Here is a 259,016-nt window from a genome sequence, read left to right as displayed (position 1 = left end):
AAGCCTGGGGGTCCTTTACGTGTCCTGGGACATAAGCGGTAGCACTGCTTTATGTATTTGTTAGTTGATTTTTTTTTTTACTTAAAAATGTTCACTGAGTTACAACATACACAGTGTGTGAGTATTAAGTATACCGTTTCATGAGTTTCACTGCCGCCCCGATCAAGATCTAGAATATTCCAACACCCCACCACCCGTGCCCTATTGAATCAAAACCCTCCCCCCAGGTAAGGACTCTGCTGACCTCCACCACCACGGACGCAAATAGGTTCCCTGTGGGTGGTTTTGTGTCCGGCTGTTTTCATTCGTCACTATGTCCCTGAGATTACGCACACATGTAGCTGTGGGTAGCCGTAGATCATCCTTCTAGTGCTGCATACTATTCCCTTGTATGGATCGACCTCAAATTACTGAATCCATCCTATTTGACGGGAATGTGAGTTGTTTCCAGTTTTTCACTGTTGTGAGCAAACCGTCAATGAACATGCTCATAAATGTCATCTTCTGGGCATGTGCACACACACTTACCTTGGGTATAAACCCAGGAGTGGAATTGCTGGGTCATGGGAATATTATGACCCTCTCTTTAGCTTTAGCAGGTAACTGGCAAAGCCACTTACAAGGCAGTACCCACTCTTCCTCCCACCAGCAACATACAAAAGTTCCAGGTGATTCCCATCCACAGTGACGCAACTGCCACCAGTTTTGCCATCCTGCTATCACCCTGCTTGGGAAGCCCCCCTAGGAATGGTGCTGTATGCTTCTGCGGAATTGGCCCCTCATCTGGCTCACGCAGCATCTTCTCCCTTTGTTGCAACTCCTACCACTTCTGTGGGACCATTTGTTTCCTGGGTGTCACCCGACATTGGAATCGAGATCCCTCAAGTGCAGGGCAGTGTCATATTCTTCTTGGTATCCCAAGAAGATGTCTGCCTGGCGCATAGTCAGTGCTCAATGTTTGATTCAATGAGTGAATGAATGAATGAACGAACCAATCAATATTCTTAAAAGCCTAAAACCTACTTACCTGGCAGGACTCGATACACAGTTTATATAAACAACTAAACTTTTTGGACCACGTGAACCTATTTAAATAGCTGTAACACACAGAGAAAATTTGTTTGGCTTAAAATTCAGAGAAGTCTCGAGGATTAGAAAATGTTTTCCGTCTCCAAGGGCTCATGTGCAGCGGGACTGGAGGCACAAAGAAGCAGGACTCAGCTGCCAGAGAGGAGCTGCCTTGTTTGGCACCAAGCTTAGATAGTGTGGATCTGTTTTTGAAAAGTCCGTCTCTTCCCCACTGGCCACCATATTGCCATAAGCACAGAAAACAGCATTTCCATGCTCACGCTTTCAATCCTTGCCAAGACCAGCAGTCTTCTGTTTGTGGAGGTTTCATGAGATGCAAACGCTTGCCCTGCCCTGACCCCGTCTCTGAGTTGAGGAATTCTCCGAAGTGACCTCATGGTCCGGATGCACACGCCAAGAGGAGAGTGATCACAGAGATGCTATTTGGGTCAGCTTGGACAGACGTGTCTACGTAAAGGTTGCCATTAAGGTGGTTGGGGGATTGAGAATCCACTGCTGGGTGAATACCCTGCATAGATAATTGTAACCACCAGCAATTAAAGGAAACAAGTCCATCTTTTAGGCAAATAGTTGGCTTTCGTTGAACTTCGGCAAAATGATTACATCAGTGGACTGATATCTGCAACTTCAGCTGTGAGCATTTCGTGAGCCTTTCTCTATGTCGAGGGCGCTGCCGAATGAAAACAGAAATCACAGAGGCTGAGTGGTGACAGAAGCAGAGTTAAGAGGAAGATTGAGGAGATTGGAACGAATGTGCGTCTCATGTCACCAGTATTCATTCCTTCAAGTTACACCAGCCTGGAGGTGAGGATTAGGCTGCATTTTATTACATTTATCTGGGTCTCCACTGCATTTTCAACACTGGCTCTGGTGCCCACAAAGGCAGAAGACTCAGCCCTTTACTTCCAGGTGGCCCGTAGGACTGTCACATCTGTGATATGTGCAAACGCCCTTGGCCTCCACTGTCCCCCTCTCCCCATCCAGGCACAGCACTCAGCCCCATCTTCCCGAAGCTGCACACAAGGGAACACAACAAGGACCAGATGACCTGTGCTGGGCTCCCACAGCACAGTGACATGTGACCCAGTCGGGCCACCTTGTTTGCAAATGTCCCCTGGGAATTTTAGCGAAGACAGCACTTGTCAATTCAGGCTGAAAAAAGATATTGTCATGGGAGTATTCTCACACCTCCCCTGTTTGCCCAAGGAAAGAAAGCCCTGTATGGACGGCCCTCGTTTCTCCAGCCTCCTGGGGATAGTTTACTTCTGCTGGGCCGACTCCTGGGCTTTGTGATCCAGGAGGAGAGGATGGGCAGCAGAGAAGCCGGCAAAGGCCAGCAAGAGGTGAGGACTTCACCTGACGCCCAAGATGGTGACATTAGGGAGGACTTATGTAAGAAAGGTGAGGAGTCAGGTGGAGCTAAGGGGTTGGGAAGGGTGGAGTAACAGGTCCCTGATCTGGGGGCAGAGGACAGCTGAAGCTGGGAGAATCGAAAATGGGGACTCCAAATAATGGGGTATAAGTTCCTAAGTGTTTTGATTTGGAGCCCCCCAAAGGACTGGACTCTCTACAAATTTGTGTGTGGCTTTTGAACCATGCTCCTTGAGAGTAAGCCCAGCTGTGGCCTGAGTAGGGTCACATTCATAAGACCCCTCTCTTCCTAGGACTCAGATGTGAACAAACCTAAAAATGGGGCGGTCTGCATGCTCAGAATGGCCCATCCTCTTCGATATAAGCCAGGCCCTCCTAGCGGACCTGCGGCCAGGAGGGTTATCTCTTCCCCCAGGACGAGTTCTGTGCAGGAGGCTGCCCGTCCGGGTCAGTGTCCCCTCAGTAAGTACGGCTGGGGGTGAAGCTGGAACACAAATAAACATCAACTGGCAGTTCTACCTGTCTACCCAGGCCAGGCTCCACAGCGCTGGAAAGAGTACATTTCACAAGAACTGCACCCTGTCCCCAGTGCCAATCGAAACGCAAGCCTAGTCAATCATTCAGATAAAGCTGAGCAATAGCTGATGGGCAGCTGAGCTCATTTCATTTTAACCCAACTACGCTGAATATTTATGCCGCTTGGACTCATAGGTACACAGGTTGATGAAGGAACCTATATACTTGACGGGCTATGAGTGAGACTGTGGTGTTCGAAAGACGTTTCCAAGTCAACAAACATCCTATTTTCCAGAAAGAGCCAATGATGCAAAATCATGCTGGTTAGTTGTGACGGGCGGAGAAAGCAAGATTTAAGTTCCATATCATGTAAATTCTGTGTGTTTCTTTCTCTTTTTAAAAAAATTTTTTTTGGTGTTATTCTTTATTTATTTTTTTTATTTATTTAAATTCAATTCTGTGTGTTTCTCTCATCATTCTATTTCCCTCTCTTTCTTTCTCTATAGCCATGTAACTAAATATAAAAACTGATAGAAAATACACCAAAATATTCATACTGGCTACTTCTGGTTGATGGAATTGTGGGTAACTTTTGTTGCCCTTATTAAAATGTTTTGCAATTTCAAATTTTTCTTAAATTATATTCAATTAGCCTTTGCTGGGTAACAAACTACTCCAAAACATAGTTGTTTCAAACAAGAGACAAGAAATGCTATTCCTCACAATTCTGTGGGTCAGTGGGCTATTCACTGGGTCCAGGCTGGCTTGATGGGTCTCTGCAGTCAGCTGACAGCAAAGCTGGGTCAGGATGGCCTCATGTGACCAAATTCGAATTTCTGGTGATTGGCGGGTTGGTTGGTTTCAGGGCTAGGCATCTCTACATGGAGCTGTCTCTCATTTTCTGTGGGCCAGCGGAGGCTCATCATGTGGTGGTCTCAGGGGTCCAAAGAGCATGAGGAAAGGTCAAGTCCTACTGCTAATGATCTTTCCAACCTTCTGGCTGGGTCACACTTGCTCCTGTCCATTGCCCAAAGTAAGTGACATGCCAACCCAGGATGGCAGGGTAGAAGAGACTCTGCCCCATGTGGCAAAGGCCAGGCACCTAGGGAGGGGAACGGTGGCCATGTGGGAGGACACACATAACATGTGAAATCAGGAAGAAAGAAGCTCCTTCTTAAACAAAGAAGAAAAATTTGTCAAGAGATCAGGAATTTTGGTTGAGAGTTCAAGAAGCCAGAGGTTTCTAAGAAAATGAGATGCTCACAGAACTAGTGAGTCATTTATGGCCAAGATCAATGATTATGTATTTTAAAAAAGAGATGGTGGACATTCCTTCACATCATTTCAAATGGTTCCTTTTTCAAGGGCTTTTTCTTCATCAGTTAAAATAAATGTTTGTGGGAAGCAGGATTTTGGTCCCCCAGCATTTATGCCTGTGACTGTGTTAAGTCACAAGGCAGAAGAGAAGTGAGCTTGCAGAGGAATTAAGGTTGCTAATCAGCTGACCTTTAAATAGGGAGACCTGGATTTTCGGGGTGGGCAGGAGAGTCAGAGATGCACGGGGTGAAGAGGCAGGAGAGATTAGAGGTTTCGTGGAGATCTGACTCACTGTTGCTGGTTCTGAAGTTGGAGAAGTGGCTATGGGCCAATGAGTGTGAGTATGCTCTAGAAGTTGAGGATGGCCCTCAGCCGACAGCCAGCAAGGTTCCCAAGGGAACCCATGCATAAGGAACTGACTTCTGCCAACAGCCTGGATGAGCTTGGAAGTGGATTCATCCCTAGAGCCCCCAGAAAGGAACCCAACCTTACAAACACCTTGATTTTCTCCTAGTGAGACCCCTACCAGACTTCTGACCTGTATAACTATAAAATAATAAATTTGTGTTGCTTTAAGTTTGTGGTAATTTGTCATAACAGCAATAGAAAACCAGTGCAAGGTTCATGATAAAAATTTTAGAAACTATATAAAAGCACAAAGGAAAAAAAAAGCAAAAACCATCTATACTATTGTTATCTCTGGTTAATCACATTTTACTTGAGATATATTTTTATCTATTTGGCTATCTTAACCCAATTTGAGAGCATAGTGGACATACATTTTATAATTCATTTTTTTGGTTTTTATTTAACAGATATTGATAGTATCCTATGTCAATGAATTGTTTTCTCCATCCCTGAAAATAGAATTGTTTAAAAGATTCATTTATTTATTTTAGAGGGAGGAGAGAGAGCGCAAATGGAGGGGCAGAGATAGAGAGAGACAAGAAGACTACGTGCTGGGGCGCCTGGGTGGCTCAGATGGTTAAACGTCTGCCTTCGGCTCAGGTCATGATCCCAGGGTCCTGGGATCGAGCCCCGCGTCGGGCTCCTGGCTCGGTGGGGAGCCTGCTTCTCCCTCTCCCACTGCCTTTCCCCCTGCTCGTGCTCGCTCTCTCTCTCTCTCTCTCTGTATCTCTGTGTCTCAAATGAATAAATTAAAAAAAAAAAAAAAAGACTACCTGCTGATCGAGGAGCCCAACACGGGGTGGGAACTTAGTAGTGGCCAGGAGCCACTTCCTGGAAGAGACGGGGTCTTGAAGAGTGAGTAGGAGTTTGGTAGGTGAAGACATTTAGGGTGACCTTCCCAGCAGGAGGAACAGTGTGGACAGATATGCGGAGGCGTGAGCCCGGAGCATGCTGCCTGCAGCTGCATCTTGCCTTTCCAGTCTAGACGGTAGACAGGGGCTGGGAGGGGCAGGAGGAAGGCTGGGCGGACCCCTGAGGACCCTCAACACTGCTGCGCTCAAGCTCTGGGAAAGCACCCTCTGAAAGACCATCCTCTGGATCTGTGTCCTGTCGCTACTTCTTTCAGGAGATGCCTTGTGGACAATTGACTTGGGACGTCCCTCTGAAAAAGAGCTGCAGTTGTTACTCCAGGTGAGATCTGCACAAACCAGATTTTCCTAGAACAAAGCTCTAACGCCAGAAAACTGCATTCAGTGACAGTGGCTTCAACACAATCATTACCTTGAAGCCTTTATGGGAAATGGAGATCGTTCTAATCTCTTGACAACAACCCACTGCAGAACTGAAATGGTTGACGCAGAAATAAACACATTTAATTACTACCCATGTAGAAGCGAGTCCTGGCAGAAAGACAGACCTCATCAGGTACAAGGTGCCCACCTCACATGTTTTGGAACTATGTTTTCTGGTCTGGGTTTTCTTGTAAAAACTCTTGATTTCCAAGCAGCTGCTTAAATGGGCAGCAGACAGTTGCATGGGGAGTCTGTTCTCCTCCTCGGGGACACAGGTAGGGCAGTCAGGGACCCTCAGCAAACACTCCCTCCATCCCCAGCCAGATTGGCCCGTCTTCGGCAAGAGCTTCAGCACTGGGGTTCACTTTGTCTTGCTTGTTCCCAGGCAGAAGATGGGAACAGCAGGGTCTGTTCACAAAAGTTCCAAGTCTTTCTATCCTGGAATAATGAAGTAATTCCCACTCTTGTCTCCAGACTGGAGGGGATGAGTCATGCGGAAAAACACCCTCCTATTTTTCCCCAGCAATGCATCTTCCCAAGCAGGGGAGATAGACGAGAGCTGCCATGGCCCTGGCTTTCTCTGGGGCCCGAGAGTGTTTTCTTCATCCACGTGTCACACTGTCTGCAGACCAAAGCCTGAAACTGTAGAACGCGTTCTCCCAGCCTCTTCCCTCAACTCGCCTGCCTCCTAATCCAGCCCTAATTCCACCTGGGCACTCTGTCTGCTGCCCTTGAAAACATCAAAGAACAGCTGCTCGCTCGGACAGAATGTTGTCTTTGTTACCCCTGAAGGGCTGGAACCTTTAAAATGTCACTTCCTTACAGATTTCCCTTGCTATAAATGAAACTGATTTTAAAGTTAAAATTTGCACTTGGAGGTTTAATTCCTGGGGATTGTGTCTCTTTCTGCCTTTCAGCTGGCTCACCCCTTGGGTCTGACATCCTGACATAGATGTATAGGGCTCTCCTGCAAATCCTGTAACTCTTGCAGTTTCTAAATCTTTCCTATCTGAACTTAAAGAGGCATCCCCGAGGATGTACCACTGCTGTGACCATGCATTTTGGCATTGAGAAGATTGCTATTTTTTTAATGATTTGCTTGTCTCTTCAAGCAGCAGTTATGGTTGTGTTCATCTTAGAAATGATTGTTTTTGTAAGATTGGACGGATCATAATAGAGAATGACCAATTCCTTCTAGTCCTGGACTGGCGTCTACTAGACTTATGGCAGCAAGTCTTCCTGCTCCTTGGGGAAATCAGTTCAGTCTGTCCTCTGCTCAGAAGGTAGAGCCTGCATTTATCCTGGACTCTGGCAAGAAGGCCGGCAAAGAATGGCATCCTGCTTTTCAAAGTCACTGCTAGGTCCCCCCATGTTCACACAGCATGAAACTTCCACCAAGCAAACCAGAGGCCGATGCTCAAGATGTTGGAAGACAGTCATCCTTGGCCCAAAGGCACTAGGGTGTGGGGCTACAGGGCCTCGAGAGATATGAAAATGAAAATGACCAGTCACCCAATATTAACATGAACACTTTTCCCAGGTCAGGGACCATTGCTTCGGAAAGTTGACCTTTCTGGAGGTAAGTCTTCATTATCAGGTGCTGGTTGTTCTGGTTGTGGCCAACTCACTCCCTCCTCTGTCCCCTAACCTGCCCCACCCCAAGCTTAATGGCCCATGCATCTCCATTTGCATTTTTTTAATCCCCAAGGCTTGGCTCAGGGGGGCAGAAAGGTTTATTCACTTCCAGGTGGTGCAGTAGCTTCCAGAATGATTCCTAGGCTGCATGTGGGCTTAGGAGGAGAGAAGGCAGCCATTGGTTATGGAATGGCCTTGAGCATGGAATGGGGAGAAAGTTAAGTCCTCTTTGCAGTACTCCTAGGGAGTCTGTCTGTTTTCACTGTCCCTGTTAGTGGGGTCCTCTGGCAAGAGGTGTTTGAGACTCCAGGCTCTGTCTTCCCAGCAGGAGAGGTCAGGCTGGTCCGCAGACCAGATGGCTTCCCCATTTAGTGGGGCTTCATTAGAGATTTTCAGGATGACCCCCTCAGACATACATCCCACCCACCCAAACCTTCAGTCCGTAACATTGCTATCTATTTCCCAGTGGTAATAATAAGCACTTCATACATGACCTTTTAATGGGCATGTAAGATTTCTTCCGATGTATATACGAGTTTTTGTAACCATTTCTCTATTGTTGGACGTTTGGCTTATTCACATTTTTCTCTAAAGATTTTATTTATTTATTTATTTATTTATTTGAGAGGGAGAAAGAAAGAGAGCAAGCACAGAGACCAACGTGGGGCTCAATCTCACAACCCTGAGGTCATGACCTGAGCTGAGACCGAGTTGGATGCTTAACCAACTGAGCCACCCAGGCACCCCTCACACTTTTTTCCTCTTAAAAAGAATACTATAATTTAATTTCTTACATAATGTGCTTTCAAAACTTTAGAAGTTTCTAGAATGCCAGCAGTAGGATTGTTGGTTCAAAAGAAATGTATATTTTACAGCTTAGCTATGTATTTCTAAGTTGATTTCAAGAGTTCTATGAACTTATTGTCCAGACAGTAATTTTTAAAATTACTTCAAAATTTTGAGAGGTAAACAGTTGTGATTTATGTCTTAAGAAAACATAAATTATTTTTATCTAATTACAAAGGTAGAAAATTTGGAAAATATAAAAGGAAGAAAATAAAAATAAAGTGTGAAGATCAATATTTCCAGGGAGAAGGAGATGATTTCTGCAGCTTAATATCAAATAGTTCAGAAAAATAATATATAGAGTTTTACATAACATGTGTAGCATTACATATATAATATATACACATATATACGTGTGTATGTGTGTATATAACATATATGTGTCCTGCCGTACATGTTATGTCATACATATTACATGCATTATATATACCCACCTATACACTCATAGAGATTATATAATGTGCTTACATGTACATACATATTACATATAATCTATATTATTTTGTAGTCACATGTAGTGTATATGCACGTGCGCGCGTGCGCGCATGTGTGTGTGTGTGTGTGTGTGTGTGTGTGGAGACAGACAGAGGGAGAGAACAGTAAAGCAAACGTGGTAAACTGTTAACACAGTTGGTGAGCCTGGGTGAAGGTCTGTGAAGGTATGTGAGTATTCCTTGTACTACTCTTGGCACTTACCTACAAATATGATGCTATTTTAAAATAAAACATTAGGGGCATCTGGGTGGCTCAGTCGTTAAGCGTCTGCCTTTGGCTCAGGTCGTGATCCCAGGGTCCTGGGATCGAGCCCTGCATCGGGCTCCCTGCTCCGCGGGGAGTCTGCTTCTCCCTCTCCCACTCCCCCTGCTGGTGTTCCCTCTCTCGCTGTGTCTCTCTCTGTCAAATAAATAATCTTTAAAACAAACAAATAAATAAAATAAAACATTAATTGATTTTGGATAATATACTTTCAGGGTTTTTTTTTTCCTATGCATAAAAACATTGTTTTCTGCCAATGTAAGGGTTCATACTATTTTGCTTTTTTAGCAGCAGCTTCATAACATCACACTCTACCATAAATACGTTGCCCGATCTTGGTACCTCCTCTTATGGATGTAAGCAGCTGCCTTCCTGTGGAACTTTTAAGTTGTTTTCAATTTGTCACTATTAAAAATACTATTTCAATAAACGTCCCTGGGCACAAATCTCTCATCGTGTCTTCGGTAAATTTCTTCGCTGGGAAGGGCTGCTAACAGAAATTGCCAAATGCCGCGGGACAGGTTCCTCTAATTCGCTCAGCCACTCACCATGCAGGACAACTGCTCTGTCAGGTGCCAGGAACAGAACTGTGCTCAAAGCCGCTCCGGGGGAGGGCAGGCTCTACAGCAGGCTTGTGGCGGGTTTCAGGGGCTCCAGCTGCAGGAAGCACAGCCCGGCATTTTGGACCTGGGGTGTCTCCTTGGGGCAGCGTTTCTCCCGCCCTGCCCACCTCTTGGTGGATGCTTCTTTGCAAAGCTGTGTTCTCACCCCTCCTTCACTCCCACTCAAGGGAGCCTCTGATTCCCTGTGCTGTTCCTCTCTGGCTCCCACCGCAGGACCGTGCAGTTGAGCAGCTCTCCACGGTTTGTGCAGGTGGGAGAGCCCGTGTGTTGGCCGTGGGTTGGACAGAGCACAGATGTCTTATCATGGAGCAGGACCAGAGAGGCAATGGCCCACGCCTTGAACTCACATGGTTCCCTGTGCATTTTACTACAGTTTTCTTTCACTCTTAAAAAAAAAAAAAAAAAAGAAAAAAAAAGAAACAAACACAAAAAACCCCACAAAATTTCATAGTTTGAAACATTTCATTATTTTAGTTGCATTTCTTTGGATCCTAGTGCTGTTTAGCATTTGTGCATGTTTGTTGACCATTTATCTTTCTTCTGTGAAAGGCTTGTGCATGGCGTTCCACCATATTTGTACCGAGTGTTGTTTTTCCTTCACTGATCTGTATGAAGCCTTTATAAAGGGCATCACCCTTTGTCATATAGTTCAAATATCTGTCCCACTTTGCTAGTGCGACTTCCTACAGTGTTTCCAGTGCCTTTTGACATTCGGCAATTTCTCAACTTTGTATAACCAAATCTAAGTGGGTTTGTTTTGTTTTTTACTACAGCTCAACATTTATAGAAATGCTTCTTCCTTTGCTTTCGCTCGAAAGCATTCCTCCACATGCCCAGGCACTGGTGTGCTGCACCGCATCCCCTCTTGATCCACCCATGTGGTACCTACCACAGCACCCCAAGTAGGTGTCCAATCAATACGTAGTCGCTGTTGACGTAAATGAAGGGTAACGAAAACTCTTTATGGTCGAATGATTTTGAATATTATTTGCAAGGCTGCAAATGAGAATTCAAGAAGCAATGTCCTAAATGGCACCCCAGTGCCTCTCAGAGGACCTGGCTAATTGAATTCAAACCATATGTGGGGTTGTCTTTCCCAGGACAATATGCTCAGAAGGCAGCGGAGATGAGCTGCCTTTCCAGAGCCTGGGAGTCCCATAACAGGACCAAATGAAGTTTGAAGTCAACATCTTCCTTCTCTCCCTTCTGAGATTTGGATTATGATGTGTACCTTCTAGCGGTAATGATTTCTGAAAATTCATAGAGCTGGTACTACGGGGCTCATCTGCAAAGAGCAACACAAGTGTTTTAAAGCGGAAACTGATGTCCATAAGCCCAAGGCAATGAGTTGACGGTCACCACAAATCTTTCCACGATGTCTTTAAGCACATACCATGGCGACAACAACAAAGTCATTGTGCCAGGCTCCCTTATGGCTCCAGGACCTTGAACCTCATTTTGGAAAGTGCCCACAGAAAACAAAACCAAAACCAAAACCATGTGGTACATTTCTAAAGACAAACTGCTCCCATAGTGCCCCGTGCCTTTTCAACGTTGGGGGGCGGGTGGGCAATCTCTTGTTTGAAATCTTGAGTCTTTTTGACAGAATTATTGATTCTATGTTGACTCCCTGACTACAAGATCATGAACGCTCTTGGTCATTACAATCAGCATCTGTAGAATGGTCTCTTTCACCAACATCAAGATAAAGGGAATTTAGGTTTTCAAAATAAAGTGTCTGGAGAAAACCAATGTGTGTACTGCACAGATTATGCCCTTAAAAATGCATTTTTAGATGAAGTAAATATTTTATGGGCACTAAAACATATGTGTTTGGGGAAATGCATATATTCTATAGAAGGAAGAGAAAGTTACAAACCTTGAATCTCACATCTTTGTATCACAGTGCAGTCGTGACCTACATTTGATGAAAACTTGCCATTATGTAGTATGGAGAATAAAGTTTCTTCATTGATGTGACCCAGAAGGTTCAGAATTCAGAAGCTCGTTTCCGCTTCTGGCTGAGATTGCTGCAGACAACACCCCCCACCGCCCCGCCTTACCCATCATGCACTTCGGCCACGGCTCTGAGCACCGCCAGTGCCAAAATGCGGGCTTTGAAGCATCGAGCTGGGCATGTGAATGGCACTCACTGTGTGTATACATAAGAAGTCATCTCACCTCAGAATGTGATTTCAACTTAGCATTGATTTTTGTTCAGAATCGGAAAGAGTCTGTCTCTCCCATTGCCTTTGAGTTTGAAGAGACGAGTTATGCAACGTTCACTTTCCCAGATGGAGCGAGACACGGAAGGAAGACAAGCGAGGGGCAGCTGGTGAGGCCCAGATGTAACGAAAAACTGGCTGATGACATTGAAATGAGAACATCCTGACACCCACGGGTGCCAGGCTCCCTGCCAGTGGCTGAGGAGGCATAACCCCTGCCGCCGGGGGGCTCTCAGTATAGCTGAGTTATCACAGGACTCCATTATTCTCATGTCATGATGAACCTACTTAATTCCTCCTTATTCTGCAGGCCTGACACCTTGCTGCTAAGGACGCAAGTATCCAAGGCAAATATTTTCTAATTTTATTTCCCTGAAGCTTTGAGGTATCCTAGGCCATATGTTAAGTCTAATGGAGTTCAGAACACGCAGTCCCAAAATACAGCATCTAACCATGTTTTAAGCATATGTGAAACAGAAGGAATTTAAGAAATGCAGGTGCAGGGAAGACTCCCTGCACCCTCCCTTCTCCCTGAAGCAGTTGAAAGACCTCATGTGAGAGGCGCTTCCCTGTGCCCAGAGGAAAGGAGCATCCTTATCTCAGGAGATGAGGGACACCAAGAGGACCCTGGGTGAGCAGGCCTTACTAAGTTTCCTGCCCTTTCGCTCACACCGTTGGTCCTACCAAGTTTTCCCATGACTGTCCACTCTTCATCAGAGCTAGTATAAAAATACATTAACCATTTCTTCAAGTGTTCATTTCTCTCTTTTTTAAAAAAGATTTTATTTATTTGTCAGAGAGGGAGAACACCACAAGCAGGGGGAATAGCAGGCAGAGGGAGAAGCAGGCTCCCAAGGGGCAGGGAGCCCGATGTGGGACTCGATCCCAGGACCCTGGGATCATGACCTGAGCCGAAGGCAGACGCTTAACCGACTGAGCCACCCAGGCGTCCCTTCAAGTGTTCATTTCTTGATGGTGGCTCCTGTGTCACAGAAAATTTATATTCAACAAGTGAGCCTGCTTGTCTCCTGAGAATCTGTTTTTGTTGATTATCAGACCCAGCCAGGGACCCTAAGAGGGTTGAGGACAAGTTTTTCCCCCAGAGGGCACAAGTCTCTCTGCATCAGTAAAATTACCTAAAATGTTAGTGAAATCCAAACACATGTCTTCATTCTTCAGCACACTCACACATGTGCGGCATAGAAGCTTGGGTTCTGGAGGGTGACGGACACCACAGTCCCAAACCCCTAATATAGAATAGCCTGGGCAGGTAACACCCCTCCTCGCTGGGACTGCACTCCCTCATGCCCAACGGATCTTATTCCGAGGGTCCTGGCACACTTCTCTTAATTCAGAGACCAGCTCTGGGGGTAGGGGGGCAGCAATTTTTTTTTTAAAGATTTTATTTATTTGAGAGAGAGAGAGAGAGAGAGTAAGCAAGCAGAGCAGGGGGAGGGAGGGCAGAGGGAGAAGCAGACTCTCCACTGAGCAGGGAGCCCGATGCAGGGCTCGATCCCAGGACCCTGAGATCATGACCTGAGGCTGAAGGCAGACACTTAACCGACTGAGCCACCCAGGCGCCCTGGGGCAGCGGGGCAGGGGGCAACAATTTAACCACCATTCGGGGATGCTCATCTTTCTACTCTGAGCCCCTGCCCTGCAGGAGGACCAGATAGGCGATAGGACCTATGGTCCTTTGCTTCTCAAAGTACAACCTTCTCACTGTCCTGAGTGGGATTCTAGTACTTTAAAAGAAGCTTTTTCTTGTGCACAGCAAGTCCCCTAAACACGTCAATTTCTTCATCTGATACTGAGCAGATCTGTTTCAAAGCTGGAAGAAACATTGACAAGTTGCAGACCTTTACTGAGACATGTTAGTCTGTCTCAAGATGGCATTCAATAGTGATTCTGAAAGGACACTATTCGATTCTTATCTTAGAAGTTCTAGCCACCGGGCCCCCCCCACCCCCGCACCCCCCACCCCCCACCCCCCACCCACCCCCCACCCCGTATGCTGACACACTGCAGCTCCAGCTCCTATTAAAAGGAAGCCAGTGCAGAGCCTACCTACCTTCTACCTGCTGGGGCTATTCTGTGGGTAATGAATGTGAAGTGGGCATGACTTGTAAACATGTAGACTTTTTGACTCAGAAACAAACAAAAAAAGGGAATATCTCAGAAAATGAAAGAGGCCACTGAACAGCTTTGAGCCCTAGAGCTCACTCTCTTGACATCTCTCATGAGACAATGGTCTTCAAGCCAGGCTTTGTGGGGGAGGAGGAAGTAACTTTCTAAATTCCTTTAGTTTCATGAGCATATCAAGCACTCTGCCTAAGGGACTAGATCCCGGGGATTATATGCCAGGGACAGAGAGAATCCAGAATATGACCCAGAGGAGAAATCCACTTCCTCTAGGTGGGACAAAGGAAGGGCTTTAATTTGCTTCCCCAGCATGTTTCTAGGCCTTTCCATGAGGCATGCAGGAAGGCAGCAGGAAGTTCCTGATACACCGTGCCTGAGAATGCAAAAGTGGAGCCCAGTCAGCACAGAGAACCGGCAGGCTCAAGCTCAGAGAGCGCACGGGCTGTAGACTGGGGTAGCAGGTGCAGTCGAGTTGGCGAGGAATGGTGTGGGGCTGCCAGGATGGCAAGGGTCCTGTCTTGGACTACTCGGGCTGCCACAAATACCACAGACTGGGAGACTTACACAACAGAAAGGTCTCATGGTCCAGAGACTTGAAAGTCCAAGACCGAGGTGCCAGCCATCTACGTTTCATTCTGAGATCTCTGCTCATGGCTTGTAGACAGCCACCCCCTTTGCTGTGTGCTCATGTGACCTCTTTATGTATTTTAAGGAGACTCAGACTCAGGTCATGATCTCAGAGCCACAACCTCATGACCTCGCTTAACCTTAGTTACATCCTTAGACGCTCCACCTCCAAACACAGCCATTCAGGGGGTTAGGGCTTCAACACGTGACTCTGGGGTTAACACAAGCATCTAGTCTGTAACAGGACCTTTGCTCTCCGAGGACCCCGGAAGCAGGTGTGAGGCTGTATCTTACCCTTCCCTGACCTTGTCTCATGTCTACAGATGAGATATGAGATGCACATATCAATAAGCTTCTGTTTGTCTCTTATTAATTTGTCCTTTGTTAAAAGCCTTAGCTGAGAGCCTAGGACAGAGAGAGGAAAAGTTCCTCCGCCCCTACAATATATAGCACATGGCAAGCGTGTGGCATGTGGTTAGCACTCAAGAGGAAAACAACATCCTAAGCCATTACTTTCAGAGACATTCGAACTGGGTCCCAGGCTCAGCAGGTTTCTGTCCAGGTCTCTCTTCTGTTCTGTTCCTGACCCATCAATGAGAAACTACTTCATGCATCGGGGGCTGGGTAGTGGGGGAGTCTCACTCAATCGCCAACTGAGAATTCAGGTCGAAACACCCTAATCTGAAAAAAAGGCTTCATCGTATTTCCCTAATCTGAGCCAATTTCACGTCTAGAAATAACCGATGTCCGTACATCCCAGTATTCACTCATGCAAAAGTATTCACTATGCTAACAAAACATCACAGGCTACCAAAGTCCCAGAAAACTATCCTGAATCATTTTGTCATTTTTGGTTTAACAAATGTTTCAGACCAACGAGCAAGAATTGGAATAATTACGTCAGCATATAATAATTAAATCCGTCCAACCATCCTTCACTGTATACTTTTCAACAAAAACAAGCACAAAAAATTCTGTACATGCACTCAATAGATTTCAATGTTAAGGACATAATTGGCAACACATAGCCATTAAGTGGATCGTCATCACAAATTCCTCTGGTATCCGTGTCATAACATCAGTCACAAGGAACCACAGTGGATACAACAAACACCGTGGGTTCACTTCCTTACAAATCGGCAGCAGCAAAAAGATATAATTTCCCTCTCCCTGACATCAGTGGGCAAGTAAGCAGGCAGCCTCGTTGGCTTTGATGAGAGGATATTACACATCGTATGTACTCAACACGGGTGACGGTTGTAATATCTTTTCCCGAATGTCAGTTCCAGCAGTTCAGGCAGGTCAGCAAAGTAAAGACACTGAACAAAGGAAGCATGCTCTGCACGTCATCAACAGGACGCTTTTCCTATGTTTCTCCTAGTGCTGCTTCATAAAAAAGATGGAAAGACATTCATAATCGTTTTTCTCAGCTGCAGTTTAGACCATAAACTGCGTTCTCTTCCTCTGTAGGCTTGGATAAGAATAAGCGAACATTTTTGAAGATCCTAGAGGCAAGTAAATGCTCTCTCCTCCCTCTCTGGCTTCAAGTTGCGGTTTGGCTGCCGCCTGGCAGGGACCAGCCTGGCAGGGACCAGCAGCGTCCAGCATGTGGACGTGAGAAGCTTCCTAGAGACGCGAGAAAAACTGGATGTTTTTCAATGCCTCCTCCCCGACACACACCCCAGACAACTACCTCAGACGGTCTCTTGGGGTCTCAGGATCAGAACTGTGCCTGAGGCAGCTGACGGACTTGAAAAAAAAAAAACCCTCGATTCTCGGGGAGACTTGCCAATGTTGTTGCTAGGTTCCATGTGGAGAAAACATTTGCGTGAAGGAGCAGCCCGACTGCGAGGAGAAAGGGGGGCCCCCGTGGAATCCCACAGAGTTTTCTGACAGCCCACTCTCCCGATGAGTGGGGAAGACCTCGGGACAGACAGAGAAGGAGAAAAATCTGGAGAGATGGTCCCTTGGCGTGGGCCGGTTCAGCTCAGCATCACCCCCTTCCCCAAGGCTGCCATTCAGCCCAACACTTGTGGGCACCTCCCAAGTACGCGTGAAAGGGCATAACGCATGAGCATCTGCTGATACTCATATTCATCACTTCACAGATCATTTCCTTTACTTTCAACGTGCATGCCAACGCTCTCACACAAAGCCACCGTGAGTCCTTTCTGTACCTCGTTCTTACTCCCCTAACCCAGAAGGCCCAGCCAGGTCCCCACTGTCGCATAGCCTCCTGCTGGCCGGTCACATCATCTCGTCCTTCTGCATCTGGCCTGCCTCCTACTCAGACCATTGGTCATCTGAGAAAAGTCAGAGACCAGGTCCATAGCCAACAATTTGTATGCCGAGTGTTGAAATGGGAGAACTTCCTAAGCAATAGCATTTTCAACCACTCTTCAGCAACTGGTGTTTCACAAACGGTTCTTTCAAAGAGCCTCGTTTCATGTGAGCAAGCATTTGCTGACTCACTCAGGGAGCACACAGCTTCCAGGAAGTTTGGTTGGCAATACATGCTGGCTAAAAAAAACCAAGGCAATTGTTTTTCCATTATTCCATTACCAGCTGGCGCGAGGATAAATACCAAAATAGGAATTTCTCCTTCAACATGAAGTCATGGAGACCACAGTGAGACAGGCTGGTCCTGTTACCGGCTGCCCGTCTCAAATTATTTCAAATGTTGCTCGGTTCGAGCTCATGAGCTGTCGGCTGCAAATCTTCAACTCCTCCTACCTGCTTGTGTCACCGGAGGATCGTTCCAATGCCGGAACCCAAACATGCTCAGATGTAAAGAAATCAGCTCCCGAACGAAAAATTTGGTTATTGAAATTACAAAGGTAGATTCTACTTAGAATTTCAAAATCATTAAAGTCTTTCCTGAAGTCTGATTTTAAGAAGAGAATCCAGTAACTGGGCCACCAGTTCCTGAGAGAAGTATCAGGGATGGCTGTTATGTGTCAAGCCTAAATTTACTTCCATATTTATTATTATAACACTATTGTATTTCTGTTATAACCTTATTAAAACACAAAGGAAATGCTGGGAATCCAAATTTACTCATCAGCATTACAAAACAAGTAACAACAATAGGGGAAGAAACTCAGTTTAGCAGAAACCAGGACTTTCCTTTGTAGCCCTGTCCTGAGCTCACTGCCCAGAGCACAGACCGGCTCGAGCCGGACATCACAAACTCACCCAGACTCCACCTCGGGGCCCTTAGTTATGAAATGTCCTCAGAAACACATCACTCAAGGGGCGTCTGGGTGGCTCATTTGGTTAAGTGACTGCCTCCGGCTCAGGTCATGATCTCAGGGTCCTGGGATGGAGACCCCGTGTTGGGTTCCCTGCTCAGCGGAGAGCCTGCTTCTCCCTCTGCCTCTCTCCCCTGCTCGTGCTCTCCTGCTCTCTTTGTCAAATAAATAAATAAAATCTTAAAAAAAAAGAAATACATCATTCAAGGGCATTCGATCCCAAGTTGACTTTTACTTATTGTTTAGATTTTAAGACTTGGCATCCGCTTTGCAGAGGGGGTAAGCTCTTCATGAGCAACTTTGGGAAGTTGGCTGCATCCAGGAATTCTGAGATATTCGGTTGCTAGGTGACATAAACCCACTTCTTAGAAAGTGTCACAGAACAGTCTAGAAGTGGTTGGGCCCTGAATTTAAATTATTGGTTAGGAAAAGCTTTGAAACTCTCTGAAGATAGGAAAGAAAAATAAGAAAAGGTGAGGCACCGAGAAAGACTGGCCTGAACTAAGCTCATAGATTTGGCTTAAATGATTTAAGAGAGCGTGAAAAGTCTAAATAGAAATTCAGTGTACCATCTTGGAAGTTCATGAATGCCGGGATTAACCTTAAGTGTAAGCATAAACCATGCTGTTGAAACTGTTTCTAAGAGGGAGAAGAGCTTGAGAGCCAAAGTTTACAAAGAGTCAATGGTCTTTTTGGCGCATGTTCTCAGTGCCAAGCTGAGGGATGATGGGAATGGACAACTCATGGCCCCTGGGCCCAAGGGTTCCCAAAGACACTCCAGCCTCCATTTCTGCATCTGGGTGACAGGAAACACTCTGGTGTGCCTGCTTTGGGCCAGACACACTTCGAAACACCCGATTCACACTGATGATTCCATTCCCATAGCAACCTCGTGAAGAGGTGCTAGAGTCGTCTCCTTTTTATAGGTGAGGGAACGGAGGCAAGGCTAAGGAGCTGGCTGTGCCAGTGTTGGGTGGTGTGATCTTGCCCTTGCAAAGCTGCCCTTCTTGCCTCACCTGTTGAAATGGATCCAGGTCCCCTAAATGTGTTCCCTCTGTTTGTGGGTACAACGCTAAGCTTTGTTGGTAAAGGAGACAGAGACACTGCGGGACAGAAGGGTGCTGCTTCCTAGGTCTGAGACGTTTGCTCAGCGGGCTCCTATGAGTCAGGGGGCGCCCCCTCGCCCCCTCAGGTGGTACTGCAGCAGGATAACATCTCCCCAGCCCCCGCCCACAAGCATCCTAGAGAGCTGGCTTCCAGCAAATTCCAGAAGGTGGGTTTTCAACAAGACCCATCAGCAGGGCACCACAGGAATGTCTGTCACCTGCTAAGCCACATCCTGTCTGGATGTCAGCTCAGGGCAGGAGGGGATGTTCTTTATGGGGCCGTGCTGCTTGGGGCGGTCCCCACCTGCATGCTTTCGGGTTTCTTCTCCTCACTAGCCAATCCCTCATTCCTGCACTCCCTTTATGGTAAGTAATTATATACATTACACTTTTCCCGGCCAAGTTACTGTGCGGTTTCTCTCTTCTGATTGGATCCAGACCGATCCCCTAGTCTGAGGGCAAAAGACTGGGGAACAATGCAGCCAAGACCTGAATCTGGAGTCTGCTCCGGACCATGTTGTTCATCTCCTGTTGGCAGGGCCTGATACCATGTGCCCAAAGGGCAAAGCACCAATTCATCCTGGAGGGCAGGACAGCGGGCAAGGTGTCAGGAGAGAACCCAAAGGCTGAGTTTTTAAACAGTTTTTTGATAGACACGAAAACAAAAGGCATTCCAGAAAAGGGATGGCACATGCAGCACTGGGAGGAGGGAAGGTGAGTGACAGCCTCAGGATGGGGACGGAGGTGTCAACAGGGCTCCTGCTTAATCCCCCAAACCTCCTTCTCATTCTGGGGCAATTCTTAGTGAGACGGGAGGCGTTCAGGAATCTAGACCTTGCTCTTCAGTTTCCTTGCTTCTCTCCCGCCTGCTCTCCGGGAACAGACTTGCTCTGCGGGGCTCCCGACCCGGGTGTCCTGGTGGTGAGAAGGTGGCAGAACAGAGGTCAGAGGCGCCCCCTGGATCATGACAGCACTCTCACCAAGCGTCATCCACAGCAGCCGCGCAGTTCATAACGCGGAATATAGAGCAGAGCGATACTTCCATTTTTGTAATAATTGCATTTATTTCCATTTTTGATAAAAACTAGTTAGTTCTTAACTCCCCAAACACACATTGGTAAATCATGAATATCATCAGCGTTGGAAGAGCAAATGGCAGAGTTGGAGCCACCGGGCCATTTTCAGCAACACAGCTTTGGTTCTGGGAGGAGGGGACTTTGCAGAAAACACTGAAGTCACCTATAATTTTTTTCCCCACCAATTCCGCTCTCATAGCTTCTGTGGAAATGGACTCTTTTTCTAAATGAAGAGAAGCACTCAGTGTGGGGTAGGGTCGTGAGGATGGCTCTGCCCACCCCAGGTCGCAGACACACAGACTGCACGCTCCCTCGTTCCTGTAAGAGCACCTGCTTACTTCCAAGGTCAGCTTCCAGCATTACGTGGCCCACACACCCAGAGAGTATTTAAACATACTGGGTGCTGACCCAAAGTGTGGATTATTGGCAAAAGTTGGGATTGATACTTAAAAAGTGATAGACGGGGGTCCCAAAAATTTGATGAAGAAAAATAACCCCCTAGGATCTAGGCCCATGTGAACATAGGAGGCCTTCTTCTGTCTCGGCGGAAATGGTGGCGGGGGTGGGGGGGATCAGAAGCAAATGGTAAATTCCAAAGTGGAAAACTGAGGGGACTGTATCTAGTGGTTTACATCGTGTCGGTCACCCCTCCACGGTCTTGTGGGCCCATTTCCTCAAGGGTTACTATTTCTGTGTGGTTTGGGCAAGCAATTCAGGAAGCTGTGTTTTCCTTCATGAAAAAAAATCAAAAGTAAAGTAAGTGTTTCATATCATGAAGATAATGCTAAGTTTAATGGTTGATCCAGCGTTTGAAGTCATCCCAGGTCCAGGGAGTGGGTCAGCAGGGCAGCCTACGGTTAGACCGCGTTCCTTTGAAGGAGCTGGTCCAGTAATTGCTAGGGAAGCAGGAGACAAACACGTCAAGGTCAGGTTCAGCATCTGCGTACCACACACACCTGCTGGCAGCCAGGCCGTTACCTTTTTGAAGACTTCAGCACGGAGTCTGTTACTCTGTAAGATCACTCTTTTCTTTTGTTCTTCTTTTTTCTTTTTCACTTCCGGCAAGTTATTATAGATTCTGAAACAGATTCAGAAAACACGCTGAATGGTAGCGAGACACCGTGTGCCTGGGGTGGATCTGTGTCCTGTCTTGTCAGCAGGCTCTTCCATTTCAAAGACAAGACCAGCTGCAGACGGGCCATCCCGGATCAGCGAGACGCCGAGACCCAGGGTTGCCCTGACAGTCTCCAGAACAGGCCGCCGAGGCAGGGACGGCGCCAACAGGCAGAGTCCCCCACCTCCCCCCGCTCCGCCCTGGGGCAAAGCTCAGAGGCCAGTTGTCTACTGGGCAGGCACTTCTCTGCCCCCGATTCTCGGAGATAATTGATGACTTGCTTGCATCAAGTGGGAGATTCCAAACCTACTGCTTTCCACTCTGTGTAAACTTGCCCCAGATAGATACCTTTTTGCTACATATTTAAGCCTTCCTATGACTTAGAAAAGGAGCAGCAAATAAATGGAAGTAGCAGGAACTATACTGGAATAACACACACGTAAATGTGTTTACCTCTTAACCTGTTGCCTTCCTAACTAAACTGCTTCCAGATACATCTCAGGCCTAAGTATTATGTTCTCGTCCTGGTGTAAAATTAGGAGTTTCCAAGTTACAAGCAGGGACCAAGAGACCTTCTTCTGGACCCTTCTTTCCTACCTCTTAATAGAAACTGTGTCCGGATGCCAAATGGTATTTCTGCAAGAATCCATAGACACAGTGGAGGGACTGTAGCCTGAGCTTTGGAGTTGCTGTATGTATGGCACATGGACAAACACCTTTTTTTTTTCATTTTCTGTCATGTCTTTAAGTCAGACAAAATTTGTTTAATAGATTCTACCTTTAAAGTAATAATTAACAAAGTATAAAAATATAAATGAGGACAATATTAGCAGGTGACATTATCTTGGTTATTGAGCTTGAGGCGAATCACCTGGCATAAATGTTCTCAATCCTCACAGCAGTTGAAAGAGGCACGTAGTGTTCTCTGCAGTATGACTGAGGAACGCAAGCCCCAGTGAGGTCAGGAGACTCTTGTAAAGTCCCTCAGCTGGCTAATGGTGGGCTGGGATTCGAACCTTGGACTCTCACTCTATTAACACTGTCCCCCAACCACATAGTATAAAGTGTCTGGGAAATGCTTGTTCCATTGATATGGTTTGAATGAATCAATGAACACAGAGTTGCCATATCCAGGAACTAGTCAAGAAAGGGCCAGAGAGAGGACCATAAGGAATCAGGAGGAAAGCTGAATGTCGTCCCAAAGCTCCACAGTGGAAATCCCTTCAGATGCATAGAGGCCATCGTCCTGATAATGACCGTCTGAATCATGTGGGCAGTTTAAGATACAAATTCTTAGGTCTCACTCCTGGAGCTTCTGATGCAGTATTTTGTTAAAAGGGCTTCCTAAATAAATTATGGTACACCCATACAAAGCACCACACAGCAGATAGTTAAAAGCAATGAGGAAAATCTGTATCTGTATCTTTCGCCACAGAAAGACCTCACAGACGTATTATCAAGCAAAAAAAGCTCCGGAAAAATAATATATATATATAGTATGATCCCATTTATGAATAAAAATTAGATAACTGTTGATGTACAAATAAAAGTCTGTTTTCAGGCAGAGAGAAAGGCCGGGAAGGATACACAGAAGGCTGATAACCGTGGCTCTCTGGAGAAAGGACTGCCCCAGGGAAATGTGGTGGGAGGGAAGACAGTCGGGAGGGACTTTAGCTTTATCTCTACTGTTTTGAGTTTTTAAAACGTGACTTAACAATACAACTAATAACAAAGAATACAGAAGAAAAGAAAGCTCCAGAGTGATTGTGGGTGAGTGAGGTCTGAAAACCAGGGTCAGAGCCCTCCCAGGACGCAGAGTGAAAACGCAAGTACGGACTCCATCCAGGGGATGCACCGTAACCTAGCTCCTGCATCCTCCCTGGGCCTCCGTTTCCTCTTTCGGAAAGCCACAGGGTCAGCCATCCTGTCGACCCCGAATGCTGCTTTGAGAGCTAGTATTTTAACTGCGAGTCTCTGTAATAACAGCTTTGGGTTTGGGGACTGAGAAGGGAAGAGTTGGCTGAAATTTTTCACTAAATTGAAAAAGGAGTACTTCTGGCATGAGATACACACAACTCTGCACGTCTCAAACAGCAAGTCTGAAAACCCAGTGGACCCTCAGAACCCCCAGTTAGAATGCCATGAATCAGGTCACTAATGGGATGCTCCCCTTCTCCTCATTTCCCTCTTTGACTTATAAAGGGGCTCCTTGGGGCCCCTGCGTGGCTCAGTCATTAAGCGTCTGCCTTCGGCTCAGGTCATGATCCCAGGGTCCTGGGATCGAGCCCCGCATCGGGCTCCCTGCTCGGCGGGAAGCCTGCTTCTCCCTCTCCCTCTCCCCCTGCTTGTGTTCCCTCTCTCGCTGTCTCTCTCTCTGTCAAATAAATTAATAAAATCTTTAAAAATATATATTTAAAAAATTAAAAAAAATAAAGAGTCTCCTTGCAGATGATCAACGTTAGCCAATTATCATGGAAACGATCCTAAAAGCAGAGATTTTGTGCCTGGACTGTGGAAAAACATATTCTTCCCATTTCAGTAGTTTCTCTAAGCGCACTATCAATTGGGTTTAATTATTACAGTTCCTCCCAGTGCTAGATACTTTATTATAAACTCATGACATTTTCTGGCATGAACTTGGCCAACACTGCTGAGGTATTACCTTCTGGTTAGGAGGCCAGGGCTCAGAAAGAATGACCGCCTTTGTGTGATCAGGTGGGTGAGAATTAGTAGGAGTCTAGAATAGCAACCAGCCAAGCAGAACAGGGAGAGTTTGCGAGCAGCAGAGCCGCCAAGCCCGCCAGGGACGGAGCGTCAGGAAGGCCAGCCTGTGGCCCTCTGTGGCTTTGCTGGCTCCCACATGCCACAGGCTTCCAAGGTCGGACTCCTTCCTGCAGGCTCTGACACTGGCAAGGCCCTCAGGAGAAACCACTTCTCTCCTCCTCATAAAATCACCTTCAAAGGTGCACAGTAACAAACAGCACCTGCCCACAGAGATGATGAGAGTGTGCAGAAGCATTCCCATTATGAGTCTGGGGATCTCTTAGAGACCAATTACTGGGTCGGTTCAGAATCCAAGACCTGCCACTTTCCTAAGGCTTTTCCAAGAATGGCATTAACATTCAGAGGTGCAGTTGGACAACTACACTTCTTTTAGCCAGCATTTCAAATTCACGGCCAAGAAGACCTCAGACGTTAAAGGTGGACCTGGGAATAGTGACCCCTCCGGACAGCGCCTGGATGCAGTAGCCACCCCTCCCCTACCTCCCCCCACATTTTTCGACCCCACACAATAACCAAGTACCTTTTAGATCGCATGTGCATCTCCTTCTCTGAAATGTATCTTTCTTTGGGTTTGAACAAGTTATCTGGAATGAGACAGAAAGAGGATAAATTTCAGAAGGTATGGGTATCGCACATTTCTAGAGAAACACTGTAGTGGACTTAGTACACACTTTGTTATTGATCCTCAGTCAATAGAATCAATAGCCTAAGCCCCAACCTGCTACAGATACTGCAGGACTCGGTAGACACTCATACACCAGAAACGCTTAGATTGAAATTGACAACCAATAGATTCGTCTTGACAATAAATACAGGCATGAAGTACCAGGTTGGAATCTAACATACTTTGCAGACAGTGACCCTTCTGTGTGCTTCAGGTAGCAACTGTTACAGTGTGCTCTGCAGGGGGCAGTGCCAAGGCGGCACCAAACTGTGCTTCAGGGTCACCCTGGGTGCAGGGCCCTGGGTGTCAGGTGGAAGATCTCCACACTAGGCTCCTGGTGCCTCTGAGGACAAGGAGATCTCCCAGCTATCACCAGAGCATTTTGAGAGCAGAAGTGGACACTCACAACTGGGACCCTCCATCAGGGACACTCAACCTCTGCATCCATTCTCACAGAGGACGAGCTCTTTCCCAATCAGAAAATGCAATGGACAGCAACATAGGAATGATGTCTGCCTAGTGTCCCTTGAGAAAGTACACATGGCTGAAAATCACTGTGAGTCTGGAATGTTTTCCAGTGTGAGTACATACTACTAGTCACAGTGATGTTTACAGATGGCACACTTAGAAATAGTACGTATTTTTTAAAAATAGTGTGCATACCCTTTTGTAATAACGCAAATTCCCACAAGGCTCTCAGCCCTATAGACTGGCCAAGAGCCTGTCACACAAAAATGCTCTTGGGGTACGTGTTGCATGGAGTACAACTGAGAAGCTGCCACACTTTCTGGAATACCTGGACAGTCACCAGTTCACCTCCTCCACTGAGCATAAGCAAACAGACAACTCAGCATCCTAGCTAAGTATCACAGAATTGACATGGGCTCCCTGTGATCCCCAGGGAAGACCCCATGTATTTCTATTAATCTCTCCACATCAGCCTGTTCCCTCACTCAGCGCTCCAGTAGAGCCACACAAGACTTCTCGGGCTTCCAAAATTATCCACGAATATAAACGAAGGTGGGGTAGAGACAGGGAAACTAACAAATTTCTCCCCACTGGAGAAACAAAACACAGCTATGGATTTACAAACTGGAAAAAATACAGTGGCTGAGCTTGGATTCTGTCTAGTTATTTAACATAAAAGAAAAAAATGGCACCATTATTTAACTTCAAAGACAAGATTCAAAGGAGAAGTAAGAGAGAGGACCAAAAAAAATCAATAGAATTTTCCCAGGGAAAAAGTCCTTCGTGTTTGGAAAGGCATGAGACAAAGGAGCAGTCAACACGTGTCACCGTGAAGATTTCCAAGATGCCTCCCAGTGCACACCCTTGGTTTTCACTCCTGCTAGGACCAGCCTGGAGGGGAGAGCCTTGATGGGGGCGTGCCTGGGTGGCTCAGTCAGTTAAGCGTCTGCCTTCAGTTCAGGTCATGATCCCGGGGTCCTGGGACTGAGCCCCACGTGAGGGCTCCTTGCTCAGCAGGGAGTCTGCTTCTCCCTCTCCTCCCCACCTGTGCTCTCTCTCGCTATCTCTGTCTCTCTCTCTCTCATAAATAAATAAAATCTTAAAAAAAAAAAAAAGAAAGAAAGAAACATCCTGATGACTTCCCAGAGAAATGGGGTGCCCCCTTAAGGCAGCCAGGTCTTGGGAAAGTAATTCTGTGACTGCTTGAAGACTCCTACTCAGGCAAGGAGAAGGAACCTCTCCAAAAAAATGAGACCCAAGTCCGGATTAGCATTCCTCAGGAGCTACTCAAGATTAGGGCGTGGCCAACCCAGACAGATAATGGTGCTGCAAACATAGTTTGTAACATTTTAAAAATCTTAATCCAATTGTATGTGGTCTACTTTGGGAAATTAGATTTTTTTGTTTAAGTTTGTTTCTTTAGAGCACCTGATACCACAATGAAGCTTTGGTTTTACTTCCAAGAGAAAACAAAAGCAAATGTGAGCTCTTTGGCAAGTCCACTGTTTTGTTTTCTGAACTCTTCGCGGCCTGCTGTGCCTCAGCAGAAATTTAAATTCGGGGCAGAGACGCCCATATTAGGTGCCAAACAAGCAGGTCCGCATCCAAGACGGCCAGCCCCACCCCAACTGGTGCTCCTTGGTTGCTGGCTCTTGAGTTTGTGTAAGAACACACCAAACCCATCTGATGAGTAGTGAGACCTTTCTGGCGAGGACGAAGGAGAGAAGCAGCGGCTCTACCTTCCTGGAGGGAGGCTCCCGACCTCCCCGGAGCAAACGGAATCCTCGCTGGCATCTGGAGGAGGGAATGGCTTGGGACGGGGGAGGGAACGGCGTGTCAGACCTGAGGGGTCTGCGTTACTATTTATAGCAATACTCCTAGCATTTCCCGGGTGCTTCCCCACGTGATCTTCATACCAACCCTGTGACAGGCGCACGATTTTTTACTATTTTAGGATTGGGGAACTCTGAGTGCAAAGGGCTGTCTCCTGTTGAGACTCATGAAGCGAAGGAGCGAGTGGCAGAGCTGGGTGTCAGGCCGAGTTAGCCCAGCTCTGTCCGCGCGTTCTCTTCACCTCAGAACACGGCCGCCCACTCGTAGCGCAGAGTCCGTGTTTTGGTGGCCCTGGCGAGCGCCAGCCCACTTCCGAGGAGACCAACCCCAAACTTCTTTCTTGTATACTCCTTCCTCCTACATCTAATGAGCAGCTCCTATACCACCAGGGGGTGCTCAGAAGAAAAACCAAATAGGTAAGATCCTGCCACCGTGAACTTCATTTGTCGGGGGGAGGGGGGGTCAGATAATCAACAAACCGGCTACAACGTATCAGGCAAGTGCTCTGAAGGAATCGAAACGGGCCCACGTAGTGGCGGGACTGGGGTGGTCAGGAGGGCCCTTTGGGGGAGGAGGGATTTATTTATTTATTTATTTTTAAAGATTTTATTTATTTATTTCTTTAACAGAGCAAGACCCAGCGAGAGAGGGAACACAAGCAGGGGGAGCGGGAGGGGGAGAAGCAGGCCTCCCGCCGAGCAGGGAGCCCGACGCGGGGCTCGATCCCAGGACCCCGGGACCATGACCTGAGCCGAAGGCAGACGCTTCACGACTGAGCCACCCAGGCGCCCCCGGAGGAGGTATTTAAACCACAACCCAAATGACCCCTGGGACCAGCTGTGGGAGGAACTTGAGCTTGGGGGTGGGTAGGGGGAAACAATGAAGGCCACACTGGATGCAGCCTGAGGCAGCGAAGGAATGAGGCTCGAGGCCAAGTCAGGCCAGCAGGGGACACAGGATCCAAGACAGCAGCATTCTCCACCCGGATGCGCTTGACAACCACCTGGGGACCCTGACCGTGATGCGGGCACTGGGAATGAGAACCAGAATCTCCAGACTATGCCCTTGTGCACCCAGACTGCGAACCATCCGAATTGGGTTCCGTAAGCCTGTTTAAGGAGCTTTGCAGGCCTGTTAAGGAGTTTTCCTGCAGAGTAGGAGAGACGGAGACTAGAGATGGCCGGGCTCAGACGGCGAAGTGGGGGGACTCCAGCCTCAGCAACACGGCCCGTGTGCAAGGTGAGCTGTGGGCTGGGAGAAGAGGATCAAGAAGACTTCCAGACTGCAGGCCGGAGTGACCATTCATTTGACGACTGTTATGCTTTTACCTCTTTGGTGCTCTGAAGTAGAGACACAAAGGTAACTAAGACTAAGGGCTCAAAGCCCAGGGTGAGAGCCACATGAGTAAGGCCTTTGGGTGCCAGGACCAACGGTCTGCATGGCGTAGAGGGCTCCTGGGGGAGTGGTCAGCCCTCCGGGGGGGAGAAGCCATGCCCGGGAGACTTCGCAGCAGGAGGCAGCTGAGCTGAATCTCAAAAAGACGGACAGTGGGCTGGAGGAAGGGTGATCCCAGGGGAGAAATGCAGCAGGGCCACTGGACCTTCCTGCAGCAAGAGATGGTTCTCCAAGCACACATACATGCAACAGGACCCGATGCGGCCTCGTTTCAAGGAACAGAAACCATCCTACATGCGCTTTGTTCAAAAATACAGCAAAATCACATCTATCAATTCTCTTGGAAGGAAATTTTTCCTTTATGAAATTAAAGTGACTGTTGAGAACAATATTCAGCCTGCTTCTTGGTCTTTTATGGATTTTCCTTGAAGCGTTGTTATTCCAATTCACTGACAGACAGCAGAGAGAACCATGGTCATATTTACCTCTCATTAACGCTCAACTAGAAGAGGTTTGAGACTTGTTTTCAGTTTTTTCAATAAAATTACTAAGGTAAATTGCCCATTTCTGTATTTCTGGAAAATCCTTTTTTCCCGCCTGTGTGTCTGGCTCATGACTGTATCCAAGCCACGGGGCCTGTTGATAATTTAATTTGGCAAAGCCAGACATGCTTAAGCCCTTGCCTCTTTCAAAGCCAGCCAATAACCAGCTACCAAGATTTTGGTGCCTCTGAGGCTGCTCTGGGCGAGTAGCTGAGCAAAAGCTGAGTCCCGATACCCCATCGATCTCTGTAAACACACCTGAGAGTTTATTAACGACCCTCACCCGCTTCATGTGTGAACACACACACATCTACACACATTCGGTGTCGCCAGGAGGCAGCAAGGGTCACCTAGACGCCAGCATGATTGGTTGTTTTGGGGGCTGGGGTTCTTCTCCCTCCACACAGAGCCCTATCTACAGCTCTGATTGCAAAGCTTCATTTTCCCTATTGAACAAGTAATCTAAATGATAATCAAGTTCACCCTGGATTTGTTATTACAATGCCCTCCCAGAAGCACATTCTCTGCAGTCACCCTGAGCACTTTGAAGAATCCTTCAGGTACTTGCTTCCCTCACATTAGAAACACCAAAACCAAGAGATGCCTATTGGAGAGAATCCAGCAGGGAGACAACAAACCACTTTGGAGTGTAGATACCAAGTCTACACCTCTCAGCATCTTCTATTAAAGACTGGGCTTCCCAAAAGGAATGCAGATGAGGTGTGCATCTGGGGGGATAATCTCCGAAGTTTGTCCCCTATAAAAGGAACCCGATATCTGTGTATTCTGAGATCAAGAGGCCATTCACTATGCCAGCTTCAGAGCCAAGGAACAGCTGAGCATCCTGTCACTGGAGTAATTACATCATAGTTTTGAAGAGTTAAATCCAATTACTTGCACATGATTTCTATTCAGCTCACTTTCGTGGGACCTCTAATTTGCTGGACATAGGCAAGAGCAGAGTGGTCTAGCTTGGACTAATTAGCCCTCGAGAAATTAAACGGTACACATTGCACTGTGGAAAGGCTTTGGGGTTGTCTGCCTCCGAAGCGCTCTCGTGATGATAAAATCTTGTGCTGGATAAACATTCCCATTTTTCTCAGATCGCTTCTAGCCTTCTGTGGAATCCCACTCTAAATGACAGTTCCACCCGGTAGGCAGCCTGCTCCCGGGGCCTGGAAGGTGGTAGACACAGCAGAAATGCTGGCATTGATGTGAAAATGATGTTTTGCCAATTACCACCCAGCTACACAAGAGAGATGCTGATGTCAAAGTTCTGGAAATGTAGCGAGGCTCTCAGATCCTTCAGGTGAAGGCATGCACCATTAAGAAATGAAGAATAGGGTGCCAGGGTGGCTCAGTCATTAAGTGTCTGCCTTCGGCTCAGGTCATGATCCCAGGGTCCTGGGATTGAGCCCCACATCGGGCTCCCTGCTCAGTGCAGAGTCTGCTTCTCTCTCCCTCTGCCCCCACCCCCCACCCCGCTCATTTTCTCTCTCTCTCTCTCTCTCTCTGTGTCAAATAATTTTTTTTAAAAAATCTTTAAAAATTAAAAAAAAAAAAAAAGAAAAGAAAAGAAGAATAAACCAGAGGTCTCCAGGGATATCTATTTCTCTCTTTGCATGCTCAATTTGGGAAGTAAGGTATGAAGTCTCCTGGTTAAAGAAGTGACTCGATCTCTTCGTGGAGAGCTCAGCTCCTGCTCAGAGATTCATCCTCAAGTTTAGAGCCAGGGCAGGGGCGGTGGTGGTGAGAACAGCCCGCCAAGAACACCAGCAACCCATGAGACTCCCTGCAGATCTTCATAATGGGAGAGCCCTTGATGCGCATGGGCAGACGGGGCCTGGGGACGGCAACTTCAGCTCCCCCAGTTAGAGGAACCAGATCCCCAAGCCCAACATGTCTATGAAGAGCATTTTTGGAGAGAAATGCAGTCTTTATGCAATCCCTGGTTCTATCCTGCTCTCAGACCAAGAGCAGCTGCTCAAGCCCCTCCTTCCCCACTTCCTCGGGGTCTTTTCCTATGTGATTCTAGACTTGGTTTTCAGCTGTCTGCCAGGCCAGCTCTCCTCCCAAGTGGCACTGAACCCCTAGAGGACAAGGGCGGGGGTGGGATTTCTTCTACACTTTTTGCTTCCTCATCCCTCCCCCCCATACCCCTGGCTCCTTTCCATCCACACTCCATCCCTATGACCACAGACAACAAATGTTAGTATTTTTTGTATTATCTGGTTACTCCTCAAAGACCCAGTAAAGGACATAGGGGTCCAAGGCTCTCTGCTAGCTCTCATAAAAGCCACAGGGACCGCCAAGGAAGGCGAGCCTGTATCAGTCAAACCTCTCCTTGGCATCACTCCTACCTAGGCTCTTGGCATAGGCAAGGATTCTCCTTCTATTATTTCACACTATTGCATTTGTGACATACTTTCCAAAGGGACTGTGACTGGCTCCTTTCCTCTGATGGACTTTGTGCTGGGTACCAGCATGATGGCATTGTCACAGATGCCAACGGAACCTACATGGAGACAGGTTAGGCAGGGTCTGTCAATGGACAAGCTTTCAATGAGGCAAAGCCAAGCACAGATCGTGAAGTTGGCACCAATCTCTACTGCCCAGAGGTGCCCAGGAACCTCAGCCCTTGCTTCCTGGCACTGCTAGACCAAAGGGGTACAAGTAAGGAGAGTAAGACCTCTGTTCCACAGTCCCAGGTTTCTGTGGTAAATGGCAGACTTAAACTCCAGTTGGGGGTTCCTTAGCAAAGCATGGTAGATATTTCCATAACCAAAGATTCCTAGAGCAATATTTCCAAAGTGGACTCTCAAGAATTGGATAAAAGCATTCCAAGGTCAAAAAAAGTTTAGGGGAAATAAGGTCAAACAAAGGTAAGCAGTCTTCATGGTTGCACAACTTATCAGTGCCTTTAACAGTTATAATCATAGGGGCGCCTGCGTGGCTCAGTAGTTAAGTGTCTGCCTTCGGCTCAGGTCATGATCCCAGGGTCCTGGGATCGAGCCCCGCATCGGGCTCCCTGCTCCACGGGAAGCCTGCTTCTCCCTCTCCCAGTCCCCCTGCTTGTGTTCCCTCTCTCGTTCTGTCTCTCTCTGTCAAATAAATAAATAAAATCTTTAAAAATAAACAGTTATAATCATCAGTTTTCAAAGTTATTATTTGTAGCTATAGAATAGGATTTAATCTGTCCTAAAAAGGAAACCTGGTGTACTTTCCCCACATTTTTAAAAAATGTGTTTGTGTTAAATGGCAAGTTTAAATTACTCATTTAAAGGAACTTTAACAATGGCTCAAATGACCCACTTCACCATAAAACAGCAACAGTTAGTGAAAGTCTGAAAGATTAACTGTTGATCGGAGAGTCATTGTTTGCTCCAATTCCAGGGTTTGCCAGCATTTTTTAGAGAACCACAAAATATGGTGATTCATAGATGATGAATAAACTTTCCTTCTCATTGCCAAGTAGATTTATATCCTCAGTGTCACTGCAAGGTTTACTACTGAGCTGCATTGTGAGATAAAAGGGAAATCATTTGGAAAATAAAATCCAGGCAATTGGGAAAAGGAATCTCCCATAAAGTTAGTTTTCCCTACCACTCTGCAATTCCTGTTTCTACCCTGAACGATTTTAATTGGAAATAACACTGTCCTTCTAACCAACAGATGTAAATTGGTCTTTTCTTCCCATGTTTTTTAGGGAAAAAAAACAATACCTTTCTCATGGGTCTGTGAAGGACACCATAATAGTGTACGTGTAAATATCTTTGAATCAGGGAAACGGTCTTTTAGCTAAATCATGCCACTGTTTTCTCTGCAGGCTGATGAAGTAACAATTACTTTTATCTGATAAGCACATTAAAAAATTCCTTTGTGAGTAATATTGGGAGAACTACCTCCAAATATTTATTCAGATGTTTTATGGGAAAATATTCACAAGACCAGACCAGGCAATAATAGGGACAATATGGCCGGGGCTCAGCTAGCTGCATGATGAACAGCACATTTTTATTACTGCGATGACTTCCCTGCCATCTCATATCTGCTGGGTCACTTCTCCAGCTCGATGCTCTGGGAATGCAAATTCATTTTAATACTTGCTCCAGCCAAGATCATCAGTCTGAAGGCAGATCTGCTGGAGGAGGAATTCTGCAGTGCCTTCCGGAGAATTCCGTTCCTCTACTGGTCCGTGATCTGAATGGCTCTGACTTGGATCACCTTGGGAAGTGTGGATAATGCAATTCAGATGAATTCAGTCTGTGTTGCTACGTGCAGCAGGGCTGCCCAGAGTGGCTTCAGTGCAGCACGTGCCCATCGGCACTTATAGTCTAGGGAGACTTTACTAGCATCCCCACCTGACCATAATCCAAAGCGGAGAAGCTGAGAAGGTTGGGGATCCAGAAAGATACAAGCACCATGAGCACTCAGATGGAAGAAGAAGGGGGCAGGGGACTGGATGGGAGTATCAGGGAGAGCTTTGCGGAAGAAGGGGATATTCCTCATGGGTTTTCTACACATTCGCAGGTTAGGGGGACAACCTGGGAGGGCCATGAGGAGAGTCCCGACAGGCAGAGAAGAAACAGCTGAGACAGAAGGACAGCAGCGTGCGTGTCTGAGCATCGCCGGGTGCCCGACGGGCTGCAGGTAGCAACCGCGATTCATAAAGAGCGACGCACTCAGCACCCCACAGAGCAGGTCAGGCATTACAGGAAGCAGAAGGAATGGCCCTGGGAGTAAGAGGCAAGAAGAGGCTGGACTTGGGCTGGGCCGGTGAGGTGAGGCAGGATTCTGTAGGGCAGAGACAAGGCGAAACAGATAAGGCTTCTATCGGGTGGCTTAGGGGCCCTGACTTAAGGAAGGACCGCGAAGGAGACCAGCTGGGGAGGGTAGGGGTGGGCAGAGTCAGGCTGGGAAGGGTCCAGGTCACAAGGTGGGGATGAAATCCAGGGGGGCGCTGGGCTGGACTCCCAGCGATGAAGAGGGCGAGGCTGGGGAGCTGCAGCGGGAACTGGTTACAGCCACACACTGGTCAGCGGAGGATAATGAGGGATGTCCCCACCTGTGGATACAGAGCCATCTGCTCCCAGCAGGTGCTGTACCAGCTACACCTGAGGGTGCTATACCTAACACTCTCCGTTCACCCCGCCCAGACTCGTTCTGTAAGGCAAAAGCAATGACTAATTCTGAAACATTCCAATTCCCAGGTTAGGGTCGGCCTTTGAACACGACCAGCCCCCGGGCCCCTGGGAGCTGTGTAGTGATGATGGGGAAGGCTTGCCTGCAGCCCAGTAACTGTGGTGGAGTGAGCAGGGAGAGCCCTCACGTGGGAAGGAGCGGGGGGCGGGGGTGCCCCGAGACTGCAGAGTCCATAACCTCAGAGACCGCAAGCAAAGCCTGCCTCTCGTCTTCCTCCTTCCGTTTCCCTGGCTCTCACCTTCTCTCCTCCACAATTCAGCAGTCACCACATTCTACTGATGCTGCCACCTCAAAAGCCGTCCCGTCTGTCACCATCCTGCATCCCACCGCCCTGCCCGAGGCCTGCCCATCCTGTCCTGCCTGGAGCCACTCTCGCCTCAGCTCTCGACCTCAGAATAAGGTTAAATTTGGAAGCAGCATTTACAATCCCTGTTAGCCCTCCTGGGCTCACCTGCGGCCCCTGTCTCGCCCTCTGCCCCCCACTCTGCAGTTCAGTCCGAGCTGAACAGACATCCTCACGCCCCCCCACCCCTTCCCTCCCCTCCACACCCTGCACCACGATGCGCTGGCACAGCCTCATCCCCGTGTGGTTTGGAGGTCTCCCCAGCAGAAGCCTTCCACCAGCCCCAAGTGCTGCTTCTACCCATGTGCCTTCCCCACGAGGTGAACGGGCCCGTGAGACCAGGGACTGTACCTCACAGTGAGTTCTCAAGAAAGGCCTGCTAAGTGATGGATGAGAAAGCTCTCGGGTCACTGCCATGGGCACGCAAGGGTGGCCCAGATGGCTCCGGGCAAGGACAGAGATGTACCCGTGTACGGACTTTGGGAATTTAAGCTACAGCTGGTGAGACAGTTAAAGACAGGCGGGCTGTAGACAGGACCTTTATCCGCTACTTCCTAGTCTCTCTGTAGAGTCTCAGTTGGCCATGCAAATCCCCATCTACAAACAGGGAGCCCAGTGAACTCACACACACGTGCGTGCATGCACGTCCACGCGTGTCCCTGCCCTGAGCCTTGAAAACCGCTCAGCATTCGTGAGTCAACAAGAAGCAGAGTTGGCCCCCTGGCCTTCGCTGTCATCGTCCCTGCAGGTCAGGGGTCCACTGTCCCGGCAGCCCCTGCCCGACGAGGCATTTGTCAGCCACCAGAGTGCCTAGCTGAGCTGAAGACGAGACTGCTGGGCAGACCCCGATGATGGGAGGCAGCTAGCGCAGCTCAAAAGGCAGACCCGTCTGCCTTCTAACGGACATCTTGACGCTCTAGCCAAAGCTCGTTCACGCATATGATTTATTAACTAATTTAGCATGTAAGAAAAACATCTGCATTTCGCTTTTATCATCTTGCCAGCAGACAGGCTGAAGACAAGATGTGTACTGTAGACTTGTTTAATGGGGCCCTAAACACTCCCTTCTCCCTTGCCCCAGCTTACACGAGGCTCCGGTTTCAGAAGTTGTCTGCTTTAACTGACCTAACACAAACAAACAGGAGCATAAAGCTCTCATCGACACATAAATACTTCAGGGATGGGCAGAGTGGCCATAAAGTCCCTGCGCCAAAGTCCAGGCCACAGCATCCTACTTGCTGGGGCTACCTCAGAATTGGGGGGACAAAAAGGTACCTTGGTTATTTAAAACTACTGACTGGGTCTGATCACCCTTTATTATAGACGAGTTGAAGATGTTCATTTAAAGTGAACTTCATTTAAAGATTTCATTGAATGTGAGCTTGTAAGGAGACCTGTTTAGGGGAAAACGCCACGGTTGGACAATGTAGTGGGTAGAATTATGTCTCCCCAAAAGACATGTTCAAGTCCTTACCCCACAACCCAACCTGTGATCGTGACTTGGAAACAGGGTCTTTGCAGATGCGTGTGAGTTAGAATGGTTCATGCCGGATGAGGGTGGACCCTGATCCCGTGACTGGTGTCCTCAGATGAGGCAATTTGAACACAAAGACACACAGACAAGGGGAGGCGGCCGCGTGAAGATGCAGACGGGGAACGCAGAGATGCATCTATAAGCCAAGGAACGCCAAAGACTGCCAGAAGCCACCAGAAGCGAGGACACAGGCAGAGCGTGAATTCTCCCTCTGAGCCGCCAGAAAAAAAAACAACCATTTAGACACCTTCATTTTGGATTTTTGGCCCTCTGACTCTGAGAGAATAAATTTCTATTATTTTAGCCTCCCGGCCTGTGGTCACTTGTTAAAGCAGCCCTAGGGAGGACCAACGGGCATCTCTCTAATATTGGTGATGACAGTAATCCTGGAGGATTTGGCACCCACCGTGTGGCATAGCTGGAAAGCAGCTGGCCCAGGGGATGAAGAACCCAGCGCTGCCGCTGAGGAATGGCCCCACACAGAAGACACTCCTGAGTGTCCCTGGGTCCCCATTTCTTCCCACACAAAACAAAGGGATCTGACTGAAAAAGCAGCTAATCAGAAGCCATTTTTCATACGTGCATCTGTTGAGCTCTACAGTGGCACTGTCTTATGTTTGTTGACAACACATTTGTTAACCATTTTTTAACAGGCAGGATCTTCAAAAATGTCAAGGCCAAGTGGCCCACACATCAGGAGCACCCTTGAAGCCCTTCCAGGACAAGCTCAGATGTCCAAGTGTCCAGGGGGGCTCCCACTTATGGCTGACGGTTGGTTCCTCCTAGTGACTTGAAAAGCGTGCACCTGAACCCAGGTTGCTCTTTGTCGAGCCAGAGATTTCAGTCCCCAAGAGAACACACCCAAATCGAGCCTGGATCTGTCAAGCAGCTTGTAACACTGGTGAGACTCATTTTCAAAGAGGGAAAGTCTCTGCATGTTCATTTTGTTGATTTCCTTTTTTTTTTTTTTTTTTTTTAAGCATACTAGAAAATGTCACTGGGAAGGAGCAGCAGGTGTTCTGCTAAATCCTCTGCCACGAGAAGGATGCACCCTTGCCCGGGGTCTTATGACCTGCAGCACCATGGGTGGATGAAGGAGACAGCCTGCCCACAGGCCAAGGAGGTGAGCAGGAATTCTGGAATAACACCCTTTGTCCTCTGTCACCCAGGCTCCCCTACAGTGTCTGTAATGTTTGCTAAGCTGCATTTTATTGAATATGGCTATTTCCCTAAAGGACTTTTATTCAGATTTATACTCATGATTTCACCTCCTGGGGGCCAGAACATTTTCCTAGGAAGAAAGATCTCGTTCCTCTATCCAAAGGAATAAAAGGGAGGTTTCCCCAGGCCTCCAGATTTTCAGATTTGAGTTGGCAGGCCATCCGTATGTGCTCCGATGTCCCCATTTTTGCTCTCGTCTCTTCTTGTTTTTCTTGCTGCTTTAATAGTCTGTTTATAAGCTCCAGGAAGAAAGGATCAAGGCCAGTCTGGCTCACAGTGCTATCCCCAGCTCCCAGCATGGTGCCTGGCCCAGAGAAGATTCCTGAGTACTCCCTGTCTAACGAGTGTATGCGTGCCGCCCCTCACAGGGTCAGCTCGACACTGGCTCCACAGCGTTTGGAAAGCTGGCCATCTACTCTCCGAGCTCCCAGCAGGAAAAGGGTTTCAAGATGACGAATGTTGATGTAGACAAGCTGGAGTCACCCTCTCACCCTGAGATCTGTTTTGCAATCTATACAGGGCAAAGGGGATCGCTTGCAAATGTCTGTTAGGAGCCAAGAATGTGAACTTGCTACCCTGGCTGCTACAGTTGTGTGGCTTCTTTCCCAGCTAGAGTGGTAAATTTGTGTCCCAAGCTAGTTCAGCTGAATTCAGTGCCCTCTAGAAGCTCCCACAATGGGCTGGCTTCCGGAGCAGGCTTTATGAAACTGCGGTTTGGATGCGTGGAGCAAACCTGAGTCCGGTGCATGTCCAGGGTATCATTTGTACCATCGCCACAGTCCCAGGCCCCTCAGACCCCCCTGGTCTCACCTGCCCTCCCGAGGCCCCTGGAGCTTACCGCTAAGAGGGTGGGGAACCGTGAACTGCTTCTTGTTGGCGCGGGGAGGAAAGAGACTCTGCTTCTGGCCCAGGTTCTCCGTCCGCTGGGCTTTTCTCTGCTGTACCCTGTGTTCTAGTTTCTTCAGCCGTTCTTGGGAACGAGAAATGAACTGGGGTTTCCGGACTTCCAGTGCTTCCTAACAGCAGCAAGAGAATATTTTATCTTTAATAGAAGTGATGCGGGCAAGAGATACATCCCTCTGATTTGGTCAAGAAGTTGATCAAAAGCACAACATTCAAAGACCAACAGCCACAGCGCATCCGCACACCACGATTTTCTGCCACTGCCTTGTGTGAGGACTGTGACAGGCATGTTGAGGACATAGGTCCTGCGGGCCGATCCCAGCCAGCCCCCAGGGCCCTGCTGCAGCGTGACTGCCTGGCCACTCACAGCAAGGTGGCACACTTCTACCCATCCCTTCTTCCCCGTCAATCCAGTCGGTTTCCAACAGACTGAAATCCGAGGGCCCTGAACTCCCTCCTCCAAAGAGACATGGGTGGGGAAAGAATGAAGGCACCATGAGTCACTTGCTTCTGCTGGGGGTTGGACGCCTCACGCACAGACCGAGATCATCCACCCAGTGTGAAATACATGCCTTTTCAGGAGAAACAGTCATCTTGGCTAACAGGAATGTCTATTCCCAGGAAGAAAAAGTTGGCAAAGTATCTCTGCCTATGCAAACTGGTTCTGCAAGCTCTGCAGGGGATGTCTGCATGGCCATATTTCCACTTCGGCCATATCCCTCAATACACGCCCCCCTCCGCCCATGCACGTACTCAGGTCCACTGAAAAAGATACCACCACCGATGCGTTCCACTCTGTGTCAGACACTGGGCTACGCGCTTTATGTGGCTCCGTTGTCTCTGGGAATCCCCACGTTGATTCTGAACAGCAGATACACTTATCCCCATTTGATGGAGGCAAAAGCCGAGGCTCATTGTGGTTCGGTGGATCTGAGGGACCTCCACGTTTTCCTTCCACACTGCCTTCTTGCTATTCCTTGAAAACCTCTGTTCAGGTGGTTCCACTGCCTGGAGGAATACCCTGGCCGCGCCCGTCAGAACGCTCCAGCTCCCCCGGTAAGCTCTGTCGGGTCTTCCCGTTCAGCCCGAGCCCTGGGGTACCTCACAGACCGCCTCGTACAATGGATTCATACACGCCGATGGCCGGGCTGGGCTGTGAGCGCCTGGATGCCATGGGTCTCAGCCACCCTGTGGCCCTCCCGCCGCTGCCCTGAGCCCCGCACACAGGAGGGTAGGATATGCTACCGCTCCCCCAGCCCTTTGGGAGCTCAGGGTTCCCGTGGGGAGGGCAGTTCAGGCTCCATTTGCATCCTGCAAGTGGCCTTGGCAGCTGTGCCGGGAAAGGAGTCTTCTTGGCCACTTGATCTCCATGGCACCATCCCCTGGTCCCAGGCACACCGGGGCTGCTCAGAGAGCCCTTGGGAACAGCCTCTTGGCCCAGCGTGGCTGCTTCAGGGTCATCATGAGTCTCTTACCATGGACCTATCGAGGACCCCGGGGGGGGCAGGGACCGGCCAATGGCACTGTCCCCACATCTGCAGGGATGTTTACAGCCTATCAAGTCCTTTCCCAGACAGTATGCCCGATTGTACAACACGCTGCTAGCAGGAGCTTTCTCGGAGTTGTCTGCCCTGCTAATTTTTATATCTCTGTAATTTTGAACTTTCAAAAATGTGTACGTATTACTTCTACAACCAGGAACAGACACCAAATGAAAGCTTTCACATCCCTGAGCTCATGGCCATGTGATTTAGGGCAACCTCCTTAATCTTTCCAAAGCTTAATATCCTCACTTGAACATGGGATCACAGGGACCCGTGCCCCATAGGGGGGCAGCGTGGATGGAAGGCCCTGATGCCTATAAAGGGACCTGCGCAGTGTTACCCATAACTTCTCAAGAAATGCTGTTAAAAAAATAAAAAGAAGAAATGCTGTCACTACTATGATCATTATGATCATTGTCATGACCAATATTATGCGATCCTCATTCTAGCCGAGTGGAGTAGACAACATTTCTCCAGCACTCACACTGTGAAACAGAGGCCCAGAAAGGTTAGGGGACCTGCCCAGGGTCACACAGCCATTACGAAGGGGAGTCAAGCCTCCAGTCTCAGAGGTGGAAGTGAGATCGTGACCCGCCCCCCACCACGGACTCCCCAGGAGAGGTCTCCCCTCGGTGGGGATCAAGCCGGGGTGCACAGAGGGCCTTACCTGCAAGGTCAAGGAGCTTACAGGTGTTCCTTGACCCTCAGAACAGTCTTCAGACAGGTCAGGGGTCTCTGGTGGCTCAGGGGACACTGGCTCTGGGGGTGCTGGTTCCAGGGGTGCTGGCTCGGGGGGCTCCTCACTCTTCCTGCATTCCTTTATTTTTACAACCAAGTCACAGCACTTGTAATCCCCTGGGAGAGAAGATTTAGAATCCCATTTAGAGGGGCAGCAAGATTTCCTCCTGGCTTCTCAGAGTCATGAGACACAGAAGACAATTTGGAAAATAGAAACACCAGTGGGTTATTAATGGGCCTCGTTAAGCCTATGAGATCCTGCCTCCACAGCCCCCCCCACCCGCCCCAGCTGCCCTGGTCACAGGGAGGCATGTCTGTGGGCAGCCAGACTTTGCACCGGCTAATTATACCATGGAGGTATTCCCTCGGCTTCCAGGGTTCAAAATGCTTCTGTTCACAATGAAAAGAAACTTTTCTATTCCAGGCTTCATATTAAGTGTGTCCTGTACAATTATTATAGCTCAGTTGTTTGGGGACAGTGTATTAATTTGTCTTATGTTTGCTACACTAATGATGTAAGACAGAAAAACGGTGTTCAATTATTTATCCCTTCCCTTCAATCGCTAGTGAATACCACTGGCTTTACATGTATAACTGGAATGATCTCTCTCTCTCTCTCTCTCTCTCTCTGTCTCTCAGCTGGATCTGGTCACTTCCTGGGCCATTGACAATCCCTTGTGGAAAAGGTCAGGGGGCACACTGATTCAACAGCACTTTGGGCAGGACAGCCTCTGGCGTGGGGAGGGACGAATTAATACGTATTCACTGACCACTTGCTGACCAACTGCTCCGCCGGGGACACACTGTCCCTTCCGTCCATGCTAGCCCACTCTTCCTGTGTGAGCTCCCCTACCCTCGTCTGCACCGTCCCCCCAACACAGCCTCCCAGCACCTCCCCAGCTCTGAAACCCAACAGCATCTTACTCCTCACCCATATGCCCTCCTATTGCCGCCACAAACCCAGGGACCTCCGACCTGCAGGCTGAGCCCCAATCCTTTAGGAAGTGCCCTCCTTCCCAAAGCAGGCTCCATCCCACCAGCGGTGTGCTCTCACGGCAGAACACGCTTGCCACACGCAGCAGCACTGGTTACGGGGTAAGGCCATAACAGGGTGCTTTAACCCCACAAGCCTGGGACTCCTTCGAGGGCTGGACCATGTCATATTCACCTTGCATCTCTCCACGGGGGCAGCCCAGGAGCCTGCTAGGAGCTGGTTCTGTTGGGAGTGGAGAGGTGGCCATTAGGAGGCTCAAGGGGCCACAGGACGCATCTCCATGGTCCCCTGAATCTCTTACCTGAAGCCCCTGCTAGAACACCCACCATCCATGCCCGGATCCTCTCTGGCCTGAACCAGCTGTCCTCTTTCTATGTAAAATCCACCCATGTTCCCTAAGACCTACAGGTCCTGCAGGCAGCCCAGACTTTTTGTAGCTCGTTTGTGGTGGACGTTCCACTTCCAACTACTGCCTTCCGTTCTGTGCCAACAACATACCACTTAGAGGCTCTCAAATCGCCCTCTTTCATTCCTTCGGGCATTTGCTCTTGTGCTTCCTGGAGGATTTCCCTGTTGCTCCCCTATTCCTGCTTCCAGCCTAACCGGCCGGCCCAGATATCGATCTCCCAAGCCCCCTGCACCTAGAGTAAATTACACCTTCCACCACACCATCCCCATTTCTTGCTGTGAACTTTCTCCTGCCTCACCGCATCCACAGGGATGCCACAGTGCCGCACATCCTTTCCCACCTGCACCCCACCACCAGCCCCCGCACCCCAGGGGCGGTGCAGGCATGCCCGTCTTCATCAGTGCTCACATCAGTGCTCCCTTGTATCTTCAAAGTCTCACTACTGTGGCCTCTCCTCTCCAGTCTGTGCTCCTTGGCAGGGCCTCAGCCCCCAGCCTCACCATCTCCCATCCATCCCCAACCCCCCCGCCTCCATCCAGGAGACAGTCTCTTTCAGAAGGAATCTAATTAGATCTCTGCCCCTCAAAGGCTTGGCCCTGACTTCAGTTCAAAGCCCCTGAGTGGGTTTGAAGGACGTTCCGACTTGACCGTGTGACCTCAGACTCCCACTAGGTGCCCCTCTGCCTCCTAGCACTCCGGCCCCCCGGATCCCAAATCAACCATATTCTCTCCATCAACTCTTTGCTTTGTGCGTGCCTTTCCCTCAGTCCGCAATACTCTTCACCCTCAGGTCTGATCTGCAAGCTTCTAGTCAGCTTTCAAGTCCCTGCTCAGAATCACTTCCTTGAGGAGGAGATCTCTGTCCAGCCCCACCCTGGAGCCCCTGCGGCCACCGGCAGCTTCCTGACGGCTCGGCACAGACACAGGTATGCTCCTGGTGTCTCCAGCACTGGAGGGCAGGGAGCACTGAGCACAGTGACCGGCGCACAGTGGGTGTGTATATAGTAGGTGTTTAATCAATGTTTCTTCAATATATCAATGGATGAAGAACTAGGGATTAACTTGGCTCCCAGGTGAAATTAGTTTTGTCAACTACCATAGCCCTTTTAACCTTTATATTGCAAAGCTATATAACCTGGTGGGTTTCTTTTTGTCCTTATCCATAGCTGTTTGGGGAAAACCTTCAGAGTGATAGGAGAGCTAAGTTTTCTCACTGAAAACTGGGCACCACAGCTCTCTTTTCTATTCTACCTTTATATTCTTTTATATACCGCTGTTCACTGCAATATTAATAGGGGTCAGCTGCTTGGTCTTAGAAGAGGGATAGCTGGGTTGGAATTCTTGGTTCCCTCATCGGTGCGAGGCTCAGGTTGGGACCTACCTGGAGGACACTGCAGGGCCTGCACCTCTCAGACAGGACCCTTGCTAGGCACTCACGGAAGACCACGGGCGGCCTGGTGGACCTCAGAGCAGCCACACCAATGTCTCATACCCTCCTTAGCTAAGCCTGGGAGCCTCCCATGTGCCTGGGAGTGGCTTTCCTCTAGGCCTTGGTGGATCCGGACCCGCTGCGCAGCGGGGCCGGAATCCCTGACCCACACAGGGTTGTCTTCTCCATGCTTGGGAGGGAGAACTCACCCACCATGGAAACCTGCAGGTCCTGCTCGCTCTCAGCTCACACGGTCCAGAAGGGACAGCTTTAGGAGGTGAGCTTGTGTGAACCAGGGCTCAGGAAGACATCATACCATTTTCCATATGAATATCACAGCAGAATCACCTCAACCCTACCTCCCTTGCTCCTTACCTTTGGGGAACTCTCTTTCTATCTGAACATCACTGTCTTCCTGTGGAGATGTGCATAAATCTTGTAAGGGGCAAAGAAAGCCAGATAAAGGGATTCCGGATTTCAGGAAGCTTTGCTGTTGACTCTCTGAGGGCTCAGAGAAGTTGCTAGACTGACAGCTGTTGTTTGGAGAGCTATACCCATCGGGAAGGAACTCTTTAACCAGCTTCTGTTCCACTGGGGGAGCAGACAAAGTCACACGTGCTTCTCCTTGTTGCTTCTCGCTGCTTCCAGAAAATACTTTTGCTTCTACTAAAAATAAAACAAGAGTTGTGCTCAAAACATCTGACAAGTGCACATCAAATGTACTGACTTTGGCACACCTTGCTTGTCTGGAGACGGAGACACAGGTGAGCTGGAGTCACTGGGGGCCAATGTGCACGTGCTCTGGGGGCACTTGTCACGTGATCATCGCTCTGGGTAGGACTTCCCCCAGCTTGCTGTGGAGCTCCACTGTATACACCACTCTCAGGCATTCAGTCTAAAGACTTTGTGCTCGCCAGCACCCTTAGAAACTCAAGTGACTTTCTCAACACTAGTCAAGAGAGTGGGTGGTTCAGCACACTGACTGTGGGGCCAGAGTACCTGGGTTCAAATCCCACCTCTACCACTTCTCAGGTATCCGGCCCCATCTATAAAATCGAGGTAATCACATTAAATATTACTTATTTATTATTATATCTATTTTCATAAGAAGTTAATATATGTATGTAACAACACATTTATATAATTTATATCATTCTTACAGAATAACATTACAGTGATTAAAATTGAGGCAATATGAAAAAATACTGATCCATGTAAGGTGTTTAGCATAGTACCTGATACACAGTAAGCACTTAATAAATGTTACCCATCACCATTAATGCAGAAACATTGATGGAGGCTCTGTACTATGGCAAGTACAGAGGTAGGAGGTAATTAATGAGGTCATAGTGCAGACTTCTCATAGAGCAGTGGAAAGAAAATGAATACAACATGTTGCTTATTGCCACACTGTAACCCCAAAAGTCTAGAAAGCACCTGCTGCCCATCAACAGGGGACCATTAGATCCTAGTGCCCCCACACTTTGCAGCAAGGGAACAGAATAGGGCAAATGCTCCTTTGTAGATGTGGAATAATCTCAGAGATGTGTTATCAAGTGAACGAAGCAAAATGCAGGACTGTGCATCAGGTCTGCTTCCACTGGTAAGTGCTTATATACTCAGGGCATCCCTGGAAGGACCCAGAGGTGCTGGACATCGGGGACCTTGAGGGCAGTGCAGGACCAGGAACTGAGAGTGGGGGAGAGACTTTCTTTTCACTGTTTGCCTCTTTTATACTCTTGGTTTTTCTTTTGAAATACTCTATAATGTTTAAAACTTACTCATTTTAAATAAGTTAGTGACTCTTCACCGGGCACCATCTCCTATGTTAAGGCCCTCTAAGGGGCAGGGCCCTACCTGGGGGAGAGAGCCCCCGCTGCCAGAAGCATGTGTCCAAACCCCCTTGAGCACTGAGGAGAAAAAAGTCCTAGGAACAAATAATAAGGACTCTCAGAAGTTTCTTGCAATATTTTCTCAAATGTCCTACGCAAAGAGGAAATGAGCCCATGACCACCTGGCATTGATTAGAATGGGGACCTCTTTTAAAATATCTCAGTTGTCTGCACTTCGTTCCAGCCCCTCTGTCCCTGAGCCCTAGTGTCCTCGACAACGAGAACAGGTTGAGTGTGGCGATGTGGTGCAGGGTGGGGGGAAGAACAGAGGACACAGAGGGCGTGTCAGTGTGCTCCCTGGCTCTGGCATCTGGGGCAAGTGAATCCACACGGGGTAAAGCCGGCTTTCCATGTTCTTATAAACAAACAGCCAAAATGAAGGAAAGCACCTAGTGGGTCCCAGCACATTGGGGGTACAAAGAAAATGGCAGTTATTCTTGGCCCTGTCATTTGGAGAGGACATGTGGTCTCCTCCAGTAAAGGTTGGGCTTTGCTCATTTGTACAGAAAATATCTTTCTAAACTGTTATTTCAAAAACTGCCGATTCTGTTTAAGTATGAAGTGCCATGAGCAAAAAGTCTCAAAATAGTTATTCCTTTCTATGTTGCTTCCTTGTATGAGAAGCTCTCTTAAAAGAGTCAAAAACGAAATCACTGATCAGTGGTGCAGTCCCCATTTGCTCCTTGCATACTGGTGTCGGGCTCTTTAATGGAGGCTGACCTACCTACCTCCCTACCTATCAGTTACCTGTTGATCTGGTTTCAGGTAAATTCTTTTTTTTTTTTTTAAGATTTTATTTACTTGAGAGAGAGAAAGAGAACGAGCAGGGGGGAGAGGGAGAAGCATGATCCCTGCTGAGCAAGGAGCCCAATGCAGGACTCAATCTCAGGGCTCTGGGATCATGACCTGAGCTGAAGGCAGACATTTAACCAACTGAGCCACCCCGGCATCCCTGGTTTCATGTAAATTCTTATGTGAAGCGTTCTCTGCAAGTCAGGTGGTCCACTGGTGACTTGGAAGAGTTAAGACAACTCCCAGAAAGTAGAATGCAGTTGGGGTGCTGGAGAAGAGAAAAATATGCAGCCCAAGAGGGACTCTTCTGACAACTTATTGATCAGATCTCTTTTTGTGGATTCTGAAAAGTACAAACATCAACCATGAAATTGTCCTCAGGCGGGTCTTCGCAAAGCAAGGATGTGCACGTTCTTTCTCCCCATTATGCCCTGCATGTGGGTTGGGCTGGAAGTTCTCAATTCATGCCCCCAATTTTATGTCTATCACCCCAGTGATGGCCCATTGCACTGCTAGCTCTGCCTGTCCTGAGAGTCTTAAGAGAAGCATGAGTAAATCAGCAGCCTCTGACAGGCATTTCTATTTCTTGACTCAAACTCAAAGCCTCCTTCCTGAGCCTGAATTTGGAAGAGCTGGGGCACTGCAGGTTTCCTTGAAATAGTAATGTTCCCTCTGTTGCCTCTTCTCAGATGCATTACCCTGGGGCGCCTGGGTGGCTCAGTCAGTTAAGCATCTGCCTTCAGCTCAGGTCACGATCCCAGGGTCCTGGGATCGAGCCCTGCATTGGGCTCCCTGCACAGGGGGAGTCTGCTTCTCTCTCTCTTTGCCCCTCCCCCTGGCTTGTGTTCTCTCTCTCAATTAAATAAAATCTTAAATAAAATAAAATGCATTACCCTATGGTTTGATCTTCTATAGCTCAAGTATCCAGCAAACTCACCTATCCAGAACTGTGCCATGTTCCGGGAGGTGAACAGAAAGCAACCAAAGATCCTGCCCAACAGTCACGATTATCTTGTGGATAATTTTCCCACCTATGTCAGTATCCATAAACAATATATTTCCAATACCAATAGCAAGCTCAAAGGTACTTGTTTTCAGGTGAGGATGTCATTGCACCTGTTACTCAAAAGCTTCCAGGAGGAGAGAGATCAGCAGGCTGGCTTGGCCACAGCTTCCCTGAGAGCTGATGGGGTGTGATTCCGGGGAAGACAGAGGGAAGCCACAAATGAGTCCAGAAAACAAGGGGCTGACCACAGCCTGGACAGCAGGCAGGGCGGGCCAGCAGGAAGACAGCCAGGGGAGTGGGCTGCTCTGGATTTTCTGTTCCTGCCCTCGCCGTGTGTAACTGGAGGCCTAGGGGTGAGATACAGTGGGATACTTCTCTGCAGCGAGATGTGGGCCTGAGCTGACCCAAGCACAGTGCAGGGAAGGGAGTGGGGACCTCAGGGACACACAAAGCATCACAGCCAACCAAGAGACATGAACCTGGGCCAGGCGAGGCTACCACGAGGTCCTGAGCACAAAATGAGGAAAAGGTGCCCCTTCCCTGAGACACTTTACCTCCACCGGCAAGAAAATAGCATAATGAACCAATCTGATTGAAAAAGATACTTCAATGATTCTTTGCAAATATTAAGGCAATGCATAATCTTTTATGTTCTTTTTTTTTTTTTTAAGAGAAAGAGAATCAAGGAGGGGGAAGGGGAGGCAGGGGAGAGGCAGAGGGAGAAAGAGAATTTTAAGCAGGCTCCAAGCCCAGCAGAGAGCCTGATGTGGGACTCGATCCCAGGTCCCTGAGATCACGACCTGAGTTGAAATCAAGAGTCAGACCCTCGGTGGAGCAAGATGGCGGAGGAGGAGGAGACCTGGATTTCGTCTGGTCTCAGGAATTCGGCTGGATAGGGATCAAACCATTCTGAACACCTACGAACTCAACAGGAGATCGAAGAAAAGAATAGCAACGACTTTCTGAACAGAAAAGCGACCACTTCCTGGAAGGTAGGACGTGCGGAGAAGTGAATCCGAGGCGATATTCGGGAGGATAGACGGCGGGGGAGGGGGCCTCCGTCGGCCGCTTCTGGCAAGTGCTAGAGCCGCGGAGCACAAAATCGGACCTTTTAGAAGCCGGCTCCGCTGAGGGACGTCGCTGCAGTGGCTAAGCGGGGGTGGAACCCTCGCGGGACAGTGGGGGTCTCAGGACCCTCGGGGTCACAGAAAGACCGGGGGTGCCTGAGTGCAGCAGAGCTCCCAGGGATCGGAGCGGGGAAGCCGGCTGCAGAGACGGAGCCGAGGCGCGGGCTCTCAGCTCGGGGTGGCCATAAACTGTGATCCGCGGCCCAGTCGGGCCACGGCTCCTCCAGCAGGGACCCAACAAGCGGCAGATCCGGGGGGACTCCCCTCCCTCCCCCGGGAGGAGCGGTGCGGGAGCGCACCGCAGGGATCTGCTGGGTTTGGAGACCCCACACGGGGTCGGGTGCCAGAGATAGAAACGCTCGGTCACAGGCCGGGTGAGCACGGAGTGCGGCCGGAGACCGGGGACACGGGAGTGACTGCTTTTCTCTGGGGGCGCACTGAGGAGTGGGGCCCCGAGTTCTCAGCTCCTCTAGGCGGAGATTGGGAGGCCACCATTTTCACTCTCGTTCTCCAAAGCTGCACCGAGAGCTTGCAGGGAACAAAAGCTCCCAAGAACAAACCCAAGCAGATGACTTAGACAAGGGCGGGGCAATTCCGCCTCCGGCAAAGACATGTGGGAACCACGGCAACAGGCCCCTCCCCCAGAAGATCAGCAGGAACAGCCAGCAAGCCAAGACCGAGTTTACCGATCAAGGAGAAAGGCAGAACTCCAAGGATAGGGGAATACTGCACATAGAATTCATGGCTTTTTTATTATGATTCTTTAGTCTTTCAAAGTTAATTATTTTAAACTTTTTTTTAAAAGTTTTTTCCCTTTTTCAACCAACATCTTATCAATTCCTTTTTTTTTTTAAGATTTTATTTATTTATTTGACAGAGAGAGACACAGTGAGAGAAGGAACACAAGCAGGGGGAGTGGGAGAGGGAGAAGCAGGCTTCCCGTGGAGCAGGGAGCCCGACGTGGGGCTCGATCCCAGGACCCCAGGATCATGACCTGAGCCGAAGGCAGACGCTTAACAACTGAGCCACCCAGGCACCCCTTATCGATCCCTTTTTTAAAAAAAAATTTTATTTTTCATTTTTAGAGTCATAGTCTATCCCTTCCTAGTAGTTACCCTTATTTTTGGCATATATATATATGTTGTTCTCTCTTTAAATTTTTGAGATACAGTTTCTTCTAACAGATCAAAACATACCCTACATCTCTAATGTATGGCTTTGTTCTAGTCTCCTGCCTGATCACATCCTCTCCCCCCTTTTTTTTTCTTTTCTTTAATCCTCTTTCTTTTTTCAAGCACCTTATCAATTCCTCTTTTTAAAATTTGTGTAATTTTCATCTTTACAGTCATATTCCATCCCTTCATTGCATCAACCCTTATTTTGTACATATATAAGTCTTTCTTTCTCTAAAATTTTGGGAGGCACTTTCTTCTAACACACCAAAATACACCCAAAATCTAGTGCGTGGCACCAATCCATGCACCGGCCTGATCATATTTGATCATAGTCTGTTTTTTTTGTTTTGTTCTGTTCTTCTTTGTTTTTATCTTTTTCTTTTTCTTTTTTGTTCTCTTCCTTTTTCTGTCTTTCCCTTTCTTTTCTCCTGGTTTCAGGTCCTTTATGATTTCTTTAGAGTATATTTTCTGGGGACGTTGTTACCCTGTTAGCATCTTTTCTCTCATTCATCTATTCTCCTCTGGACAAAATGACAAGACGGAAAACATCACCTCAACAAAAAGAACAAGAGGTAGTACCGTCGGCCAGGGACCTACTCAATACGGACATTAGTACGATGTCGGACCTAGAGTTCAGAATCATGTTTTTAAACATACTAACTGGGCTTGAAAAAAGCATGGAAGTTATTAGAGAAACCCTTTCTGGAGAAATAAAAGAACTAAAATCTAACCAAGTCGAAATCAAAAAGGCTATTCATGAGGTGCAATCAAAAATGGGGGCACTAACAGCTAGGATACTTGAGGCAGAAGAGAGAATCAGCAATACAGAAGACCAAATGATGGAAAATAAAGAAGCTGAGAAAAAGAGAGATAAACAACTACTGGATCACGGGGCAGAATTCGAGAGATAAGCAATACTGTAAGACAAAACAACATTAGAATAATTGGGATCCCAGAAGAAGAAGAAAGAGAGAGAGGGGCAGAAGGCATACTGGAGCAAATTATAACAGAGAACTTCCCTAATGTGGGGAAGGAAACAGGCATCAAACAGGCACAAGAGAACCCCTCTCAAAATCAATAAAAGTAGGTCAACACCCCAACATCTAATAATAAAACTTACGAGTTTCAGAGACAAAGAGAAAATCCTGAAAGCAGCCCGGGAGAAGAGATATGTAACCTACAATGGTAGAAACATTAGACTGGCAACAGACTTATCCACAGAGACCTGGCAGGCTAGAGAGGACTGGCATGGTATCTTCAGAGCACTAAACGAGAAAAATAGGCAGCCAAGAATACTATATCCAGCTAGGCTGTCGTTGAAAATAGAAGGAGAGATAAAAAGCTTTCAGGACAAACAAAACTAAAGGAATTTGCAAACATGAAACCAGCTCTACAAGAAATATTGAAAGGGGTCCTTGAAGCAAAGAGAGAGCCTAAGAGCGGCATAGACCAGAAAGGAACACAGACAATATACAGTTAACAGTCACCTTACAGGCAATACAATGGCACTAACTTCATATCTTTCAATAGTTACCCTGAATGTAAATGGGCTAAATGCCCCAATCAAAAGACACAGGCTATCAGATTGGATTAAAAAACAAGGCCCATCGATATGCTGTCTGCAAGAGACTCATTTTAGACCCAAAGACACCCCCAGATTGAGTGTGAGGGGGTGGAAAACCATTTACCATGCTAATGGACACCAAAAGAAAGCTGGGGTGCCAATCCTTATATCAGACAAATTAGATTTTAAACCAAAGAGTGTACTAAGAGATGAGGAAGAACACTATATCCTACTTAAGGGGTCTATCCAACAGGAAGATCTAACAATTGTAAATATCTATGCCCCTGACATGGGAGCAGCCAATTATAAAAGGCAATTAATAACAAAAGCAAAGAAACACATCGACAACAATACAATAACAGTGGGGAACTTTAACACCCCCCTCACCGAAATGGACAGATCATCTAAGCAAAAGATCAACAAGGAAATAAAGACTTTAAATGACACGCTGGACCAAAGGGACTTCACAGACATATTCAGAACATTCCATCCCCAAGCAACGGAATACACATTCTTCTCTAGTGCCCATGGAACATTCTCCAGAATAGATCACATCCTAGGTCACAAATCAGGTCTCGACCGGTACCAAAAGATTGGGATCATTCCCTGCATAGTTTCAGACCACAATGCTTTGAAACTAGAACTCAATCACAAGAGGAAAGGCGGAAAGAACTCAAATACATGGAGGCTGAAGAGCATCCTACTAGGAATGAATGGGTCAACCAGGAAATTAAAGAATTAAAAAAATTCATGGAAACCAATGAAAATGAAAACACAACTATTCAAAATCTTTGGGATGCAGCAAAGGCAGTCCTAAGAGGAAAGTATATAGCAATACAAGCCTTTCTCAAGAAACAAGAAAGGTCTCAAATACACAACCTAACCCTACACCTAAAGGAGCTGGAGAAAGAACAGCAAATAAAGCCTAAACCCAGCAGGAGAAGAGAAATAATAAAGATCAGAGAAGAAATCAATGAAATAGAAACCAAAAGAACAGTAGAACAGATCAATGAAACTAGGAGCTGGTTCTTTGAAAGAATTAACAAGATTGATAAACCCCTGGCCAGACTTATCAGAAAGAAAAGAGAAAGGACCCAAATCAACAAAATCATGAATGAAAAAGGAGAGATCACAACCAACACCAACGAAATACAAACAATTATAAGAACATATTATGAGCAACAGTATACCAGCAAATTAGATAACCTGGAAGAAACGGATGCATTCCTAGAGATGTATCAACTACCAAAACTGAACCAGAAAGAAATAGAAAACCCGAACAGACCTATAACCACCAAGGAAATTGAAGCAGTCATCAAAAATCTCCCAACAAACAAAAGCCCAGGGCCAGATGGCTTCCCAGGGGAATTCTACCAAACGTTTAAAGAAGAATTAATACCTATTCTCCTGAAACTGTTCCAAAAAATAGAAATGGAAGGAAAACTTCCAAACTCGTTTTATGAGGCCTCCATTACCTTGATCCATCGCCAAACCAGACAAAGACCCCATCAAAAAGGAGAATTACAGACCAATATCCTTGATGAACATGGAGGCAAAAATTCTCACCAAAATACTAGCCAATAGGATCCAACAGTACATTAAAAGGATTATTCACCATGACCAAGTAGGATTTATCCCTGGGCTGCAAGGTTGGTTCAGCATCCACAAGTCAATCAATGTGATACAATACATTAACAAAAGAAAGAACAAGAATCATCTGATCCTCTCAATAGATGCAGAAAAAGCATTTGACAAAGTACAGCATCCTTTCTTGATCAAAACTCTTCAGAGTATAGGGATAGAGGGTATATACCTCAATATCATAAAACCCATCTATGAAAAACCCACAGCGAATATCATTCTCAATGGAGAAAAACTGAGAGCTTTCCCCCTAAGGTCAGAAACACAGCAGGGATGTCCACTCTCACCACTGCTATTCAACAGAGTATTAGAAGTCCTAGCCACAGCGATCAGACAACAAAAAGAAATCAAAGGCATCCAAATCGGCAAAGAGGAAGTCAAATTCTCACTCTTTGCAGATGATATGGTACTTTATGTGGAAAACCCAAAAGACTCCACCCCAAAACTGCTAGAACTCATACAGGAATTCAGTGAAGTGGCAGGATATAAAGTGAATGCACAGATATTAGTGGCATTCCCATACACCAACAACAAGACAGAAGAGAAAGAAATTAAGGAGTTAATCCCATTTACAATTGCACCCAAAACCATAAGATACCTCGGAATAAATCTAACCAAAAGGCAAAGGATCTGTACTCAGAAAACTATAAAATACTCATGAAAGAAATTGAGGAAGACACAAAGAAATGGAAAAACGTTCCATGCTCATGGATTGAAAGAACAAATATTGTGAAGATGTCAATGCTACCTAGAGCAATCTTCACATTCAATGCAATCCCCGTCAAAATACCATCCGCTTTTTTCAAAGAAATGGAACAAATAAACCTAAAATTTGTATGGAACCAGGAAAGACCCCGAATAGCCAGAGGAATGTTGAAAAAAAAGAAAAGCAAAGCTGGCGTCATCACAATTCCGGACTTCCAGCTCTATTACAAAGCTGTCATCATCAAGACAGTATGGTACTGGCATAAAAACAGACACATAGATCAATGGAACAGAATAGAGAGCCCAGAAATGGACCCTCAACTCTATGGTCAACTCATCTTTGACAAAGCAGGAAAGAATGTCCAATGGAAAAAAGACAGTCTCTTCAACAAATGATGCTGGGAAAATTGGACAGCCACATGCAGAGGAATGAAACTGGACCATTTCCTTACACCACACACAAAAATAGACTCAAAATGGGTGAAAGACCTAAATGTGATTCAGAAGTCCATCAAAATCCTAAAGGAGAACACAGGCAGCAACCTCTTCGACCTCAGCCACAGCAACTTCTTCCTAGAAACATGGCCAAAGGCAAGGGAAGCAAGAGCAAAAATGAACTGTTGGGACTTCATCAAGATAAAAAGCTTTGGCACAGCGAAAGAAACAGTCCACAAAACCAAAAGACAACCAACAGAATGGGAGAAGATATTTGCAAATGACATACCAGATAAAGGGCTAGTATCCAAAATCTATAAAGAACTTATGAAACTCAACACCCAAGGAACAAACAATCCAATCAAGAAATGGGCAGAAGACATGAACAGACATTTTTCCAAAGAAGACATCCAAATGGCCAACAGACACATGAAAAAGTGGTCAACATTGCTCGGCATCAGGGAAATCCAAATCAAAACCTCCATGAGAGACCACCTCACACCAGTCAGAATGGCTAAAATTAACAAGTCAGGAAACGACAGACGTTGGCGGGGATGCGGAGAAAGGGGAACCCTCCTACACTTTGGTGGGAATTGAAGGTGGTGCAACCACTCTGGAAAACAGTATGGAGGTTCCTCAAAAAGTTGAAAATAGAGCTACCATACGATCCAGCAATTGCACTACTGGGTATTTACCCCAAAGATACAAATGTAGGGATCTGAAGGGGTACGTGCACCCTGATGTTTATAGAAGTAATGTCCACAATAGCCAAACTGTGGAAAGAGCCAAGATGTCCATCAACAGATGAATGGATAAAGAAGAAGTGGTATCTATATATACAATGGAATATTATGCAGCCATCAAAAGGAATGAGATCTTGCCATTTGCAATGATGTGGATGGAACTGGAGTGTGTTATGCTGAGCGAAATAAGTCAATCAGAGAAAGACATGTATCATATGACCTCACTGATATGAGGAATTCTTAATCTCAGGAAACAAACTGAGGGTTGCTGGAGTGGTTGGGGGTGGGAGGGATGGGGTGGCTGGGTGATAGACAGTGGGGAGGGTATGTGCTATGGTGAGCGCTGTGAATTGTGCAAGACTGTTGAATCACAGATCTGTACCTCTGAAACAAATAATGCAATATATGTCAAGAAAAAAAAAAGAAGATAGCAGGAGGGGAAGATGAAGTGGGTAAATTGGAGGGGGAGACGAACCATGAGAGACGATGGACTCTGAAAAACAAACTGAGGGTTCTAGAGGGGAGAGGGGTGGGGGGATGGGTTAGCCTGGTGATGGGTATTAAAGAAGGCACGTTCTGCATGGAGCACTGGGTGTTATGCACAAACAATGAATCATGGAACACTACATCACAAACTAATGATGTCATGTATGGTGATTAACATAACAATAATAAATAAATAAATACATAAATAAATAAAATCCAAAAAAAAAGAGTCAGACCCTCAACCAACTGAGCCACCCAGGCACCCCTACAATCTTTTATGTTCTTAGGTGAGCCCATATTGAGCCATTATCCCCCCATTGGCCTACAGTCCTACCTATGACAACTTGGATCACAACAGAAGCTAGAAAATGAGTAGTGGTTGCTAAAGAGAAGGACCCGCACAGCATCCAGATTCTGTCAGTGAATCGCAAAGAAAGAGCGAATTAATAAAACAGGAAAACACACACATGAGCCAGAGAGGACAGTTGTCTAGGGGATGCTGAATAGCCCAAGGCAGGTAAGTCACATACAGAATACATTTTAGAGTCATTTATCTCCAAATTAGTTTAGATTTTGTTTTAGGTGTTTTGGCGCTGAAGATGGAACTCAGCTCCTAGGATGGTCCTCTCTAAGGGTTTGGGCTACCTCTGTGCACCTTCCTGCCTTCTTAAAACAGACCGAACCCGGCCCATTAGCCAAAGAGACATTTCTGATCAAGGCTGGCTTCCTTGAATCCAAGGCATACATTTCCTCCCATATTTCAATGTTCCTGCCGGGGATATTTCTCCCCTCGAAAGTTGGACCTTCTTACAAATGACTGGGTCTTAGAAACAGAGTAATTGAAGCTTCTGTCGATGTTTCTGGGTCATGGATATAAACATGAGTTTCTAAACTACAGGGTGAGTCTGAGGATCTCCTAAAGGACAATGTTATTTGCACTGTAGCCCCGACTGCCCTCCCCCGTCACCACCTTATTAAAGCTCCTATGTCTGAATTTTCTATACAGTTTCCCTAATTCCTCCCGCAAACCCCATAAGCACTGCATCTCACTGGAAACCAAAGACGTGAGCTTGACAGGACTGTGTGTCAATCAGTCAGAAAGCCACTCTGCGTGGTACCTTGGGGTCAACTGCAAGACTCTCCTTGCTTTCGGCAGTACTTCACTGTCTCCAGTTTTGGCACAGGGACCCAGGAGGCTGCCGCTGGGGGCATTCTCTGCACAAGACATGCTAATTTTTGGACAGAGGCTGTTGCAGGGAGAGGGGAGGTGGCACCATGGACACTCAATAGCACACGACTTCTTCAGCAAGGGCTTTGCTCCTTTCACCAAAGAGAGAGAAATCCTCCAACTACCTCCAATTACAATATGCAGAAGGTGAAATTAAAGAAAGTCAATTGGTGGCCCACCAAGAAACTACCAAGAGAGGAAATAAAGAAGAGCATTTTGCAATGAGCAAGGCTGGTGGATGTTTCGTCTTTTTTACTCAAGGCTTCATCTTTGGGCTGCAGGTGAAAGCTCACGTGGAAATGGGTCTCCACGTGGGACCCTGCATCCCACCCAATCCAGACTTCTGTTTAAAAGCAGCTGAGAATTGTTTCAGCATATTTCTGTTCAGTTTCTATGAGGAGCTGCTGCGGCCTAGGAAGGGAGTCCAGGGAGGGGAGGGGGGGCGGGCAGCAAATGGGATAAACAGCTCCCGGCAGAGAGGATGGGGGCCGCAAGCCCCAGAGCCAAGCCACCCAGCTAGAGCTGCTGCACAGGGGAAGAGAAAAGAGATGAAAAGGGAGAGCCCAGGGGAATAGACTGGCAATGTAAGAAGCAGAGGGTAAGGATGAAAGGGCGTCCCAAGGTGGCTGGGCCAGAGGAAACGCATGAGGAACGAAGCCCTTTCCTTCTCCAGAAATGAGACTTCCTGCCCATGCTAGCCCTTCCTAGACAGTAAACAGCTCTCCTCTGTTATACGCACCAAACATCAGAACCCTGTCTCTCCCTAAAGAAGTAGACTCCACGGGGGAGGGGGCGGCCACCAAGAAATACAGCGGACTTGTAAGTGGGGGCAGCAGCTATCATCCGTGACAGAGCCTTCCCCTTCTGGAACATCGGCACACAGTGGGGGAGGGGAGAGCGGTTATGTTGTTAAGATGTCTATATGGATACAAATATGCCTGCACCGGGATCGGAAGACCTCTGCATTAAGAGAGCAAGGGAAAAACGCACTATGTCCATTGCCATTGTTCCAGGGTCAAGTTTCAAAATACCATGTGGGAAACGGTGCACGTAAGTCTCATTTACAGCAAAGGCTCATATATGCAATTCCTGCGAAGAGAAATCTCTGGGTAATATCTCCCCTCTCCCAGAGACTATCTAGAAAGGACACTGGATAAATAGAGCTGTTTTTCCAATTACGTCATAATCCTAGAGGTCTTAAGGCTGATGAACAAAAGTCTCAGAACATACAAAAAGTATTTGGAAGACAGAAATAAAACGCATGCCCATGTGTACGCACACACATATATGCCTGTCTGTTTTCTGTAACACGGTCACCTTGAACACACTGCAAGTGATGATCAAGAGACACAAGTTCCAGGTGATGACTAGATTACACCTATCTACCTTACACTCAGGAAAGACAGTCCCCAGGTCATTGGATAGTCCATAATCTTTTATCCCAAAACATGATTTCTATTCCTGAAGCACAGGAAAAGCACATTTTAAGCCATTTCTTAAAACTTGATGCTAGGGGTGCGGTGCCTGGGTGGCGCAGTGGGTTGGGCATTGGACTCTTGGTTTCGGCTCAGGTCGTGAGATTGAGACCCGTGTCAGGCTCCGTGTGGAGGCTGCTTGGGATTCTCTCTCCCTCTCCCTCTGCCCCTCCCACTCATGCTCATGCTCTCTCTCTTTCTAAAATAATGAATAAATAAATCTTAAAAAAAAAAAGATGCTAAAGTTCCCCAAAGCAACCATTTGGGAAGATAATTTTCACATTAAAGCACACTTCCTTTAAAAAACTTTTCTCAAATTACAAAAGCAATAAATGATCAAATTTGAAGTGTAAGAAAACATACAAAAAATTAAAATCACTGACAAGCTGTCACTCAAAAATGTTCACAATGATTTTCTCTGGGAAGTAGGGCACATTTCCTGTAGAATAATTACTTTTCCCTTTATTTCTTTCTTTTCCATTACAGATATCACCTATAACTAGACAGGATCACCCACTTCCACACCAGTGATAACATAAACATGCAGGTTCATTAATATATTATTGTTTGGAGAGGTTTATGGCTGTTGATAGCCGCTCTTTCCATTTTGCTTGATAATTCTGGCAGGCTTTTATCTCACCTCCTCTTCTTGCTTTTCTTCGGTGCTCTGACAATTACCAAGCAGGTAATGCCGCACGTTAAAAATTGATTAAAAAGAAAATCAAGGCAATCTGCCAGGTGTCAAAGGGAGCAGCAGAGGAGAATCTTAGTCAAGGCTCCTGCAGAGTGAAATGCCTGCTGGGCATATGTGCGTACATTTGTGTTAGTGTGAGTGTATGTGTGTGTGAGTGCGTGCATGTGTGCATGCACTCATGTGTGTACATGTGTCTGCATGTGTGTATGTGTGTCTGCATGTGCGTACGTGTTAGTTTGTGTGTGCATGTGTGCATGCACTCATGTGTGTACGTGTGTCTGCATGCGTGTGCGTGTGTGCGTGTGTGCATGTACTCGTGTGTACGTGTCTACATGTGTGCATGCACTCATGTGTGTACGTGTGTCTGCATATGTGCGTGTTTGTGTGTGCATGTGTGCATGCACTTGTGTGTACGTGTGTCTGCATGTGTAAGTGTGTGCACGTGTGCATGCACTCATGTGTGTGTCTGCATGTGTGTCTGCATGTGTGCATGCACTCATGCGTGTACATGTGTCTGCATGTGTGCATGTGTTAGTGTGTGTTATGTGCTCATGCACTCGTGTGTGTGTGTGTGTGTGTTAGTGTGTGGGGTGCATGTGCCCATGCATTTGTGTGTGCATTAGTGTGTGTGTTAGTGTATTTATGTATGTGCATGCACTCATCTGTGTGAGCGTGCACGCGCGTGTGTGTGTTTCCGTGTATGTGTGTGTGTGGTGCAGCCAGGGGCTTCCAGGTCTTACCCCATCACCTTCATCTGAGGTTTCAGTACTCCAGAGGAGAAAACAAGGCTTCTTTTTGGTCTCTCCTGCTCTCTCAAAGAAAATGCCTGACCTCTTGATCTTCAACAACACTTTACTGAGCACCTACTATGTGCCAGGCACTGTTATAGGGCACTTGGGATGCAGCAGTGAAAACAACATAATTCCTGCCCTCATGCCAAGGGCCATCAATGTCAGCCCCCCTCTTACAACCAATGACCGTCACCTCCACGTCCACAGCCAGTGACATCACTCCTGCTCCTTTAGCCAGTGAAGACACCTCCATGGCTATAACCAGTGACATCACCCCCACTACAGCCCACCACTCCTACAGCCAGTGACCATCACCTCCACTCCCAACCCTGCAATGAATGACATCACCTCCTCTACAGCCCACCTCCCACAATCGTGACGATCACCTCCGCTGCAATGCCCCTCCTACAATCAGTGACATCACCTCCACTCCAGCTCCCACTCCTACAATCACATTCCATACCTGGAATGTATCTGCACCCAGAGCAGCTGCTTCTCCAAATCAGTAAATGGAAACCTCCTGCTCTCTGACTCTATCCGCTAACTCTTCCAGCTCACAGGATGCTACTTTCTCCAGGCCATCCAATCTTCATTACTAAGATCTCAAGTCCCCACCACTTCTGTGGCAGACTGGCTGGCTTCCTACCCAATCTCCATTTTGTCTTTTTTCTTACAGAATCCTCATTTTGTTCAAGATGGCCATGAGCCCAGCTAAAACCAAGATTTTGGTGTCATAGGCTACTGATCTGGCCAGTGACATAATAGCAGAACTCCTTTGGGAGAACTTCTGTGAGGTCTCAAGAAGGACCGTTCAGCTGGTATTTACTGAGGATGTGGATGTGATGGCTGGAGTCCCAGCAACTATCCTATGAGCTTAGTAAGGAGTCAGATCTGAAGGAAAGTAGAGCAGGAAACCAGAGGCCTGGGCTCCCGATGACATTGTCAGCCTGCCATATCTGCCTCAGACTGCCCATCTCTGGACTTCTTTTACAACAAAAATAAATTCTTGCATTTTTAGGCCACAGCTTTATAGATATCTAGTTACTCAAAGCTACACGCAAGTCCTAAGTGATACAACCCCCATCCATCAGGGCATGGGTCTGGAGCAGCTGGGTAGTGGTAACATGTCTCTGAATCACAAGGAAGTCTTGTTAAAAAACAGAATCTGGGGCACAGCTCCAGGGTTTCCCACTCACTAAGTCCAGAGTGGGGCCCAGATGTGCATTTCTGAGTTCCCAGGTCATGCTGAGGCTGTTGTTCCAGGAACCACACATTGAGAGCAACTAGATTAGGCTCTATGGAAGTTAAACAAAAAACAAAAACAAAGTTTTATGGCTCAGCACCTTGCCACTAAAAATGTGATCAATGAACCCCATCCCTGATGCCAGCTGGGAACTTTAAAGACACAGAACCTCAGACCCTCCCTCTGACCTACTGACTCAGAATCTACATTTGAACCAATCCCCAGGAAGGTACAGCACAAATTCCATGCCCGAGTCTCAGCATATCACTGTCCACAGGACCTTGACATGTGCTTCGTAACCGCTGAGGCAGACATTCTGCACACTCACCCGTCAGGGCATCTACTCACAAGTCCTCCAATCACTCAGATTTTCATCAGCCAAAGTATAATGTCCAAGCGGAGGGACATGCAGTCCTGCCACGTGCCCATAAGAGCAAGAATGTGAAAGAATATCTTAAAAGATGAAACCACAGTCAGCCTCCTGGTTTCCTAGATCTTCTGACCCCCCTTCAACTATTCTCAGAGTAGGGACAAAGGAAATTTTAACGGGTCTAAGTACAAATATAACCACAAGAACAAAGATACAAACCTTCTTAAGTACCCCTAAAAATTGCAAATAAAAAAACAGAGTTTATCTTAGAGAAAAAGAAATATAGTAAATATAAAAAAATACAAATAATTATAAAATTATGATGATGACATCAAACATCAGTCGTATTAATAAATGCAAATGGACTGAACTCATCTATTAAAAGAAGACTTTTAACACAAAGACTTACAAAATGGGAACCTTGGCGATACCCAGCAGAACCACATATGAACTCACGTTCCGGCCAGGAAATCGCCACACTAGGAGACCACTCTAGTGGGCTCAGGAGACAGTCTGGCCAGACCTTGCTGAAATCATCGACCCATTTGCTCTTCTTGTCAGACAGAGGTGAGAAAGCAAGCTCAGGGCAAGAGGGACAACTCTTAAGCCTGCAGGGAATAAGAGCCCTGCTGTAGAATGCATAGACATCACTTGGATTCGCATTTGGGCAGACCATAGGTCAACCCCCCAAACAGCCAGTTTTGATGCCAGCGCTGAACTGAGCACCTGCTCTGAGAAGTCCAAATGACCAGTGAGCGAATCTGATATGTGGGAGCTGGTTGACAGAGCCTAGCAAGGTCTTCTAGCTAATGAATGTGGTCAAAGTGATGTAGAAAAAAACATCCAGGGGCGCCTGGGTGGCTCAGTCATTGGGCATCAGCCCTTGGCTCAGGTCAGGATCCCAGGGTCCTGGGATCGAGCCCCGCATCGGGCTCCCTGCTCGGCGGGAAGCTTGCTTCTCCCTCTCCCACTCCCGCTGCTTGTGTTCCTTCTCTCGCTGGGTCTCTCTCTGTCAAATAAATAAAATCTTAAATTAAAAAAAAAAAGAAAACAACATCTGAAAGCCAAAGGCAGCAGAACACAAAACATCTCTAATGATACTAACACTTCCAGGCAGTTCAGGGGATGTGGGGGGATGTCAGCTAAATCAGCAAGTGAAGGCTCATCCGACTAGATTAGGCCTTAATCCCTTTCAAGTGATCTGGCGTTAGCCCCTGGGCAGTCCACATACAGGCAGATCTTGACGTTCTTACATTTTATTTAGTCATTTATTAAAGATTTATTTATTTATTTGAGAGAGAAAGAGAGAGGATGGGGGAGGGGCAGAAGAAGAGGGAGAGAGAGAATCTCAAGCAGGCTCCCTGCTGAGTGCAGAGTCTGACATGGGGCAGGATCCCAGGGCTCTGAGATCACGGCCTGAGCCGAAACCAAGTGTCAGACACTTAATTGACCGTGCCACCCCGGTGCCCTAATGTCCCTACATTTTAGAGCACCCCTCAATAGCTTCCATACTTGGATGCTGAAAGTTGGCACCACAGCGGACCAAAAGAACCCCTGCAGGGTGATGCTGCCTTCAGCATTAGCGAGATAGCCATTGTGGTGTGGACTGCTGTTTTCTGGCCATAATTTGAATATATACATTTTCCCTACTTTACGAAAAGGGAGTGGAAAATAGTTGCATGAACCTGCTTAGGACTCATTTAATACAATTACGATGAAGATGGGAATCGTCAGGTCCTGGAAGCAGCAAATCTTTAACCCCCACTCTGTGGTCACTGGACTCAAGCCAGAAACGGATTGATTTCGTGCTGAGTTGTGAAGAAAATAAACACAATTAAAGAGCCAATTTGAAGTGCTTAATATATACGCTGAAAGCCCGGGGCCAAAAGTGTGGGGTATAAAGTTAGAGGTCCGATAATACGGCTGAGGGCTCTGCCTACAGAATCCCCTTTCTCAAGATGCTTTCCAGTTCTCCCAGGCAACTTTCCCTGGTGCTCTCGGGTCCCCGGCCGTCAGGAAGCCCTGTTTTGCTGCTCAGTGGGGCTGGGGCCAGGAAGGAGACAGTCTTGCCTGATACACAATACCTGCACTTCCTGCCTCTCCCAGTCAGTCCTGTTCCTCCCTCCAACCCCAGTCAGACACTCGTTTCCCTTACAAGATCTGGAAACATCATCTGGGGAAGCTATAAATACCTCCGGTTCCATGTCAGGAAAGGCAGTGAATTGCACTTGGAGGATTCCCGTGGAAAAGTTCCGGGTTCTACTTCTCAGTGCTCTTGGGATTGCCGGAAGCCCTTCCTGGCGGGGCTGATGTCATTTTTCTGGTTTTCTCAGACACTCTGTACAAACCTCAGTCATGTCAGACCAAACTCGGTTGGAAACACATGGTCCCGTATGTATCTTCTTCTAAGAATGCTGTGCCCTTTGAAGAACTGTTTTTGAAAATCAGAATTGGAGAGACTCCCCAAGGGCCTCTGAAGAGAAGCAGCAAAGAGAAAATCTCGAAAATAGTAACGAAGAATATATCAAGCAACACAAAGAGCCTGAGTTAGGGCTGGCCAGACCGCAGTCAACATGCAGAGAGACCCTGAGGCTGGTTGGCTTTCTCCGCTTTTATCACGTAGGTGCGAGGCTCATACACGCCCTCCTGAATGACCATCATGGCCCAATGAAATAAACAGGTGGTGTCACACCAGACAAATGCTCTCTCCTGAATGACCGTTCCCGTTCCCTCCTGAATGACCATCATGGCCCAATGAAATAAACAGGTGGTGTCACACCAGACAAATGCTCTGTTTTCCCACTACTCCCATTTAAAGTGGACTTCCTGCATTATTTATTTCTCGTCTCGGAGAGTAATTCATGAGAAACAAAACATATTTAGTTTATGGGCTTGCCCTGAGAGATCACTTAGGTACAGAAAAATGGAACTATGTTTAACTGTTTCTTAACAGCCATAGTATTTGCGTCTAGCCAGCATTTTCCTTATGCCCACAGAGGGGAAGGATATTTTTGTGTGTGTGAAAATAAACGTACCATTGTCTTATTAAAAATCGTCATTTTAGAGCAATGTGGGGAAGGCAAAATTGTTACAGATTACCAGCTTTTATCTGAGCTGATGCCTAATATACGAGCCTGGGGAAAGGAGAGAGACCCCATGTACTTTTATTCTTTCTAGCTGTTTCATGTTGGCTGGGAGAGTAACTAACTTCCTTCTGACAATTTCAAATGTTCAGCTAATGCAGCTGAGCATTGTTTTATATAAACTTGAACCACTGGCAGCAAATTATACTGAATTAGTGTAGGATGCGCCATTTTTTGTTTTTTGTTTTTTCCTCCCATACCACTGCCTCCCCCTCTTTTTTTTTTTGGTCAGGATATTCAACTTATTCTTGATTTCAACATGGTAGGGGGAAAAAAAAGATAAAGAGAGTTGATTGGTTTTCGTTGGGCTTTTAACGTCTTAGTCTAAAAACCCCAATCAGGTTTTCCAAAGCTTCTCTTAGGAAGGAAAGTCACATTTCCCACTGGTTCTATCCAGTTCCTACAAACTCTGAGCCATCTTTGTTTCTCATCTTGACGACTTTCAAAGAAGTCTTTTGGGTCAAGCTGTAGAGTAACTACGGCCCTTTAAAAAGTGGGTTTTCAAGCAGTGGGTCTATAAGTTGCACTGGTGCTTGATTTAAGAAATTCGTTTTTAAAATGGTCATTGTCAACGTCTTACTTGTTAGCATCAGGGGAAGCAGGGTGAGGGTTGCAAGGAAACTCTTTGTGTTTTATTTGCACCATTCCTATAAGTCTAGAATTATATTAAATTTGAATGTTTAAAAAAAAAAAACGGTCATTTGTGTGAGAGGTTAAAAAACCCTCCCAGGGTTACAGTTTTTCATATGGTTGAAAGTCACTTCTCAGTAACTCTGTAATGTGACTCCCTATCTCTGTATTTGTTGATATACCAGAAATGACATAAGCATGTGTGTAAAATCCTGCTCTGTATTTATTAAAACACCCTGATGCATCTCAGCTCGGTTTCCAGTTTCCGGCAATCTGCTGGTGAGTAGAGATGGGTCATGAGCTACTGAGAATCCCACCAAGGTCAGCTCTGTTAACAAGGTAGCTGCATGGTCCCTCAGATAGCCAAGTTTGCAACATGACATCATTTCAGAGAGACGGAAGGCACTTGGAATACAAATGACAGGAAGAATTCAGAATGCACACCAGAGATCTGTGATCTGCTCCAGCCTGGGTTTGCCTCCCATTAACTGTGTGACTATGCAGCAGATCACCAAGCCCATCTGGCCTTAAGTCACTCACCTATACAACGGGATGATAATCATCCTGCTCCGTGAGGACGAAATGGGATAATGTTCACACTCAAAGAGAATAACGTACTGTGCAACGGTGAGCCTTTGTTAGAGTTTACCCAGCTCATAACTAAGGCACAAACTTAAAAGTGATATGGATGGACTTTGTCCTTTATTTCAAATCCAGGGGGAAAAAATATACACCCAAGGACAGACAGAGAGGCAGGAAGACCGCTCAATCTTTGACCCATGTCCCACCCTCATGCCCAGACTGCTGTTTCCTGCCTATTGTGCCAGATTCACTAGAGAGCCAATGAAGGTCAATGTGGGTTATGCTTTGTGGTCACTTTATATGGCAGGTGGGGCAAACTGAGCCATCTTCTTGGGCCTGCAGGGCCTCTGGGGGGAGGGGACTCTGCTCTCCAGCCCCACTGACCTTGGTCTGTCCCTTGAATGGGCCATCTCCCTCCTTACGCCATGTCTAGAGATTTTCTGCCAGGGATTGGGTGAGAGAAAAGGATGTTGAATGACCTGCAGGGGTTGGAGAAGATCTGAGACCCTCAGGTGAGCTTCAAAGGAAAAGCGGGTAGAAGGGGACACCTCTGTAGCGTTCCCTTTCCCTTTCCCTTCTCACTTCCAGAGATACCCTGACCATTTCAGTCAGATTGAGCTGGATATAAACACCTCCACTGGGGTGGGCTAAGGCGAGAGGAATACGCAGCGAGATCCACCCAACCCAGGCACCGAGGGCCAACAGACAGTCATTCAAGGTCAACCCATGCATAAAAATATTTGGAATTTTTCAGAAAAGTCTAGTCATAAGGGGACTCACTCTAGGGTCACAAAGGTGGACCTAAGGACCCTGGAACGGAGAAAGAGAAAGCTCTGAGAATCAGTGATGCAAGGGGTTTCCCAACAAGCCACGGCAGACCCCACCCTGCCCAGATCTGGAGCCTCTGAGTGCTGAGCTCCCAAGAGACCCCGACGGTTCAGTCCCAACTCATCCCAAGTAGGGTCGGACTTGGACAGGACCTGCCCCCAAGGACACAGCTGAGATGTGCTGTAGTGAGGCCTCTCTGGGATCACGGGCCGGCTGTTATTTATACACTCTGGGACGATTCTTCTCCTTCATGAAGATGCCTTTCTCCCATTAAAGCTAATGGGAGTCATGTGGCTGAACTGAAGGCATTTCATTCTCCAGTTTTTCTAAAAATAAAATGTGGAAAAAGGAAACATATGTATTGTTTCCATTTGGGATTGTAAAAACACAAACAAAAGGGAACCAGAGAGATTCACCATCCAAGAGATCCGGTTCCTTCTCGATTACAATAGTGGAGAGATTACTTGTCATTAAGTAGGTTTAGACGTGAGATAATCTGAAATCCTGCTCAATGTATTTGTGAGCACAGTTTAATAAATGCTCTTTTTATCCCTTGGAAACTACATCCCATCTTCACTTTGATGAAAGGTCCTTATTAGCTAATAGACTATGGAACGGTCCTGTATTATGGTATGTATTATGGTATGCATTGTGGTATGTGTATTCCAGAAAAGTATGTTGTAAAGAAAATTACTAAAAAGGGAATTTTGTTTTCCTAATGAGTTTCATTATTCACTTGTAATTACATATGGCAAGGATGAAAAAAATACCTCTTGGGTAGAATAAAATTACACTTGAAAACACAAACATCCTTTTAAAGTTATATGTTTAAAGAGAAGATGATAATACAACGTTAATACCAATCACACCAGGGTACAATCTCTAAATGTCACAAAATAGCAACACTGCAAATGAACTTCTGGCCTGCCTTGTCTTACATTAAGTGTAGTATCTAAAATTGGCTACCTTTGCTCAGTCTTCTCTTGGCATGAACATTTCTAATTTTCCGTGTAGGACCCTTTCTATTTGTTTTGCTTTTCCCATCACTTGTTTGCAGGCATCTTGAAACACGGCCACGCCTCCCAGTGCTTGGGAACCCAGACACTTCCGGTCTCTGCCTGGCCATGAAGGTTTCCCCCCAAGGAGCGGTGAATGGATAGCTGTCAGCTGTCTCATATATTTGAAAAGAATTAAGGGAGACCTGAGCCAGCCATCCTGCCCCATAATTCAGTGAGTTATTTACTCCCAAATCTAGGCATTTCCTTCCTTCCTTCCCTCCCTCCCTCCACTCCACAAGGAGTCCATCAGAAAGTCCTGTTAACTCTAAACCACCTCAAACCATTCGACTCCACCTCTGCTGGTACCACTCACTTGTTGACCCCTGCTCTCCTGACTGTCCTGCTTCCACCTGAGATCTTGGAAAAATGTAAGTCACATCAGGACAATCCTCTGCTTAAATCTCTCCAATAGCTTTCATCCCGCTTAAAATAAATCAGAAACTCCTCCCGACATGATCTGTCTTTTGCCCACCTTCTCAAGCTCATGTGGCCACCCCTGTCCCCCTGCGCTCCCCCACTGGCCTTGGTCTCGTCCCTCAAATGTACCAGCTCCATTCTTTATCACATCAGGGGCTTCTCAGCAGCTGTTCCTTCCATCTAAAGTGCTTGTCCTCTCCATCTTCACAAAGTAGGCTCCTTATTATGCAGATCTTGACTGAAACATCGCTTACTCAGAGATGCCTTCTAAGACCGCCCTATCTGAAGAAGCCAGCAAGTAGCCAACCCAATCACACCACCTGATTCCAGTGCTCTGCTAAAGCTCTTATCACCACTCGGAATTTCTCATGTTGATGCATCATCTAGTTGTGTCCATCTGTACCCACTCACTAGAGTAAGCTCCCCGAAGGCAGGGACGCTGCATTGCTTACTGAAATGCCTAACACACCTAGATGCTACCTGGCACCCTCAATAAACCTTTGTCAAGTGACTCACATCATTTAAGTGATGGCTCATGTCTTCAGTAAGGGCTTAGAGTCCATGCGGAGCCCAGTAAAATCCTGAAGACTCACTTACCTACCAGATAATTGGAGATGATGAAGAGATACAGGATCTGCACCCAAAAGTATCATCAGGGGGATTTTGACAGTTTCTTAGGGGGAAACATTAATTCAATAATTCAGTAGTATTTTATAGGTACTTTCTATGGTCAAAATTCCTATTATGAATGACCAATAGAAAATGAACAGAGACATAGTTCTTGGCCCCACAGAGTGGCCAAATTGGGGTATTTGTGACAAAAGGATAAATGTCTTCAACCTGAGGATAGTTAATTCCATCCTCACTCTATGGTAACAAAAACAAGTAATTCTACAGGCACCTGGGTTCTTTCAATTTCAGTGGCCTCAGGAAAGGAAAATTGTTTTGAGACTAAGCCTAATTCCTGAATGATAGAGCCACTTCTGCATGCTTACAACATTTTCTTTTTCTGGAATCTTCCACTCCACTCAGGAAGGTGTTGGAAGCCTTGCTTATCTTTAGCTGGACCACCATACCGGCAGGCACTGCAAATCCATTTGGTTGAAAGGGACAGGGAGCATGGAGAACGTGGCGTGTGTGCATCCCTGTCTGGTGGGAACTGGACATTAGCTAACATTCAAATGTACAGATCTCATTATAACCATGTCATCGTGGACAACAGTTCCTACCCCTTTCTCGTCCCAAACTTTTATAAACCAAGTGGCAAACCTGACCAATTCCAATTCACAGTCTCTGCCCGCTGTCTTAGCAGAAGCACGGATGGATAGAAAATTAGACAAAAGCCAGGTGGGTGGAAGAGCGGAGACAGAGAGCGGAGAGCTCCATTACACTTTGACTGAAATCATTTACTTCCTAAACAGCTAGTAGTTGGCACTCTGGCTTTCCCCAGGATGTGGACTTACCCATTTCCCATTTCTGACATGACCACCAGTCTAGCCATGTGAGGGCAGTTTTCAGGAAGGAAGCAGCTGATCTGCTTTACGGGCTATGTAGACCAGACAGTGAACACTGGTGTGTCCCTGGGGAGGACGAGATGGTCAGCTTCTGTCTGAGATTAGCAGGGGGTGAGCATTTCCTTACAGGAAAAATAGTTCAAATTGTAAAGGGAAGGTTCTCTTCTGGAAAAGGAGATAAGGAACAACTTGGGTTTTGGTGACCTGTTAATTTTTAGTTCCCCGCACCTGTTACATTAGGTTTTCTTGCTGAATAATATCTAGCAATATGCAATATTCAGAAATCCACTGCACTTTAAGTTACCGTCTGGAAGATACTGCTAGCTGAGACAATGCAATGCAAGGGAGTTACGGTATGTGGATTATATCCCTATGAAGCTGTTATTAAATCACTCTTTAAAAAAAAACAGGACCATTTGCCAAGCTGATAGGCAGGTGGCTGGCAGGTTTTGAACAAGGTGGGGACAGCTGGGGGTTGCACTGTATTAAACAAAGAGCATTTCATGCCTAGCAGGTGGAGCCCAAGTGAAATATGCTTGTACACTTAGCATTCTGGTCTTTGCTAGTCTTTTGACTCGTAGTCTAATTTTTTTTGGTTGAGTAACTAATTCAACTCAGCTGCAGAGAGACTCTGCTTTTTGTGCGCTAAGTTTCGTGATGTAATTAACGATTCACATCCAATTACATCATGTTAAAAAACCCCCTTCCAATCCTTTCTCTACTAATCCTGGACTCAGGGCCTGTGTGGTGACTTGATCAAGACTCAGGAGGAAAGCAGAAAGCTCATTTGCAAGCACAGAGGTGAGCCTGAGATGATCTTTAGTGATACTTTGGTCAAACCCATGCATGCTTTCAGTTTGTGAGTTGAGATTGGATGTATTTTTATAAGAAAATCCTAAGGAAATAGGATTTTACAATAAGACTTTTACAATAGCCCGTAAACATGGTTTCCCTACCAATTAGATGCAGGTATTGCCACTTGACTCCGTGAGGCCCTGGAGAACTTCACAGTGCCCCCAGAGTGAGGCCTGAATTCTCTGCTGTGGACTACCCTCCACAATGGGTCCTGGACTTCTTTCCCTTTCCATATCCTGTTTGCAACCCATCAAGTCCCCAGAGATCTAAGTACATGTTCCTTTTGTCATTCTCCTAGATCTTCTGAATTTCCGTGTCTGCCATGTGGTGCTTTCCAGCCCCTTGGATGTCCTTCTCCATCCCACTAATAACAGGTTCTCCCTGAAACTTTGCTAGTTCTCTCGATGGAAATCAATCCCCTGGCTCTGCTGGCTAGCACAGGGTGTAGATTATCCCATGGGCCTGACTTTGACTCATCTTGCATTTCTCTCTTTCCCACTAGCCTGTGAGTATCTTGGGACAGAGAAAGTTCTCTTTCTCTTCACCATACCACCAACAGCACCAAGAACAGTAATTCATCTGTACTCTGTTCTCAATAAAACTTTGAAGTGAGTTATTTTTGCATCCAGGTCTCTTCATGCGCATGCCAGTTCTCTGAAAATCCATCGTTATTTGTGTTGTTACAATAATTTCAATTCCCTAAAGACAAAGAAGACAGAATACGGTAGTGGAACTGTAAAATGGAAGTTCAGAATGACTTAGGGGTGACTATACACTGGCCCAAACAGTACAGGCTAACCATCGTGGTCCCTGGTGACCTAAAAGAGTTAGTACCTTAAAGACCCCTAGGAAAAACCCTAATGCTCAAGGAGCTGAAGGGGAGATAGAATATAAGACAGTTTCCAAAGCAGGAAATCTACATGACCAATAAACAATTCTACATCATCTGAAATTAAACATGACTAAGATACAATCTTTCACCTATCAAATTAGCAAAGCATAAAAATATATGCATTCAATTTTAGAGAGAACATAAGGAGACCAGTTCTGCATTGCAAATGGCTGCATGCTGTGACAACATTTTTGTAAAGCAATTGGTAATATGGTCTCAAAAGCCTTAAAAATGTTCAAATACTTTATCCAACAATCCTCTTTCCAGGAATATAACTAAAGAACACAAGCAGAAGTGTGGCCAAAGATGTACACATGAAAATATACAGTAAGTATTAAGTATGATTTATAGGGGTGAAAAATTAAGAAACAAGCAAAATGCCCAACAGGAGAAATATGGTTAAAAATTTTATATCACTATATGATCTGAATATTAAACTAATATGTTTACAGAGAATTTTTAATAACATGGAAAACAAGTCACTGTGATTCATAGCTTGAGAAAAACTGTAATGATGTTGGATAAAGCCTAATCAGGTCATAAAAAAAAAACCCAACTTAAAATAAGCACCACATAAGTCTCCTTGTGTAAATGAAGAGGCATACAATATACAGGCGTTAAAATTTATTGTAATGATGACTATTAGTCTATAAATTTAATTTTTAAAAATACACCAGAATCCCAACATTTTTTTTATGGATGGCCAACTCAAGACAATTCTACTGAAAAAAAAATGAATAAGATATTTTACTTCCTGCAACATGGTGAACTAGATACTCAAAACACCCTTATGCTAAAAAACAACTAAAAACTTTGGACATAAGTATAAATATATATATGTGGCTCAACTTGCAGGAAAGTAAGGAAATCCTTCAGAGCTCAAGAAGAAAATTGGAGACCAATCCACTTTCCCTAAGGACAACTGCTGATTTCTGGTCACCTAGAGCTTTGGATTTAAGGACAAACAGGTTAGCAGACAAAACCTGGCAAGTGAGACTGTGAAAAGTCAGGCTAGAAACCCCTGCATGAAACACCAAGTCATATCACAAGCTGATCCCCTCTCAGGCTTGGGGCCAAAATTCACACAACCTGCTCAGTATGAACAACCACAAGTTGGAATTTTAGCATAATGTGAGCCCACCTGAGAGAAGCATGAAAATCTCTGGAGGAACTTATCCCCAACCTAGGACTCAGAATTTCCACAGATAAAGTTCCAATGAACATGTGCTCAGAATCACAATAACCAAAAAGGAACCACATATGGTGACCATGGTTACCATAGTACCCATATGAACCCAAAATCACAATATATGCAAGAAACAACCATCATTAGCAAAAGTCAGCAAATAACCCAAACTGTAGAATCTGACTCACATATGACCCAGATATTAGAAATATCAGATAGAGAATATAAAATAACTGACATGTTTGAAGGAATAAAAGAATTAATCAGAATTATCACTAAGGAATAAGAGAGATTATAAAACTGACCATGGTGATTTCAAAAAAAAATCAAAAGCAACCCCACAAAAAAAATGCATTAATTGAAATTTAAAACTCAGGTGAATTTTGATAGAGCTGAAAAGAGAATTAGTGAAGTAGAATACTAGCCTAAACAGTTTAATGAATGCATCACAGAGAGTCAAAAAAATGGAAACTGAAAGCAGGCCAGGAGGAAAAAGGATGGAATGAGTACAAAATACATCTGAGCAGAACTGAAAGGAAGTAACAGAGGAAATTAGGGAGAAGAAATAGAAAATGGCTGAGAAAATTCCAAAACTAATAAAAAGAATCATCAGATTCATGAAGCACAACAAATCATGCAAATGACAAAAAGGAAATCCACATCTAAAACCATCATGGTGGGGGGCGGAGCAAGATGGCGGAGGAGTAGGGGGCCTGGATTTCATCTGTTCTCAGGAATTCAGCTGAATAGGGATCAAACCATTCTGAACACCTACGAACTCAACAGGAGATCAAAGAAAAGAATAGCAACAACTCTCTGAACAGAAAAGCGACCACTTTCTGCAAGGTAGGACGTGCGGAGAAGTGAATCCGAGGCGATATTCGGAAGGATAGACGGCGGGGGAGGGGGCCTCCGTCGGCCGCTTCTGGCAAGTGCTAGAGCCGCAGAGCACAAAATCGGAACTTTTAGAAGTCGGCTCCGCTGAGGGACGTCGCTCCAGTGGCTAAGAGGGGGGTAGAATCCTCGCGGGACAGTGTGGTCTCAGGGCCCTCGGGGTCACAGAAAGACCGGGGGTGCCTGAGTGCGGCAGAGCTCCCAGGGATCGGAGCGGGGAAGCCGGCTGCAGAGACGGAGCCGAGGCGCGGGCTCTCAGCTCGGGGTGGCCATAAACTGTGATCCGTGGCCCAGTCGGGCCACTGCTCCTCCAGCAGGGACCCAACAAGCGGCAGAGCCGGGGAGACTCCCCTTCCTCCCCCGGGAGGAGCAGTGCGGGAGCGCACCGCAGGGATCTGCTGGGTTTGGAGACTCCACACCGAGTCGGGTGCCAGAGATAGAAACGCTCGGTCACAGGCCGGGTGAGCACGGAGTGCGGCCGGAGACCAGGGAGATGGGAGTGACTGACTGCTTTTCTCTGGGGACGCACTGAGGAGCGGGGCCCCGAGTTCTCAGCTCCTCCGGGCAGAGATTGGGAGGCTGCCATGTTCACTCTCATCCTCCAAAACTGTACGGAAAGCTTGCAGGGAACAAAAGCTCCCGAGAGCAAACCCGAGCAGATTGCTTAGCCGCGACCCCGCAAGGGCGGGGCAACTCCACCACTGGCAGGGACATTTGGGAACCACGGCAACAGGACCCTCCCCCAGAAGATCAGCACGAACAGCCAGCAAGCCAAGACCAAGTTTACCGATCAAGGAGAACGGGAGAACTCCAGCGCTAGGGGAATACTGCACATAGAATTCATGGCATTTTTACCATGATTCATTAGTCTTTCAAAGTTAATTTTTTTAACTTTTTTTAAATATCTCTTTTTCCCTTTTTCAACCAACATCTTCTCAATCCTTTTTTAAAAAAAAATCTGTCTTTCATTTTTAGAATCATAGTCTATCCCTTCATAGTAGTTACCCTGATTTTTGGCATATATATAAAAGTTGTTCTCTCTTTAAAATTTTGAAATACAGTTTCTTCAAACAGATCAAAATATACCCTAAATCTCTAGTGTATGGCTTTGTTCTAGTCTCCTGCCTGATCACATTCTCTCCTTTTTTTTTTCTCTTTCATTCTTTCTTTTTTTTAATCCTCTTCTTTTTTCAAGCACCTTATCAATTCCTCTTTTAAAATTTTTTATATTTTTCATCTTTACAGTCACAGTCCATCCCTTCATTGTATCAACCCTTATTTTGTACATATATAAGTCTTTCTTCCTTTAAAATTTTAGGAGGCACTTTCTTCTAACAGACCAAAATAAACACAAAATCTAGTGTGTGGCACTGATCTATGCACCAGCCTGATCATATATGATCAGAGTCTGTTTTTTTTTGTTTTGTTCTGTTTTTGTTTTTATCTTTATCTTTTTTTTTTCTCTTTCTTTTTTCTTTCTCTCCTCCTGGTTTCAGGTCTTTTCTGATTTGTTTAGAGTATATTTTCTGGGGACGTTGTTAACCTATTAGCATTTTGTTCACTCATTCATCTAGTCTCCTCTGGACAAAATGACAAGACGGAAAACATCACCTCAACAAAAAGAACAAGAGGTAGTACCGTCTGCCAGGGACCTACTCAATACGGACATTAGTACGATGTCAGACCTAGAGTTCAGAATCATGATTTTAAAGATACTAGCTGGGCTTGAAAAAAGCATGGATGTTATTAGAGAAACCCTTTCTGGAGAAATAAAAGAACTAAAATCTAAACAAGTCGAAATCAAAAAGGCTACTCATGAGGTGCAATCAAAAATGGGGGCACTAACCACTAGGATGAATGAGGCAGAAGAAAGAATCAGCGATATAGAAGACCAAATGATGGAAAATAAAGAAGCTGAGAAAAAGAGAGATAAACAACTACTGGATCACGAGGGCAGAATTCGAGAGATAAGCAATACCATAAGACGAAACAACATTAGAATAATTGGGACCCTAGAAGAAGAAAGAGAGAGAGGAGCAGAAGGTATATTGCAGTGAATTATAACAGAGAACTTCCCTAATGTGGGGAAGGAAACAGGCATCAAAATCCAGGAGGCACAGAGAACCCCTCTCAAAATCAATAAAAATAGGTCAACACCCCGACATCTAGTAGTAAAACTTACGAGTCTCAGACAAAGAGAAAATCCTGAAAGCAGCCTGGGAGAAGAGATATGTAACCTACAATGGTAGAAACATTAGACTGGCAACAGACCTATCCACAGAGACCTGGCAGACCAGAGAGGACTGGCATGGTATCTTCAGAGCACTAAACGAGAAAAATAGGCAGCCAAGAATACTATATCCAGCTAGGCTGTCATTGAAAATAGAAGGAGAGATAAAAAGCTTTCAGGACAAACAAAAACTGAAGGAATTTGCAAACACGAAACCAGCTCTACAAGAAATATTGAAAGGGGTCCTCTAAGCAAAGAGAGAGCCTAAGAGCGGCATAGACCAGAAAGGAATACAGACAATATACAGTTAACAGTCACCTTACAGGCAATACAATGGCACTAACTTCATATCTTTCAATAGTTACCCTGAATGTAAATGGGCTAAATGCCCCAATCAAAAGACACAGGCTATCAGATTGGATTAAAAAACAAGGCCCATCGATATACTGTCTGCAAGAGACTCATTTTAGACCCAAAGACACCCCCAGATTGAGTGTGAGGGGGTGGAAAACCATTTACCATGCTAATGGACACCAAAAGAAAGCTGGGGTGCCAATCCTTATATCAGACAAATTAGATTTTAAACCAAAGAGTGTACTAAGAGATGAGGAAGGACACTATATCCTACTTAAAGGGTCTATCCAACAGGAAGATCTAACAATTGTAAATATCTATGCCCCTGACATGGGAGCAGCCAATTATAAAAGGCAATTAATAACAAAAGCAAAGAAACACATCGACAACAATACAATAACAGTAGGGGACTTTAACACCCCCCTCACTGAAATGGACAGATCGTCTAAGCAAAAGATCAACAAGGAAATAAAGACTTTAAATGACACGCTGGACCAAAGGGACTTCACAGACATATTCAGAACATTCCATCCCAAAGCAACGGAATACACATTCTTCTCTAGTGCCCATGGAACATTCTCCAGAATAGATCACATCCTAGGTCACAAATCAGGTCTCGACCGGTACCAAAAGATTGGGATTATTCCCTGCATAGTTTCAGACCACAATGCTTTGAAACTAGAACTCAATCACAAGAGGAAAGGCGGAAAGAACTCAAATACATGGAGGCTGAAGAGCATCCTACTAGGAATGAATGGGTCAACCAGGAAATTAAAAAAGAATTAAAAAAATTCATGGAAACCAATGAAAATGAAAACACAACTATTCAAAATCTTTGGGATGCAGCAAAGGCAGTCCTAAGAGGAAAGTATATAGCAATACAAGCCTTTCTCAAGAAACAAGAAAGGTCTCAAATACACAACCTAACCCTACACCCAAAGGAGCTGGAGAAAAAACAGCAAATAAAGCCTAAACCCAGCAGGAGAAGAGAAATAATAAAGATCAGAGAAGAAATCAATGAAAGAGAAACCAAAAGAACAGTAGAACAGATCAATGAAACTAGGAGCTGGTTCTTTGAAAGAATTAACAAGATTGATAAACCCCTGGCCAGACTGATCAAAAAGAAAAGAGAAAGGACCCAAATCAACAAAATCATGAATGAAAGAGGAGAGATCACAACCAACACCAAAGAAATACAAACAATTAGAAGAACATATTATGAGCAACCCTATGCCAGCAAATTACATAACCTGGAAGAAATGGATACATTCCTAGAGATGTATCAACTACCAAAACTGAACCAGAAAGAAACAGAAAACCTGAACAGACCTATAACCACTAAGGAAATTGAAGCAGTCATCAAAAATCTCCCAACAAACAAAAGCCCAGGGCCAGATGGCTTCCCAGGGGAATTCTACCAAACGTTTAAAGAAGAATTAATACCTATTCTCCTGAAACTGTTTCAAAAATTAGAAATAGAAGGAAAACTTCCAAACTTCCAAACTTACCTTGATCCATTGCCAAACCAGACAAAGACTCCATCAAAAAGGAGAATTGCAGACCAATATCCTTGATGAACATGGAGGCAAAAATTCTCACCAAAATACTAGCCAATAGGATCCAACAGTATATTAAAAGGATTATTCACCACGACCAAGTGGGATTTATCCCTGGGCTGCAAGGTTGGTTCAACATCCGCAAATCAATCAACGTGATACAATACATTAACAAAACACAGAACAAGAATCATATGGTCCTCTCAGTAGATACAGAAAAAGCATTTGACAAAGTACAGCATCCTTTCTTGATCAAAACTCTTCAGAGTATAGGGAGAGAGGGTACATACCTCAATATCATAAAACCCATCTATGAAAAACCTACAGCGAATATTATTCTCAATGGGGAAAAACTGAGAGCTTTCCCCGTGAGGTCAGGAATGCGGCAGGGATGTCCACTCTCACCACTGCTATTCAACATAGTATTAGAAGTCCTAGCCACAGCGATCAGACAACAAAAAGAAATCAAAGGCATCCAAATCGGCAAAGAAGAAGTCAAACTCTCACTCTTTGCAGATGATATGGTACTTTATGTGGAAAACCCAAAAGACTCCACCCCAAAACTGCTAGAACTCATCCAGGAATTCAATAAAGTGGCAGGATATAAAGTCAATGCACAGAAATCAGTGGCATTCCTATACACCAACAACAAGACAGAAGAGAGAGAAATTAAGGAGTCGATACCATTTACAATTGCACCCAAAACCATAAGACACCTAGGAATAAATCTAACCAAAAGGCAAAGGATCTGTACTTAGGAAACTATAAAATACTCATGAAAGAAATTGAGGAAGACCCAAAGAAATGGAAAAATGTTCCATGCTCATAGATTGGAAGAACAAACATTATGAAGATGTCAATGCTACCTAGAGCAATCCTCATATTCGATGCAACCCCCATCAAAATACCATCCACTTTTCTCAAAGAAATGGAACAAATAAACCTAAAATTGTATGGAACCAAGAAAGACCCCGAATAGCCAGAGGAATGTTGAAAAAGAAAAGCAAAGCGGGCGGCATCACAATTCCGGACTTCTAGCTCTATTACAAAGCTGTCATCATCAAGACAGTATGGTACTGGCAGAAAAACAGACACATAGATCAATGGAACAGAATAGAGAGCCCAGAAATGGACCCTCAACTCTATGGTCAACTCATCTTCGACAAAGCAGGAAAGAATGTCCAATGGAAAAAAGACAGTCTCTTCAACAAATGGTGTTGGGAAAATTGGACAGCCATATGCAGAAGAATGAAACTGGACCATTTCCTTACACCACACACACAAAAATAGACTCCAAATGGGTGAAAGACCTAAACGTGAGACAGGAGTCCATCAACATCCTGAAGGAGAACACAGGCAGCAACCTCTTAGACCTCAGCCGCAGCAACTTCTTCCTAGAAACATCACCAAAGGCAAGGGAAGCAAGGGAAAAAATGAACTTTGGGATTTCATCAAGATAAAAAGCTTTTGCACAGCAAAAGAAACAGTCCACAAAACCAAAAGACCACCGACAGAATGGGAGAAGATATTTGCAAATGACATATCAGATAAAGGGCTAGTATCCAAAATCTATAAAGAACTTATGAAACTCAACACCCAAAGAACAAATAATCCAATCGAGAAATGGGCAGAAGACATGAACAGACATTTTTCCAAAGACGACATCCACATGGCCAACAGACACATGAAAAAGTTCTCAACATCGCTCGGCATCAGGGAAATCCAAATCAAAACCTCAAAGCGATACCACCTCACACCATTCAGAATGGCTAAAATTAACAAGTCAGAAAACGACAGATGTTGGCGGGGATGCGGAGAAAGGGGAACCCTCCTACACTGTTGGTGGAATGGAAGCTGGTACAACCACTCTGGAAAACAGTACGGAGATTCCTCAAACAGTTGAAAATAGAGCTACCATACGATCCAGCAATTGCACTCCTGGGTATTTACCCCAAAGGTACAAATGTAGGGATCCGAAGGGGTACATGCACCCCGATGTTTATAGCGGCGATGTCCACAATAGCCAAACTGTGGAAAGAGCCAAGATGTCCTTCAACAGATGAATAGATAAAGAAGAAGTGGTATATATACACAATGGAATATTATGCAGCCATCAAAAGGAATGAGATCTTGCCATTTGCAACGACGTGGATGGAACTGGAGGGTGTTATGCTGAGTGAAATAAGTCAGTCAGCGAAAGACATGTATCCTATGACCTCACGGATATGAGGAATTCTTAATCTCAGGAAACAAACTGAGGGTTGCTGGAGTGGTGGGGGGTGGGAGGGATGGGGTGGCTGGGTGATAGACATTGGGGAGGGTATGTGCTATGGTGAGTGCTGTGAATTGTGCAAGACTGTTGAATCACAGATCTGTACCTCTGAAACAAATAATGCAATATATGTTAAGAAAAAAAAAAAGAGGAAGAAGAAGATATCAGGAGGGGAATAGTGAAGAGGAGTAAATCGGAGGGGGAGACGAACCATGAGAGACGATGGACTCTGAAAAACAAACTGAGGGTTCTAGAGGGGAGGGGGGTAGGGGGATGGATTAGCCCGGTGATGGGTATTAAAGAGGGCACGTTCGGCTTGGAGCACTGGATGTTATGCACAAACACTGAATCATGGAACACTACACCAAAAACTAATGATGTAATGTACGTTGATTAACATAACAATAAAGAATTTAAAGGAAAAAAAATGAAACCATCATGGTGAAGCATAATCCCAAACACAAACAAAAGATCTTAAAAACAGTGCAAAAAAAAGTTACACAGGTGAACAATTAGACCTACAGCTGCCTTCTACACCTGGAAGCCCAAAGTGCTGGGATAACATCTTCAAAGGGCTGAGAGAAAATAATTGTCAACATAGAAAACTATACCTTGCAAAGTTTTCATTCAAGAAGATGGCAAAATGAAGATGTTTTTAGAATTCCCACCTTCCCCACCCCCAAACAAATTTGGAGAGTTAATCACCAAAAGTCCCTCCAGTTTGATGTACCACAAAAAGGGACATCTCAAATACGTATTTTAGGAAGATGAAACTTGATACCAGCAGCAAAGATCTGGCATACATAAAGGAAAGGGGAGCCCAGGCAGTGGTAACCATGAAGTAAATTAAACACTGATTGTGTAAAAGTAACATTAGATTTGTAGGAGTCACAAAACAAAATAAGATAGAACTATAACATATATTAGAAATAAAACACTGGGTGTTACACGCAACTAATGAATCATTGAACACTACATCAAAAACTAATGATGTAGTATATGTTGGCTAATTGAATTTAAATTAAAAAAACTAAAATATAATGATCAATATGAGGGGGTGGTGGGAGTTAAGATTCTAAATTGAGAGAGGATTAAAAATATTAACTTTCAGCTTTGTTAAATTCACAAGTTACAATTTGCAGCTGGTGAATGAAATAATAGAAATAAAGAGTATAACTTCCAAATAGCAAAGAAAAAAATAGAATAGAAAAAAAATTAATTTACTGTAAGGTTATGAAAGAGATAAGAAGACAAGGTAGGACAAAGAGAAAGCCTAAATAACATGATGGAAATAAATCCACATATACCAGTAATCAAAATAAGTGTAAGTGATCTACATTTTCTATTTAAGTAAGAATAGCTAATAACATTCTGGAAAAAAAAAAAGAGTAGTGATTGTATTCTTGTCCTATCAGATATTAAATCTCATTATGAAGATACATAAAACAAAGTGATATTGGTGAGTATATGCAGAATATATCTTGAACTGAATTAAAGTGAAAACTGTATATCAAAATTAGAAGGAAATTCGTATCTTGAAATAATTATGTGAAAACATTTGATATGAGCATTTGACCTAAGCCTCCTCCCTTAGGCTAAAAAAGTAAACAGGAGAAGAGCAAATTTAGGACAGAGTAAACAGACACACGGAAATAATAAAGCTAAAAGCAGAAATCATGTAACAGAAAATCAATATACTACAAAAAGAATCAATGGAACAAAACCTAGATCCTTGGAAATATTTCAATAAAATGGATAAACCTCTAGCTGGACTGATAAGGACAAAAGAGAAGACACAAATTATGAGTACCAGAAAAAAATGAGGAAACATCATTACAGATCCAAGGATAGTAACAAAATATTATGAACAACTTTGTGGCAATAGTTTCAACAACTTTGATGAAATGGCAAATTCCTCGAAGGATACATATTACCAAACAGACTCCAGAAGTAGTAGAAACACTGACTAGTCCTATGATGATTAAAGAAACTGAATTCATAATTAAAGCTTTCCCAAAAAGAAAACTTTAGGCCAAGATGACTTCACTGGTGATTTCTACCAAACACTTCAAGGAAGAAATAATATCAACCCTCCAAAGTCTCTTCCTGAAATAAAGAGAACACTTCCCAGTTCTTTGCATAAAACTAGTATTTTCCTGATACCAAAACCAAAGCATTTCAATAAAAGGACATACCACTGTTCCTTAAGAATAAAAAAACAATTCCTAAAAATATTAGCAAACAGAATGCAGCAATATATTTATTTTTAAAAGTATAATGCATCATGACTACAGTTTAACCTAGAAACATATAATTTATCATGAAAATTTATATAATTCCCCCATTACAAAATAAAGGAGAGAAACCCTATTATTATCCCAATAGGTACATACAAAGCATGTAAGTATTCAACAATAATAAAAGCTTTCATCAAATTAGGAATAGAAACAATGAAAAGAGCAGAATAAAAAATGGGCAAAAGACTTGAATAGACATTTCTCCAAAGAAGACATACAAATAGCTGATAGGCATATGAGAAGATGCTCAACATCACTTAGGGAATCATTCAGGAAATGCACATCAAAACCACAATGAGGGCACCTGGGGGGCTCAGTCAGTCAACGTCTGTTTCGACTCAGGTCATGATCCCAGGGTCCTGGAATTGAGCCCACGTCAGGGTCCCTGCTCTGCAGGGAGCTTGCTTCTCCCTTTCCCCCTGCCTGACACTCCCCCTGCTTATGCTCTCTCTCTCTCTGTCAAATAAATAAATAAAATCTTAAAAAAAAAAAAAAACTACACACACACACAATGAGATATCGCTGCATACCCGCTAGGATGGCTATTGCCAAAAAATCAGAAAATGACAAGTATGGACAAGGATATGGAGGAAGTGGAAGACTTGTGCTTTGCTAGGAGAAATGTAAAATGGTACAGCTGCTGTGGAAAATGGTATGGTGGTTTCTTAGAAAATTAAACATGGAAATATGTATGACTCAGCAATTCTACTTCTTGGTATATACCCAAAAGAATTAAAAGCAGGAGACTCAAAGAAATACTCGTACACCTATGTCCACAGCAGCATAATTAACAATAGCCAAAAGGTGGGCCCATTGACAACCAAGTGTCCTTTGACAGATGAATAGGTAAACAAAATGTGGTCCATCCATATCGTGGACTAATATTCAGCTGTAACAAAGAAGGAAATTTTGACACAGGCTACAATATAGATGAACTTTGAGAACATTATGCTATGTGAAATAAGCCAGTCACAAAAGGACAAATACTGTGTAATTCCACTTATATGAGGTGCCTAGAGTAGTCAAATTCCTACAGAAAGTAGAATGGTAATTTCCAGAGACTAGGGGAGAGGGAATGGGGAATCAGAGTTTCAGTTTTGTAAGATGAAAAAAGTTCTGTGGATACATGGTTGTAATGGTTGCAAAACAATGTTAATATATTTAATGCCACAGAACTGTAGAGACAAAAATGGTTAAAATGGTAAATTTTATGTTATATATATTTCATCAGAATTAAAAAAGAAAAAAATCGGAGTAGAATGAATCTTGCTCAAGCTGGCAGACAGAATCTATCCACCTACCTATTTGCCTTCCTATCTATATTTTTAAATCCCTACGGCTAATAAGGGAATAAGTCAAGATGCTCACCCTCATTATTGCTGTTCCACATTTTACTGGTGAGTCTTATCTAGTGCCACAAGGCAAGAAAGAAAGTAAATGCATCAAGATGGGAAAATTACAAGTAAAATTTTAATCATACATAATATTACTATATACACTGAAAATCCTGGGGAATCTACAAAAAACAATACTGTCATTATTAAGTGCTTCCAAAGACATTGCAGGATTCAAGGTCACTATACAGAAATCAATTATATATGTCTATGTGTAAGCAAAAAAAAAAAAATGGAAATGAAATGCTTAAAAATCACTACCATTCATTTTAGGGAGCATTCAGAATGTGAAATAAGTAGGGATGCATTTAACAAAATACATGAAAGATCTTTATCATGAAAACTACAAAACATCATGGAGAGAAATTCGAGACAGTTGTCATGATGTAGAAGAATTTCAAAAGCATTAGTCTGAATGGAAGAAACCCTCCACAGAGAAAGCCCAATCTGCTTTCATTTATATAGATTCTAGAATAGAGACAAAAAGAAGATGAGCAGTTTTCTGGTATGGGGGCAGGGGGAAGGCTGACTGGGAAGGAGCCAGATATTTTTCTGAAATATTCCACATCCCACTGTGGTGCTGGATACATGGGCACATACGTTAAATGTGTGTACTTTAAGTAAGTTAAACCTCCATATAGCTGATTAAAAGCAAACAACAGAGTGTGGGATCGAACTGAGAGGGCTTTTTAAAAATATAAAATTGGGGTGCCTGGGTGGCTCAGTTGGTTGGGCGACTGCCTTCGGCTCAGGTCATGGTCTCGGGGTCCTGCGATCGAGCCCCGCATCAGGCTCCCTGCTTCGCAGGGAGCCTGTTTCTCCCTCTCCCACTCCCCCTGCTTGTGTTCCCTCTCTCGCTGTCTTTCTCTGTCAAATAAATAAAATCTTAAAAAAATAAAATAAAATAAAAAATTAAAATTTGAAAAAGTATGATGGCAGCCACAGCCCCTCCTCACCCAACTCCCACAGTGACAAGACACATCAGATGCCAACACATCAGATGCCAGGACTTTACACTTAGGAGTATCTAATAAGATTCCCCACCTCTCAAATCCCTACACAGTAACAGAGCAGCTTCTGTGAGTCACATAATATTCAAAAGGCATGGAAATTTCTAGAAGGAAAATGCGTGAGTCAGGGAAATCCTCATATAAACATAAATTCGATACAGGATTGGCATTTCCAGCCAGTAGAGAAATAATGGATTACCTCATCAATAGTCCAAAGACCATTGGCAAACCATTTAGGGAAAAGAGATGCCAAGCTTCTACCATCTGAGGACATACATCGGGAGGAATTATAGATCTACACAAAGGAGCTGGAAAACAGGCTTAGGAAAATAATTAAAATTACTGACTGTCAAAAATTAAACAGACTTGGTGACTAAATGCAAGATGGTGCCCTGGATGAGATCCTGGAACAGAAAAAGGACATTAGTGGAAAAACTGGTGAAATCTCAATGAAGTCTGGAGTTGAGTTAATCACACTGTAGCAATACTGATCGCCTAGTTTAGGTGAGGGATTCTCAACTGCCGGTGATTTTGCTCCCTGGGGAACATGTAGTAATGTCCACAGACAGTTTTGTTTTACAGCTAGGGAGAGAGGGGGATGTGCTACTAGCGTCTCGGGATAGAGGCCAGGGATGTTGCTAAGCATCCTGCAACACACAGGACAGCCCCCACAACCAAGAATTTCCCAGACCCAGAATGCCAATAGCGCCGAGGTTGAGAAACTCTGTCTTGGAGAAAAGGGCTGGGATTATGTAAAATGGTAACATAAGGAGAAGTTAGATATATGGGCTCTACAGGAACTCTCTGTACCACCTTTGAAACTCTTCTGTTCATTTATTTTTTAATTTATTTTTATTTTTATTTTTTTATTGTGATGTTAATCACATTTAAATCCTTTCAAAAGTCAAAGTTGAAAAAGTCATGATAAAACAACATTAAAAATACAAAAGGATGTTTTAACATAAAAAAAAATTCAAAAGAAAAAAGACCGAAGTGGACAAAGAAAATATATAGGCAATTTACAAAAGCAGAAATAGAGATATATCACATGGGAAAGGTTCATCAAAAAATATGCACTAATATATCATAAATATCATTTTTCACTTATCAAAATGGCATGGAAATTTTTGCAATGCCAACACTGAATGTTTGTGCATGTTCAGGGAAGCTGGTGTTTATGTATTGATAGTGTAACTTCATACACCTCTTGCAAAGGATCTTTTGGAAATCTATATTTAAAAGCCTCGAGGGCACCTGGGTGGCTCAGTTGGTTAAGCGACTGCCTTCGGCTCAGGTCATGTTCCCAGAGTCCCAGGATCGAGTCCCGCGTCGGGCTCCCTGCTCGGCGAGGAGCCTGCTTCTCCCTCTGACCCTCCCCCCTCTCATGTACTCACTCTCTCTCTCTCATTCTCGCTCTCTCAAATAAATAAATCTTTAAAAAAAAAAAAGCCTCAAAATTCTGCTTATCCTTTGACCCAGAAATTCTTAGGAATCTGGGTTAAGGAAATCAAACGAAATGCCCGCAAAGATTTCTGGATAAGGACACTTATCAACACATTGTTACAAAAATGTAAAAATGGAAACAATCTATTCAACAAGAAGGTTTTAAAAACAAACAACAACAACAACAACAACAAAAAACCCAGGTAAATCCATGCAGTGAAAGCCTGGGTAGCCATTACATGGTTAACAGGAATATTATAGGACACGAAAAGAACTTCATAGTCCACTGCTGAGAATGAGTAGCCTCCTAGAATGATGTTTTACGTGATCCCCTTTCTATTAAGAAAAGACTGGAAAGACAGAATAAAGAAAAAAGAAGTTTGTTGCATCCAAGTAATCTACTTGGGAAGATCTACGGAAACACGCACAGTGACGTTGCCTATGGGTAGTAGGGTCATGGTTGCTTTTTGTTGTCCTCTTTTTGCTCGCCTAATTTTTAACTTTTACAATGCACATGTTTTGTTTTGTTTTTTAACAAAAGGGAAAGAAAACATTACAACAGCAGAAGAACTAAAGGAGAAACATTACATTTACAGTCTTTTCTAAGCATTTACATGGATGCTGTGATATCTGGGGAGAAACCACAGAGCTCCCAGGGGTGCCAACAGTCAAGGAGGGCTTGGGGCTGAGACAAGGAGGATGGGCTTTCCCACACCGATTACATCAGCACGAATTCTCCCTGATGTCTAGGTAAGTGACATCTTCCAAACGTACGAACCTGGGACATTCAGTGCGTTTGAAGGACCACGTCTCCCAAACTCTGCTGGCTGGGGGGTCCAATGCACCACTCTTCACAGCTCCTTTGCTATCGCTTCTAACTGAAGCAGGTTACTCAGTCTTACATGTGTATTTATGGGGGTGAAGGACAGGGTGCCACTGGAACTCAAGGTCAGTTTCACCATCTTCGCGGGCCATCCGATCAAAATCACCACAATATAGTCCACATTTATGCAAAAATGGGTAAGACTCTATCTTCTTAAAACGCCAGAGCGTCTCATCTGCTGAATATATACCAACCTTGCAATACATGCCCAGGGCTTCAATTTAGTCTCCTGCCCAAAGAGGGAACAGATTTTAAGTAAAACTATACAATTTTTCCCTTCATTTCAGCCAACTTAGCTATTTGTACATGGGCAAGAAAAGACAAAGCCAGAACACCAAATATTGCCATAAGATTCTGCATATTTACAAGAGAGGGGCCTCGAAGTTGTCTGGGTTTTCTGGTAATGTAGAAGGAGAAACATCAGGGGGTGTGTCGACCAAATGGCCTGAGAGGTAAGAGTCACTCAGAAGACACACAGCTCTGGGAACAGGGAATGTAGAGGTATTATTCCTATGGGGCCCCCCATAAATGGCATTGTTTAATATGAATGATTAGGCTCATGACACAACACACTGAAGCATCATGAAGACAAAGGCAGTTCTACAGGAGATCAAAATAATGCAGTCCTTGTACCCCAATGTTTCAACTAATTAAGAAAACCTGGATTTTTGCGGCTTTTGCCTCCAACTTCTGCGTCTATAGAAAACTACCACCTAACAGGCCAATTTATATAGTCCTCACCCAGACTCTGAGTTTTACTCTGAGTTCCTACAGGGCATCCTTCACAAGAATGGGAGGGGGCAAGGGCAGGCATTTGGGGGAGCAGGTTCTCACTATGTGTGGCATGACAAAGGCTCTGCTCCTGCAAAGAGAGCACCTGTCCTGTGCACCTGCCCTTCAGGACCCCTCGGGGGACCTCAACCTTGAAGAGTTTGGTCATTAGCCCTAGAGAGCAGAGAACTGAGATGCACAGAAGGGACATGCCGTCCTCCAGACAGAACTGCCCCTGAAGGGTAGAAGCATATGCCACCCCCAAATAGGTCACTTTGAATGAGGAGCATTTTGAGCTGAAAGCAACTGAAAGAAGGCAGAGAGAAGAAAAGCTCTCTGCCCTCTCCCTATTTGCCTAAAAGCAGGACATAAATTTACAAAGGGGTCCCTCCTCCCCTCTCCACCAGGAAGGACAGAAGTTAATCACCAGAGACAACGGTAGACCCATCAGCCAGGAGACAGCCCCAGCAGATCGGACACAACAAACGTCAGGCTTTATCTGCACGACTGGTTTCCTCCCTGCTTTGCTGAACCCCAGAAGCCTGAAACTGCTTGCTTTCTTTTGTCCTGTCATTTCTTCACGGAACCATCATTCTTGGGACTCTAAACCCCTGTTCAGAGTCAGATTTCCCATGCATGCATTTTCCCATGTATACATGTCAATAAACTGATTTGCTTTTCTCTTGTTAATCTGCCTTTTTTTTTTTTTTTAAATAGGGGCCCCAGAGAGCACTTTGGAGGGTGGAGGGAAAATTATTTTCCCTCTCAGAAAAGAGCTCTTAACAGGGAAGACACTGGATTCCAGCAGAGAGTCCAGTACGGGCATTTTGAAAAAGTAACGCTGGTGTGTCTGATGCCCTCCCCTGGTTGAGAACACATTTTCCACACTCTGATGGTAGCCCCTAAGCCACATAAGATCACCAGAATGTCCCTATGTGAACTGTGGTACTTCACCCACAGTGATGCCCTCACAGGGCTCTGACCTAATCCAGGATATAAATGTCCCCGAGTAACAATATGGGAACAATTTCTGCATTTAGCAACAAGCTACTGAGGCATTATGACTTAAGATGACTTTCCAGGCTGGTCCTACCATCTTCATTCATCTCTCATTCTCCCAAAGTTAGTCGGTAACACGGAAAATATATTTACAGTTTTTGGAAATACCTGAGCTTCCGCTTTAAGATAATGGGGAAAATAGCAAAATCCATGAAGCCAAAAGAGTTAAACACACCACCTATTTCTCACATTTTTCTTCCCTTTTTCCCAGGGTCATCCATATTTGAACCACTTCCTTCCAGAATTCACCGTTATGACCATTCCTTTTTCCGAGAGCACGTCCACGTGAATTTCCCGCTGATAGCTCAGGTGGCACTTAGGTCTAAAGATAATTAGGCCCCGCTGCATACACACCATGCTCAGGGCTCCTCGTGACACAAGGTCAGCAGCTAGCAGAGCCTGATCTGAAACTCAGATGGGTCTCATCCCCACACCCACATGTGGGTCTTTCTTCTGCTAGGTCCTCCTTTTTTTTTTTTTTAATATTTTATTTATTTATTTGAGAGAGCGAGAATGAGAGAGAGAGAGAGAGCACATGAGAGGGTGGAGAGTCAGAGGGAGAAGCAGACTCCCTGCCGAGCAGGGAGCCCGATGTGGGACTCGATCCCGGGACTCCAGGATCATGACCTGAGCCGAAGGCAGTCGCTTAACCAACTGAGCCACCCAGGTGCCCCTCTTCTGCTAGGTCCTCCTGATGATCACCGTTTCTCAGGCAGATATAGACAGCAGCTTTGCAGTTGCCTAATTTAAAAGATCAGACCATGTGTCCTGTCAGCCCGCCACAGCCCCTGAAACCAGGTCTCTTAACCTTATCCCTGGCAAACCTGAGCAAATGACCCATTAGAATGACCATTTCCTAAACAACATGAGGACACAAGCCACTCATACAACTAAGGGAATCACTCAGGAGAAAAAAAAGGGGGGGGCACATTTTTTTCCATAAAGACAGCTGGGGTAGCTAACACGAACAACTTTTAGAGATCATATGATCTGAACATCATAGTCAAGATTATGGGGAAAACAACACAATCCCATCAAGGTTTACCAAGAGCTAAATGAAAAAACATACACGAAAAAAACAAAAACCTTCAAAATGTTTTTGCAACACTGTCCATATGTTTTCTCTTTTAACATTAAATCTGACCATCTAAAGGATAATAAAGAGGTTGTTCCATGATAATACTTACTCTTAATGAGTTCCTGGAGGAAATGATAGTTGGAAACTTTTTGCCGCTAAATTTTAAAACCAAGTGGGAATACTATAGTTTTCATTTCACTTTTCTACAACCTACCTCTGGACAGTGAATCTCACATGGCTCCCCACCCTTTCCTGGCCAGAGAGGTTTTAGATATGGCCACAGGGAGAGGTGGTTTGAGGAAAGACAAGGTAGCTGGCTTTTAAGTGACCCTGACATCAGCAAAGCTTTGTTGGATCATCAAAATGGCCTGCCCTCCACCCAGCCCACAGGTCCCATGCAAGGGCTCTGTGCTCTGCGGATCCTCGACAGCCGTGGAGAGGTCAAGGCCAAGACTCAGACCTGGATCCTGAGCTCAAGGGCCATGCAATCTAGAGGAGGAAAATGGTCCTCACAAATAGCAAATACATTATATTAATAGGCCATAAAAGTCCTGGGAGTTGAGTACTTGGGAGATGCAGCTGGACCATGCGCTGAGGCTCGTGTCAGTCTGGTGAGCAATGAGAACAGCTGAGCAGGCTGGTCCACAATCACCACGGGCTGTAAGGAGGTTTGGGCATAGTGTGGGCCAACCGTTCGCAACCACAGGGGATTCTGACATGCCCCCAACCAAGCAGTGTCTGGAGATGTTGGTTTGGTCACAACTGGGAGGGAGCGCTATTGACACCAAGTGGGCAGAGGCCAGGGGTGCCGCTAAACGCCCTCCAGTGTACAGACGGACCCTGTAACAGGGCGTGATCTGGCCCCAAATGTCTAGCTGCTGAGGCTGGGCAGAGGCCAGGGGTGCCGCTAAACGCCCTACAGTGTACAGACGGACCCTGTGACAGGGCGTGATCTGGCCCCAAATGTCTAGCTGCTGAGGCCCTACAGGAGGAGGACATGAGGGGTGGGGTCACCAGGAAAGCCACAGCCAAGGTCAAGGTGAGAAGCAGGAAAAATGGACACTCACCAACAATCACAGAGATCCAGCTCAAACCATAAGGCTGGATTTTTCATCCTGGAATTTGCAGAACTTAGTAGATCGGTACCTAACCTTGGCCAAGCACATACAGAAAGGGCCTTCGCAACCCTGAGAAAAGAAGCTTCCACCTAGGCTTCTCCTGGAGTTGAACTTGGCACCATGCCGCAAGAACCCTAAAAAGGCTGATACTCTCTGACCCAGACATGCCAGTTAAAGGATTTTTTCCTAAGCCTTACACACCCAGTGTCCGCATTAATATTATTCCAAAAGGTGAAAAATGAGTAACAACTTTAAGGGCCAAGAATGAAGAAATAGTTAAATAAACTATGATGGGTCCAGAAAACACACCATTTCAGTCAATAAAATGATCTTCGTAAAGTACCGTTAATATCAGGAAATACTTATGACACAGTGCTAAATGGCAGAGACCCAGAGGGAAATCACACACGTAGCAGGATCTCGACTATTTAAAAGAAAAAGCACATATGCATAAAAAACAATGGAACAAATTCACCAAAGTATCAACAATGATTATTAAGCTTTTTATTCTGCATTTTATTATTCTCAGTTGCCTATAATGTATTAGTTTTATAGTCAGGAAAATAAATCTATCTTGGCATAGAAGTTCATGGAAGCCATAAAAGCCTGGGTGGGGGTGGTGGGGGTGGACGCGGAGGACAGCAGACAGCTGTGGGAGACTGTGGGCTTTGCCAGTGACTGAATAGGGCAGCAAGGGACAGGGAAGGAGTTCAAAGAGGACCCAGACTTCTGAGCCTGGGGTCCAGGAGGTGAGATGGTCGTTACCAGGAACAGGAGCAAATGAATCTGAGTGTAAAGGTAACAACGGTGGCCTGGGATGTGCCCTCAGGAGGCCTGGGGAACACGGCCAGATGGGTGAGCACGAAGCCTGCCCCTCCCCGCCACAACTAGCAGTTGCTTGGAGCAAATCTGTTTACCTGTTGTACCTGTTTACCTGGAACCCGGAGGTAAACAATGTTCCCACCTCATGGCCTTTGAGGGAGCAGTAAAGGGATGAAAGCCCTACTGTACGTGGCACAGCTCAGGCGACACCAAGACCCCAGTACAGGAAAGCTGGGGTAGTCTGAGCACTACCGCTGAGCGGAAATCCTTCTGCTCGGGCCAGACCTCAAACATTTGCTTCCCAACCCTCTGCAGTCCCTGTCCGTCTCTTTCCCTGGGCGTTCTCAAGCTCTTCTGCAGCATAAAACTCCAACTCTAGGAAGAAGCCCCCAACCACACCCGTAGCCCAGAACATTCTCCCGAGCTCTAGATTCACGGGCGCAATCTCCAGCTTGCCGACTGCCCTGGAAGGTCCCGCTGACACTTCAAACGTACCCCGACCTAGTGGTGCTCGGGATCTTCTTGGCTCCTCCTCACGTCCTCCCCATCTGGATAAAAACACTCTCTCCTGTTATCCAAAATACACAAACAACTCTTAAAACTTGACAAGAGGAAAACAAACAACGCCATTAAAAATGGGCCAACACCTTAAGAGACACCCCACCAAAGAAGACACACAGCTGGCAAATAAGCATCCGGAAGAATATTCCATGTCCTATTGTCATCAGGGAATTGCAAATTCAAACAACTACACACCCATTAGAATGGCCCAAATCCAGAAGGCTGACCACACCAAATGCTAGTGAGCCGCGGAGCAACAGAAGCTCTCCTTCGTTGCTGGTGGGAAAGCAAAATGGTACAGCCACTCTGGAAGACAGTCTGGCAGCTTCTTACAAAACTAAACATACTCTGGGAAAGCTTTCTGTGAAAGTAAACAAACAAACCAACAAAAACTAAACATACTCTGACCACGTGATCTAGCAATTCCACTCCTTGGTATCTCTCCAAAGGAGCTGAAAACTTACATCCCCACAAACACCTGTGCGCAGATGTTTATAGCTGCTTTGTTTATAATTGCCAAAACTTAGAAGCAACCGAGATGTCCTTCAGTCGGTGAGCGGAGGAAACCATGGTCCGTCCAGACAATAGAGTATTATTCAGTGCTAAAAACAAATGAGCTATCAAGTCATGAAAAGACACAGAGGAATCTTAAATGCATATTGCTAAGTGGAAAGAGCCAATCTGAAAAGACCACGTACTGTATGGTTCCAACTATAGGACATTCCAAAAATGGCAAAACTATGGAGACAGTAAAATGATCAGTGGTTGACAGGGCTTAGTGGGAGGGAGAGATGAATAGGCAGAGCACAGAGGATTTTTTGAGCAGTGAAACTATTCTCTCTGATACTAGAACGGTGGATACATGTCATTATACATTTGTCCCAACCCATAGAATGTACAGCACCAAGAGTGAACCCTAACGTAAACTACAGACTTTGTGTGATTATAACATATCAATGTAGGTTCACCGACTGTGACAAATGTACCCCTCAGGTGGGGATGTCGACAGTAGGGGAGGTTGTGCATGTGTGGGACGTGGGATATGTGGGAAATCTCTGTAACTTTCTCTCAAATTTGCTGTGAACCTAAAACTGCTTTAAGAAATAGTCTATACACAAAAACAACAGCGACTCCTCTAGATGCTTAAGTCAGAAATCTGGAGTCCACCTTGCCACGTGTTTGGCTCCCTCCTCCCAAGCTCACCGGTACTCGAGGCTTGGGAATTCCGCTATCAGACTTCTCCTACCCCACAGCCTCCAGTACGGCCCTCCACAGCAATGGCCTCACCTGTTTCTGTCTCTTACCCTCTGAGAAGCAAGACGATCTTCTTAAAGCATACATTACATCCTAGCATCTCGTTTACACTTGGGATAACATTTTAAATCCTTATTCTGGTCTCTAAGCCCCTAGCCATGACCGTGACCATGGCCCGAGCTCACCTCTCCAGCCTCGTGGCACAACTTACTACGTGACAGGTGCACTGACCTTCTCAGCCACTCCCAAGTGCCAAGACTCAAAGCTTTGGCACACAATGGCCTCTCCACTTATGCTTCAAGAATCAATTTAAAAGCCTCGCCCTCAAAAAGTTCTTGCTAACCCCTGCCTGCACCACAGAGTGACTTCTCCCTCTGCCCATTCCTACTTTCTTTCCCCCTTCCCATCCACGATGCCAAGATTGCTCTCTAATAAATGCCCGTTAACCTCCCCCTCAGAGGTGGGTTTCCAGAGAATCCAACATGCATGATTGGCAAACAGGGTAAAGTTTGTTTTGGAGGACGAATGATTCAGAGTCAGCAAATTTCAGCCAGTAGGCCAAATTGGTCCGCTGCCTGTTTTTGCAAATAAAGTTTTATTAGAACATGTCCACACTCATTTATTTATGCATTGTCTGTGGCTGCTTGAGTTGAGCAGTTGCTATGGAAACCATCTGGCCCTTTACCCAAAAAACCTTACAGACCCCAGTTTTAGATCATTAAAGAAAAATCATATTTGTAAAATAAGGGCTCCTCAAATGTCTTCTGGCTCCTCTAGTAAGAAGTTCTCATGGGACTGAAGGAGCAGAGCCTAATGCAGATTTCTCTGGGAGGCTTGACATGTATGCATATAGTCTGTCATTTTCCCTTGAGTGATGGAAGTACTTTCTTCATGACATAAACCTGCCTCACTAAACATGTATTAGATCATAGCATCAGAACACTGGTAGACACAGTAGACACTCCGTGATCCAGCAGGAATCCGGTCATTCCTCTCCAGTGAATCCTCTCCAGCCATCCACATCTTTGTTCACTAGTGATGCTAAGCTCCACTGGGGACTTCTCAGACCAAGGCCACCAGGAGCCTGAGCACTGGCTGTAGCATACTGAGACAGAGAGCCTACCACAGAACATCAATGCTTGGGGCAAATCAAAAAAGTGCATTCATAAGTCTCTTCTCCAAAAGCATCTAAATGAACTTCCATGGATGTCCTGGAACAGGGGAAAGCTTCAGATCTAGGCCACAGATGCAAAATGAAACTGACAGTAAGTAACGTATCAAAGTCAATACTGTTTTAGGCATGCAACACCCAGCAAAGAGAGAACTACTCAAATCAATATTGTATAGTCCCAGAGAACACCACAAAGAATGGGATTTCAGTCTGGGAAGGATTGTCTGAGCCAATAGATTCTAACTACCAAATGACGTGACATATTACATTTAATTAGAAATTAACTGTGTAACCCAGTCTCCTAATAGATTCCGGCCACCAGACACTAATATCACACTATATGTCCACGAGTGGTCTTCAAACATTCCCACTGTGGTGAGAGTGGAGACGGGGCCCACCACTGAGAGAGTCCCCACCAGTCAAACAGCTCTGCTTAGGACCGTCACTGAGAGGGTACAGCCTTCAGCACTGAATGGCCATGCGGACTCAGGCAAATCATTTCATCTTCAGCCTCATTTGTCTTAGCTGCAAAATAGGGATAATGATGCTGTCTTTACAGAATGGTCTGAAGGATTCCAAGTGATGGACACAACTGATGTCAGCCAGGGCCTGGCATCTAGGATCTGCGCGGTGTATGCTGTGGTCATTGGTAGGATGAGCGCTAAAGATGCTGTGACCCTTCCTCAGAGCAGGGCAGGGAGCTGAGCAGTGCCCATTTGCGGGTGCTGGCAGGAGGCATACCAACCCGTGGAGATACAAAGACTGGACATACGGGGACTGAGGAGAAGGGCAAAACAGAAAGCAATTCTTCAGCGTCTAGAAAGAGAACAGGTCTCTGTGTGTCAGTTAGACTACGACGCCCCGATAGACATGGCCTATCTATACTGCACCAAATGTTTGCAAGTCTCCCATCTTCCCTAATCTTAGTAACCTTTTCCGCGTGTCTGTCCTGGAGGCTCATTCTCGAACACAATGTGTAGAATTTCCTGTCGGGTGACCTAACGACTGGAACTGAAACTGCCTTGCCTCTGTTTGTAGAATCTTCCGGACTGCACCTCCCTTGTGGCTGAATGTCAACAAGGTGGCTAGAGAGGATGCTGCTCACGCAGGATTTGGGGATCCTTCAGATGAAAAGAATCAGATTCAGTAACGATGAAACAGGAAGACTGCTAATAGCATGTGTGACCACAGGAGGCTGTCAAGAATGCCTCTGACGAGATCCCAGTTCCAGAGAGGAAACACGAACAGCTCCTCAGAGTTTTTTAAATTTTTAATTTTTTTTGAAGATTTTATTTATTTGACAGAGAGAGAAAGAGAGCACAAGCAGGGGGAACAGCAGAGGGAGAGGGAGAAGCAGGCTCCTCGCTGAGCAGGGAGCCTGATGCGGGAATCCATCCCAGGACCCTGGGATCATGACCTGAGCTGAAGGCAGACGCTTAACCAACTGAGCCACCCTCAGAGCACTGTGTAGGTTAGCCCAGGACAGACTGTGTTAGAGCCTATGAGTCGTGCTTATAAATCTCAGGCAAGAATTCAGTAGCGTGGACAAGAAGGGCTTTCTGGTCACCTGGGAAGGAATACATCCCATTGCAAATGAGTTTCTGAGTGAGAGAGTATGAAAGTCCGGGAAGGGTTGTGTGAGTGAGTGTGTCTACGCACACATCTGAGGTGTGTGCCCAAAATGGTGAGTTCAAGCTTCTGTGGTTTTTGAGCAGGATGACTGAGGGACCCAGAGTCACATGGACACTCTCCCTCACAGATTCACCTCAGGCAAATAGAACAGAGATTTTTTTTCAAGCTAGAGGGGACTTTCAAGAACACCAAACACACCTCTTCTCTAGCCACCTAGATGAAGAAACAGGCTCTGAGAAGTAGGGTGGCTTGTCCACCTTCACTGCACAATAAAATAATAGGTCGGCAACTCTCAAAAAGGTGAGCTGGCCTCTGTGAATATCTTTCCTCAAAGGTAGAATGAGGCCACATGATTCACAGCCACTCAAATCCTCCACATGGAATCCTTGGCATCTGGAGTTATTCTGAGGGAAGTCGGCCCATGGGAAGTAGAATTAATTCAATACTCTGCCTAAGAACATCAGTTACCCGAGGAGTCATTCCACAAAGTCAAAGTCAAGTATCTTCTCTGCACCGAAGCCAAAATAAGTTAGGGTGGGGTGGGGGATTTTCTCTGCTCATGTTCCTCTCCTCTGAAATCAACCTTGGGGACCCGGCTCTAGTGATTTTTAAACATCCTTTGGTGGAAGTGCCATAAATCCAAATGATTATTTCACACCATGCGACACAACATAAAGACAAAGATGTGCCTTGGTGGGGGTGGCAGACATACAACAACGTAGGTTGTATGTTTCTGGAATCTTCACCTCCAAGGAGGAGGAAGTGGTTGACTTGAGCAACTTCTTAAAAATACTAAATTGAGGTCCATCTTTGCAACACTGATAAGGGCTTACTTCTTCCTTTTTGCAATAAAGCTTGTAAGACTCAGAGGCATTTTGATGGTCTAATCAACCTGAAAGCCATGTCAAATTGCCTTAGAAATCTCTGCGCATTCAAAATATACACACTTGTTAAAATTAATTACATCATTCACCATTTCTACACACATTATAGCTTAAAATGTTCTACAGTCATTTTTATTAATAAATCCTTAATGGACAAAAATTACACTATAAAATTATTGTATGTATGCTGCATTTCCAATTTTACTGCTATTATCTTTAAATATTTCCCCCAAATGGAAAGTCACTAATTTATAAATCAGAGTCTCTCCTGGAAAGTAAAACTGAAAATTGGAAGTTTATGCAGAGAGAGAACTCTGGTGTCAGGCTAAAGCCTGTTTTCCTCTTCCTGATCTCCTAAGAAAGGTAAAGGGTGCCCAGGGCTGCTGACATCTGGGAACCGTGGCAATGGCAGAAATAGCAAATTCTAGCCAAGTTGCCCCAGAAAACTGCTGCTTTTGCAGTTTGGAGAGTCCCCAATTTGCATCTTGTTGAAAATGTCCCATAATTACTAATCCCCCCCCTCCCACACACACACTCTTCATTATAGACGATTATTTCTAAGAGCAATCCATAAATACAAACTGCCAGATTCAAAAGGAAAGAAGAGCAGGACTGTGGACCCTTCCAGATACCCAGATGTTCAGCCCAGAGATACAAAACCTCTGGGCGTGGACAACACTTTTTCCTCTTCTCCCTGCTTTGGAGCGATATGGGCCTAAAATAACTTCATCTGCAGGCCATAGTTTCCTGCTCATGACATTACAGGGTCTGGAGCTATTGCTGGAAACAAAACTTTGAGGGAAGCTCCCTGAGAATCAGATAACAGTATCTGTGAAAACCTAAGGCAGACATCAACACTGAGCTACCAATTGCCAACTCAGAGCAGAGCAGATAAAACGATGCTTCTGAGAACCACTTCTTGAAATAAGGGAAGTCATGTAGAAGAAACCCACTGCCCACCTTGGCAGGGGACTTGCACAGATTACCTGAGGGGTGGGGATCTGTACCTGGCGGCCCCACCTCCGGAGGATGAGTGTGTCACTCACCTGCTGTGTAACTCCAGCCAGGAATGTGGATGGACAGTTGGCTGCCACCACCCTCGGTGTGCCGAGTGGTATAGTCCTCTCTCCCTTTTCTTACTGTGACCTGCTGAACTCCCACACCCGAGAATGCTTGCTTTTCCAACAGACGGGAGCCCCTCCAAGGACAGGTGCAGGGCCCCAGATGCACCTGCTCCAAGGACGGGTTTTCCTTCAAGAAACTTCCTTGCAAACCCGGGTTCCAGCTGGGGCCTAGGAGGTTCTCGTTTCCTTCCGTGAGCTCCTGCTTCAAAGCACTGCTCATTGGCCCTCCATTAGCTGTGCCGTCTACTCCATCTGGTGTCAATCCGTGTGAACTGCAGTTTAGGTTGAGCGACAGGACCGACCTGTGCATTTTAGGGCCAGCAAGCAGAGGCTGCTCAATGGGGACGGAGAGGGACCGGTCTAGATAGTAAATGGAATTGGGGCACTGCTGAGACACCCTGACATGGACGCAGGAGCTGAACACCAGCGGCCCCTTTCCCGACCGCGCGGCGCCCAGAGGAAAACTGTCCTCTCGGTTGTCCACATCCGTGACGCAGTACTCGTGAGTCTGGCACAGCCGGGGGTCCGTCTCGGGCACCTTCAGCCTCATCACAGAGCAGTTTCTGGAGCAATCCGCGCAGGTGAACGGTCCCTGGTGCCCACGGGGCTCGGCACCCCCAGCCGGAGCAGAGGCGTCCCTGAGCAGAGCGCCCTGGGCCCGGCACTCGGGGCACCGCGGGCCCCCCACGGCCTCCCACGCCAGGGTGCCGGCTGCGGGGCCCACGCGCCTGGCCGTGATGGTGATGGACGCAAAGCCCCTTTGGGGGCCGCTGCACGGCTTCTCCTCGTTGGACGGCAGCTCCGTGTCAGGTCCTGGCTCCTGGGCCGCCGGCGTCTGAACGCCCAGCCTGCCGGGAAGGAGGGCGAATGCCCGGCTGATGGAGACCCCGCTGCGGTTCACCCGCGACGGCCTGGCCGTAGGCGCGGCGTGCAGAGCCGGCGCGCAGGGCGCGGGCGGCGCGGCCCGGTTTGCCTTTGATTTACTCTCATCCATCAGCTGTGAAATGACGAGGGATGAAATCATTTTTGTGCTGTGCGATGCCAGAGTCTCCTGCAAATGGGAAAAAGATGACAATTATTCAAACAGCCTATTGTAACGCAGGCGGTCAACTCCCTTTCAAGAGCCAAGAGGACATCCCAGAATCCTGTTCCCGGCCAAGGCCTTCTACCCCACACCTGGCCCCACCTCTGCGTGCTCGGAAGGGCAGCAGACCCAGATCCGTCTGTGAAACGGTTATATATTCTGGAATCATTCTTCTGATCGGGGAATTGGTTTTCTCTGCTGGGTGTCTATTCTTAGTTTATTTAGTGATGTTTGTGTCGATGGGGATCATCAAATTGCAATAATCACCTCCATTAGGCCCAGGAGCACCTGAAGACGTGTTCACAGGCTCAAGCGGGGAGGGTAGACGGAGTTCTGGAACAGGGCTGGGACCTGGGGCACGGGTTTATATGGGAAATGAGTTAGCACTCCTGGGGGGCGGGAGGCCTGTCTGCATCCCCAACCCTCTAACACAATCCTCTAACTTTGCTGATTCACACTGGGATTCAGTGGCTCCCCATGCTTGCCATGGTGGGGGTCAAATCCCAGACAAGGGAACACAAGTGATCAAACACCCAAGCTGGACAGTTACCTAGACTAACACAGCGACCATGAGAATCACATATCAGAAAGCAGAGGTGTTGGACAGGACAGTGGTGGTTCGTCTGGGTTTCAGTGCTCAGGGGCATAGGCGCAGTCACTGTCCAGGAGAGGGATCAAGGTGTTCCATGTTTCCTTATCAGCAGATCTGTGTCCTAACAGTAAACTGCTAGTGTGTCCAAAACAACGTGCTGAGATTTTTAATAAAGCATCTAACCGGGTCAACACCAGGAGGAAGAATCTCTTCAGTCCTGGTTTTGTTTTTAATATGTGTATGTGTAAAACATTGCAGAAAACGACACGGATGACTGAATAGTCAATGCTCACAGGGTCGTAGGCCCCCATTTTGATGCTCAGTATTCTAATTAAAACAAACCCTTGCCTGCAACAGCACAGGACCCAAAAGAATCCGGTAACCACTCAACTCCCACCAGGAGTATAGCCTTCACGAAGAGCCTGGAGGCTTCACTGGTGCTCGGCAAGGAAGCAGCAATTCTCAAGCTGTAAGGGGCCTGAGAATCACCTGGAATGTTCACAACTGCAGGCTCCCCAGGCTCCAGAGTTTCAGATTCTGTAGGCCTGTGGGTGGGGCCCCAGCATCTGCATTTTAACCAGCATCCCGGTGATTCCGATGTAGGTGATCCAGGGAACACACTCTGAAAAGCTCGAACACCTGCTGGTCTTTTGAAGGAGAGGAAGGGCTTGTGTTTGAGGAGACAATTGTTCTCTTTTCCTTAGATGTGATAAGAAAGCACAAAATTTTCTTTTCTTCAGAGCAGGATTAACACTCATTTATGCCACTAACATAATGCTTTCCTCCACCTGGACTTCTGACAGGAGGGCCGGCCCATAGGATCTTAACACCCAAGGCTCGTGGCATTCTGACTGTTAGCCACCGGAAGGTGGTCAGCTTCTCAGTTTTTCTTTTTTTTTTTCCCCCTGTTTTTCATCACAATCCCCATAACCTGACACATGGTTAGATTTTAAAGCTACATGGGAAGTTGCAAATTCAAAAGACTGAACCAGAGACAGGTGAAGAAGAAGCAGAGTCGTCTTAAACTTCATCTTTTAAAAAATCTAAATATCACTGGCTACCTTTTCCCAGATGGCTAGCGAGCTCCAGGCTCTGCTTGAAACCTCTTTCAAGGTGGAGTCTTCTCTTCAGCACGTGTCATTAACACATAACCACCTGGGAGCTTGTGGAAGCCTCAGCCCCGAACAACAGCATCAGAATCCCTGGAGGTGGGGCCAGGCATCCTCTTTTTTCATTTCCAATGTGACTGCAGCAGGCAGGTGATGTTGAGAAGCACCACCTGATGCTTCTGAGGCACCTCGCTCTCCTTTCTACGCGTCGCTCTCCACGGCTGGGGTTTACATACAAGAACAGTGAGATATGCCTAGCACCTACCCCAGGCAGTTTGACTTGGTACGTAGTCCCTCCCTAGTTAGATTTAGTTCTGATAAAATTATGCCTGTGCATCCTATCAGGTGCATAATCATACCTGGTAGGAACTCCTTTGGCACAGGTCTCTGAAAGAAAAAGCAAATATTCATCTTGGAAAGTGTGCTGTGTTGGTTTTATTTTATACTTTATAGCAATGTTTCCCAAAGTTTGGGCCAGTGACCACTGGCATAAAAAACACCCAGTGTGGGGAGGGTTAAAAATGCCAATTTCTGGATGCTTCCCTCCTCCTCTCTAGACCTAAGGTGAATCAGGAGCCCTGGGGATAAGGCCAAGCAGCTGTGTTTTTAACCAGCTGCCAGGTGATCCTCTGCGCAGATACGGAAGAAGGAATGCCAGGCCAGAATCAGACCTCCTGGGGTCCCTCCTGAGCACACGCTGGAGGGACGCCCTGGGGCTACACTGGGGGTTGTGGGTACCAATGTAGGAGGCCCTAGAGGCCCAGAAGGATGGGAGAGAGAATCACCCACCATCTCATTACCTTGGGCCTGGCAGGTGTAACTGACTTTGAGCCCATCAAATGCAAATGGATGAAGGAAGAGCAACAATGAATGAAATGAATTTGAACTCAATTCTGAAGCTGGGAAATCACCTGGTATGTCAGGGTGACACTGTTCCTGAGGGGAGAGAGGCTGATCGAAGCCCAGTCCCAAAGAAAAGTCTCTTTGCCTTCTCTACCTTACCAGGAAGTTTTGGAGATCAGAAACAATGGAGGACGTGAAAGTACCTCTCAAAATATGAACATGATACGTCACTGCAGGGTATGACTTTTTCTGCGATTTAACAGAAATCAGAGGATGTCTGATGGACTCAAACCTCTGGATGAGTGAAGGAGTATTTATAATGAATGCATTTGGGTTAATTTGAATTACACAAATGAAAATAACCTATTACATACCCAATACATTGAAATTTTGTCGATGTGAATGTAGAATGAATGAAACCTTTCTAGATGAAAGTTCTGTCATCCTAACATAGAGTCATGATCAACCCATTTATTCATGAACATCAGGCAGATCTTTTGAGCTCCTACTACAGGAAACTGAGGAAACTTCTTGGCCCCATGGAGTTAACAAAGGGGAGAGAACACCAAGCAGAGAATCAAATTATCAAGACTGGGATTATTGGTTCAATTTTACTGTGGTTTCTTCTGAGGTATTTACACTCAGCTTTGACAAAAGCCCCAACTGATAGACTGAGAGAAATTAAAAAGGAAACACTGTACTCCTTGCTCGTCAAAACACTAATCCCACCCTTGTATGGGAAGTTCTATTTATCAGATCTTATTTTCTCATTAAGATCCATTAAATCATTAAAGTCCAACCTCTTAAAACTCTGGGCTGCCACACAAAGCACTACAGTCTGGGTGGCTTAAAAACAGAAATTTTATTCTGTTACAGTCTTCACATTTCCTTTCTTCAGTGTGTGACTGTGCCCTAACGTCCTCCTCTTGTAAGGGCATTGGTCATATTGATAAGGCCCACCCTGATGACCTCATTTAACCTAAATTACCTCTTTAAAGATTCTGTCTCCAAACACAGTCACACTCTGAGGTACTAGGAATTAGGACTTCCACACATTCAACTGGAGTGGGGTAGATGGTCCATGACAGACTACAATATAGCACTTTGTGTCCAGCTCTTCTTCCGGGGCTGGGAAGCCAAGAAAGAGATGAGACAGAGGAGCTATCTGATGTTCCTAACTTGGCCCACTAATTTTAAAACAGGGAAACTTTTTAAAAAAGTGATCACATCTTTCACATCAAATATCTTTCCCAATGAAGCTATTTCAAGATGCCCCTCCATCTGTTCTTTATATTGTGTTAACTGAACATGGCTTTGAAAAAAAAAAAAGAGTATCGGGCGCCTGGGTGGCTCAGTTGGTTAAGCGACTGCCTTGGGCTCAGGTCATGATCCTGGAGTCCCGGGATCGAGTCCCGCCTCGGGCTCCCTGCTCGGCAGGGAGTCTGCTTCTCCCTCTGACCCTCCCCCCTCTCATGTTCTCTCTATCTCATTCTCTCTCTCAAATAAATAAATAAATCTTTAAAAGAAAGAAAAAGAGTATCTTTTATCTAAAATAAGATTAACTGATGGAAGATTTGATTTGAAAAGAAAATAATCTTGCATTTAAAGTAGAACATTCAAGGTCAGAGGAAGGTCAAACGAATAGTGGGATTTCATGTCTTGCTTTGGCAATAAATCACCCATTTCCTGACCATCCTCATAGAACACTCACCTGTGTACATTTTCTTTCTCATAAATGCTGCTTTTGAGATATTGATTTCTTTTAAATGTTTCAAACATGATTGTGTGGGGCTGGTAACTGCTTTCCTAGTTTTATGCATTTTATTGACTGTTTTTAACTTTATATTTATGCCTTAAGGCATATTACTATAAAGGCACCATTTCATAAATCAAAGGAAGAAAGAGATAAGCGGCGGATGGTCAGAGAAATCAGATCCTGAGCCATTGGGATGAGAATGTTTCCATTTCTGTAGCAATTTATTTCTCCAAAGGATAAGCATCTAATCCAACCTGTGGCTTTGAAATCTATATTTTTCTCCACTTGACCAGTCTTCCCTTTTCCACGGTCGCTCTGCAGCCTACAACTATGTTTGCCAGATGGATGCCTTGGCCCCATGTCTGCACAAATACTCTCTACAGCCCCCTCCCCTTTTTAGTCCACCCAGCATCATCACCACTGAGCAATCTGTCAACCTTGTGGCATTTCATCATGCATGCAAGAGTATTTTTGAATGTAGGAGTTCACTCTGGTATGTAGCGCCAGGGAAAGACTGTTTTGAGACAAATGGAAGAACTGGAGGTTTTCTCCATCTCCGTCCTGAAACTTTTGTCTTTTCATGCACTTACAAGAAACCAAAGGACTCGGTACAGTGTCATGTATAACAGTGAAAAGCTGGAAAGAATCCAAATGTATTTTAAAAGGGGATCGGGTAAGTAAATCACAGCAGGCACAACTGCATCGTATTCTGTAGAAATTAAAAATAAAGATTACAAAGAATTTAAATGCCATGGGAAATTGCTTGTGATGGAATGTTATGTAATAAAAGAGAGCTATAAAAGTTGATATACATTATAGTTTTACGTAAAAAAATTGCATAGGAAAAATAAGGGAACGAAATATATATAAATATTTTTTCCTTATATATTCCTATATTTTCCTAAGTGTCTACATGGAACTGCCATTACTTTTGTGATCAGGAAAATTTAAACATTGTTTTTTCAAAGATGAAAACTCTGTTCCATATTTCATTCCTTTTAAATAATCACTTGGTTGAAGAAGTGCCTGCATATCATTTCTACAGCTTCAACGAATTTTGAAAGGAAAAGTGATCAATCTTCCACTGGCTCCAGAGGAGAGGCGGAGATTTATGGCAGTTACAAAGGAAGGGCATCCATTCGGAGTGTTTCATCATCTTACAGCATCCTTATAACAAACACACAGGGACAAGCTTTAAAAGCTCAAAGTTAGGAGGGAAATTTGAAAGTCATACTACTGATCCGATCAAAGTAGATAGTCCAGATCATTCCAAAGCAGATGTTTAGAAGGTGTGATTTCTGGGAGTTCAGTCACAGAAAATGACAGTGTGTGTGTGTATGTGTGTGTGTGTTTTCTAGAGACCCAGCTACGTGGCCCCAAAGATCTTTATCACTAATAATCAAACTGATTAATTTTAACATCAACAGGAAAATGCTGGAATTTGCCAGCTCAGTGTGAAAAACAGGTGGGAAAGATCTTCAGCTGGTATCTTTCTTAAAAAGAGCAGCAATCGGAGCACCTGGGTGGCTCAGTCGTTAAGCGTCTGCCTTCAGCTGGGATCATGATCCCGGGGTCCTGGGATGGAGCCCCGTGCGGGCTCCCTGCTGAGCAGAGAGTCTGCTTCTCCCTTTCCCTGTGCTCGCTCTCGCATGCTCTCTCTCTCGCTCAAATAAATAAATAAAATCTTAAAAAAAAATAAAAAGAGTAGCAATCAACTTCATCATTATCCTGCCCTTCTTAACTGGGTACCTCCTCCCAAGGGTGGTTCTCAAGGATCCACTGTTCTTCCTGCTCATTTCCTTCCCTGCAACCTGACATTCCTTCTCCTGCTCCCCAGAAACAGATGAGTCACAGCCGGGCATCTTTATATCTTCAGAGAGTGAGCTTGGTGCTTCCACACAGAAAGGGCCTGATGCAAGTATTTTAAGTACTGATGACTAGATCTCACACCCAGATTAGCATCCTTTCTCCATCGTGTGGAAGTTCAGGCCTGGGGTCTCTGAGCTTCATGAAATGCAAAGCTAAATCAAAGGGTAATACCTAAGACAACCATTTTGGGGGGAGGATTTTTTTTTTTACAGATACCCTTGCCACTTTAATCTGTCATGAGACATCGACTCTTCTAATCCCACAATCTCTAAGAATTACAAAAGGTGGTGGCAGATTATCCATTTGTGAAAGACGACACCCTGGATGATTCTTTCAGGCAGGGAAGTCCACATTTTAAGATCTGTTAACTGGGCCTTCCTCTATGCCAGCCCTTTAGAGCAAGATAAGAACAGAAGCTCTGGAGCCCGACAGCTTATGAGCTGGGAGGTTCAGGGCAAGTCAACTACCGGAGGGAGCTACTGGAGCTTTACTTTTCTCACCTGCAAAATGGGTATAATAATAATACCACCCGCCCGGGATCGTGGGAAAGATGCAATGAGTCAATTAGCCAGAACCTGGTGTGTGACACACTGGCAATATTAACCACCCTGTACAGAGTGCTTTGTTCTCTGGGATCAGAAACATTTCATTTTATAAATACGACCTCTAATTTTCTCCCTATTTCAGACAACTGATGCTTTTCGCAGATACAACGATGTATACCAGCTTGTTAGATTTCCAATTTTCTCTTCTCTACCTTCGAAATGTTGCATGGCATCATTCTGTCTCTCTCTGGCAGATTAATTTTGGTTTAAAATTGAGACTCAATCACTGTACTCTCTTATGATACTGTAAATTTACAAATTGTTGGTGAAGATTATAAAATAATTAAATATACAGTGCATCCTTTAATGTAACAAGTCTTAGTCACCAATGGTTAGATCTTCTGCTGCCTTAATTCAGTTTTGACTAAACAAAATAAAATGCAAACACATCATAAGTAGGCCAATGATCATGTTTTATAGTTGGCTGCATTTTGCCGACTACTCGAGAAGTTAGAAATATGTTACCTCGGTGAAGTCAGATTTCTTCTCTGTAACATCAGACTGAAGATTTTTAAAGGCAATTTGATCGTTTGTACTGTACTGGTTGTCCCGTAATCCTAGGCAAAAGGAGATAATATTGCTACTTTTTAGTATATGAAAGGATAAGATGGAATCTATAACTCTTCTATAAAGATCCACGTCACCTAGTTAGGTACTGTACCAGCCAAGGATGAATCTGGTATATTCTGATCCATGATAAAACCTTGTACAACATTTCCCTCATTCATTCCATCCCCTGATTTAGGCTCCCTGATTTTACTATTCTTTAGTTTACAATTAGGCTGCAAGATTCCTTCTTTCACGCAGTTGTTTATGTTCCTAGATTCAGTAATAGTTGAACAAGTTTGGACTGCTCACATTCTGCCTCATCCCGAGTTTACACCCAGCAGGAGAGAAAATCACATCTAAGAGGTTCCCAACACCACTAGAATTAAGAAAGGTTGAAACATAAGACCAACTTCCATCCAATCTCTTAACACAACAGTGCTTAAAGGAGCCATGCGTGGCCCGGACACGGAGATTGAAGCTGCTTTGGAATAGCTGGGGATAATTTTGTGATAATACCGCAGGGATAAGTGAGACACGGTGGAGAGCCCCCCACAGAGACACCTACCACCCCGATGGCCCAGGATATCATCAGGTCCAAGGGCACACAGCAGGCGGCCAAGAATTTTGAAACTGGATTCCTGTTCCGGCCCCACCACCCATGAGTTTCGTAAGGATAGATAATGTGGAATTTCCTGATCCACCAAACCTACCCTGCACTCCTCATGGAGCCCTGGATAGAATCCACAACTCAGCAGCACTATGATCCACCTGGGCACCTGTTGCTAATGCGGGAATGTCTACAAACACAGGAAGGTGGAGTAAAAAGGAGAGTTTGTGTGGCCCAGTCTCTGCAGTCCTGGTAACAATGCTGACTTCCAAATGCAGGTATTTTTGGGAAAGTGACTTTTCCAGAGCCTACAAGGAATGGTTCCCCAACAGCTGGGGCTGGTGACGAGAAAAAGGAGATTTAAGAAGCACCTCCCTAAGTTAGAGTCCTGTCTTCATCAACTCATGAGAAGCATTCATTAAAAATTTACATATAATTCAAATAACTCAATTCAAAGCATTTTAAAATAACTCAAAGCATTTTATGGAGCAAATGATACGCTATAGTATTTTTATGTTTGGCAGGTTAGCAAAGGGGTCAGGACATGGCTTGCAGGAATTTCAAGGGCCTCTACTGACCCATCCAAAGCCTGCTCATGTCTCACCTCGTCCTTAGGTGACGACAGAGCCCCCATCAGCCCCACCCCATACATGTGGTTGTGCCTCCATCTCTGCCCATTACCGAGTGACAGAGATAGTCATCCCAGATGATGTGCACAGATTACTTTCCATGAAGCGCAAATATAAGACCTGAAAGATCTCATGGATTTCTGTGCAGAGTCAATACGTCATGATGAGCTGACAATAAAGCTGATGAAGATGGAAATCTCCTGGCTCTAGTCAGGCAGCATCGTGTCAAGAACTCTAAAGTCAGCACCGGCTTGGGGGCCAGCGAAACCCAGGCTGCAGCCCAGTCCAGCCCAGCCTAGCCCCAAATTCAGGTGCAGCAGATGAGTTATTCATCTTCTCAGAGTTTCTTTAGCCATAAAATGCAGAGAAGAACACCTCCTGCCCAGCCTTGTCACTGAGGCACTGAGGCTCGTGTGTGTAAAGTAGGTGGCCCTGGGGTGGGACCTGGGGTTAATGCCTGATAAACCACACTGCTTATGACTGTTCGTGAGCGTCACCAAAGCGGCACCACCTCCCACCCCAGGCCCACATGGTCACTAGCATCAGACCGCACTCAGTCCCAGAGTCTCTAGCTACATGTGTGACTTTGGGCAAGTCACTCAGCATCCCTTGGCTCCTTGCTGTGAAGTGGGGGTGACAAGGGAGCCACCTTTATAGAGGGACTGGGTAAGTTCAACTGACCTAACTAACTAGCCCTCAGCACAATGCACACAATGCCCAGAACACGATGACATGGGATCAACATCAGCTCCGGGGAAGTGGCCTCACCCCTGTGGGGAGGAGGGACAGAACCAGGGCCAGACAAGCAGGGGCTGTGCATTAGTGGCCTGTGGCTGTTACATCAGTGGCCACCAACTTCGAGGCTCCAACAACACCGATGTGATACCTTATAGCTCTGGACATCAGATGTCTAGTGCACGTCTCATAGGGCTCAAGTCAAGGTCTCAGCTGGCTGCACTCTTCAGAAGGCTCTAGGGAGGGTCTGTCTCCTTGCCTTTCCAGCTTCAAGAAGCAGCCGGCTTTCCTTGGCTCCTGGCCCCACGTCACTCAAACTCTGCCTCCACCATCTCTTCTCCTTCTCTCTCTGAGCCTCCCACTTCCCTCCTACCAGGACCCTTGTGATTAGATCGGGTCCACGGATCATCCAGGAGAGCTGTCCCGTCTCAAGGTTCTTCAATCTGCAAAGTCCCTTTTGCCATGAAAGGTAAGATGTCCACCGATTCTAGGGACCTGGACATATTTGGGGGCACCACTGTTATGCCCATCACAGGCTAGTTGGGGAGACTGAGGTAGATGCATTGAATGAAATGTAAGGCCTTTAAAACAACAACTATAAAGTCTATGTGGCAAACAAGGGTAAGCACTGACAATGTGCTATTTATTGAAAGAAAGGAAGCAAAAACTTATGAGCCACATAATGGCAACATTAAAAGAAAATGTTCAATATGTGTGAGAATTCCCAAAACCAGTAAACTTGGAACTTGGAGCCATGAACCTAGTTTTGAGTGAAAATGAGATAGGACTAAAGCCACACAGGAGGATGCGTGACATAATGACCTCAAAGGACGCGAGGAGGTGAGTTACTGGAGTGGTTAAAAGCACAGAATCCGGGAAAGAAAGACCCTGACTCAAATCTATCTCTGCCACTAACCACTTGGTCAATTTAAGTAATTTAGGGTAAGTTACTTAAATTGTCAGGGTTTTATTTTCCCATGTCCTCGGGTGGTGATAAGAAATAATGAGATGATGAATAGCAAGGCCCGAGCAGAGTGCCCAGCATGTGGTAACGACACAAGCCCTCCCACCTGACCACAGAACTGTCACCACCGGTAAAGGCTCCCACCATCGGGTGACCTGCGCTGGCATCTCTGAGGAAGGCAAAGCAGGGGGGACACTTGGGGCAGGTGAGCAAGAACAAAAGTTTTGGCTTTTCCAGCAGTGGCGATCCATCACTCTCATGGGAAAAGGGTTCATGTCTCCAATACAGAAAACGCGTTAGCCAGAATGGATTGCACCTGGCCTTGGTCCTGCTCCTGGTGTAAGGACAGGAGGGGTCCAGACCGGTCTGTTCCCTCGCCCCACAGTGGGAGCTGGTCTGGCCCTGACCTCTCACTGGGGCAGCTGAAGTCCGCTCTACATCAAGAAATTGTCCTGGTTAAAAGGAAACTGGCAGAGGGTGGGCAGGCCCTGAGCCCCTGCAGGACATACACCAGACAAGTGTATGTCATCACAGAAATCCAGCAACCCTGGGCGGGGCCAAATTCTAGTTGTGTCGCTTTGTATAGGTCACGTAACCTCATTGATTCTGGTCTCCCCTCGACGAAATTAGAACCTGGAGCTGTCTCTGTTCATGCCCTGCTGTGGCGGGCTGGCCTATCCCCCAGCTGTTGGGAGGACAGCTGTCAGCGATTCACAGCTTTACTCTTCTCTGAGAACCATCTTCTGGGGAGGCTATGCCTTTCTCTCTGTTTGCCCACCGCCCGGGGTGCGGGGGGGGGGGGCAAGAAAGGGGTACAAAAGCCAGGAAGCTCTATTATTTATGCTCCGAGTGTAACCCAAGGGCCAGAGTGTACCTGAGACCCCATCAGGGTTCCTTAACTCTCTCACAATCCTTTCCTGGACAGCACCCTCTCCCACATGCCCCCCCAATCCCTGCCTCGGGTTCTGCTTCTTGGAAACCCAATGGGGTCCTACTTCACAGTGTTGTTTAAGAGTGAGGGCTTTCAAAGTGAGGCTCCTAGACCACCAGCCTCTGCATCATGGGTAAACTTGTTAGAAATGCACCTTCTTGGGTCCCATTCACTGTCCTGCAGATCTACTGAATAGAAACTCAGGTGGGGCTTAGCCATCAAAGTTTTAGCAAGCCCTACAGAACATTCGATGCAGCTCAGGTCCAAGAACACTGCTGGTCTTAGGCCAGCAAGCTCCTCTTCTACAAACGATGACTTTGAAGCCCCAGGAGGAAACCACATGCTTTTGATGCAAAAACACCCCATGACTTTTAGAAAACCGTATCTAGAGGATCTAAGTGGACTTTTAATCAATGGCTTCAGTTAAAATGAAGCCATCTAGAATGTCAGCATGTTGACTTTTATTTTGAAATGAATTTAAACATCAGCCTAATTAGCCAAAAATTCATTGCTGGTTTATGGCTCAGTTGTGTTTGGTGCCCAGTGCTCTGGTCCGGTGGCCCCAGGGAGTGTGTCAGCACACGGGCATATCTGGAGAGGTTTTCTCTGCTGAGATGGTTGGATGGATGGTACGTGCTTCTGTCTCCATCAGCCTGAAACTCTCATCCAAAGCCACCCAGCCCCAACTTTGAGCCCCTTCCCAGAGGCCACAAGCATCATGTCACTCATGAGGCCTTGAGCCAGATAATCCTGGAATCCAGACTTCCTCTCTGGAGGAAGATGTGCTTTAGCCATGGAATCCAGAGCAACAATGGATGTAGCATCCAGGGTGTTGGGGGCCCAGGAGAGCAGCTCTCCCACCCATGGCTCAGCAAGCCACGGAGAGAGCACTGCCCACCTAGGGACCCCAGCAGGGTTTGGGAGGGGGATACTTGAAATGGACCCATAGGAGGGGTGAATTTAGACAAATGTCCAAGTGGGGTGGAGAGAAGGTGACAGAGCCCGAGCCAAGGCAAACGAGAAAAGCGGGAATGGCTTAAGGTATAAGAGCAGGAAATTGCAGCATATTTGGAGGATGGCCAGTGGCACACTGGGTAAAGCCCAGGGCAGGAGCGAGGAATCCCGACAGTTCCCACACAGCACCCAACACAGCTGGAGTTGTCGCTGCAGAAACAGCACACAAGCACCATGGCGCATTGCCCGGCAAATCACTCCACCAACGTGGGGTGCACCTGGGGAGCGCCCAGCCTTCAGGTAGCTTAGTGAGCACCCTGTCTGCCTTCCTATCATGCACGTCAGGGACAGAGAAGGCATATTCAGGTGCCCCCTTCTGGGACTTGTAAATGCCCTTCCTCATTTTCAGTCTTACAGGAACCACAGATTGCTCAGAGCCTTCACCGTGCTTTAACAATACCTTCTGAAAATATTTTAAAATAGATGTTTCTCAGAATCACTTGTCAAATTTAAATGGAACTTGTCACTTCTGTGGGATCTGACCCTGTTAGCTGCCCAGTGTCTCTGGAAGACCTTTCCACCTTTGACTTCTGGAACAACGGGTCTTCTGTCTTCCTCCGTCCTGGCTACTGTGTCTTGCTTTCCTTTGCAGGTTCTCTCCTTGACCCCCCTGTTCTCCCTCTGGGCTCTCGTGCCAAACCTCAGACACATCGTGGCCTTTGCTTGCTTCATAAACCAATGCCAAGGAAGGAGCCAGATCTCATCTGTGAGCATCAGCTAGAACCAGGCTCAAGCTCGGCTAGTTTGAAAGGGAACCAGCCGACTCGCCGCAGGTCGCTGCCACCACCGGCCTCCCCTGCCTCTCCCCCCGTCAACCCTGCATCCATTATCTTGGTGAACAGCCCCCATCCTCCTACCCCCACAATAGAAATCGAGGTGTCCCCTTCCACGCCCCTCCTTTCTCCCACTTCCAATGTCCAGCGGAAAGCCAACGCCTATTTTCTCTTATGAAATAGGCTCTGCTCCGTCCCATCTATTTAATCTCCCCTGTACTGCCTGGTTTCGCCAGGGTCACAGTCAAGCTGGTGACCTCACCAGCCTCGTCTCTTGTCTGGTTCCCCCCAGACCCCTTGACATCACCAGTTTGTGACTTTGTGGCTCCTTTGAACAACCTAATGAAAGGATGCCCCCCTTGCCCTCCCCACCCCGACACCTGAACAGGGCCTGGGAAACATACACATAAAAACCTGAGCTTGTGGGCATGGGATCCTGGGGCTCCGGGAGACCAGGCTCAAAATCCTTAAAACAAGCCTGCAGCTACTTCCCAGCTGTGGCGGCTTCCATGTCTCTTTGTTCTCAGGTGCCACCTTTCCGATTTTTCCCGCCTAGCTCCCTTCTCACCCTGGAAGCCAGAAATCTGAAATCAAGGTGTTGGCAGGGCCATGCTGTTTCTGAAGGACCCGGGGGAGAACCCTCCCTTGCCCTTCGCTAGCTGCTGGCGGTTGCTGGCTGGGCTTAGTGTCCCTTAGCTTATGGCAACAGAACTCTCATGTCTGTGTCCATTGTCACGTGTCTCTGTGTCTGCAAATCTCCCTCTTTACAAAGGGCCCCAGACACTGGATTTAAGGCCCACCCTACTCCAGTCTGACCTCATCTTGACTGTATCTGCAAGGACTCCATTTCCAAATTAGGTCACATTCACAGGTATTGGGGGTTAGGACTCCAACATATCTTCTGGGGGAACACAATTCAGCCCGCATCGGTGCCCCCGACAGGCTGTCACGACCGCCTGCCCCTACCATACTGTTCTGTCCGTAACTGTTCACGAGGCTCTCCCTGAGTGGACCGAGGTCTTTAGGGGACATCCTACTCATCTTCCTTCCGTGCCTAGCCCAGCACCTGGCCAACTGCAGACGCTCACGGAATGTTGACCGAATGAACCAATTATTTTATATTTTGACAAGAGTTACATCTGCGGGGAAAAAAATCACAACATACCTTCCTCGGACAGTTTTATCATATTCCACTGGCGTTTCAAAGACATTTGACTCCGTTTCAAAGGTCTGTTAATGACAAGGATGTTTTTGGCTAAAAAAAGAAGAAGAAGAGCAGGCACCGTTTACATCTGTACCACTCTTGGAATGAGTCAGGCTCCCACCGTCCGCCCTGGGCTGAAGAACCTCAGCGTGTTCTACCTGTGATGAAGTCACCAGAATGTTTATGTGGCAACAAGGATGGGGCAGGGAGTCCACCAGGGTTCCATTTCTCGTTAGCAACAGCAACAATCATCATGTTGATGTTTCTGTCTGAGGCTTCTTTGACAAGTAAGAGAAGTTTGCACGACCATTATTTAACAGTTTTCTGCAGAGCACTGAGATGCCAGACAAGGAGCTATGCTCGCTCCTGCCTAAACTCAGATACCAACTTCTCCTCTTCCTCCCCAGAAACTGTGAGTACTTTATTTTTTGCCTGGTTTTGATGATGCTGGTTCTCTTACCAAGCCGCATTTTTACTGTTTAAAAGTTCCCTGAGTATGAAAATGCATTCAGAAAATATCACAATGTTAATTTGTTTAACCCACTTTTAATATGTTACCAAATTCTGCAAACCAGGTTATCTAGAATATTGGGCAATAGGACAGCCTGTTTACCATGCAAGCTATTGTAAGAACAATTGGTTTTCATACAATAAAACACCTTTGACACTAAATTATAATGAACATTGTTTTATAATTTATGCCCGACCACATTTGAGGTAGCTTATAATTAGCAAGAAGGATTTTTTTTAAAAAAGGTAAAACTGTGATAAAAGAAGCAAGTGACAAGCTAAAGAAATCGTTGACCCATAACGCCTGGACTAAAGATGACACTGGCATGGATGAATCACAACCTAAGGGCGAGTTTGCAACAGCCAAGGCCAAAAGGAGACATGATAAATTGCATAACTCATTGCTTTTCAAATGAAATACGCTGTTTCCTAAGGAAAGTAGTTTCATCCCCTGGGATAAGACAGTGAAAGCATGGGTCATTACATAAATGAACAGCACCTCTGTAAGCCTTTTCATAAACACCAAACCAAGGTAAATTTCACTGGATAATCTCAAAGTGCTTTGAGACTGGTCAGTGTCACTAATACATCTCAACGGCTAAAATTTCCTTTTCCCTCTCTGCAAGACAATTGATGTTGGATACAGTGTCATCTCCTTCAATGCTCAAAATGGCCTTATGAGGAGGGCGCTATTATCACCCCCGTTTTACAGGTGAGGAAGCTGAGCCCCGTTTAAATAACCTGCAAGTGTCACCCATCCAGTGAGCCTCAAGCTAAGACTTTGCGATATTATTGATCGCTGTACCTGTAGAAAAGGTAGAAACGGGAAGAGCCTGTAGATCTGGTAACATCTCTGAAGCCTGAGAAAGTGCCTGGGTTTTGGTGACATGGCTGAGGTGACACCCGGTATCACCACATTCTAATGCTATGACCTCGGACAAGACGTACCACCCCCAAGCCTGTGTTTGCTCCTCGGACAGAGAGGCATACTGACATAGACACTGGACGGCTGGGAACTATGAAATGGGATAAATGAAGGTTTTGTGGGCTCAGCACCGTGCCTGGCACCCAACGGGCCCTAGAGAAAACAGAATCCATTATCAGCTACAATTTTACACAGAATTTTTATCTCAGAAAATTAAGGTAATAAAGATGTCTTAAAAGTCTATCCACTAATTTTGCAGCCATTTTGTAGCTGATTTCTGAGATGCCTGGGATCTGAGGCGCCGTGTCTCTGGCCCTTGGTGTCCGGGCTGGCTCCCTGGGGGACAGCACAAGGGCTGTGCACCAAATGTGATCGTGCATATGCACCAGTCTGTAAGCCCTGACGCCCACTCGTGTACAGTATTCCTGTAATCACACCACTAGCTCAGTGCCACAAACGTTTAATGAGAACCCAACATCTTGGAGGACCTGAGTTAGGTGCTAGGGTAGCAAAGATGAATAGGGCACTGGAGTCCCCGCCTTTGAAAAACTCATAGCCTAACGGGGGAAGGAGACACAAAACTAGACCTCTTTCAATGCCATGTGGATTTGATCATTTCTTCTTGTGGGCTGTCGTCTTTTTAACCGCTTAACTGGGGTGAAATACACATATATAAAGTTACCATCTCAACCATTTGTAGTGTCCAATTCAGCGGCATTCGGTACATTCCCACTGTGATGCAACCACCACCACCATCCAGCCCCAGACCTCTCTCATCCTGTACAACTAAATCCCTGTCCCCATAAAAATGAATTCCCCATTCCCCATCCCCCAGGCCCTGGAATCCACCATTCTACTCTCTGTCTCTATAAACTTGACTACTCTAGAAACCTAACGTACGTGGAATCATACAGCGTTTGTGCTTTTGCACCTGGCTTGTTTCACTGAGCGTGTCCTCAGAGTTCCTGCGAGCTGTAGGTGAAATCTGCATTTCCTTCCTCTTTAAGGCTGAGTAATATTCCACTGTCTGTTTGGAGCACATTTTGTTTCTCTGTTCATGTGTCGGTGGACACTGGGTTGCTTGCACCCCTCAGTTACTGTGAATAATGCTGCCGTGAACACGGCCATACAAATATTGCTTCGAGTTCCTGCTTTCGATTCTTTCTGCAGGTCACCTTCTGCCTTTCATTCTGATTTCCCGTTGGTCTTATTACCAGATCTTTTCTTAGCAAACACTAGAGTTCTTTTTTTGAAGGGGAGGTAGGGCAAAGAGATTAGACGCATGGAGGGATCATTTTAGTAGCCCTCTTAAAAGCATCTTTGAAGGGCGCCTGGGTGGCTCCATCGGTTAAGTGTCTGCCTTCAGTTCAGGTCATGATCCCAGGGTGTTGAGATCAAGCCCCACGTCAGGCTCCCGGCTCAGCGGGGAGTCTGCTTCTCCCTCTCTCCACTCATGCTCTCTTCGTCTCTCTGAAATAATAAGTAAAATCTTAAAAAAAAAAAAGCATCTTTGAAAAATTATAATTTCCCCCCCTTTGTACCCACATGCACAGTGGGGAGGGGAGCAGGGAAGGGATCTTGTTTTAAGTCCTTGACAGAGGTAAGCATGTAAGCAGAGGTGGCCTCTGTCATGTAACCCAAATACCTTCAGTGTGGGCTCCAATGTGGAAAGGAGAGAACACAGCTCCCCTCTCAAAAATGACTCCATGAGTGGGGGAAGGGGGTGCAGCCCAGGTCAGAGAAAACCAGGGCCTCGCAGCGGTGGGGGGCGGGGGGCAGGGCTTCTGCTGGGCTCCCAGGGAATGGGCAGACTCCCATAAGCAGGGGGCCTGGGTCTGGGCAGCACACAGGAACAGCGGAAGAGGTTGAAACAAAGCAGTGTTCCCTCCTTTCTTTTGGCTTTAAAAGGGACACGGCACGACATGGCGGGCAGAGTCCAGAGGGGCGGCAAGGACACTGGGCTCAGATGCCACCTGGCCACTCAACCGTGACCTTGAGCAGGTCAGCCCATCTTCCAGGCTCAGCTTCCCCGTCTGTAACATGTGGAGTGGCTGTGGCCTGCACGGCCTCAGGGACACCCTAGCTCTGCCATGCAGCCCTGTCCCAAGACTGCCAGCCGCAAGGTGTCGGGCACATTTGCGGGCGTGTGTGTGAGAACACGGCGTCTCCACTCCAGCTTCTCTCGTCAAGCGGAAAACAACATGACGCACCCTCTTCTCCAAGGAACATCAAGCTCGCTGAACAAAAGTCATTATTACCTGGTACTGAAAGTCACAGAGTGGTTTGAGTTTATAGGGGCCCTTCTGCCTTCACAGGTGGTGGCAGAAAACTGGGACCCTGGAATGGACAACAGGGACCGGAAAGAGCCCCCACCGCCACTCCCCTGGCGTGACCCAGGCTGCCACAGGACTGGCTCGGTGGTCTCGCCACGGAGGCAGCTTTCTGGAGGATGAGCGAGGATGCATCGTTGGCTTTGAGATCAAGCCTGGATAGCAACCAAAGAGGCAAGGAAGAAAAATGGGCCATCTCGGAAACCTCCTGCCAAAGAACCTGGAGCTGCCTCGGGCCCACCTCCAACCACACACTCCAGTGACACCAAGAGAACCTGTCAGCTCCGGGTTCATTATGTAAACAAGCCGCGGAAATATTTTCATAGGATGTCAGCATGGATTTCCTCTCCTCCCCGACGGGCAACGTGACTCTGGTTTGGGGGTCCTCTTCCTCACCGACTCCGCCCGGGCCCGTCTGGAGCCTAGAGCAGGAGCCCGCCGAGAGGAAACCAGGCTGAACCAGGCTGCCCCCTGCGCCGACCACACGAGGGTGGTGCCGCCCCCGAGGGTGCCTGGACTCCCATCTCTCATTCTTGCAAACCTCTGGCGTAAGAGCCTCGGGCAGCACTGGGGCAAGAGCTGCTGGGCCTGACCCAGATCCCAGATCCCAGATCCCAGAGCCCTGCCCTGGAGGAAACCCGCAGGCTGCGAGATGCTCGCCCACACTGATCTGAGTGTGGCTCCCGAGTGGCCTCCCGATACAGCTCTCCTCCCTGACAGCTTAGCAGCTGTGCTGGCAGGTGAGCGAGGTTGCTCTGCTCACGGGGCGTGCTTCGGGTTTTGAGTGATGCGGGTTTTCCGTCTTTGCCGTTATCCCGGTTGCTCTTGGGGCAAAGATCCAGAGCTCTGAGTTCCCTACTCGTCCCTCCTGCTCTAATGGACCCTGAATGCAGGCAAGAGCCGGGAAAACCATCCCCTGAAACGTGGAGGCATCTCAGAATCGAAGGGTACTGGCTTGTTCACACCTGCCACTTTGCAAAAATCAGGAAACCAAGGCTGGGTGTAGGGCAGGGCTTGCCGGAGCAGCTCCAGCTGGGGAGTGGTGGAGTCAGGCTCCCTCCTGGGAGAAAGCCCTGCTCTCCAGCTCTCCCTCACACTATCTTCTACTGCATCCCTCCCAGCTGGGCTGACCTTTCCTTTCCACAGCTGATTTTTTTTTTAATAACAGCTTTATTGAGCTATAACTCACATACCATAAAGTTTACCCTTTACAGTGTACAATTCGATGGTTTTGTATATTGACAAAGTCGTGCAACCATCACCACTATCTGATTCCTGGACATTCTCATGGCCCTCCAGAGAAGCCCCCTACCCATTACTCCCCATCACCCCTTCACCCCAGTCTCTGGCAACCACTAATCTTCTTTCTCTGGATTTGCTTATTCTGGACATTTCCTATAAATGGACTCATACAGCATGTGGCCTTATGTGTTCGGCTTCTTTCACTGAACATCACGTGTCTAAGGTTCATCCCTACTATAGTACGTGCGAGGTTCTCATTCCTTTCTGTGGCTGAATAACATCCCGTTGCAAGGATATACCACGTACCGTGCATCTGTTCATCAGCTGACGCACATTTGAATTGTTTCCACTTTTTGTTTTAATGAATAATGCTACTATGAACATTTGTGTACAAGGTTTTATGTGGATGCAGGTTTTCTGTCCCATGGTTATATACCTAGGAGCAGAATTGCTGGGTCCTAAGGTAACTCCATGTTTAATTTCTTGAGGAAATGTCAAACTGTTTTCCAAAGTGCACCATTTTAAATTCCTACTAGCAATGTATGTATGAGGGTTCCACTTTTTCCTCATCTTTGCCAAGACTTGTTCCTCTCCATCTTTTTTAAAAAAATATTTTATTTATTTATTTGAGATAGAACATGAGCAGGGGGAGGAGCAGAGGCAGAGAGAGAAACAGGCTCTTTGTGAGCAGGGAGCCCGACACGGGCCTCGATCCCAGGACCCCGAGATCATGACCTGAGCCAAAGTCAGATGCTCAACTGACTGAGCCACCCAGGCGCCCCTCCATCTTTTTGACTAGAGCCAGCCCAGTGCCATCTCATTGTAGTTTTGATTTGCATTTTCCTAATGAAAATGTTTTATACCTTTTCATGTGATTATTGGCTATTTGTATGTCTTCTCTGGAGAAAGGTCTATTTTTAAATTGGGTTACTTGTCTTTTTATAGCAACTCTAGGAAAAAGATGCTTAATGATGCCTCTGTTTCCCCCACCCCCATAAATGACTGAATGGAACAACAGAGATTCACAGATTCCCATAAGACAGCACTTCACATCAACGTACCTTCACTGTGAGTGGCATCACTACATGGAGCCTAAGAGAATGTTCTTTGGCATCCTACAGCTAAGAGCTTGAATTTACCTTGACCACGTAAAAACTTAGTGACCTCGAGAGAGAGAGAAAAAAGTAACAGACTCTTTTTTTTTTAATTTTTTTAAAGGATTTTATTTATTTATTGGACAGAGAGAAACACAGCGAGAGCAGGAACCCAAGCAGGGGGAGTGGGAGAGGGAGAAGCAGGCTTCCCGCGGAGCAGGGAGTCCGACGCGGGGCTCGATCCCAGGACCCCGGGATCACGACCCGAGCCGAAGGCAGACGCCCAACGACTGAGCCACCCAGGCGCCCCAGACTCTTAAATACAGAAAACAAGTGGTTGCCAGAGAGGACGTGGGAGGTTGGGTGGGGGGTGAAATAGGCAAAGGGGATTAAGAGTATACTTATCATGATGAGCACTGAGGAATGTATAGAAATGTTGAATCCCCCAAAACTATATTACACTGTATATTAACTAAGTGAAATTTAAATAAAAACTTTTAAAAAGTTGAATCATTGTATGTCCACCTGAAACTAATAAAGCACTGTATATTGACTATACTTCAATAAAAAATAAAAAACAAAAAATTTGTGACTTAGACAAGTCACCTAATTCTCTCTGCCTCAGTTTCCCCATCTATAAAACAGGGATCATGACATCTATTTCACTGGAACGTTACGAGCAATAAGAGAGAAGACACGCTGAAAACCCTTTGCATGTGGCTTAGTGTATAGGAAGCACCCAATACAATTCTCTTATTTATTTATTCAGTGAATATATATATATAGCATCAACCATGGGCCAGTGTAGGCCCTGAAATCACAGCAATGAGCAAAACAGACAGAAAATCTCTGCCTTGTGTGGAGCTTATATGCAGTTTAACATTTTAGCAAAAGTTAATGATTCTAGTTATTATTATAATTCAACATTTTTACTCTTGATTGCAAAGTAAGTACCAGCTCATCAGAAACCAGAAAACTAGAATGACAAGATAAAGTTTCCCTAATGAACTTGAACTTTGGAGAGAGATGAAGCATTAGTTTCAGTAATTACAGCTCTCCTGCTGGCTTCCCAGAAAGGCCTTTCCATCCTTTATACTTGCACAGAGACATGAAGGAGAGGTGCCTAAGAAGACACCCAGCAGTGGGTCCACCAGGTCTTAGGAATATGAAAAAAAGGAGCAAACACCAAGATTTAGCACTTCCAGGTATCTGAGCAAAGAGAGAGATAACACACTTACCAGTCTAAGGGGATTTTAGAAGCTTAAGAACAGATCTTTTTTTTTTTTTTTTTTACAAATAGGCTAACGAAGAAAATGAGAAGTGTACCTGGGTAGAAAAAGCAAGCCGAGCCGCTCTTGCTTCTTGAAAAACATGTGGGGTAGGGCTAGGTGGGGCTAAACCTGAAACTGAATGAAGGGTAACACTTGAGAGCTCGTCTGGGCATGGGGAGAAAACCTTCCTGAGCAAATAAGGGTGCAGGGTCACAGGGAAGCCGCTCTGTTGGGAGGTCAGTGGAAACACACAAAACTGACCTGTACTCAAGGCCAGGTTCGCCATGGACTAGCCATGTGAACCAAACCAATTGCTTGCCTTGTTTTGATTTCCTCATCTGCAAAACGGGTTCATCAATTCCAACCTCATCCAGCATGCTGGTTAGACTCTCAAGTCCTTCTAAAGGAACAATCCCACCACTTGGGTTGGGAGGTTTTTAGCATAACCTAGTTGTTGATGCCCAGCTTACTGTGGGATTCTCTGGGATGCCCAGATGACCACAGCCTCTTTGTGTGTGTGAGGGGATATGTCAAGCCTGGGAGGACAGGAATATCAATGGTCTGCTTTTCGGAAAAATTCAGAGACACAAATAGTCAGGGCAGAGGAATTGCCCTATCAGATATAAAAAATTTACTTTAAAGATGTAAAGAAAATGTCAGTGCATTGCTATAGGAATAAAAAATAAACAAAAAAACAACTAGTGGAAAAGAATAAGGAACCCAGAAAGAGACACTCCCATATATGAAATGTGAAAAATAATGAGGTTGTATGGATAAAAACAAACCATAATAAATGATGCTGGGACAATTAGTTGTCATTACTTTAAAAACCAAAATTCGTTCCCTACTTCTTACCACGCGCACAAATCAACTCCAGATAATCTAAAAATTAATCTGAAAGGTAAAGCTCTAAGACTATTAAGAGGGGTGCCTGGGTGGCTCAGTCAGTTAAGTGTCTGCCTTTGGCTCAGGGTCCTGGGATGGAACCCCACATCAGTCTCCCTGCTCAGCCTGCTTCTCTCTCTCCCTCTGCCTGCCATTCCCCCTGCTTGGGCTCGCTCTCTCTCTCTCACTCTCTGCCAAATAAATAAGTAAAATCTTTTTTAAAAAAGTTTTTAAGAAGACTGCTAAGAGATAAAATAATTAATATCTTTATGATCTTAGGTCAGAAATTATATCTTTAAAATTTAAAATGTTCCCAAAGCAAACACTACTAAATAAAAGTTTGATTAATTCAAGTATTTTTTAACTTAAGGATTTCTGACCATTAATAGTGTGATAAAAAGCAAGCTACAAATTAGAAAAAGATATTTGTGGCCCACAAAACAAAGAGAGAGTATCAAAACTAAAAAGACTTCTGTATCTGAAACTAATGATACTCTATATATGTTAACTAACTGAATTTAAATAAAAAAGTGAAAAGCTTCTATAAATTAATTTGAGAAAGACTAGCAACTCAATGGAAAAATAGGCAAAGACAGAATACAACATTTCTTGGAAGAGAATGTTCAATAAGCAACTGAAAAGATACAGATATACATATATATACCTATTATATATATAAAATATATAAAATGAGGTTATTTAGCCTCATTCATGATGTTATTCATGAGGCTGAATAACCTCATTAATAAATAGAGAAATGAAAATGAAATCATAATAAGAGACCATTTCATATCTACCCAACTGGTAAAAAATAACAATACTAGTTATCGCTAAAGACGTGGGGCAACAGCGACTCCTGTGCACGGCTGGTGAGCATCAGCTAATAGAACCACTGTGAAGGTAACCTAGTGAAGGTAAAGATGAGCAATTTAGCTCTTACTTACAGTATTTCATCAAAATCTAACACTTCATCAATTATAAGATGTACCGCTATTTTCTGTATCAGCAAGAAAGAAAACTTCCAATTATGCTCTAAGATGCCACTAATTTTAAGACACATTCTGATTTCATATATATTAAAATATTTTAAAAATGCATTTTAGGATAAAAGAAACATGGCGTGTATGTAAAATAAACCTGTTCATCAACACCAGGATTTACAAGACTGTCCATAGCATCATGCTTTTAATGGCAAAAACCTGAAAACAACCAAAATGTACTTTGATAGAGCTTATAAACAGTGAGATAGTCAACAATCCGGCAGTGAAAATAAATAAACTACAGGTACACTCATCAACATGGGTGACAAAAAGCAAATCAAAATAAGAGCAGAAATTAATGAAACAGCAGGGGGGGCAAATGAAAAAAATTAATATGGCCAAAATTGGGGCTTTTGAGGGGAAAACAACAAAATCAATCAAGAGAAACATTAAAAACACATACAAATAGACACTGTCAAGAATGTGTTGAGACTACAGGCATGAAAAGGATAATGAGCAGATATTATGAATACATTTTAAAGGGATAAATTCAACAAAACAGAAAAGATGTACAAATTGCTTAAGAAAAATACAACTTACTAAAAAAATAAAAAACAATTAAAAAAATAATAAATAAAATACAACTTACCAAAATTGACACAAGATAAAACAGAAAATCTTAAGAGTCCTTTAGCCAATAAAGAAATTCAGTCATTATCAAAAACCTTTTTATAAGGAAAACTCCAGGCACAGATGGCTTCACTGGAAACAAGGAATAGAATGAGATGGAAGAAAACCAAGTCTTAGCTCAAGCAGCCCGTAGGCATATTTGAGAAAGATGAACTTTAAGAAAAAAAATAATGCCAATACTACAAGACTCTTGAGAAATTAGAGGCAGCCAGCACACCCTACCACAGACGAACAGCAATGACAAAAAATATAGAGAGAGAGAAAGAAGGATTATGGATCGATGTTCCTCATGAACATGGGTCATTAGTTCTCAGCTGGGGTAGTTTTGCCTCCCAAGGGACATTTGGCAGCATTACCCGCAGAAGTTTCTAGTTGTCACTGTTGGAGGAGGAGGTACTACTAGCTACTGCAGATGTTCCTTTCCAAGAAGGCACAGAGGCTGGGCTCTGAGATCACCCCGCCCCCCCCGTGGCTGGCATCACAACTACATCTTTATCCCATACCTCAGCACTTCCCTTGGCCTCAGGAACTCTCAGACCTTGGGCCTGGAGCTTTTACTGGGTTCCAACAAAGTAGGGTGACCCCAGATCAAACTCCAGTGAGTGGAGTCAGGACTCATATGCAGAGTGAGCAAAAAACAAGCATTCTTTAAAAAAGGGGGGGGGGCCTTGCCTCTACACTGCTAAACCCCATTCATATAAGCCCAGCAGGAGTCCCAATAGTGCCATTTTGGAGTAAGTCCCTTTCAACTCAGGAAATCTGTCTTAACGATTTAAGGCCCAGCCCAAACTACTTCTCTCTGGAAGCTTTTGCCCCCAGAAAAAAAACAACCAGTTGCTCTTCTGTGTTTCCAGGGCACTTCTCCCCAACGTATTGTAGTGGTCAACAGTTGCTTGCCTAGGTGGACTGGATCTCGTAGGGACAGGAGCCTCCACCTTGGCATCCCCACTGCCTAATCTGGTGCTTGGGGAGATAGAGTCATGAGACATGAACTCAGACATTGGAGGGCCTGACACCAACTTTGACTTTAGCAAAGTTAACTTTTCACAGCCCATTTCCCATCTGTAACGTGAGAATAAGCACCCCGCTCACTTTAGGGAATTACTTACTCGCTCACTCCCCAGGGAAGAAAAAATGATGATGCCACAGGGTCCTTACAACCTTCATTTTTCTACTAAGAAATATCAAAATCCCTAGAATGGATTCCCAGTTTATTTGTTGCTTTTGTTTTCTTGTTCTGCTTTCCTCCTCCCTCAGCAAAGTGACAGAAATGGGGCATAACCAGTGAATCTGGAAACCCTCAGCAGGCTCCCATTCACCTGGCATGCATACGTGGGGACATGGCACTGTCTTTCAACACCCTGGCCAGGTCTGCACAGGATTGTTTCCCTTGGCGAGTCTCTGTGGGGTCACAGTTGCCCCCATAAACTCCATGCTTCCAATGGGAACAGAAACCAGCCACTCCCACCTCGCTGAGAAGGAGCTGATGCCTAGGTGGCTCGTTCACAGCATCCGAGGTCCCACTCACAGGAGGAGCCATGTATTTTCATTTCAAGGCCCAGAAAATTCTTAAACAGATCTCCAAATATATCACGATATTCTTAATAGATTCCCACTACCAAATTCCAAAACATGACGTTATGCTCTACAGACCTCATTAAATCAAGTGCATTGTTTGAAATCCATGGATGTAAAGGAAATGGGGAGGAAAATATTTACAATGGAAACCCACCACAGCAGGGATTCTGATTCTAGAGATAACTTTTTTTCATTTTCCTTTAATGTGTCTTGGATCTTGCCATTAGAACTAAAAGCGTAGCTTGTTTTGTTTTTTTTTGTAGGCCACAGACAAGCACTCTCCACTTTCCGTCTACCCAGTCAGGCCTTTCCCCTCAGAACCTCTGTGTTAGGGAGCCTGGCACAGAAAACGATGAGCCATAAAAACCCCTGTGAGTAGCACAGCTAGGCTGGGATGCCCTGCGCACACCAGCTTACACCCACATTAGGTGCGAGTGCTACAATCCCTGCCCGTGGTACCTCTTCCGCAAGGAAAATGGAAGTTGTCACTTCAGGGACCACGATTAGGCAATAGGTGGGGCAGAATCTTGATTCCTACTCTTTTTCCTATTGGTGTGGAACAAAGGTGCAGCCCCTAAAGAGCCATCTGGGGTACAGGAGGGACATGGTTAGGGGGGAAGCCCACCCTTTGCACGTTACTGATTCTGGAAGGGGCCTCTTCCGTGGTGCTGCCCTGGGAATCAGCAGGCACTGACATGGGAACCAGGTCTGCAGTCTGGGACGAGCAGTCCCGCTGTAGCACACAGAACATCCTCCATCTGTGCATGGGCGAGAGGGTTTGATACAGCTTTGAACTTGGGAGGGGGGTCCTGGGGGGGTGGTGGTTTGAAGCAGTGTTCAGTAAGCACTCTTTGGCAAATATGTTGAAGACCCTCTCGTTGCCCTAGTCCTAATTCTGCGCAAGATCAGGAAAGAGTGGAGCCTGTTCCTGTTTCCTCAGTGTGGCAGGGATGCAAACCCAGTCCTGCCCGACACGAAGCCAAAGCTTCCCCACCAAGCTGCACTGGCCACAAGGAAAGAAATAGTTTCCCCACCTGTGCTCTCAATACTGAGACCATCCACCATAAAACAATGTGGTGGGGATATCTGTGTTCTTACAGACAAAAATGCCCTTGAACTCTTTCAGAGCCCTGCCTGAGTCTGATAAAAACGTCTGCCATTCAAAAGCAGCCCTGAAAATCCCACAGCAAGAAGTCTGGCCAGGTAAGGAGGCTCGGGGTCCTTGATCACTGGCTTTTGGTTTCCCCTAAAACAAGCTTCCAAGGGCTGCATTTGGCAAGTCAACCATTCCCCCGCCAAGTCCTCAGAAGCTGGAATACAAATGCCCAAGATTAAACAAACACGGGGACGTAAAAATAAAGAGAAATGTAAGTGGGTTTGGGGCTTATCTTTTTTCTCAACAAAAGATAACAGGTAATTGCTTTTTTATCACTAGCACTTGAAATTTGAAAGTAAAGAAGGAGCGAGGCTTGATATCACACCTAAACTTGGCAGTCCATTGATCCTTAACTTCCACTTCTGCTGAGGACCAGTAGTCAAACAACCCTGATGCTCGTATACAATTCAATAAGAAAAAGAGCCAAAAAGCAGCATAGGAAATGTCAACCATGTCATTTCCAACAGGAGGGCTTTCTGTGTAGATTTTGTTAACTGATTACATATATACACACCTGCCCTTCACCACCACCCCCAAAAAAGTTTTAAAATGCCATCGATTCTCTAAATGCAGCCTTCACCAAAGAAGAGACATCTGGACGAGGGGAATGAGATGCTTCGTGGCCTCCCCAGGAAAGGAGAAAGCTGTTGCTTAGCAACCTGCCCCCCGCCAACTCCTGCCAGTTACCTGGCTCTTGTGAAAACTGAACATCTTTAACAGACACAGGTCTTGCCTGCAGCTGCCAAGCAAAGCACTTTGCAGGGGAGCACCCTCTCTTTCCTCCCCAGGGGCTCTTCCATACAGTGATGCAGAGGGAGCAAAAGAGCCCCGTGTCTGAGCTTCCTGGCTTGTTTCCTTCTGAGATGAAGATCCTCAGGTTATTCCCCACTTAAGTTCTTCCGCAACTCAGCTCAACAGAATTTACTTTCTTCTGTCTAAGAGTTCTCTGGATGTTCAAGAAATTGCATGGCCCAGCAGAGAACCTGCGGTCTCTCTCATCTGGAGGTAATTCTCCGGGTTTCGATTTGTTACTGAAAATCTTGAAATCAAAATGATGTATTGAATATTGTCATGGGTTAAACTGTGTCTTCCCAGAATTCGTATGTTGAAGTCCTAAGGTATTCAGGCTGAAATGAGGTCATTAGGATGGGCCCTGATCCAATATGGCAGGTGTCCTTATAAAAGGGGGGAGCTGGGACACAGATGGGCTCACAGAGAGGAGGGTGACACACGAACAAGACAAGGAACGTCAGAGGTGGCCAGCATCCCACCAGGAGCGAGGATGAGGACGACAGAACAGATTCAGAAGGAACCAACCCTGCCGAGGACACCTTGATTTTGGACTTCAAGCCTCCGGAGCTGAGAAGTAATGTTTCTGCTGTCTGAGCTGCCCAATGTGTAGTCCTTCATTTGCGGGGCCCAGAAAACCCATACTGCTGCTCCCCACGTATCATAAGCTGCTACAGGTGTCACTCCCTTTCCCATGGAGCCCCCACGGCTCCCCAGGTATGATTCACCAGAGTTAGCACCTAAGGAGGCCGTGGCTTAGCAAAACGGTGTGACTTGTCTGACACCCCACAGCTCCCAAGTACCGGAGCTGGAATTCACAGTCAAGTCGGGGGCCTCCAAAGACCACACTCCTAACCCCCTTGCTATTGTCCCTCTGCTCATTCTAGATGTGGCTTCCTTCACCCTGCAACGAGCGGCTTCCCCCGGAAGTAACTAACAGCAAAACTAACTGCTAACAAGGGCAGGGAAACCCGAGAAGCCAAGGCACTAAGAAATATTTAACGTGTCGATGGGAGGCATAGTGCCAGCTGAGCTCAAGCCAGGAAGTGGTCCTTGGCTGACAGGCAAGAGATTTCTGCTGCAGCAAGATGAGCCGGGAGCAAAGTTAGCTTTGAAGTTTATTAAACCTCTGTGTCTCTAGGGCCACGGGGAGAATGAGCCTGGAGGGGCCCTGCAGTCCTAGCGCTGGGCAAAGCCATGAAGAGGGACCTTCCCAGCACAGTCCCAGCAGAGCGGGGCATTTAGGAAGGTTTTTTTCACATTTGCAACACTGGACAATTGTATTGTCATTCGGATTCATGCATTGAGCAGACTTCCGTGAAGAGAGTAGAAACCCACGTAGGGCTCTGCTCCACAAGAGAGAGGCTAAAATCACCACAGGCAAATGAAGGTGAATTGGTATCACAAACAAGGTCACCATGTTCAGAAAACTAAACCCATGGTGGGGGGAGGTGTGGAAATATCTTTATTGTTAGTGGGAGTCTGTGCAGTAGCATTTTATGATCTGATGAAGGTTCCCTATCAAAGAAGCCACCTCCATCTACTACATTATTTAAAGGGTCAGATCATATAAATAAATGCATCATAGCGATTCTTCAGTCACACAAACCTTCAGCCAAATGCTATAGAAATAAATTCATTCTATAAATGCAACATACATGAAATGATCAAATATTAAAATCTTATTAAAATATTTTAATGAAGCAAAAGAAATATAATGTTTATTTTGTGATTTTTATAAAGTGGGCAAAATTTCTAAGACCACTAGTATTTGGAAAAGGTTATAAATTAAATTTTCCCAGGAGTTACTTATTAAACACATCACATGACTTCTTGTTTCTTTGCCAATTAAAAAAAAAAAAAAAATGAGACTTCTTGTGATAAAATATGAAGTCCCATACAAGGAAACCTTGGTTGCTGGGAACAAAGCAAGCATTCCCAAGATGACAGGGGTGCTGCTGACACAGTAGCATAAGGAGGGAAGAGAAAAGCTGGACTGGAAGAGAGGAAACTCTTGTGACTTCAGACCATGTGACTGTCTACCTGGGAACTCTAGGGTCTAAGCCATAAATGATCAGAACCACTGGCAGAGCTGAGTGGTTAAAGCACCATCAAAAACTACCTCCAAGAGCAACTGCTTTCTCAAAGAGCAGCGATAACCAATTACAAATCATCAGAAGAAAAAAATTAACAATGGCAGGAAAATTATGAAACATCCAGGAATGCACCTAACAAGAACTATGCTACGCCTATGCCGAGAAAATCATAAAGTTATATTGGAAGAAACAAAAGAAAGGCTCAGTGGATGGGGGAGCATGCCACGTTTCTGGATGAAGAAGTCAAAATTGAAAGTAAATTCTGCCTAAATTAACTTATATATTCCAAATTTAATTTTAAAAATTGACCATAAATAAATAAAAGATGAAATAAAAAACTGAAAATGTGATTCCTAGATGTATGTGGAAGAGAGAATACATAAAGCATACTCAGGTCAATTTTGAGAATATATAGTAAGAGTGTGATATTGCCATAATACATATCAAAACTTACAATTCAAACAGTGTGGCCCCAGTTAAGAGCAATGAAATAAAACAGAGAGTAAGACACCTATGCACATTGGAGGATTTACTATCAACAAGACATTACCAATCAAAGAGAATAGGATTGGTATTGGTAATCCATTTAAGGATAAGATAATCCTATGGCCCTATTTAAAGCCATTCACAAAACTAAATTTAAAATGGATTAAAAGTGTAAATGTAAAAAAAGTGAAATTAAAAAAATAAAAGAATATTTTTTATAATATTGGAAGTCTTCTTAAAGAAGACAAAATACCCAGAGACCATAAGATTAACAATTGAAGTATGAAATAATGAGTCACTTTTATATGACAAATGTTGTTACATGCAAAATTAAAGGACAAGCGCCGTGAATTGTGTAATACTGATGAATCACAGACCTGTACCTCTGAAACAAATAACACATTATATGTTTAAAAAAAAAAAAAAGAAGATAGTAGAAAGGGAACAATGAAGGGGGGTAAATCGGAGGGGGAGACGAACCATGAGAGACTATGGACTCTGAGAAACAAACAGGGTTTTAGAGGGGAGGAGGGTGGGGGGATGGGTTAGCCCGGTGATGGGTATTAAGGAGGGCACGTTCTGCGTGGAGCACTGGGTGTTATACGAAACTATGAATCATGGAACACTACACCAAAAACTAATGATGTAATGAATGGTGACTAACATAATAAAATTAAATTAAAAAATAAGACAAAATAAAATAAAATAGCCAATAATAAAAAAAAATTTAAATGGCAAGCAACAGACTGGAAGAAAACATTAAAAGGAAAAATATACAGGATATAAAATTAACTTCAATGATGGTATTAGAATTCACTTTATAAAAGTAAGTAAATGATTTGAACATGGATTTCACAGAAAAATAAACACCAGGGGATAATATTCAACTAAAAAATTCTGGAGCTTTTTAGCAATTGGAAAGTATAAATTAAAACATTTAAATAAAATAAAATAATACCTTATACATTGAAGGCTATTATCGAGAAAGCGAAAAGACAATCTACAGAATGGAAAAAATGTCTGCAGATCATATATCTGATAAATCCAGAATCCTGCATATATAAAGTACTCTACAACTCATCAACAAAAAGACAACTAAAATGGCCAAAGAACTCGAATAGATATTTCTCCAGAGAAGCTATACCATGGCCAACAAGCACATGAGAAGAGGCTCAACATCATCAGTCATGAGGGAAATGCAAATCAAAGCCACAATAAGACACCACTTTATACCCACGAGGACGGCAATAATTAAATCCAAAACAAAACAAAACAAGACAAACATACCCAAAAAACCCAGAAACTTTCATACATGGCTTGTGGGAATGCAAAATGGTACAGCTGCTGTGGAAAACAGTTTGGTAGTTCCCCAGAAAGTTAAACATTATTACCATATGATCATATTGTCATATACATGTACATGCGTAGGTATGTACATTCATATATGTGTACACCAAAGAATTGAAAACAGCTACTCAAATACTTGTACATAAACGTTTGTATCAATCCTATTCACAACAGTCAAAAGGTGGAAAAAACCCAAAGGTCCATCAACAAATGAGCTGCATAAACAAATGGTTGTACATCATACAATGGACTATATCTATACGCACGTACATACAATGGAAAATATTCAGCTGTAAAAAGAAGTGAAGCAATGACACAAGCCACCACATGGATGAACCTCAAAAACATCATGCTAAGCAAAGTCTGACACAAAAGATCATATATGATTCCCTTCAGATTATAAGAAATGTCCAGAATAGGTGAACCCACAAAGATGAAAAGCAGATAAGCAGGTGCTAAGAACTGGGGGGGAAGGCATGAATAGGAAGTGGCTAAGGAGTCCAGGGTGTTCATTCAGTGTGATGAAATGTTTTGGAACTGGACAGAGGTGCTGGCTGCATAACATCATGAACGTACCAAATGCCACGTCCATGTACACTGTAAAATGGTTAAATTTTTTGTCATGTGAATTTCACCTCACTAAAACAAGATACCTTATTTTTTCTTACTTTGGCAAACATATCCATACACACACATACACACAGCTATAAAAGTCCAATGTTAGGGTGTGGGAAAGTGGGTTCTGTCTACTCTTTTGGCTCAAACGTAAACTGGTAGAGCATTTTGGGGAGGGAAATATAGCATCAAAATTTAAAATGTATGTATCTTATGACCCATCAATTTCACTAATGAAATCCAATTCCACACATGCCCCAAAGTAGATGTATATGTCCACTGGTGCTTAGTTGTTTAAAAAATGAAACCAAAAATCTGGCAAAGGGGCGTTGTTGGTTTTGTTGAGCGCCTCAAAGAAAAAATGGAAGGACCATTTGGTCTCAAATTGCCCCTGAACATCCCTTAAATCACCCATAAATTACATATGTGTCATTTGTGTAAACAACTCTGTAGAGCAATAAAAATGTACAAGTATGTAATCTACACTATAATGTATACTATGTAGTTCCATAAAGTAGTTGTAATAAAAATTAAATCAAGTGCTACACTGCTTAGACACACTTCAAGAAATCTGTAAATACTCAAACCTGTCAGTTCTGCCTGCTGGTGAATAAAGAAGTGTCTCTGCATTTTCGTTCTCTCATCTGAAAAATGGGGATGCGACACACACCTATCTCAAAGGGTCACCGAGAAGACCTGCAGAGTTAATTCAGATAAAGAGCCCAGAACTATAGCTGGTACATCTTCAGCATGCAGTAAATGTGAGATGTTACTAGGCAGTCAAGGGGTCGACATTTTAGAAGGGGAGGTGGATCATTCACAGACGGTTTTACATACAATGTGATGAGGGCTCTGGCAGCTGTGGGTACAGGTACAGTGGGGAATAGAGCCGGGGCACTGCGGGAAGGCTGACCACACAGAGGGGCCCTTCCCGCCCTCTCTCAGTCCATTTGAAAGTTGGCTATGAACCCATTTCCTGATACTGACCAACACTAACATGCTTTTCCCGAGTGGTCACAGATTTCATTTCTCCACAGCTGGGCTATCTACCATTAGCAGATGTGTTTAAGAATTCCCTGTGTTTGTTCTCTGGAAAATAAACTGTTGGAAAGAAAAATCAATTTTCATTAACAGTGCTATTACTTCCAAGAAAATCCTTTCTCAGATGCAAGTGGTAGGGGACACTCCAAAAGCTGGTGTCGCTTTGACCTTCCCTACAGGACTGAGTGAGCTGCTGACTCGAGGCTCAATGCTGTCCTCTCCCCTGGCCGCGTGCCAGCATCCCGAGATGACATGCCAACAGAAGCCAGCAGGTGCCAGGGAAGAGCAAAGCAGGCTGGGTGGGGCTGGGCTACACTGAGAGCCTCCCCTCAGGGCTGAGTGTCCCTCACTTCAGCTGCTGGAAGCACAGGACTGCTGTTGCCCGATCCAGTTTTTAAAGAGAAACTCTATGCCTGAATTTTTATTTAAAATCTCCCAATTTTTTTAATATTCACTGTAAACAATAAGACACTCTTGGGCCCAACCAAATCTGTGGGATGAACCTAACCCAGGGGCCCCAGTTGGTGGCTTCTGTGACTCACACTCACCCTGGCCGGTCTGAAACCGTGCATCCGAAGGTGCTCAAAGACCGTGACTACGGGTATCATAGGAAAACAATCTGCTGTGTTCTTTGGGTCTGGCAAAGCCCGTCGTTGGATGTGAGTCAACTTCCCATCCCCAGACCGTCAATCATCTGCCTCCAGGATTCGGCCCCAATCTCCTCTCCACACCACATCCCCCTGCTGGGGGTCATCATCTCAAATAGCACCTGTCACCCTGCAGGGCTTCACATACACCTCACTTAACAAAAATGAATCACAAGACACATCTCCACCAAGAAAGCACACTGAGTTTTATTTTCATTTCCACTTAAAAAGTCAACAGAATTTGTGACATTCTGCACCTCCCCTTTGTCAGTGGAGGTTTTAGAAAGATTACCTAAAATGAATGTAAAGAGAACGATGGACTCGGGAAAGGGAAAGTACAGAGCCACCAGGCAATGCTAGAGCAGAATTGATTTTTTCTGACTGAGGGGAGTGAATAATCGCATAAAGCACGGTCTGGGGGAGCTACTCTGAAACCCATTCTTTCCCAGACGGTGGAATGCCCCTGCCTTGCCCTATTGATCGCACAGCATGCACGGCCAGAAGAGTGGGGGACCTTCGATTATCTGGTGATTTGGGTATCTTTCCCTCCTTCCTCCTTCAGCACTGGCAGGGTGATGGATTTTGAAGACAATTTCTCGACTAGATTTCCCATATCTGACAAGGGCAAATGACTTCTAAACTCTACAGTCGTTTCTAGAAGAGATAAATGCCAACCCATTATTTCAAAGACATGGTGCCTGTTATCCTGTGTCCGAAAGTGACTCATAGCCTAGCTGAGGTCAGCATAATACACCTCCACCTCCACTCTCCTGCTCCATCAAGGAGGACGTGACTACCCTCCTACCTTCATCCACCTAGTCACACCCAGCCCTCCTCTGATCTCTCTCATCCAAAGCCAGCTCCGCACCCCCCAGGGACCCATGGAACCTAAGGGACCTGAGATGACATTGAGCACAGTAAAAATCTCTCACAAACTACCATTTGGGTACAAAGTGCACAAGGTATGGTTGGTTTTCCAATACCTCAACTCCTCTTGGTTAAGGTGTCTCCATGGTCTTACTTTATTCCTTGTCCCTTACCTTCTATTACGTAAAGGAAGGCATCATGACCTATATACCTGGCCAAGTGAATGACACCAATGCCTCACTCTTTTTGGTCACTGATAAGGAAACCTTTAAAATTATTCACTTACTCTTGGGGGGGCAGAGCAAGATGGTGGAGGAGGAGGAGACCTGGATTTCGTCTGGTCTCAGGAATTCAGCTGGATAGGGATCAAATCATTCTGAACACCTGCGAACTCAACAGGAGATCGAAGAAAAGAATAGCATCAACTCTCTGAACAGAAAAGCAACCACTTTCTGGAAGGTAGGACGTGTGGAGAAGTGAATCCGAGGTGATATTCGGGAAGATAGACGGCGGGGGAGGGGGCCTGCGTCGGCCCCTTCTAGCAAGTGCTAGAGCCGCGGAGCACAAAATCGGAACTTTTGGAAGTCGGCTCCGCTGAGGGACGTCACTCCAGTGGCTAAGCAGGGGGTGGAACCCTCGCTGGGACAGTGTGGTCTCAGGACCCTCAGGGTCACAGAAAGACCGGGGGTGCCTGAGTGCGGCAGAGCTGCCAGGGATCGGAGCGGGGAAGCCGGCTGCAGAGACGGAGCCGAGGCGCGGGCTCTTAGCTCGAGGTTGCCATAAACTGTGATCTGTGACAGTCGGGCCACTGCTCCTCCAGCAGGGACCCCACAAGCGGCAGAGCCGGGGAGACTCCCCTTCCTCCCCCGGGAGGAGCGGCGCGGGAGCGCACCGCAGGGATCTGCTGGGTTTGGAGACTCCACACGGGGTCGGGTGTCGGAGATAGAAACGCTCGGTCACAGGCCGGGTGAGCACGGAGTGCGGCCGGAGACCGGGGACACGGGAGTGACTGCTTTTCTCTGGGGGCGCACTGAGGAGCGGGGCCCCGAGTTCTCGGCTCCTCCGGGCGGAGATTGGGAGGCCACCATTTTCACCCTGGTCCTCCAAAGCTGTACCAGAGCTTGCAGGGAACAAAAGCTCCTGAGAGCAAACCCGAGCAGCTTGCTTAGCCCCGACCGACAAGGGCCGGGCAATTCCGCCTCCGGCAAAGACATTTGGGAACCAGGGCAACAGGCCCCTCCCCCAGAAGATCAGCACGAACAGCCAGCAAGCCAAGACCAAGTTTACCGATCAAGGAGAACGAGAGAACTCCAGCGCTAGGGGAATATTGCACATAGAATTCATGGCTTTTTTTACCATGATTCTTTAGTTTTTCAAAGTTAATTTCTTTTTAACTTTTTTTTTTAATTTTTCTTTTTCCCTTTTTCAAGCAACATCAATCCCTTTTATAAAAAAAAATTTATTTTTCATTTTTAGAGTCATATTCTATCCCTTCATAGTAGTTACCCTTATTTTTGGCATATATATATATATGTTGTTCTCTCTTTAAAATCTTGAGACACACTTTCTTCTAACAGAACAAAATATACCCTAAATCTCTAGTGTATGGCTTTGTTCTAGTCTCCTGCCTGATCACATTCTCTCCCTTTTTTTCTTTTTTTTTAAATCCTCTTCTTTCTTTTTTCAAACAACTTCTTATCAATTCCTTTTATAAAATTTTTCATAATTTTCATCTTTACAGTCATATTCCATCCCCTCATCGTATCAACCCTTATTTCGTATACATATAAGTCTTTCTTTCTTTAAAATTTTGGGAGGCACTTTCTTCTAACAGACCAGAATACACCCCAAATCTGGTGTGTGGCATTGATCTATGCACCAGCCTGATCATATTTGATCATATTCTGTTTTTTTTGTTTTGTTCTGTTTTTGTTTGTTTTTATCTTTTTCTTTTTTTTTCTCTTTCTTTTTTCTTTCTTTCCCTTTCTTTCCTCGGGGTTTCAGGTCCTTTCTGATTTCTTTAGAGTATATTTTCTGGGGACGTTGTTACCCCGTAAGCATTTTGTTCTCTCATTCATCTATTCTCCTCTGGACAAAATGACAAGACGGAAAAAATCACCTCAACAGAAACAGCAAGAGGTAGTACCGTCTGCCAGGGACCTACTCAATACGGACATTAGTACGATGTCAGACCTAGAGTTCAGAATCATGATTTTAAAGATACTAGCTAGGTTTGAAAAAAGCATGGATATTATTAGAGAAACCCCTTCTGGAGAAATAAAAGAACTAAAATCTAACCAAGTCCAAATCAAAAAGGCAATTCATGAGGTGCAATCAAAAACGGGGGCACTAACTGCTAGGATAAATGAGGCAGAAGAGAGAATCAGCAATATAGAAGACCAAATGATGGAAAATAATGAAGCTGAGAAAAAGAGAGAAACAGCTACTGGATCACGAGGGCAGAATTCGAGAGATAAGCGATACCATAAGACAAAACAACATTAGAATAATTGGGATCCCAGAAGAAGAAGAAAGAGAGAGGGGGGCAGAACGTATATTGGAGCAAATAATAAGAGAACTTCCCTAATGTGGGGAAGGAAACAGGCATCAAAATCCAGGAGGCACAGAGAACCCCTCTCAAAAATCAATAAAAATAGGTCAACACCCCGACATCTAATAGTAAAACTTACGAGTCTCAGAGACAAAAAGAAAATCCTGAAAGCAGCTCGGGAGAAGAGATATGTAACCTAGAGTGGTAGAAATATTAGACTGGCAACAGACATATCCACAGAGACCTGGCAGGCCAGAGAGAACTGGCATGGTATCTTCAGAGCACTAAACGAGAAAAATAGGCAGCCAAGAATACTATATCCAGCTAGGCTGTCACTGAAAATAGAAGGAGAGATAAAAAGCTTTCAGGACAAACAAAAACTAAAGGAATTTGCAAACACGAAACCAGCCCTACAAGAAATATTGAAAGGGGTCCTCAAAGCAAAGAGAGAGCCTAAAAGCACCATAGACCAGAAAGGAACACAGACAATATACAGTCACAGTCACCTTACAGGCAATACAATGGCACTAACTTCATATCTTTCAATAGTTACCCTGAATGTAAATGAGCTAAATGCCCCAATCAAAAGACACAGGCTATCAGATTGGATTAAAAAACAAGGCCCATCGATATGCTGTCTGCAAGAGACTCATTTTAGACCCAAAGACACCCCCAGATTGCAAGTGAGGGGGTGGAAAACCATTTACCATGCTAATGGACACCAAAAGAAAGCTGGGGTGCCAATCCTTATATCAGACAAATTAGATTTTAAACCAAAGACTGTAATAAGAGATGAGGAAGGACACTATATCCTACTTAAAGGGTCTATCCAACACGAAGATCTAACAATTATAAATATCTATGCCCCTGACATGGGAGCATCCAATTTTGTAAGGCAATTAATAACAAAAGCAAAGAAACACAACCACAACAATACAACAATAGTGGGGGACTTTAACACCCCCCTCACTGAAATGGACAGATCATCTAAGCAAAAGATCAACAAGGAAATAAAGACTTTAAAAGACACACTGAACCAAAGGGACTTCACAGACATATTCAGAACATTCCATCCCAAAGCAACGGAATACACATTCTTCTCTAGTGCCCATGGAACATTCTCCAGAATAGATCACATCCTAGGTCACAAATCAGGTCTCGACCGGTACCAAAAGATTGGGATTATTCCCTGCATATTTTCAGACCACAATGCTTTGAAACTAGAACTCAATCACAAGAGGAAAGGTGGAAAGAACTCATACATGGAGGCCGAAGAGCATCCTCCTAAAGGATGAATGGGTCAACGAGGAAATTAAAAAAGAATTAAAAAAATTCATGGAAACCGAAGAAAATGAAAACACAACTGTTCAAAATCTTTGGGATGCAGCAAAGGCAGTCCTAAGAGGAAAGTATATAGCAATACAAACCTTTCTCAAGAAACAAGAAAGGTCTCAAATACACAACCTATCCCTACACCTAAAGGAGCTGGAGAAAAAACAGCAAATAAAGCCTAAACCCAGCAGGAGAAGAGAAATAATAAAGATCAGAGCAGAAATCAATGAACTAGAAACCAAAAGAACAGTAGAACAGATCAATGAAACTAGGAGCCGGTTCTTTGAAAGAATTAACAAGATTGATAAACCCCTGGCCAGACTTATCAGAAAGAAAAGAGAAAGGACCCAAATCAACAAAATCATGAATGAAAGAGGAGAGATCACAACCAACACCAACGAAATACAAACAATTATAAGAACATATTATGAGCAACAGTATACCAGCAAATTAGATAACCTGGAAGAAACAGATGCATTCCTAGAGATGTATCAACTACCAAAACTGAACCAGAAAGAAACAGAAAACCTGGGAGGGGGCGGAGCAAGATGGCCGAGGAGTAGGAGACCTAGATTTTGTCTGGTCTCAGGAATTCAACTGAATAGGGATCAAACCATTCTGAACACCTACGAGCTCAACAGGAGACCGAAGAGGAGAGTAGCAACAACTCTCTGAACAGAGAAGCGACCACTTACTGGAAGGTAGGATGTGCGGAGAAGTGAATCCGAGGCGATATTCGGGAGGATAGACGGCGGGGGAGGGGCCTCCGTCGGCCGCTTCTGGCAAGTGCTAGAGCCGCGGAGCACAAAATCGGACCTTTTAAAAGTTGGCTCGGCGGAGGGACGTCGCTGCAGTGGCTAAGCGGGGGGTGGAACCCTCGCGGGACAGTGTGGTCTCAGGACCCTCGGGGTCACAGAAAGACCGGGGGAGCCTGAGTGCGGCAGAGCTCCCAGGGATCGGAGCAGGGAAGCCGGCCGCAGAGACGGAGCCGAGGCGCGGGCTCTCAGCTCGGGGTGGCCATAAACTGTGATCTGCGGCCCAGTCGGGGCACGGCTCCCCCAGCAGGGACCCCACAAGCGGCAGAGCCGGGGAGACTCCCCTTCCTCCCCCGGGAGGAGCGGCGCGGGAGCGCACCGCAGGGATCTGCTGGGTTTGGAGACTCCACACGGGGTCGGGTGCCAGAGATAGAAACGCTCGGTCACAGGCCGGGTGAGCACGGAGTGCGGCCGGAGACCGGGGACACGGGAGGGACTGCTTTTCTCTGGGGGCGCACTGAGGAGTGGGGCCCCGAGTTCTCGGCTCCTCCGGGCGGAGATTGGGAGGCCACCATTTCTGCCCTGGTCCTCCAAAGCTGTACCGAGAGCTTGCAGGGAACAAAAGCTCCTGAGAGCAAACTGGAGCAGCTTCCTTAGCCCGGACCGACAAGGGCGGGGCAATTCCGCCTCCGGCAAAGACATTTGGAAACCACAGCAACAGGCCCCTCCCCCAGAAGATCAACACAAACAGCCAGCAAGCCAAGACCAAGTTGATCGATCAAGGAGAATAGGAGAACTCCAGCGCTAGGGGAATACTGCACATAGATTCATGGCTTCTTTTTTTTTTTTTTTTTTTTTTTACCATGATTCATTATTTCATCAAAGTTAATTTTTGTTGACTTTTTTTTATTTTTCTTTTTCCCTTTTTCAACCAACATCTTATAAATCCCTTTTTTTAAAAAAAAAAAATTTTTTTATTTTTTTTTCATTTTTAGAGTCATATTTTATCCCTTCATAGTAGTTATCCTTGTTTTTGGCATATATATATATAAGTTGTTCTCTCTTTAAAATTTTGAGGTACAGTTTCTTCTAACAGATCAAAATATACCCTAAACCACTAGTGTATGGCTTTGTTCTAGTCTCCTGCCTGATCACATTCTCTCCCTTTTTCCTTTTTTTTTTTCCTTAAATCTCCTTTCTTTTTTCAAACAACTTATCTTACCAAGTCCTTTTATAAAATCTTTTATAATTTTCATCTTTACAGTCATCTTCCATCCCTTCATTGTATCAACCCTTATTTTGTACATATATGTCTTTCTTCCTTTAAAATTTTAGGAGGCACTTTTTTCTAACAGACCAAAATACGCCCAAAATCTAGTGTGTGGCACTGATCTATGCACTAGCCTGATCATATTTGATCATATTCTGCCTTTTTTGAATTGTTTTGTTTTTGTTTTTATCTTTTTTTTTCTTTTTTTTTTCTTTTTCTCTTTCTTTTTTCTTTCTTTCCCTTTCTTTTCCCCTGGTTTCAGGTCTTTTCTGATTTGTATACAGTATATTTGCTGGGGACGTTGTAAACCTGTTAGCCTTTTGTTCTCTCATTCATCTATTCTCCTCTGGACAAAATGACAAGACGAAAGAAATCACCTCAGCAAAAAGAACAAGAGGTAGTACCGTCAGCCAGGGACCTACTCAATACGGACATTAGTACGATGTCGGACCTAGAGTTCAGAATCATGACTTTAAAGATACTAGCTGGGCTTGAAAAAAGCGTGGAAGTTATTAGAGAAACCCTTTCTGGAGAAATAAAAGAACTAAAATCTAACCAAATCGAAATCAAAAAGGCTATTGATGAGGTGCAATCAAAAATGGGGGCACTAAATGCTAGGATAAATGAGGCAGAAAAGAGAATCATCGATATAGAAGACCAAATGATAGAAAATAAAGAGGCTGAGAAAAAGAGAAACAACTACAGGATCACGAGGGCAGAATTCGAGAGATAAGTGATACGATAAGACGAAACAACATTAGAATAATTGGGATCCCAGAAGAAGAAGAGAGAGAGAGAGAGGCAGAAGGTATATTGGAGCAAATTATAGCAGAGAACTTCCCTAATGTGAGGAAGGAAAGAGGCATTAAAATCCAGGAGGCACAGAGAACCCCTCTCAAAATCAATAAAAATAGGTCAACACCCCGACATCTAATAGTAAAACTTACGAGTCTCAGAGACAAAGAGAAAATCCTGAAAGCAGCTCGGGAGAAGAGATATGTAACCTACAATGGTAGAAACATTAGATTGGCAACAGACCTATCCACAGAGACCTGGCAGGCCAGAAAGGACTGGCAAGATATCTTCAGAGCACTAAACGAGAAAAAAATGCAGCCAAGAATACTATATCCAGCTAGGCTATCATTGAAAATAGAAGGAGAGATCAAAAGCTTCCAGAACAAACAAAAACTAAAGGAATTTGCAAACACGAAACCAGCCCTCCAAGAAATATTGAGAGGGGTCCTCTAAGCAAAGAGAGAACCTAAAAGCAGCAAAGAGCAGAAACGAACACAGACAACAGACAGTTAACAGTCACCTTACAGGTAATACAATGGCACTAAATTCATACCTTTCAATAGTTACCCTGAATGTAAACGGGCTAAATGCCCCAATCAAAAGACACAGGCTATCAGATTGGATTAAAAAACAAGACCCATCAATATGCTGTCTGCAAGAGACTCATTTTAGACCCAAAGACACCCCCAGATTGAAAGTGAGGGGGTGGAAAACCATTTACCATGCTAATGGACACCAAAAGAAAGCTGGGGTGGCAATCGTTATATCAGACAAACTAGATTTTAAAACAAAGACTGTAATAAGAGATGAGGAAGGACACTATATCCTACTTAAAGGGTCTATCCAACAAGAAGATCTAACAATTGTAAATATCTATGCCCCGAACATGGGAGCAGCCAATTATATAAGGCAATTAATAACAAAAGCAAAGAAACACATTGACAACAATACAATAATAGTGGGGGACTTTAACACCCCCCTGACTGAAATGGACAGAACATCTAAGCAAAAGATCAACAAGGAAATAAAGACTTTAAATGACACACTGGACCAAATGGACTTCACAGACATATTCAGAACATTCCATCCCAAAGCAACGGAATACACATTCTTCTCTAGTGCCCATGGAACATTCTCCAGAATGGATCACATCCTAGGTCACAAATCAGGTCTCAATCGGTACCAAAAGATTGGGATCATTCCCTGCATATTTTCAGACCACAATGCTTTGAAACTAGAACTCAACCACAAGAGGAAAGTCGGAAAGAACTCAAATACATGGAGGCTAAAGAGCATCCTACTAAAGAATGAATGGGTCAACCAAGAAATTAAAGAAGAATTAAAAAAATTCATGGAAACCAATGAAAATGAAAACACAACTGTTCAAAATCTTTGGGATACAGCAAAGGCAGTCCTGAGAGGAAAGTATATAGCAATACAAGCCTTTCTCAAGAAACAAGAAAGGTCTCAAATACACAACCTAACCCTACACCTAAAGGAGCTGGAGAAAGAACAGCAAAGAAAGCCTAAACCCAGCAGGAGAAGAGAAATCATAAAGATCAGAGCAGAAATCAATGAACTAGAAACCAAAAGAACAGTAGAACAGATCAACGAAACTAGGAGCTGGTTCTTTGAAAGAATTAACAAGATTGATAAACCCCTGGCCAGACTGATCAAAAAGAAAAGAGAAATGACCCAAATCAACAAAATCATGAATGAAAGAGGAGAGATCACAAGCAACACCAAAGAAATACAAACAATTATAAGAACATATTATGAGCAACTCTATGCCAGCAAATTAGATAACCTGGAAGAAATGGGTGCATTCCTAGAGATGTATCAACTACCAAAATTGAACCAGGAAGAAATAGAAAACCTGAACAGACCTATAACCACTAAGGAAATTGAAACAGTCATCAAAAATCTCCCAAGAAACAAAAGCCCAGGGCCAGATGGCTTCCCAGGGGAATTCTATCAGACATTTCAAGAAGAATTAATACCTATTCTCCTGAAACTGTTCCAAAAAATAGAAATGGAAGGGAAACTTCCAAACTCATTTTATGAGGCCAGCATTACCTTGATCCCAAAACCAGACAAAGACCCCATCAAAAAAGAGAATTACAGACCAATATCCTTGATGAACATGGATGCAAAAATTCTCACCAAAATACTAGCCAATAGGATCCAACAGTACATTAAAAGGATTATTCACCATGACCAAGTGGGATTTATCCCTGGGCTGCAAGGCTGGTTCAACATCCGCAAATCAATCAACGTGATACAATACATTAACAAAAGAAAGAACAAGAATCATATGATCCTCTCAATAGATGCAGAAAAAGCATTTGACAAAGTACAACATCCTTTCTTGATCAAAACTCTTCAGAGTATAGGGATAGAGGGTACATACCTCAATATCATAAAAGCCATCTATGAAAAACCTACAGCGAATATCATTCTCAATGGGGAAAGGCTGAGAGCTTTTCCCCTAAGGTCAGGAAGGCGGCAGGGATGTCCACTCTCACCACTGCTATTCAACATAGTATTAGAAGTCCTAGCCACAGCAATCAGACAACAAAAAGAAATCAAAGGCATCCAAATCGGCAAAGAGGAAGTCAAACTCTCACTCTTTGCAGATGATATGATACTGTATGTGGAAAACCCAAAAGACTCCACCCCAAAACTGCTAGAACTCATACAGGAATTCAGTAAAGTAGCAGGATATAAAATCAATGCACAGAAATCAGTGGCATTCCTATACACCAACAACAAGACAGAAGAGAGACAAATCAAGGAGTCGATCCCATTTACAATTGCACCCAAAACCATTAGATACCTAGGAATAAATCTAACCAAAGAGGCAAAGGATCTGTACTCAGAAAACTATAAAATACTCAGGAAAGAAATTGAAGAAGACACAAAGAAATGGAAAAACGTTCCATGCTCATGGATTGGGAGAATCAACATTGTGAAGATGTCAATGCTACCTAGAGCAATCTACACATTCAATGCAATCCCCATCAAAATACCATCCACTTTTTTCAAAGAAATGGAACAAATAATCCTAAAATTTGTATGGAACCAGAAGAGACCCAGAATAGCCAGAGGAATACTGAAAAAGAAAAGCAAAGCTGGCGGCATCACAATTCCGATCTTCCAGCTCTATTACAAAGCTGTCATCATGAAGACAGTATGGTACTGGCACAAAAACAGACACATAGATCAATGGAACAGAATTGAGAGCCCAGAAATGGACCCTCAACTCTATGGTCAACTTATTTTTGACAAAGCAGGAAAGAATGTCCAATGGCAAAAAGACAGTCTCTTCAACAAATGGTGTTGGGAAAATTGGACAGCCACATGCAGAAGAATGAAACTGGACCATTTCCTTACACCACACACAAAAATAGACTCCAAATGGTTGAAAGACCTAAACGTGAGACAGGAGTCCATCCAAATCCTAAAGGAGAACACAGGTAGCAACCTTTTCGACCTTAGCCGCAGCAACTTCTTCCTAGAAACATCGCCAAAGGCACGGGAAGCCAGGGCAAAAATGAACTATTGGGATTTCATCAAGATAAAAAGCTTCTGCACAGCAAAAGAAACAGTCCACAAAACCAAAAGACAACCGACAGAATGGGAGAAAATATTTGCAAATGACATATCAGATCAAGGGCTAGTATCCAAAATCTATAAAGAACTTATCAAACTCAACACCCAAAGAACAAAGAATCCAATCAAGAAATGGGCAGAAGACATGAACAGACATTTCTCCAAAGAAGACATCCAAATGGCCAACAGGCACATGAAAAAGTGTTCAACATCGCTTGGCATCAGGGAAATCCAAATCAAAACCTCAATGAGATACCACCTCACACCCGTTAGAATGGCTAAAATTAACAAGTCAGGGAATGACAGATGTTGGCGGGGATGTGGAGAAAGGGGAACCCTCCTACACTGTTGGTGGGAATGCAAGCCGGTGCAACCCCTCTGGAAAACAGTATGGAGGTTCCTCAAACAGTTGAAATTAGAGCTACCGTTCGATCCAGCAATTGCACTACTGGGTATTTACCACAAAGATACAAATGTAGGGACCCGAAGGGGTACGTGTACCCCAATGTTTATAACAGCAATGTCCACAATAGCCAAACTGTGGAAAGAGCCAAGATGCCCATCGACAGATGAATGGATAAAGAAGATGTGGTATATATACACAGTGGAATATTATGCAGCCATCAAAAGAAATGAGATCTTGCCATTTGCAACGACGTGGATGGAACTGGAGGGTGTTATGCTGAGTGAAATAAGTCAATCAGAGAAAGACATGTATCACATGACCTCACTGATATGAGGAATTCTTAATCTCAGGAAAGAAACTGAGTGTTACTGGAGTGGTTGGGGGTGGGAGGGATGGGGTGTCTGGGTGATAGACATTGGGGAGGGTATGTGCTACGGTGAGCACTGTGAATTGTGCAAGACTGTTGAATCACAGATCTGTACTTCTGAAACAAATAATGCAACATATTTTGAGAAAAAAGAAAAAGAAGAAGATAACAGGAGAGGAAGAAAAGGGGAGTATGTCAGAGGGGGAGACGAACCATGAGAGATGATGGACTCTGAAAAACAAACTGAGGGTTCTAGAGGGGAGGGGGGTAGGGGGATGGGTTAGCCTGGTGATGGGCATTGAGGAGGGCACGTTCTGCATGGAGCACTGGGTGTTATGAACAAACAATGAATCATGGAACACTGCACCAAAAACTAATGATGTAATATATGGTGATTAACAGAACAATAAAAAAATTTAAAAAAAAATCAGTTGAAAAAAAAAAAAGAAATAGAAAACCTGAACAGACCTATAACCACTAAGGAAATTGAAGCAGTCATCAAAAATCTCCCAACAAACAAAAGCCCAGGGCCAGATGGCTTCCCAGGGGAATTCTACCAAACATTTAAAGAATTAATACCTATTCTCCTGAAACTGTCCCGAAAATAGAAATGGAAGGAAAACTTCCAAACTCGTTTTATGAGGCCACCATTACCTTGATCCCAAAACCAGACAAAGACCGCATCAAAAAGAATTACAAACCAATATCCTTAATGAACATGGAGGCAAAAATTCTCACCAAAATACTAGCCAATAGGATCCAACAGTACATTAAAAGGATTATTCACCACGACCAAGTGGGATTTATCCCTGGGCTGCAAGGTTGGTTCAACATCCGCAAATCAATCAACATGATACAGTACATTAACAAAAGACAGAGTCATCTGATCCTCTCAACAGACGCAGAGAAAGCATTTGACAAAGTACAGCATCCTTTCTTGATCAAAACTCTTCAGAGTATAGGGAGAGAGGGTACATACCTCAATATCGTAAAAGTCATCTATGAAAAACCTACAGCGAATATCATTCTCAATGGGGAAAAACTAAGAGCTTTTCCCCCGAGGTCAGGAACGCGGCAGGGATGTCCACTCTCACCACTGCTATTCAACAGAGTATTAGAAGTCCTAGCCACGGCAATCAGACAACAAAAAGAAATCAAAGGCATCCAAATTGGCAAAGAGGAAGTGAAACTCTCACTCTTTGCAGATGATATGATACTTTATGTGGAGAACCCAAAAGACTCCACCCCAAAACTGCTAGAACTCATACAGGAATTCAATAAAGTGGCAGGATATAAAGTCAATGCACAGAAATCAGTGGCATTCCTATACACCAACAACAAGACAAAAGAGAGACAAATCAAGGAGTCGATCCCATTTACAATTGTACCCAAAACCAAAAGATACCTAGGAATAAATTTAACCAAAGAGGCAAAGGATCTGTACTCAGAAAACTATAAAATACTCATGAAAGAAATTGAGGAAGACACAAAGAAATGGAAAAACGTTCCATGCTCATGGACTGGAAGAACAAACATTGTGAAGATGTCAATGCTACCTAGAGCAATCCTCACATTCGATGCAATCCCCATCAAAATACCATCCATTTTTTTCAAAGAAATGGAACAAATAATCCTAAAATTTGTGTGGAACCAGGAAGGACCCCGAATAGCCAGAGGAATGTTGAAAAAGAAAAAGCAAAGCTGGTGGCATCACAATTCCGGACGTCAAGCTCTATTACAAAGCTGTCATCATCAAGACAGTATGGTACTGGCACAAAAACAGACACATAGATCAATGGAACAGAATAGAGAGCCCAGAAATGGACCCTCAACTCTATGGTCAACTCATCTTTGACAAAGCAGGTAAGAATGTCCAATGAAAAAAGACAGTCTCTTCAACAAATGGTGTTGGGAAAATTGGACACTCACATGCAGAAGAATGAAACTGGACCATTTCCTTACACCACACACACCTTACAACACAAAAATAGACTCAAAATGGGTGAAAGACCTAAACGTGAGACAGGAGTCCATCAACATCCTAAAGGAGAACATAGGCAGCAACCTCTTCGACCTCAGCCACAGCAACTTCTTCCTAGAAACATCGCCAAAGGCAAGGGAAGCCAGGGCAAAAATGAACTATTGGGATTTCATCAAGATAAAAAGCTTTTGCACAGCAAAAGAAACAGGCCACAAAACCAAATGACAACCAAGAGAATGGGAGAAGATATTTGCAAATGACATATCAGATCAAGGGCTAGTATCCAAAATCTATAAAGAACTTATCAAACTCAACACCCAAAGAACAAATAATCCAATCAAGAAATGGGCAAAAGACATGACCAGACATTTTTCCAAAGAAGACATCCAAATGGCCAACAGACACATGAAAAAGTTCTCAACATCGCTCGGCATCAGAGAAATCGAAATCAAAACCTCAATGAGATACCACCTCACACCAGTCAGAATGGCTAAAATTAACAAGTCAGGAAACGACATATGCTGGCGGGGACGCGGAGAAAGGGGAACCCTCCTACACTGTTGGTGGGAATGCAAGCTGGTGCAGCCACTCTGGAAAACAGTATGGAGGTTCCTCAAACAGTTGAAAATAGAGCTACCATATGATCCAGCAATTGCACTACCCGGTATTTACCCCAAAAAATACAAATGTAGGGATCCGAAGGGGTACATGCACCCCGATGTTTATAGCAGCAATGTCCACAATAGCCAAACTGTGGAAAGAGCCAAGATGTCCATCGACAGATGAATGGATAAAGAAGAGGTGGTATATATACACAATGGAATACTATGCAGCCATCAAAAGGAATGAGATCTTGCCATTTGCAACGACGTGGATGGAACTGGAGGGTGTTATGCTGAGTGAAATAAGTCAATCAGAGAAAGACATGTATCCTATGACCTCACTGATATGAGGAATTCTTAATCTCAGGAAACAAACTGAGGGTTGCTGGAGTGGTGGGGGGGTGGGAGGGATGGAGTGGCTGGGTGATAGACATTGGGGAGGGTATGTGCTACGGTGACCGCTGTGAATTGTGCAGGACTGTTGAATCACAGATCTGTACCTCTGAAACAAATAATGCAATATATGTTATGAAAAAAAAAAAAGAAGATAGTAGGAGGGAAGAATTAAGGGGGGGAAATCGGAGGGGGAGATGAACCATGAGAGACGATGGACTCTGAAAAACAAACTGAGGGTTCTAGAGGGGAGGGAGGTGGGGGGATGGGTTAGCCTGGTGATGGGTATTAAAGAGGGCACAGTCTGCGTGGAGCACTGGGTGTTATGCACAAACAATGAATCATGGAACACTACATCAAAAACTAATGATGTAATGTATGATGATTAACATAACAATAAAAAAATTAAAGGAAAAACATTATTCACTTACTCTTATCAATATGGTATGACAATTTCATGTTGAATTCTCTCCATTGCCTGTCGTCCCAAGGTGGCTGAACAACCTGGAGGCAGACATTTCTCACAGTATTTAAATAGCACTCTCTCTCTCTTTTCCTCCCTTTGGCAAATACATTTACTGGAATTCCTGTAAGCCATGGAGGCCAGAAGGAAGTGACACAATATTTCTCAAGTGCTTAAGAAAAGAAAAAAAAAAAAGAACTTTCAATCCAGAATCCTATACCTTGGGAAAATATCATTCAGAAATGAAGGGGAAATCAGATGGAAAAAAGACAAAACTAAGAAAATCTGTGGCCAGCAGATTTACCCTAAGAGAATGCTAAAGGTAGTTCTCACTAAAGAGACAGGAAGAGAGAAAAGAAAAAAGAACTGGAACATCAGGAAGGAAGAAAGAACACAGTGAGCAAAAGTGTGGATAAATACAATAGGTTTTCTTTCCCTCCTGAGTTTTGTGAGTTGTGTTTGATGGTTGAAACAAAAATCACAACACTGTCTGATGTGGTTTTAAATGTATGCAGAGGAAGTATTTTAAACCATTGTATTATAAATGGGGGCAGGGAAAAGAATGTATAGGGAGGTAGAGTTTCTCTACTTCACTAGACCTGGCAAAATGATGACAAGAGACTATGATTTTATATATATAGCTACTTAATATAGTTATTCCTGCTTTCCTTCAATTGATGTTTTTATGATATATCTGTTCCCATCCTTTTACTTTCAACCTGCCTCGATTGCTGTATTTAAAGTGAGTTTCAGGGCGCCTGGGTGGCTCAGTCGTTAAGCGTCTGCCTTCGGCTCAGGTCTTGATCCTGGGGTCGTGGGATCGAGCCCCACGTCGGGCTCCCTGCTCTGCCGGAAGCCTGCTTCTCCCTCTCCCTTTCCCCTCCCCTGCTTGTGTTCCCTCTCTTACTGTGTCTCTCTCTGTCAGATAAATAAATAAAATCTTTAAAAAAAATAAAATAAAATAATGTGTTTCATGCAGATAGCAAGTGGCTGGGTCATGTTTTATAATCTAATCCACAAACTTTTGTCTTTTAACTTGTGCATTTGCATTACATACATAGATGAGATGTATAAATACATAAGTGTACACATAAATATATGATATGTTCTATATATCATGCACATATTTTATGATATATAACTATATCTCATGTGTGTTTATATAAATAGTATATATACATGATGTACGTACACATATAGTACAGGCATGATATACATCTGTATTATGTGTATATATATCATGTATGTATATAATGTGATGCCTAGAGTTGCACATCTATTACCCCACCCTAGAATAACCGTTAAAAAAACTATACAAAGATGTACTGAAAAACATTATCGTTCCAATTTTAGTATATGTGCTGCCGAAGCGAGCACCTGAAAAACATTAGAGTTAAATCATAATGAAATTATAAAAAATGTTCAAGTAACCCATGGGAAGGCAGGAAAAGATAACAGAAAACAGAGAAATGAAAAACAGAGAGAAAAAGCAGAACACAATAAATAAAAGGGTTGACTTAAGCCCTAACATATCTGTAATTACATTAAATGCACGTGGTCTCAATATACAAAGTAAAAGGAGTGTTTGTAAATGACCCGACCATTTGCGATCCACAAAAAACTCACTTCAACTATAGCAGTATAGGCAGGTTGAAGGCAAAAGAATGCAAACATTAATCAAAGGAGAGCAGGAGTAGCTATATTAATATCAGACAAAGTAGACTTCAGAGCAAAGAAAATTACCAGAGTCAGAGAGGGACCATGCATAATGATAAAAGAGTCGATCTACCAAGAAGACATGGGAATCATAACTGAACATGGCTTGCAAAACAGAGCTGCAAACATGTGAAGCAAAAGCTGATAGAACTGAAAGGATTAACAGACAAATCTGAAATTACACTTAGAGAATTTTAACACCCTTCTCTCAACTGTTGGTAGAAGAGTTGGGCACAAAACCAGCATGGATACAGAAGAACTGAACACAACCACAAACCAACGGGATCTAATCAACATTTATAAAACACTACCCAACTACAGCAGAATACGCATTGTTTCCAAGCAGCCATGGAACATGCACCAGAATATACCATATCCTGAGCCATAAAACAAACATCAACAAATTTAAGAGTTGAAATCATACAGAGTGTGTTTTCTGACTACAGTGGAATCAGACTAGAAATCAATAAAAGGAAAATCTCCAAACACTTGGAAACTAAGCAATGTACTTCTAAGTAATCAAATGAGTCAAGGAGGACATCTCAAAGGAAATAAAAAAGTGAACTGAATGAAAATAAAAATACAACGCATCAACATTTGTGAGACACAGCTAGGGCAAAACATTTATAGCACTAAATGCAAACAACGCAAAAGAGGGAAAGTTTCAAATTAACAAACTAAGCTCCCACCTCAAGCAGCTAGAACCAGAAGAGCAAAGTAATCCCAAAGGAGGCAGAAGGAGGGGATTAAAAAGGTAAAACAAATAAATGAAGTCCAAAACAGAGAAACAATAGAGAAAATCAATAGAATAGAGCTAGTATAAATAAAGTTGACAAAGTTCTAATAAGACAAAAGAGAAGAAACACATTACTAATAACAGGAATGAAATAGGAAGATACCACTACAGACCTTACAGGCATTAAAAACATAATAAGTAAATACTATGAATAACTCTACACACATAAATCTGACAACTGAAATAAAATGGACCAATTCCCTGAAAACACAAACTACCACAACTCACCCAATATGAAATACGTAATTTGACTAGCCTGATAGCAATCAAGAAAATTGAACTTATAATTAAAACCGCTGCTCCCCCAGGGCGCCTGGGTGGCTCAGTGGGTTAAGCGTCTGCCTTTGGCTCAGGCCATGATCCCAGAGTCCTGGGATTGAGCCAAGCATGGGGCTCCCTGCTCAGCGGGGAGCCTGCTTCTCCCTCTGCCTGCAGCTCCCCCTACTTGTGCTCTCTCTGTCAAATAAATAAAACCTTAAAAAAAACCCTGCTCCCCCAAATTTCCAGGCCCAGATGGTTTCACTTGAGAATTCTACCAAACATTTAAAGAAGAATTAACATCAATTCTACACAATTCTGTCCAGAAAAAAGAATACTTCCCAGTTTATTATATAAAGTTAGTATTACCCTACTACAAAAACCAGACTGGAAAGAAAGAAAGAAAATTGTCCTTATTTGTATATGACATGTTTGTCTACATGGAATATGCCCCCACAAATGTCTCCAAAATAGTTCCTAGAACTCGTAAGTTCAACAGGCTGCAGGAGACAACATAAACATATAAAAATAAATTGTGTTTATATATAGTAACAATGAACACATGGATTTTAAAAACTCAATTACAATATCATGCACTATAATTGCTCCAAAAAATTGAATACTAGGTGTGACTCTAACAGAACATGCACAGGACTTGTGTGTCTAAAATGGCACAACATTAACGAAAGGAATCAAAGATATAAATAAATGGAGAGACATTCCATGTTCATGGATTGAAAGATTCAACATAGTGAAGACAGGAGTTCTCCCTAAATGGATACACAGGCTTAACACAATTTCTATCAAAATCCTAGCAAGATTTTTTATAAATATAGACAAAATGATTATAAAATTTATGTGGAAATATAAAGGATCTAGAGTAGCTAAAACAGTTTTTTAAAGGGAGAAAAAACTGGGAGAAACCAATCTACCTGATTTTAAGATTTATTATATACCTTCAGTAATCAAGACCATGTGGCACAAGCAGATTGTTGGACACCTACATCAATGAAATAGAATGGCCCACACAGATATGTCCATCTGATTTCGATAAAGGTGCAAAAGCAATTCAGTGGAGGAAAGATATCTTTTAAAACAAATGCTGAAGCAATCGGACACTTAAAGGTTGAAAAACTATCCTTGAACTAAGTCTCACAGCTTATACAGCAATTAACTCAAAATGGGGTATGAACTAAATGGAAAATTTGAACCATAAATACTTTAGGAAAAATAAAGTAAGATAATATATGTGGGATCTAGGGCTAGGCAAAGAGTTCTTAGACTTAAACTAAATGACCCATAAAGGAACAAATACTCAATACTCAAAAACTGTCAAAACTCAGCAGTAAGAAAAACAAACCATCCAATTAGAAAATGGTCAAAAGGCATGAAGATACATTTCACCAATGAGCATGTACAGATGGCAATAAGCATGCAAAAAGATGCTCCACATCATCATCCATCACGGAAATACAAATTACAACTCAGTGAGACATCACTCTATTATCTACCAGAATGGCTAAAATAAAAAAACAGGGACAACACCAAATGCTGGCAAGGAAGCAGAAAAACTACATCACTCATACGTTGCTGGTGAGAGAATGTGAAATGGTGCAGCCACTCTGGAAAACAGTTTGGTGGTGTTTTGAAAAGCTAAACATGCAACTGCCATACAACCCACCACTGCACTCCTGGGCACTCATTCCTGAAAAATGAAGACTTGTGTTCAAACAAAAAACCGTACATGAATGTTTCCAGCAGCTTTATTTATAATATCCCCCAAACTGGGAAAAATCCACATGTTCTTCAATGAGCAGCTAGTTAAGCAAACCACGGCACATCTATATCATGGGATACCACTCAGCATTAAAAAGGAATGAACTATTTATACATGGAATGGCCTGAATGAATCTCTGAAGAATTAATCACGCTGAGTGCAAAAGCCCATCCCAAAGACTGCATGCTGTTTGATTTCATTTATATAACATTGTTGGCACGGCAAGATGACAGAAATGAAGAACAGGTAAATGCTTGCCAGGGATTAAGGAGGAGTGGGAGCAAGACAGAAGTGCGTGGGGCTATAAAAAGCCAACAGGAGGGGTCCCTTATGGGATGGAAAAGTTCTGTGTTTTGACTTGTATCAATGTCAGCATGCTAGTTGTGATATTGTACTGTAGTTTTGTTTTTTGGTTTTGTTTTTTTTTTTTACTTTATTTTTTTTTAAGTAGGCTCCACGCCTATGTGGAACCCAACACGGGGCCTGAACTCATAACCCTGAGCTGGAGACCCTCAGATCGAGACCTGAGCTGAGATCAAGAGTCGGAGGCTTAACCACCTGAGCCACCCAGGGGCCCCTGGCACTGTAAGATGTTACCATCAGGGGAAAGTAGGGTAAAAGGTACATGGCATGTCTGTATTCTTTCTTAAAACTACATGTGAAGCTCCAGTTATTTCCAAGTAAAAAAATTTTTGTTTAAAAACATCTCCAATGTCACTGCCTTTCTCTAAATTCTTTAAATTAGAATTCATCTGGCCCTCCTGTTTTCTCCCTCTTGGGGTAAGGGGCAGGGAGGGGAGGGCAGAGCCAGCCTTGCAGCCAAGTGGGCCTGGATTTAAGTCTTTGATCTTCATATGCCAGCTGCAAAACCTTGAGTGTGTCATTCATCCCCTCCAAGCCCCAATTCTGTAAAAGAAGGGTAATTAAATCTACTTTGAAGGGTTGCCCTGAAGTTAAAGAGAACATTTGCAACATGCAAATGGGGTGCCTAGTGCATAATAAATGCTTAATAACTAGTAAATGCTTCTACTGCCACAGTCCCTCTATGTGGGTTTATTCTGTTTTGCTTGGTGCTATAGTTGGTGGTATATGGGTTCCTCCAACAGTAGGTTGGAAACTCCTTGCGCAAAGTACTGAGTCCTATTCATTCATTTTTCCTCCAGTACATATCATAGTCTGTCATGTGGTAAATACCTCATAAATGCATGCTGGATTGAATTCATGGAATAAAGTATTATGGGGGGGGGGGACCTGGGCAAAAAAATAAAATGTGGCAGAAAAACTGAAAATCAGTAAGAGAAAATGGAAACAACCTTGTTAAATGCAACCTGCTGTATCTCAGCAGATCCAAGGAGCATAAGATCCTACACCAGGTACAATTTGTCCAAATTCGTGTCTTAGGCCTCAGGCTGCATTTGAGATCATCTGATATAATGTCCACTGGAAAAAGGCCCAGAAGAGAAACCAGTGATTTGTAGGATTAAGTCCAAAACTGATTTCCTTATTGATAAGGCGGGACTTGTACTCTTGCTGAAGGCGGTTTTGAAAAGGTCTTCAGAATGATGGCGAGGACAGCTGTGTGTCACTTGGTCGGTGGTATAAGAACAAACAGTAATGCCACAACTGAATTCATGTTCCAGAATGAGAGAGGACCCACTGCCCTTCCAAGACACATCAAGTGGTCCTTCTGTTTTTCAATCTTTGGAGATAAAGTAGAAATTACTAGAAAGTAGATAAGGGATTGGGAGACGGCCTATTGTCACAGCCTGGAAGTACTGGGTTCTCACGTGCCTGTGACAGTGAAGAAGCTTGGCAGTGGAGGGAAGGAATTTGCTGGAGGTCAGCTTATCTTTAAATGAAAAAACTCCCAGTACATCTGCCTGAAGCACCTTTAAAATAATATTCTTCTCTGAATGTGAGCTCCCTGGGAATAGGGGTCCCCATCTCTTTTGTTCACTGCCAGTGCCTGGAACCACATGGTATAGACTCAATAAATATTTGTTGACTGAAGGGTTCACCTTTACTACCCCCGAGTGCCTCAGGGTACTGATGGTAGCACTAAATACAGTCTGCCTTTGTCTTTGTTAAAGCCAGTCCCAGGATAGAAACCTCCATCCTGACATCTCTATATTGGTCCAGAACCTTCCTCCATAAAACCTGAGGACACACAATTGAAATGGAACCGGGCATGCTCAGTCAGGGAAGCCTTCCTGGCAGATAGGGAAGACTGGACAAGTGGTCTCTATCCAGATGCCTCTCTGTAAGGGTGGAACCCAGTTATCCAGATTCTTCTTCAGGATGCACCAGTGTTCACTTCTCCATCGTTGAGAAATCACCAGGTCTGCTTTGACCTGAGTCGGGGCTGAGGCCAGCCGAGAGACAGTGCGGTAAAGGACACTCATCTGAGATGTAAAGCAATCCACTCACCCTGCAGTCTGATTGTGTAGCATTCCCTGCCCACTCGGTCAGGCCATTTACTCAGCATGAAAAGAAACGCACCCTGTGTTTGCAAAGGCAGAGAGTAAAGTTCTAAACCTTGAACTCTTGCTGCATGGCCAGGATAAGTTATCTAATCTCTCTGAGCCTCAGGTTTCTCATATGTGTGATAGGGGTAGAACCAGTAGATGCATTTGGGTGTTATTACAAGAATTAAGTTACAGAGAACATGTGAAACAGTATACCACTACAATGTAGTAGAGGGAAGAAAATATTTCCAATAAATAGCTCTGGCCAAATAGACATCAGCTTAGGGGGAAAAACATGCAAATCTTGACCCCTGCCTCATACCATAAACAAAAATCAATTCCAGATAAATTATAAGCCTAAAAAAGAAAAGTCAAACTATAATGCTTCAAGAAGAAAACACAGGAGAATACCTTCACGACTTCGGGGCAGGCAAAATTTTCTTTAAAAAGGTACAAAAAAACAAAAACAAAAAAAGGTACAAAAAGTTCTAATTTTGAAAGAAAAGATGGATATACTGGACTTCAGAAAAATCAAGAACTTCTTCATCACAACACACTATTAAGCGAATGAAAAATCAAGCCACAGATGGAGAAAAGATATCTACAAACACATACCTTTGTGCTAGATATATAAAGAGTTCCTACAAATCAATGAGGAAAAGACAGAAGACATAATTTTTAAAATTGGGCCAAGGACTTGAAAAGGTACTTCATAAAGGAGGATATCCAGTGTCCAGCAAACACATGAATAGGTGCTCAGCATCATTAGTCATCAGAAGAACTAAATTATGAAAATATTGCTAAAAAGCTAAAATTTAAACATTGGACAGTACCAAGTGCTAAAGAGGCTGCAGAGTGACCACAACCCCCATGTATTACTAGTATGTAGATAAACTGATACAAGCACTTTGGAAAACTGGTGGATGTTAGCCACAAACCAAAACAAACAAGATCCTATGCTGACCCTATGATGCAGCTGTTCCCCTTCTAGGTATGTATCACAAAGAAATGGATGAACATGTCCACTGGAGGCACGAACTAGAATGTTTGGGGCAGATTTGCTGGTAACAGCCAAACATTGGAAACAACCCAAATGTCTACCAACAATAGAACAGATAAATAAATAGTGGTATATTCATACAATAGAACACTATGTAGCTATTAAAAGGAACACTACTAAGACACTGAAACACACTAGGACATGGATGAATCTCAGACATACTGTCAAGCAAAAGAAGCCAGATACCCAAGGTAGAGGATGCCTGACTCCCCTTCCATCAAGTTCAATGGGCAAAAGTAATCCTATTGCAATAGAAGTCAGAATAGTGGTTACCTCGGTGAGGCAGGTATGAAGGTGGTAGGTATGGATGTGGAGGAAATGTGAAGGTGCCTCCTGACCTACTGGACATGTTCTATCTTGATGTGGGTGGTGATTATAGGAGGAGATACACATGTAAAAATATACCAAGCTGCACATCTAACATCTGTGTGCTTTGCTGCAAGTATGTGATATCCCATTAAACATAATAATAAAATGCCACGCGGTACAGTGCAAGACACATAGTAATCACTCAAAAATTTACTGACATAAAATTACTGTTAATTTACTATCATAATGAGAGATTCCTTCCCAGCCCCAATCCCTGCTACCAGTTTTCTTCAGAAACATTGCAAGAACAATATGGTATGTTTTAAGCTCTAACCTCGCAGATTTTGAAATAATTCCATCTTCCCTTTTGTCTCACAAAACGTGCATGAAAGTCAAAGCCACCTTTATTTCAAATGACTCCTCTTGCGGATTGCACCTCGCTGAGATATTCAGCGGAACGTGCAGCACAATCAAGTGGGCATGAAGATGGGGAAGGAAGGCAAGCAGAGGTCGCTGATTCTCAGAGGCATCCGAGAACCTGGGGACGCCAGCAGCATGGGGCGCACAGCTCTTGCCTGCCTTGGGAGTCTTAAAATACTGGAAAATCTCCCACTCACTGTCCCTTTTATTCGGGGAAGACAGTCTGATTGTGGGTCACACAAAAGAAACAACCTCTCCCGAGCCACATCAACTGTACGTTTTCCGAGAACTCCGCCTTAGAACCAGGAAATTAAAGAAGGGAAGGTTTGGGGGTCGTGACAGAGCCAGTCGCACCTGGCATATCAGCCTTTTCTTACTAATTCATAACCTGACTTTGAGTTAACCTTGAATGTGTACAGGATAAATGGATTGGGCTTTCGGGGGGAGGAGGTGGAGAGTGGTAAAGAAAACGTAAAATACGGCAGTAGCCAAGCACCAGCTTCGCAGAAATGAAACTAGAGGATATTGACACATTAGCTTACGTGTCTCATCCTACACTGTTGAAAATAAGCTCATCAGACCCTTCAAATTCACACTTGGGTCAACGTAAGTGAAATCAGCATCACACAGAGATGCCGACGGAAGCAGGCAGATAGAAGTCTCTCTCTACATGAACAGTTAGTTCACTTCATAAGTTGCTCGCTCTTAGAGAGAAATGATTACATTTCACAAAGATATCACTCTGTCTATGCCTGAGTCAATTTCACATTTTAACCTGCCATAAAACTTCTGTGAAATTATACAATTTTGGTGAATGCCTGTAAATTTGTGAAGTGAGTCATCCTCAGGTTAACCCAAATTGGTTAAAAATGTCTGGCTCAGCCTGCATCAGATCATAAATGAATCTTTGCTTTCTGATACGATCAAAACCAGCTGGTTGCCTGGCACTTAGTCAAAGCAATGCATGGGCCAAAATGACAATAATAATAATTTCAGGTCCCCTATCATGATAAAGAGATGATAATTGACTTGGGATATGGAAGATTGCAAAAAAATCAACAGCAGGTAGCAAAGAGGTACTAAAACGGAGGAAGCAGGGACAGGAAGGAGAGACTTTGCAAGGACTCAGCAAAGGGAACCAGGTGACCCGTCTTCTTCCTTTATGCTCTAAATAGACCGCAGACGGTTTCTCCTCATGGTTATCACACCTCGATATTTTCCTAGCTGCAAACTCATGAAATGATCCTTGAAATTATATTACCAAGAGAAATTTTCCTTCATTGCTTATTTTGATATGATTTCAATAAATGTACAGTATGTGAAATTATTTCTTCATTTCACCCTGGTCCTGAAAATGAAATCCAATTTAGGAGCCAGTCTATGGAACACCAGCTGAGCACAACACACCAGCAGCATACTGTTAACAGCAGGACTGGGTCCTCGGGCGGTGTGTTTTCTCTCCCAGGGCAGGGACAGCCCTTTACGGGGCAAGGTGCTATTCAAGGTCATTCTCAGTGGGTTGAATCATGGATTGTGGATTCTTAATTAGTAGTGACAACTCAGATACCCTATTTCTTCAATCTGTCATGTGATCTCTAAAAGAAGAGCATGAGAGATTCCAAAGAAGCCAAGAGGGTCAAATACCATGGACGCATTGGTGCACCCCCAACTGTGACCCCAGACAAGGTATACCTGTGTGCGAGCCAGAAACCCTGACCTTGAGGAGGGCAGGCAGGGCTGTAGGGCCTGGGCATCTCTGTGGAGTCTCTGGATAAGAGAGGAGTACAGGGGGGCACCTGGGTGGCTCAGATGGTTAAGCGTCTGCCTTCGGCTCAGGTCATGATCCCAGGGTGCCGGAATGGAGCCCCGCAATGGACTCCCTGCTCAGCAAGGAGCCTGCTTCGCCCTCTCCCTCTACTGTTTCCCCTGCTTGTGCTCTCTCACTCTCTCTGTCAAATAAATAAATAAAATCTTTTAAAAGAGAGAGAGAGAGGAGTGCAGGGTTGTTCCTAGGAATATGTTAAAAGAATGGATTGGGGTAGTGGGCTTTTGATGACTTTACAAAATTATGACACATTTCAGACACATAGAGGTATAATGTATAACAAATTGTACAATGACATACTACTGCTGAAGAAATAAATGTTATCAAAACAGTTGATGTCTTTTCCCTAATTAGATCTTTCCCTGATTACCGCCCCCCCTTTTCGGATGAACATTGCCCTGAATTGGCGTACATCTTTCCCATGATCTCTATTCATACGAATGTATGATTTCTTTAGAAAGTGTGGTTTTGTTTTGGATGTTGTCAAATGTATGTTGACAGTATTATATCAAGCCAGAACTTGTTTTTTTGCTCAACATTTTGAGATTCGTCAATGTTAACACATGTAGTTCCAACGGATTTCTTCTCACGACTGTGGCATATGAATGGGCAACCTCTCACTGCTCCCTTCACTTTGGGTTTTCTCTTTCCAAATTTCCTACATCCGACAGGCATGAATTTTACCATCAGAAGAGAACAAAGACTGACATGGGGAGGCAGCTTCCACAGGACTTCTCCCACCCCTCCTTCTTCCAAGTCCTCTGTCTCGGGAAACAACGGTGTTAGAACTTAGAACCATCCTCCAAGCCCCCAGCCAATGGCCAGGCCTGGGGGCTGCTCCTTCTAGCACCCCCGGATGCCTCGCTTAACCCCCCTTTCTTCACATCAGGAGCCCATCCCCTTTCAAACTGGACTGAGGTGATGTGTCTGCCCAGCCTCCTCTTTGCTCTGCCCTCGTTCAATCCACTTTCATTAATCCCCAATGGGTACTATCCCGGGTCAGGTTTTTATCATCTCATGCTTGTATTACTTTACCAGCTTCATTACTGGGCTCCTGCCTCCAGTTTTGCTGCCAGAAGTCCTTTTCTAAAACAGAAACCTGAACCTTACCAAACCATCCCCTCCGCCTTAAAAATCCTTCAGCGACTTCTCATTGTCTTCGGGATGAAATCCAAGCATTGGAGCATGACGTATGAGACTCCTTGTAATGCGATCTTGGCCCATCTGGCCAGCCTCCTCTCATCCACCACGAGGAGCTGGTGAAATTCTCCAGACTGACTGCACACCCTCTCACTGTTCCTGTGGTTTCGTCTGTCTGTGTTCTCTCCTCTCCTTTCCCTGCCCAGCCCAGCACTGGTTACTAGCACTCTGAGCCAACTTGGGCCACATTTTCTAACCCCTTACCCCACCCCAGTTGGGTCCCCCACTCTGTGACCCTTGGCATCTTTCCTGTTGCCTTTCCCACAGCATGCTCACACCGGTCTCCCAGGGCTGTGCCATGCACTTTGAATGCCCAAGACCCAGCTCAGCCCACACCTGGGGGTGTGTGAGGGCCACGTGCCTGCAGAGACCCTGAACTATTGGGACATGTGGCCCTCTGAAAAAGTGAACTTTCTACATAACTGAAATTCATCCCTTTGCACCAGAAATACTTTTAATTGGTAATTTGTTTAGAAATTTTTCTAAAAATGATATATGCCACTGATATTTTTGGCCCATACTCTCTGATACGCCCGGAACAGTTGTCTCTAACCAGATTTATTCTTACAGGTCAGGGCCTGTGCCCAACACCTGTTAAATATTTTGAGAAATCACTCCCGATTTATTTGCTTTCTCGAATCTTTTAAGTAACCAATAAAGAGATTTCCAACATTTTCCAATGCTCTATTATCATGAGCATCCATCCTAAAGTGGTGGAATCCACACAAGGCTTTGTCCTTACATCAACCAGCCCCATATGGCTGAGCTTGGATATGGACAGTTGATATCCCTTCTGCCAAAGGCCATCACTGTCCTCTGTCACTTCTCAGTCAACAAGGGAACATCCTGTGTTTGCATCATGCCTCTCACTATGCTGCTCAGAATTGCCATGGGAACAGAACTGAGGGCAGCAAGGAAAAGCCACCCACCCTGGAATAGCTCCCCTCCACAATCCCCAAACCCTCCCTCCTCTCCTTCCGCCTTCTGCCCAGAACCTGGCAGTTTTGTAACTGTCACACGGGGTCAGTGCTGGTGGGACTGATCTGAAGGTGGGTACGAAGGGCAGTGAATCATCTCTTCTGTACCTAAACACCAACCCGTTGGCTTAAAAAAAAAAAAACAACCAATCGATCAACAAGCCTTACCTCATTCCTATCTGATACCAACTGGCAAAATTAGGATATTTAATATAACAGCATAATCTAGAGTTGATTTCCCTGAGTAAGCAAGTCAGGAATATTTTTCTTAGAGTTTATTAACAGCTTCTGGTCATACTCAAAATAGGTGGTGGGAATTCTACTGAAATTAGACCCTCAACAGTTTCGGGGGAAATACAGCAGTATGTTATCCATACTTGATAAACCACGTGAAATGAGAACCTTGAAGACCTGCATGATGTTTGGATTGTTAAAGTTCTTGGTTCAGGTCTTCTCAGGACAGCAGCTTATGTGAAGTTAGGCTGTCTGAAAGTTAACTGTATAGTGTTAGCTCTTAACAATAAATGTCATATTTCTATACAATGAGTCCATTTGTTTCCCCAAACAATCTTTGAGCGAAGCCACACATAAAAAGAGAATTTTCCCCTTTTCACTGGACAGTTCTCCCTGGCCAGCAAGAATTACTTTCCGAATAAAAGCAAGGGCCCCCCCAGACAAGGTAGGTAAGACTCAGCCTAAGATGAAAAGATGCCCATGAGTAGAGCCTTCGTTTTTAATTTCTGCATTTACTTGCAACAGGAGGAAAACTGAAATTAATTTTCCACTTTAGTTCATTGGCAAACTATTTTTCACTTTGCTGAACGTTCAAGGCACGGTGATAAATGGCAAATAATAAGCGGGCCAGTACTCTCAATGCATGGTTGGAGGCCTCTCAACTTTGCCTTAATGGACACAGTCACGTGGCCTTCTGACTTGCTATGGCCTTTAGTGACACCGGAGGGCCAAAGTCTCAAACCAGAGTTACCTCATGGACAACACCAAAAATACACCTTATCACTGAATCAGACACCAGCACAGCAGGTCTTTGGCGACAGCCAAGGGGCCAAGGCTATGCCCACCCAGGCACCTGCTCTTCCATACTTGGGCCAGCAAAGGATTTCTGCTAAGGGCCAGAGATTAAATATCGAAGCCTCTGCAGCACAGATGGGGCCGCGGGACAACGTAAAAGCAAGTGGTCCTAGATGTGTGTTCCACTAAAACTTTATGGACACTGAAATGTGAGTGTCATATAATTTTCACATGCCACAAAACATTTGTCTTTTGTTTTTTTCAACCATTTAAGAATATTAAAAAAAAAGTTCTTAGCTCAGAGAGATTACAGACACAAGCAGTATAATTTTCTAGAACAGTATCTACAGGTCCCACAAAGCCTGTGTGGAAAGTGCTTCCCTCAAGCCCTCGGGAGTAAAGGAAACTCCTGCAGATACTTCAGGACACTAGCATGATCTACTGGTTTTTACCCTGGCTGCTCTCAAAGACATGTTCAGAGTGGACAAAAAATTGAGTCAACACGTGTAGTCAAAGATATCGGAACCGCCGGGAAAAAATTGGGAGATGTGGAAGAAAGAGTATGAAAAGTGAGCTAAGAATACAATTCATAGCCTGCCCCCGGTTCCAAAGTGTGGGCCTCACCCTCTAATTAATCTTATTGGCAGCACCGCGGGCTTCTGCTCACCGAATCCCGATGAAAATTCACCGTATTTCATTCAAACATGCGTGAGGCTTGAATACCTTAACAGGCGGTGCGCGGTGATGAATTTGCAAAGGGGCCGGGGGCCCGCTCTCCAGGGCTCCGCGGCGAGCCTGGGAGCGTGGGTGTGACCCTGCGAGCAATCACACTCCAGCACGGCCGCCCGGTACATTGAAATCTCCGGATCAGGTGGTGGGACTGGGGCATGCCGGTGGTCCCGCCGAAAACCCTAAAAGCAAACGCCTTCGCGCTCTGTGCTGCGGAGAACCGCAGAGTGTGCACAGGGCCATGGGGCTTGGATGTGACTAACAAATGTCAGCTCCTGGAACCACAGCAGCAAAGTAAACGAGGACACCCTCTCGGAGAAACCATGCCTGGCTGTGACTGGAGAGCAAGAGACGGAGGCCAGGCAGGCGGCAGGTGGAGATGCCTGGGGAGGGATGAGGGAGTCGGCTCCCTCCCCAGGCTCCAGCTTCGTCCCACTAAGCACCCATCAACACCTCCAGATAGGATGCCAGGGAGACTGGAGAGGTGTAAATTTGGAAGTTAAGTGAGAAAGAAACCCCCACTGAGAGCTGAATTAGGAGGGTAAAAGCTGTGCTCCGGAAGGTCTCCGCAATCAGGAAACCCCTGAGGTCAGCAAAGACCTCAGGCCTGCGAGGCAGCCTGAACTCCTGGTAGTGAAAGAGCCAGAGGGGCGCCGCCCAGCGGAGGTGCTGGCTGGCTTCTCTCCCTTCTGTCTGAGCAGGCAGGTGGCCCAGGCCACGTGCCACTGTCCGGAGCACAGCCCAGAGGGGCCCTGAGGGTGGGAGGGAAGGAGGTCCTTCTGAGCGTGTGCTCCGTCGGCAGCCAGAGCTTCCTAGACCCAAAGGGGTTTGCCTGGCCACTGCCCTCCGCTCCCCCAGCACAATGACAATGAAGCCCCATAGCCGGAAGCTCCCAGGAGGGACAACTTTAACTGATGCTCCCTGCATTCTTCTTCCAGAAGGACCAAAGCGTTAGCCCAGGATTGGAGCCATGGGAGACAGTCTTCTCAACAGAACCCTTTTGGTCTCTGCATGAGACAGAACAGCCCCAGACACACCGGATGGGAATTCTGGCTCCATTCATTGCTACCTGTGCCACCCAGGGTAGACCAAGCAACCTTGCTGACATGCAGATCGCCCCACCTGTCAAATGGGCACAGAAAGCCATCTGCAGGAGCTGTTTGTGGTTGCTGTCCTTTCCCTGAAGACAGGGACTACATTAGATTCCGAAGTCACCTTCAGTTTTAATGGGCATCTATTGCATGGTGGCAGCCAATATGCCTAGAGCCTGCCTCAAAGAGCCCTATAACCCATCTGAGAGTCAGTAACATCCATGTAACAAAGCTGCTAGTGCTCCCCACCCAGGGCAGTAAAAGCACCAGGAGCATCCTCCTTTTGTAATTTACCAAATGCACATTATGCCATCTGCCCATGTGAGGCTGCATTTTCTCCCTCTGCAGAAACGGAGCTTCCCGAGCGAGTCGGGTGTCTGACTCAGCTCACTCCTCCTGGCCACTCGCAGGGGTGTGCTAGAGCACAAGCGAGAGACCTGCATCTGCACCTCTTCCTGACTCTGGGTTCAGTGGCATCGTGTTGATGTACTGACCACGTGGGAGCATTTGCACCACAAAAAGCGACAAGAACTACAGTTCAGGGTGGCTCCTCTCTCCCTCTGGTGGCGGGGAAAAACTGACCAGCAGGCCCCTGGACTTGTCCAGGAACTACCCTACACCCCGGAGAGAGCTCAGCCAGCAACATGGCTGTATGTGGCCAAACACACAGACCCTGGCCCACGGCACGTCCTCCATGTACCCCCATATCGACCATCCACCATGTGACAGAATGGTCCCCAAGGCCCCAGCTTTCACTCCAGATGAACAGTCAAATGATCCAAGGCAACACACATGGAGTCCTGCCCTGGCTTCACTGGGGTTTTGACCAAGAGTGATACATGGCCAAAAGCAGGGCTCCCACGCTCACTAGATGTTCAACTGTGGACAGAAGAGTTCTGACCTCCTGAACCCATTTCCCATCTCTACCAGGTGGACAATCATGGCCCCTTCCTTAGAGGACTGCAGTGAGGAGTCAACGTAGCCAGCATGTGGCCCGGGGCCCGGGGCCCGTTGATGGGTGGGGCAGAGGGGACTGTGGGGAGGGCAGCCTGCACTGCCGAGCAACCCGTGAGCTCAGCCCAGAGTGTCCTGGCGTCTTTGCTCATTTGCCTCCAGTGACACTATTTGGTCCAAAGACCAGAGAAATTGGCAGTGCAGTGAATACACTAAGATACATACTGGTATTACTCATTCCACTGACACTCGCTAAGGATCGGCCAGATACAGTCCCTGCCTTCAAGTGACTCACCACCCAGCGCAGGGGCCAGAATGTGGGAACAAGGAGCAGGAGAGCTTAGAACGGGCTTTCTGCACCTCAGCACTGCTGACCTCTGGGCCAGAGCCTTCTGTGTGGGGGGCCATCCCGCACACTGTGGGGTGCTCAGCATCCTCCCTGGCCCCCGTCCATCCCGGTTGTGGCAAACCAAAGTGTCTCCAGATGAGGCACACTCACTCTGGGGGAAGACCTGTGGTTTAGACAGACAGCTGTCTGGCTCCAGGGGATGTGGGGGCAGGGGTCTGAATCACCAGGCTCTGCAGAGCTCCACGCTCAGAAGAAATCTGGAAACACATCATCAAGTGTTAGCAGTGACATTCTTTTCCAAATCGGGCGTTTTTAGTGTCATTTGGCCTTTGTAAGCAACCCTGTGAGTAACAAGGTTGAAAGCCCTACCCGACTGGGATGAGCATAGGAAGGTGGTCCCGAGGTGGTGACCAGACATGGATCCTAAAGGCCAAGGCCTACCAGGCAGCAAGGGTGGCCTCCACTGAGGCAGCAGCAGGGACAAAGTCCCTCCAGAGTGCCATTCTCCTCCCTCCATCCCAAACACAAGTCAACAAGCAAGCCTTAAAATTGCCAACGTGCTTAAGAAGCCTGGCTCTCCGAGGGGCGCAGCCTAGTCCCAGCAGCACGGAGACTGAGTCCCCACCAGGGCCTGCCTCGCTGCCGACACACAGGCCGTGTTGCTTAAATGAACCCCGCCTCCCCCCGCCCTTGCTTGGCAGACTGTGGTCCCAAAAGTGACTCTCCCAAGGTCTCAGAACATGTCAGTGGCAAACAAGGTTAAGATGTAGGAAAAGAATAATGACCTCTGATGGCCACCTCCACCAAGCACTCATCAAGGGGTGGGGCTAGTCCAGGAGTATCGAGAATGTCACTGCATCTAGTCTCCAAGGCCCCCAGTGAGTTAGGTACGGGGTCAGTCCCACCACTGCACACGGTGTAAGTGACTCTGTCAAGGGCCCACAGGCAGAAAGATCCAGAGCCGGACGTGAGACGTAAGCAGAGCCCACATTCCTGACCCCAAACCACGTAACTTCCCATGGAGGAATGAGATGATGGACAGGGAGGACCCGATGACAGGAGGGTCTTACACAGAAAGCCACCAAATCTAGGTGTGCACTACCAGCCACCCCTCACCCTCAACTCTGCTTGAAAGGCCTTCTGCATACATTTGGAAAGAAGGGGCCTGCCTTTCACAGCCTGGGGAAGTCGGCTGATGGAAACCACAGCAACCTCCCCCATCTCACACAGAAATGGCCAATGTTGTCCCACATCTACTCTGGCATGCAGATTGGCTTTGCTCTTCCTTTTCTCTGCCTCCCACATGACTTCAAAGTGGTCTTCCCCTGCCCTCACCCCCTCCAATTCATCCAAGTCAATATTAAAGTGAAAACATCTTTGTGTTTACTCAATTATAAATTTAGGAATAAGACTCTAGACTCAAGGTTTAAAATATATTTTTTTAAAATACATATTTATATAAAATAATTAAATATATAAATACACAAATATGTAAAATATTTATATAAAAAATATATATGTAGTCACACATACACACATATGAAAGATGTATACATCTTCCAAACTAAGTAAATCAATCAATTTACCGTCACTCTCCCTAACAACAGGGCCCTTGTGGGAGCCCCCAGCTCTGCTTTAAAAAATGTCTTTCCATATTAGCATCTGGAAAATAGGCATATTTCCAGCGAAACGGGACACTTCTCACCACTCGGGGCTCCCAGGCCCTGCGCTGGGCTGGTCTGAGGCACTTCAAAGCTCCTTGTCATTTGAACAAATTGGAAACAGAAAACAAAGGGAGGAGAAAGGAGCCATCCCCGTGTGCAAGCACTCTCCACTAGGAGGGGAAGCAGAGTCCTGGCAGCTTTGATGTGGCCCTGTGGCCACATTCCTCCCTAAAAGTGCCAGACGCTGGTCCCAGCAGCTCCCCCGTTGTTTAAAACCGAGCAAATCCAGCCTCGCAGACAACAGCCTCATCACGGCGAGCACAAGCGGAGGTGGCTAATGCAGCATTATGTGGCCACGGCGGAGGTGCTGGTGAAACTAAATATCACCCGTCCAGGCCTCCCTGCCGTCTCAACAACCACGTCAAAGTCCATTTCCCTTTTTGTGTCTCTATGTCTTTGCAACCTACTCGGTGGTCATTATCACTAATTCCCCTCGATAGCCTGTGAGTGGATGAATCTCCCAGCCAGACGCAGGACTGAGAGGCAGCCCAGAGTCAGGGCCCGATGCCCGCCCACACGAGCATGACCTCGGGGAGATTATTTCACCCATTCGGGTCTCGTTTCTTTACCTTTTAAATATTCATGATCATAATACCTACGTGATGGGCTTACAGAGAGGATCAAATGGAATATCTGTGCTTGAAAGATAGCACGCCAACAATTGATGTTGTTCATTATTTTTTTTTTAATTCAACTAATATTAATTGAGGGCCCCTAAATGTCAGGCATCGTGCTCAGGGCTAAGACAGAATAGTGAAGAAATTGGACAGAATCCATGCCCTTCAGGAGGCAAGAAGAAAAAAAAAAAAAGAACAGGGGAAAACATAAGAATTACTTTTAAGTTTCAGAGAGTTCTATGCTGGAAATCCCAAGGGTCTGAAGTAAAGGACACAGGACAGCTCCACTGGGCGAGAACAGGGCCGGCCTCTCCGAAGAGCTAGCTGGTCAGTGGGAGGGACTCAGTTGGCACAGAGAGGAGGGAGGAAGGAGGGAGAGCACGAGGGAGCACCTGCAGGGAGGCCAGGAGGGGAGCAGGGACCCTACCGAAGGTGGAAAACGTCACTGAGACACACGCAGACTGAGATGTGTATTACCCACCCTAAGGGGGCATCGAGCGGGCAACTGATTGCAAACAAGTGCAGCCCAGAGGAGAGCCCGGATGGGGGGTGGGGGTGGGGAGATGCAGCTGGAAGTCTCGGCACAACAGGGACGTTGCAGCCGTGCTAGTGTGTGAGAGCCAACAGAGCAGCCAACAGAGCAGAGCAGAGTCAGGGCTGGGTTGGGTGAAGGCGGTTGACCAGCAAAGCAGACCCAAAAGCTGTGGCCGGTGAGGGGAGGGAAACCAACCAGGAGAAAATGTCATTTTTCAGCTAAAACAGAGGGAGGCGCGCTGTCCCCCGCTGCGAGGAGGTCGGGCAGTCCGGGCAGAGCGGTGCTGCATTGCTGACCCGCCAAGAGCAAACCCCAGACCACAGCAGGTGGACAGGTGAGGCTGGGGGTGGGGGCGGTGCGCACTTTTGCCTGAAGGGAAGCAGAGCCCTGGAGTGGATCTTGGGAGAGATGCGTGGTCAAGAGAGAATATTTTTTAAAATGGGACATATCTGTATGTTGGTGGCGACAGCCCAGGAGAGAAGAGATGAGTGGCATACGAGCTACGGTGCGGGGAACAACAGGAAGGACACTCTTGACGAGGCGAGGGGTGGGAGAGGGGAATGAAAGGGAGGCTCAGGCCATAGATCAGAGGTGGACAAGCTGCCCCAGCCAGAAAGAGAATGTGCTAGTTTTCAGTTGCTGTGTGACAAATAAAGCACACACGGTGGAGCACCTCCGTTTGGAAGGTTGGAAGTTGGGCAGAACTCAACTGGGCTCTGTGCTCAAGGTCTCCCAAGGCCAAAATCATGCTGTCAGCAGGTCTGTGTTCTCTTCTGGAGCCTGAGGCGCTCTTCCATGCTCACTCAGGTTGGAAGAGAAAGGTATCGTTCCATGCAGTGGTAGGACTGAGGTCACCACTGGCCGGGCTGGGGGGTGGTGCGGGGGCCTGTTCTCAGATCCTCGCCACAATACCCCTCCATCTTCGAAGTCAGCACAAAGGCTCTTCCTCGTGTTAGAATGTCTCTGACCTCAGGGAGGGCCTGAGCCTTTTAAGGGTTCACCGGATTAGGTCAGGCCCATCTAGACAATCATCCTTTTGATTAACTCAAATCCGACTGAGGAGTATCCTCATCGTGGGAATGATATTCCCTCCTGTTCGCAGGCTGGGCCCACACTTATGGGGAGCTTACAGGGCACATATCCAAGCGGACAGGAGTCTTGGAATTCTGATGGAAAAGCGCAGGGTATATGTGGGGGCCTAGCGTGGGGAAGACAGATTTTGCAGCTCACAGTTGTCTGTTTCCCAGGGCAACATGAGGCAAGCTGTCTGTGAGGGAGGTCGAGGGGTGAGCACAGGAAGATGGAAGAGGGAAGACAGCAGCCCGCAGGCAGAAGGAGTGCTGGGTGGGTACTGAGCTGGAGGGTACGATGGGTGCTGTGGGTACTGGCAGCTGGGGAAAGGGATGCATGGCCAAGAGAGTGGCAGGCACTTCAGTCCAGCCAGGCTTTGCAAAGAGGGAAGAAAAAACTGTCCAGGAGTAGTGGGGCACCGAGGGGATCAAGGAACCTCCTCTAATCCCCAGCTTGGGGGTGGTGGTATAGGAGAAAAATCATGGCTACAGGGGAGCAGAACCCAACAGGCAGCCTTGGGAAGGAGCAAGTCTAGGAATGCCTAAGGCTCTGGAGTAACAAGAGAACCCGTTCTTAGTACGGCACTCGATGCAAATAAAAAGCAGCTCTTCCTGGGGTCCGCTGAGATTCCTGCCTCCATTACTGCAACACGAATTCTTACAATAAACTGTCTTTTTGTGAAGCAGCTTGCATTAGCTCTCTGTTCCTCAGAGCCCGGAAAGCGCACCCACCCCAACCCATGCCAGGCTTTGTGTCAGGTACAGAGGCGAAAGAGACACTGGTCCCTCCCCTGAGGATTCCACAGCCTGATGCAAACTGACCAGCAGACAGACCACGAGAGGGCTATGAGCCAAGCATGTATCCTGCAAGAAGTTTTGGGAAGAGGCGTGAAAATAAAAAATTAGACGTAGAGGGCAGGGTGAACAGAGAGAAGAGTGTGTCTTGGGAAAACGCAAGCAGAGGGAGTTTATTGGAGGTGTGGAGTCTTATGTCTCAGCACAACCTGGTGCATGTCTACGGCCAACCAATCCTAATGGCTGAGTGTTATAAACACGTCACTAAAACAACATTGCAGTGAGCAATCTTGTTATTACCCCCCACGAGAATCAACCCTTGGCATACGAAATCCAACTTTAGAAGGAGCCCCAAAACTCCTGAAGTATTTCTGAGCCACAGAGAAAGCAGATATGTGCCACCTTCAGGCTTTAAGAGAAAAAAAACAAAAGGGCAAGAAACCAACAAAAAGAAAGTGATGCTTCTTTTGAGGTGGTGACCCAGTGCATTGTGGGGCGGCTGCACTCAGTGATTCATTGAAATCCTTGTGAACCAGAGGCAACAGTGTGCATCTAAAAGAAGTATTTCTTTAAAAATTAAATAAAGCAAAAGCTCTCCGCGAGTATTGGTATTACCCTGCTTGCCGAGCTCGGCACTAATCATATTCTACTTTATTGCAGACCCTGGTTTATGCTGCATTATCTCCCTTCTTCTAATTCCTGGGCACAGCATACGTTATGCCTGCAGACTCAGAAACTCCTTAGGGCAGGGACTTCATTAAGGTTTGTGTCAATCAGGGGAGAGTTATGTGCATTTTCAATAGCACCATGAACTTTATGCACTGCCATCATTTCCTCCTGGAACTTCCCAACGTGCCTGCTTGTTCTTGAAGATTCAGAAGTCAGATGCATGGAAATTGACCCCCAGAAGTTCACATATTATTACCCAGTTAGCACAGTTCTATTTTGTGGTACTATAATGGAAGGCTCAATGATTCTTAAGCAATAAAAGGAGTGACTTTAAAAAAAGTGAATTAGGAAAATTTAGAGACTATATAGGATTCTTACTGAATTTCTAAAAACTTAAGAAGTATGCACTGATATCCCTGAGATTTATCTAATGGAAATCCCAGAAAGGGTTTTGTGAGATGTTGTAAAGTCATTCTCAAGGGTGCTATTTCTTACGGTTGCACCAAAGGCATCTTTACTGAAAGGAAATAAGAAACCCAACAAGAATGCCCATTCCTGTGAGAAGTGAATCCATGTTACTGTCTCCCTCCCGTGGTCTCCGGGGGGGTCCCTGCGCATCCTTCATGTTTCATTTCACCGGACCCAGCTGTGCTCTTCTCCACACTTCCCATTTCTGCCTCTCAAATTAACCTGCTCTCATTTAAAAGGAAAGAGAAGTGCGGTGCCTGGGTGGCACAGCCAGTTAAGTGTCCGACCCTTGGTTTTGGCTCAGGTCATGATCTCAGGGTCGTGAGATCGAGCCCCACCGTGGGGCTCGGAGCCCAAAGGGGAGTCTGCTCAAGATTCTCTCTCTCCCTCTCCTTCTGCCCCTCCCACTCATGTTCCCTCACTCTCTGTCAAATAGTAAGACTATTTGAGCCACAGCAGACTCTTTACCAAGACTCCAGAAACATCTTCCCACTGCATCGCCTGGAGTGAATCTACAGACCGCAGCTACAGTGCCGTGTCCCAACCCTTCCCTCGACACAAATTTGTCCTTGGCCCGCAGCTTTATCTACTTCCGTTAAAATAGCTGTGCTTGCCTGCAGGAGACTGTCAGGGAAATAAATGTTGGGTCTGGCGCCAGGCCCTTTGAAAGAAGTCGGGATCCAAAAGGTAAAGGCTATTCAAAGATGCAGCCGGTGAGCACAATGCACAGGGCTCCAGACCCACAACGTCCGTTCTGGGGACATTGAAACTTCTTTTAGAAGTGAGGGTGAGTGATCACTTACCAGAGACCGAAATCCTTCATTTCACCCTGACAGGGGCTCCCACAACCTCCCTGCAAACCAAGGGGCAGATGAGACTCACCAGGCCGAGGGCTCTCTCAGGAGGGCAGGAGGGCTGGCCGGGAGCCCTGGGGCCCGAGGCACCCAGGACGGGGCTGGCCCCGCCTGCTGCAGAGACTCTGGGCAATGGGCCGGGGCAACCGCCCGTGGCTCGGCCTGAGAGAAGGCCCAGGTAGGAGGCAACACGTGAATAGTGAACGTGCTCTCTCTCCCATCATTAGCATTCCATTTAAGCCATGCAAACAAAGTATCGATTTCTCTTCCTGGCTTACAAGGAGAAGCGCAGCCTCTGCCTCCTGGGATGAAGATGAGCGAGGGGCCCTGGGATGGCAGGACCCAGGACCCGGCACCTGGGCCGACCCTCCACCCACCACACTGTGCAGGACCCTTCACTACCAGTGACTTAAAAGGAACATCGCTGTGGGCGTGGAGGTGAGGGACTTCAGACCCCAGGCGTAAATAACCGCAAGACTTCAAGCTTCTGTCTACCAAAACAAGGGGGCACCGACCACATACGGCAGGACAAGCAGTCAGGCCAGTGCGCTCCCGGCTGGAGAGCCGGCACCCGGAACCCTCAGAGGACGACCTTGCTGGAGATGGCAGACAAGACAACCGCGACTGGCTTTGTGAGGAGGGCCCTGATCTGGCCTCTTTCGTCAGCAGCCTCCGCTCCAGAAATATACCTACGTTCACACTACATTTTTGCCCACCTCTGAGCACACAGAGGCCTCCCGTAGTCCTGGTTTGCCCCTGCTCTTCCAGGGGCCGCTCTTTCCAGGGGCCCCTCTGCTACGCAGACTCCTGCTTCCCCTTCCTGGTTCTGAGGAGTCTCAGGGAGAACGAGCCCCTCCAGAATCTCCCAGAGATCTGTATCTCAGCCCAGGAAGCTCTGCTGTCTCCCCGGCTGTCCTCTGCACCCGACACCAAGTTTGCACAGAAGCACCTGCGAAGTATCTCATAAACAGAAGAAGGATATTTAAAAGCGTTGCCTTTCTAACCCTTAATAAATGGTGACTGCCACTTTCAAAGATCCGTTCAAATTCTACCTGATGGGAGGAGAGTGCATGAGGATAGGGTCATGAAGAAAAGAGCCTCAGTCCTGCTCCGGGAGAACTTATGTTTTAGTTTTTTAGGTCCAAGTATACTATAGTTCATTTTTGTTTTAGCCAAAATGCATTATGTTCCTTGTTCCATACAAACGCTAGTAACCAAAGACTTCAACAGTAAGAAATGAAGCCTTTACAAGTATGAAAAGAGGAATATTTTAATAATCTGAGCAAAAACACCCTTCAGAGCTAGACCGCAAATCTAAAAGTCATGGAAAACTGAAAACTTGGATTATACGAAAAATTAGGACGTTCTGCTGCATGGTGACAAAAACATATACTACACACAAAGTCAAAAGATAAATGACAAACTGGCAGAAAGATGTTGAACATTCATCTGTTAGGCAAGAAATTCATTTCCTTAATGCACAGAGAGCTCCCACAATCAATAAGACGGGGGATCAAAACCAAAGAGAAAAATGGACAAAGGACACAAGTGGGTAGTTTACAGGAGAAAAAAAAATAGAAATGGCTCTTAAACATATGGAAATACGTTTAACCTCAGTATAAAAAAAGAAATACAAATTATGACAGCCTGAAAAGAATATTACAAGACAGGAAAATCAGAGAGCAGTCTTTTCTCTTGAACATAAATATAAAAATCTTAAACAAAATATTAGCAAATCAAAGCCAGTGATATGTAAAAAGAATGATACATCAAGATCAAGTGAGGTCTGTTGCAGGAATGCAAGTGTGGTTTAACACTTAATAAATCCATCTACATAATATACAGCATTAGCAAAGGAAAAAAGAGAAAAATAACACAAACATCTTGAAGATGTAAAAGTAATGTGACAAATGGTATAAAAAAATCCAGAGCAAATTTTTTTCTTTCTTTTTTTTTTTAGAGAGAGTGAGTGAGCACATGAGCAGTGGGCAGAGGGACAGAGAGAGAGAAAGTCTCAAGCAGGCCCCACACTCAGCACAAAGCCTCACGTAGGTCTCAATATCACATCCCTGAGATCACGACCCGAGCCGAAATCAAGAATTGGACGCTTAACTGACTGAGCCACCCAGGTGCCCTGTAAATTTCATTCTTAATGGTAAAATAGTAGAAGCTTTCCCTCTGAGGATCAGAATGAATAAAGGTGCCTTCTACAACCACCTTTATTCAGCATGACACTGGAGGCCCAACTCGCTAAAATAAGAAAAAGAAATAAAATGCAGAGGATGAGAAAGAAAAAAAAAGAAAACCAATTATTTAGAGATAAAACATGATTATGTATTAGAAACCCAAAAGAATTTTTAGAACTACTAGAATTAATAAGTGAAATCAGTAAGGTGTCTGGGTGTAAGAGAACGGGATAGAAAATTTTATTGTATTTCCATTTACTATCAACAAAGAAAGAGAAAACAAAATTTTTAACTTATATTCTTTATAATAGCACTTTTTAAAACCTAGGAACAAATCTTAAAAAAATCTGTGCAAGATGTCTGGACTAAAAACTTTTAAATATTACTGAAATAGAGTAGACCCTAATAAATGGAGAGATATACTATTCATGGAATGGAAGACCCTCTATTATAAAGACGTCTGTTCTCCCCAAACGGACCCATAAACTCATCACAATCCCATGAATATTCCTGCAAGACTTTTTTGTAGAAACGGACACACCGATTCTAAAATTCATATGGAAATTCCAGGTAATCTTGAAGGACAAAGCTGGAAAATTTACACTATTGGACATAAAGACTCATCATAAAGTTACAAAAATTAAAACAATGTGTTACTAATGAAACAATGGGCAAACCAGTGGAGATGAACAGTCCGGAAAGAGACCATCATCTGATTTATGACAAATGTGATACATAACGTAGTGGGGGAAAGGATGTTCTTTCAATAAAAGGGACCGGATCAAATGGATATCCAAGGAGGCAGAGCAAATGTAATCTGGACCCCTATCTCACACCACACACAATACTCAATTCCAGATGGCCAGGATCTTAATGTGAAAGGTAAAAATAAAGAGAGCTTCTAGAAGAAAATGTAGACAATAACATCCTTGTGACATCAGAGTAGACAAAGAAAAAAGTCAAAAAATAACAGCATTATTATGTATTCGTAACACATAAAACATGAATAAATTGAGCCATATTAAATTAAGAACTATTCATGAAAAGACATCAGTAAGAGAGTGAAAATACAATCCACAGAGTGGGAAAAAGTATAACACATACATCCCAACAAAGAATTCGTGTCCAGCATATATAAAGAATTCCTACAAATTAGTAAGAAAAAGACAAACGACCCAATTTAAAATGGGCAAAGGACTTAAGCAGGCTTTTTGCAAAAGCAAATATCCTAATGGCTAATAACAAAGGGAAATGTGCTCAACTTCATTAATCATCAAGAAAAAGCTAATCAAAACCATTAGACACCCATCAGAATGGCTAAAGTAAAACAAATGCAAAATGCCACATGTTGGAGAGGCCGTGGAAACACTGGAATTCTCACACAGAGATGCTAGTAATGTGTATTAGTAAAATCGCTGTTTAAAATTGCTTGGCATGGTGGCGCCTGGGTGGCTCAGCCGTTAAGCATCTGCCTTCGGCTCAGGTCATTTTTATCCCAGGGCCCTGGGATTGGAGCCCCGCATGGGGCTCCCTGCTCCACGGGGAGCCTGCTTCTCCCTCTCCCACTCCCCCTGCTTGTGTTCTCTCTCTCGCTGTGTCTCTCTCTGTCAAATAAATAAACAAAATCTTTAAAAAAATTAAAATAAAATAAAATAAAATTGCTTGGCATGCCCTCTGAGCCACCAATTCACTCCTAGGTATATGCTCAACAGAAATCCTTACATATGTTTAACCAAAGTCATGTATAAGAATGTCTGTAACAGCCCCAAATTAGAAATTATTCAAACGGAGTGCCTGGGTGGCTCAGTTGGTTAAGCACCTGCCTTCGGCTCATGTCATGATCCTGGAGTCCCTGGATCGAGTCCCGCATAGGGCTCCCTGCCCAGCAGGGAGTCTGCTTCGCCCTCTGACCCTCCCCCCTCTCATGTGCTTTCTCTCTCTCATTCTCTCTCTCTCTCTCTCTCAAATAAATAAAATCTTTAAAAAAAAATTATTCAAATGTCCAGCAACAATAGAATGGATAAATTGTACATTTGCACAAAGAAATTCTACTCAGCAATGAGAATAAGTGAACCACAACAACGTGCAATAATATGGATGACTCTCACAAACGCAATGTGTGAAGGAGGCCGGATGCAAAAAGTACGTACTGCAAAATCCCACTGGCACAAAGCACAAAACAGGCCAACCATCCGGTCAGCGTGTTGATCCCAGGAAGGAGACACAGGGGAGCTTCAGGGAGGCTGGTCAGGTTCTACATCTTGATCTGAGTCCCGGTTACATAGGTGTGTTCGTTTTGTGAAAATTCATGGAATTGTATGCTTATGATATGTGCATTTTTATGTATAGATAGTACACTTCAATTAAACGTTTTTAAAAAAGAGTCAGTTCTGCTCTTTTCGGCAGGTGTTCATTGCTGGCTGCCCACATAGTGATGACATAGACCGTATTCTTTTCTCTAAGGAGACAATGCCACCGGGTCAGACTTATCAACCACTTACATACAGGCATTTCAGGGAGATTTCATTCTGAAAGGGTTTCACAAATCTCTATTTCATGATTGCAATTTTACACTAAGCAAACTTCACTGAACTCTACTCAAAGCAAAGACTGTTTGAAATTTGTAAGAAGTTTAGCATATTATTCACAGCTAGAAATGACAAAAACAACAAAAGTGAAGTTTTCCAGGAGTGCTCACTTATTGAAATCTACCATCATTTTATTGCAAAATATTTCACATATATGTTGGTGAAGTAATGGGGGAGAGAGCCAGTTCTTACCAAACACTTATATGGAAGATGCTGTCACTGGTACTTGCATGCATAAACACATAGTTATCCTCAGGACAACCCCATAATGTAGAGTTATCATTAGCTCCATTTTACAGATGGGGAAGCTAAGTGGTTAAACAGTTGGTTTACAATCACAAATCTCTTATACAAAGCCAATGAGAATCAAACCCAGGTGCCTGGCTCCTGTAGTCCTGATTCTACCTGGGAATGATCTTTACCCACAAACATGAGTCTGTGGGTCTTGGTGCTATATCAACATGTCTTTCCTGGACCATGGCAGATTTCCTAGGAGACACCTGATTGGTGGGAACTGATCCATTTGCTGGCCAGCAACCATAATCTGATCTAAAAGCTCCCAAGTAAGAGGAGAGGAAGAGAGATGCATTAAAATGAATACCTACCCGAATCCTTACAGCTGGAGTCCCAGGATGCCCTAACTCTCTTCCCGTGACCTGGATTTGCAAATTTTCTTTAGATACTAAGAGATAGGACTTTTCTAGTAAACCTATTTTTCCAAAAGCTAACTCGCGTTGGTTTCTCTCACTGCAGTGAAAAGAAAAAAGGAAGGAAGGGAGGGAGGGAGGGAGGGAAAAAGGCCACTAAGACAAGATGCTAATTCTCCACTTTGCCCGTGGTATAGACAAGAAGCGTGTGTGAGTGCATGCGTGTGTGTGTGTGCGTGCGAGTGTTGCTGGACAGATTTCCACCCTCCCTCTGTCCCATCCATAAGGCGCTATGTTGTCCATATTCTCTGACATTCTCCATCCTTTCTCCAACAGTCACGACTGACATTTACAGTTGTTACAGGGAGCATTAATTTACATTAACAAGGCAAAACTTCAGGTGTCCAGCCAAAAACCTCACTCACAGCTTGTCTGAGAAATAACCCACTTAGACTAGTTGCATTGCAGAGTGAAAACCCCAGGGAATACATGCTCCATCTTCTGTTGCTGCTTAGCTAGGACCATACTAGATCAACTTTCTCCCACCTCTGCCTCACTTAGCTCCTCCAGCAAAATAAGACCAGCAAGAATATTCATGCTTTGTTCTAAAGAACTCAAGGGAACTGAAAGAAAGAAGACATTATGTGAGAATTCCAGCCCCAGAGTTCATTAACCAGCAGAAGTGCATCAGGGAAGAACAGAAAGACAGACCCATTGGCCATTTTCCTAGGAGCACATCCTTGAGTCGGGATTGCCACAAGAGAGGTATTAGAGGCCGGCCCTGTGGTGTGGAGTCCCATGCCGGTCTGTCTTGCCATAGAGCCTTCTGTCTGCACCATGTAGCCCCCTACGTGGTCCTGGGGTGCTCTCTGCAGGGCTCCTTCATCATGTCACCCATGTTTCCTCTCTTCATCCTCCTTACAGGCAGATTTTGCCCTCTGTTCTTTCATAGGATGGTTTGATCATCCTCCTCATGGGCACAAAACTGATGGCTAGGACTACTGGGTATTTACCCCAAAGATACAAATGTAAGGACCCGAAGGGGTACGTGCACCCCAGTGTTTATAGCGGCAATGTCCACAATAGCCAAACTGTGGAAAGAGCCAAGATGTCCATCGACAGATGAATGGATAAAGAAGAGGTGGTATATATACACAATGGAATATTATGCAGCCATCAAAAGGAATGAGATCTTGCCATTTGCAACGATGTGGATGGAACTGGAGGGTGTTATGCTGAGTGAAATAAGTCAATCAGAGAAAGACATGTATCCTATGACCTCACTGATATGAGGAATTCTTAATCTCAGGAAACAAACTGAGGGTTGCTGGAGTGGTGGGGGTTGGGAGGGATGGGGTGGCTGGGTGATAGACATTGGGGAGGGCATGTGCTACGGTGAGCGCTGTGAATTGTGCAAGACTGTCGAATCACAGATCTGTACCTCTGAAACAAATAACGCAACATATTTTAAGAAAAAAGAAAAAGAAGAAGATAGCAGGAGAGGAAGAATGAAGGGGAGTAAGTCAGAGGGGGAGATGAACCAGGAGAGATGATGGACTCTGAAAAACAAACTGAGGGTTCTAGAGGGGAGGGGGGTGGGGGGATGGGTGAGCCTGGTGATGGGTATTAAGGAGGGCACATTCTGCATGGAGCACTGGGTGTTATGAACAAACAATGAATCATGGAACACTACACCAAAACAAATGATGTAATATATGGTGATTAACATAACAATAAAAAATTTTTAAAAAAGTAAAAAAAAAAACTGATGGCTAGGGTTTAAACTGAACAGCAGCTCACATTTGCCATGGACTTGTGGACAGCTATTGCATGTGGCAGCACAAAATGTGATAAACACCTTCAAATTCTGAAAATTCCCCACACTGTGACTCCTACACTCAAAGCATAGAATCTTTTTTTTTTAAAGATTTTATTTATTTATTTGACAGAGAGAGAGAGAGAGTGAGAGAGGGAACACAAGCAGGGGGAGTGGGAGAGGGAGAAGCAAGCTTCCCACTGAGCAGGGAGCCCGATGTGGGGCTCGATCCCAGAACCCTGGGACCACGACCTGAGCCGAAGGCAGACGCTTAACGACTGAGCCACCCAGGCGCCCCAAAGCATAGAATCTTAATACAGAAACAGACAAAACCACATTTCCCAGCATACTTTGCAGCTAGGGTGCAGGCACGTGACTCAGAGACCCACCAATCAGAGGCACCCTTGCAGGACCTTGATGCAGAAACCAGTACAATGGAAGCTCTTGGGTTCTTACAGGGACACAAGGGCAGCATCCCAGTCTCAGAGGACAATGTGATTCTGAGGTTGGCAGCTGTAGTGCCAACTTCTGGTTGTAGCAGGGACAGTGGGCTCCCAGGAGGGAGCCTGGGGACACAGCAGCTTCCTGGCTGTGGTAGGGGCAGCATAATCCTGGCTCAGCTGCATCTCCTCTGCCAGGTTGTTCTTCAGTGGCTCGGGAACTTGTTCCTGGAATAAGCCTGCACCTGCTGCCAGGACCCCTCCAGGGATGTCCCTTAGTATGTCCCCTGAACTAGCAGCAGAGGACTTTGTGGTGTGCAACTAAGAACCCTGGCCAATTCCCCAGGTCTATGCTGAATGTGTGTCAAGGATGCTTTCAAAAGATAGGGCTTCTTCCCCTGTAGTCCCACCCCCTCAATAGCTTCTACATTTTTAATCCAAAACAGGCAGTTGCCTACCTTCCTCTGCTTCCCTGAGTGATTGCTTTTGATTTTCTTTATCCTTTTCAACAATTCTGGTGAAATCTAAGGACACTTATTAGGCCTGCACAGAAGGTGTGTGAAACAAGGAGAGGTGGATGTGCGCAACACCAGCATTCACTGTGAAAAAGATCTGCTGTAGAATAGCAAGAGGGGACTGGTATTGCCAGATTCCATATTCATTTCCATAGTTACAAGTGAGACAAAACCCCTCAATTTGTATGGGAGAGGCGAGGGCACATATATATCTACTTACTACAGAAATGAATGAGGAGATGGGTATCTTCCAATTTGGTTCTCTTTATTTTCTTGGCATGACTGTGTTTCTTGACTCTTTTCTAAACATCACAAAAATGGCATACCTCAGAGTATCCCATGTTACCTCCCATGATTTCAAGGAGTGAGCCAAAAGTCCTGACTTAAAAGGTGTATTGGACTACTTAAAAACTTGAAAATATGTACCATGCACCACGCTGAGAAAGAGGTGGTGATGCCACAAAATCACAGATCAAGAGACTGTCCCCTCCAACAGCTCAACGTCATTCTACAGGAGGGTTTCCCAACGTTGGCTGACACTACTGACATTTTGGGCTGGGTAACCCTCAGTTGTGCGGGCTGTCCTGGGCACTGTAGGATGTTTAGCAGCATCTCTGGCCTCTACCCACTAGGACCCCACCCTCCAAGATGTCTCCAGACATAACTGCCACATAGCCCCTGGGGACAAAAATCACCCTTAGTTGGGAATGACTGCTCTGGAGGCAGGCACAATATAGGCCACTTTACCAAAGTATGGAAACGTGTGTGTGTGTGTGTGTGTGTGTGTGTGTGTGTACGCACACAAGTGTTTTAGCTTAAGGAATAATGTTTTTCCGTCAAAAACTCAAGAGTTGTACATTAAATCTCAAGGTAATTTTCTTTTATCTCTGAAACATTTAGAGAAGAAAAGTCATTATGAATTCTAATGCAAAGAGCTCAAAAATCTCTCAACCTCAAAGTCATTCCCTCTATTTGAGATCTGATATCGAAAACAGATCCTGGGTTGTTTAAAAGATCTCTTATCCATCTTTACATTTCAGGCTTAAAAGCATAGAATTTATATTCTTAAATTTCATTCTGTTTCATATTTATGAGGCTGAGCATTATCAGTTCTGTTCTTTTAAATAGGCATTCTTCTGCTCAGACTCGAGCCTGGCACCGTGGGCGGTCTCTCTCTGGGTTTGGAAGGAGCTGTGCCCTGTCAAAGTGTTCGCCCTGGAAGGACAGAACACTCAGGCTGGCTCTGCATCCGAACTCGCCACCGCGGGCCCAAGTTCCTGCGCGTGACTCTCCTCCAGCCGTCAGGGCTCACTCTCTCAGGAGAGACGGTCCCGCTGCGCATCTGCCCAGTGCCTCATAGGCGAGTGGAAATAATAAACCCAACCGGATAAGCCTGCAGTGCTCTGATCTGGAAGGGAAACCCCGAGCCCTTCCCCCACGCCCCGCAGCAACAGCGGCTTCTGCAGACCCGTCCATCATACGTAGTGAATGTCTCCATCTGCTCGGTGAGGCCCAGGAGCATGAATGGAGCTGTGCGCCCCCTGTGGCCGCGCTCTGTGCTCTGTGGGAGATGCCCCACGAAGCTGCCTGGACCTGCCCACCTGTAGGAGACATTCGTTGTTTTTGTTTGCCCCGAGTGTTGTCCCTCTCCTCGCGGGAAGAGGTCGAGAAACCCTGCTGCCCCCTCTCAGAATCCAGCTTTGGGAGTAGCTGACAGTCCTAGAACCCAGAGATGATGGTGGAGGACTATTATTACTTTTTAGAATTCTATTTTTTTTTTGGTCTCTCATCTTATTTTTTTTATTATGTTATGTGAATCACCATACATGACATCATTAGTTTTTGATGCAGTGCTCCATGATTCACTGTTTGTGCATAACCCCCAGTGCTCCACGCAGAACGTGCCCTCCTCAGTACCCATCACCGGGCCCACCCAGGCCCCCAGCCCCCTCCCCTCTGGAACCCAGTTTGTTTCTCAGAGCTCATAGTCACTCATGGTTCGTCTCCCCCTCCGATTTCCCCCCCTTCATTCTTCCCCTCCTGTTATCTTCTTTTTTTTTTTTAACATATAATGTATTATTTGTTTCAGAGTTTCTTTTTGAATTTTAGACGAGTGTTACTTCCTTTTGAGAATTTTTCATAATTCTCAGGACCATCCACCTCCGTCCCTGAGAGACACTGTATGATGTTTGTGTGTTTGGGAAGTTCCCTTGGTGGGTCTAACAAGACATCCCTTACCCCTCCCGTCCCCTGCAGGTGCACACACACATCACACACGCACCCCCTCCCAGGATGGCAAACATTGCTTGTGGCCAACACAGCCCCCGGAGGAGGTTAAGCAGAGGAGCGCAGAGTTTTGGATTTCTATCTGGGAGATCCAGCAGGGAGGATGGATGGAGGAGCCCCAGGCTGGAGGCAGGATTCTTGCCCGGATGCTGGGAAGGAAGGAAGGAAGGAAGGGAGGAAGGGAGGGAGGGAGGGAGGGAGGGAGGGACGGAGGGAGGGAGGGAGGGAGGAAGGGAGGAAGGGACGGAGGGAGGGAGGGAGGGAGGGAGGAAGGAAGGAAGGAAGGAGGGAGGGAGGGAGGGAGGAAGGGAGGAAGGGACGGAGGGAGGAGGGAGGGAGGGAGGAAGGGAGGGAGGGAGGAGGGAGGGAGGGAGGAAGGGAGGGAGGGAGGGAGGGAGGGAAGAAGAAAAGGTGAAAGACAGGGAGAGGGAGCAAGAAAGAGAGGGAGGAAGGGAAGGAAGGAGGAATGGTCAAAATCAGCATGTATAGGTGGGAGCCTTCCATTTGACTGAAATAAAGGATTTATGAGTTGGAGACCATTCGGAAAAGCATATTAGGGCCAGGTAAGGGAGAGAGTCCAGTGCCAGCTAAGGCCCTTCACCCTCGTGCTATAAGCCGGTGGATCTCCAAGCAGTGGTCCCCAGACCACAGCATCAGCCTCAGCTTCAGCATTGTTACCCAGGGACTAGATAAAAACGCAAATTCTCAAGTGATCTCCTCCTGCCTCCAGATACCCCTGCCATGGGGCCGGGCCAAGTGAGTTTAAAAAAAGCCCCCAAGTAATTCTGATGCTTTCTAACGCTTGAGACCCACTGCTGCGAGCAACAGAGAATCACTGAAGATGACAAGCTGGCAAGCAACTTAACTCTGTCCTAAAAACTGGAGCGACTTGCTGTTTTTCAGCCTCTCAAATATGAATGGTAAATTCCAAGGGTAAACCCTTTCAGGCCCTAATCCAGACCTTTGCCTTAGGCACATCTCCTAAAGTTGTCTGGCCTCTGCTGTCTCAGGGACAGCTCTGCTCCCCTAATATTTACAGCGCAGAAAGCACCTTCCTAGAGCAATATCCAGGTGTGATGAGTGAGAGCCACGGGAAACCGGATCATGGAGAAAGAAAGAGAAGCGAGGATGCGGTCTTGAAACCAGAGCCTTTAGCATCCCTCCTCATCTGCTCAGCTGCGGGCCCCTGAGACCTTTGCTTTCATTAAGCAAAAGAAAGCGTTGGTGGAATGGGGCTGAGGGGGCCCTGCAAGGCGCTGACTCGAGAGGTCAGGAGAGAGAAAAATCGGTCGCGATGCCCCTTCGAGAGTAAATTCAGCATTTGAGTTTGCGAGCTGCCAGGAGATGCCTTTCTTTGCCTGGCGCTTTGTTTACAACACAGCAGTTGAAAAAACCAGGTCAGTAATTGCTGCCCAGAACCTTCTTCCAAATGGCCATTTGCATCTGTTTCTTTCCTGCGGGGCTTACATTTCCGAAACTGCTTAGAAAATGCCTACAGAATGTTCTCTTGAGTCGCCTAATCCCCAAAAGTTAAGAGGTGGGAATGTCAGACGCGGAGGGTGACTCTGGAGACTGAGCTCCTGGATCAAAGTGGGGAGAGGGTAAACATCAAGGCAGAGAGTCAAAACACTGGCTCAGTGAGGAGGCTCTTCAGTTTAAAATCTGTGCTTTGTCCTGCAGATTCTGCTCCGGGGAAATGTCCCATTATCCCACCTCTCGCCCCAAGCCTCGGGACAAAGTCCAAGGGGAAGGGGACCTCAGAGGCCACTAGGAAGGGACCCCACACAGCCTCTTCTCGGTCAACAAAGGAGGCAACCGGGCTTCAGTAGCATCAAAACAATGGGACTGACGCGAAGGTGATTCTATAATTCACTCTACACTCACGCCACTGTCATGGCGGAAGAAGGGTTAGCCGTGAGGTTCCGTGCCTACGGATGACGGAAGCCACCAATCTGTCACCGCTGGGATGTCACAGCCCAATGACAGCGGCAGTGACGTCAGGGAGGCCTCACTGTTCCTGGCCACGTTTATATTTTATTGGATAATTAGTGTTTTGGAGCATGGATGGGATCCAGGGCGTCTTAAGACCTCTGTGAGTCACATCCTAGGGAACATAAGAAACAGAACCTTAAGAGTTGAGCGGAGATAGTGGTTAACCAGTTGACACCATGTGATATTTTGTAGACATTTAATTAAGCACTTATTAACTTTATGATTTTTCTTTTCACATTTTGGAGCCATTAAAATGTGGGGTTTTAAAAAGAATATGGAGTTTTTTTAGGCCCCAACCATCTCACAGATCTCTGAAAAGCAGTGAGGCTGAAGCTATGGAGGCTACAGAATCTAAAGGAAGGAAGGCCCTAGTGAATTGCAATTGTGAGGTGTACATTACACACGCCACTCCTCGGTCTACACAGGAAATGACTTGCCCAGAGGACCAGACAGAGGATTTCCAGGGAGGAGCAAGTGACAACAAGAGCTATGTGCTTCGTAACCACAGACGTCAGAAGGGAATGAAGAGATCACAGGGTAGGGGTAGCTCAAAGTCATCAGGAATATGGTGTTTTCTAAGATGTATGTCATTTTTAAATTACTTATTTCCTACCATACATTGTATCCTCTGTTACTCTGTAGTCTTAAAAAAATCCTTTTTTGTTCTCAAACCCTGTGTTGGGATAGGAGGTGTTATAATAACTGTGTTCCAGAAATAGCAACCTTGGCATTCTGGGCAAGATACCATCCACCTTGATTCTGTGCGGGGACGACAGGAAAGACTGCAGGGAGGGCCATATTGTGAAGGAGCTTCCACAGGGAAAGATAAAATGAAGGCTGAAAAGCAGCATCAACCCAGGGAAGGAAGTTCTGGAACCATGGAAGAAGAAACAACCCGTTCATCCCTGATAGTTGAGTAGTAACAAGTTGTGGAAGGCGAGGCAGATGCTCCCAAGAATGAGGTAGGTCTCTATGTGCCGAAATGGATATATTTCCTCTAGGCACCTTCTTAGGTGGTCAGCCAGAAATACAGGACAGTATGGATGGAAATATCTCATTTACATAAAAAAAACAAGAAAAGCCCAAAACACACAAATCGTGTGGTGTCCGATATAAATACACCCATACATATGTAAATGTCCACAAAAGGATTGGCAGGAAATGCAGGAGAATGTGAGCAAGGATCACATCTGGGCAGGGAGCTTTGGAAGACTAGGGCTGTGAGTGGATTTTTGACTCTTTTATAGCCATCAGTACGTGTCAACACCTTGTCCACTGGCTACCATTCTTGATGCCATGTCCACGAGGTGAACCAGACGTCGACACAGCACCTTCCAGGCAGTGACATTCACATGGGAGGAGACAACAAACAAGCACACAAATGGGTCAAATCAGGTGCCGAGAGAATGGCAGGTGGGGACGGGGAGGTCCTCTCTGAGCAGCTAAGTGACAGAGGGGACCATGGCAGGTTCAGAGTAAGAGCATTTCGGGCAAGAGGGTCATCCAGAGCAAAGGTCCTGGGACAAGAAGAGCTTGCCACGTTCAAGAGATAGAAAACAGACCCACAGGGCAGGGAGTGGTAGACGGAGAGGTGAAAAGAGACTCCACAAGATAGGCAGGAACCTCACAGCATGGTCAAGGGCTTGGACCGTGTTCTAAGCGAGATGGGAAGACTCTGGAGAGCTCCCCGGTGGCAGAGGAGAGACATGATCAGGTTTGTGCTGAGGAAGGTCACGCGGGCTCCTGTAGAGGCGGGAAGACTCCCATGGGGAGAACATCCCAGCAGCCTTGTGCTGAGGAAGGTCACGCGGGCTCCTGTAGAGGCGGGAAGACTCCATGGGGAGAACATCCCAGCAGCCTTGTGCTGAGGAAGGTCACGCAGGCTCCTGTAGAGGCGGGAAGACTCCATGGGGAGAACATCCCAGCAGCCTTGTGCTGAGGAAGCTCACGCGGGCTCCTGTAGAGGCGGGAAGACTCCCATGGGGAGAACATCCCAGCAGCCAAGGCAAGGATTGACATGATTAGCCAAGGGGACAGGCAACAGACGTGGTATAAAGTGGTGGTGTTCAAGATCTATTTTTGGAGGACAGTTCGGCAGGACTTACAGATGCATTCAGCGTGGGATGTGGCAAAAGAAAAGGATCCGCTGTATCCCTTGAATGAAGGCCTGAGCAACTTGGTGGAAGATGGTTTCCTTGTCAAGATTGGTCAGACTGGGGCGGGGCAAGGTGTAGGGGCAAGATTTGGAGGGAAAGTCAACAGAGGTGCCATCCAAGAGGAGATGCAAGTGGGCGGTCCTGTAGGCAGGGGTGGGACATGGGAGAAGGTTCAGACTGAGGCCATGAACAAGAGAGGTGGTCATCAGCCCCAGATGGTGTTCCAACTATGGGGCGAGATGATGTCGCCTGGGGAGATGAAGCAGGTAGATAAGAGAATGGAGCGCGGTGGCATGCCAAGAGGTGGGGTCTAAGCAAGGGAAAGGAGGCTTCAAGGAAGACAAAGAAAAGGGGCCGCAGGTGACAGAGTGGCCTTGAAGCCTAGAGCAGAAACAAGTCCAGGAAGAAGAAAGTGACCTGCTGTCCCAGATGCCCCTGAGCTGCGGAGCACAGCGAGGCAGAGATATGACAAGGCCATCCCTGATGCCCGGGACAACAGCGGGTTCAGTGGTAGGAGGGAGAAGATCTGGGTCAGAGTGGGTTACAGAGAGAATGTATCATGTTCTCATCTGCCGTCTAAAAGCCCTCATTAAGGGCTCCCGGAATTCTCTGGCCTTGTTCTTGAACTATGGAATTCAGCCCTTATTGTGCTTCCACCTGCACTTATGGTTATTAGTTAGGTTGCAAGAATACAGAGTCTTTGGAAACCCAAGCGGATCATTAGAATGTCAGGCTGCATTGCACAAAGTGGACCAAAAAAATTCTAATTGATACCCACGAAGCTGACCTCTGGTCCACATTGACTGATAGACTGGGCTCTTCCACTGAGATTTGGAATGTGCTTGCAGAGCCTTTGGACGGCTGCCACCCCTCCTGACAAACCATCTTTTATCTTCCCCACAAGTGACAGCATCAGAAAAAAAGGATCTAAATTATTTAGCTTTACGGGTTGCCCGTTCTCAATGTTTAAAATGCTGAAGAGGCAAACTGCACAGAAGCGATTTTGTGGAATCTCCGGCAGCTCTCAACCAGAGGCAGCATGGAGGCGGGGCAGGGGAAGGGGCCGGGCAGGGGTGGGGGGAGACCGAGCCTCCAGCTCTGACACAGACTCGCCTGGGCAAACCACAACCTTTCCCGGCCCCGTTTCCCCATCTTCTACCTTAGGGAATAGACAGACCTCTAACATTGTTAGATGTGGAACACTTTGTTCAGACGAAACCCTATGCGGAAGACCAATGAGGCAGGGGTACAAGTGGAGGGACCAGGGTTGGGACTGGGGGACAATCCAAGATCCCCCAGACCTCCCCTTCCCACGGACACATATCCCATCATGGCTCCAAATCTTAAGCACTGGAAATCCTCAAGCTCACTGGACAATACCATTTAGAAAATAACCCACCAAATTATCCCTTTAGGAAAAAAAAAAATGAGCCTCCACCTTACTTCACACTATACACAAAAACTTAATTTGAAATGGATTATAGATCTGAATATAAAAGCTAAAATTCTAAAACACAAAATAAAACATAAAAGAAGATCTTAATGCTTTGGAATAGCAAAGATTTCTTAGAACTCCAAAAAAATACTGACCATACAAGAAAAAAATGATAACGGGACTTCATTAAAATTAAAATCTGTTTTTTGAAAGATACCATTAAGAAAATGGAAAGGCAAGCCACAGACTGGAAGAAAATATTTGCATCACTTATATCTGGCAAAAGGCTTGTACCCACATTATATAAAGAACTTTTATAACAGGGTGTGTGGGTGTCTTAGCTGGTTAAGCATCCGACTCTTGATTTCAGCTCAGGTCATGATTTCAGGGTTGTGAGATCAGCCCCGCGTCAGGCTCCACATTCTGTGGGGAGTCTACCAGAGAGTCTCTCCCTCTCCCTCCCCTTCTGCTCCTTCCCCCACTTGTGCGTGCGCTCTCTCTCAAATAAATAAATCTTTTTAAAAAAAGACCTTTTATAACCAACTCAATAAGAAGACAACTCAACTTTAAACTCTTCATAAATACAGAAAAATGACAAATAAGGGGCACCTGGGTGGCTCCGTTGACTAAGCATCTGCCTTTGGCTCAGGTCATGATCCCAGAATCCCAGGACTGAGCCCCATGTTGGGCTCCCTGCTCAGTGGGGAGCCTGCTTCTCCCTCTGCCTCTGCTCCTCCCCCCACCATTCATGCTCTCTTGCTCACTCGCTCACTCCCTCTCTAATAAATAAACAAAATCTTTAAAAAAAAAAAAAGGTCAATGACAAGCACATGGAAAGGTGTTCAACATCTTTAGTCGTCAGGGAACTGCACATTGAAACCACAATAAGATATCCCCAGACACCTACAAAAAATGGCTTAAATTGAAAATACTGACAATATCAAATGTTGACGAGGGTGTGGAGAAATCTGAACCTTCATGCATTGTTGTGGGGAACGTGAAGTGGTACAGTTCACTTGAAAAAAGGCAATTTCTCATAAGGATAAACCACAAAAGGTTTACTAACAACCCAACAATTCCAATCCTAGGCGTTTACCATCCCCCCCGCCCAGAAATGAAAATATATGTCCCCACAATGACTTGTAGTATCAAAGTGTTTGTAACTGCATTAATCGCAACAGTGGTCCATCCATGCGATGGAATATTAGTCAATAACAAAGAGGAGCGGGTGGGCGTTCTAGGCAGCGGGACCAAAGTGCTCGGGAGCTGAGGTGAGAGAGGACAGTGTGCCCGAGGAACTGTGTGGCTGGGGCAGAGAGGCAGAGAACAGCCTGGAGGCTGGGAGGAGGCTGGCGCCAGATGCCACACAGCCTTGGGAAGCGTGCTAATTACCTGGATTTGTTCTAAGGGCAGGAAAAGTGATGCAGCTGACTAGTTGGATCAGATTTGCATTTTTAAAAGACAGCTGGCTGCCAGAAAGAGATTAACTGGAAAGGGGCAGGAATAGAGGAGGAGAGACCAGCGAGGAGCACCCGATGACCACCAGGTAAGGCTGGGCTTACTTGGTGACAATGGAGAGGTGGGTTCCCTTGAGGGAGTTCTAAGAGAACATATGAAAAGAACTTAATGACTAATGGGCTTTGGAGAAACGACTGTACTTATCCCTATTAAGCTCCATCTTCTTAGCTTCCGCCCTTCATTTTGGATTCGTCATCCAGCACATAAGCAATTCCTTGCAAATCTGATCAGTGACTGCCTGTGTCATCTGAGTCATTGTCACAAATGTTGAAACAAGACAAGGGACATGACAGCACCAACGACCCTCCCCTCCAAGCTGGGTTGAAACGATGCTCTTTACTCCACCATGAATCCACCCAGACCACACTTCGCTGCTCTTCCCGCAATATCATGAAAGACTTGGTCAGATGCCCCATGAGTATCCATATTACTTTCATGCCATTCCTCTGAACTGCTGCTCTTGCAAGCACATTGGAAAAAGAAGAAGGATAGGAGAACATGGCTTACTCTTTTAGAAACTAGCCTGGTACCCTAGAGATCTCCAAGGACTTGCTTGTGGTCTTCGAGCATCGTCACCGACCAGCGGCAGAGCTAATCCCACACACAGGACACTGAGCACCATTCACACCTGCCCCTTCTCCAGCAGTTCCAGCACTGAGATGACAGATCTAGCTGAGCTGGCCTTTGACCCTTCTGGGCAGTGCGCTATAAATTCAGGTGAATAACCACATCTGGTGTGCTCTTCTTGGAAGAGAGAAAGAAATGGCAAATATCCTCTTGACACCTTTCTTTCCTGAACATCCTATAATCTGACCATAGGGGAATTAACATCTTCAAACCCAAGTCCACTGGAAGCGGACATTTAGCTCAAAACCCACCTTGTCCTCCAGCTATGCCATCCAAGAGGTTATGATTTAAACATCCATCACGCCTACACAACTTCACGCCCCTTGCCTGCACTCTCCTCGGTTCCTACACATTTCCTATGTCCTCCTCTGCCAGACCTGTAATTAAGCTACTGTGTCAGCACGCCATTTCGTTTGCAGTTGGCCTGTGAGCTGGTCTTTAGGGAGGAAGCAGTTATCAGCTCCTGGATGGGCTTATTCAGTGGTGGCATCGCTGAACTGATTGAAGCAGGCTATCAAAACTGAGCGAAATTAATGAGTTTACCAGGGAGCATTCCCAGCTTTGGCACTGGGGTGCAGAGTGGGGATGAAAACGGGAGCCTACTGTTTCAACTTCTTCCCCTGCCTCTCTCCCTCCCTCCTTCCTTCCTTCCTTCCCCCTCTTCTTTCTCCTCTTCTGTCTCTCTTCCTTCTAATTAAATGAAGGATCTCCTGGCCGTGGCTGTCTATAATTCAGTGCTGCAAACTTCAAGTTGTATTCTGTTGACAATAACTCAGAAGCATGAGGACATGTCTGTTGGGGTCAGTGGGCCTCTGCCTAAGCCTGTTGCACAATTCTCCAGTCTCTGCTCTTTCCAGTAAAATCTCCCCTACACACGGAGCAGAACTCTGTGTGCTACAGAGATTGGATGCTGGGCCCCGTTGGAGCTCCACTGTTGGAAAGGAAGGCTAGAAGCAGCTTCTGGGGCCAGTCAAGGGACAGAAGGGCAGCCCTCAGGAAAGACCCGGAGACAGAGGCTGGACAGCACCCATGGACACTCCTCTGAGATGCCAGGGAGAAGCACCACCCTCTAGTTGGCCCCTCCGCTTTGTAGGGCTTTAAGTGCTCTACCAATATCTGCATGCACAATTAGAGGTGGATTTGAAAAACTAGTAGTAGGGGATTCGGCACAAATCCCCTTCCCATTGTTAATATTTATTAAAGTGCTTTTTTTTCCTTTCATTATGCAACAAACACTCACACTCCTTTAAAAGGACGAGCCAGAGTATGCGGTTTGGGAGGGTAACATTTGCTTGGTTTTTCCATCCAGGAAACAGTATGTGCTTGTTTTCAGTCTCAGAACAAAGCTTTGGGATGAATGTGAAACACGGGAGTGGGAAGAGAATAGCACTTTTTCTTCCCCATCTTGTAGATGAGATATTTTTAAAGTTCTAAGGTGTAACTGCCTAATCACTTCCCCTAAGAATGGTCTCCTTGGCCACTGCAGTCAAATTATTTAGATGAAAGCACAGAGAGGGCTCAGCTAATGGAAGCCACGGTGTGTGGGGGAGGGGGGGAGGTGTGTGCAAGTGGGTGACTTTCCTTGTGGCCCAGAGGGCCAGCAGGTGGCCAGCTCACCACAGCTAGCACGCTGAGTCTAGGGGTGCTGAGCTTCGAAGGTACCCCACTTCCCTGGGGAGATGCCATGGAGGAGATACCGTAGACATTCCCAAGGGCAACATTGCTCTCTCCTCTTGTGGCCGCCACACAAAAACACACACCGAGCCCTAAGGTTTGTGCAGAAACCTGTGCTGTGCGCAGGGAAGACGTACACAGGGAACGAAAGACAGATGTGGTAAGCTCATGGGCAAACTCACAGCAACCAAAGCAAAGCCAACCACATGCCGAGACTCAGGAGGCACTGGGGGAGACGAGGAATACCCCCTCACCCCAAGGGAAAATGCATCTCGCTCACTGAATTTCAAACCAAGAAAAAAGAAAGATACCTAGATCCTCCTTTCTGTTCAAACCAGAAAATTTACAAGATGTACTGCAGGCCCAGCTCCACACTAAAAGAGAGAGTGTGTATGTGCATGTCTGCACTTAAATGCAATGTCTTACATGAATTAAGGGGCACTGAAGTCAAGGATGTGTTAGGTTTATCTCCATCTCTTCTCCAAAGCATCACACATGATGCCTGACCTCAAAAACCAGTTTTTCCAGTCTTACCATTTTGGTGCACTTATGTACCAACTATCTCATTTGATTTAAATGACTATTTTTTTTAATTTTAATAAAATAAAATGACTTTCTAGTTATACCCTAGGATTCAGAGGCTGAATAAAGTTCCATGCTCTAAGGCTCCTACCATACACTCTTTGGGGACCCAGAATAACCAGCAAGCTGCCCTCCTAAGAAACCACAAGGACATCTGATGATGCCCAGGCCGGAGCCCCACACTCACGATGTAAGGAGCAGGCCCTAGGGGAGCTTCCAGGGAGCAGGAAAACAGTCCCTCGTGTGTTTCAACTCCAAATGCCACAAAGTACCCTATAGGACAAATAGACATTGAGCACAGGCTCCACAGAAGGAAAACGCATTGCTAAACACTATTTTTCACGTTGCTATGCAAATGTCCTCTGCACAGCCAGCCTCCTCCTAAACGGGAGAGCAGATGTGTTCTTCTGCATGAGGCCCACAGACCTAGCTCCAGGAACAACGTCCCCTGGACTGTCAGCTCACACTTCAGGATGAGGTTTTTGATGAATCACATCTCTGGCAGAGGTATTCGCTGTGACACAAGTCACTGTTCCCTGGGTTTTGAGCTACAATGAGGGTGCTGGATGCACCTGCTGGGAAACTCTTCCCTTAACCCCTGACTGTCCACCTTGGGAAGCAAACAGCTGTGAACACAATCAACAAACACTAATGAACTGAGAGTGAGCATGGCTCTGCTCCCAGCCCTGTGCTTTTTCTCAGAATATCTCATCTCATACCCACATGGGGAGGCGGAGCCAGGGCAAGACCCCCAGGCTCAGTCGGCTGTGAGGGGGCTCACCTGGATCTCAACCCGGGGTGGTCGGGCTGCAGACCCCCAGCTCCTACATGCTTCCTCAGGCGCACAGCGGGGTCCCAGGACCATACAGCCCCTTAGGGGTAAGGCTATGCCCATCACTGCTTTCTTGGTTTGTCAGAGACCATCAACATAAAGGCTGGGATGCTTATTTGTAAGCAAATTTGCCCACATTGCTGCAATCAGCTGAACCTCTCCAAAGTCAGGATGTGTCTTACAAGGGACGGTGTGTCATAGTTGAGTTGACAGGCTTTTGGTTTTCTTTTTTGGTCTTTCTTAGCCACACATAAAACAATGGTGCATCTTACCATCGGTGGACCTTGGATTTGAGGAAATATGGTAATGTCTATTTACCCCATTGTAGAAAGACAGTACATTCCCAATGGCAGTTTTCAAAATTCAGAATAACAAACAACGGGTGCTATGAATGATGCAGCATTCACAGAGTAGCAGCTCAGGGAGAGGGCCACAGTGAAGGAACGAGAGAGACACTACAGAGAAGATGGCAGGTTCTGGGGGAAGGAGTGGGGTTTTACATGGATCACATTGGAGAAAGAGAGGAGCGCTCCAGCCTGGAGGTAGAAGTCAGGGCATCAGCCATGTCATCTGTCGTCTTGAATAAGACAGTATGCCAGGGTGTGACTCCCGGCTGCCCCCACTTGCCCGGTGACCTTAGATGAGCTGCTTCGGCCCACCGTGCCTCAGTTTTCCTTATGTGTAAAAGGGGGCTAATAGTTGCACCTACTTCCCAGGTTAGTGTGAAGGTTAAGTGCATTCATAAGTACTGAAAACAGTCCCTGGGAACTATTCCTAGATGGTATCCATCTGTATTTTATGTATCAAAAAAACCTTACACTGCTTCCAGACCTATAAGGCAGTCACAGAAGCATGGTTGAATGCACACATTACCAGGATTCGGGGGAAGCTTCTGCTTCTAAACCAGAAGCAGAGGAAGGTGGGGGAGGGCATGAGGCCATCCATGGAAGCCTGACATCGGAGGCTGCTTCACGGCTGCCCTCGCCTTTGGATTCAAAGTGGGGGGGGAGACACACACACATCCAGGGTGGCTGAGTACAAAGTCTGAGATAAAATTAGATTGGATAAGCTTAAGAAGAAATGCTTGTGTTCATTTTCCCTGAACATGGCTCTCCACGGCACTCAATGCCGTCATGTTTTTATTTCCACCCCTCCTGAAAGCAGCCCAGGCTCCTTCCAGAAATGCAGACTCGGAGAAGCCATCTGGCTTCTCCCAACTCTGCTGATAGCAGCCCGGCCCTGACCTTCTGCCTGAATCCCTTGATATCTAAGTAAAATTGAGCCACGAGGGAAAACATGAGCCTTCAGTGTTACCCGGGAGCCCTCTCCTACGCCGCATTTTCACAAGGAGAAAAAGAAGACTTCAAGTAATTTATCCAATATTTTTTGACTGAGTGTTTGGCTGTCTTGATCCTTTATTTCCTTTCTCCAGACTTGATCTTTAGTTGAAGGGGGAAAAAAATCTGTATATATGCACTTATTTTTAAAAGAGAGAAAACTGCTTGAACAAAAAGTCCCCAGTCTTCAGGGAGAACTTCATCTCTACTATTCAAGACAAGAAAGATAATCTGTAAAACACAGAAATGCAAATGCAGATGTGGTATCCCCCCAGTTCCCCAGACTACTAGCAAAGTTCATTTAGGGCCTTTTTTTTTTTCTTTTTCCTCAGATGCCACAGAGTGAAACAATGGTTTTTTGCCACATGGCTCAACATCCTAAGGGTCAGAAAGGCTGAAGTTCTATAAAAAATTTAAAAGAAAAAAAAAGAAAGAAAGAAAGGCTCAGGTTCTGATAATAGACACAGACTTTGCTGAGGTAACAATTTATCTATACTTCTCTGCAAGTTCCACCAAGCCAGAGTTTCTTTAGCTACATGAATCCATTTCAATAAGAGCTGACAGTTTAATCAGGTAAGATAAGGCACATTTTCATAATAGGGCACAAGAGGTATGCATATTTTTCCATTAATGGATCTAGGGATTTGGTCACGTAGCCTCTGCATAAAATGTAGACATTTCACTCCAGCGTACCCTTTTGATCTGGTGCCACACCAGGAAAGCTCAGAAAAAAGGCGAAACTGGCCTTAAAGGACACTTTATAATAAAATGGATTGCACACATTAAAGAGAACTCGACTTTCAAATGAATGTTGCTCCATGACTTCAGTCACGCTAATCACTTAATGGCCATTTTTAACCCTATCACTAAGACATGGGGGGAATAAAATGCTTCATTCTGGAAAATGGCTTCATATTTATTCTAAGTAGAGAGAATTTGGGCCAACAAGTCATGAATATGGATGAGTGTAAACACCCTCAAAGGAGCATGCACCTCAATGTGCCAAACCAGAGATGCAGAGGCAGGAAGGCGTTTCTCTGACTCCGACCCTCTCCGGCTCCAGAGGCCCAGTCCCCTCTGCTGAAAGGCACAGCCGCTGAGCCTGGGGCGACTGGCAGGGCCAGCCTTGCAGGGTACAAGGTGAGACTCTGTTCCCTCTGGGGGCTGATTGCGGAAGACCCTGGAAAGGTCCCAATGTTCCTGCGGAATAGCTGCTCCTTGGCGATCCCTGGGTCCCTGGTGGGAGCAGCCTGTGTAAGTGGCCCTGGGAAGACATCCAGAAGGGAAAAGATCGGCTGCACGCGCCCCCCCCGCCCCGCCTGAGCCTGCAGCCCTCAAGAGCGCTCTACCCCTAGCCTTTGTAGCCAAGGAGAAAGGTAGGCTCCCAGGTCTCCTGGTTTCCTGCTGGTGTCTTGACTACACCTGCCCTTAGAGATGGAGCCTGCGGAGCATCCTATCAGGCGTGACACTGCTGCCTCTGGACGCAGAGCCAAAATGTACTAAGACCTGGGATTAGAGGACCCACCAACCCAAGAGAGGAATAACCAGAAACCCAGAAAATGTGGCTCCTTAAGAAACAGAGCTACAAGAGAATACAAAGGAAAACTTAAAATAATAATTAAAAAAATAACATTCAATTGCAGTATATATTTTAAAAAGACTTCAACTAGATACGATCTTTAATTTTAAAATTCCATCTATTGGGGAGTCTGGGTGGCTCAGTCGGTTAAGCGTCTGCCTTCGGCTCGGGTCATGGTCCCAGGGTCCTGGGATCGAGCCCCACGTCGGGCTCCCTGCTCCGCGGGGAGCTTGCTTCTCCCTCTCCCTGCCGTTCCCCTGCAGGTCCTCTCTCCCTCCCTCTCTCTCTCTGTCAAATAAATAAATAAAATCCTAAAAAAAAAAACGTTAAAATTCCATCTATAAATTGAAGTAGAGGATGGCCACTACTGAGACCCAAATTAGTAGGTTTGAAATTAAGTGGAAGAAACAGCTCAGACTAGAGTAGCTCTTCAGGGGCAATGCAGTTTCAGGTTAGAGTGAATACTGAGCCCAGGGGGACCCACGGATTCCTAAGAGTTCTGCCTGCAGTACATACAGCAACTTTCAAGACAGGAGAACGCTGTCAGGGATTGTATTGATGTTATGATTAAAAGAATGTCCTTTGAGACAGGAAATGATATAAAAAATGAATAATGTCATTCTTGTAGGTTATAATCAGTATGATAAACGATTTTTTTGGTTTTAAAACACTTGAAGAAGAAAACAAGTACAGCCCATTACCGTAACATCATCGGTCTGGTTCTTACCAGTGGTTGGGGGCTGCCTTATGCTGGTTGTGACATGTGACTATCTCATCTCTCTTCGCTCTTTGAGCAACATGAAGATACTACAGCTCATCCGTGTCATTTCTGAAGGTTATTCTAGAGTGGGTTGTCCAATATCAACTTTCTTGACAAGTAAAATCAGCTAACCTACTACCAGGGAAACAGAAAGGTCTAGGCATTCCACCTGCTCTAGAGTTTACTTCCAAGAACTTTGAGGGGCTCTAATGCTAAGATACAGATTAGCAACATACTATCCTTTTAGAATCTGGGAGTGAGGGTGTGGAGGGAAGCAGAACTAAGCTTCACACAACTCTTAACTGCATCGGGTTCAAAAATATCTATGATGTCGCTGTTTTGGTTGGGGTGTTTATCTTGGACTGTTTGTACAAATGCTGGAGAATATCCCTTCATTTCCATGATGAACCTGCTGGAATTGGGGAAGCAATATAGGTCCTGAATTTCATTTTCCAAACTTCATATTCAATGATATGATGAAGAACATAATCTGGGACAATAGCCATCAGAATAGTCAAGGCAATGACCTAAAGGTTTAAAGAGGAGCTATCTAAAAGTAGGCATCTCTCAAAATTGTAGTTCTCAAAGTATGGGGATCATCATGATCCTTTTAGAGTTCCACAAGCTTAAATTATTTCTATAATCTCACCAAGATGTTATTTGCCTTCCCCACTGAACTGACATTTGTGCTGATGGTCAGAGTAATGGTCGATAAAACAGCTGACTCTTTACCATGAATCGAGTCAGTAGCACCAAACTTGGCTACAAACCTTGTATTCTTCACCACCACACACTCATGGTACAAAACAAAACAGAAATGCCCATGTCCTTTGGTATGTTTTTGATGAAACCAGAAAAATTACTGCTTTTATCATATAGCTACCCTTGGGGACCCACTTTTTAGTATTCTGTGTGACAAAATGAGAAGCTCACGTTGGCTGTAATCCATGGGTTGTCCCGAGGAACAGCACTTGCACAACTGTTAATTGCCGTAGCTGCAAATGGAACTAGCCATTGTTTTCATGATGCGCCATTTTAACTTGAATGAACCACTGACTCACAAACCACAGTCCTTCAGATGTGAGTGTTTGGCAGACATTTTTTTTTTTAAATGAACAAACGGAACCTGTTACTTTAAGGGAAACAACTGGATAATCTTCGTTGTTAAAGACAAAATTTGAACTTTCAAGTGAAATTAGAATTTTGAAAACTTATATAATGCTTCCTTGACCTTGACAGCTTCTCAATAATTAAAGGCTTTTCCAATGAAATCGATGGTGATATCAGTGAATTCATTTTCTCTATTATAAAATAAAACGTGCCAACATTTAGAAGATCTGCATAACTCGAGGAACAGAAATTTTCCAAATCACCCATGCATGATGTTACGGAATTATACGTGGATGAAAGATCCATTCAAGCGCCAGACCAGCAAGTGGGTTTTAGAGTAAAAAAGTAAGAAAAGTTCATGGATACGGTTTCACATTCCACATTATATCTAACCTTTAGAAAACTATCACTTGACAAGCTGTAGCATAGTATCAAGGAAGAAAATCCACAATTACATGAAAAGGTTGTTAAAATATCCCTCCTTTTGCAGCTGCATATTTGTATTACCTCTCATTTTCCTCATGTACTTCAATCCAAACAACACATTTGTAACAGAATGCATGAAGAAGCAGATGTGAGAATCTACTTGTTTTCTATTAACCCATACATTACAGAAATATGCAAAAATGCGTAAGATTTTTGTTTTCAAGCATAGTACTTTTAATAAAAAAATGTTATTATGTCAACATGTAATAGATACATTACTGCTCTGTTAAATGAATCAGTAAATTAATGTGTTAAGTTTTTCTTAGTTTTCATTTCTAATTCAATAAATACAAATAGATACAGCCCACATCAACAAAGGTCTCCTCAATAATTTTGAAGAAGGTATAGGAGTCCTAACCAAAAACTTATAGAACTAACTACTAGCTTAAAAGTTTCTGTCTCTGCCATTTACAGGCCATGTGGCTTTGGGCAAGATACTTGATCCTCTGTGCCTCATTGTCCTCATTTGTAAAATGAGAGTAACAATAAAACAACGTATATAAATCATTTAGTGTAACACCTGGCTCATAGGACGCCCTCAGTGGGTGTCATGCGTTACTGTTTTCTCGGTAACTATTCATCGAGCATCTACTAAGTGCCAGCACTGTTCTGGGAATTGGGGAAACAACAGCAAACAAAAGAGACAGAATCCCCAGCCTTACGGTGCTCATATTCTGCCAAGAGAAGCAAGGACTGCTCACATTGGACCCTTACTTGGAGTCTTCTCAGAAGCCAAGAAATATGCTGGCTTCCTCTCTGAGTCCTAAAGATCACAAGGGTGTGGGTTAGAAGTGCATCCTTCTCAACCTTGTATCCTCTACCGGATGCCACCCATCCACCTCTCCAGATCTACTCCATCTCTCTCCACCTGTGTTGTACCCTGGCAGGCTGACTTGCATGGACTGCGCTGACAGAGTTCCCTCGCCCCCGGCTTCCAATTGGGTTCATGCAGAAGGGACCACAGGTAGGATGTAGAAAGGAAAGAAGTTGGGGTACTGATTCCCCTGGCTCCTCCTTGTGGGCCATTTGTGGGCTGAGTTCAGTTCCTGCAGGCGGTCCTCCCGCTCTGCCCAGCCCCCAACTCTCTACCCTGGATAACCTAGCTTCGCCTCACTACCTCCAGCAGGGAGAAGCTGTTGACACAGTCCTGGGGTTCTGCACCATCCCGTTCATAGGTTATAAATGGCCCCTTTTAAAACTCTCCTAAAATTACCCAAATGGAGTATGCTGTCAGTCTCCTTCCAGGGCCCTGACCAATGGACTCGCATGGTTCCAGTCCAGCACCTTGAGCTTGGATGGCTCTCAGGGAGGGCAGGGATCTCCTCTGTCCTGTTCACTGCTATTCTCAGGGGTTGAGAAGAGTCCCAGGCACACAGTACGTACTTACTAAATATTTGCTGGATGAGTGAATGAGAAATGAATTTTCATTTTAATTTTGTCCACATATTCAATCAAATGCTTCAAAACACATTAGATTAGGAATTCATTGCCTCTCCTAGTCATTATTTTAATCCATAGCTATAATCAAACCTCTACCCACCCACAGTTAATAAATGAAAACCAGACACATGACAAGTTAGAGGAGAGGAAAGCTCAAATGAAGCCCCATCTGGAAATCTCACAAAAGGACTCCACGTGTCCCAACCCCACACTCTTGTGTCTGGGGAAGGGGTGGGAGACTCTATACTTGTTCTGTTTTTCTTTCTTGTTTGTTTCCATTTGCATCTAATTTATGATATTTTTAAGTGTAACAACTTGATTAAGATATAATTCACATACATTCACATACAATTTACCCACTTTAGTGTACAAATCAATTGCTCTTAGTATAGTCACAGAATTGTTCAACCATATCCACAATTCCAGAAATTCTTCGTCCCTTCCAGAACAAACTCCACACCCATTGGCAATCACTCCCTACTTTCCTCTCACCCCCCAAGCCTTAGGCAACCACTTCCTATACCTGGGCGTTTCACATAAATGGAATCATACAATATGTAGTCCTTTGTAATGGCTTCTTTCACTTAGCGTAATATTTTCAAGATGCATCCATGCTGTAGTATGTATTGGTACTTCATTCCTTTCTATTGCCCCATAATATTCCACTGTATGGATACACCACATTTTATTGATCTATTCATCAGTTGATGGACATTTGAGTTGTTCTGTTTGGCTATTATGAATCATGCTGCTATGAACAGTGTACAAGTTTTATGTGGACATAGGTTTCCATTTCTCCTGTGTAGGACTCCTGGGTCATATGGGATCTCTATGTCTAAACTTTTCAGAAAGTGCTAGACTGTTTTCTAAAGCAACTGCACCATTTTACATTGCCACCAGCAGTGTATGAGGCTTCCGATTTCTCCACACCCTTTTCAACACGTATTATTATCTTTTTAATGATAGCTCAATACTTACTCTTAAACACTCCCAGGAGAGAGGATTTTTGTTAAATGTGGCTTTAATCAGCTCTCTGGACCCCTCACTAAAATGATCTTGTTTAAGGAGCTATTCTAGAATTGCTTCCCCAGCGCCTCACAATTTCTGGAGTCCTATCCAGGCTCCAAGGGTGCTGAGTAGATGTGGCCCCAAGTAGCACATTGACAGTACAGACAAACTCCACAACGGCATGAATTCTGCATGCTCTAGAGCTGTCCTGCACAATACGGTAACCACTAACCATATGTGGCTATTCAAATTTAAATTAATTAAAATGAAATGAAATTAAACATTCAGTTGCTCAGTCACACTGGTCACATTTCAAGTGCTCAATAGCTGTATTGGGCAGTGCAGATACAGCACATTTCCATCACTGTAGAAAGTTCTATTGGATAGCACTAGAGAGAAAAGACAAAAGACACTACACATCACCACCCTGTGAGAAATGTTCATCAGAGTGGCTTTGTCTCCAGACCCCCTTCCCTTAAGAACCCCATGACACGCACTCCCATTTTGCCAATCAACCGAAGAAGCTCAGAATTCTTAGTGATGCTAGAGAAAAGGGAGATGGGTGTATATTTTGATGCAGAAATGCAGAAATTTAGACCTTGAGACCTTACAGGTGGACTACCATATTTTCCAATCAGTTCAACAACTTCAAGCTATTCCCTTCATTCCTTAGGGTCCAACTACCCAAACCTCAATGTCTCAGATGAGAAATTTTTAACATCTAAAATGATCTTTCTGAAAACTCTTCTCTAAAAGATTGCCAGTATTCATGCATTTCTAAAACAAAGAATTTCCTGCATATGTGCTATTAATAATTAGCAGTCAATTAACACTTTTCAGCTTCCAGCATGTTAAAAATGTTACCCAAGTGGTTCATAGGAGAAAAACTTGCCCTCGAAGAAGCAGTGGTGTGTTTCATACTAAAGCAGAGTCGGCCTTGAATTCTGGGGGCTGGTATCTGGTGGGGCATACCAAATGCTGGATTTCACACATCTTTATAACTATTGATATTCAAAGAGCATATGCATTATTCCTTGAAAGGCAGGCAAATACTCCTTACTCTTTGTATAAATCAATGGGCACTAGCTTTATCTCTAAAGCCATAATACTGCATTTTGCCCCAAGTTCAATGACATCTAAGGACCAAAGCTACAGGTGAACACTTCAATCTACTTATACAAAAGTTCACAATTACTAATTCAGTTCTGAAAAACTATATAAAGCAATTTAAAAGTCAAGTTCTTCACAGAGCTTTTCTCTCCCCTTAAATCACTATAGACAAACTAGCTCTTGCCAGGTCTTGTTTTTAACAAAGCAACCAGGAACTTCTCAATCAAGACATATCAAACCTATGTGACCTTCAAGTGAAGACTGCAGGATTTCTGGGGAACTCTTTCTCTCTGGATATAAGCCTCTAGTTTATGCATGAACCAAGGCTTTCAACGTTTTACATCTGAACAGAATATGCGGTACCCTGGGAGAAGCTGCCGATTGTGATGACCCGACATCCACCACTTGTCCAATAAATGTGAACGGGCAGTCTAGCCCTGTGCTCCCTGGAAGGCAGTCAGGAGACCATGGGCTCCACTGAAGCTGATTCTCCTTCCTTAAAATCCTATGTTCTACATTATACATGGGAAGGCCCTGTGGCCCCATCACGCATCTCTTTGTGTCGTGGGTCCCCAAAGCAGCCACAAGGTATCAGGCAAAGTCGATGTAGTTGTGGAGCAGGTTCAAGAGTGGGTACAATCTGAAGTCTTTTAGGGACAGAGAGAAACTGTGAGACTATAGTGGTCATTGCACTGAACTCCCACGGCTCTACCTGCACACTTTTGAGGAGGTAGTGTCTTTTCATCCCCACTTTGTATAGAAGGCCACAGATCTTAAATGATCTACTGAAAGTCATTGGGGTAGGATGGGAATCAAGGTGCTTGGTCACCATAAAAACATTCACAAAATGTGGTAAGCACCTCCAAGAATATGACAAGGGCAAGGATAGTTATAGCTTGTCTTTGTGGAGTGGATTCAGGGTTAGAGAAAGGCACATGAAGTCCATACAGCCTTGTAGCACCTTCTGCTCAATCCCAACGCTAAGGTATCAACTCCAGACAACCCCTGTCCTTCCCGTGTTGGGACTGAGGTTACCGTGTGGGGTGGACATGGGCACTGGGGATTTGGATAGAAGCCCAGTTGTCCGTTCTTCAGGTGGGTCCCCATCTGATAACTCCTCCACAGCTTCCTACCCTCAGCTCAGCCTTCTAACATCAGGGAAGGTTCACACTTGATGCCTATCGGTCAGTAGGGAGGATCATTGCTCAGTGACCCTGCAGGCCATCATTCCTCTAGAAGGCAGGACATAGAACCAGAAAGAGACATGGCATTAGCTTCTATTTACTATATTTACATGCTTTGACAGTATCTGAAATCATCTGTGAAACAGAACAGCATAAATACTCTTTTTTCCATGCCAACTATTAGGCTCTATCATGTACCAGGTGGCACTTACAGCACCACAAAGTGCTACAAAACTTGGTGTCCTGAAACAACATATTTATTATTTCTCACGATTTTGCATATTGACAGGATGCTTCTGATCTAGGCTGTCTCGGCAGAGGCTCAAGGGTCTAGAATGGCCTCACTGGCATGTCTGGGCTCTCAGCTGGGATCCTGAGGCTCCCAGGCTTCTTCCTCCAGGAAGCTAGCCGGAGCTTCTTCATACAGAGGCAGAAAGTTTCCCAGAAATTAGGGGGGATGAGCCCCACTTCACGAGGGCTTTTCAAGTTTCTGCTTGTATTATAGCTGCTAATGTCCTTTTGGCCAAAGCAAATCACATGGCCCAGCCCGCAGTCAGACGGGAGGAGCAACACTAGGGCATGGCTATGGGAAGGCACAACTTGTTGGGGGCCATTTCTGCAGCAGTCCATGACAAACTATCCCAGATGTGATGAGTGCCATAAACCAGCAAAGTTCATGTCTTCTGTTGAATGAAACAGAGAAGAATGAAATAGTATCTAAGCCAAGTTATTATACTTCATAGTAGTAATATTTCATAATAGGACTTCAGCCACCATTATCTGTGAAAGAAGAGGCATTTGAAGCAAGACCACAAAGTATGAAATCTTAAATACAAAGATCTGATTTGACTTATACTTTTAATCTCCTTATATTTTATTCTCTAACCAAATCTCCTTAAGGTTTCTTTCAGTTTTCTGCAAATACCTTTTTTACAGTACCTATGATGTATAAGGCACTGTGAAGATCCAAAGATTAGTAGCATATGATCTCTACCCCACTGGGAGAGATAGTCTCTACCCAGATCACTGTAATATTTATCATAAGAAAGGGAGAAAACATCACAAAAATAGAGTCAGAGGAAAGTCCAAATGGAGTCAAGCTCAGGCCCAGTGTTGTAACTTCATGAAATTCCAAACACTCTCCATCTAATTCCAATTTGGCCATGTGCTGGGGACCTCCCATCAGGGCACTACCACCTCTACTGGCATCAGTGATAGAGGACTTCCGAGTGTCCCAGACCACTGAACAGAGGGTTGTCCTCCGGGATGGCTGGATGTGGGGCTGAGCTGTGTCTTGGGGCATCGGGGCACAAATGAGCACATTTCTGCTAAAAATTGATACACAGCCCCCCCCACTGCTGATGCTTGTTGTCTGCCAGAAACTGATAGTCTCTTGATCTTGTGTTCCTGTCTGAGTGTGCCCTCCTTCCAAGCCTGTGACTCTTTTATCTAATCTGGGTGGAATAAACACCCAGATCTATCCGCTTCACACTTAAACCAATGGCTACTGAATCTAATATTCAAGTATTTGCCCTCATCTATGCTTCTATTTCTGTAACAACCCTCTTTCAAAAGCTAGTAGGTGACTCACGTCTAGCTGTCCTACAGGAAAGGTTTTCAGGGCTCACCTGAAGATCTTGGATGTGCATAGGGTTAGGAGATGGGGGAGACACACACCAAGTAACCATTCTAATATGATCCCACCCATCCTACGGAATCTACCAGAGTCTTGCACACAGTTGGCATTTGTTTGGATAGGAGGTGAACGGTGAGCTGGGCCTTGGGAGGATTTTAAGAGGCAGGCAGGCATTGTAGTTATGACAAAGGCACAAAGGTGGTCATGCAGTGTGAATCCTCTGGCAGCTTCTAGCAATCAATCCTTTGGGCAGCAACATGGTGGCTCTTTCTCCACTAAACTCTGGAAGGCAGGGCTCTTAGGTATTTGAGCCTTGTCTTCGGTCTGTACAATCCATCTCCTTAATTAACAGCCATTCACAGCTAAAGCCAAGCTTGGGGCAATTCATGCCACTTGAAGAGCAAAACCTTTGATCTTTGTTCTTTGCTTGTCTCTTCCTAACTGAATCTCAGGCAGGAAGAAAAATAACAGCAAGTCTCCCCTTCTTGATCCAGTGACCTTCAGTGCCCCGGCAAAGTAGGGCCTGCAACACTGATTTGACTCGGCTTCTTGCTTCCTGCACCTCCCTTTCATAACCAGAGCTATTTCATCGAACCTGAAAGACAATAGAAGACTTAAATCCCTGACGGCGATTCTAAATCTGTCAGGTATCATCTGCTATGAGAAAACCCAGCTGACTTAATTCCTCCCCATTGAAAGTTTCTCCTCTTTCTGATAACCCAAAGAAGGAGAAAGTCAAAAACACCATGTGCAATCAAATAGTACAAATTCCTCGATATATGCTAGGCTAATTTCTTTTGAACTGCCTCCTCTTTAACCTCCCTCCCCAAATCACTCTATACATCTACACCCCACACCAAATGAGGAGACTTGGGGCATTCCTTCCAATTTGATCTCCAACCAGGGAGTGATGTAAGATCTCCACTCCTTTCCCCGGGGTGCCAGTGAAAAGAATGTTCTGCTTGCTGATGGGCAAAAACAAGCACCACAGCAAGATAACACTACCAAGATGCTGTGCATTCCACTCACGATGACTGGTTTGGATTCTTCTGCAAGCACAGCTTGGGTTCTTACACTCTGGCAGCTCAGAGCCAGTCTTCTTCACAAGTGTATCCATCACGGCCAAACATTCAGTCCTTAGGTATGGACACACATTGATACACAAGCCCCTCACTTCATTCTCTGCAGGAGAAGCATTCCCCAACACAGCACTTCATTTGTGTGAATGGCTTCTGAGATCTTTGCTAGGGCAACAAGCTCTGATATCAAGACCTTTGTCTCTGCCTGTGTCCTGGGCACCTCTCTAGCTTCCAGGCTGATCTCCCTCATCCCACGCTCTATCTCTGCAGAGGAAAGCATCATCTACCATTGGCTCTCCCTCTGTTCTACTTTGGGGTTTGCCATTACAAATGTGGATTATACAGAGAGAGAGAGAGAGAGAGATCATCAGTCACAAAATCCATGAGCAATAAATGTTAACATATGCCAATTTTTATTCAGAGCTGGCTGTGGGCCACAGCTGATGCTTAATATTTATTGAGTGCCTATAATGGATGAGGCCCCTTCTGACCCTTTTGTGGAACAACCCTCGGGAGGGATAGAAAATGCTTTCCTAAGGGAATAAGCCTCCCTTATTATGAGGCTCACAAGGGAATCTTAAAGCCGGGAGGGGTTTTATTACCATATTTCATCAAATTGAAGGTGCCTTTCAATCTTACAATCTTATATTGATGTACCATTATTTTCTGGACCTAAGATACCACCATTAACTTCCAAGTGCTATGGACTCCATGACGCATCTAGATCTCAGGAATGTTAAAATGTGACAAAATGTGCATCTTAGAATCAAAGAAACAGTTATTTTATCTAGCTTTGTTCATGACTTTGACAGGGACTCTCCTTGGTGCTGGGACACCATTTGTTTTCTTCTTGAAGATTCTAGGACAAAGCCTTCCCATCTTCCCACAAACCATGGTCGCATTTGACCAACCTCATCTTCATTGAGTCTTTCTTCCTGCCTGGCCAGATTCTCTTTTACTTCACTTATACTTGTTTGATTTTTCACTTACCTGGATATAAGCTAGACTTCTCTGTCCTTACTTTAAATATAATACTGTATTTGCCTAAAGATAAGAATCAAGCACCCCAGTCTTTCCTCCTATAAGTCAAACAATTTCAATTTCTTTTTATTGAAGTATGACATACACATACAAAAAGGAACAAATGTATAGCTTGGTAAGATTTACAAAATGAACACATCTGCAGAATCACCATTCTGGTCGTTTAAAAGTATGAGCCTCCTTTATGCCTTGCCCCTTCATCCACCCTCCAGTTATGATTCTGACTTCAGTCAGAACCAGACATTCATTTTGTCTTTTTTAAACTGTACATAAAGGAAAGTGTACAATATATACTCCTTTGTATTTGGTTTCTTTTATTCAACATTGCACACCATCTTGCAGTGTGTGGCAGTAGCTTGTTCCTTTTAATTTCTCCAACGTTTTATCCATTTCACTCTTGATAGACATTTAGGTTGTTTCCTACTAAATGCCTGTTACAAATAATGCTATCGTGGATATTCTTCATACATGTCCTCCAAGACACAGAGACATGCGTTCCTGTTGGGAATACACATGAGGGGTTGAATCACTTAGCCACAGCGTTTGAGTGTGTTCAGCTTCAGTACTGACAACTCAAGGGTTTTCCAAAGTCACTGTGCTAGTCCACGCTCCTACAAGCAATGCATGAGCATCCCCGCTGCTTCAAACCCTCACCAACACTTGGTTGTGTCTATTTCATTTTAGCTATGCTGGTGGGTAATATCTCACTGCACTTTTAATGTGCAGTTCCCTGATGAGTAATGATCTTGAGAACCTTTTCATATATTTTTTGGCCATTGGATATCCTCTTTTGTGAAGGATCTTTTCAAGTCTTTGGCCCTTTTAAAAATTGTGTTGTTTTTCCCTATTGAATTTATAGAAATTCTTTATATATCTGATACTGGATACAAATCCTTTGTTAGATGGATCTTTTGATCTATCACAATTATCTTCTGCCTGTCTGTGGTTTGCCTCTTTATTGCTTTACATGGACTCTTTTGATGAGCAGTAATCCTCAATTTTAATTTAATTTTAAAATGATTCAATGGAACAATCTTCTCCTTTACAGTTAGCATTTTATGTTTTACCCACCCATAATCCTAAAAATATTTTTTCATGTTATCTACTAAAACCTACCTAAGCTGGGTGGCTCAGTTGGTTAAGTGTCTGACTCTTGATTTTGGCTCAGGTCATGATCTCGGGGTCCTGGGATCAAGCCCCACGTCTGGCTCCATGCTCAGTGAGGAGTCTGCTTGTCCCTCTCCCTCTGCTTCTCCTGCCACTCGCACTCTCTCTATGTAATAATAAATAAATCTTTGAAAATTTTTTAAAAAAATAAAACCCACTTGTTTTTGTCTTTTACATTTAGGTAAAACACTTTACAATCCAGCTGGGACTGATTTTGTATATTTCCAACTGTTTCAGGACAAGTTCTTCCTCACGTCATTGCTGTGGCCTCTTTGTCACTCATCAGGCAACTGTGGGTTTATATCTGGGCTCAGTATTCTATCCTGTTACCAATTCTAAACTGTCTTGACTACTTTAGCTTTATTGCTTTAATTAATAAAAAAAAAAATTAAACCACATTTATAAAATTATCACCCACGTGATTCATCCCCAGGACAGTGTCTTGATCAAAAGAACACAGTCCACTGAAACTAAAGGAATTTTAAAACAATTCAACAACATTATTTACATTTCTTGAGCACCTTCCTCCTCTCCACCTCAGGCCACTCTCCTGTTTTCCATTACAGAAGTCAGAAAAGACAGAAGATCCTCCCTGGAGGATGGAGGGGGCAGAGGGAAGAAAAATTCAGCAAATCCAGAGTCTTTTGACTGGTTATGGGGAAGGAAACATTAGACTCACTGTTAATCATTTTGTTTTAATTTGTTTTAATTTCCTTTGGTTTTAAACTTATAGAAGCCATGTAAATATTTTATAAATTTCAGTAAATGGGAGGAGGGGAATAATCTATATTCCCAACGAATTCAAAAATTACAAATTCTTTCAAGTCTTATCAAGAAATAATTGACATACGTCACTGTGTAAGTTTAAGGTGTACAGCCTGATGACTTGATTTACATATACTATGAAATGATCACAACAGGTTCAGCAGACATCTGTCTTCTCATATAGATACAATAAAAAGAAAAGAAGGAAGAGAAGAAAAAAATTTTTTTCTATATTATGAGAGCTCTTAGGATTTACTCTTAAGCAACATCCCTATACATCATCAAACCAGGTTAGACATAGCCATCCTGTACATTACCTCACTAGTACTTATCTGACTTGTAACTTGTAACTGGAAGTTTGTACCTGTTGACCCCCTTCCTACAATTCCCCACCTTTGGCACTTGCAAGTCTGATCTCATCTCCTATGAGTTTGGTTGTTGTTGTTTTATTCCACATATAAATAACATCATACAGTATTTGTCTTTCTCTGTCTGATCTATTTCACTTAGCATACTGCTTTCAGGGTCCAACCACAAACAACAATTATAAATTTAATGCATCCCTGCCTGGTCTTTATTTCATGTGCTTAATTAGTCATTGCTTTTTAATTTGACCTAGGTGTTATGCTTAATATTTATTGAGTGCCCATAATGGAGGAGGCCCCTTCTGACCCTCTTGTGGAACAGCCCTCAAGAAGGATAGAAAATGCTTTGCGTGTTTTGCACTATTACAACCTGTTTATAACTTCTATTGCAAATTACCAAAATTTACACAATCTTTTCCCTACAATCAAGCGTTTAGGTTGCTCCTGATTTTTCTTAAAATAGATAATACTACAATGAACATCTTCCAGTATATGGTTGTTTTCTTTCTATTGAATTATGTCTTCCCAGTGGGTTCTACTACTTTATGTGACCACGGGCAATGTTCAGTTTCAATAGACACATTGTGAATTAATTTACATTTTAATGGGGTTGAATATTTTTCTGTGTATTCTTTAGCTTCATCTCCTTTTTTTGTCCTTTGTGCACTGATTTAGTGAGGTCTTAATATTTTCCTTTTCAATTTGTGTGACACATCTCCAGGTGACAAAAACAGTAGATGTCTTCTGTTTAAAAGCTGTATTCCTTTAGGTCAGGGACGGTGTGGAATCTATCTGTGTATGTTCAGTAGTTGGCCCACTGCAGGCACCCAGCATGTGCTCAATCAATATTTGCTGAGTGAATGAAGTCATATTTGTTTCAAGTGTTCTTCCCTAGCTATTGTTGCCATCTGTGCTTTGTGCATGGAAGGAATTAATAAATGTTGATTGTTTATTATGATAATGATGACATATGGTGTATTTATTTTTAGTGGCATCTGTCATGAATAAGAGTCCCCAATTTAGTTATTTCAGTATGACAATCTTATGGATTGTTTTTTCTGAGACCATTTCACTCATTCTTGATATTAATAAAAATTCCTCCATACAATTAATGTAGCAAAATTGGGAAAATCTAGAGAGAATTCTCTCACTTCACTTTAATTCATCAGGACCCATCCATTCATACTCTACAATTATTTTATATTTCAGTGATACTGAACTACCTACAGTCCTCTGAACGAACTACACTCTGGCTTCTTGGCCTTGAACATGCTGTTCTCTACCATTTCTGCCACCCTGTCCCAACTCCATTATACTCAGTTCCTTCAGACCCCCCAGTTTAGCAAACATCCTTCCCGTCTCTCTGTCCTACAGTCTCATTGGGGTGTTTCTCCCTATTTTCCTCCTAGAACCCCCAAATTTTCCCCTGTAATATCACTTTGCATCAGATATTAGAATCTGCAGAATTGTGTCTGGTTCATTCTTATACTCACTCCCACTTCATCCTTGAACCTATATTGTCCCTGGGAAATAGTAGCAATCAGATTTGTTAAGTGAACAAAAATAATTGAAATAAACTCCATGGATATCAACTTTCTCTAGCTCAACTGATGAATGATTTTATCAGGCTTAGAAAGGAGACCCCGACCCTACTTTCCACTCTTTATCACCCCTGCCCACTGGTGGGTTCAGCTAGCTCCTCCTTGTGACCAAGAAAAAAAAATCCAGATTTCTCTTTCTGTTAGTGTTGTTTTTGAGTCTGAACACTCTATAACAGTGGTTCTCAACTGGGGCCATCTTACCTCTAGGGGATAGACGTCAATGTCTAGGGACATCTTTAGTTTTCATAATGGGGGAGGAGGTGCTGCTAGCACCTGGTAGGCAGAAGCCAAGGATGCAGCTACCATCCTACAATGCCAGGATGGCCCCCACCATAGAGAATTATCTGCCACAGTGCCAGTAGTGCTGAAGCTGACAAACCCTGCTCAAGGAAGTCCTTTCCAATTATTTCAGCACCGTGGTCTGCCACCACTCAGCAGCCTCTGTTCCCCCAGAAGCCTGAATGACAGGGAGGATTTTACTAGAGGTGGCCAGAGTGCCCTGGCATGCAGTGATGGTCCCTGGCTCCGACAGTGCTAACCATGCTCTAGTTAGAAAGGTGCACACACTCCCATTATGCAAAGGAACCTCAACAACCCTTCAGATAGCTACTTGACATAAAATTATTTAATTTACATGTGCAAGCACATATTTCCCTACATACTTATCATTGCCACAAATTAAGTAGCAATATTGGAAAGACTCACATGAAATATTAACAACATAATTTGATTTCAAAATACACTATGCAATTGTCCTCCATGGGAGACACAGAAGTTAGAGCAAACAGCACAGCCCAAGGCCTCAGGCCCCATCCCTGTCTGACCAGCAACTCTACGAGCTGTTGGATAAGCTCACAGCTGGACGTCACAGCAGACCTTAGAGTAAATACTTTTTAAAACCCAAGTCAGAGCACCTCCTCCCCTACTCAAAACCTCCCCTGGGCTCCTGACTTCAACTTGACTTACCCTGGCTTCAGCACCTCTCATCTGTGATGCCATCCCCCACCATCCCTTCATTCAGCAGCTCCTGACTGGCCTCTGTGCTGTTCTCAACCAACCTACGCACGTCCCAGACTCAGGATTTTGTCCTTCCCCAAATATCTCATAGCTTACTTCTTTCCTTCCCTCGTGTCTCTCAAATGTCCCTTTTTCCCAGAAGTCTTCTCTGACCATCTATACAAGGCAGTGCACCTCCATTCTTCTTTACCCCCTTTCTTCACTTTATATTTCTTTGCAGAGCACACTACCACCTGGCAACCTGTATCTTTGTTAGTCTGTCCCCAACCCCCCAAGTAGGATGAGAGCTTCCTGTGGCAGGGTCTTTGATTGCTCATGGCTATCGTCTCAGCCCCTAGAATGGTTTCTAAAACACAATGTTTACCTAATAAACATTTGTTGAATGAATAAGCCCATCATTGCACCTTTTTAGATCTACCCCCCATGATACGAAGAGATGAGGAACTTCGCCGGTCAATTCAGCAAGTAGGTATTAAAATCTTACTAGGTGTTTCACTGGGGCAGGCACTGGAGGATGATTACAAGATAATAAAACCAGGTCCTTTTTGGTTTTCCATGCAGAGTTCCCGGCAGGACCTGCCTTGGGCTAACCTAAACCAATCGTATTTGGAGAGCTCACAGAATTGGTGAGAAGACTGAGAACATGGACCGGGGCAGGAACTAAGTGGGGTCCTGGGAACTAAACAGCAGAGAGAGTCAGGAATGGTCTTATAGCCAGACATACAGTCGAGGTAAGAACTTTGGGCCATGTGACCTGGGATGGTTTCTTTTCTCCTTACGTTTCTCATTCCAGGGCCAAAGTTTTAGGAAAGAGCATCCGGTGGGTCATGTTTAGGATTTATGCTGAAAGTATGGAGCAGGAAGAGGAAGAGTCGGGCAGGAAATCCACCTAGGGATCACTTGAGCTTCCACAGTGGGGAACAGGCATCCATATTTATTTCCAACAAGGCTGAGCGCAGTGGGAATTAATATACCTAGAAAGAACTTGGCATGCTGGTGGGAGACATAAAGGGACCTTGGGCAGCCAAAGATGGACAAATACCCACTCTGCCTTTGCCCTTAAGGAGCTGGCAGGTGTTTTCTGCTCAATCACAAGTGACAGATGCATCAAGTTCTGTGGCCCAATGGCCATGCTGATGCAGAAAACTGCAGAGGTTCTGAGGAGGGTGCCTCATGGGATCCTAGAATCTCCACACACTCTTCCTTATTGGAAGTGAAGAGATTATATCTAAGCAGACACTGGTCTATCCTTTGCTGGGGGGCCTCAGGGCCTAGCCTTCTAGAACAGGTATTCAGTAAACGTCTTGAGAGCCAGAACAGTATTTCCTAATGCATGTTCCATATGACACTTGTCCAGCAAGGTGCCCACTGTGCAAAGGGCAAGCAGGCCCTCGGCATACTGAGGGCTCTAAGAGTCCTCACTAAAGAAAACGGCTCACCCTAGTAACCCGGTGTTTCCCAAGCAGGCTTGACCAAGTAATGTTTTTATAAAATACAAGTATTTTATGGCATCCTACTTAAATGGTAACAAAAGGAACATCATTTGGGAAACCTGACCCAGAATACAGTGGTCTTTTAGGCTGTGTCTCCTCTATCATCCATCCTCCATCTGATTGGTTCCAACATATTCTGGGGGAGAAGAGAAATTCAGAGGACAAGAGCGTGGGGAAAGCAGTATTGGACTGAGCCAGGGCATATCCTTTCTCAGTAGGCTGACCTTGTTTGGGCAACACTTTAATTTCCCTGAAGGTATCAAGGACTCAAAATGAAGTAGAGAGTGGGCAATGTAGACATTAACTGGAGGACTGAAATTCAATCACTGAATTTCTTTACATCGTTCACCAGAATTTTTACTGCAATCTTTAATTCCTACAGTGGGTGGTTTTGAGGTGGGAGACTTCCCACGGAATGCTGGATTACTTCCCGAAGTGTGGGAAGGCCTCAGACTTCTTTTCCCGGTGTACAATCCACGCTCCTTTGTTGTAAAGACAGATTATCACAGAAAGTGGACCATTACCTCACCTTCCCTGTCCATTCCACCCCACACCACTCCAAGCACAGGAAAATCCTGCTGAAACCATCTGCCTCCCAAAACCCACGGCTGTCCTAGTGAGGAAGGAGGGAAAGAGGTCACCTGGCTGGCTGCATTGCGGAGGGCAGCAGCTCCAGGTAAGCTCAGGGGTGTGGATGCTTGGGGTCAGGTCAGGCACCGATGAGCCTCCTACCTTGCCTCTCATGGGCAAGGCTCATTACAATGATAATAAAATCTTATCCTGGCTTTAGATATGTTCTTCCGACTTAAGAAAGGATCACTGCATCTTTGATATCACAATTAAAATGGATCAGTAGGAAGAAATAATGATTGATCCTTGCACTATTGTGCTGATCTGTTAAAACTACTAAAATATGCCTTGAGCAGAAACACTGAATCACGGGGATCAATAAACCGAGCTATATTGGTGCCGCCACTGCAGGCTTCCCAGGTAGGCTGGTGCTAGCAATTAAAGAAACGGGCCTGACTTTAAAACCGCTTCACCAGGAGTATGTAACCTTGATTTCTAAGTGAAAGGGTAACTGTCCTTGGGGCTGTCAACACTTCCAAACTTTTCTCTGATTCTCGGTAAGGACATTCCCATCCAGCAGCTATCTCGGCTGCCATGACTAAGGCCATCTTGCTAAACTGAAATAAAGCTCAGTGAAACCAGGTTGGCCATGTAAGAGCAGTGATTTTTTTTTTTTTTTTAAATAATGGAGATAAACCAGTTATTTTAAGTTCTAAGGAATAGTTCCACTTTACTATCCCTCGTGGATGATTAGGAAAACCTCACCGTGGTCCATGTTGGTGGAGCGGTCACACAGCGGCCTCGGATTCACCAGGAGTACCGCCCAAAGCCAAACCTGCAAGGAAGCCAAGCTCTTTCTTGTCTTCGAGTGGTTCATGCCTCTAGTCCTGAAGCCAGACTGAAACTCCAGAATTTGGGCTGTTCCCAGGTTAAAAAATAGAAGGGGTAGAGGGAGACCCACTACTAGAGAAAAATCACTGTGAGTTCATATCCGTGTCTGGCAGTAACAGATAAGAAGGGGGGAGTCTAAGAGGCCAAGGTCACGCACTTTCATTCCTTTTGGTACCCCCAGCGAAGAGAAAGCTCTGATTCCAGCTGCTTGGCCGAGCCTGGTTTCATGTCAACATGAATATATCTGCTTGATTTCTGAGCATGCTGGGGCAGTTTTCTCTGAAGAGGGGCCCTGCTTGCTCTCCTTGTCAAAACTAGCAGTTGTCCCTCAGAAAAATGCATGGAATTTTACCCAGTCTGTAAAGCATAGGTTTGTTCTTATCATGAAGATGGGCTCCTCAGCGTGGTGCATGAAAACTCCTTCTAATGGCACTTATGAAGCCTGGACCCCAGTCCAACCTGACTAGGTCACTCATCTAGTCTCTGCTCAGTTTTCCTATTGGTCAAATAGGGCAAGGAGGTCCCTAAAAGATCTCTTTGGCTTTCACATTCTTGGGGTCTCCAAATGCCCATCTCTTATAGTAAATTCAAAAATGCCAAGGTCTGTGTCTTATTTATTTACGTATTTTCAGGCCTTTCTCAAAGCTCGTACCTATTAGATGTTGGGGGGATGGATGGGTGGAAGGATGGAAGAGTGAAAGTTTGGATGAATGGAAGAAGAAAAGAAGGAAGGAGGGAAGACAGAAGGACAGGAGGGAGGGAAATAAGGAGGAAGGGAAGGAGGGAAGGGAGAAAGGGAGGGAGGGAGGGTGGGTGGGTTGGGGGAAAGGAAAGAATGGTGTAGGGTGATTGGATGCTTTGTCACTACTTCACGTGTTCCTTATTTGTGGAGAATTCCAGCACTCCCAATGCGCCCTTTGCTTGAGTTCTGACCATCACTAGGAACACTGAGCCGGGGGTGGGGGGGGTGCTGATCTTGCCAGAGGTCAGCCTTCAAGATGAGTTTCATTGGCTCCTGCCTCTCAGCATTGAGAACCATTCAATAATAAGTAATTTGGGACTGATTTTCCAAGTGGACAGTTCTGAATACTTGGCCATCACCACTCCTACGTTGGGTGTCTCCTTGGCTATATAACATCACCTTCCTGTCCTCCGTCTGGTCCCTGCAACTTCTCCGAGACCAGGCTTACCTACCCACCACTCACTCTCCGCTGTCCTCACAGGCAAGAGTGTGACAGGCGATCCCAGTTCAGTAGGGAGGGCTGGGCTGTGACCGGACCATTCCTTACAAACACGGAGCTCCTTCCATGGGCCACCCCCGCCCATAGAAGTAGCAGTATCCACCATTTGCCATTTATTTCCCCCCCGTGCCACACCGTGGCTTCTGAAGAGACCTGTGAGGGCCCTTGTGCAAGAAGCTGGGGTCTAAGCAGGACTCTCTGCGACACTGCCAATATAGAAATTAAGATTCCAAACACAAGCCAGTGTTCCATCCTCACTGAGATTGGAAGGCAGAGGCAGCCTTCCGAGATGGCATTTAGGGCCCTAACTGCTCATGAATGATGAAGGCTGATTTCTGCAGCATTAATTTACCATCATTGACCTCTTCTTGCATTAATTGTGAAGGGTGAAAACTTTTATGATGACAGCTTCTTAAATGCTAATTTCATCTTTTCGGTGAGGGAACGAGAAGCCCAGCTTACCCTAGCTAATAAGATGACAGAGGCAGACGCCCTCCAGCAAAGGTGTCTGATGGACACATTCTAATGAAGGGGAAACATCTGGCCAGAGACCATCTTCGGCATCCTCAAATAAGACCCCTGCCTTGTGCACAACACATCTCGATTATCAAGAAAAGCCTGCACGCAGACAAATGGCAGGTGTTAACAGCAAGAGCAGGAGATGAAGTTTCCAGCTGCCGGACAGATGCAGACATCTGAAGGGATCCATTCTTTACGCGATGGCTTGAAAGGGGGAAAGTTTTCAAAGTAACTTTACATTCCACATACTTAAAATTTTAGTTAAACTTATCAGAAAAACCGATGCTCACAAGGGATGAGAAGCCATTTGTAGAAAAATGAGCTTATAAATAATAGGGCTATGCATGCTTTGTATTCTGTGTGGATATGACATCCTTCCCCATTAGTAAATCCACATACTTTGTATTCAGTAAAGACAGAAGCCACCAGCCCTGCAAAGCTCTGTCCAGGGATGGGGCCAGGCAGCACGGGGTTTGATGAATGCCAACTGCAAGAAGAGGTGAGTAGGAGGGAGAGCTCTCACACCCCAAGATGGTCCATGAACTTCCCTGCTAGGGAGCCTTCCTTTTGCATTCACCAACCGCTCTTTTAACTTGCAAATATTCCTCAGAGTTCTGTCTTACAGTCCTTGCATACAGTTGTTCCTCTTTCTTTCCTCTTCAAATATAGGTAATAAAAGGAGCAATCACCCATGCGTGTACTTTATACTAGGTATGGTGGGTGCCACCATGACCTTGTTTAATCTCTCAATGGCCCCATGACGCACGGACTATCATTGTCCCCATTTTCATAAAAAGAACACAGGCCAGAGAGCTTCAAATCCCTGGAGCCCTTGCATATAACCAGCTCACTACTCTGCCTTGACGTCAAAGACCTTCATTCAACAAAACTTGACTGGGTACCCACCATGCGTGGAGTCTAAGATGCTGGGATGCAGAGGTCCCAGAGTGGCCTCAGTGTGGTCGCCCTGTGAATGAACTGAGGGGGTTGGGGCAGGGAAGCCGAGGAGGAGGAAGAGGTGACTACCTCGGATGAAGTGGCCCAGCAGGGCTCTGCAAAGCAGCAGAGGGCCCCTGGGGTTAGGGATGGTGACTCAGAAGGCGGAAAGCACACAGACTGAGGACAAAAAAGAGAAGGAAGGGCAAAGCCTTTGCTCAGGTCTATCTGATAGGTCCCATGCATGTCTAGTCTAAAGTGGACAACCCCGTGAGTGACCTCACCAGTTCTGCAGCCCCAGCAAGCACGTGGTGGCAGCCAGCTTCCACGCAGCCGGCCAGGGTTCAAACCTGACACAAAGCTGTCCTGAATCACGGCAGGCACCTAACCTCCCAGGGCCCACTTCCTCACTCTGGACTTGGGGTGCTCATCAGTACCTCCTAGGAGTAGTGAGTGGATGCCACACCAGCACCCTCAATTCTTCCCATCTCTTGCCACCCACCCCCAACCCTTGAGCAAAATCTGGGAACTCTATTTCTAACACCTGTTTGGCCGCATCCAGTGTCCCAAGGCTACCACCCTCATCATACACTCCCTTCTCTGGACGGCTGCTATGGGCCTTGAACGTGCCTCCCTGCTCTCACGCCGGCCCCCCACCCATGCCATCAAAGGGCCCCATATGGAGGGGAAGAAGCCTCAGGCACGTTGCCCACGTGGACACTCTTCCACACCTCTGGCAGGGGTCCTGGCAGTTTTGTACTTGACCCTTTGCACCCTATGTCCCAGACAAGTTCGCCCGTTTATGCAGGCCTTTGGCCTCACACCTGAATCTGCCCTTACATGCACAGGTGGCCTTCTCACAAAGCCAAATGAATCAGGATGCTTAAGGTTCAACCCTTTACATACATGTGTCCTCGGTACACGGAAGCCCACCCTGCTGGCCGGCCCTCTAGGTTCTGCCTGATCAGGCCCAGATGAGACCAAAGCCAAAGACAAGAACCAGGAGCCAAAATTACCAACCTGTGCTTTAAGAGCCGAAGAAATGTTTATGGTTCTATGAGCCACTGAGTCTTGGAGATGGTGTGCTTTTGGCATTACTGTGGCAATGGGCGTCTGAATTCCTACTGCTGGTGTTCATACCTTATCTCCCTCCAGGTTCTCTGACAAATCGGCGTTTCTGGAACTACACGGAGCCTGGTCTGACTCCAGGACCTGCTGCCAACATCTGGATGTTGCCCCCACCATTGCCACCCACATGATAAAACCCTCCTGGGAAGACACAGCATCCCAGCTCTGCAGGCATTTTCCATTATCTCCCCAGTAATTGCCCAGAGACCCATGAGGACCCATAAGGAATTTTGCTGATGGACAGGGTATGTTATAGGAGAGAAGATGTAGGACATTCTGCAAATTGCCAGGAGATTCCCTAGGGAAGGTAAGGCAGTGTCTGCCTGAGATGAAGCAGCACTCAGGGCAGGGAAGTCTGCACACACCTGCCGAAGTGTTCAGAAGCACAGGCTGGGGTGTAGCCTGATTCATCCTCAGGGTGGCCTTCCAAGATGGCCAAGGGCAGAGACAAAGTTGGCCACTGACTCCGATCTAGTCTCCGAGGGCAGGAACATTCTCCTCTGAACCAAACTGTAATTCATGCTCGGACACCCCGTGCTCAGAGACCATGTTCCTCAACGCCATCACGTGGCACAGCTTTCTGGAAGCTTGAGGTCCCTGACCCCAGCCTTTCCTGTCTCCAGAGCTGTCCAGGAATGAGCTGGGCCCCCTCGGCAGGCTGACAGTCTCGGTGTTTAATCACCACCAGAGACTGTCTCCGAAGTCCCATAAAAAGAACAAATCAAACCGAAGCACACGCAAGGCATTAGGGAAAAGGCACATTCGGAGCTGAGTAAGTAGCTGGAGTCCCGCCAGGGCCAGCATGAAGGATCTAAAAGAAACTATGAGCTGAGGATCGTTAAAGCAAAGCCATTTAATACCAGAAAGGGAAGGGAATTTTAAAAGCATGGTCCTATTATAGACTCTGCTACATCCCATCTTCCAGTCGAAACCCAGGGCACATTCCCACCCCTTCTCTCTTCACGGGACCAGCCCTCCACCTGCAGAACCTGTCAGCTGCAGCTCAAAGATCCCAAGATGAGCACAATCAGGAGAGCCCTAAACGAAGCAGGACTTAGGAACTTGGCGGCCGATCGATACAGACGCGGGGGAGGTCTCTAGGTGGAAATGGACTGCCCATGGTGATAACCTGCTTGTTCCAGGGGGCTCTGGGTTAATGATGGGAAGTCTCCACGTTCAAAGAGAAAGCAATCAATTTGTATTCAAATGCTCTGTTCCCTCCCGCCAACTCCCCGTCCTGCGGAGGATGGTTTTCAAATCCTGCTCTGCAACCGGCAGCCCGGCTGGACCTGCAGAGCACCCCCCCACCCCCGCAGGGGGACAGGGCCCCCTGCAGCCAGGGCCCCTCTGCTCTGTCTCCCACCCAAACTGGCTTCCCACAAGGTTCCATTTTAAGAAAGAGTTCCATTTAAAAATAACTTGAGCAGCTTTAAGGAAACTCAGCCCTCTGTGGTCAAGGTAGTTTGGGAAGAACAGAAAGTTCTCCGCTGAAGCTCTTAAAATAAGATTCAGGAGCTCTCTCCTCAGCCCAGAGGTCAGGTGGCCACATTGTCAAATGCCAGCCGAGGGGGGAAACGTTCCAGAAGGTTTTATAAACATGAGGTCTCCTCCTGGGCCCACAGTAGGCACGTGACACGAAGCTGAGGCCCTTTCCGGAACACTGGCATCTTTGAACACAGAAGCCAAATCTTACCTGTCAAATCGCCCAAACACAGAAATGCCATTTTTACCAGGAAACACGACGTCTTTGCACTCCCCTGGAAGCTGGAAAGGGGTGGTGGCCCTAATTTTCTTTTTCTAGCAGTTGTAACCTCTGACTGTGAGCTCCCTCTCAGCCAGGCCCGATACCACCAGCCCTGAGGGGCACTGGCCGCCTGCACCCGCACCCAGAAAGAGAGAGAGACCACTTGCAGGGGGGCAGGAGAGGAGGAAGCAAGTCGGGAGATACTTCGCTCAAAAGCAGATGCTTTGCAAGAACAATCTTATGGCCAACACCGGTACATTTACCAAGAGGTAAAAGAGGCGATGGGGGTAGACGGCATTGCTCTGTTCGGGAGGCACTTGACTCCGCATCCTCGCCCCCTGGGCTCAGCCACAGTATACAGCTGCCAGAGAAATTCTCCTCTCGCGCCACAAAGCCGGACAATAGCATGACCCTTATATTCCATAACACGATAAGCCTCAAAACTACATTTAATTCCATGTGTCACTTTCGATTTGTGCTGCCTTTGTTTAAATACTTTTTTCTTTAGATGGCCAGCTGAGCACAAAGCTACTCAAAAATATAACACTTCAGCTCTTAACCAAGTCTGTTCCCTCTACACCCTATTAAGAGTATTTCACCAAGGGGCGCCTGGGTGGCTCAGATGGTTGAGTGTCTGCCTTCGGCTCAGGTCGTGATCCCAGGGTCCTGGAATCGAGCCCCACACTGGGCTCCTGGCTGAGTGGGGAGCCTGCTTCTCCCTCTGCCTCTCTCCCTGCTCATGCTCTCTCTCTCTCTCCATATCTCTGCATCTCAAATGAATAAATAAAATCTTAAAAAAAAAAAAGTATTTCACCAAAACATGCAGCACTCAGCGCAGCAGGGCCCACGGAGTTGGGGGTGAGGGTTGCCTTTTATTTGCAGCCTCTCCCCAGTGACATCAAACTTTGGAAGGAGTGTGGGACTTTGACAATTATTTGTAAATGTTCTTTTTCTCTCAGGGGCTCTGGACATACAACTAACAGTAAGGAAAGAGAAACGGATGAGCCTCTTTAACTTAAAGCAGCTGAAAATCACACCAGTAATCATGTGTCAGGCCTGGGCAGGTGATTCCACGAGGAGAGAGACTGGTGAAGTCCGAGGAAGGAGACTGAGAAGGCCGAGGTTGGAAGGGAGCATCGCACCAATTCAGAGAGGAAGAAGACAGGGCAGAAAGGGATGCACACAGTGTCCCAAAATGTCCTCTTAAAGTCCTTCTGAAGTCAGCCCCAGTGATATGCCCGCTTCCCCGTCCCCATGGCTCTCCAGGTGCCACAGGGGACTTAGCTCCTTCCTGCACCCAACCGGCTCATTCTGCCAACAGTTTATGGCGCACCTAGCTTGGTGGGGGGCTGGCAAGCTAAATCCAAGCTCCTGCGCAGCTCATAGTCTGGATGGGGGAGCAGGTGTTTCCCAAGTACAAATCAACATAACATGATTGTCACAAGTGCAGCAAAGCACAGGAAGCTGGACTCCAGGGGCCAGAAGCAGGACTGGTCTTGAGATCAGGGATGCTTCCCTAGGATATCTGGGTGAGGCTCTGTAGTCAAGGTGACTTAGGGGGAAGGGAACGGGCAGCAAGGTTCAAGCAAAGAGATCAGCTTGTACAGGGGCCCCACAGCTGAGGCACATGGAGAACAGGGGTGGAAGAGAGAGGGTGTGGGAGAGAGGGAGCTCAGGGACTGGTACCCCCAGGGCCTCTCAGACCATAGGAAGATTTGCCTTTATGAGCAACTGAAGGGCGTGGAAGGATTTTAAAGGAGGGAACGGCATGGCCCACACAGCGCATTCTGGCTGTGAGCAGAGACTAGACAGAGAAAGCCCAGACCGGTGCAGCATTCCAGGCCAACATGGCAGCAGGAATGGGTCTCAGAGATGACTAGGAGGTAAATCAGAGGGACATGGTCATGGATTGGACACAGGCGTGTGGGAGAGGCAGAAAGACTCCTAGGTCTCCAGCTTGACCAGCCACATGGGTGGTGGCGCCATTCCTGAGATGGGACAGCAATCTTAGCTTAGAGAGATGTTAGGGTTTCACTGCTTCTTGTGCCCAACTTGAACCGAACCCAGTGTAGAACTTGGGTTTCCGCCTTGCTGGGGAACGAGTTCCTGGCTTGCACCTGATTCCTGTACCTGATGCTAGGATCTTAGGCACTCTGGGCAGCAGCTATCCTGAGTCAGCTCCAGCCACAGTTTCTCCCTCCACGTGGCCCCCACCCTACATTCCCAGGCACCAAGATGTACCTCCTCCATCTGAGGACACTGTGTCCTCTAGTTGCATGTCCCCAACACTGACCTCGTGCCTGCTTGGTGTCCACACCTGACTCTCACCATGCTCTCGGAAGCTGAGTCCAGGCTCTCTCTCTGTTCTCCTTGCCCCAGCAGGCGTGTTAATCACCCCAGATCCCAGACCATGTCATTCTGCCCCGTCCTCCACATCTTTGCTCTCCCCATGCCAGGCCCTCACGGTGTAAGTCCTACAATTAAGACCCCATATTGTGTGCTGTTTTGACATCTGGTGCAACTAAGAAGGCTTCATCTGGCCAAGCTGCAAATTCCCCTTCCAGCCCTGCTCCCCCAGATAAGATCTCCCGGCCAAATAACCCTCCTTATCCCAGGGAGAGGGGCAGCTCCTGCTTGTCCCTGAGCCGCAGCTTCATTTCCCTTCCAACTCACGGAATTACTCAAGCAACCCTATTACACCCTCCCGCAGGAGGCAGGGGTCACCCCACCCTCTTGATAGTACAAAGCCTGAACTTGTTCACTTTGCTCTGGAGGGCAAGCCTCGTGTGGCCCTGCAGGTGATGGGTGGTATGCTCCTCCCCAGGGCTAGGAGGTGTCTGTGACTCATAAGCTGCCACTGATTCACCTGCCCGGTGTCAGGCATTGTGCCTGGCCACCCCCAGCACCCGGGGGCCGGAACCCCCCCGTGACCCACAGAATGAAGAGGCAATTATAAGAGTCCTCTGTAGAAGAGCTTTATGCTGAATAACTCTTGGAGGTCAAGAAATGATAATCACGTTTATTTCTTTAAAACACAGCAAACCCCAAAAGACCCACAGCGGTGGTTTTCACAAGGGACAGTTGTGACGGCGTCTTGGGCTCCACACCCATAGACTCTGATGCCGCAGGTCTGGCTGGATTCTAGAGACCTGTTTCTTTCAGGTTCCGTGGAGGACTCAGACGCCCTATTCCACTCAGAACTGTTGCTAGAGCAGAGCCCCTTGCCTTGCACTGCGATTTCAGTAAAATCTTGTCTCTAGGCTGGATAGCCTGGGATTGCTGCTCAGCCATTGGACTCGGGCTTCTTAACGCCATTTCACCAACAGATGGTCCTTTCCAGCAAAAACATAATGCTGGATGCCTGTCTCTCAGACCCAGCCCTTTGTTCAGGTCAAAATACTGGTGCCCAAAGATGCTTTCTTTGCTCTGGCAGCCACGGTAACGTAGGAGGGCTCATATGCCTCCAAGAAGATGAATGGATGTGATGGGTAGTTCTCCTCACTCTCCTAAGAATAAGACAGAGTGGCCCACATGGACCCCTACGAGTACCTCACATCTACCGCAGCAGCTGACTGCCACACTTCTAGATGAGCTCCTTTTGTTCCTCAGTACACAGAGCCAATGACTAAGCCTCCATGCCTTGGAGAGGATGCAGTTAAATCTGATTGGATGCATGTCTTTCTTTTTCTTTCTTTCTTTTTTTTTTTTTTAACTGACCGAGCCACTCAGACGGCCCTTCTGATACTTTTATTTTTATTTATTTTTTCCCCTCAAGAACATTTTATTCCTGTTTAAATTTTTTATTGTTATGTTAATCACCATACATTACATCATTAGTTTGTGATGTAGTGTTCCATGATTCATTGTTTGTGCATAACACCCAGTGCTCCACGCAGAACATGCCCTCTTTAATACCCATCACCAGGCCAACCCATCCCCCCTCCCCTCTAGAACCCTCAGATTGTTTTTCAGAGTCCATCGTCTCTCATGGTTCGTCTCCCCCTCCGATTTCCCCCCCTTCATTCTTCCCTTCCTGCTTTTTTTTTCTTAACATATATTGCATTATTTGTTTCAGAAGTACACGTCTGTGATTCAACAGTCTTGCACAATTCACAGCGCTCACCATAGCACGTACCCTCCCCAGTGTCTATCACCCAGCCGCCCCCTCCCTCCCACCCCCCACCACTCCAGCAACCCTCAGTTTGTTTCCTGAGATTAAGAATTCCTCATATCAGTGAGGTCATATGATACATGTCTTTCTCTGATTGACTTATTTCACTCAGCATAACACCCTCCAGTTCCATCCACGTCGTTGCAAATGGCAAGATCTCATTCCTTTTGATGGCTGCATAATATTCCATTGTGTATATATACCACTTCTTCTTTATCCATTCATCTGTTGGTGGACATCTTCGCTCTTTCCACAGTTTGGCTATTGTGGACTGGATGCACGTCTTTCTAACACAGAGCTACACAGACTGGCAAATCTTCAGCTGAGCTCTTTGCTCAGTACCCTATTTTACTAATTATTTTTAAAATTAGATAATGTACCAGGTGATGGGCAAAGATGCAGCTAGAGGCAGAAATTCGTATCAGGGGAGAGTGTTGCTTATTGCACTAGGTATAGGTGATCACAACAAAACAGAGGGTCAAGACCCAGGCAGCCACTGGGCAGAATTTGGAAAGGGACAGGGAACATAATGGTTATCCATCAGAGAGCACGCAGGGAACTGTCACATGCCCCTGTGACAAAGCGATTTGGTCTCTTTTCTTTCCAATAATGTTCTACACACGTAGGCACAATAGACCCAACGTGTCCCTTTCATCTTTCGCAGAAAGCAGGAATAAATGCTCTTTCTTCTCGGGTAGGTCAGAAAAGTTATGCTGTCTGGAAAGTTTCCCACCTGGACCCCAGGCAGAGCAGGTACCGAGCAGACTCCAGAGGAGCCACTTGGTCGGAGGCCTCCATCCCCCTCAACAAAGGAAGCGGAGCAACAGAACAGGAAAAGCGCTTGAAAGAGTCTTAGAAAAACCCAAAGGCAGTTGCTTTCCCTGTCAGGCTCTCAACTGCTGTCACATGACCCAGTTCCCAGCCTGCTCTGCGGGCTTGCCTGGGAGAGCCAGTAAGGTCCCTGGATGTGGAATTTGGCTCCACATGATTCCTTCAGACAAACAATCCTGTGTAAGACAGTGAAGAACTTCCATGCCCTGATCCCTGACCTTGGGAACATAGAGCTGAGTGAGACAAGGTCCCTGCCCTCCCAGCCAACAGTCCTGAAGAGGAAAGTCTACAAGGGAAGAGACAAGTCTACAAGGGAAGCAAGGCAATCAACGCAGGATGGACTGTAATTGTGGGACACACAAAGCCTGAAGCACCACGGACGGGCTGGTTGCATCAGGGAATGCGCCGGACAAAAGGAAGAATTTTCACACCCGAAATATATAGAAGGTGGGCATGGAGAGTGACGGGCAAGCGTAGAGTCAGATGTGGAGTGGCACTAAACACTTTGCCCTCCGAGGACCGGTGTGATTTTTAAGCAGAGAAGTTGCATTGATTAAAGCTACCCTTATTCACTGTTCCATAGATGACTTCTCCTCACGGGCAGGAAGAGGGATCTGTGAGAACGAGGCAGATGGCAACACAGCATGATCAAAACGGCTCCTGTATACAGAAGAATCCACATGTTTCTGCCTCAATAATTAGAGCCTGAATAAAAACAAGGTTTTTCAGGGAAAACAGATAAATATGGTGGCCCTGCGAGACCTTGTTCACAGAGAAATTGCCATTACAGATTGCAGAAGAGAAACGGAATACAACTCACATCCATCTCAGCGTGGTTTTTAAGGGGTAAAAGACCAATCCTTCCTTGAGGGATGGTCAAGGGTATGTGTTGTGTAGGGGCAGTTAACTGACTCGGTACTAATGAAACTGAAAAGTATGGTTATGAAGGCAGCAAATCACTGCTCTTATAAAAGCTGGGGTAGAGAAACAATGACCCTCAAGTTTTAAGTGAACCATAATTACTTCATCCCACTCACCAATCAAAGACACACCCTTTAAAAACTGCCAGTTGTAAAGGCTGGGCTTAACTGATCAGAAGGGAGAAAATTTTATGCTGCCCCACCTTCCTTCCTAAGCCAAGTGAATTAGTAATTAAAAATTCCAGGTGTCCCTTCATCAATTACCTTTCCATACGTTTCCCATAACTGATGTCCCCAGAAATGACTTAACTAAGCACCTGACCCTCCCAACCATTGCTAAATCCTCAGATTAAGCAGTCTTGTCTGCAGACAGGTAGCACAGTGATGGGGAAACAGTGAAAGTAATCTTTTTATAACACACAGAATGGAAATTTCAAAGCGACTTCCTACCTTCCACTGACTTTGAAAACAGATGTGAGTTTGGGCAGAAACAGTTTCTTTCTCTCTTAGTGTTCGGATCCTATTAATCATTGTAAACGGAAGTTTCACACAGGCCAACCGGATGTCAAAGGTCTTGCCAATAGGGATGATTTCACCGTAAAAAATCAGCTCCCTGCCCTTCCCAGTCTTGGAATTTCCAATGACAGAGGCAGTGGATAGCTGCAGCGTGCAGGCGAAGGAAGCAAAAGTGAAAATCCGGAGATGATGTTCATTTCTGGTTTCGTGCATGAGCACTTGACCCGTGTTTGCACCAAATACGCCCCTGATCTCGCTTCTGCAACAGAGGCTTACCACACACATCACTGAGTTCTACAGCAGCCGGTAGAGATGGGGCATCCTAAACCACTGTTATCTGAGAGCAAAGTAAGACCTGAGCAGGTGGAAAGACGTTTCTAAAGATAAAGAGCTAAGTGAGGACAAAGTCAAAAGCACTAAATACCTCACCTTAGAAAACAAAACGCTGACACCAGGTTTGTGGTTCCCGGGACAGTGCTCTTCCTCCTCGTCCCCAGCTGCCACCCCCAGCCGCCACCCCACATGCGTGGGCTCCTTAGGTTTTGCAGCCTCATCCTCTTGCCAGCCAGCTCATATATTTCCTTTTGCATTAATCTCAGCTGTTCTCGTGGCTTCTCACACACCTTCTGTAAATGATGGCCATACCGAGATCTACAATCCTAACCTGTCTTCCGATCTCAACACCAAACTGCCGGACGCTTCCCGGACATCTAAGGCAGGTGGCCTCTCACAAGTAGAGGGTTCCAACCCCAAAAATTCAGGATACTCCCACTAGCGCCCCCCTACTCTGGGAACCTCCTGGACCCTGAGTTCCTTACCCCATGAATGGCAGCACTGTCTGCCCAGAAACATCCTAAACTTCCCCTTTACTGCAAAAAATTCGGTCATCACCCAGTGCTCCAATGACCCCAACACGCCCACTCCAGCCCTAGACGAAACCCACATCATCTCTTGCCTGGAAGAGCACGTGGAATCGTCTTCCTAGAATGTGGATCAGATCACGCATTCTAGCAACTCAATGTTTACTGAGTCCTCTTTGCCTTCTCAATACAGATTAAAAACAAATAAATAACTCATTTTACTTTGGCTCAACACAATCCAAAGGATTTCTAAAAGTTCCAGCTGTGGGAGCATGTCATGAGCTACCTTCAGAGAGTGAGCCCCCCCGTCTGTGGGGCTGTTATGTGGTCAGCCTACTCTGCAGAAGCTTCCCCACTTTTGCCTGGGAATGAGTAGGAGGGCTTCAGGCATCAGGGAGAAACTGGACAAAATGACCCTCTGGCTCCTCGCAAACTTGAGATTCTATGCGCTGACATCTGCCCGGCCAGTGGACTCCTTCTGGAAGAGCTGCCCTGCTAGCCGGGTATGCCCAGGATTAGATCCTCAGAAGCTACGTTTCTAGTATTTAACCTTGCTTCCTGACCTGAGATGAATGAATCGGGCCAGGCCTGAGAAGGTGGCTTGACAGACACAAGTAGTGGGCCTCAGACGTCGAACCCTGTTACGGCAGCTCGAGGCTAGGGCCCGCACACTCTTGCTGCCAGAGCCCACAGAGTCCCCTTGGTGCCTGGGCTTTTTGCAACCGGATGTTGCAACTTTCCATGAAGTTCACTGGTTTCCTTACAATGGTTTCCCTTTTGTGTGTTTCTAGTCCTTGTGACACCGAGTTTGCTCTAAAACTCCGGGTCCCCTAAGACCACACAGAGGACCGATAAAGGGCTCACCCTTGGGCCAGGCCCTTCTCAGGACTGTGGGGCAGGGAGTCTTGCTCCCGAACCAAACTCCTGCTCTTCCCTGAGCCAGCAAACCAGACCACAGAGAGCCCCCAGGGTACGGGTGGCTGCTCGGGCCAGTTTGCAGAGTAAAGATGTGTCCCCGCACCCTCCTTGACCTAACTTTAGTCAGGCTCCTCTGAGCCGTTGGTGGCCTGTCAAGCCCAGTTTTAGCAAAGAATCCTATTGAGCCCGGATTTAGAGAGAATCCTGCTGAGCCAGTTTAAAGAGACGTTCCCCTACCCTTGACATCTAATCAAGTTCGTCCTGGTGATATTGTAGGCACCAAGTCCCCCATCACCACTGATTACAGATCCCGGGCTGCCCTGGCTGCCTTCAGAGTTGAGCTCAGTTCTCCACCGGGGTCTCCCCCCTCTACTGCCACAGCTCCCAAGTCTCGCCATTTTAGACCCGTTAACAGTGTCATTTGTCTTGAACAGATGGGAATGACCTTGCAGGAAGACGCACAGAGCCTGGATGGCCCCTCGGAGCATCGGCCAGCTGGGGAAGCATGGAGCCCACTCGCGTCCTGACTCTGACAGAGACTCTCCTTGATCCACCCAGAGTCAGGCTTCTCTGAGAACTCGATGTGACAAGGCCTCACCCTTGGGCTCTACCCTTGGCCTATTTAGTGCAGTTTTAGAAAGAATCCCGCTTGTTCCATCCAGAAAAACATCCCCCACCCTTGGTATCTGATCAAATTCCTCATCCCCCACCTGTGCAGCCAACTTAGCCAAAATCCCCCTTAACTCTTAGACATTTTCAACCCATGGGCCCCCACCCTGCTCCTTGGCGGTGAATCCCTACTTTCCCTTTTATTCAAAGTGGAGCCCAGACTCTCTTTCCTCCTCGAAGACCCCATGTAGTAGTCTCCCTGAATAAAATCGGCCTTACCCTTTTTACTCAGCCTTGTGAATGTTTTTTTCCTTTAACAACTGCTTGCCTTCTACGAGAATGCCCAGGGGTTAAGACGACCTCTAAAGTATCTTTCTGTAATTAACACTTAGAAAATACAGATTTAAAAAGAAAGATAGAAAAAAAAAGAAAGGAGGGACGGGACGGGACGGGACGGGGAGGGGAGGGGAGGGGAGGGGAGGGAGAGAGGGAGAGAGGGAGAAAGCCAGAATATCTGTATCTCCTCCTCTCCTCCTCGCCCAGGCTTGCTTGGGCACATTCCCTGCAGCCTGGACCATTAACCTGTGGCCTCTGGACCAGCAGGTGCTAGGTTTCTAAGTCATTAAGTAGCTAAGTACCTTGTGAGCAGGCATCCACTGCAGAAGTGCCCGATTAGGCCCTTTTTGAACTAAGCTCGTCCTAGGGAAAAGGAGACGGACGTGTCCACATCTAGGTCACCAGGGCCAGACTGTTCTCACCGCTACCTAGAGTGCTCTGAGGAAAATATGGCATGCTTCTCGATGTCCCCAAACCCCCTGTGGGGTGCGGTGGCCAGATGTGCTTCATGAGCCTACCGTTCAGGCCACCCGAAGCACCAGCCGGCGCACTCATGTTCTCACCACCAGCAATTTCTGGGCTAGGTTTTTAAAGGATCCAAACTAAATATCTGCCACTATTAAAGAATAAGCTATAAACCATGCTTTGGGGCTCCAGAAAGGATCGACTAGGAAAGCTTCTTTCAAATAATCTATTTGTCTTGGGTTGACTGTGTCAGTTATGGAGAGGAACTCAGGTCCCTGATACCTTTGATATGCGCAGGCGGTAAGGGGTAAGGAAGAGAGAAGCTATACATGTGTATAATCACACACACCCAAGCATACAAATGTACACATACATATGTTTCATAGATACCAAGTCATCTGCCACATTTACAAATTAAAATTAAGATGAGGATGAAAAATAAAATTTGCTACATGAAAACACGCATTTACGTTTTGCTAGAGTCTCTGAATTAAAATACTCTATTAACCTCAGACTTTTTACAGTACCATCAGAAAATGGGACCTAAACCCATCTGATTCCTCTTACGGATGGGCGAAAAACAAGCTTGTTTCCGCACCACTTATGTTAACAAACTTAATAATTAAGTTATGAACCGTAACCACCTTGCTGGTGTTGGTGCAGTGTAGGGGCCGTGAACCGAAGCTTCCCGACAAATAATTTATGAATGCACAGATACCATGCCTATACTTAAATCGAGCCTGTTCCGTTGCGAGAATATTCTGTATTTGTCCCATTACTCATTCCTGGCAGAACCCTGCACCATGCTGGCCTGAACCCCCGCAATCTGCAGTAATCTTGGGTCCCGAATGCACTACCTGAGGCAACCAATACTTCTGCATTGTTTGCTTTTTCAGAGACTGCCAACCTAAAAGCCTAGGTGTTTAGAAATTCAAATCAGCTTCAAATCTTGTCAGAGCCACTGAGCTATCATCTTGAGGTTGGGGGGAGATGAGGCTCCAAACCACATGTTATTATTAATAAAAATAAAGGAGAGAGAGTAAATAAAGGCTTGAACGGGAATGTCACCCGGTCAGAGCCCAGCTCTTTACCTGCGTTTGAAAGACCTTCATTTCTTCCCCAAGCAGAATGATCTCTGGGGGACGAGAAGAGCCGACTGTGGATCTGGAAGATAAACAGAAACCTTCCCAGTTTTATAGTTTTATTTGCCAGATATATAATCTTCAATGTGTATTATATATTATTTTCAAGGAATCCAGAAACGTCTCTAGAATCTCTCCAATCTCCCAAGAAAGAACTACAGGTTTCAATGAAGACTTATTTCCATTTTCTCCTGGGTTAACTCTGCAAATGAATAAAGGGTAGGCTTCTGATGATTTCAAAACGCACGAGGAGGAGGAGGGGAGGGAGAAAAAACCATAATCAGATTAATATATACAGAAGTGTTCGGCTGTCTGCAAGTATGATGATGAGGCTGACTTTCTCTGGCAAAAGGCAAAGGTTTGTTTTGCACGTTTATTCTGAAAGCAGTTGGCTGTGGGTGAGACTTCTGGTTTGGATTTCTCAATTTATAATCAGACTCCAGAGCACCTCGTTCCACCCTGGGTCTGCCCCACACCTGCCAACCGTCGCTTGCCCCATGACTCTCCCCTAAAAGTGAAGAGTAACTTTTCCAACCCTCTGCTGTAAGCGCAGCATGATCGGAAGAGGCGAAGCCAGCCTCCAGTTCTGAACCTCAGTTAACTTCTTAGTCCCAGGCTGAGTTGAGCTTTACGATGTACGGTTCCCATGTTGGCCATTCTCATCCCCAGCACCTGGGCAACCAATCTGGGGACAGAGAAAAGTGGGTGGGACCCAGAGCAGGGCAGGGCTGAGACTTGGGGAGTCACACACTGTTCTCTGCCACTCCCTGGGCTTCTCTGCTCTGGGCCCAACTCTGCTGTTGTCTATGAGCGACACAAACTGAATTCTTACAATGGACGTGGCATAGGGAATACTGGATAACACATGAAAAGTTTTCAGGAAGGAAATAAAAGTGCAACACCATTAGACGTTGGGATGAGAAATTATTTAAATCACAAACTGAGCAGAAGAAGCAAGTTATCTCCCTGTTGCTTCAACATGACCAAGCAGGTGGGTCTGGAACCTGTCTTGGGAGAAGGGGGAGCAGATGTACGGAAGATGACTCTGGCTGAGCGAAGATTTTAAGCTTCCCATTTCCTGGACTGTTGTCTTGTCTGGCTCTTTTAAGAAAGATATTTATGCCTATATTTTAAAATAACGCTATCAAATTTAGCAAGTTAATTACCCTGGGACATGACAACACACAATTAATTTTTACCCAGCAAGTCCTGATGGACCACGCAGTCCTAGTCGAGAGCCCCAGCCCCACAGTGAAGTGACAAATACTGAAGTGCCCTGGTTTGGACTGAGGATTGTTCCTCTCTCTCTGGGGACCCAGCAACTGGCAGTGGATGGCAAGCTGATTAGGCCCCACCGCCCTCTGCATCTTCAAAGCCTGGAACCCTTTTGTACAGGCTCTCGGCACTACTGATCCAAGAATTCCCAATGACAGGGTGATTCAGGAATCTCTGTCCTCGACCCGGGTCTCAATCCAATAGTGACATCCTGGGAAGACTTGGCTTTGACTCTGCTTTCTGCTGGTTGCTCATTGTACTCCCTTCCTATAGAACAGCAACACTTTTTTGTCCTGAGGACAAAGTAACAAGAGGGCCCTGTGTGGTCTACACTAGGGAATCTCTGTGGCATCACCAGACACCTCTCTCTAGACCACACACTCTGTAAGAGCTTCCCTGAGCCCCTTGAACACAAATTCTCTCCCTGACTACATGGCCTTTGCACATGCTGTTTCAGCTGCAAAGCATGTTGTTTCCCTGGTCGTCTTCTGGATCTTGGCTCATGTGACCTGATCATGGGAGTATCTGCAGGCACCCGTCTCACAACCAAGTTCCTGATTTATAAGATTTTATAAGATTTTAGAAACACTCCTTTCCTTCAGCACATTCACCTTGGACTGTAAATCTACATGGATTCACGTGAATCTACAAGTGATGTCTGCTTCTCCCCTAGATTCCAACTGCTCTGAGAATAACATTATTTTGTCTTGCTTGCCAATGTACGGGGCCAGACATATAGTAGGCTCTCAATAAATATTTATTGGGAAAAAAAGGATGGAAGAATGAATGAAAGCAAGCAAGCAAAGCCTCTTTTCCAGGATAAATCATGCACAGTGCCCTCTGGAATCTACCTTCCTGCCTCCTTGGAGGTCATGCCCCTCCAGGATCCCCGTTCCGCCCTCAGTCTTCAACTCCGCCCTCCTCATTTCTAACTGTGTCCAAACCTTTCTGAAAAACAAAACCAGGGGCACCTGGGTGGTTCAGCCAGTTCATCGTCCAACTCTTGACTTTGGCTCAGGTCATGTTCTCAGGGTTGTGAGATGGAACCCTGCGTCGGACTCAGGGCTAGAAGTGGAGCCTGCTTAAGAGTCTCTCCCTCTCCCCCAACTCCCCCCTCTAAAAAATAACAAAACAAAACAAAAAAACCAAAACTTCCCTCCCCCATACATTACCTTCCTCCCTTCACCTTCTCACTCTCAGCAAATCTTCTTGGAGGAGATGGCCACACACTGTCTCTGTCCCAAGTCCTCACTTCCCATCAGTCCTCAGTTTACCACAATCTAGACTGAGCCACTGTGAGCTATGTCCCTGAAACGCTTCTCACTGTGCTCTCCAGTGGCCCTCTTGCTGCCCACTCCCGTGGCTGCGTCTACCCACAACACCTGTTGGTTACATTTCCTAAATGTCTCCATTCCATCTCCAGCTCCCTCTACCCACCGCCTTCACGGCATTCCCATCCTACGTGCCCAGACCACTGCAACCTCCCCATTCTCAGCCCAGCGGCCTCCTGCCTCCACCTCATCACCAGCCATGTTTCCATAAAGCAAATCTGGTTATGTCCCTCCCAGCTCAAAATCCTTGGGTTTTTTTAACTCATTCAAAATACAGTTAAAGCTCTATTCACAAGGACCTTTTTGCAGCATGGTTCATGATGGCAAAACACCGGAGGATTCTGAAATATCCAACACCAGGGAATAGCTCTGTAGGTCAGAGCACAAGTGTTAATGCATCCCATTAACATTATAACAATGTTCATGGTCTGAGCTGCAGTCCCCACAGCTACAGACCATGACAACATGTCATGGGCAGCCTTGAATGCTACGGTAACTTGGGTGTTATTTCCTAGGTGACGGGGAAGTTTGGGGGATTTTTGAACAAGGAGAGTGAGTGCTTAATGTTCAGTTAAAGTAAAGCAAGTGGAAGGAGACCAAATTGGAATCGAGGCGATCAAGAAGAGAACATTCTGATTAGGATCAAGGACATTAAAAGAACCATGACACCCCGCAGTCATAGGGAATGTTCCAGTCTGCAAAGTTCTTTTATACACATTACCTCCTTCTCACTCTCCAAAGTCCCTGAGAAGTGGCCAGAACATGTAGAGTTCTTATTTTATAAAGAAACAAAGGTCGGGGCGCCTGGGTGGCTCAGTCGTTAAGCGTCCGCCTTCGGCTCAGGTCATGATCCCAGGGTCCTGGGATCGAGTCCCTGAATCGGGCCCCCTGCTCAGCGGGAAGCCTGCTTCTCCCTCTCCCACTCCCCCTGCTTGTGTTCCCTCTCTCGCTGTGTCTCTGTCAAATAAATAAAATCTTTAAAAAAAAAAAAAGAAAGAAACAAAGAAACAAAGGTCGAGGGAGTGTGAGAGACATCAGTGCCCATGGACAAGAAAACGGGGCTCGGACACCTGCACCGGCCCTCCCGTCCTCGGGTTGGCATTCTTTCCGCACCACCTCACCACCTGCTACCATAGAGGGTCCAGCCTTACCAACACCGCTACCAGCAGAAACTCTGTGGTCAAGCCTGACACGAGCTGAGACACTGATAACATATAGACAACAAAATGATCAATGAATTCCATCAGGAGCCAGAAGCTGAGCACTAGTGAGATCTGAACACCGTGGGTATGAGAATATTAGAACCATCCATTTACAGAAGACTGAACACTTTACAAAGCAACGCTCATATTCTCCCACCCGATTCTCCCAAGTTGTGCCATAATAGCTGGGCCCTAATGAGCAAATATGCTATTGTTTTTGCTGTTTTTTATTGTTTACCGACTCTTCCTTCAAGATATCTGAGTCCTCACTATGGATCCATAATCCCTTATCTGCAATTCTAAAATCCATAAAGCTCTGAAATCTGAGAGGTTTTTTTCTCTCTGAGTTTGCAGAAGACTAATCTGACAGCCAAACGTTACCTGAACTAACCTGAGGCTATTTATAATATTAATTTATTCCATTTAGTGTGAATATTCATACATTTTATTGCAAAAACATCAGGGAGCTTAATTACAGGGTGCTACCTCAAATCCCACTAGAAATGTTGTGCAGTGTAACTTGCTGAAATAAAATCAAGAAATCATTGTTGAATCACATTTGGCCCCAAGAGTTCTGGATGGAGAATTGTGGATTGGTACAACAGACATTTAATAAACTTGCCAGTCCCTGAGTTCAGGTTTTCCATATCTAGTCCCTCATCCAGTACCCACGAGATAGTATCTCTGCATTTTATGGATATGAACACTGGAGCATGGAGACATTCAGTAATTTGCTCTAGGTCACAGAGCTACTAAATGCCAGAGCCAAGACCCTCTCCAACTAGGACCTAGTGTTCTCAACATTCCCCATATTAGCACGTGTGTGCGTGTGCATGGGTGTGCATCACATGCGTGCATGTGTGTGTGTGAAGGGGTGGTCAGGGCTTTGTAAAGCATTGAGCAAGTAAAAAGGGACCAAGTAAAGAAAAAGGAAAGAAGAGAGAAGAGCAAACAGCTAGGTCTTCTCTTTAGGATGATGGGAGACATTGCTGGGATCCAAAAAAATAAAATAAAATAAAAAAGAGGGCCATTTCTTTTCAGCATCCAGTGTTGGAGATCCCACTAGAAGGCAGATAGCACGTCACAGGGAGGGTTCCGGCATGGAGTGCCAATGGGTTAACGCAGTCTCTTGGGGGCTGGAATACACTCTCCGTGGCTAATCTGGATGCATGGTTGATCTTCGCCAGCATTGCGTGTTTGTATTCAATCCTCTGAATTCTCTTCTGCAACAATAATTAATGTCAGAGCAGTTTATAGATCAACAGTGTATTTTCTGGTTAATGCAACCCTGTACCTATAATAACTCAAAACTGAGATTTATCACTCTGCCATGATTCCCTCTTCATGCTTCATCTCTTCATGTTTACATCTGGTTTAGCTTTTTCTAATCTAAAATAAATCAGCATGAAAAGCATTAGATTTTTCATTTAGATTCTCAATTGCCTTTTATTATGGAGATACTATCCCTTATCTGATTGCAAATGGCGGGATTGTTCCCTTGTTAGGATCTGCGCGAAGATGCCTCTGTTTCTCCTTGCTTCTCCTTCACTTTGGTTGTCAAGGGCGGTGTCTGGTGGGGTGCTGGTTTGAAAATAAGGCAAATCAGGATGTAAGGAGGATGCATTATTTCGATCACTCCTCTTCTTCTGAAACTCATGGAAACCAGCTTCCCCTGGCTGCCTAATGAGAAGTGGTCCACAGAGAGTTCACTCTCCGCTTTCCCGCCAGGGTGACTTCAGCCCCTGTCTATAAATGAGAACAGCAATGACAAAGCACTTGGCTGAAGATTTCTCTGCAAACATCAGGCGTGGGGGGAAAATAATGCTGTAATACGGGCATGTTAATTACCCAGTTACAAAGTCAAATTTAGCTGAACTATTTTGTGTATCAAAGAGGTAGAGTTCCCCTGATTCCTTAAGTATTCCTTTCAGCATGTTCTATTATGTTTCCTATCATTTGCAACATTCTCTCCTTACTTGAAAACGTGAGCCCACGAGTCCAGAAGATGAATCCATTTCTTGTACCAGGAATTATTTACTGTTACTGACTATTCTCCCAGTACTTCCGAATCCACTGCCATGAAGGTACCCTGACTCTCCAACACCTCAGGAAGTTCTGAGGATTCAATTGCCCACTCCACCCTACGCCTCTTAACTCAATTGTTGTCATGTTTCTTCTTTCAAAAGAACAGAAACAAACAAACAAAAAGGACTAGGGTATTTCCTGTTCTTTGGCTCCCCTGTTCACATGGAGCTCCTCCCCTGGGCCCCCAGGGAGAAAGGCCTTACTCTCTCACACTGGTGGTTGCTGTTTGCAAGGTGGTTTTCACCTAGACCAGCAGAGAGCAATCTAAACGGGGCCCTTTCACACCGTCTCACAATTAGAGAAGGTGATGACTTTTACTTAGTGAAGAATAGCAAAATAGGGTCCTTAACGGCTGTAGAACAGAAATAATATCCACAGCTACACGGCAGAGTGCTTAAAACGTGCCAGGCACCATACGAAATGCTTCATGGGCATTAAGTTATCTCCATGGCAACACTAGAAGGAAGGTACCATGATACTGCCATGCTATAGATGAGGAAACGCCATTCTCAGAGTTCTTGGTGATGATGGCATCGGTAACAGGATGATAAACAGCTAAGCGTTACTGAGCTATTGCTATGAGCCAAGCTCTGCCCCGAGTACCTTCCATACACCGCTTTGTTCAACCCCTGCAAATGCACAGGATGAAAGGAGGGGACCACTATTAACTCCACTTTGTATAGGAAGCAACAGATTCTGGATAAGGTAAAAGTTCATGCAAAGTCAGAATTCAGAAAGGGGGCAGAGTTAGGATAAGAATATATGTGTACCTGAATCAGGGCCCAAGCCCTCACCTCTCTGCTGCCCCAAGAGAACATGATCCATTTAATTAAGATGCCAAAAGTTGTAATGGAAACTTATGAGAGTCACACACACACACACACACACACACACACACACACAAAACTGCATATTGCATGATTTCAGTTACAGACATGCCAGACCTGGCAAAAGCTAAGTGGCAGAGAGCAGATCAAGGCTGCTGGGGATGGAGCTGGGGGAGGGTATCGAGTACAAAGGGCACCAGAGAAATTTCTGGGTCATGGCTATGCCCTACATCATGATTCAGTGCCCGTTACATGACTGTATGCATTTGTCAAAACAAAATGAACTGTACACTTATAAAATGTATGAATATTAATGTATGTAAATTGCATGTAAGGCTGCATTTTTTTAAATGTATCATGAACAAGCGCCAATTTAGCTTAGAGTTTCCATTCAACACAGAGTCAGTGAGAGAAATAAGACAGGGCCCCTGACCTCAGAGTGAAAGAGGACTGCCCTATGCATTTGTAAACACAGGTTGGCGCAGGACCAGCTTCACAGGCGCCAGACCCAGCGGTGCTCAGGAGCGCGTCCTCGAAAGGGCCACACGCAGGTTTGACATCGCCATCTTGAATTTCTTTTAATTGTGGTAAAACATACATAGCATAAAATTTAGCATTTTAAGTGCCTAATTCCGTAAAACCAAGTACAATCATCATGTTGAGCAATCATCACTACCGTCTCCAGAACTTTCCCATCCTCACAAACTGCTGCTCCATACCATTAAACACTCATCTCCCATTCTCCCCTCCATGCAGTGTACTTTCTGTCTCAGTGAATTTTACAACTCCAGGTACTTCGTGAAAGTGCAGTCAATCAACATCTGCCCTTTTGCAACTGGCTTCTCTCACTCAGCATAACAGCCTCCAGGTTCGCCCACGTGGTAGGTGGGGTTTCCTTTCGCTGCATTAGCTATGTCCTCTGATGCACACAAGGTTTTCCGTGTGTCTGACAGCTAGCATTCATCCATTTTTTTTTCTTCTGTAGCCAGTGCTTTGGGATCATCAGCTTGAATTTTAAAATAATTTTATCTTCGAACTTGTGTTTTGTACATGAAATCCCAGAGGACAGTGGAGTACATACCTGGGCAGAAGACAGGAGCAAGGTGTGTGTTTGCTCCTTTCCGTGCTGCCCCAGGCACAGACGGTGCCCAGGGGCCCCTTGCTCATAGGATTCTGGTGAGCCTACCATGCATGGACGTTCGGCAAGATTCAAAGGGAATGTAAGGTAAGCAAATTACATCTAGGACCAAGTAAGCCGAGTGCTGACAGCCCCAAGAGGCCACGCCCCCTACTGGAAACAGACTTACTTCAAATGCAGAAAGAAGGCAGTGGATTTCTGGGAAACACGAGTGACCAAGCAACCCTATCAGAGCCTTTCTTACTCATGGTACATGCTCCCTGTGGTGGCCACCCGAGGATGCTGCAAATGACACCTCAGAAGGGGAGGGGGAGACAGGGCCCCCAGAGCTCCCTTTGCTCTCAGCCCTTCCTCAACCAGCAAGAAACTGAAGGTACAGAGTGTTGGTCAAATAAGATTATATCATGGAATGAAATAAAAGTTGGAGTTGATTTTGGCAGTGTTTCCATCGTTCTAGAGAGAATGAGATACATATAGGCATGGATAAGATTAGCACAATAAAAACTATCATTTCGGTGATACCACATATGAGTTAAATGCTTTTATATTTGTGTTAAAATGGCATTATACAGTATAAAGATGACCATTAAAATTCACGGTAATAATTTAAGATCCTAGTTTTTCTTTACTTAAGCCAACATTAAAGAACACATTACAAAGCACCAGGACAAATCAAGAGGAGCCAATGGGAGGAAGGAAAGAGACACACGTGAGTACCTTGAATGACTACTTCTCCCTGCCGTTCTAACATGAGGACCACATGTTCATCTGGCACTGGGCCCCATGAATTACATCGTCAAAACTGAGAAAGTGGCCATTTATCGTGGAAAGTCTTGATACTTTTGTCTTCCGTGCGTCCGACAGCTAGCACAGGGGCACACGTGCCATGGAGATACAACAAAGCTTTTTTCCTGAACATCACATCAACAGTGAGGAGCAAACAATGCACATTTGAGTGCATTGCATCTCCCATATGCTCCTGGACCCCTCTTTGCATATCCATCAGCCGAGACCCCACCCCTCTGGCGCACACGGTCCAGCTCACCACCACCTGCAAAAGGTGTCCTCCGACTCTATGGAGCCAAGTGAAGCCACTAACCTGGAACCAAGTGCCTAGAAACCAGCAGTGTCCAGAACTCATTAGTGAGGATTTGAGCACATGTGTAGCTAAAATAATGGGTTTCGTGAACTTTCTGTAACAGAGGGCTGGATCGGAGGCATCTGAGTCCCACTAGAGAGTAACTGTTTGGGGCTGACCTGCTCACCACCGGCTGCAGGCTGCTTTGCTGGGAAGATGCTTCTTGTCTTCAATAGAAAATGGCAAGCAATTTTTGTCTACTTTAAGAAAATAATTCCCCCATTTGTCTTCAGTCCTATTTGTTTCTCTGACAAATTATTCTTCTTAAATTCTGGATGTTTTCCAGACTAAGTATCTCTAAATGATACTTATTTTTGGAGCTGTCTTAAAGTCCTTTCTGGATTAAGAAGGGATATAAATTAGAAAACCCCAGAGAGAAAATTAAATAATTTCTCTATTTGGGATTTGATTAATGAAAAGGGTAATGAAACAAGGGACCTCCACTTTGGACCTTCACTTGGGTTCCCTAAAGCCAAGGCCTGTCTGTTGATCACTGCAAATGAGGGAATCTGTAGGGAGCCCGACATAAGCATTGAATCAGAGGCAGATCCCTTGGATGCACCAAGTCAGCAACCATCACCCACTCTGGCCCCAGATTTTCATCTCAAACACACCTCATGAACTTCTGTTTATCCATCCATCCATGGATGCCTCCATTCACACATGTGCCCTACAATGTTCTTGAAGGTGACCCGGTCCTGGGGGCACAGCGGTGAGCTAGAGGAGATTAAGGTCACCTTTCCTTATGGACTTCCTAGACAGAGGGTCCAACCTATGTGCCTACAATTCCAAGGCCTCCTTCTATTTCCTTTTCTGCACAGATACAAAAATTTAAAATACAGTGTAGGCAGAATGCTAAGACAGCCCCCAAGCTTCCCACCCCTTGGTGCACACAACCCGTATATTCTCTCTTTTAGTGTGAGCAGACCCTGTGAGTACAATGGGCTCTCACTTCCACAATTAAGTTATATTATCTGGCAAAAGTGTTTTGCCTCTATAACTAAGGTCGCTAATCAGTTGGTATGGAGTTAATCAAAGGGAGATTATACCAGGGAGAGCTTGGTCTGGATGCCAGATATTTTTAATTTTATATTATTACTTGCTGAATTTTGTTGTAATCCTTGAAAGAGTGTTGGAACATTGTTTGGGCGGGCAATTAAACTACTTGTGGGGGATTCTTTCGAGAACTGTTTCTGTAAGTGTTACAGGATGGACCTAGGTGTTACGGGATGGACCTAGAGTAGCCTTTACTCGAGGGCTAGTTTAGCATCCTTCCAAGGCATGACCCTTCTATACCTGACCTAATCAGGTGTGTCTCCAAAAGAAGTCAGAGAGATTCAAAGCAGCAGACTGTCTTATGGCCATGAACAAAGCAAGCAAACATGTTGTGAACTGCCTATGGCTGGAGCCACGTGGCAAGGACCTGAGGACAGTTTCCAGGAGCTGAGAGTGCCAGCTGACAGCCACCTACAAAATGGGGACTCGGCCCTCCGACCACAAGGAACTGAATTCTAACAATAACCAGTGATGTCAGAAGAGGCCCCTGAGCCTCACAGCCTCATCTAACACCTTGATTCAGCCTAGAAAGCCTTTAGCAGAGGGGCCAGCTAACCCACACCAGGATCTCTGACCTACAAAACTGTGAAATAATAAATAGGTGTCATTTTAAGCCAATTATATGATCATTTGTTTTGCAGGAATAGAAAAATCACACAGATAGCATCTGGCAGATTGCTTTCCCCTTTTCTCCTAGCCCATCAGAGCTACAACAATCCTACACTAAATTGATACTGTCTCAGCTATAAATAAATAAATAAGCAAAATGCCTCAGTTAATTATGCAGTGTGACCACAAAGAAACAAACATATTCCCTGCACTAGAGAACCCTGATTGATAACCCTGTGACCACCACTGGGAAACATGAAAATATATACTATTTAACACAGCTTGGGCCAAGCTTGATGATCTGGCCTCTGCTATATACATGCACTTGACAAGCAATGCTTTGACATATGTCCCATTACCTTTGGAAATTTTTCAGCCATTATTTCTCCAAATCATTTTTCTACCCTCACCCCCTCCCCACTCTTCCTGAGACTCTAATTATATGTATGTTGGATCTCTTGATATTGATGTTGTCCTGCAGGTCACTCAGGCTCTGTTCTCTCTCTCTTTCTTTCTCCCCATCTCCCCATCTCCCTCTTCCCTCCCTCTCCTCTTTCCCCTTTTTCTCTGTCTTCCATTTAGAAATTTCACTGACCTTCTCTTCGGCAGCATCCAATTTCCTGTTAATCCCATCTAATAAAATTTCCATTTCAGATAGTGTCATTTTTCTTCTTCTCTGTAAGTTCTATTTGGTTCATTTTTATATCAACCATATCTTTCCCCATCATGGTACTATTTTCCCTTAAACCCCTGAATTTAAAGGGAAAACAACAGTTTTATAATAGTTTTTTATTTTTTTAATATTATGCCTTTTTATTACGTTCAGTTAGCCACTGTATAATAGCTTTTTAAAAAATCCTTGCTTTTTAATTCCATCATCACTGTCATTTATAAATCTGTTTCTATTAATCATGATTTCTCCTGGTTACGAATCGTATTTTCCTGTTCCTTTGAATGTCTAGTGAGCTTGGTCTGGATGCTAGGTATTTTTAATTTTATATTATCGCTTGCTGAATTTTGTTGTAATCCTTGAAAGAGTGTTGAACATGGTTTTGGCAGGCAATTAAACTACTTGTGGGGGATTCTTTCAAGAATTGTTTCTAAAATTGTTACAGGATGGACCTAGAGTAGCCTTTACTCGAGGGCTAGTTTAGCATCCTTCCAAGGCATGCCCCTTCTAGAATCTCTACTGAATTTACCCTTTATTCAGTGAGGATGGTGAGGAACTTAAGTGATCCACAGCCCTGAGGGAGCTCCGAGAATTGTTCATCTTACGGCTTCCCAGCAACCGTTCTTTCCTTGTCAGCTGTTCTTTGCCTGGCCTCGTGGATTTTCACAGTACAGATGAATTTTTAGCCACAGCCAACTTCCAAACCCCTTTCTCTGCCTGGCTCCCTGCTCTCAGGAACCATGCCCTGCAAATGCTAGCTGCAATTCTGGAGGCCACTGGGTTCTACTTAGGTGTGGTCTTCCTGTGCGCCGCTACTCAGGAGTTGCCAATCCTTCTGCCTGGGATGTCTTCTCCTTCTCCACATGTGCCCATACCCCCACCCTCCCTGCTAGTCATGGAAAACTCCCAGTCTTCCATGAAGAACATGCCCAAATGTCTCCTTCCCTGTGCAGCCTTGCTGAGTTCTCTGGGCCTACAGCTCAGTGTAGACACCCTGACTTAGCACACTCACTGGGATGGCTCCTCCCTCACCAGGTGACAAGCAGGGGCAGGAACACAGCCTTTTGGACCTCTGTGTCCCCAGCACCTAGCACAGTTCCTGGCACACAGTAGGTCCTTGGTAATTTTTTTAAGTCATCTTTAATCCATCTGCTCCACCAGAGAGGGAAGAGAACACGGGACACACGAACAGCGGGGAGCGAGGACCCACGTGGGACCTAAGGACCAGAAGGAGGTGCTTGGTGCAAGAGCTTCGGGAAGGAACTCTTCCCGAAGCCAACAGAGGGAGCAAGTCAGAGCAGGTGTATCACTGCCTCTCACCACTCGATCCTGGCAGAGTGGGCTTTGTCTGCAGCCAACCCTGAAGACCCCTGGGTTCCCAGCCGCTGCTGTCAGGACAAGTGCTGTTCCCCCATCTCCCCATGCCCCAGCGCCATGCCAGAAGCCCAACCTCAGAGGAGGACATCTCTGAGATGGACCCTCCTTCTGCCCCTCCTGTGTCCCCGTGCAGCCTGATTCAGCGATCGGGCCTCACAGAACTTTCTCTTTGGAAAAATAAGGCTCATGTGCCTCACACAGCTGTGGTGAGGATCAATGAGGCAATTCAAGGATCGAACAACAGCCCCTTTGGCTCCATCTCTATCTCTCAGCTCTCCCGGCACACAGTGGCCCAGCCACAGTCCTCTCTGACCGTGCCTCCCCTCCCCCACCCCATGCCCCTTGGCTCCAGCTTTCTCAACACAGGCCAGTCACTCGAGCTTCGTTGTCATCTGTTGCTTGGTTCATGCACTTGGAAAATATCAGTCTGGAAATTCCAGATCAGGGTTTTAGACCTGCATCAGAATCACCTGGATTTCATGTTAAAAACAGAAATTTCTGGATCCCACCCTTCCCAGAACCCAAGGCTCTACATTCTTAGAACTTTCTCATAAGGATTCTAGAGGACACCGAAGTGTGAGGGCCATTCACACCTTCCTGGGGTGGTAAACTCCTTTATATCCTTGCGGATCTTCAAAGGGAGGGTGCATCTTACATGGAAAATGCCCTGTTAATACTTCCTGCCTTCACTCCAGCTTTCTCAGGCAGGAATCAGATGTGTATAAACTCACATTCTCAACAGTCCCTTGTCAAAGGTGGAATTTGCAGCTGACCACAGGAACTAGGTGGGTTCTGAGCGGAAACTGTGCATTCAGCTCAGGGTCAATTTGCTGACTAATGTCTGAGTTGCTTGGGGAATGGAGATTACCCTGAGCCAAGAGCATAGAAGGTCACAGGTTCCTGTCCCTCGGCACTCTGAGTGTGGGGAAGGAGGAATAGGGATGTTCACCCCAATCTAAACAAGACTGCATGCCCAGGAGCAGCATCCTTAAAGCCCTGGTTACAATTAGTCTGGCCCCAAGGGCCTCGTCTCTGTGCCATGGCCTTGGGGCAGGGTTGGGTATGGCAGAAAAAGATATATTGGAACTTGAACAGCAAAAACACTTTTATGAGATGCTGCCTCTCTGCCCTTTCTAGAGATTATCTCTCTTAATCCCTGCAGCAAACCCTGGAGGTAGATACCATCATGGTTCACATGAACACAGATGGCGAAACTAAGGCTCAAAGTGGTCAAGAAACTTTCCAAGGTCGCTCACCTAGCAAGACCCCAGAAAGACTCAACCCAGTGCCCTCACACTTAGCCACATCACCACCGTTCACCTTCCATCGCCCCTCCCTTGGTTTTGCTGAAATGGGGACATGGGTCCCCCACCCATGCCCAACGTCCTGAGGGACACTGGCGGCAACTGTGTCAGATAGATCTCAAGAGACTTTAAGTGTTCTGGATTGAACTGCAGGTCACCTATAACAAAACATTCATAGTGCAGCTAATCTGGAGACCTCAATCACCAGATGTGCCTCCAGATGCAGCAAAACCAGTTTCAGCCCTCTGACCCCTTGCACCTCTTGAGAACCTTGCCCTCTGACATCCAGCCTCCCACTGACACAGGCAGGGAGGGGCTGGAAGAATGTGGCCAGTGAGCATCACTGAGACCCAAGAGCAGTTGTTTCATCTTTTGCCTCTTGCATTTCCCTCCTCCTGCATTTGCACGGAGACTAGTAGCCACTGTCATGGGAGGCAAATGGTTGAGGCTTCCAGGAGGAGCACCGAGGACACGCTCGGGCAGGAAGCAGGTCCTGGGATGAGGCAGGGGCTCCTGATCTGCCCATGAGGTGGCAAAGCTAATTGGAATGTTTATCGTCCTTGACCAAATGGCCTTTTCTCAACCCTTTGTACATGGGGAGCTCGCTGCCTTCACGGCAGCCGGAGCCCCCAGCTTATCTGGCAGAAGTCTCGAGTGGACGCAAAGACTTCAGGAAGAAAAAGGAGATAGTGAAGACTGATCTGGCTACACCTCTCCAGCTTGGTTTGGAAAGGGGTAAATCATCCTGCATCTTTTGGTAACTGTGAGAAGAAAGGGAACATTTGTTTTACTTCCTGTTTGGTCTCATTGACTTCTTCATTCCCCAAATAAAGTTATCTCAAAGCCCAAGCACTTAAAACCTGAGTATTTTCATCTCATATGACCTAAGGGCTCACCCCAACCAAGGAAGACATCCAGTAAAGCTCAAAGTGGCATCTCTCCGCCTGGTGGGACATCAAACCCACACAGGGAGGCACTTCTCCTTCCAGCTACGATGGAGAAGACAGATGAAGGCTAGGAAGCAATGGTGTCCAGACACCAGATGAAAAGCAACGGGGGTCTGTGATCCTGGACGGAGGGGGAATGAGAGAAGGGAGCCCTACAATCGTCCCCACCTAGAGGCAGTTTCCAGGCTGCAAGCACAAAGGGGAAGCTCGAGAGAGCCTCATGTCTCACTGAGCAGAGAGGCAGAGATCAGGACTCAGAGAAGCTGAGACAGCCGGAATTTGGGGCTAAATACTGAAGAGGAGTGAACTACAAGGAAAAAAGAGTTCTAGCAACCAGCAATGGGTCTCTCCGGTCTTTGGCTGAAAACTGATTTTCACATACTTAAGAGAAAACTGCATAAAACCAGAAAAAGAACTACCAGAAAGTAGTAGGTCAGACACATCTGGGACCTTACCCAGACCTGGAAACAGTTCATGTTCCCACTGGCCCTGGTGAAAAGATCTCGCACACGTGGGGCATTAAGTAGAGTCCTCGCAAGGGTCATGCCTCTACTACAGTGAGGCTGAATTAGCCCTAGACCAGGGCTTCTTAGCCTCCACACGGTGAACATTTCAGGCTAGATGAGTCTTTGTTAGGGGCGGCAGAAGACTGCCCTGAACACAGTAGTATATTTAGCAGCATCCCTGGCCTCTCCTCAGTAGGTACCAGTAGCATCTTCCCCAAGCCGTCACAACCAAAATGTCTCCAGACTTTACCAAATACCACCTGGGGCTGAAATCATCATCTATTGAGGACCAATACCCTAGACTTTTGAGGCTGAAAAGTCAGCCTCAAAAGGATCAGACCGTTTTCAGTAACTTCCCCTCATGTCAGAACAAAGCTCAGTGCTCTTTAACTGAATACAACAAAATCACACACATCTGCTCTGGGTCACAGTGGCCTTGGCTGGGCTGTAGGCATACGTTGGTTTTAAAAGTTCACCATAAGGAAACAACCCAAATGTCCACTGACAGAGGAACAGATTTTTTAAATGTAGTATATACATGCAATGGAATATTATTCAGGCTTAAAAATGAAGAAAATCCTACCATTTTTGACAATAAGGATGAAACAGGAGGACATTACATTCAGCGGAATAAGCCTATCATAAAAGGACAAACATTGCATGATTCCACCTATATGGGGTAGCTAAGCTAGTCAAAATCACAGAAGCAAAAAATAGAACGGTGGTTGCCAGGTGCTGGGGAAGGAGAAATGGGGAGTGCTGCTCAGCGGATGTAAAGCTTCAGTTATGTACGATTAACAAGTCCAAGCTCCGCCATCCAACACAACACCATGGGATTACACACTTTAAAGTATGTTAAGAGAACAGATCTCATGTTAAGTGTTCTTACCAACAAAAAACAAACAAAAAAGTAACATGCACAGAACACAGGAAATGTTTAGAGGTGATGGATATGTGTAGAACCTTGATTGTGGTGATTGTATCATGGGTGTGTGCATATGTCCAAACTCATCGAAATGTATACATTAAATGTGTGCAATTTTTGCATATCAGAAAAATAAAAAATAACAGTTTGCCATTATTCTTACAGTCAGCCAGAATTGAGCATCACTGCCAAATCCAAAAAAAAAAAAAAAGAATGCGTAGGAAGGAAAGATAGAAATGATAGAAGTTTGGGAAAATCTTAAAAAGCACGGCCACAAGGCGATTATCACATACAGAAACTTTCTTTGGCTCATCTAATGATTAAATGTATCTGAAACTATCACCTAAGAGAAGACGGCTGGATGAGACTTGACTTGCATGCCCCAGCCTGTGCCTACCATCCGAAAGTTCTCAACAATCAGTTAGGAGATGCTGGCTCATATCCACACTCTGAGAGATGTAGGCACAGCTCTGAATTCCACGTGGTTTCCCTCCCTAAGGTGGAAACCATCCCTGCTCAGCTTTAGGACTCTGGGGATGTGGCCATGCTTGCAGTGTGGACAGCGGCCAGAACTCAAACCAAGTCCCATTACTTGATTCTGGCTATTTTTATGTCTGAAGTTTATCAGATACCTACGTGGGGAAAGAAAGGCCCTTCACACACGGTGTTTTTAATAGTTTGGGGTAGTTTAGAGTCAGCAGGAATCAAGGCTTTGCAAACAAGGATCTCCAGCACCCTCGCCACCATCTGCCTCCCATCCTACTGATATTTCAGACAACAGGTCTGCTGTCCTGTTAAAGGTCTGCCATTCCTTCCTATTAAAAGGCAATTTAAGTAAGGGAATGAAGGTGGCTGGACCATCCCTGGAACAGAGTTAGGGACGCTTATGTCAAGATGAGAAGCAGCACCTCCAAGCGGTAACACAGCCCAGGACTAAGGCCACAGTTTTAGAGAAATGCCAGTTTTAGACATTAAACAACGCAAGTGGATTTGTAGGTCCTCATGGGAGGGACTTGAAATCCGTAAGGTTTTCACGAGAAACAAAATTTCCAAAACTCACTTTCACTGGAGAACCAGCTAGTTTCTTTAACTTAGTACTTTTGTGCACTGAGAGTTCCCTTTAGTGACCTTGTTCATTTCTTACCCCATCAGGTACTTTATGGTTACAGCCCAGGCAGGTTGACCCATGGTCTTGGAGCTAGTGAGAGAAAAGGAATCACCAGGGCCAAGTCTAACGGGGCCCCCGAGGCTGTTAGTTGGGCTCTATCATCAGCTCAGCTTGGAAATTGAGCAGGGGAGTTGACTTCTTCCTGGAATTCCTAATCTAAATGGTGCTGACATGCCCCAGTGGGAATAACAGGAACAGCTCAATGGATATGGAATATTTTAAATTCTGAAATGTTTGCTTCTAAAAGAGCGGAGCTCAGAAGTAAGAAGGACAGGAGGCACAGATCAATGTTGGTTTTCAAAGTTGGCCTGCCCTTGAGCAAAGTGGGCCCTGCCTAGACCACTTCCCAAATCACAGACACCGTGAGGACTGTCCAGCTGAGGGCCTGATTGCCCTGGGAGGCTCTCAGACTCATTTTAACATAAGAATTAAGACTCCAGTTAGAATTAAGACTACTATCAAGCAGCAGGGACCCAACTTCCCCTTGTTGATTGTAACTGGTAATCGGGGGACAGGGCCACACACAAAAATAGCGGCAGCTGTGACTATTAGCTCACTTAAAGCTTTTGACAATCTCCTGCAAAGATGCACTTTTCCACAATGCCACCTTCAGCGTTGCTATAGGAATAAATGAAGTTTTATTCATTAAAAAAAGGGGGGGGAAACACAAGAGCTGCTCTTTGTCATTTAAAATTTAAATTGGAGCCACAAGCACTTCTGTAAAATGCAAGATGGTATAATTCAACAAGTTTTTCTCTCTCAGGAGGATCGAAAACTAACCTGAATGGAAATTATACAATGATAAAATTCTGTCCCCATCCGATTAATTACTTGTGAATAATAATATCTCTGGTTTCTTTCAATTATATTCTAATTGCACACCTTTTGCTCTGGTTGATTGGGCAATGAACTAATGAACAATTATTACTGAATTTAATTAACACCATTATTCCTGTGGCCTTTACATCTCTGTTGTGAACATGGAAACTCACAATTCCAGGGCTGGAACTGGAAGAAGCCAGCCTTGAACCCTGCAGAACAGGTTCTTACATTGTCCTGGAATAAGGAAGCCCAGGGTGGGGAACAAAAGATCTGCAGTCTTTGCCAACATTCATGGGAAGCTCCTAACAACAGCATCAACATTCAGAAAGGTTACCATTTCAAAAACATTAGTAATTTACATGTTACATTTTCCAAAAGCAATAGGTAAGTGAGCTATATATAGGAGTCAATTACAATGACATTCATAATTTATTCCATGTACAATAAAGATCTGATCCGATTGCATGCATGTTTACTCTCTGAAAGAGAACTGCTTGTGGCTAAAACTAGTTGCAGAATACAAATATGTCTGAGTGATGTGTTTATCTCACTTTGACATTCTAAACTCCAAAGTTCTCCTCTTTTCTCCCCCGACAAAGTAGCTTCTGTTTAAAAATCAGAACTCACTTGCAATAAAGAAAAGGCCATTCTTACAGGCCTAGCTTATTTTAATTCGATCAAGGCAAGTCATAGATAATTTTTCTACATAACAGGTCAGGAAACAAATGGGAATTTGTTTTTTAAAGACAGATCGTTACAAACTTACAGAGCTAGGAAATTGAACTGGCGGAAACATGCTGCCGTTTCTACTGGGGATTCCAAATGTGGATACAAATTAACTGGGTAGTCACTATTAAATGTTTGCAACTGCAGATGTGTGTCACGTGTAAATGACATTCATCCGATAGGCTTCCCCCCTTCCCATATTTCAAAAACGGAGAGAAGAGATGAAAACGTCCTTTCCAAATTTGTTGGGGGAACACTACAAACAGATGATTAATTTATTAGACCAGATAAAACACCTGAATGGTCTGTCTGATGAGGAGTACCTGTTTCTCCGAATTAGGTTGTGTGCCCACTGTTTCCCACCCGGGGTTCGGCCATACCTCGTATCGGCTAGCTGTCTGCTCAGCTGTCTTCAGGCCTTGACACATATGGATGATGCAACCTTTGGCTCTTCTCTGGGAGGGGAACCAGTTACTCTTCACGAAATCCATGACCATCACATGGTTTTTCAACTCGGTGCTAAATGTTTTTATCTGGAAAGTCCGGTGCACAGCCGTTTTCGTGTGGCGGGAAGTGTGCCCCTCCGGACGAGTTTTTGTAGGAATGCCGGAGTGCCGCATGATCCTCGGAATCTTGTGACTTCAGCTAGTGAGCCTGGCAGACACAATTTTCTTTGTTTAATCCAGGTACTGAGTGCAGCAGGAGGGACTTGGGAAGGGCCCTGGCTAGGACCTCGCCTGGTGGTTTCCAAGTCCAGAGCTGGTTTTCCCAGATCCCAGTGGCCAGGCGGGCAGGATGTGTATGTGGAAACCTCAGGGATGACCTTTACGTGCCTTAAAAATACTCTGTCTGGCAGCTGTTCATCCGTCCCCAGCGCTTCTACCTGTGTTCTCAGGTCACTCGAAGTCGTCTCTGATTTCAAAGACACATTTCTCTTTCCCGCTGTATTCAAGTTCTCCGTGCAGGGTTTGCCAGTGACAGCGAGGGTCAATACGTTCTCAGTGTCAGACCCCTCAAATTCAGATGAATTATTTACTGGGCTGTACAAAGGAGCCGGGGGTGATCACTGCCTGTGGGTTTTAGAATTCCTGCTTTTTCTTGCCAGGACTGAAAGGAGCAAGTGCAGACTCCCGCCGACACAAAGAGTGACCTCAGCCCTGGAGAAGATAAGAAACACATTCAAGTGAAGAAGAGAGCCCGGCAGAAAAGGCATGCTGGCTGCAAGCAGGCATGGAAAGCAGGGCTCTGTTGGGAAGCGCTGTGTCCGGGGGGTGGGGGTGGGGGGGACGCACTAGCTTAGTGACGGCTCTGGTCTCAAGCCAACCATGCCAAGTCCCGTCACCACCCTGAGCCTCCGTCTCCCGTGAGGAAAATTGGAATAATCGTACCTGCCACTCACAAGGACGTCGGGAGGACCAGGTGAGCGACATAGTGAGGAAAGAGCCGTGTGTCACACGGTCACATAGGCATCATTTCCAAAGTATGGTTGCATGTTTTCTGCCCAAGTTACTTTGCAAAGTTCTCCCAATGCTTATAACGTAGTGGAGATGTACACGATGCTGAGACCCACTGGCTTGCGAATCATTTGGAAACGCAGGTGCATGATGTGCTCCTATTCATTTCATTTCACATTTTGGTACCATTTCTGTTAACCCAGTAATTTAGAGGGTGAAAATTACAAGCCTTGGATCAATGGTTGGGCCAGGAGAAAGCTGATGACAAGCACGGTGGCCGTGTTCTGCGTCCTCACACAGCACTCTCCTCTGCGGATGACTCCCTCTTGGCTTTTGGCACAGATGCCCCTTGAACAATCCTCCCACCCCACTCGAAAGCTGTGGGAGGGAGGCTAAATGAGGAACTCTAATGTGAAACAGAACCATGGTCCCTGGCCTAGAACCGCACCCCCTCCTGCTGTAGACAGCAGCTAGGACTTAGACTGGGAATGTTGAATTCCACCTTTTGAGGCAATGGGAATGTTGAAGCTGAGAACGAAAACAAAGGAGAGGGAAAGACTTCAGAGATAATTTAGGCCAATATTCTCATTTGAGTGTTCAGACATGAGACCCATAGTCATTCCCTGTGATCCACACAGTGACGTGGGGCTTGCTGTTCCTTAAGCAGAACACTGTCTGTTCTCCCTGTGGTTCTCCCAGGATGTCAAGGACATTGTCAAGACCCAACTGATGGCAGCATGGTTCCCACAGGAAGGGCAACACACCAAGATTCAAGCCTGAGAGCCATGCTGGACACTCCCCAGTGAGTTACACCATGGAGCACCATCTTCAATTTGGAAGCTCCATGATAAAGACCGCAGGGAAGAAATTTGAGCAATAAAGAAATAAAATTAAACAAGGACAGCAAGGGAAGAAGAGTAACCACTTGGCTCTTTGGGGGCTGTAAAGGACATTCCCTATGTCCAGACGGACACCATTTGAACCAGCTCCTGCTGATGCCTGTCTCCACCCAGCAGTTCCTTCAAGGTAGGTAGGTAGGTAGGTAGGTAGGTAGGTAGGATGGAAGGGAGGGAGGGAGGGAGGAAGGGAGGGTCTTTCCTATCAGCACAGCACACCAAAGGATGGTGGGAAATGCAGGGCCCATGGAACTGCCCATCCCACTGCACTGAGACCAGCAGTGAAAGGTTCGCTGATTGTTGGCTGACCACTGGTGACAGCCACATGCCATGGGCAGCATCAGCCGCAGTGGCTGTGCAGACTCCAAAGATCACCGAGGCTGTAGGTGGCTCTTCTCTCTCTCAAGGCCACAGGCAGGATCTGGGCTCCAACCAGCCCTTGCAGCCACAAGAGAAAGTGGTAGTGTGACCTTGCATAGGTTTCCATAATTCTTGGACCTTAGCCCTGGAAGGAAACGTCAGGACTGTCAGATCCAATCCCGCATCACAAGAAGCAGGATGCAGAGGCCCAGGGGGAAGGAAAGAGCGCAGCTGGGGGACAGGCCCCCAAACTAGCATGTGATTACAGACAAGCCCCTTCCCGTCAGCCTTCAGTTCCTTTGCCACCAAGCCCCTGGCTGCTCCGTGTCGGGCCTGTTGATCCAGGCTGTATGTGGACGGAGCAGACAGCAGCTCCCTGCCCAGGGCAGGCCTCCCCAGGAAAGGCAGCAGATCCTTTGCAGATGGAAGCCTCCTCCTGACTGGGCCGCTGAGGAGGGCTCGAGGGCAGGCTCACACCCCCTGTCCAACCTTGCAACCAGCGCTCCTCATTCTCAGCGGGGCCATCCCACCCCCATAGTCCAGTCGCTGCACCGCCCAAGCTCAGCCTCCAAGTCAGAAGTCCCTGCTCCCTCGGGCACTCACAGCGCTGGCCCTGCAGTCTCGGGTAAACTGCAAACCACCCTCTGCCTCAGTGTCCCCATCTGTTTAAGAGGATGACAACAGGACCTTGTTTCATCTTCTGTGAAGATGGAAGGAGCTGGAACACGTAAAGGGCTTGGGACAGCCCAGCGCTGGACATGTGCTCAACAAACACCAGCTGCAGTCACCCCGAAAGGGCAAGCACTCTTATAGCAGTCAACTCCCACACACGTTCTTTTGTAAGGCAGGAACACTGTGCAGGGGAAACAGGAACTGAGCTGGACACCTGAGACCTGAATGCTAGGACTCCCTCCACCATGCAGTGGGGCCCAGAATGGGGGTGGGGGCCTGCCTTGACGCACTCGGGTGCAGCATGGAGATAGCACCCCCAGAGCGGACCGGTGTGAGCACTGTGCTAGGTAGTCAGAGTATGTGAAACAGTTATAAAGTGTATCTTTTTAAAAACTATTCAAATGCAAGTTTTTAATGTCCGATACAAACAAAACAAAACAAAACAAAAACCCAGTGGAAGGAGGAAGAACTAGCATGAATCCACATTGAGCTAATTCTCACCCAAAGACAGAAAGCCAGTCACATCTACCATCACAAGAGAATGACTTCGGACACTGTGATGCCATCTCCTGAGCCCGTATTACCCAAGGACACGGAATGCTGTTCTGTGAATTCTGCCCCCAACCTCCACCCCATGGGAGCTGGCCTGTCTTATAAGAACACCTTATCTCTGACCTCAGTTGGCTCACTCTGAGATGTGCACCCAGCCGGAACAGGGCCAGAGTCCATCCTGGAGAACCTCGGGCCCTGGGACTGAGCAAGAGTGGTGGTGGAGAGCACAAGATGGCGCACGCGGGGCACCGTTGGTGGAGGGGGCAGCTGTCACAGAGACTGGCATTGGGAGCATCCTGATGGCTCTGAAGCCCTGGTTCCTGCCTATGGGTTCAATAAGAGACTCTAGTATCTTTCTACTACTTTCTCCTGTAGGCTTAAGCTGTTTGAATTGAGTTTCTGTCACTTGCAACCAAGAGAGTTTGGACTAAGTCCTTGAAAATTAAGTTGTGTATTAAACAAACACATATAAAATACTTGTATGCACCAGGCGTTGCCAGACACACAGATGAAACTCACACCGTTCTTGCGAGGAGTTCGCTGCTCAGCCGTGGGACGGACAGTTGGACAAGCAGCTCCTCACAGCCCAGTGAGTGCTTTCCATGAGGGAGGTTTGCACCAAGCGGATGCCGACCTCGAGAAACCATCATGCAGGAAAAGATAGTGCATGGAGTCTTGAAGGATAAGGGGTGTGCTGCCGGGCCCCTGCGGCTGGACAAAAGTCACCTGCAGGGTGTCACTTTTCACTCTGTTCACACATTTCATTACAAAGCACAGGGCCAGAAAGGGGGAAGCACTAACCGAAACCATATTTACTGCAAATAATCATCACTCCACAGAAAACAAGTTTCTGAATCCTTTGCTGTTTGTTTCTTAAACCAAATAGCTGAGTCAACTATAAAAGTTAGATCTCTGACCTTATTAATGTCCTGCAGAAATTCTATTTAATTTCCCTAAATTGGTCCCTAGGGTGGCTGACTAAAACTGTAACATTGTTAGCAATTGCTATCCAATGACACCAAATCAACATAAACAAGGTTTGAATGTGTTTAGTGTTGAAATATATGTGAAATTAATCTCTTATTTCTCCCTGGCCCCTGACACAACACGCAGGGCTGCATAGGATGCATAGGATGCGCAGTGAAGTATTTAAATAATGAATTATTCAAAAAGAAAAGGAACTGCAGGTACCTGATGCCAGAAATCCATGCCTGTGAATTCTTAATCTGTTCTCCAATGGGATTAGCATTTACGACTATGAAAGATGTCCTAATTATGCAGAGTTTCAGAGTTGATTTTCTGCAGGGCCTGCGCAGATCTAAAAAGCATTAGGCAACAATAAAACCGGATGACTATGAATTTCTGAATTCATAATTTGGTTTTCCTTTCAGGGGAAATGACATTTTTATTTATGAGTGCTTCACTCATCAGGTGGAAGCTGAGGTTTTCTCTCTCTTCTCAAAGGCACCATGCTCGCTGCAAGCGCATCTAAGCCAGCAGCCTCTCAAAACAGATGTGCGGAATTCACAAGACTGTCGCACATAGGTCTGATGCAATGTAGGTCTCCTCCTCTCTTCCTCCCCCCCACCCGACCCCTGCTGGGATTCTAGGACAAAACAGAAGGCTGAGAACGGCTGATTATGGGATCTTATACCTTTTAACCCAGTTAGGAAGGGAATGCCAGTTTGCTCGATGAACGTTACTGCCTTGCAAGTCACTCAGCTGTGCTGGGCTATCACCCTGGTTATAGTGATGCAAAAGGTGTAATCATTTCCATAATCAGTTACAGGTGCTCGATAAATATTTGTTCGGCGGCTGAATGAAATGAAAAGGTATCAGCTGTCTTTTCTCATAGGCATGCCTTTTCCTTGTCTTTCAATGGAAAATTTCTTTTTCTACTTCTTTAGACAATGTTGGGAACTATGATAATTTGATATGTCTGTGGCTTTCCAAGAGAAAGTAGCAAAAACCAGGCAGAAAACTGGAGCTAGTGACACAGACAATGTTGCCAATTCACCCACACGGACTCCTGTTCCTCCCCCTTCAGCAAGCGATCAATAATCATTCACTCAGCACCCACTGGGTGTTCAGCTCTGCCACAACTACTCCGATTACACATTCAAAGCCACTTCTAAAACCAAAGCTACCCACCTGTAGGGAGAAATCCTATATTCCTCCTCCAAGATCACTGAAAGGAGTGTGTTATTTGAAGACAATGAATGGGATTTTCATATTTTCCCTCCAATGTGTGAACAGATTTTTGAATAAAGAAAATCAATGACTTTGGTAGAAACTGTGCTTGATTTTAAAGCCATGTTTTGGTAAGCAAGAATGGGGGCGAAGATTAGGTTGAAATTTTAAAGAAACATCAAACTCAACTTGCCATTTACACCCCGGGTCAATTTTACCCAAAAGGAAACCCCGGAGTGTTGGCTCCCTGCCACTGCCCTCCCACGAACAAGGGATGCCAGGCGGGGATGGGGACAGCAAGCGGTGGGGTCTACTATGACCTGAGCATAGACGCTCCACTTCCTCCACGTGCACTTCTCACAAATGCATTCGTTGTCACTCCTGGCCATGTTTCCTTCCTTGTATGAATTAATTTTTCAATGAAAGTGTTGAACAAATTCTTGAAATGCAGCATTTATCAGTAAAATGCATAAGCCCCATGGGAAAATGCAGAACGAGGGCCCACCAACGGTGCAGCCTCCACCGATCTCCCAGATCTGCCCAGCTCAGATCCCTCCCTGTCACTGGGGCAGCAGGAAGATGGTGGCTGGGGTGGCAACCAGACTCTCACCCTCAGTGCAGAGTGGCCGGCCACCTGTGGGGATGAGGCCCAGATCCTCAGGCTTCAGTTGGCCTTCATCAAAAGAGAATGGCCTTCTACCTGCACATCCACCTGTCAGTCTGGCTCATATCCTGTGCTATGTGGTCCTGTCTCAGGCCGAGGAGGGGCTTTCTTTGACAGAAACCACTTACTTGGTACCAAGCGGGTTCCCTCCTTACCGCATATGGCCAGTTGGGTCATCCTCAAACACCAACAGCCAGTGTGGGCAGATTACTTATTTCCCAAACATTATAAAAACTGGTTCTATTTCAGTGATCGTTTGTGCATGTACGTGGACATGTCGACACACACACACGAAAATGTGTAATATTCCATGTGTTTTCTAAAAGTAAAAGGCCCAGCACAATTTCCCTTAAGTCATTTCATATACATACACACACACTTATCAGTACGTATACATATACATATATATGAAATTATATACATATATATGAAATGAAAAATTAATTCATACAAGGAAGGAAACATGGCCAGGAGTGACAACGAATGCATTTGTGAGAAGCGCACGTGGAGAAAGTGGAGCGTCTATGCTCAGGTCATAGTAGATATAAGAATTTTCTAGCCACCTCACCTGTCCATCAATGCATATGAAGTCAGCAAACTTTGGCCTATGAGCCCAGTGTGGCCCAGAGTTAGCAGGTCCACCTGGCCAGTGGGGGTTGGGGACTGGCAGATCCCAGGGGACAGGAATGAGGTGCACTTCACGAAGCTTGGTCAGCAGGGCCCATGATGGAGTGTGCGTTGCCGGGGCTGGTCGGCCTCCCAGCGATCCTGTACCGGCCTTTCTAGCTTCCCAGTGCATTCACCCTGCGGCCTCTCTCTCTCTCCAGCTTCTGGGGTGCACCTTCCAGGTCAGCTGCCGCTGCAAGGGGTTTCCCAGACTCTGCTCTCAGGAGAACCCAGGCTGAGCCCAATTCCAACTCACCAATGGCACCCCATCACCACACCCGGGATAGCTCAGGGACCTCCATCGAGTGACCAGTCCCTCCCTTGACTTTGAACTCTAGGGCCCCAGACACCTCGGTGGTGCACATTCTGCGCTCACTGGGGTAAATGTCAGAATCTCCATTAGGTCCTTCTAAACATCCAGCTCAGTGCCTTGCTCGTAACCAAATCCCAATAAATGTTTGTTACATGCAAAAGCATAATACCATATGAGCCACATACAGGAATAAGGGATAAATCCTGTGTATAAGGATAGTGCCAAGGGCCACGGATTCTCATCACAGGACACTGAGCAGCTGGTGTGACTCAGAAGTCCAGGAATGCTTTCCATGGCCCCACCTGAGAGTCTGTGTCATTCTGGAGGCACCCCAATGAAGGACTGTCAAACACTCAGGCAGATCACCAAAAGGCTGCATGCCACCCTCTAGGTTTTCCTCTGATTCCAACCTTACACACAAGGGTGTGTAAGCCTGACAAAATATCACAAGGTGTTATTTTTAAACAGATGTCAAAGGAGTATATGGCCATCTTCTGTTGTTCAAAAACAGGTGAAGGGAAAGGGTAAATATAGAGCGAGTGGCATTTGCCCTAGTGGTCATCACTGTTGGGCATCACTGGGCACCACTGATGGGCATCAGTACTGGGCACTACTGTTGAGTATCACTATCTGAGCATCACTGTTGGGCATCACCATTTGGGCATCGGTATTGGGCATTACTGTTGAGTATCATTAGCTGGGCATCACTATCTGGGCATCACTGTTTGGAGATCCACTTCTCGGCACCAGCAAAAAAAAAAAAAAAAAAAAAAAAAATGGACCCCCTAATGTTAAGCTCCTCTCTCCCACCATTTCTCCAAAGCTTGCAAGCATGGCTACCTCGAGCCTTTTCTAGGCCCATCCCTACTATAAGGTGGGGCACAGTGTTTGCTGAATGGATAACTGCTCTCCCGTTGTAAGAGTCTCCTTACCGGGAACTATTAACAGGTTTGGATATAATGCAGCAAAGTGCTACCTCTTTAGAACAGAGTCCATTTCTATGCTGCATTTGAAGTGATCTCAGACCCTGCTAGGAAACCTACAAGGACCCCTGAGTCATCTCCTCAATGGTGCTCCCTCTTGATCACCTGGTAGATCAACCTCCCCCAGCCACCACCAGCGACTGTCTGAGAGGCCTCCAAAGAGGCCTCCATGTGCCCAGGAGCACAAA

General features: G+C 45.6%; 1 protein-coding gene across 3 annotated transcripts; it reads right to left on the bottom strand.

Annotated features, from left to right (window-relative positions):
- Positions 1 to 21,137: 21,137 nt before the first annotated feature.
- On the bottom strand, positions 21,138 to 250,698 carry CUNH10orf90 (chromosome unknown C10orf90 homolog). Of its 3 annotated transcripts, XM_028119882.1 has the most exons (10): positions 250,459 to 250,698; positions 230,922 to 230,994; positions 106,000 to 106,091; positions 97,599 to 98,727; positions 43,773 to 44,063; positions 40,495 to 40,682; positions 38,219 to 38,396; positions 24,699 to 24,762; positions 21,259 to 21,358; positions 21,138 to 21,176 (listed from the first exon to the last, which is right to left on the bottom strand). In XM_028119882.1, exons 1-10 carry the CDS (start codon positions 250,696 to 250,698, stop codon positions 21,138 to 21,140), a joined length of 2,394 nt encoding a protein of 797 aa, XP_027975683.1. The 3 variants fall into 3 exon arrangements, with proteins under 3 accessions (XP_027975683.1, XP_027975684.1, XP_027975685.1); XM_028119883.1 differs by lacking the exon at positions 43,773 to 44,063; XM_028119884.1 differs by lacking the exons at positions 230,922 to 230,994; positions 250,459 to 250,698 and adding an exon at positions 112,902 to 112,923.
- Positions 250,699 to 259,016: the final 8,318 nt, after the last annotated feature.

The sequence above is a fragment of the Eumetopias jubatus genome, unplaced genomic scaffold (assembly GCF_037043125.1).
Source record: "Eumetopias jubatus isolate StellerSeaLion01/CBP00866 unplaced genomic scaffold, mEumJub1_p1.0 scaffold_17, whole genome shotgun sequence".
Classification (NCBI taxonomy): Eukaryota; Metazoa; Chordata; class Mammalia; order Carnivora; family Otariidae; genus Eumetopias; species Eumetopias jubatus.
This window is presented reverse-complemented; position numbering and strand designations above follow the sequence as displayed.

Excerpts from the sequence above, each read along its gene's own strand:
- CUNH10orf90 (XM_028119882.1), bottom strand. The coding sequence starts at position 250,698 with ATGCGGCACTCCGGCATTCCTACAAAAACTCGTCCGGAGGGGCACACT. Across the intron at positions 44,064-97,598 it reads TGGCTGGAGTTACACAGCAG|TAGAAGCAAAAGTATTTTCT; the intron begins GTGAGTGACACA and ends TTTTATTTTTAG. Across the intron at positions 40,683-43,772 it reads AGAAAGAGAGTTCCCCAAAG|GGGATTACAAGTGCTGTGAC; the intron begins GTAAGGAGCAAG and ends CTTCTCTCCCAG.